The sequence below is a fragment of the Neoarius graeffei genome, chromosome 28 (assembly GCF_027579695.1).
Source record: "Neoarius graeffei isolate fNeoGra1 chromosome 28, fNeoGra1.pri, whole genome shotgun sequence".
NCBI classification, from domain to species: Eukaryota; Metazoa; Chordata; class Actinopteri; order Siluriformes; family Ariidae; genus Neoarius; species Neoarius graeffei.
Window position 1 is genome coordinate 5,396,778 of NC_083596.1, and position 238,319 is coordinate 5,635,096.

The 238,319-nt window shown below is 42.4% G+C and overlaps 2 protein-coding genes across 6 annotated transcripts in view; one reads left to right on the forward strand and one right to left on the reverse strand.

Annotated features, from left to right (window-relative positions):
* Nucleotides 1–39,612, forward strand: part of LOC132875498 (astrotactin-2-like) — a 908,673-nt gene extending 869,061 nt beyond the window's left edge. The window contains exons 21-23 of the mRNA XM_060912306.1: nt 27,385–27,485; nt 29,555–29,738; nt 39,375–39,612. Of these exons, the coding sequence (XP_060768289.1) occupies nt 27,385–27,485; nt 29,555–29,738; nt 39,375–39,612 (523 nt within the window). The remainder of the gene's footprint in view (nt 1–27,384; nt 27,486–29,554; nt 29,739–39,374) is intronic.
* Nucleotides 39,613–60,285: 20,673 nt separating this feature from the next.
* On the reverse strand, nt 60,286–212,177 carry pappaa (pregnancy-associated plasma protein A, pappalysin 1a). Of its 5 annotated transcripts, none has more exons than XM_060912841.1 (23): nt 211,008–212,177; nt 201,089–201,381; nt 200,094–200,863; nt 188,104–188,249; nt 187,460–187,753; nt 184,087–184,279; nt 181,638–181,759; nt 170,460–170,958; nt 150,306–150,434; nt 150,057–150,148; nt 140,578–140,774; nt 124,628–124,735; nt 123,700–123,847; nt 122,898–123,111; nt 113,993–114,158; nt 98,162–98,345; nt 97,716–97,917; nt 97,302–97,497; nt 95,193–95,340; nt 92,499–92,614; nt 83,886–83,957; nt 79,788–79,886; nt 60,286–64,216 (listed from the first exon to the last, which is right to left on the reverse strand). In XM_060912841.1, exons 1-23 carry the CDS (start codon nt 211,423–211,425, stop codon nt 64,112–64,114), a joined length of 4,911 nt encoding a protein of 1,636 aa, XP_060768824.1. In that variant the 5' UTR covers nt 211,426–212,177; the 3' UTR covers nt 60,286–64,111. The 5 variants fall into 5 exon arrangements, 4 of the variants coding, with proteins under 4 accessions (XP_060768824.1, XP_060768823.1, XP_060768826.1 ...); XM_060912840.1 differs by having other exon boundaries at nt 95,193–95,343; XM_060912843.1 differs by having other exon boundaries at nt 95,193–95,343; nt 201,089–201,271; nt 211,008–211,070.
* Nucleotides 212,178–238,319: the final 26,142 nt, after the last annotated feature.

Consider the following 238,319-nt stretch of genomic DNA (forward strand, 5'->3'; position numbering starts at 1 on the left):
ATGAGATGAGATATATGTTATCAGTGATACTCGCCTCATTTCTTGCAAGCATCACCAAGCTGTGAGCAGCATCAGGGCCTGGAGTATTCTGGTTCCCAATTTAGTTTACTGTGTTTTGTTCAAAATTCAGTGCTGTGAACGAGTTCCATTTTCAAAATAGTAAGAAAGAAAGCACTTGTTCATGAATTGTCTTCGAAGTATTATTTAGTACTAATGAGCACATTTTGTTTCACAAGTGTAGTGTAAAGCCTCTAAAATAAATAAATAAATAAATAAATAAAGCGAATAGCAGAAGTTTGATATCGGCTTCTCGATATATCTGCCAAAAAGCTCAAAAAAAACTTACAAAACCTTTCATTTGACCTTTAAGAAGAACCAAACAAAAGCTGTGATCATCAAAAGGTCAATTTTCTTAAAATAAACACCACTTGATATCGAATCGGTAGCCTTGGCGAAGCACGAGGTGAATTTCGTTTATCTTTTTATCTGCTGATTATCTTCCGATACTATACGAGGTTTCTCTTATTTCGTTTCTTGTTCTGACTGGTTCCAAAGTTTATCACGAAGTAGAACGGGTAATCGAACTCGGTCAGGATAAGTGCTGATTGGTTACGAAGTTTCTCTATTGTTACACTCATTCTTACAACACGATGACATAGTGGCTACTGCCTCGCTTCGTGTCTGAGGCAGTAGCCACAAAAATATACACTCTTTCATTCTTTTTTTAAGTAATTTTCAGTCATACTGACTGACAAGGTCATGTTACTAATTTAGGTAAATTATTAATTAAAAATATATATAAACAAACAAATAAATCCATAAATACAGTACCAGTCAAAAGTTTGAACGCACCTTCTAATTCAACGTTTTTTTCTGTATTTTTATTCAATAAAAGATACTTCATATCTTGTATTTATAATCACACTATCCGTTATCACCCAGATGACGATGGGCTCCCTTTTGAGTCGGAGTCCTCTCAAGGTTTCTTCCTCATGACGTCTGAGGGAGATTTTCCACACCACTATCGCCTCAGGCTTGATCATCAGGGATAAATACATTTATTCAGGATAAAATTAGTTCCTATGTTTAAAGTGTTTATTGCTCTGTAAAGCTGCTTTGCGACAATGTCTGTTGTTAAAAGCGTGATACAAATAAACTGACAATTTGGCTTAAAGTAATGATGAATGGCGTTTCTTTTTACTTAGTCGAGCGGTTCTTGACATATGTCTGGATTGCTACAGTTGTGGATGGAATGGGGCTATTTAATAGGGTATTTTTAGGATTTACTCTTTACTGTTTGATCTCAGACACATTAAGAAGGTAAGAAACTCGTCCGCTAATAATTAACTTTTGACGAGGTACGCCTGTTAATTGAAAAGCATTCCAGGTGACTACACTCTCAGAAAATAAAGTACATTATTGTATCTTTAGCGGTACAACAGCTTGTCGCTGGATCAGTACCCCCTAAGGTACTTGTTGTGTGTACCAGTTGTATACTGATTAGGAACATATATGTACCTTTCTGACCCTAAAAAGGTACACATACTTTGAACTCCAGTACTGAGCCTGAGGGGGTACATTAGCATACATTGTCACTATCCATCTGGAAAATGATTGTTTTATCAGATCAAGTTCAAGAAACGGCTCAGCTTCAAATACTTGGAAGATCTAAATCAAATGCTATGGAGGTGAATTCCAGGGAATACGTTGAATTCCAGTTCTGAGCCTGAGGGGGTACGGTACATTAGCATACACTGTACGTTGGGGGACAGAAATGGACTCCTAATGTACCCCTGTTTCTGACAGTGTACCTCATGAAGCTGGTTAAGATAATGCCAATAGTGTGTAAAGTGTCATCAAGGTAAACGCTGGATATAGGGTGACCAGATTTCCCTAGTCTGAAACCGGGACACTTTTGCACGCGACCATGCTCGTGCACGCACACCTTTTTTTTATGTAAACGTGACACTCAGAGAGGTGCTCTTATCATTTTGTTGAAGCTCACATTTATCAACATCTCACATGAAATAAAACAAACAGGCATTTTGTTATCTAGTAGCATAGTGGTATACAGATCAGTTAAATTATGATCAGACAACAGATTTTGTAAAGGCTGAGAATAGGCCAGGCTATGTCCATAGGCCACCGACGAGTGGCCTAGTGGTAGCGTGTCCGCCTCTCGATTGGGAGATCGTGAGTTCTATTCACGGTCGGGTCATACCAAAGACCATTATAAAAATGGTACCTACTATCATCTGGCAAGGCACGCTGCAATACAGATGTGCATGGGGAGTTAAACTCTCGTGGTTACCAGAGGACTAGCCCCCCACTGTAACCCTAGCTACGTAATAGGCGAGAGGCCGAGGGCTACGGAAACGGAGATCGGTGCCGCCCGATGCGCCACCATCAGAGTTGGGCCTGGTTAGTACTTGAGTGGGAGACTGCCTAGGAATACCAGGTACTGTAGGCACGGGAAGGACTTTGACTTTTTTTTTTTTGATGTCCATAGGCCAAATTTACACTGATTTATTTCACCTGTTTGTGAGAACACCAAGAAGAACGCATATGCACATGTAGGCTATATCTCTAAAATTGTATGCACTATAGCATGAACTTAAAAAGTAGATATGTGACCTCAACATAGCCTCGGTCAGAATCAACCTTACTAACCATTCCCCACAACTGAATGAATAAAGCAAGAAGATGTGGACAAAAGTGAACACTTTAATGGAAGTGAACAAGCTGTTCAACACAGCAATATGGCCAAACTGTCAGAATGGTGTGTTAAACAGAAACAAAAAAAAGACACAAGTGATTTGAGAATATATACTACGGAAGCCGAGAGAGGCCCTTCATATAATCCTTTTTTTTATTCACCTTGTTATCCCGAGATAACGACATAATTAATTCAGGATCTCGAGAAAACAACACAATTAATTCGAGATCTCGAGAAAACAAAACCGTTATTTCATGATCTCGAGTAAACAGCTGAGAAACGGTTCATTCAGGTGCGCCAAGAGACTTGTGATATGCTGACTTTGGGGCTATTTCTCATTCTGTATAGACGCAACTTTGGTCATTAGAATGTCTGGAATAATCGATCACCTAATAAGGCAATATTTTGATCAGGGGTTGACACAGGGAGAGATTGCATTAAGTCTTTTAATAAGGGATCATTTCAAAATTAGTCTGCGGCACCTCCGGAGAAGACTGGCCCGGCTTCGTCTCTACTGACGGAGATACAGTGATCCAGCTGAGATCATGAAATAATTGCTTTGTTATCTCGAGATCTCAGAATAACGGTTTTGTTTTCTCGAGATCTCGAATTAGTTGTGTCGTTATCTCGGGATAACAAGGTGAATAAAAAAAGATTATATGAAGGGCCTCTCGCGGCTTCCGTAAATATACACTCAAACAAAACAGCAGTAAAGGAGGAGAGGGGCGACAGCCCGAGGAAAGCCCACACAGGAGCGCACAGCATTTGCAGCATAGGCTACCCAACTCAGTACAAGAACAAAGCACTTACAGTGTGTGCAGTCGGCTTCGTGCGCATTGTTCTGCACCTCTCGGAGGAAGGGGTAGGTGCCCTGTAAATCTTTGGAAAAGGTACATTTTCTTTTCGGCATAATTGCTGCGGCATTACTGCTGCTAGCTGCTAGACAAAGAACATTCGCGCCAGTTAATGTTTATTTTATTGTTGCATGGCAACACGTTCTGTTGTCTGGAATAATGTGGCTAAATAAACACCCATGCCACAGGGCCAGGGGGCGGTAACCAGGAAAGTTTGCGATTCCTGTCAATTCATCAAAACAGTAAATGCAGACATTTCTCCGCTAATGATTCCCACGCTGCTCAGTCGCAAACGTCGCGAGTGGCGAAAACCGGGACATATCCGTGTCCCGACAGACTTTTGTCGGGACTCAGGACACACAACCCCAAATCGGGACTGTCCCGGTAAAACCGGGACGTCTGGTCACCCTAGCTGGATACGATGAAAAATCTAAAATATCAAACATTTTGTTTAACACTTTTTTTTTTGTTTACTGCATAATTCCATATATGTTCCAGATGTTATTTCATAGTTTTGATATCTTCAGTTTTGTTCTACAATGTAGAAAATACAAAATAGACAAAAACCTGTACATATACTGTATTGTAGGCAGAGGTGGACAAAGTACCCAACTTCATTACTTAATTCAAAGCACAGATCCCGCTGGTCAAATGTTACTCCGATATAAGTGAAAGTTGTCCACTCAAATTTTTACTTAAGTTCTGAAGTACTTGCTTTTAAAAATACTTAAGTATTAAAAGTAAATTTTCTGTCAACACATCGTTGTATTATTGCCACAACGCTTACAAACCCTAATGCTGCTACCAAAGACAGAAATGTGAATTCACAAAATGACCACATGCTGTGCCATCATGGTGGTTTAATGTTAAGCTAGCTAGTCAGTAAAACTCCACCTGACATGCTAGCAAACTCTTTTCAAACTTGAAATCATATTGGGTAGCTAATGCTACTAGAAAAGAACGTTTTCTACAGTTTGTTTATTTGGCAAGATGATGCTAAAACACATTTCTGAAAGAACTTCAGATGAGTTAACGTTACTCATGTTCGCATAACTCTGTTTTTACTGTACATGCTAACTAACAGTGTCCAAGTTAACTAGCTATGTGTTAATGTTAGCCATGGACAAGGCTACGGCAACTTGGTGGGCAAATCCATAGAAAGTCATTTGACTAACCAGACTGCATAGCTATTGCAACATTATTGCAAGCTCTAAAAGCTCAGACAACTTTTTACAAGCTTTCTCTTGGAATAAAATGTTTACATACCTCAATATGCTTCGACAGATTGGATGGTGAGTTTTTGTAGGCTGTGACGTGGTGCGATTTTGGTAAACAAAGCAAACATTTAAAATGAAGCAAATCTTTAATCCTTTCAGAAAACTGAAACATGAGTTCTAGGTATGGCCATAGGTGCGTCCATTCCCCAGAAGAACCGCCTCCTTCCGTTCTACCATCAACTGATCGTGTTCAGATAATGCTTCTGAGAAATCACTGAACTTGATTTTATACAGTCTGTATATGGACATGACGTGACCCTAGTGATTACTGATACGCTGTCTCAGTGTCACCTGTGAAAAAATCAATCACATTTTAGAAAATAAAATAAAAAAACATCCACTTTCAAAGCTGCTTCATAGTAACGAGTAACGAGGACCTTGATAGAAATGTAGTGGAGTGAAAAGTACGATATTTGCCTTTCTAATGTAGTGAAGTTAAAGTCATAAGTTAAAATAATAATAATAATAATAATAGTCAAGTAAAGTACAGATACTCAAAGTGTATTTGAGTCCAGTACTCAAGTAAATGTACTTCATTACTGTCCACCTCTGATTGTAGGGGTGTACAAACTTTTGACTGGTACTCTATAGACCCTTTTCACTCACGTGACCTTCGTAAGCGCGACCGCCATTTTGGACATGAAGAAATAACGGTTCATGGCACAGACCCTTTAAGGCCCGGTCACACAGCGCTTTACGGCTTTATCACGGCCAAAACCCGTCAAAAAGTGCTCTCCCGTGAAGCAGACGATATTGTTCGTGTTGATGTCGAAGTTAAGACGTGTTACAGTCGATATACAGACGTGACAGGACGCAGGGGAAAATCGGAACGGCGTCGGACGCGGCAAAAAGTTTTGGACTGCTCAAAACTTTAGACCGCGGACAACCACGGCCGGCACACGTGGTAAAGACGTGCAACACAGGTGAAAAACACGTGATAATCAGTGTCCCGGCCGTTATTAAAACTTGGGGAGACGTGGTAAGACGCGAAAGTTTGGCGGTCTATCACGGGCAGAGCACGGTCATCGGACGGGTGTTACGCGTTGGTATCACGGGATATAGCGTGTGTTTAGCGGCTTATCACTGAGAAATGGATTTTTCCGCGTACATAGCACTGTCTAAGCCCGTTAAACGACGTCTCAAACAAGTTCTAAATTCGATTGATCACTGTCTAATCACTTCTGCATCACTTCTGATTTGCGGCATGTAAATACCGTAATTTTCTGAGACCTCGGCACTTGCAGTCTAGATGTCAAGGGGTGAACATGAACCCTCAACGCTGTGATGTCCTCATCTTAATGCTCCAGCACCAACAGAACCAACTGATACAGGCTCAACATATCCTACCGCTTTTATATGCGCAGCAAGCCGCTCTTCCAACGACGCTGAGCCGCGGTTACCCGTGATTTGGCAGTGCTATGGCAGTGAAACAGCCGCCGACGGCCATACCCCGTACAAAGCACGGCAAAGCCAAAATTGACCAAAAATTACCACTTACGACCACGTCCACCAGATTTTTGTATCTTTTTGTACGTGATATAGACGCGGAGTGCTGTGTGACCGGGCCTTTAGGTTCTCGCTCATCTAGCTGCTACAATGACTGCTTAGACTGCAACAATAATACCTAACACACATTTAAGTATCCGTCGTAAAGACGTGAAACTCGTCGAGTGACGAATGTGTTCATTGATAAGCTAACACAATCTAAAAGTAGACATACCATCACACTGCCCTGGCGCTGTGTACAGTTTCCCTTCTATGGTTTGTGCACTCACTATTTGCCATTACTCTCTCCAACCCAGTGTTCGAACTATGCCGATATTTTCGGGGGGTCCCTTTTTTTCCCTTGGGGGGGAGGGGGGGTGCTTGCGCTGGTCTCAGAGTGCGGATCTCCAAACACATGAGAAGCCTATCTTATGCACATATCACGCGGACTCCACACACGCATCACGTCTGAAGTCATAACTCATCAGGGGAAATCGTGTCTGCATTGGCATGTTCAAAAAACAACCTCGCGTAAACAATGATACCACACGCAAGAAAAAAAAAACAGTCAGGCTACTCAACACATCTGATCCACAGCAGCACCAAAGCATCACTGGAAATCATGTCAACAACCAATCTTCCATTTCAACACGCGTCAACAAACAAATGGCACCACAAACATGAACGAATCGGTCAGACTACCGATTCCAAACCCACAGCAGACGAATAATTAAATGCATCTTACCTTAAAGCAGAATCGACCACAAAGGAAGTCTGTTGGCACACTTCCTTTCTACTAGTTTGTGTCCCCAACCTGGCAGCAGCAGTCGTTGTCATATCGGTTTATTTTATCTTTGATGTAAACACAACACTTCGGATATGCAAATGCTTCCCGTTACATACGATTGCTATGTCAATAAACATCATTTTGCCAATATTTTCGAGACCATCCATCTTCTCCGTCGGTCAGCATCTGTCGGGATCCGATAAAATGATAAATCTTGCCTTGTGTGTTGATGGTTACTACATCCAGGTGCACAACAATATAATGGCATGATGGAAGTCTTGCTGAAAGTAAAAACTTTCTTTGATGGCTATATTCCTTTCGATGCTTCGCCGTCGTTCCTCGTTGTTGGCTGTGGTAGACTACTGGTAGTACATGTCCAAAATGGCGGCCGCGTTTGTCGTGACGTCACGTGAAAAGGGTCCATACACTGATGTAATGTGGCTTTACTGTGGCGCTCCAACCCATGGAAAAGCAAACCAGTTCTTAAAAGGTTCTCAAGTTCATAATTCGCACCTAGATCATGTTGGTGGAATTGAGGTAACACTGAGGTAAAATTTCCATTTTTAACAATGTATTCTTGACTGTAAAAGATGATCTGAGTGCAGTTTTGTTTTAATCTTTCCAGAAATTATTGCATGAAACCAGAGTTCGGTGCTCTGCAGGGTCCCTGAGACATCACTGTAACTTCAGACATATAACATTAATATCACAAATCATTGAACAGATCCTAAATGGTGGCGACCGCGAGACTGCTCTTTGCTCAGATGTGGAAACAATTGGAAGAAAAAAAACCACTCAAAGCAGGGAAAGTAATTTGGATTTGAACATAAAACCTGATGACCCTTTAAACCATACCTGACCCTTTCCAATTGAGTTGCTATTATTGACAAGCTCTTGGTGGAATTCTTCCTGACTCCATAAAACTTGAATGGACGCTTGCTAAGATACCAGTGCAGTCCATGAGGTGGGTTTCATTCTTTTTTTTTCCCTTTTTGCCCCTTAGGAGTATTCCTACACAATTCCTCCATGACTATCTATACTGTAAAACAGTTCTTTATTCACTATCCATCTGGAAAATAATTGTTTTATCAGATCAAGTTCAAGAAATGGTTCAGCTTCAAATACTTGGAAGATCTAAATCAAATGCTATGGAGGTGAATTCCAGGGAAGTCATTCCTGGAAAACTTGCTTTATTTACATTTCTTTATTATTATACCCCGCTCTGAAGGAGGGGAGTATACTGTTTTTTTACCTCTGTCCATCCATAGTTCCGTCCATCCGAAACACCCTTTTTCTCAGCAACTACAAATCTTAGCCACTTGGTACTTGGTACCAAATTTCAGCTTGGGGTTCTATACCATGTATACCATTTTCAGGTCTGTCCCACATCGACTTCCTGTTTACCAACTGAAAGTATTTACGAAACATATAGGGTGGATTTACAAAATTTTCGTAACACTTTTCTCAGTAACTACAAATCACAACTGCTTGATATTTGGTACTGAGCTTCAACTTGGGGTTCTATACTGTGTGTACCGTTTTCAGGTCTGTCGCACATCGACTTCCTGTTTCCCGACTGAATGTATTTACGAAACATATAGGGTGGATTTTGACGCTATTTCAAGAAACAAAATACTATTTCAAAATGCCAGTTTACCAGGATGCTATCTGAAATCCCTGGGCAGAGACACTGCTCTTTACTTACTTGTTTCAGGGTTTTAATTATTTGTTGAAGTCAACATTCATAATAAGTGTCCTATTCCTTTGATTGCTTGCATTCTGATATAAGCGAGAGCGGGGGACGTGAGCAGTAGCTCACAGTTGATCTTGTTTACCACAGTGCTGGGCTTGAACACTAGCACAGCTGCAAATCGCAGGTTTACACGGATGCGCCTGGTCTTATGGCTTAACGTTTCTATGGTAACAGCTTGCACAGGAACTTGTACAGTACCTCTCTAGCCGCTTTATCCTGTTCTCCAGGGTCTCAGGCAAGCTGGAGTCTATCCCAGCTGACTATGGGCGAAAGGCGGGGTACACCCTGGACAAGTCGCCAGGTCATCACAGGGCTGACACATAGACACAGACAACCATTCACACTCACATTCACACCTACGCTCAATTTAGAGTCACCAGTTAACCTAACCTGCATGTCTTTGGACTGTGGGGGAAACCGGAGCACCTGGAGGAAACCCACGCGGACACGGGGAGAACATGCAAACTCCACACAGAAAGGCCCTCGCCGGCCACGGGGCTCGAACCCGGACCTTCTTGCTGTGAGGCGACAGCGCTAACCACTACACCATTGTGCCGCCCAAAATCACTGTGATAACGTGGATTTTCCACAATAGATAAAGTATGAAAGTATAATGAACAGTTATTCCACAAAATTGAGTCGTACATGACGGCTATAATCCATGTACGACAAGATTGAGTGGAATAACTGTTTCATTCTATCCATGTTCACTGGATTTTGAGAAACAAAGCATTTTTATTTGTATTTTTTTGCAAATTCGATAAATACAGTGCCTTGCAAAAGTATTCATACCCCTTGAACTTTTTCACATTTTTCCACCTTACAACCATGAACTTAAAAGTTTTTTTAATTGAGATTTTATGTGATAGACCAACACAGAGTAGCACATAATTGTGAAGTGAAATGAAAATGATAAATGGTCTTCAAAATTTTAAACAAATAAAAATCTGAAAAATGTGATGTGCATTAGTATTCAGCCCCCCTGCGTCAATACTTTGTAGAGTCACCTTTTGCTGCAGTTACAGCTGCAAGTCTTTTGTGGTATGTCTCTACCAGCTTTGCACATCTAGACACTGAAATTTTTGCCCATTCTTCTTTGCAAAATAGCTCAAGCTCAGCCAGATTGGATGGAGAGCGTCTGTGAACAGCAATTTTCAAGTCTTGCCACAGATGCTCAATGGGATTTCGGTCTGGACTTTGACTGGGCCATTCTAACACATGAATATTCTTTGATCTGAACCATTCCATTGTAGCTCTGGCTGTATGTTTAGGGTCATTGTCTTGCTGGAAGGTGAATCTCCTTCCCAGTCTCAAGTCTTTTGCAGCCTCCAACAGGTTTTCTTCCAGGATTGCCCTGTATTCAGCTCCATCCATCTTCCCATCAACTCTGACCAGCTTCCCTGTCCCTGCTGAAGAAAAGCATCCCCATAGCATGATGCTGCCACCACCATGTTTCACAGTGGGGATGGTGTGTGCAGGGTGATGAGCAGTGTTAGTTTTCCGCCACACATAGCGCTTTGCATTTAGGCCAAAAAGTTCAACTTTGGTCTCATCTGACCAAAGCACCTTCTTCCACATGTTTGCTGTGTCCCCTACATGGCTTCTGGCAAACTACAAACGGGACTTCTTATGCCTGTCTTTCAACAATGGCTTTCTTCTTGCCACTCTTCCAAAAAGGCCAGATTTGTGGAGTGTACGACTTATAGTTGTCCTGTGCACAGATTCTCCCACCTGAGCTGTGGATTTCTGCAGCTCCTCCAGAGTGATCATGGGCCTCTTGGCTGCTTCTCTGACCAGTGCTCTCCTTGCTCGCTCTGTCAGTTTAGGTGGGCGGCCATGTCTTGGTAGGTTTGCAGTTGTGCCATACTTTTTCCATTTTTGAATGATGGATTGAACAGTGCTTCTTGAGATGTTCAGAGCTTGGGATATTTTTTTATAACCTAACCCTGCTTTAAACTTTTCCAGAACTTTATCCCTGACCTGTCTGGTGAGTTCTTTGGTCTTCATGATGCTGTTTGTTCTTCAGTGTTCTCTAACAAACCACTGAGGCCTTCACAGAACAAGTGTATTTATGCTAAGAGTAAATTACACACAGTAGGACTCTATTAACTAATTAGATGACTTCTGAAGGCAATTGATTGCACTGGATTGTATTTAGAGGTATCAGAGTACAGGGGGGCTGAATACTAATGCACACCACTTTTTTCAGGTTTTTATTTGTTTAAAATTTTGAAGACCATTTATCATTTTCGTTTCACTTGACAATTATGTGCTACTCTGTGTTGGTCTATCACATAACATCTCAATAAAAAACTTTTAAGTTCGTGGTTGTAAGGTGGAAAAATGTGAAAAAGATCAAGGGGTATGAATACTTTTTCAAGGCACTGTATAACCTTTATACAAAATGTCCGACAAAATCATTTCTGCTTAAAATGTAAATGTAGAAGTCAGAGCAGGTGGGTGGAGCAGAGAAGTACGGCAGGCCAGAACCAAGTTCCAAAAACACTCTTTATTTGCACTTTACAGTCGCAAAAACATGCACTCTCCCAGCCACACACACACACACACACACACACACACACACACACACACACACACACATCAGTCATCTGGTTCGGGAGAGAGCCCGCTCTGCTCTCCCTCTCTTCCTTAAATAGGGCGTGGTCACTGGGGAAGACACACAAACAGGTTAATTCACCTCAGGTGTAGTGATTCTGCCACTTACCTTCCCTGACTCCACCCTCCGGTCACAGACCGACGCTTGACCACGCCCCCACTGCCACATACCCCCACCGCCTGACTCAGGCCGGGCAGCCGTCCGGCCCGCAGCCAACTCCCCCCCCCCGACGGGAGAGGAAGTCCGCCACGACCATCTGCGCCCCCAGCCTGTGGACCACCTTGAAGTTAAAGGGTTGGAGTGCCAGATACCAACGGGTGATCTGCGCGTTGGCATCCTTCATGCGGTGGAGCCACTGGAGGGGCGCGTGGTCCGAACAGAGGGTGAAAGGGCGTCCCAGCAGGTAGTAACGGAGGGCGAGGACCGCCCACTTGATGGCCAGGCACTCCTTCTCTATGGTGCTGTAGCGCCCCTCATGCACTGACAGCTTACGACTAATGTACAGCACTGGGCGATCCTCCCCCTCCACCTCCTGGGACAAAACAGCCCCCAGCCCTCTGTCCGACGCGTCCATCTGCAATATAAAAGGGAGAGAAAAGTCAGGGGAGTGTAACAGTGGCCCCCCACACAGTGCAGCCTTTACCTCAGAAAAAGCCTGCTGGCATTGCTCCGTCCACTGGACCTGATCTGGTGCCCCCTTTTTAGTGAGATCAGTCAGCGGGCTGGTGACATCCGAGTAATTAGGTATAAACCTACGATAATAGCCCGCCAGCCCCAGGAACTGTCTCACCCCCTTTTTGGTCTTGGGCCTCGGGCAGGCCGCAATCGCTGCCGTCTTGTTAATTTGGGGATGCACCTGCCCATTGGCCAAGTGGAAGCCCAGATGCCGTACTTCCATCCACCCAATCGCACACTTCTTCGGGTTGGCTGTGAGACCCGCCCGCCTCAGCGACCTAAGGACGGCCCTCAGGTGTTGTAGGTGCCGTGGCCAGTCATTACTATAAATAATGATGTCAAGGTACGTGGCCGCATAGGTGGCGTGGGGGCGGAGGACCCTATCCATCAGCCGCTGAAACGTAGCGGGCGCCCCAAACAGCCCAAAAGGAAGTGTGACAAACTGGTGTAAGCCGGACGGTGTGGAAAAGGCCGTTTTTTCTCGGGATAATGGAGTCAAGGGGATCTGCCAATAACCCTTCGTCAAATCCAGTGTCGAGTAAAAGCGAGCCGTGCCTAGTCGATCGAGCAACTCATCAATACGAGGCATTGGGTATGCATCAAATTTAGACACCGTGTTGACTTTTCTATAGTCCACACAGAACCGGACCGACCCGTCGGCCTTGGGTACCAAGACCACCAGGCTGCTCCAGTCGCTGTGGGACTCCTCGACGATGCCCATTTCGAGCATGGCCTCGAGTTCTTCCCGAACCACTTTTTTCTTGTGTTCGGGTAGCCTGTAAGGGCAGCTACGCACTACAACCCCCGGGGGCGTCTCAATGTGGTGCTCTATGAGGTTGGTGCAGCCAGGCAGGGGCGAGAACACGTCCGAAAATTCGGTCTGCAACTGGGCAACCTCCGCAAGTTGGGTCGGGGAGAGGTGGTCTCCACAGGGGACCGGAGAGGTACGCGATGCCAATGCTCCCTTTTGAACCTCCGGCCCCAGCTCTGCCTTCTCTGGAACCACTGACACCAACGCCATGGGGACCTCCTCGTTCCAGAGTTTGAGCAGATTGAGGTGGTAAATCTGTAGCGCCCCACTCCTATCCGTTCGCCTCACCTCGTAGTCGACGTCCCCGACTCGCCGTGTGACCTCAAAGGGTCCTTGCCACTTGGCAACCAATTTGGAGTTCGATGTGGGCAACAGTACGAGTACTTTATCTCCCGGTGTGAACTCCCTAAGGCGCGTACCCTTGTCGTACAGGCGGGTTTGTCGTTCTTGGGCCTGCCGCAAATTCTCCTGGGTTAGGTGTGTGTGTGTGGAGTTTTGCGCGCAGGTCCATAACGTATTGAATTTCGTTTTTACTTGGTGAAGGTCCCTCCTCCCAATTTTCTCGCAGCACGTCTAAAATGCCGCGTGGCTTATGCCCATATAACAATTCGAATGGGGAGAACCCCGTGGAGGCTTGTGGGACCTCTCGCCCTGAAAACAACAAGGGTTCGAGCCATTTATCCCAATTACGTGCGTCCTCACTTACGAATTCCCTAATTATATTTTTGAGGGTGCGATTGAATCGTTCGACTAAACCGTCCGTTTGTGGGTGATACACGCTGGTGCGGATCGGCTTAATACCTAATAACCCATAAAGTTTGTTCAGTGTTCGTGACATAAACGCGGTGCCTTGGTCAGTCAGAATCTCTTTGGGGATTCCAACTCGGGAGATGATGCGGAAGAGTGCCTCCGCAATACTGCGTGCTGAGATATTGCGAAGAGGCACTGCTTCCGGGTATCATGTTGCATAGTCCACCAGAACTAAAATAAAGCAATACCCTCGTGCTGACCGATCTAATGGCCCGACGAGATCCATCCCAATTCTTTCGAACGGGGTCTCGATTAATGGTAGAGGGTGCAAAGGCGCTTTTGGGATGGCCGCTGGATTTACTAACTGGCATTCGCAGCACGCCGTACACCACCTATGGGCATCGCCGCGAATCCCTGGCCAATAGAACCGGGCCATTATTCGGGCTAGTGTTTTATTCTGCCCTAAGTGTCCAGCCATGGGATTAAAGTGAGCCGCCTGGAATACCAATTCCCGGCGGCTCTTCAGAATGAACAGCTGCATGACTTGCTCTTTAGTTTGAGTGTCCTGCGTCACTCGGTATAATCTATCCTTCATAATTGCGAAGTAGGGGAAGGACGGGGTGGCGTTTGGCTGGAGCATTTGACCATCGATTACTCTCACTTGGTCAAATGCATGCCACAGAGTCTCGTCTCATGACTGCTCTAATGGGAAATCCGCAAGGGATTCCCCGAGAGAGAGAGGAGGAGCCGGCGGCTCCTCACTGACGCGGAGCTGACGTAGACGGCTCTGTGACAGCTGCTCCTGCCAACGCGACACCAGGACCTCCCCTTATTAAACTACGGCAGGACCCACTCTTTACTAAATGACTCATTAATTCCCCAAATCCCGGCCAATCCGTCCCCAAAATTATTGAGTGGGTAAGGCGAGGATTAACCGCCGCCTTCACTATAAATTTTTCCCCTCTGAAAAAAATGTGGACTGACACTAAAGGGTAGCTGTGAACATCCCCGTGCACACACAACACCTTCACCAATTGTGCTCCCCCCAATGCCTCGTCTTGCACCAGGCTTTGGTGAATTGAGGTCTGATTACAGCCAGAATTCACCAACGCCTGATATGTATCCCCTTGGATACTCACCGGTATGCGATACGCTCCGGCCCGATCGAGGGCGGCTCCTGGCGCATCAGGGATCCGGACGACTGTGCCCACTTCAATCACCAAGCACTGCTGTTAGAGGTGGCCTGGCTCCCCGCAGCGCCAGCAAACCGGCCCGGGCTTCCTCTCTGCACCGGTACTCTGGGGCTCACTCACCTGAGGGGGGGAGAGACAGACACGGAAGCGGGAAACAGGAGGACACCGCGGGTGCGGTGGACCGGCTGTGAGGGAGCTGGCCCCCGCCTCCGTGGTGGGGGAATGGGGCGAGGACGAGACACAGAAGGGGAGGGAGAGAGAGAGAGAGAGAGAGAGAGAAGAGGTAATGAGATGAGATGAGGTAGGACATGACAGTGGGATTAACCAATCATTTTGATTGCATGAGTACAAAACATGACCGACATTTTTTTTTTACATTTTGCATTCTGAAGACAACACGATCTCGTTCCATGCCAAATAGACACTTTTACAGAGTCAGATCATCTCTGCAGAATGTCCTCCATACTAAATCAAACACACACACACAGCAAAACACTTTTCTTACACTGAGGTAGTCAGGTGAAGTATAGGGTTTAAGCGAGATGAATAGAGCACTATACTCAAGACGTGTGTGTGTGTGTGTGTGTGTGTGTGTGTGGAAGTGGATGAGGCTGTTTCGCCAGCGTTCTCCCTTGTGTTTTGACATTCTCGCTACTAAGCCAGACGCAGGGCAGGCTTTGTTCTCTGAGGCGATCGCTATCACGACCAATTGTTTGCAGGGTAGCACCATTTCAGAGTCGATCTATACCCCACACAGAGTCATGCAGCTCACGGACTGCCTGCCTGCCTATTGAAAAGAAAGATAGAGAGAGAAGGAGAGAGATACAGACACCAAATAGGATATCAGAAGTTTGAGGATAAATGCCTGAATTTGGAAGATGATAAATCCAACACAAGAGGAAAGAAAAAGAAAGGAAGTAAATAAAACTGGCTCAGAATCAAAATCCATCACCATACAGACAAACAAAAGTCATTTGAAAGTTTATCATATGATAACATTTCACGACGGGTCCAGAGGATCAACTAAACAACAGTTATCTTTTAATGCTAAGCCCAGAGGTTCTACAATTTTGATCGACAAATTTTCTGATTTTCTGTGATCCCAGGTCTGGACCTCCTTACGTTTTTAACTTCCAATTTATAATCTAGGACTACTGTGACATTTGAACTTTTTTTTTTTTGAACATCATACATCACTTATGTGTGGACTGTATAACAGTCACGCTTGTAAATCCATATTCATGTTCAGTAAATATTTCTGCGTATTATCACGTTTGTTTTCTTGATGTCTGTTGCGCCACCGAGATGTTGTCGAGAAACTCATCGAGGGTGACGGAAGGACAAATTTGTCCCTTTTTATTGCTGAACTTCTACACTGGTACAGTGTCTCAGGATAGCGGAAAGGACTACAATAGCATTGTGTACACTCTTAATTTAAATGTGGCTAGTTTGAACATTTTGAAATAGTATACAAAATCTGTAATGATAGCTTGAGCAATATTTGTAACATCAGCCATGTTTCTGTTCATGAAATTGCGAATTAAAAAATGAGTAATAGAAACGTGAATTTAAAAAAAAAACTCAATCCCTCAGTTTTGCAAAAAAAGTTTTTATGTTCATGAGTTTTTACGTTTTTATGTTCGCATGAGGCAGTGTTTTGGATGATTTGATAAAACAGTATTTCTCAAAAGTAAAATGGAAACATGTTACATTACACGCATTTAGTAGATGCTCTTATCCAGACCAACATATAATAGGACCCTGACACACCCCACCCAGTGAGCAATTGGGGGTTTGGGGGTTAGGCTTAAGGGCACTTCATCTATTCCTGCTGGTCCAGGGAATCAAACCAGCAACCTTCTGGCCCAAAGCTACTTCTCTAACCTTTAGGCCATGGCTTCCCTCATTTTGAACATACAACCCTGATTCCAAAAAGTTGGGACAAAGTACAAATTGTAAATAAAAACGGAATGCAATAATTTACAAATCTCAAAAACTGATATTGTATTCACAATAGAACATAGACAACATATCAAATGTCGAAAGTGAGACATTTTGAAATTTCATGCCAAATATTGGCTCATTTGAAATTTCATGACAGCAACACATCTCAAAAAAGTTGGGACAGGGGCAATAAGAGGCTGGAAAAGTTAAAGGTACAAAAAAGGAACAGCTGGAGGACCAAATTGCAACTCATTAGGTCAATTGGCAATAGGTCATTAACATGACTGGGTATAAAAAGAGCATCTTGGAGTGGCAGCAGCTCTCAGAAGTAAAGATGGGAAGAGGATCACCAATCCCCCTAATTCTGCACCAACAAATAGTGGAGCAATATCAGAAAGGAGTTCAACAGTGTAAAATTGCAAAGAGTTTGAACATATCATCATCTACAGTGCATAATATCATCAAAAGATTCAGAGAATCTGGAAGAATCTCTGTGTGTAAGGGTCAAGGCCGGAAAACCATACTGGGTGCCCGTGATCTTCGGGCCCTTAGACGGCACTGCATCACATACAGGCATGCTTCTGTATTGGAAATCACAAAATGGGCTCAGGAATATTTCCAGAGAACATTATCTGTGAACACAATTCACCATGCCATCCGCCGTTGCCAGCTAAATTTCTATAGTTCAAAGAAGAAGCCGTATCTAAACACGATCCAGAAGCACAGACGTCTTCTCTGGGCCAAGGCTCATTTAAAATGGACTGTGGCAAAGTGGAAAACTGTTCTGTGGTCAGACGAATCAAAATGTGAAGTTCTTTATGGAAATCAGGGACGCCGTGTCATTCGGACTAAAGAGGAGAAGGACGACCCAAGTTGTTATCAGCGCTCAGTTCAGAAGCCTGCATCTCTGATGGTAAGGGGTTGCATTAGTGCGTGTGGCATGGGCAGCTTACACATCTGGAAAGACACCATCAATGCTGAAAGGTACATCCAGGTTCTAGAGCAACATATGCTCCCATCCAGACGACGTCTCTTTCAGGGAAGACCTTGCATTTTCCAACATGACAATGCCAAACCACATACTGCATCAATTACAGCATCATGGCTGCGTAGAAGAAGGGTCCGGGTACTGAACTGGCCAGCCTGCAGTCCAGATCTTTCACCCACAGAAAACATTTGGCGCATCATAAAACGGAAGATACGACAAAAAAGACCTAAGACAGTTGAGCAACAGAATCCTACATTAGACAAGAATGGGTTAACATTCCTATCCCTAAACTTGAGCAACTTGTCTCCTCAGTCCCCAGACGTTTACAGACTGTTGTAAAGAGAAAAGGGGATGTCTCATAGTGGGAAACATGGCCTTGTCCCAACTTTTTTGGAATCGGGGTTGTATGATGTTCAAAAAATGCTCAACTGTCCCAGTAGTCCAAGCTTATAAATCAAAAATTAAAAATGTCAGGAGGTCCAGGCTTGGGATCACAGAAAATCAGTTGATCAGAACCACATTTTTTACATTTAAGTAACATGACACAAAGGGCAAATGGAAATGCAACCTTTCTGGAAAAAAACAAAAACAAAACACTTCTACTTCGCACAAAACTGCAGTGGAAACCCGGTTACTGATTTGTAAAATAAATCAATAAATCAAACTAGGATATGCGATTATGAGCTCTAATTTTGGAACACCTCCTTAACAATTAGTGATGAGTTTACTAATTAGTTTATGGCTATAAATAAGACAATTTGAACATGGTTATGTTTTGTTTTGCGCTGCCTCTCCATGATACTGCTTTGACTCAAAAATAGTACTCCTACAGTTTTTTTTTTTTTAAATTGTTATTTATTGTACCTGCCAGGCTTGTAGTACTCAAGTACGACTCGTGCCCTAATTTTAATGACTTGTGACTTGACTTTGACTTGAGCACTGATGACTCGGACTTGGACTCGTACATTAACTGCATTCGGACTTGTAAATTGGAGACGAGGACTCAGATTTTTTCTTTATTATTTGTAACATGCCGTAATAATTTGGCATAAGATATTTATATCTACATTAATTTTTATACTAATTTTGTGCAAGAGAATGCACGTTCACCTGTTCATACGTCATGTTCAGGAACAAACTAACGTTAATGGCGCTAAAATGCCAGGAGAGACGCGCCTAGGATTGTCCGCTTTGCTGATACAGACTTCTCGTGCAGTGGGAAAAAATGCACTGCTGTGTCTTCCATATGTAGAAGAACTATCAAGGAGACGACGGGGACGACCTCGAACTTCAATCGTCATTTGGCGAGACTCCACCCAGAGAAGGAAGTGACACGGTATGTTCATTGCTATGTTGATAGTGGGTGGGGCTTGCTGAGCGATGAACTAGCTAGTGTTAACCCTCTCTCATGTTATTTGCCCTATTGATAGTGGGCGGGGCTTGCTGAGTGATGAACTAGCTTTTTATCTGTAGCCTGTTAACTAAAACAGGGCAGTCAAGCAGGAACGTTAGTCCGACACAGTAGCAGAGACGCTTTCACATAAAGGCAGCAACAGCCACCTTCAAATGGTGCGGATGGAGTCTTGTTCTCGGACTCGACTCGAAATCTTCTTTAATGACTTGGACTTGAACACTGGGGACTCGAGGCTGGACTCGGACTCGAAGTTTAGTGACTCGACTACAACACTGGTACCTGCCTGAGATATTTTCTAACAAACTTAAATGATTCTAATTTCTAAAACATGAGTAAATTTGTCATTAAACCAATCAGTGACTAAAGGTCTCTTTCTTGTCGGCATCCGTCCATCTTGAGAGCAGCACTAGCATATTCTAGAGTGGCTGAATAGGCTAACTCTAGAGTGACAGTCCTTCCCGCAGTGGCTGCATTTGAAGCCTGATGCTTCTCTGAGAGCAGCCGCTCTAGCTTTCCTCTTTGCTTGTTTTGCAACGAGTTGATTGTTCCTGTCACGCTCAGCCTTTTGCATGCCGTTTTTGACCATGGCCCTCCAAGCTTGATGCAAGTCTGCCATGTTTTACCAGTTATTTGTATCGATTCCCACCACCTTCAAGTCTCTCTTACACACATCTTTGAAGCAGAGGTGTGGTCTTCCAACTGGACGTGATCCTTCATGCAGTTCCCCATACAGAGCATCCTTTGGAATGCGCCCTGGGTCCATATGGCGCATGTGACCTAGCCACCTGAGGTGCCTCTGGCTTGGAATGTTGGGTGTACAGGCTTGGAATGCCTGCACATTGGAGGACTTCTGTGTTAGTGAGCTTGTCCTGTCACGAAGTGTTCTGGATACATCTAAGGCAGCAGAGGTGAAAACTGTTCAGCCTTTTTTCCTGCCTAGCATACATTGTCCAGGACTCACTACCACATAGGAGAGTATTGAGTACGCAGGCTTGGTACAAGCACAGTTTGGTATTTTCAGTCAGCTCCGTGTTGGACCAAACTCTCTTGTTCAGTCTTGCCATAACCCCTGTGGCTTTGGTGATCCTCATGCTTACTTCATCATCTAGGGAAAGGGAGCTGGAAATAGTTGACCCCAGATAGGTGAAGTTGTCGACTACTTCAATATGGCTGTTGCCAATAGTGATGGCAGGGAGAGGATCAGCATCCTGGGCCAGGATATTAGTCTTCTTGACACTTATGGTCAGGCCAAACTCCTTACAGGCATGAGAGAAGCAATCAACTAAGCATTGGAGGTCAGCCTCTGTGTGGGATATCAGTGCAGTATCATCAGCGAACAAGAGCTTGTGGATCAGAATCTCCGTGACTTTCATCTTAGCACGCAACCAGGCAATGTTAAAGAGCTTTCCATAAGCTCTAGTGCGGAGGTATATGCCCTCCTCACAGTCTGTGAATGCATGATGGAGAAAAATATCCTGAAGAGAGTTGGTGCCAGGACTCAGCCTTGTTTTACTCCACTATTCACTGGGAAGGGATCTGTGGTAGCACCATTGAAGCAGACTGTGCATTTTTTACCTTGTAGAAAAATACTAAAGATATCAAAACTATGAAATAACATCTGGAACATGAATGGAATTATGTGGTAAACAAAAAAGTGCTTAAAAAACAAAATGTTTCATATTTTAGATGCTTCAAAGTGGTAGTCGTCGACTTACGACCTATGCGACTTATGACCGATCGACTTTACGACGGTCTGGTTGTGACTGGCAAGTGTTTCCCAGCTGAGCTAGCTGAGCGTACGACAGTTTCCGCCCCAGCTCCCGGCAGCGCTTCTCGCCACATACAACAGTTTCCGCCCCAGCTCCCGGCAGCGCTTCTCGCCACGTACAACAGTTTCCGCCCCAGCTCCAGGCACATGCGCAGTCTCTCTCGCGTGCCCTCGCGCACTCCGTCATACAGTTTCCGGCCCAGCTCCTGGTTTATGAAATGAGCAAATCTTCCCGCCAGCCCGAGCGCTGCAACAGCTGATGATGACGTAAACGACCCACAGCCAAGCACCAGTGATGCCAGCGGTCACTAAGTTTTGTATTTTGCTATGTTTTACATTTGTATTTTGGTATGTTTCAAACTAAAATGTTTTCTATTTTTCACACCTGTATTTCGTATTTTTTGTTTTGCAAATATTAAACGAATTGTACTGTACGCAGTGTAGTATGCAGTGTTTGACTTAAACCAAATAATGAGCCGAGGTAATGAAATAAGAAAATGTTGATAAAATAAGACTTTAGATTACAATATCATTACACATCACAATATACTTACATTCATTTAACATAGGCCGACTTACGACCAGATCGGTTTACGACCGGCCAGTTGTAACCAAACGGAGTCGTAAGTCGATGACTACCATATACAGAGTTTCCCTTGATGATGCCTTGCACACTATTGGCATTATCTTAACCAGCTTCATGAGGTCGTCACCTGGAGTGCTCTTCAATTAACAGGTGTGCCTCATCAAAAGTTAATTAGTGGACGAGTTTCTTGCCTCCTTGATGCGTTTGAGATCAAACCGTAGAAAATAAATACAACCCCGATTCCAAAAAAGTTGGGACAAAGTACAAATTGTAAATAAAAACGGAATGCAATGATGTGGAAGTTTCAAAATTCCATATTTTATTCAGAATAGAACATAGATGACATATCAAATGTTTAAACTGAGAAAATGTATCATTTAAAGAGAAAAATTAGGTGATTTTAAATTTCATGACAACAACACATCTCAAAAAAGTTGGGACAAGGCCATGTTTCCCACTGTGAGACATCCCCTTTTCTCTTTACAACAGTCTGTAAACGTCTGGGGACTGAGGAGACAAGTTGCTCAAGTTTAGGGATAGGAATGTTAACCCATTCTTGTCTAATGTAGGATTCTAGTTGCTCAACTGTCTTAGGTCTTTTTTGTCGTATCTTCTGTTTTATGATGCGCCAAATGTTTTCTATGGGTGAAAGATCTGGACTGCAGGCTGGCCAGTTCAGTACCCGGACCCTTCTTCTACGCAGCCATGATGCTGTAATTGATGCAGTATGTGGTTTGTCATTGTCATGTTGGAAAATGCAAGGTCTTCCCTGAAAGAGACGTCGTCTGGATGGGAGCATATGTTGCTCTAGAACCTGGATGTACCTTTCAGCATTGATGATGTCTTTCCAGATGTGTAAGCTGCCCATGCCACATGCACTAATGCAACCCCATACCATCAGAGATGCAGGCTTCTGAACCGAGCGCTGATAACAACTTGGGTCGTCCTTCTCCTCTTTAGTCCGAATGACACGGCGTCCCTGATTTCCATAAAGAACTTCAAATTTTGATTCGTCTGACCACAGAACAGTTTTCCACTTTGCCACAGTCCATTTTAAATGAGCCTTGGCCCAGAGAAGACGTCTGCGCTTCTGGATCATGTTTAGATACGGCTTCTTCTTTGAACTATAGAGTTTTAGCTGGCAACGGCAGATGGCACGGTGAATTGTGTTCACAGATAATGTTCTCTGGAAATATTCCTGAGCCCATTTTGTGATTTCCAATACAGAAGCATGCCTGTATGTGATGCAGTGCCGTCTAAGGGCCCGAAGATCACGGGCACCCAGTATGGTTTTCCGGCCTTGACCCTTACACACAGAGATTCTTCCAGATTCTCTGAATCTTTTGATGATATTATGCACTGTAGATGATGATATGTTCAAACTCTTTGCAATTTTACACTGTCGAACTCCTTTCTGATATTGCTCCACTATTTGTCGGCGCAGAATTAGGGGGATTGGTGATCCTCTTCCCATCTTTACTTCTGAGAGCCGCTGCCACTCCAAGATGCTCTTTTTATACCCAGTCATGTTAATGACCTATTGCCAATTGACCTAATGAGTTGCAATTTGGTCCTCCAGCTGTTCCTTTTTTGTACCTTTAACTTTTCCAGCCTCTTATTGCCCCTGTCCCAACTTTTTTGAGATGTGTTGCTGTCATGAAATTTCAAATGAGCCAATATTTGGCATGAAATTTCAAAATGTCTCACTTTCGACATTTGATATGTTGTCTATGTTCTATTGTGAATACAATATCAGTTTTTGAGATTTGTAAATTATTGCATTCCATTTTTATTTACAATTTGTACTTTGTCCCAACTTTTTTGGAATCGGGGTGTGTAATAAAAATACCCTATTAAATAGCCCTATTCCACACCACAACTGTAGTACTCCATACATATTGTATCAAGAACCGATCAACTAAGTAAAGAGAAACAACATCCATTAAGACATGAAGAAGTGACTATTAATGAATAAAAATAAAAACAAATGTTGAATTTGAAAGCATGTCTGAACTTTTGAGTGGTACTTAACTTCTTTGTCCATTCATCTTTAACCATGTTTTCTTGTCACCATTTTACTAATCATAAAAGAAACGGTAAGTAAAATAGAATTAAATAAGATAAAACCGGCCTCTGTAATTCTCTCTGTCTCTCATCTGATGAGCTGCCTTCAGCTAAATAATTTCCATAAATCCATGTGATTGGATTAACCACAACAGAGGGTCTACTACAGAAGCCAAGCTGGTTCACTTTTTGAAAAGCGGAGTTGCTGAACTATGGTCTGTTTGTTTGTTTGTTTGATATGTTTATTGGTTCTGTGCCACTATTTTTGCTCGGTATGATCTGATGAAATACTTTGCCAGTCAGTATTATAGAAGAGTGCTGCCAATATTCTAAAAGACTCTGACGTGACTATATACATCAAACTCTTCCCAAGGAACGTTAAAGCTTCCACAAGACATTTTTATAGCTACTGAAACACATCCCATCTTTGCCAACACCTCGGACAACTAAAAACAGTGTCAAGCAGACGCCCACCCTCTACCCCCACCTTCCTCAAACCGTAAACTAAACTTTACAAATTGTCTGACAGAAGGAAAAACACACACAAGCCACTCTCTGTCTTCACTGGGTGACTCTGAAACCACGTAATTCAAACAGCATGCTCGTTGTGATGGCCGCATTGTTATGATGGGCAGAATCCGAAGAGATGGCTTTTGGTGAGGTTTGGGGAAAGAATGCTACACATCTCCGTCGATGAATAGCGACATCGGGCAAACTATGCAAGCCATGCAAAAGTAGGCCGCGTTACAAACAAAACACTCAGTTGGTGGTACTGGAAGATGGTTCCCTCAGACAAAGGACAAAGCCAAAGCCTGGCATGTAAAGAAGTAACTCATGGGGATGGAGGAACCTTTCCATGCAAAGAAATAACTAATCAGGATGGTGAAATGTCATTTTGGTGGTGAGTGAGTGCGGCTTGTTGAATGTTTTCTTTGCAGTGATAAATAGGATCCATTTCAGTGAATTTTCAGCTTGTATTGGGGAAAAAAAAGCTCTAGAAGGCTGCTGTTGTGTAACAGAAATAATGAGGAAAAAAACAAAAAGAAAGAAGGTTGTGTATCGTTATTAAAATAAAAACATGGGGGGGATTAACATGAGCACCCTTTGACCATTTGACAAAGCCAATAAAATTTTCAATCATTCCTCTTCAGCACTTTATCCTGGTCAGTGTTGCAGTGGATCTGGGCATGAGCATGCCTGGGAACACTGGGAATAAGCTGGGAATATACCCTGAATGGGATGCCAGTTGGTAGTCATGGGGGTAATCGAGCGTTCTGAACGCATACCCACAATAGGCACATGAAAGGCTCAGCTAGCATAGCCTTCCATTGACTTGCATTCATTTTTGGCGCTTTTTTTTTTTACATAAAATAACTTCTGAAGCATTTTGTCCCTTTACATGACTGTAATTTTCTAGAGAAATACAACATGATGATGATCATCCTTCAGGGTTGAAGATGAACATGACTTCAATTTTTCGACCGTTGAGTGGGATCCCTATCAACCGTGGTGTGCTGACCAGGGTGAGGTGAAGCAGGCTATGTTTGGGGCACCTTTTCTAGCCCCTTCCTCCATGGAAGTGAGCAGAGCGAATCCTAAACAGGGCTGCTCAGACACCCAGGGGGCTGCCGAACTCCACTGCTGCTTCGTTCCAGCAGAGAGCAACCCTGTGCCCTGGGCCTCCTGTGTGCAGGTTCGTGACTACAGCTTCCAGTGTTTCCACACCTGCTGCTTTGCCACTTGCCCATCACCACAGGACTTGAATTTGAAGTCCTGACTTGCACGTGTGTGAGGGAGAGTTGCGCAGCCGTCAGCCTCACTCTCTTGTCCTGACCTAACTGGGTCCAGGGGCAAGACAGAATCAAGATGGCTGGAGCTAGGTCGGGATGCAGTGGATGACCAACAGTGTTCTGTCTTGCACTGTGCCCTGACCACACTCCACAAACATGTTGCTGGGTCCAGCTTCCTGTCCATTGAACCACCAGGTGGTGGTCTCCTCCACGTAGTCTGCCAAGTCCAGTCTTCGGTCATAACTCTAACCAGGGGGAGCGAGGGGTTGCTAGTGCTTGCTCAAGGCACCACCCCAGGTTAGTGGAGGGAAGGAGACGCTTTACTACTCCATTGCATGGTGGCCAAGGACAGCACATGCCCACCGCCCCAGAAACACAACATTGTATGACCAGCTCCATAACCTCATGACTCATGTAACCCAGTATGGCCATGTAATGCACGTTTTTCTCCAACTGTGCTAAAAATGACATCACGACCCTGCGACATCCAGTTGTATAGCCATATTGCTTGGATAAGAAGCACTTTGAGAAATCTGTAAAATCTATTTGGCCATGAGTACCACATCAAGTAGTAGCCCTTAAAGAGCTCAATGAATGAGAACACTTATCAAATCGGCTGTACTCGAGGGAAAAAAGACTTCAACTTGACATTCAAAGTCAGACAATGAGCCAGAAATATTTTGGCGTGCAGCTTCCTTGGACACACTGATTTACATTGCCTTATGTCATCAAAATTGACCCTTTTGCTGCGCAGACCCAAGCCCAAGCCAACTATGGAGTTGTGAGGTGGCAAATGCTACCTATTGTACCAACATGGTGCCAGGTTTTATGAGTGTTTTAACTTACCTGAAGTGTGTACATAGGCTGTTGTGAAAGATACTGTATTTTACCTGGATGTAAAATATCTTTTAACTTTGCGTACATATTTGTAAATGTAATATCAGTGGGACACGCATTGCATAACAATTGTAGAATCCCTCATTAATTCATTCTGTTTGTGCCGTGTGTGCACTTATAAATGCTAACAATGCTAAAATCAAGACAAGCACTTTTGTAGGGACAGAAGGTAAAAGAATCTGTACCCAATATTTTTTACAAGCCTAATTTTACAACATCAAGCTCTTTCTCCATTGACCTTTTCCAGAACGGCATGTGAAGGTTTCGATATCTTGTAGAAGTATAAACCTGCCTCAGCAGATCTATTGTTAAGATTCTCAGTGCAACACGAACGGCACACTCATTCGTGTGATCATCCACCCAGCCAGCCAGCCAGGCAGCTCAAAGTTGTCCACGTCCAGCAGCTGAGCATCATTTCTCTGCACTGGGTGGTCCAAGAACACGCAGGCCTTGAGCTTTAATGTGTTTTGTATTTGCTGAACGGAACTCTGTCATTAGAGGAAGTGGGAGTCCCATTTAAGCAGCTATTAGCTATAATGGCTGGCCTTTTTTTTTTTAATTCAAACTCCCTTTGCCAGGACAATTTCCAAATGTAACAGAATACTCTGGAATCCTGCAGGCCCCACACACGTCTGTTGTCAGTTATGGTTGTTTTTTGAGTTCGAGTTCCTAGTTTGTTTGACGTAAGCTTGTAAATGAAGGTCAGTGACGTGCTTCTTCACCTCATAGAACAGCATGTAGCAGAACGGTGGGCCAGACAGGTTGTTCTTTGAGCAACAAACTCCCATGTTGAACTATCAAGAGTAAACGTGCTTGGGTTCATCAGAATGCAGGTTTCAGGGCTAATGGCCATGTACCGTATGTTTTTACATACAGTCAGTATACACTAATGAGTTTCGAATGGCACCATTATGACTGCAGTTCTATTGAGCTATTCAAGATCTCTCTTATTTCTTTTTCTCTTGGCATGTCATGACATTTACCCTTTCTCACTCTGTCTTTCTGTCCATCTCAGGTTCACTCTCTATGCTTTGGACAGCCGTGGTAGCCGGTCTGAGCCAAGTTATGTGTCAGTGCGCACTTCCTGTCCAATCGTTGATGACAGCAGAGCAGAAGGTACACCTCCACTTTCTCTTTCCATCTCTTCATCTATCTTCCAGCACACCATCTCGGTCCATCTGAGAAGATTGTATCTTCACACCTGTTACTGGCGTGAATGAACAGCGAATTCGACATCGCTGACCTGATGGTGAGATGGCAGGTCAAGGTGCCATGGTGTGAGAGCTTCATTTCCTTTACGATGGCATCATCAGTAGTCACGGTCACGAAGTCGAAATAAAACTTCAGGAGAAAAAGGTTACTCAGGTGTTCTTTGGAAAGTTAAGAATTCTTGGTTTCCTAAACGGATTCAACTTGAAACCTTCTCTAACAGGTTGTAAGGTTCTGCATAATATTTTAAGGATTCCCAAGTAGATTGAACCAAAGATCTCTTTAGGATTCTTCCTCCTGAAGACCCCTTTAGGATTTTTCCTACGGAAATTGCTTGACAATTCTTTAGGATTTCTTTAGGATTCTTCCTACCAAAGATGTCTTTATGATTGTTTATGAATCCTTTAGGGCTCTTCCAATCAAAGATCCCATTAGGATTCTATTAGGATCTCTTTGTGATTCTTCCTACCAGAGATCCCTTAGGGATTCTTTCTACCAAAGATCTGTTTACGATTATTCTTACTGAAGACCCCTTTAGGATTTTTTAGGATCCATTTAGGAGTCATCTGATTAAAGATCCCTTTAGGATGATTCCTTCTAAAGATAGCTTTAGTATTCTTCATATTAATATTGCTTGACAATTCTTTAAGATTTCTTTAGGATTCGTCCTACCAAAGATCCCTTTGGGATTCTTTCTACCAAAGATCTGTTTCGGATTATTATTACTGAAGACCCTTTCAGATTTTTTTAAGGATCTGTTTAGGATTCATCCGATTAAAGGTCGATTTAGATCCATAAAGATCTGGATTCCGATTAACCCTCATCCTACCATGCTATTTTACACCTTAATCTTACCATGTGGGGTCCGTTTGGACCCCAATACTTTTCTTTAAAATTAAAGCTTCTAAAGACAAAATCACCAGATAAGTTTTGTTCAGAACATCTTGTATTAATAACAGCAATGCACTAAAGGGCCCAAGGCATAAAGAACACACTTAACCTTCATCCTACCAGCCAATTTTACATACACAAACTACCAGGCGGGGTCCGTATGGACCCCAGGAGGGAATACCTTGAAATCAATGCAGTAAGAACCAATTCAATGCAGCAAACAGACATAACTTTATTGAAGAACAAAATCCACTATGGCTGAATATCAATGATGTATTATAAATGCAATAACATTGCAATAATATTGCAATAACTAGCATACATGTAGCAAATTATAGCGCCACAAAAAAATTCGCATTATATACATGATTTTTGCAGCTCATGCAGCTGTAAAACATTCTGGATTACAACTTAGGTCTTTTCTTACAGAATTTAAAACAAAAAAGTAATTGTAAAATAATTTAGGGCTTTTGTTTTGCAGCCTGTGCTTATTGCAGCAGTGGGGTCCACACGGACCCCAAGAAGGAATGCCTTGGTAGTTTCATTATGGAACATAAAAGAAATAAAAGAAGTTAACTTTCAGTGTGCTATTCAATTATAAAATGAAAGACAGATAAACTTTACTCTGGGGTCCGGTTGGACCCCAGTAACAAATTAATTATACCTTCACAATGCAAAAAGCTGATCTTCCGGTGCTTTAGTGTTTTAATTAAGACATAAATTCCGACAAATTCATAAAACGGTGAGACAGTATGTCACATATTTTTAAAATGGCAAACAAACATATAGGTGCGGGGTCCAGATGGACCCCACTTGGTAGGATGAAGGTTAAAGATCCAATTAAAGATCCATTCCTTCTGAAGATACCTTTAGGATCAGAGTGAATTTAACCTTTTTTTCAGCAAGTAGTTTCTCTCGTCAATATCATCAGTACTCACTTCAGGGTCACTGTCTGTACCCTCTCAATTAATGTTTCAATTAACTCAATTAAAATGATTGCTTTTCAGTCAAAACCAGTGGAAGCTAACTCATTTCAAAATCAATGCCTTAGAAAGTTCCCAATCTGATTCTTCCTTGTCTTTCAGAGATAGCAGACCGGGTATACAACCTGTACAATGGCTACACAAGTGGCAAGGAGCAGCAAACAGCCTACAACACGCTGATGGAGATTTCTCCACCTACACTGTACCGTGTACAACACCATTATAACTCGCACTACGAGAAGTTTGGAGACTTTGTGTGGAGGAGCGAGGATGAGCTTGGACCCAGGTGAGACTTGCTCTTCTGAGTAAGCCAACTCTCAAACCTCTTCTCCATCACACACTCAGCTCTCTCCATCTCATCACACACATGCAGTACATACACATAAACACTGTGGTCAGCAGTAATTCTGGCCTACTAAATGTTGGTTTAGGCTTCCAGTGCAAATCCAGGCCTATAAAAGTGATTACGAGCAAGCTTGTTCCACTGGAGTGCCATCTCATAAGAACATAAATCTCATAAAAGAATCCATCCCGGTGCTACAGCGTATTTTCATATTTGTTTATTCAAGTCCATTCGATGTTTTTGTTTCCTTTCAATTCCTTTTATTATTCATATTTTTTGCGTCAAAACCGGTGACTGGACACCAAAGCAAAGTCGACAAATTACAGTGTTATTATTCCAACCTCTCAGTGAGAGGGCGCCAAATGTTTTGGGGTCTAATGAATGTGGGTAAAGTGGCTTCTGGCAAACACTAAGTGGTGCGGAGCCCTGTGGCCATGTTAGTGTACACATGTGGAAATGTTGCTCTTAAAATGGGCCTCTCCACTTCCCTGTCAGGGTCTGAGGCACCTAGTAAATCCAGGTGTGTGTGGGTTTTTGTTTTTTGTTTCATCACGAAGCTGAAAAATGGCTGCCGTGTTTGTGGTGTTCCCTATGGAGAGGTGAAGCCCAGCAGGAGTCTGATGTGGGTGGAAATGTTGTTGCGGTTGGCAGGGTTTGGAAGACAAGAGGAAAAAGAAAAAGGTTCTCCCTGAAGATCAAGGTTAGCAAGACCTGAATTTTATTAAGGTTTTTCGCCATTGATTTAGCGAAATGTATTTTCTTCTCAATCTACTGCACTTTTAACACAAAGGGTCGCTCGAGCATTAATTAGAAGTTCTTAGCTTCCTAAAAGGGAAGGTTGTACTCCTTTGTCATAAGGCTGTCTCAGGGGCTTCAAAGGCTCTTGAGTTACAATTTTTGGAGTGACAGCACATTTTCTTTACAGAAAACTGAACTGGTTATTTTACCTAAATGGCATTGCATACTTTATGGACTCATTCTTCTTCAGTAACCACTATATCCTGAGCTGGTGTATCTGGAATCTATTCCATCACTGGGTGCATCCTGGACAGGATGTGAGTCCATTGTAGGACACTCAAAAACATTTATTCATTTGTTTATTCAATAGTGCAGTAACCAATACTATACTTTTTGGTTGGCAGAGTTTGGAAAAAGGTTCTTCCTGAAGACCAGGCCTCGTTTCATTGATTTAGCAAGAGATATTTTCAGATCTTCTTAACCTACTACACTCTTAGAAAGCAGTAAGTCAAACAACTTAGATGAGCTGAAGAAATGAGTATCAACTGCCTAACAATGACAAGTGGTACCAGGATTTGAACTTTCCAATCAGTAGTCTGGAGCCCAAACCACTAAGCCACTTTAATCCTTGATACTAGCAATTTAGAAAGGCTAATCCACCTACTAGCATTTTTTTTTTAAATATGTAGATGCTTCAGCATCAAACTCTGGACCCTGGAGTTGTGAGGCACCAACACTACTTGTGGTTCCTCCACAATTCTGAAAGTTCTACACTCTTTTGATGGTTATAATTTCTAGTTTTCTAAAGGAATTGACTTGGAACCTTGAAACCATCTTTTGTAGGATTCTTTAGGGAACTTTTACAAAATCCCTAGAGGCTAAAAAAACCTTTTTGTTTGATTGATTGCACCTTTTTAAGGGTTCATAACTAGAACATATGCTCTTAAAAATAAAGTTTAAATATAGCAACCCAAAGTGTTCTTTAGTTTGCTTGTCTGAGGAAACCACTTCAAACCTCTATGTTAAACTGTACAACATACATTAACCATTATCCATCCTTTTTTTGTGTGTGTGCAATGACTTTGACCAAAATTAGATGGTACATCCCATGTTGCTATGAATGGATGTCAAGCTAACCAACACAAATTAGTTTGTGAATTATACTGTAGCATGTAGATCTCTACAACAGAGCGTTCCCTTCCATAAAGGCTTCCAACTAGATCGCCCTTTAGGAAGAAACGAACCCTTAACTAACACCATTTGTGGTTTCTCCAACATTTTAAAAGTTCTAAATTCTTTGAAGATCTTTATAGAACCTTTAAAGATGTCCCAGAGGGACCAACTAAATAACTAAAGGTGTTTGACTGCACTTTTAGGGGTTTATATTGTACTCTATGCTCTTTGAAATAAATGTTAATTGTAACAATCCAGAGTGTTCTTTCATTTGCTGCTTTGAGGGGAACGCCTTAAAACCTCGATGGAGAACTGTACAACAAAGTAATAACATTAGCTATCCCATTTTTCTAAGCGTGCACTGAATTTCACCAAAACGTAAATGTATATACCATTTGTACTATGAATGGGAACCATTTGGTTTATTAAACTGGGGGAACCCTGGTAGGTTCTATGTACGTAGAATGCGACATTAGAGCTTTCCCTGTTCGAGAGGCTTCAAAATAGATCATCTTTTGAAAGAAATGCACCCTTAACTATCCAAGGAATTCTTTAATAATATTTTTTTCAGAAGTATGTACATATGGGCTGATTGTTAGCTGTTTTAAGTGAGTGAATGCGAGAAAAAGAAAAGAAACAAAAAGACAATTCAAGAGCTGAAATTCAGACGTCAGTTTTGAGAGCATGTCCAACCCACTGCTTGGAATTTGGGATTCATAATTCATACCATGCAGAAAATTGATATAATGGAGGATTTGGTAAACATTTTTTGTGTGTGGCAGAAGCCCTAGAGCGGGCATTTGGAGGAGAGACTGGGGATTATTTATGGCTTTGTATTGGCAGTCTTTTTGGGAATGTTGGAATTAGTGGTGCCTTTTAAATGGTAAACATGTTGCCAAGTGAAATGTGATCACTCAGACATGTTTGTTTAAAAAAGAGGGCTTGGATATACTTGCATTTTGATGTACTGATTCTAGCATCCTTCAGAAAAGCTGCATAGATAACTTCCAGACAGATCTGCAGCTGCGTTTGTGAGTTTCTAATGCTCTACTAGGTTCATGTGTGTATTCTGCAATCAATAAACATGCTAAAGAGAAACATTGTAAACCCTTTCATTCAAACTGAAAAAGTAAGTTCTGCCATATGCCCTTTTATGTCATTTGTGCTTTGATTGGACAGTGTGTGCTTTCTCTATCGTCTTTACGTTTCTCGCCCAAAGAGGAGAAAAAAGATGATGATGATGATGATGATGATATTACATTACATGGCATTTAGCAGACGCTCTTATCCAGAGCAATGTACAATGAGTGTAGAAGTCAGGTGCACAAAGTGCTGAACTTCTAGACAAGAAAGTTCTAGTGCCAACTGAACAAGTGACAGAATAACAGTGTGATATTCTGTTGAAGTACCAACACTCAGCAAACATCCAAGGAAACAAACCAACAATACAAAGTACAACTAAATAGAGAACTCAAAAAGCTAACCCTAGGCTAGACCATACACAGCCTGGGTTGGTCAAGACCAATACACAGTTACACAGTGGGCAGGGAAACAGGGAAGAGGTGCAGCCTGAAGAGGTGGGGCTTCAGTCAGTGCTTGAAGGTGGCTAGAGAGTTGGCTGTTCTGACCTCAGTGGGAAGGTCATTCCACCAACAGGGAACCAGGACAGACAGCAGTCTTGAATGGGCTGGGCAGGAACGGAGAGAAGAAGGGGCCAGATGAGCAGTAGTAGCAGAGCATAGGGACTTGGCTGGCATGTAGAGTCTGATCAGAATCTGGAGGTACGCTGGCAACCTGGTAAGCTAGCACCAATGTCTTAAATTTGATAAGAGCTGTGATAGGAAGCCAGCGCAGGTCGGCAAGCAGACGGGTGACATGGGAAGAACGAGGGAGGTTGTAGACCAGGTGAGCTGCAGTGTTCTGGATGAGCTGCAGGGGTCTGATGGCAGATGCTGGAAGGCAAGAAAGGAGAGAGTTCCAGTTGTCCAGGTGGGAGAGGATCCGCACTGATCCTGATGATGATGATGATGGAGCACAAATAGAGATCAAATTAAGGGGACATGTCACTGACACGACAGTTGCCTGATGTTATTGTTACTGATAGGCTGCACAAATCTACAGTCTGGGCTCGAAAAAAATCAGCCCTAGTATTGCTTCTCGCTTCTTCATTTGTTTTTACTTAAATCTATTGCTGGTATTGTTGCACTTGGTTTCACAAAATATGTAAGGAATAAAACAAGACGGGCCATGCTAATTAAAAAAAAAAAATTCAGATTTGTGGAAGTGGATTATTTTCATATACACCAAGTTACATCCATCCAGTTTCTATACCTCTTATCCTCAAGAGTTTAACTGCTCTGTGGTTAAAACATGTGGTAAGAGCAATTAAGCTGACGATGATGCCACAAGTTAAACTTAATGCTAATGTCTTTTTATCTTTAACAGTCAGGGGATGGCTTGGTCATGTGAATGCATTTATGTTGAGGACATTTCTAACACAAGGTCAAAAAAAAAATAATACTGGTTGATCCTTCCATTGGTAATTACAGATAAGTCACTCGTTTCCCACCAAACCTTGAGCAATTTGCATTATTGGAAAAACAGCAGCAGTTCGCCCCCATAACATTATGACTAACTTTTTTTCGGCAACAATTCATCTGCATCAAAACATCCCGTAATTAACCACAGCTCAACGCTTATATTGGATGCCATTCAGCTCTCTTCCACTCAGAATAATTCAGGAAGTTGTTACTTAAAATCTCTGAACTGGCAATTCACCCTGTAATGAAAAGCCACTATTCTAATTGATTCTTGCATTTGGAAATCAATGCATCTGACTCATAGCTGCTGAGAGAGGTGGAGTTTGGATACAGAAATAAGGGGAAGAAAAAAAGACTTCGTAGTGGGTCTGCAAATGTCAGCATGCTTTACAGTCATAATTTAGCTGAATGTTGTGTTATGAAATGAAGCCCCTTTGGCTGTGAACCCTGAGTCATCCTCGAAAGACTGTAGTCCAGGTGTCATAAATATGTGATTTACACTGGGATGGGTTCTTCCTTTAGGTGCATGTGTGTATAGCATATGTTCTTCCTCGCAGAATGGTTCTTCCTTTGACAATGGCGTACATGTCAACCTATACGGAATGTCCGTATTTTATACGGATTTGATTCAATAAACGTAGTATACGGGCATATAAATAAAGTTATACGGATTCTTTAAAAAAACTTCAATATTTATTTAGAGCTATAATCAATTCCCATGATGATAAAAGAGCGCATAACATTTACAAACGTACTGTACACCACAGACAGCCAGTAAAGAGTCTTATGAAATCGCGTTATCTTGTGGTAGCGAGACTTCGTTCCACTTTTGATCATGCGCACACCACATTGCGAGAATCCCGCCAACCGGGAAGTCATAGACATATAAACATAGACGCCGCCTTCTGCGTAGAATCATACGTCATCCTCGCCGCCATATTGGATGTGGCAAAGTGGAGATTCTTCAGCCGTCTCTGGTATAGCGTCTAGACAGTAGCCGAGAATAAAGATGCCTCATTCATGTGCTGCGTTTAACTGTACCAACAGGTTTACCGTCCAAACGAGATCACATGGGATTACCTTTCACAGGTGAGACTGGAAAAATACTTTTCATTGTATTTGGTCATTATAACGTAATTTTACGAACAGATTTTCCTGACTTTGTGGCTAATATGAAGTCTCGTGCATAATAGCCACTCGGTGAAACCTGTCTCCAAACAACGAAGTATTTCCTTCGTAACTACGCTGATAACACTTTGTGTTTTTGTCAAACCTTGGAGCTTTGTATTCATTCTGAAGGTTTATTGTTATTAATATTGAATAAAAAGTAACTGGGATATATCATTGTTAATTATCATTCAAATTTTAGGTAAATTATTTTAATTTGCATCTTATAAGGATTTTATAAGGGAAATACGGATTTTGGAGGTTGGTTATACAGGTTTGATTGACCAAAGGTTGACATGTATGCAATGGGCATATTTTGTCTGCAGGGCACTTGAACACTACTTTTCAAATTGCAAAGAGAGCCTCGAATTGTGGCATAACAAATCTGAAAAACGCTCCAGTTCTAAATCATTGGGTTTTATGGGTTTTATAGTGATGCACATTGAAACTCCACATTGAAAAGTCTTCACATTAAATTGATATTTAAGATCAAGTTGTGGTGTTTAACCAAACCAGTCATCCGAAGCACAGATACTTGGCTTAAATTGCTTGTATAGCGATGCAAAATGTAACTCCCAAAATAAACACGATTATGAGATTTCATATTAAATAGAAATTTATGCTCGATTTTTCAGCAACCTGAGCATCTGAAGCGTGAAGTGTTGATTTCGATCAGACCAAATGATACGTTTTCCTAATCCAGACTTTGCCCACTGTATTTTCATTTAAGAACAAATTTCCAAAAGAGAGAGGGAGAGAGAGAGAGAGAGAATGAATATGAAGTTATTGAATTTCTTCCTGGTCAGGAAAAAAGGAACAAATAGCTAAAATTGTTCTGTAGTTAAATCACAGACCATCGCTGAAAGTTTACAGTTACACATTTTCTGCCTAAACATTTAGTCATTTATATCTGCCAAGCATTGTTTTGCTAAGCGTATCATCTTACATAATATTTTCGATGTCCAAAACCAGTGTTTGCAGCTACATTTAGTTGGGAAACTACCGGCTGAAGCCTGATGCTTTTGTTTTTTACGCTGTTTTTTGAGAAAGCATGTGTTATTGGATCTCTCCCTTGCCGAATGTTGCGAGATGAACATTTCCTCTTGGTAAAAGACCATCACATAAAGCATTTTCAGAACATCTAATACAGGACATCACATAGATTGGGATTGAATTCCTTTAAAACTCTTCTGAAGCTGAAAGTTCAGTTCAGTTATAATTCTGCACTAATCACTAAAATGTCTCATCTCATCTCATTATCTGTAGCCGCTTTATCCTGTTCTACAGGGTCGCAGGCAAGCTGGAGCCTATCCCAGCTGACTACAGGCGAAAGGCGGGGTACACCCTGGACAAGTCGCCAGGTCATCACAGGGCTGACACATAGACACAGACAACCATTCACACTCACATTCACACCTACGCTCAATTTAGAGTCACCAGTTAACCTAACCTGCATGTCTTTGGACTGTGGGGGAAACCGGAGCACCCGGAGGAAACCCACACGGACATGGGGAGAACATGCAAACTCCACACAGAAAGGCCCTCGCCGCCCACGGGGCTCGAACCCGGACCTTCTTGCTGTGAGGCGACAGCGCTAACCACTACACCACCGTGCCGCCCCTCACTAAAATGTTGTGGATTCAAATCCCAAGATTGCCACAAACACCTTTCAGATCAAGGGCACTACCTTTATCATTGTCTCTTCAGTAATATTATTGTTATATCATCCCAAAACAGTATGGGAAACATGCAGGGGTATTGGTGTAGCAATCATTAGAAAGTATCAGTATTGTCTTCAACCGCAATAAAAACATGACTGGAAAATGCCAGCTGCAGATGATAAAGTGTAAAGAAACACCTTTCTACTCTACTCGTATAGAGATGTTTCTGAAATCCTAGAAATGCCCCTGCTTCGAATAATGGGCTTGCTGCTCAGAAACTTTAAAACTGACTTGGAATTGCAGCTCAGAGACTTGGCACTAGACTCGGAGTTGCTGCTCCAAAGTTTGAGGCTTGACTCAGATTTGTGGCTTAGACACTTGAGTCTCAACTCGGACATCAGAACATGGAGAACTGATTTTGACTTGGAACTTAGAGGCTTAAGAATTGACGCTGATTTGCATCTCAGAGATTTCAGGTTGGCGGCACGGTGGTGTAGTGGTTAGCGCTGTCACCTCACAGCAAGAAGGTCCGGGTTCGAGCCCCGTGGCCAGCGAGGGCCTTTCTGTGCGGAGTTTGCATGTTCTCCCCGTGTCCGCGTGGGTTTCCTCCGGGTGCTCCGGTTTCCCCCACAGTCCAAAGACATGCAGGTTAGGTTAACTGGTGACTCTAAATTGAGCGTAGGTGTGAATGTGAGTGTGAATGGTTGTCTGTGTCTATGTGTCAGCCCTGTGATGACCTGGCGACTTGTCCAGGGTGTACCCCGCCTTTCGCCCGTAGTCAGCTGGGATAGGATCCAGCTTGCCTGCGACCCTGTAGAACAGGATAAAGCAGCTAGAGATGATGAGATGAGATTTCAGGTTTGACTCAGATACTTGAGATTTGACTCAGACTTACTTCTTAGAGACCTGAGACTCAACTTGGACTTGCAGCTCACAGCCTTGAGACATGACTTTGTGTTGCGGCTTAAACACTAGAGATTTGATTTGGAGTTGTAGCTCGGAGGTTCGAGGGTTAACTCAGAGTTGTAGCTTAGAGACTTGAGGCTTAATTTGGAGTTTCTGCTTAGAGACCCAACTTGGACTAGCATCTTAGAAACTTGAGACTTGACACTGATTTGAGATTTCAGGTTCGAGTCAGACTTGCTGATCAGTGACTTGAGACTTGCCTCAGACTTCAGCTAAGAGGCTTGACACTCGACTTGGACTTGCAGCTCAGAGATTTGAAACTTGACTTAGAGATGCAGCTCAAATACTAGAGTTGAGATTTGGAGTTGTAGCTCAGGGACTTGAGTCTTGACTGGGACTTGCTGCTCAAAGACTTGAGGCTTGATTTAGAGTTGTTGCTCAGAGATTTCGAATCTGACTTGCAGCTCAAAGATGTCGGAAGCTTGGACTTGCAGACTTGACTTGGACTTGCGGTTCAAAGACTTAAGAGTCAAATTGGACCTCAGCTCAGAGACTAGAGACTGGACTCAAAGATATAAGACTTGACTCTGATGTGCTTCTCATAGATTTGAGACCTGACTCTGACTTGCAGGTTAGAAACTTGAGACTGGACTCAGACTTCATAAAGTTGAGACTCAGCTTGGACTTGCAACATATAGGCTTAAGAACTGGCTTGGATTTGCAACTCAGAGACTTCAAAAAGTGACATATCTCTGATACATGTATTATACACTCAGCGGCCACTTTAATATGAACTTGTTCTTGATTCTAAGATTCCTATTCTTGGCTGCAGGAGTGGAACCCAACGTGGTCTTCTGCTGTTGCATGCTGAGATGCTTTCCTGCTCACCACGGTTGTAAAGAGTGATTATATGAGTTACTATATCCTTCCTGGCAGTTCGAACTGCTCAATCTGTCCATTTTCCTCTGACCTCTCTTATCAACAAGGCGTTTGTTTTTCCACCCACAGAACTGTCGCTCACTCACTCAAAAAATTTTTTGTTTGTTTGTTTTTTGCACCATTCTGTGTAAACTCTAGAGACTGTTGTGTATGAAAACCCCAGGAGATCAGCAGTTTCTGAAATACTCAAACCAGTCCATCTGGCTCAAACCAACGCCCATACCACAGTGAAAGAACGTCAAGCTTTGAGATCACAATTTTTCCCATTCTGGTGTTTGAACATTGTGAACATTAACTGAAGCTCTTGATTTGTATCTGCATGATTTGATGCATCGTGCTGCTGTCAAGGGATCGGCTGATTAGAGAACTGCAGAAAACAGCAGGTGGATGGATGGAAGTATAATTTACACATTTGGTCATCAGTATTTGTCTTTCTTTTTTCCTCTCTTCTGCAGGAAAGCTCACCTCATCCTGAGACGAGTGGATCGGATCAGCCTCCTCTGTCGTTCTCTTCTCCGGAGCGGTTACATCCAGAGCCGGACCGAGTCCATGCCGTATGTTATGTGCAGGAGTGAAGACATGCGATTGGCTAGCAGCACTTGGCACAGCTCTCTACATGAGACTCGTCTAACCTGTGTGGAGAAGATCCTGTCTGTTCAGCGCAATATATATGGCAAATCCAAACTTCGATGAAATCGCCTGTTCACCTTTCAGACTTGTCCCTCTCTAATCTGCTCTGTTTTCTAAATCTATACAAACTGCAAGACTGTTCAAACTTTGGAAGAGGAGAAGAAGAAGAAGAAGAAGAAGGAGACGGATTGGAAATGAAAGAACTTTTACTTTCTACTTTTTGTAAGGACCAGGCTGAAGATGGCCTGAATGTAAGGTCCTCATTTCACGGTGCTGCAAATTTCACACACCAGGATGACAATGAACCGAGCACCTTTCAAACGTATCTGTAACGTATTTGGAAACCAAGCAGAATAGAGAACTATGAAACTAGAATTCGAATCATTTTGAATGCAATGCAGTGGTTTGAAAATAATTATCTCTAAGAATTACGGGGAATTTGGTGTCTATATTAATCATCTCGCCATCATTTTCCTATTTTAAACAGCCATCATCTTGTGGCTTCATTTTCCCAGACAGACCTATTGAACACAAGCAAGTCCACAAGCAACTTAGCGCTAAATTAATGATTAGTTCAGGGCTGTTACATACCATTAGAATTTCTCTTGGCTGAGATTTTAAAGGGATCCTCCAGCTGATTTATTCTCAAACTTATTTTAAGTAAAAGTAGTCACAGATTCCAAAAAAATCAAACTTTCATTTTTGGAGCGCAAATAGTATTTGAGAAAAATGAATTTTCTTTAAAATGGCAGATGAGCTTCCTGCAGTGGTGATGTGTTGATGACATCATGTAGTGGTTGCTTGGAGCAACTCACCTGTTTATGTTCTCTGTTTATGTTGTAGTTTTGCTAGTTTTACAAGTATTTTTATGGAATTTATCAGTTTTTAAATAAGTATGCGTCATTATGTAGCATACAAATGCCACGATGCTAAAACGAAAGCACAAGCTGGAACCAGACTGCATTTCTGCAGAGAAAATGCAAAGTGTGCTTGTTCCGCTGGAACAGTGTGTCACCGTCAGAAACTGGATCAGACATGAGACCTCGTGCTGCAAAATCTTATTTTCACATCATCTACAGAAAGTGTGTGTAGCAAAGTATGTGTAGTGTGTGTGGCTACGTACTCTAAAATCTCAGTTTAAAATGGATCAACTTGCAGCGCGACGTGACACTTTGTGATTTAAAATCTTTTTTTTTAACATGATCTACAGCTGGTGCTGGGTAGATTAACAGAGAGAGGGAGAGAGTGTGACATGGTTTAAAACAGATTTTAGTTCAGAAAGTGCCATGTCGTGCTGCGAATTGAGCCATTTTAACTGAGATTTTAGAGCACGCAGCCACACACACACACACACCCCACCACACACAATTTGCCATAGCTGATCAAGCACACTTTGTATTTTCTCTTCAGAAATGCAGTCTAGTTCCAACTTGTGCTTTCTTTTTAGGATCATTGTGGCGTTTAGATCCTATACAACGACGCATACTTATTTAAAAACTGATAAATTCTGTAAAAAGTACTTTTAAAACTAGCAAAACTATGATGTCTCGTCTTGTCTTCTTCCGCTTATCCGGGGCTGGGTCGCGGAGGCAGCAGTCTGAGCATGGAAGCCCAAACTTCCCTTTCCCCAGACACCTCGGCCAGCTCCTCGGAAAGAACACCAAGGCGTTCCCAGGCCAGCCGAGAGACATAGTCCCTCCAGCATGTCCTGGGTCTTCCCCGGGGCCTCCTCCCGGGGGGACATGCCTGGAACACCTCTCCAGGGAGGCGTCCAGGAGGCATCCGAAAGAGATGCCCAAGCCACCTCAGCTGATTCCTCTCGATGTGGAGGAGCAGCGGCTCTACTCCGAGCTCCTCCCGAGTGACTGTGCTTCTCACCCTATCTCTAAGGGAGCGCCCAGCCACCCTGCGAAGGAAACTCATTTCGGCCGCTTGTATCCGTGATCTTGTTCTTTCGGTCATTACCCAAAGCTCATGACCATAGGTGAGAGTCGGAACGTAGATCGACTGGTAAATCAAGAGCTTCACCTTTTGGCTCAGCTCCTTCTTCACCACGACGGACCAGTAAAGTGACCGCATCACTGCAGAGGCTGCACCGATCCATCTGTCGATCTCACGCTCTATCCTTCCCTAATTCGTGAACAAGATCCCGAGGTACTTAAACTCCTCCACTTGAGGCAGGACTTCTCCACCAACCTGGAGAGGGCAAGCCACCCTTTTCCAGTCGAGAACCATGGCCTCTGACTTGGAGGTGCTGAGTCTCATCCCAGCCGCTTCACACTCTACTGCGAACCGCCCCAGTGCATGCTGAAGGTCCTGGTTTGAAGAAGCCAACAGGGCAACATCATCTGCGAAAAGCAGAGATGAAATCCTGTGGTTCCCAAACAGGATTCCTTCCGGCCCCTGGCTGCGCCTAGAAATTCTGTTCATAAAGATTATGAACAGAACCGGTGACAAAGAGCAGCCCTGCCGGAGTCCAACATGCACTGGGAACAGGACTGACTTACTGCTGGCAATGCGAACCAAACTCCTGCTCCGTTCATACAGGGACCGGACAGCCCTTAGCAAAGAGCCCCGAACCCCATACTCCCGAAGCACTCCCCACAGAATACCACGAGGGACACAGTCGAATGCCTTCTCCAAATCTACAAAGCACATGTGGACTGGTTGGGCAAACTCCCATGAACCCTCAAGCACCCTATGAAGGGTATAGAGCTGGTCCGGTGTTCCGCGACCAGGATGAAAACCGCATTGTTCCTCCTGGATCCAAGGTTTGACTACTGGCTGAATTCTCCTCTCCAGTACCCTGGAGTAAACTTTCCCTGGGAGGCTGAGAAGTGTGATTCCCCTATAATTGGAGCACACTCTCCGGTCCCCTTTCTTAAAAAGAGGGACCACCACCCCAGTCTGCCACTCCAGAGGCACTGTCCCTGACCACCATGCGATGTTGCAGAGGTGTGTCAGCCAAGACAGCCCCACAACATCCAGAGACTTGAGATACTTGGGGCAGATCTCATCCACCCCTGGTGCCTTGCTACCGAGGAGCTTGCTAACCACCTCAGTGACTTCGGCTTGGGTAATGGACGAGTCCACCTCTGAGTCATCAGCCTCTGCTTCCTCAATGGAAGACGTGACAGTGGGATTGAGGAGATCCTCGAAGTATTCCTTCCACCGCCCGACAATGTCCCCAGTCGAGGTCAACAGCTCCCCACCTGCACTGTAAACAGTGTTGGCAGAGTACTGCTTCCCCCTCCTGAGGCGCCAGACGGTTTGCCAGAATTTCTTCGAGGCCGACCGATAGTCCTCCTCCATGGCCTCACCGAACTCCTCCCAGTTCCGAGTTTTTGCCTCTGCAACTGCCCGAGCTGCAGCACGCCTGGCCTGCCGATACCCATCAGCTGCCTCAGGAGTCCCGGAGGCCAGCATGGCCCAATAGGACTCCTTCTTCAGCTTGACAGCATCCCTTACTTCCGGTGTCCACCACCGGGTTCAGGGATTGCCGCCACGACAGGCACCGGAGACCTTGCGGCCACAGCTCCAAACAGCCGCGTCGACAATGGAGGCAGAGAACATGGTCCACTCAGACTCAATGTTCCCCACCTCCCTCAGAAGCTGGGAGAAGCTCTCCCGGAGGTGGGAGTTAAAGACCTCCCCGACAGAGTGCTCGACCAGACGTTCCCAGCAGACCCTCACCATACATTTGGGCCTGCCAGGTCTGTCCGGCTTCCTCCTCCACCAGCGGATCCAACTCACCACCAGGTGGTGATCAGTTGACAGCTCAGCCCCTCTCTTCACCCGAGTGTCCAAGACATAGGGCCGGAGATCCAATGAAACGACAACAAAGGTGATCATTGACCTCCGACCTAAGGTGTCCTGGTGCCATGTGCACTTATGAACACCCCTATGCTCAAACATGGTGTTCATTATGGACAAACCGTGACTAACACAGAAGTCCAATAACAAAACACCACTCAGGTTCAGATTGGGGAGGCCGTTCCTCCCAATCACACCCCTCCAGGTGTCACTGTCATCGCCCACGTGAGCGTTGAAGTCCCCCAGTAGAACAATGGAGTCCCCAGTCTGAGCACCTCTCAGTACCTCTCCTAGGGACTCCAAGAAGGCCGGATACTCTATACTGCTATTCGGCCTGTAGGCACAAACAACAGCGAGAGCCCTCTCCCTGATCCTAAGGCGCAGAGAGGCGACCCTCTCGTTCACTGGGGTAAACTCCAACACATGGCGGCTGAGCTGGGGAGCTATAAGCAAGCCCACACCAGCCCACCGCTGTTCACCATGGGCGACTCCAGAGAAGTGGAGAGTCCAGCCCCTCTCGAGGAGCTGGGTTCCGGAGCCCAAGCTGTGCGTGGAGGTGAGCCCAACTATCTCTAGCCGGTACCTCTCAACCTCCTGCACATGCTCAGGCTCTTTCCCCCCCCCCAGCAAAGTGACATTCCATGTCCCAACAGCTAGCCGCTGTGTCCGGGGATCAGGTCGTCAAGGCCCCTGCCTTCGACTGCCGCCCAATCCACACTGCACCAGCCCCCTACGGCTACCTCTGTGGGTGGTGAACCCACAGGAGGTCAGGCCCACGTCACCGCTTCGGGCTGAGCCCAGCCGGGCCCCGTGGGCAAAGGCCTGGCCACCAAGCGCTCGCATACAAGCCCCAACCCCGGGCCTGGCTCCAGAGTGGGGCCCCGGCTGCACCATACCGGGCAACGTCATGGTCCTTGATAGATTGTTATCCATAAGGGGTTTTGGTGAAACTATGATGTAAACAGAGAATATAAACAGCTGAGTTGCTCCAAGTGACCACTACCTGAGGTCGTTGCATACGTCAAGCCCGATGAAAAGAAAATTCATTTTTCTCGAACACTATTTGGTCTCTGAAAATGAAACATTGATTTTTGAAATCTGTAGCTACTTTTACTTAAAATAAGTTTGAGAATAAATCCGCTGGAGCATAAACAGTGTAGTATCACATGGTGAAGGAGTCGTAGTGTATTATAATTATCGTATAACTGATGTATCGTATGGACTGAACGAGCGTAGTTGAACATATACAAGTTGTTACATGCCAGAATTAAATAAAAGGTAAGAAACTAGCCTCATCAACTTATTTTGAGTAATTTTCCATTTCATCAGTAATATCACTTGTGATAGTAAATTATACTCTTGTACATAAAATTGTAAATACAGTATGTACCAAGTCGATATGATTGTCTTTTTTTGGGAGGGAAAGATCTATTAAATATGTATACTGAAACTCAATCTCAAGCTTTATTGATTTTTAGGTTTTTAAGCACCCACATAACCACAATGATTATTTAGCTTCACTTCGAGTGGCCCTGCAGCATTTCATTCGCCGTCATGACTCAGCAATCTGGGAAGATGGATTGGATGGCTATAAAGCAATTTTTCACAACGAAAATGAAAAATTGCACGTTCACCGCAAACAACATAGTGAAATATTGGTATAATAGGAGGCTGCGGAGAGGGCGAGAGAGAGAGGTTTAAACCCACAACCTGCTGTATTAAATACTCAATTTCTGCATCATATTATGGCCTGATGGTCATGCTGTATTTCTAAATTACATATAACCCGAAGATGGAGTAGAATGGCGGGTGGGGTAGTTGATTAAAATGCAGTCTGACATAGGAATATGTTCTGTTTTTGATTTCACTTTTGTGGCATTTTCTGGAGTCAGATTCACTTCACCAAATTCAACCATGATGTCGGATTTGTATTTGGAGCTTTTTCCAAACGGCCTTCAGAAACAAGAAGAAGACCAGCCTGAAGGCATGGTGTTGGAGATTTTACTGTATGCCCTTCTAAAGCAAAGCCCTTTCATCCCTGTCATCACCCCCCCTCCCCATGTCATGAAGTAGGCTTTCCTCCTGCTGAGCTGCCAATTGAAAGCCAATACTACTGTGATAAATCAGATGTGCATAAAGATCTCTAACATGACCATTCACGACACTAAATCCGCCCCTGAATCTCACACGGATTCACTTTTCCAGGCTGTGCAAACCTCTCAGGGCAATGTTCTGTTTTCTCTTGTGCAGGAAAGGCCACTTATTGAGGTTTTTTTTTTTTTTTTTGTCCTTCTGTACAGAGCAACTCTACTACAGTTCATATTTGGGTCATTCTTCAGTAACTGAATTACATTCACAGCAAAATGTAGTAACTTTTTTCATTGCAATACTCAAGATAATGGTATTAAATAAAAGTTTCACACTGTATGGGGTATCATTGGAACTTAAAAAAGCATAGAAAAATTGGCTATGTTTAACTCTGAATGCCAAACCTTTTATGAGGAAAGAAAAGTCAGTAAAAATTGAACTTTCATTTCTGAAAATTCAAACCAAGATTTCTCTGACGCGACATCGATGTAATTGGGGTGATGATTTTTTAAATATGGTTTTCAGTCCATTTTGCTTTGGATTTCACACTTTAGTGATATCACTGAGCTGACAAGTCAAGGCAATCTTAATTATTTCATAATCTTGGCCTCTCTGCTGAAGAATTGCCCATTTACAGTATGTCACTGATGTTTCGGCAAAATCTGACAGGAAGCTGTTTATAGTTTTCATTTTGACATGACAAAAATGTCAGCATGAGTGAATTGGCTTTATTTTATTTATTTTTTTCTTGTTCAAAAATTACAGTTATATAAATGTATATTTAAAACATAATATTCTCAAATAAGGGGCGGCACGGTGGTGTAGTGGTTAGCGCTGTCACCTCACAGCAAGAAGGTCCTGGGTTCGAGCCCCGGGGTCGGCGAGGGCCTTTCTGTGCGGAGTTTGCATGTTCTCCCCGTGTCCGCGTGGGTTTCCTCCGGGTGCTCCGGTTTCCCCCACAGTCCAAAGACATGCAGGTTAGGTTAACTGGTGACTCTAAATTGACCGTAGGTGTGAATGTGAGTGTGAATGGTTGTCTGTGTCTATGTGTCAGCCCTGTGATGACCTGGCGACTTGTCCAGGGTGTACCCCGCCTTTCGCCCGTAGTCAGCTGGGATAGGCTGCGACCCTGTAGAAGGATAAAGCGGCTAGAGATAATGAGATGAGATGAGATTCTCAAATAAATAGGAAGGACTTTATTTTACAGTGTGGTTAGGACCTCGTATTTTAATCGTGACATAATACTAGATAGATAGATAGATAGATAGATAGATAGATAGATAGATAGATAGATAGATAGATAGATAGATAGATAGATAGATAGATAGATATGTATATGGGCAGTGGTGTAGTGGTTAGCGCTGTCGCCTCACAGCAAGAAGGTCCGGGTTCGAGCCCCGTGGCCGGCGAGGGCCTTTCTGTGCGGAGTTTGCATGTTCTCCCCGTGTCCACATGGGTTTCCTCCAGGTGCTCCGGTTTCCCCCACAGTCCAAAGACATGCAGGTTAGGTTAACTGGTGACTCTAAGGCCAAGTTTACATTAGACCGTATCTGTCTCGTTTTCTTTGCGGATGCACTGTCCATTTACATTAAAACGCCTGGAAACGCCGGGAAACGTGAATCCGCCAGGGTCCACGTATTCAATCCAGATCGTGTCTGGTCCGGTGCTGTGTAAACATTGAGAATACGTGGATACGCTGTGCTGAGCTCTAGTTGGCGTCGTCATTGGACAACATCACTGTGACATCCACCTTCCTGATTCGCTGGCGTTGGTCATGTGACGTGACTGCTGAAAAACGGCGCGGACTTCCGCCTTGTATCACCTTTCATTAAAGAGTATAAAAGTATGAAAATACTGCAAATACTGATGCAAATACTGCCCATTGTGTAGTTATGATTGTCTTTAGGCTTGCCATCCTTCCACTTGCAAGTGGTAAGTGACGCGCATGCCCGATATGCACTGAGATCACACACACAGCGGCTCAGTCCCGAATCACTGCTCGTGCGCTTCACTCGCGCGCTCTGTGAGCTGCGCAGGGCCGGAGTGCGCACCCTCCAGAGGGCACTCGCTGTTCAGGGCGGAGTGATTTGGAGCGCAGGATGCCTGCGGAGCCGAGCGTATCCGTGTATTGGCGTTGCTGTGTGCACGCGAATTGTGTATTGGCGTTGCTGTGTGCACACTAATCGTTTTAAAAACGTTAATCTGATGATCCGCTGATACGGTCTAATGTAAACCCCACCTAAATTGACTGTAGGTGTGAATGTGAGTGTGAATGGTTGTCTGTGTCTATGTGTCAGCCCTGTGATGACCTGGCGACTTGTCCAGGGTGTACCCCGCCTTTCGCCCGTAGTCAGCTGGGATAGGCTCCAGCTCACCTGCGACCCTGTAGAACAGGATAAGCAGCTACAGATAATGGATGGCTATATCTCCACCTTTTGGTGAAGTCACTTCGTCTCTCACTGAAAAAATGAGAAGCATCCACCCTTTAATTGCAATAAATTTATTCAGAGAAAATCAAATCCCTCATCAAGAAAAAATTATTTTCAACAAAAACACAAATTCATGTCAGCGCTCTTTTCATTTGCCCCGCCTCTGGATGCACACCTTCTCCTTGGTAGTTCTCTGAAAGGGGCGGAACCTCATAATCAACTGCCAATCACTGAAATCAGAATGAACTTAAACTTTGAACTGAATCTCAAACTTAAACATACCAGCACCAGTCAGAATCATTCGGAAGCTGCATTAGTGGTGTAATTTGTAAATATTATCAATAAACTTTAAGTATAAATTTATGTTTGAATTATTTGTTTTCATTTCTGAAATTTGTTTTTTTACATGTCTAGCCGTTACGTCCTTCTTAAGCTAGCAACTTAGCTCCTTTTTGGCATGCGAATATTGACCTGATTTATGAAAAGTCAGTGTTTTTTTATTCATGAAAGAATGACAAAATGGTACTATTTATCTGTTCATAGTTACATTCTGTGTTGTTGCATTTAGTGCCCATGTTTCTGTTATCACTTACAGCTATAAACAGTCGTTTCTTCACCAGCTTCCTTTCTTTCTCTCTGTAAATGTTAATATGAGAAACAGCATAGCTTGTCATGTTACCAAGGAACTGCAATGCAGAACCGAGAAACTCTTCTGTCCTGAAGATGTCAGAAAGCTTAAAGCTTTATCTCACCCAGGTACAAAGTAGAGCCCTGCACTCCTGCGGGAGTCCCACGGGACCCGCTGCAAAGCAGTGCGGTGCGGGACAAATTTTGAAAGCTCATTGCGGGCAGGACCGGAAGTGCACATATGCAGGTGCGGGCGGGAGCGGGAGTGCACATATGCAGGCGCGGGCGGGAGCGGTGATAAGCTGTAGTCCCGCTAACTAAAAACGTGTTTTAAACAGGTTACACAGTGACGGTAGGCTTGACTCAATGCTATCCCAGAAATCCTTCCTGTAATATGCAAATTTGGCTGTCCAATCAGAGGTGGCCAAATTTGCATATTACAGGAAGGATCTCTGGGATAGCATTGAGTCAAGCCTACCATCACTGTGTAACCTGTCTCTCTGATTAGAGTTATAGACTAACTCAAGCAGTAAATCACTTCACTCATGGTACAAAGCAAGCCCATTCACTGATCAGAGAATTACAATGGTTTCTCATGTGACAAAAATGTGCAATTCATGATTAAATATTTTAATCACTTGACAGCACTAATTATTATTATTATTAGAGACACTACATGCTGAATTCAGAAACAAGGTAAATAATAACGAACGTGCGCTGTAGATATTTATGCTCAAATCCACTCAAAGTAGGGGGCGGGGCACCATCACGCTGTGTCAAGACAAGAACTTTCCTGAGAAATAACGCAAATATTTGCATCATGCGGGATTTGCGGGCGGGAGTGGACTGAAAATCATAATTTTTTGTGGGCGCGAGCGGGAGCGGGACTGCACAATGCGGGCGGGAGCGGGACTGAAAAATCCAACCCGTGCAGACCTCTAGTACAAAGCGCTGACACTGGAGACTCCTTCCATACATGGGAAAAAATGTATCCTTATAGAAAGTTACTAAAAATATCCAGTACTGTGCAAAAGTCTTAGGTACCCTATTTTATTTAAATATTTAAAAAATTCCTTTAGTTCCTGTGAATGAGCTGTTGCTATAGAAACGGTAAATCATCAAATGCTACTACTGTCATAGACGCTTTTATAGAAACTAATTCAGCACCATGTGACCAATCAGACTGAAGAATTCAACACCAGTGTGGTTCCATAGAATTTATTCATAGTTAGTTGTGATCGTAGCACTGAAAAATCCAGTGACTGTTCTTCTTCAACCATGTCTGTGTACAGCAGTGAGATTTAGTGCCTAAATTAACATCCTTCATTCCTATCATGCTAAACAATCTATCACTATTTCACAAAGTGCTCCTGATGAATGTATGAGTAGATAATGAGCAGGTCGAGCTGTTCTGATCGCAACGTGGACTGGTCTAGATCCAGCGTGAACATCACTGAGTTGAGAATACACATCTGGGAATGGACATTGTGACTGCGAGATGTTGGATGGTACGTTATACACTCTGGACCTTCATTATTACTGATACTCTGATAGGATCTGATCTTCATTTGGTCATGATTAGCTTTTTCAATAGATTTGTTTAAGTTTGAAGCAGATATAATTTATATCTAAAAGGAAGAAGAAGAAAAATGAATGAATGAATGAATGAATGAATATTTTTCCAGATTGGTCCATGTTGTTGAAGTTTGGGTATGAATTCAGGGTTCTTGAGCTTTCTTCCTGAAGGAACCATTGAAGGTTCTATGGAGAATCCTACAACAAAGTGGTTTCCAAGTAGAATTTTTTTTTTAAACCAACAACCTTTAACTATCCAATGAACCCCTGAGAAACCATTTTTCTTCATTTTCCCATGTAAGAAGGAAAGAAAACCCCACGTACTGTTAAAAATGTAGAAACCTTAAGAGTTCTTGGTTACTGCTCTGCGCTGAACACTTGCTCCATGCAGCAACCCCACAGTCCTAAAATCAGACTACATGATATTTTTGTCTTTCACAATGGTCACCATGTCAGATTAGTCAATCATAGTGCCGTAAAGTCTTGCTGTGTCTCAGTCAGGAGACTGGCAACACTACAAGTTTGACCCCTACCAATCATCGCTCACGTCCTTGTGTGTTGTCAGGGAGGAAAGTCAAGGAATATGATGTAGGAGCTGTCAAACTAGCCAAGAACACCCCCCCCCCCCCCCCCCCCCAAAAAAAAAAAAAATTCTGACATGCTAGATTTTTCATCAGGGTGTCATTGGGTGCCTCAGGCACCACATCGCTATTCTTTAATTATGTCACACTGCAAGACCCAACGTTCATACTCAGGCCTGATGCTGGAAATTTGTCAGCCATGACATCATCATGTCAAAATCAGGCTGAAGTCATGTTGTCTGATCCTGGCATTAGAGTAGGAGTGTGGTGCAATCTCCATATTGGGTGATTGTTTTCTTCTTAAAATCTAGAACCTGTCATGTAAAATGTATACTAGCCACGTAAAGAAACTGTGCACAAAGAAAATTCATTCAAAATTGGAATACAAAACAGCAAAGCCAAAATGTCATGTACAGTTCATAAGGTGGACTATCAGACCTTAACAAAATGTCAAAAGAACATGAACAAGACCCAAATCAAGTTTATTTTTATAGCACTTTTAACAACAGACATTGTTGCAAAACAGCTTTACAGAATTTGAGTGACTTTAAACATGAGCTAATTTTATCCCTAATCTATCCCCAATGAGCAAGCCTGTGGCGACAGTAGCAAGGAAAAACTCCCTCAGATGACATGAGGAAGAAACCTCGAGAGGAACCAGACTCAAAAGGGAACCCATCCTCATTTGGGTGATAACAGACAATGTGATTATAACATTTTTAACAGTTTTAACATGAGGTCAGTTTCGTTGATGTTATAAACTCTTCATTGATGGAAACTTGAGTGCAAAACTGTTCATGACAACTGCAGTCCTAAAGTTAGCAAGTTAACTGTAGTTGTCAGCCATAAAAGTATTACTGTAAGAGTCCAGAGCGTCTTCCAGGTGTGACTTTCAACTGTCCATATGGGGCCGTCCTCTACAGGAGCAATGCGATGAGACTCCAACCAGATGTAGGGCATCAGGATGGATCAGGCAGGTCCAAGGAGCAGAAGAGTTCAACATCTCAATCTCAGGATTGATATGTAACTCAGAAGGACAGATGGAGGCAAGGAGGGGGAGAGAAAGAGAGAGAAAACACAGGTTGTTAGGTATGCCCAATGTCACCTGATGAGTAGGAACAGTATACATTTTGTGCTGAGTACAAGCAGGGACTCTGGCAAAACTAACTATGACAGCATAACTAAAAGGGGAGAGCCAGAAGGTCACACAGGCATGAGGGAGCCCCGGGACATAAAGCAGCAGCCACTACACCGTCAACAAACTCAAGTGCCGTAAGCAAGCAAGGGGGGGACTGACAGCATCCATACATCCCAGTTTACAAAAACACTCTGTCTGAGGACCCTCCAGATCTACACCTTTCCCTCATAAACACTATTAACAGAAGGCTTGACTAAACAGATATGTTTTCAGCCTAGACTTAAACGCTGAGACTGTGTCTGATTCCCGAACACTACTTGGAAGGCTGTTCCATAACTGTGGGGCTTTGTAAGAAAAGGCTCCGACCCCTGATGTAGTCTTCACTAAACGAGGTACCAGTAGATAGCCTGCACCTTTTGATCTAAGTAGGCGTGGCAGGTCATAAAGGACCTGAAGTTCACTCAGGTACTGTGCTGCGAGACCATTCAGTGCTTTAAAGGTCAATAGTAGCATTTTATAATCAATACAAAATTTGATTGGGAGCCAGTGCAGTGTGGATAAGACAGGGGTGATGGGGTCATATTTTCTAGTTCTAGTAAGGACTCTTGCTGCTGCATTTTGAACTAACTGGAGCTTGTTTATGCACTTCCATCCAAACAGTAAGGCATTACAATAATTCAGCCTAAAGGTAATGAAAGCATGAACTATTTTTCTGCTTCATGTAGTGACATTAAATTTCTTATCTTAGCAATATTTCTGAGATGAAAGAAAGCTATCTGGGTAATGTTATTGATATGAGTTTCAAATGAAAGACTGGGGTCAATAATCACTCCGAGGTCTTTTACTGCTGCACGTGAAGAAACAGAAAGGCCATCCAGAGTTACTGTGTAATCAGAAAACTTACTTCTAGCTGCATGTGGTCCTAGCACAAGTACTTCAGTCTTGTCAGGGTTAAGCAGAAGAAAGTTAAGAAGCATTCAGTGTCTAATGTCCTTCACACATTCCTCAATTCTATTAAGCTGGTGTCTCTCATCTGGTTTTGCAGAAACATATAACTGTGTGTCATCAACATAACAGTGGAAACTAATACCATGCTTACAAATAATATCACCCAGAAGTAGCATATATAAAGAAAAAAGCAGTGGACCTAAGACAGAACCTTGTGGAACACCAAACTTTACCTCAGTATGTCTAGAAAAATCACCATTTACATCAACATACTGATAGCGATCAGTTAAATAAGACTGGAGCCAGGAGAGGGCCGTTCCCTTAACTCCCACAACATTTTCTAGTCTATCCAGAAGAATGGAATGATCAATGATATCAAATGCTGCAGTAAGGTCAAACAACACAAGCAGCGAGACACAGCCCTGATCAGACGCCAACAGTAGGTCATTTACTACTTTAACCAGAGCTGTCTCTGTGCTATGATGAGGTCTAAATCCTGACTGATACATTTCATGGATGTTATTCCTATGTAAATATGAGCATAACTGCTGTGCCACAGCTTTTTCAAGGATCTTGGAGATAAAGGGGAGGTTTGATATTGGCCTATAATTGGACAGCTGACAGGCATCAAGGTCGGGTTTTTTAATCAGGGGTTTGATAACTGCTAGTTTAAAGGATTTGGGTACATAGCCAATCCTAAGAGAAGAATTTATTATTTACAATAAATAATAAATAAATTAAATAATGTGCATGAAATCGCTCGCTTCGCATAGTCAAGCAGACAGAGGTAGGCCATGTGCACATTCACAGGTTTACCTTCTTCTTCTTCTTCTTCTTTTGGGTTTTACAGCAGGACCAGGTGAGGTTCTCTGCCAGATGAACACCAAGGAATTTGGTGCTCTTGATGTTCTCCACGAGTGAACCATTGATGTACAGTGGAAAGTGACCTCTCTGTGAAGAACTCCGTGTTCTTCTAAAGTCAACAACCATCTCTTTTGCTTTTCCATGTTCAGAGACAGGTTGTTGACTCTGCACCAGTCCAATAGCCGTAAAGACGCTGCTGTTTTGTTCGAAGTTGATCTTATTTTTTGGAAGGAATGTATTGGAGTGTAGAGGCTCAGATCTCAGCTCAGGAGTGAGACAGGATGAAACTAAATGCACCCCTGTGCTAGTCATGACCTCCTTATCGCACAGTGTAAAATTGGAGAACATCTGACAATGTTGATATTTTTCACCAAAAAAACACAAAGGCTAAACCCTTACCTTTTTTTTCACCAAAAATGTGATGTTCTCAGATTATCACCAAATTTACACTGTGCATCGGGGAGGCCAAGACTAATCCAGGGGTGCACTTAGTTTCGTCATATCATGCTCCTGAGCTGAGATCTGAGCCTCTCATTTATAATATATTACACTCATAAAATTAGTGAAATTTAGTTCCCTCTGAAATGTGGTCATTGTGATATGTTTATTTCTGTGATATCTCACAAAATATCAGGCCATTCTGTGACTGGGAAGTTATTTAATTTGCAACCCCGATTCCAAAAAAGTTGGGACAAAGTACAAATTGTAAATAAAAACGGAATGCAGTGATGTGGAAGTTTCAAAATTCCATATTTTATTCAGAATAGAACATAGATGACATATCAAATGTTTAACCGTTTGGTGACTGACCCCTTGAAAATTGTTCCTCCAGGAACCATGACGTTTCAGTTGTCAAGACAACGGAAAAACTAAAATACAAATACAAGAGCATTTTGTTTTGTGCACAAGAGCATTGTGACGTATCTTTCTGTTTTTGTATTTTAGTTTTTCCATTGTCTTGACAACTGAAACGTCATCGTTCCTGGAGGAACCATTTTCAAGGGGTCAGTCACCAAAGGGTTAAACTGAGAAAATGTATCATTTAAAGAGAAAAATTAGGTGATTTTAAATTTCATGACAACAACACCTCTCAAAAAAGTTGGGACAAGGCCATGTTTACCACTGTGAGACATCCCCTTTTCTCTTTACAACAGTCTGTAAACGTCTGGGGACTGAGGAGACAAGTTGCTCAAGTTTAGGGATAGGAATGTTAACCCATTCTTGTCTAATGTAGGATTCTCAACTGTCTTAGGTCTTTTTTATCTTCCATTTTATGATGCGCCAAATGTTTTCTGTGGGTGAAAGATCTGGACTGCAGGGTGGCCAGTTCAGTACCTGGACCCTTCTTCTACACAGCCATGATGCTGTAATTGATGCAGTATGTGGTTTGGCATTGTCATGTTGGAAAATGCAAGGTCTTCCCTGAAAGAGACGTCGTCTGGATGGGAGCATATGTTGCTCTAGAACCTGGATATACCTTTCAGCATTGATGGTGTCTTTCCAGATGTGTAAGCTGCCCATGCCACACGCACTAATGCAACCCCATACCATCAGAGACGCAGGCTTCTGAACTGAGCACTGATAACAACTTGGGTCGTCCTTCTCCTCTTTAGTCCGAATGACACGGCGTCCCTGATTTCCATAAAGAACTTCACATTTTGATTCGTCTGACCACAGAACAGTTTTCCACTTTGCCACAGTCCATTTTAAATGAACCTTGGCCCAGAGAAGACGTCTGCGCTTCTGGATCATGTTTAGATACGGCTTCTTCTTTGAACTATAGAGTTTTAGCTGGCAACGGCAGATGGCACGGTGAATTGTGTTCACAGATAATGTTCTCTGGAAATATTCCTGAGCCCATTTTGTGATCTCCAATACAGAAGCATGCCTGTATGTGATGCAGTGCCGTCTAAGGGCCCGAAGATCACGGGCACCCGGTATGGTTTTCCGGCCTTGACCCTTACGCACAGAGATTCTTCCAGATTCTCTGAATCTTTTGATGATATTATGCACTGTAGATGATGATATGTTCAAACTCTTTGCAATTTTACACTGTCAAACTCCTTTCTGATATTGCTCCACTATTTGTCGGCGCAGAATTAGGGGGATTGGTGATCCTCTTCCCATCTTTACTTCTGAGAGCCGCTGCCACTCCAAGATGCTCTTTTTATACCCAGTCATGTTAATGACCTATTGCCAATTGACCTAATGAGTTGCAATTTGGTCCTCCAGCTGTTCCTTTTTTGTACCTTTAACTTTTCCAGCCTCTTATTGCCCCGTCCCAACTTTTTTGAGATGTGTTGCTGTCATGAAATTTCAAATGAGCCAATATTTGGCATGAAATTTCAAAATGTCTCACTTTCGACATTTGATATGTTGTCTATGTTCTATTGTGAATACAATATCAGTTTTTGAGATTTGTAAATTATTGCATTCCGTTTTTATTTACAATTTGTACTTTGTCCCAACTTTTTTGGAATCGGGGTTGTAATTAAAGCAATAATATAATACACATGAAATCACTCGCTTTGCGCAGTCAGGCAGACAGAGGAAGTCCGTGTGCGCATGCGCGCTTACTTCTTCTTCTTCTTTTGGGTTTCACAGCAGGACCAGGTGAGGTTCTCTGCCAGATGAACACCAAGGAACTTGCTGCTCTCGAAGTTCTCCACGAGTGAGCCATCGATGTACAGTGGAGAGTGACCACTCTGTGAAGAACTCTGTGTTCTTCTGAATTCAACAACCATCTCTTTTGTTTTATCCATGTTCAGAGACAGGTTGTTGACTCTGCACCAGTCCGATAGCCATTGCACCTCCGCTCTGTATGCTGACTCATCGTTCTAACTGATGAGAACCACCATGGTTGTGTAGCTCAACTGTTTTTAGAATTTTAAGAATTAGGCAGGAAGCAGTATGAGTATAATTTCATTATGTTTTCCCAACTAAGAAGGGGAAATTTGTTAAGAATAATCCAGTGATATGGTGGTGTCGTGGTTAGCACTCTTGCCTCACATCAAGAAGGTCTTGGGATCGAGCCCAGTGGCTGAGAAGGCCCTTTTTGTGTTGAGTTTGCATGTTCTCTGTGTGGGTTTCCTCTAGGTGCTCCAGTTTCCCCCACAGTCCAAAGACATGCAGGTTCGGCTAATTGGTAGCTCTAAATTGACCGTGAGTGTGAATGGCTGTTTGTCTCTATGTTTCAGCCCTGCGATGATCTGGCGACTTGTCTCTGGTGTACCCTTCCTTTCTTCCATCGTCAGCTGGGATAGGCTCCAGCTTGCCTGCGACCCTGTACAGGATAAGTGGCTCCAGATGATGGATGGATTTCAGTGATGATAAGACTTGGGTTTTCTGTCTAACACCTTGAGTGCTTGCTTGTACAATGAAAGAATGGGCTCCAGTGTTGAATTTTTTACCGGGTCCAGCTCCTTATATGGTATGTTACATGGGGAATGATTATAGTATTCATTTCATGTATAATTTCGCGACAGGTGTTGTCAAACAGTTTCTTTGATATCTAAAAGTTGCCAGATTATGTTTAGTGATTTGCATGACCGTTTTCACTTGCATTTTGAAGGATAAAGTAGAATCAAGTACAATACCTAGATATTTAAGTTGTGATACTGTTTGAATGACCTCCCCAGACACATAGACATTTAACAAAGGGTTCTTTGGTTGTTCCTCCAATAAAGCCCTCAAAAGTACTTTGTAGAAACTTACAACAAAGTGTTTTTTCTCGGAGAAAGAGTTCCAAGTTGATCCTATTTTTTGGAAGGAATGTACTGGAGTGTAGAGGCTCAGATCTCAGCTCAGGAGTGAGACAGGATGAAACTAAATGCACCCCTGTGCTAGTCATGACCTCCTTATCGCACAGTGTAAAATTGGAGAACATCTGACAACGTTGATTTTTTCACCAAAAAAACACAAAGGCTAACCCCTTACCTTTTTTTTCGCCAAAAATGTGATGTTCTCAGATTATCACCGAATTCACACTGTGCATCGGGGAGGCCAAGACTAATCCAGGGGTGCACTTAGTTTCGTCATATCATGCTCCTGAGCTGAGATCTGAGCCTCTCATTTATAATATATTACACTCCATAAAATATACAGGCTCCTTTTTTTTGGAAGCTCAGAACCCTTAATTCATTATCCAATTAAACTTTTCTGAGCCTCTCATTGATAATATAATATTACACTCATAAAATCAGTGAAATTTAGTTCGCTCTGAAATGTGGTCATTGTGATATGTTTATTTCTGTAATATCTCACAAAATATCAGGCCATTCTGTGGCTGGGAAGTTATTTAATTTGAGGGGATTAAAGCAAATAATGTGCATGAAATCGCTCGCTTGGCGCAGTCAAGCAGACAGAGGAAGTCCGTGTGCGCATGCGCAGGTTTACCTTCTTCTTCTTTTGGGTTTTACGGCAGCTGGCATCCACAGTGTCGCATTACTGCCATCTACAGGTTTACCTTTGAGCGTGCACTGACAGTTCCATCATTCTGTCGCTAAACGAACAGCTGATCACACCGAGGTGCTCGCCGAGCGCCGATATTTATTAGTTTGGTCCTGCGTTTCCTTTCCTTCGCATATAACATAATGTCTTTTCTTCTCGATTTCCGTTACTGTAGTCGGTCTTCCATTTTTCTCTCCTGTTTCAAATTTGTATCCCACAATGCCTTGTGTGAACGGGGAAAGCCCACCACGTGATGCGTGACTTGAATATCTTGAATTGGCTCATGGGAACAGGAAAAAATAGCTGCGAATTTAGAGCCACATGGCCTTAAATTCATTAATTGTTCTATTAGAAAAAATAAAATAAAATTGGAAGTCTGTGAGTCGAATTCAGTAGCTTTCGGTCCACTAAACAAAAATAATTGGGCGTCAGGGACGATTCTTTTTATGACCTACACTTGAAAATTCTGAAAGGCAGTCGACCTTTAAAATTAAAGAATCTCTTTTCTTTTTCCGTGTATGTATTAGCTGGGTAAGAGTGTCGGAGAAAGTCCAAATGACTGGAAATTATTTTATTTTTCATTCCTAGAACCTCGGTGCACTCAACACATCTTGAAAAGTTCCTTTAGGGAGAATTCAAAGGTTCTATGTTGAACCCAACCTTTCCTACCAGAACGCATTCCAAGATTGTGTAATTTAGACGTGTGGTTTGTGCTCTGCTAACAGATTCCTTATGCAAAATGTTGGATACACTTACTTGTATATGTATTTTATGCAAGTTTAGCCTCTAATATCCTCATTTCACCAGGCTTATGTTATCGTTTTCTTTTTCCATCCAGGGTCATGTACAGAAAGAAAGAAATTACAGAAAGACAGACAGATAGTCGAGAGTTTCTTTAGCGTTAACCAGTGTTTTATTATGCACAATACATGACAGAGAAATAAACCATTTACGCATTTCATTCTTTTACTCGATCGACCAAAAACAGACATCAGGGAACTTTTGCCAATGACCCAGAGCACCGTATAGGTATGAGCTGTAAAAAAAAACAAAAAAAAAAAAAACAAGCTCGGAATGCTTGGATTTTTTGGAGAAGGTAAAGAAGTGTTTAATGTGCCCCTTGAAATAAATGTTAGAGGATTGATCATGTACACGAGAGAGCAGAGAAGTAGGATACAGATCTGAGCAATGACCACAGAGACGCAATGGACACAGTTGTTATGTCATGTTATAAACTTTAGTGAGTAGGTTTGTTTTCCCCTCACACTTGAGCTGAGGCTTGCAGCACAGACAGACACACACACACACACACAAGCTTTTGTCGAAACATGTACACGTCACTATTTACACCATTTTCAGATAATCTTGCCAAAACCAAGGACCTGGAGTTGTCGCTCACCTGCCAGGATTTCGCTAGTTTGTATTTTAATCATGCAAACGTCTCTAATGGAGGTTTAAAAATCATCGCCGAGCGGGTAAAATAAATAAACCCTAAAAACGTCGACTTTGAAGACCATGGAGTCGCATCAGGACCTGCAGAGAAACTGTGACTCATGCAGGAAAGACAGCTGTCAGACTTGAGCTCTAGTGCGTAATTATGTGCGTACACATTTGTGTGTGTGTGCGCGCGTGTATGCGTGTGTGTACACATTTTGACACCTGGACAAACATGGCATCGGACTAGAAGGAGCAACGCAGCCATTCATCCCACCTGTGCTGCCCTCTCGGGCCTCTTACACCTGGTACTGCCAGTGTTTACTCTCTCTCACACTGAGTTTTACAAGGATCCAGACCTTCTTTTTCAATTTTGATAGAAATTGTATGACATTTTAATGCGTTTTAGGATTCGAGACTTAAAGGAACAGTAATGTTTCACTTTCTAATTGCAGGTTGCGTGGTTTTACATTTCCATTTTCTCATTTGGCACATGCGTTTCATCCAAAACGCCAGAAATCTGTCTGACCTTAAAGCCTTTTACGCAAAAGGTTTCATCTGGTGTGAACTTTCTCCTTTTTTCCCCCCAAAACTGAACTCACTAGCCAATATTCCATTGCATCTTTAACAAAAATGGAAATCTGACAAATTATTATATATATATATATATATATATATATATATATATACATATTTATATATATTTTCTCTCTCTAGAAAAAATACAATAAATGTAATACAGCAAACTGTAACTAAACATATAAGACACTGAAAGCAAAAGTTTGATCAATCAGAATGTCCTAGAGGTTTTATTAATATACTGTGTGTGTATATAGAGAGAAATCTGAATCTATTCGTGAGAGCTTGTACCTAATAAATTGGCAACTGTACTATCTGCTAACTATGAACTGCTAAGGAGGCTTGTAAGGATCGCCTTGACGCTGTTGCGAATTAATTTTTACTCACTTATTTCATACACGCGTACGAACCAAATAAATTCGCGACAGTGAACGTAAGAAAGACTTTGCAAATTTTTTGTTTTTGTTCCTTTCTCTTTGCATTGTGAGCTTCAGAAAATAAAACAACATACGAGAGAAATCAGAGCCCTCCAAACGAACATGTCCTTTTTTCATCTTTTACGTTTATAAGACAAATGTAAAAATAACTTACATGAACATTAAAAATATAACTTAAAAAAAAGTATAACACTCTCAATAAATAGTTCTACTATGTACACCGTAACATATCGCCGAGAGACACAAATCACGAAGGTACCAAATAAAACAAACAAACAAACAAACAAAAAAAACCACATAGAAGCAGCAAACACTACAGGCATGAGGTACAGACAGAGATCCCGTGGTGTGTACAGCAGAGTCGAGCATCCCGTCGGAAACATCAACATATATGGCTTTAGAGACTGCGTCCTTTTTTTTTTTCTTTTTTGAGGGGGTGGGGAGAAGCAAAGCGTAAAGCGACAACACAGTTTGGATTTTGGTCTTGTTGTGGAAAAACACCCTTGAGGAGGCAGGAAACCGGTCGATGGCACCTCCTAAGCGGTAGACGAGAACACGTGGAAGGACGAAGCTTTGGCTCTCCCAGCTGTCAACCTGAAGTCCTGTTCGTGGAAAATTGGCGTTGTGTAATGATTGCTGATGAGTCACGCTTTTGAAGCAATAAAAATGGTCCATACAGAGTACAATAACATATCACTGTAATAATAACATAATAAATCCTCTTTCAGGACTATAGAACAAACCAAAATCTCTAGAATATTTCTTGTCCGCTCTTGGTATAATATAATATAATATATTTTCAATAAACTGGCTTTTCTTCAGTGAGATATTTCCATTTTTTTTTTCTTTTTTTTGGTGCTTTTTTTCTTTGTAGATCCTTCATTACAAAAAAAATCCTTCAATATTCCACAAGTCTTTGTCATAGCATCAAACACTTTTCAAAAAAAAAAAAAGAAAAAATAAGCATTTACAACAAATACGATACAATGTTTTACGATGCAAATCCTTCGTTGAACAATACGTATGGATATTAAAGCCAGTTTCGCAGTTCCAGACGAGGCACATGAATCTAATATACAATGAGTTTTGTCCCGTTCAACAGCTAAAATCAGGTGAGACACAATAACCACAAAGAGAGGAATATCACAATACCATATTTGATACCATTATTTGTTTGTTTGTTTTAAATTCAACGTTTTACAATAGCAGCGTTTTTATTTTCTAAAAGTTTGGAGTCTTTCCCTTTAATGGCTACTCAAAAGTGCAGTATCTGAGGTCATTAATACAAATACTGATTACTGATACATAAACTGATTTTTTTTCTGTTCTTTTCTCTCTTTTTTTAAGAAATATAAATGAAGGAAAACTGACTTTTTTTTTCCCAGACTAATAGAAGCGCTACGAAAAACAATCATTGTCTTGATAAGCCTCTATGAAGTATTTACAATGACATTCACCTCGAACGACTTCCTTGGTTTGCTATGCCTAATGAATCTGTGCCGCTTTCATCTACGTATTTCCTGAAGTTCTCAATTTAGAGCCATAATGCAGGTTCCATTGGCGGAAATACAGTACAGTGCTTTAGGAATCTGGATTTTAAATGCAGGGCGAGGAAACAGGAAGCCGAATGCCAGTTTCAGTGCTTACAAGTCAAATGTTTTCGAACACCGATATGAAATTGTACTGATCTGAACATAGATACGTGCTAATTTGGGGTACTGATATGGACCAGCAGCTGGAAAAGTGTCCAGATGTGGGTTCATCACCTCATAAAAACAAAACTACCAAAGTTTAAAAACGAAGTTATACGGTACCTCTGTGCAAGTATGGATTGAGCATCCAATGGCCAAAAATGATCATTGCTTCAATATTAAGTTCAAGAAATGGTATAGTCACTAACATGCTAAGGCTTTGATCTAAGATCATTAAAAAGATCACCTGTTTGAATCCCGACGACGCAAACCCCGGTAGATGGGACGGTGTTATTCCCCCCCGGAAATCAATCAGAGCAATGGTGACTAACCATGCTCATAGTCAGCTCATGTATGCGGAAGAGGGTAGATGGCACTTTGCTCCAAGCAGCTATCCTTTCCTAAACTTTCACCCAACAGATCACAATCAATTCCAGCAGACATTATTTTTTGGCTGACTTGTTTATAAGGTTTGGCTTAAACCCATTTAATTTGAAGGACCAGTCAAACTGGCTAAGAACTATAACAACTCTGTAATAAATATAATAACTTTAATAAGGGCAGGATGCTAGCTCTTGGCTATAGCATTGACCCCTATTTGAGAATTGCTGGTGTAGGAAATTTGGCACTACTACACTGTGGACACAATGTCAATCTTTGACAGACAGTTAAAGAGAAAGAGATCAAAGTTTAACGATTTCAGATTTTGGATAAGCGCTGGTGATAAGGCTAAACATGCTAACCCTGTCTTTACATTCAAAATGTATGCAGGTTATAACCGTAATTCTTGAGGTCATAAATAGATAATTTAATAGATTGAATGAGGACTTTTGGATATGTCTGGCATCTTGAGGTAACTGTTAAGGCAGTCAAAACTCCAGCTCCAGAAAATATAAGATTGCCCATGATGGCGAAGTAGCAGCAGGAGTAGCAGCAACATAAACTGAAGCCATGCTAACATGGCGAGTTCACTTTCATGTTGGTTTGGGTTGATGTCAAAAAAACTGCCATCTTTGATGCTAAGACCTGCTAAGTATTAGTAGGGTGGAATAGTAGCGTTAGCATACAACTTTGCATAGACCCTGGCTGTTTAGTGTTTACCAGTTTGGAATTTGATAGAAGTTGATTATTTTTTTATTTTTTTGCTAACTACCAAAATTTCCAAAACTACCCGCAAATTTTAGGTCCTTTGTATTTTGTACATTTTGGTACTTCTGAATCAGGGCTAGACTCTCAAATGGCCCATGGAAACACACCTCAAGCCTTGCAATCCTTGGTAACCCCCAACCCTTCCCCCCACCCCCATGCTTTTTTAAAATCTATTTTTATTTATTTATTTATTTTTACATCTGTGGTTTGCTGATGCAGGACGTATTTCCAGCAAGAGTGGACACCCATTACTCTTGGACATCCCCTTTGCAACCTTGCATCAAAACAAAGAGGCTTTTAAACATAAAAATCAGCCCTTGTGGTGTCAAGACTGCAAATTTTTCCAGGAATGTTTCCTTTCACTCTGAGTTTATCGCCAACCTCAAACCAAACTTCAGCAAAATACTTCTATAAATAACACTGAAAGCTGGCACAGATAGGCATGCTAACCAGAATCTATCATCTCTTTTCTAGTTTGATGAGAGAAAAACATTCCTTCTTTACTACACATGGGTCTATTCTCATACCCACACCTGTCTTCGTTTTTTCTATCCTTCGTTTTTTTGTTTTTTGTTTTCCTTCCCAATGAGCTGGAGATGGGTAGACCTTCCAAGACGTGACAGACGATAGCAGGGAGACACGTTAACATGGAGGAGTGAGACAGGACAGGAGAGGTACACTTGTGAAGCAGCATATCTGGAAGAATATCTTGCTTGAACCCAGTCTATAGCTGGGCTTTCCATTGGCTGCACTCTTTCTCTCAGCCCAGAGAGTATACATGCTCGTCTTTCTTGTTTTCTGGTGCTTTGGGGTCCCGGCAGGCGCAATCAGTCTGCGGATCGCACGATGATGGAAAGTAGATCACCTGGAAGTAGAGAACGATGATGATGATATATGAATATGTCATAGATTAGCATTGATAAATGCAACAATGCTGTCTTCTTAGGCTACATCCACACGACAACGGCAACGAGATTTTTTTTTTTTAAATATCGCGTCCACATGGGCAACGGCTCAATAATAATAATAAATAATAAGTTAAATTTATATAGCGCCTTTCAAGAAACCCAAGGACACTTTACAATAGTAGACAAAGAAAGAAAAAATAAATAAATAAAAAATATAATAAGAAAGAAAAAAAATAAATAAAAAGTAAAAAGTCCACCAAGTAGGGGTCAGGATGTAATTCCTGTGGTGTAGCAGCCACAGTCCCACCAAAAGGCGCACGAAAACAAGTCCCACACCTCCAGCACCGCCGCCGCGACGCCATCAGCAACATCGCTCAGAACATCACGCCATGGATCCACAAAGCGAGCAGAGAAGCTCCGCCACGCAAAGCGCTGGTGTGTCCCAAACCGCCTGCACAGCCGCCGCGACACCACCAAGCAACATCGCTCGGAACATCACGCCAAGCGTTAAAGCGCAGAGCACTGGACAACCACGATGTAAAATGAGCAACGAGCTCACTGCAGTCCACAGCTGGGAGCACAGGCATCACCCACGGCGAACCAAGGCCTGGAGGGAACCGACCCCCAAAACTAGGTCCGGAGCTACACCACCACCGGTGGAGAAAACACTCAAACAAACATCAAACTACACAAACACACAGAAAAAAAAATAGAAAAAGAAATAAAATAAAACAAAAAAGCTCCAGTAAAATATCAGGTACATATGGCAACGCAACGCTTGCTGAAAACGATGCAATACGCATGCCACACCTCTACATGCGCTGTAAGACGGTCCCATCGGAGACACCAGAACAATAGAAGAAGTAGACGCATGCGCATAAACCCCTTCTTCTGTAGCATCAGCCACATAAAGTTTTGATTATTAATCAGTAGTGTAAAACGAAAGAAGCGGAAAGAGGAATGAATGGGGGTAGATGGAAGCCGGTACGCCAACATTCTGATATCCTCCAGAATTCTTTAATGGTCCGGAATAAATTGAATGCTACACGTTGATGGATTACTTTGTTCTTCTACACCCTTTTTGAGGAATGTATTGTCGGACTTAAACCAACATCTGAAGAGGTGAGATCGCTCCTTTTTTTTTCCTATTTTTGCTGGCGGGATTGTTTTTGTTTTTGGAAAGCGCACGGGCGGTGCGCAGTTTGGTACTGCTTCCGCAGTGTTTGGACTAAAGACTCTGCCCTAAGGGCTATTCTCTCTCTCTCTCTCTCTCTCTCTCTCTCACTTTGCACCATTACACAATAAATATTCACAGTGAAAATATTTTGTAAGCGCGTTTCATGAACCAAGTTATAGGATTTGTTGACAACTCGCATCGAGTTGGTTACACTTCTACCCGGCGTGAAGCACTGACAGTCATGTGGTTGTGATGTCATCGTAAACAAATCCGTTCTACTCATCCAGACGACTTTGCAACGGCGCCGTTGACAGATTTTTTTCACTCTGGAACCCGTTCTCAAAAGATTTCGTTTTGGGGCACCCAAAACGCCGGTGCCGTGTGGACGCCAGGCCGAAACGATAAACAATTTTATCAGATTCACCTGAATCCGTTGCCGTGTGGACAGGGCCTTAGTATAGTACTTTATTAGGTAAAGCAACCATTTAGGTCATTTTATGGTCATGAAATGTATAATTTTTCATTACCCCTATACCCAATCCATCAATGGTAAAGGACTAACATTAACCATGGTTGGATGAATGGAGGATGATTAGCACAGCAAAGGCTCAGCAAATTAACCATGATCCCACAAGCTATCACTACTTTTACCACCAAGCAAGCCATGACATACCCAAGTACCTATCCAAGCCAAACTGGACATGTGGGTAAAGGTAAAAATTCTTCTTTTTCGTCCCATAGCCGACAAGGCCCATAGGGACACCACTGATGACATTTTAACAGTCGGTCATTGGTGTGTCTAGGGCATTTAAATTTGACAGAGCCCATCCCTCTCCAAGCTTGATCAATGGACAATTTAGAGTAGCCTGTTAACCTAACTGCATGTCTTTGGACCATGGGGGAAACTGGAGCACCTAGAAGAAACCCACGCAGACATGGGGAGAACATGCAAACTCTGGACAGAAAGGCCCCTGTTGGCTGCTGGGTTTGAACCCAGAACCTTCTTGTCTTCTTGCTGTGAGGCGACAATGCTAACCACTACACCATGTGTCAATAAAATTAACTCGCTGAATCTCATCCTGTGGTTTCATTTGAAAATCTGTTTTTAATTTAAGTACAATTTTATTACATGGACCAATCAGTAGTCAAAACTTTCAGAGAAACTCCTCCTACTTTCTCAAGTGGCAAGAAAATAGATAGTCCTGAGTTTGAATTTGCAGTTATGTCGTTCGGTGGGAAATCATGATTAAAGTACACCTACTAAGTGGAACAACATGGTAGGTGTCTCCTAAAGTGTTCAAGTGTTCATTGTTTTCACCAGTATCCTGGTTCAGAATGACACTTGATCATTGATAGGGACTTACTTCATCGTACTATGACTGGCCACATTATTGCTGGACAAATTGTTGATGATTCTGTACCATCTAGTGAAGATTAAGCTTAATCTTTTTGTAATGTCAGCTTAGTTTGCAGCTCAGCTTGGACAAATGGCAAACATCTATCTGAGATGTCATTAACTCTCTGAGCTATCTACTGCTGCAAGACTAGGGTGGGTCAATGCTTCGAAAACCTGATGTGCATCTGAATGTCATTCGCCCATACCCGGTGGGACTTGACACCATGCTTTAATGTTGGTAGTGCGTCACTGACACCAGCTGTTGTGATGCTGAATCCCTGAGGGAAAGGCCTCAGCTGCTTTTTGACCTCATCACTTAAAACAAGGACCACATGTGCAACACACGCTTGTACATCCATAACACAGTTGTGGCTGCTGGGTGAGTGCGTGGAGCCTATGGAGAGTATTGATCCAATTTCCACCTTAGCAGAATTCTCAAAATCAGATGGCTCTGACAGTAGACAAGTTTTATTAATATGCTCATTCTAATTCATTAACTTTTCAATAATAAGAGCTTTTACACAGGGACTGTCTGTTGGATGCTTCACATTAATCTATGGCTAATTATAATAATAATAATTAAAAAAAAACTGTTGAGAAACTTGCTTTAAAACTTAACTTCAGAAACTTAAGTTATTAAAGCCAAAGCATTCAGTTACTCTTTCAACCAGCACTGTGAATGTTTAATGGGTGTGTTCAATAAAGACTTGAAAAATTATAATTGTTTATGTGCTATTAGATAAAACTGACCATTGCTGTAGTTTTGAAAGTGAAATGTTGTCCCTATTCTTGCCTGATATAGGATTTCTTCTGCTCAAATGTTTGGGGTCTCTTTTGTCACATTTTGCGTTTCATAATGCAAATGTTTTCAATGGGAGACAGGTCTGGACTGTAGGCAGGCCAGTTTAGCACCTAGACTCTTTTACTACAGAACCATGCAGTTGTAATATGTGCAGAATGTGATTTGGCATTGTCTTGCTGAAATAAGAAAGGCCTTCCCTGAAAAAGATGTCACCTGGATGTCAGCGTGTTGCTCCAAAACCTGAATATAGCATTTATTAATGGTACCTTCCTAGGTGTGCAAGCTGCCCATGTCATGTGCACCAATGCCCCCCATACCATCACAGATGCTGGCTTTTGAACTGTGCACTGATAACAAGCCGGATGGTCCCTCTCCTCTTTAGCCTGGAGGATGTGGTGTCCATGATTTCCAAAAAGAATTTAAAAATTCGTCAGACCACAGGACAGTTTTCCACTTCGCCTCAGTCCATCGTAAAAGAGCTTGGGCCCAGAGAAGGCGGCGGTTTTTCTGGATATTGTTTATATCTGGTTTTAACTTGCATTTTTTTGATGCAGTGACAGACCATGTTCAGAGATGATGGTTTTCGGAAGTGTTCCTGAGCCCATGCAGTGATTTCCACTACAGAATCATGTCTGTCTTTAATGCAGTGTCCGTAAGATTTTCAGTCTTGTTCCTTGTGTACAGAGATGTCTCCAGATTCCTTAATCTTTTGATGATATTTGGTACTGTAAAATGACGTGATCCCGAAATTCTGTGCAATTTTACACTGAGAAACGTTATTCTTAAATTGTTGCACTGTTTGCCCATGCAGTCTTTCACAGAGTGGCGAACCCTGCCCCATCTTTCCTTCTGAGAGACTCCGCCTCTGTGGGATCTTCCTTTTATACCCAATCATGTTACTGGCCTGTTGCCAATTAATCTAATTAGTTTTTTTAAGCATTACACAGCTTTTCCAGTCTTTTGTTGCCCCGTCTTAACTTATTTTTTAATATGTTGCTGGCATGAAATTCCAAATGACCATATATTGTTCAAAAAACAATAAAATTTCTCAGTTTCAACATCTGATAGGTTGTCTTTGTATTATTTCTGATGAAATATCATCAGGGTTTCCATGAGGTACAAGTCATCACATTCTGTTTTATTTACAGTTTGCAAAGCGTCCCAACTTTTTTGGAAAAGGGATTGTAGATCCAGGCAGAGATCAAGCAATGCTTGATTAATAAGAGTTAAAATCTGAGTCAAAGCTGAGGAAAAGGGTGCTGGACTGCTCCAACAAGAGCAGTTTTCAAAAGCAGGCAAGATATGGACAGGGGTTCAGAAAGGGAGAGTTATTCCAGGAGGAATGGTGTTTGTCACTACCCAAGAGAACCATGTTCGGGAGGAGGAGGCTTCCCAGAATTAACTTGCGAAAGCTTTACGAGCAAGAACTGCAGACGTATCTAAGCCAGCTGCCAATCATCTGAGTGGCATTTCCTCTGTCTAAGTGTCTTCTCTTATGTATTCTTTTACATAACCCAATGCAGTTTATTTCCACTCTATGAATTTTTCTCACTTCTCACTCAAATGTCATTTCATTTCAGATCAGTCTTTAGGAATTGGTTGAAAATATGAATAAATTCATCTTGACTCACTTTCACTAACTGTACTTGGCCTGCAGCATTTCCAATTCTTTTTTTCCCCCCAGGTCTTGGTAAGCTCCCTTAAAACCCTGCCTCTTTATATCTCCTTCATTGTGTGATTGTGGGTGGCAAATTTGACATGGTTTCTCTGACCTTGACCTCAGGGTGGAAAGCCAGCTGCCACATCTGGCCTTGAGCAGGAGCATGTAGAGGGGTCCTGGGAATGCCTTGTGGAATTCCATATCCACCACTCTTTCAAACAACTTTCAAACAAATTAACATCAACAGAGTGCAAGTCTCCTTCACTGAGAAGCACTGAACAATTTTCTTCAAGAGAGAACTGAGATTTATTGCATTCCAATAGAAAGCCAAAGGTAACATGGGTGACTTTTGCAAAATCCTTTGATAAATGCTGTACTGTACCTTCAGAAGAACCTTATTTTGAACAAATTTGAGGGGTACCAGTACCATACTACAGTTCTGCCTGATAAGGTTTTGGACCAAGCAATTGCTCCTACCAGTACAGATGGAATCAAATTGCTTGTCTGATAGCTATCTAACAGTCATATTCGTGTTTATAGATTCCCAGAATTCAAACAAAGTTCAAATAAATAAGGTAATGTCTAGCTAGGATTATTTCCGAGCTACTCAAGTTTATTTGCCAAGATTCTTTTTAAAGTGCTATGCAAGGGCAATTGTCATGGTCCAAATGGTCTAAAGATGCATATCAAAGATTTAAATAAAAATGGAAATGGCCTGAGTGCTCCAGGGTTTGACTCTGACCTAGGATTACTCTCTGTATAGAGTTCTCATGTTGGTTTCTTCCTGGTTCTCTGGTTTCCTCCCACTATCCAAAAATATGCTGGTATGTGCCTCTAAATTGGCAACTCTAAGCCCTAGGTGTAAATGTGTGTGCATAGATTGTGACTGGTGTTCTATCAAAGGTGTATTCCCACTTTGCATCCCACCAGAAGATGAATAAATAAAGGGCCAATGAAGTGCATGCTAGAAAATCAGTCAGAATAAAATTCAGGGCCCTCCATGATTATTGCCCCCCTTGTAAAGATCAGTAAAATGGTTTTTTAAAAAAATCCACCTTTTGGTGAAGTTGCTTCATCTCACAATGAAAGAAATGAGAAAAGTCCAACCTTTAATCGAACTAAACTTATTCAGAGAAAAGCAAATCCCTCAATCAAGAAATAATTATTTTCAACGAAAACACATGCCACTATTATTGGCACCCCTGAAAATGATGGTGAACACAATGTACCGGTAACTGAAGCATGTTTCCCATTTAAATTGTACATTTTTTGAGTTGATTGGAGTCTTTATGAACTTTCAAGCTGTAATCTATAACTTTCTGATTAACTGGGGAACAAATATGAGGTGACACAAAGGTCAAATTCCCTCAACGTCAATATGGGAAAGAGAGCACACAAACCAAATGAGGGAAAAGTGTGTTGACCTTCATAAGTCAGGGAATGGTTATAAAAAATAGCTCCTCGCCTGAAAATGTCCATTTCCAGTGTCCTGTGAGGGCAAAAATAAAAAAGTGGACACCAACTGAAACTGTTACACACTCGCCTGGAAGAGGAGCCAAGTTTATTTTGTCCCCATGTACAGTGAGGAGGAGGGTAAAAGAGGCAAAAAAAAATCCTGAAGGCTCACTGTTGGTGAATTCCAAGAAAAAGTTAAATCTTGGGGTTTCCAAGTCTCCAAAACCACCATCAGACTCCACCTCCATGCCAACAGATTATTTGGAAGGTTCCAGCAAAAAGCCTCTTCTGTCAGTTAACCACAAACATAAGTACCTGAAGTTTGTGAAACGCTACTACAACTTTGGAACCATGTTCTATGGTCTGATGGAACAAAAAATGGAACTTTTTGGCAATAAACACTCATGGTGGGTTTGGTGTAAAAAGAAGGCTGGGTATAATGAAAAGAACCCGATCCCAACTGTAAAATATGGAAGTTCTGGAGCTGTTTTTCCTTCAAAACCCTAGAAACCTTGGTAGGGTCCATTGCATCATGGACTCTATGAAACACCCGGACATTTTAAGTCAGAATCTGGCTGCCTACCAGGAAACTAAAACTGGGTTGTCATTGGATCTTCCAGCAGGACAATGATCCGATGTCCAAATCAACACAAAAATGGTTCACTGAGCACAGAATCAAGCCTCTGCCCTGAACATCTCAGTCCCCTGAGCTGAACCCCAGTGAAAACCCGAAGAGGAGAGAGCACAAGAGAGGGTCGAGGACCCTGGATGATCTGGAGAGACTGGGTAAAGAGGAACGGGCTCAGATGCCCTGCTCTGTATCTCCAACCTTATAAAATGTTATAGGAGAAACTCAGTGCTGTTTTACTGGCAAAGGAGGCTGTACAAAGTATTAAATGCAGAGTACCGATAATATTAGCATGTGTTTTTGATGAAAATAATTAGTTCTTGATGAGGGATTTGTTTTTCTCTGAATAAATTTATTCCAATTAAATGTTGGATTTTTCTTATTTTTTTCCAGTGAAAGATGATGTGACTTCACCAAAAGCTGGATCTTTTTTCTAACCCTTTTTAATAATCTTTACATGGGGGGCCAATAATTGTGGATGGCACTGTATTTGTTAATAGATTTCACTTTTTGCGTTGACTATACATTATTTGTAAAAAATAAATAAAATAAATAAATAAATTACAAAGTAACTGTAATCTATTGGTATTCCCCATATTGGTGACCCCCCACATAAATAACTATTACCCTGGAATCAAGATGCTCTGTAATGTTGCATAACATCTGGAGAACAAAAAACAAAAACAATTTAAAAAAAAAAGAACTGCCTCAAGCACAAGCTCTCACACCAGATTTGCCAGGGTGCAAAAATGCACAAAGTTCAGGTGTGTGAAAAGCAGCTCATTTGGGACCTGCCACTTCCAAAAAGGAATTCCTTCTACGGGGATCTTGAAGGGGTGGGAGGGAAAGGGAAGGAGTGGGACTGGGGCAGCCCTCTTCCCTGTTACAACCACCAAGATCCAGTCATCCGTCTTTCCTTCTATTCACCCATCCATCCATCCGTTCAGTCGGTGAACGTCCCGCCAACAGCTTGCAGTCATTAGTGTTGGATCCTGTGGTGACCTTACGTGCAGCCAGGCTCGCACCTTCAAAGTCCCGGAGAGGACTAATGCACAGCCAGTCACCCATAATTCCTTAATACTCAAATCTCCAGCCAAAGATGGAGGGAATGGGGGTGGCGGAGTGTGCCAGAGAGAGATAAGGGAGGAAAGCAAACATGCAGGCAGCGGGAAGTGCTTTTGCTTCCCTCACTCTGGGGTTATCACACTATAAGGGAGCGAAGCCGCAAAGGGGTTTGCCCTCAAGAGGAGGGAGAGAGGGTACTCCGATTTTATCACACAGGTTGTTGGCAGAGCTCTCTCCTTTCGTGTGCTGTGTCACAATCGCTGGGTCTTGATTGAGCTAAGGCCCAGCTGAGTCATTCTGAGCACACAGCAAGACTGGAAGTGAGCGTGTGTGTTTGCACACTTCGTGTTTGAGCATGCATGACCAAAGTTGTTGAACGTCTTTGGGATTCATTTCCAAAACTGCCCCTAAAATCACAACTGGTGTTTCAGAGTTTTTGTACCCACCCCTTCATGTTATGAACACAGTTACAATATTATAGCTGAAGAAAAAATAGATTCTCATTTTAACGTTATAGTTGTCACTTCTTGGGGGGGGGCACGGTTAGCACTGTTGCCTCACAGCAAGAAGGTTCTGGGTTCAAATCTCATGGCCAACAGGGGCCTTTCCATGTGGAGTTTGCATATTCTCCTTGTGTCTGTGTGGGTTTCTTCCGGATGCTCCGGTTTCCCCCACAAATCAAAAGGTATGCAGATTAGGTAAAACACACAGACCCTGGGGTTACACAAGCCAGTGCATACTTAGTGCCAGTCCCAAGTCTGGATAGACTGGGGAGGGTTGCATCAGGAAGGGCATCCAGTGTAAAAACCTATGCCAAATCAAATTTGCAGACCAGATCCGCTGTGGCGACTGCTAATGGGAGCAGCCAAAAGAAGAAGAAGAGGTCGTCACTTCTGGGGGAATGATTCAGATTTGTGCAGATCTTCATGATCATCCAATTCCATGCCCTCTAGAACCATATATACACACCACAGGTCTTGCTCCACTCTAGCTTCTTGTTCGCAAGAAAACATGGTTCATCCTTCTAGTCATCTTCTCGGACACTATTCCCTTTTCCAACCAATTTTTGGTTGAGAAATAAAGGTTTGCATTTATTAGCCCAGCCACCTGTCTGTATGTGTATGCTAAACCGAGTTTGATCATGTTTCAGAATGGAAGATGGTCATTGGTGTTCCAGCCTCAGGTAGCGATTCCACAGTCGCAGTTTGGCGCCACTGCATACTATGTAAGTGTCATGTTACACGACCTCAGCTTGCGATGTAATCCCCTGTGGCTGAGTGGTCTAGCGCACTGTCCAGGAACAGAACAGATTTTGCAACATTGGTTTGAATCCTGGCATTGACATAAAAGGCTGAGCTCAGACCTGCACAGGTCTCTTGTTCATTTGGAAGTTGTACAAGCTTGCACTTATACACTTTTCAAAGAAGTGTTTCACCAATACTGGAATATGTCACTTCCTCAGACTAACCAAGAACATGATTCCGTCTTTATTCTCAATATTTAGCTAGCTCACTCAGCTACTGTCAGGTTTATTTAGATTTGGTGGGAATATGGCATATCTCAAATGCCTTGCTGTAAGCAGTGCAAGTGAGTCAACATTGCATCATTTTGACTTCCTGTTTCAGAAGGAAAAACATCAACATAAGAATCGAATCACGGTTAAGAAGCCATTACATGAGGACTTTAAGGACATGTTGTTCTTTCCTGAAAGAAGTTCCTTCAGCTTCAGAGATGACAGCAATAAAAATTGATGACCATCTCTAGCCACAACCATCATGTTACTCCACTAAATTTGTTATTTCAGAGTACCATAACGCCCCTGGTAGTTACACAGACAGCTGTCTGCATGACATTTTTCTTTTACAAAGCCTACATTCCATACACAAGTTAATAATGGTGATAAAACACATGTGGAAACTATTGGAGATCAAATATGCAGCTTCCCAATGAACATCAGGGTCACAAAGACAACAACTGTCAACAACTTTCAATACTTGTTTGTTCTGCGGGACATGATGCAAACATCTGCTTTCCAGTCAAATCGAGACCAAGGTAGCGTGCTCACTTCTGTTTCAAATAAACTTACTTCGCAAGGCATAACAAATAGTCATATAGTATCTCGGTTCCCTATCTCAACAAAACACTTTAAGGAATGGCGAGACGAGGTTAAGTGCAGTCAGACTGACCCTTATCTTTGCACTAATGCGTGCCCATCATTGCTCTAAAGGGAAATGTGTTTATAGGCTTTCCTGAGTAATGTATGATGAATAAAGTGACAATGAGAACAAAATAAAAAACAGTTGGGTTGACTGTGCAGTAGCCAAGGATAGTAATTGCTTCAATTAAGGCAATCCCTCATTCCTTTTCCTTCATCTCCTCATGTTGACATTCCCTTCTGGCGGTCCATCAATCGAACTATGATTAGTTATTTCAGAGCAATTTTCTGTATCCTTTCCACAAATCCGTGGACAGTATTTTTGTTTTATTTTAAATTTTTTTGTAAAATCCACCTGAAATATTTGCTTAAAGCGCTGCCAGAACAGGATACCTGACTTCTGAACTGGGCTTTGGATTGGGAAGCCAGGTGATCCGCTTATCATTACAGCCCTTGGATACAGATTTCCTGAAGATCAGATGGCAAGATGGCAGCTCTGAACTCTGAGGATCAGCTTGTTTTTCTAACACAAGGAAAATCCCACAGGGTTAGGGCCTGTTTTCCGCAATAAACCTTGTTTTGGGCCGTTAGTGCAGCAGTGTGGGCATTAACACTTTGATGGTGGAAAACTCATGGCTTGGCACTGGACATTGAGGATGTGTGTATTTGTAGAGCTTAGAAGGTTTTTTTTTTTTTTTCTCTGTAAGCAGATGTTTTTGTCTTTTGGGGCCATTCAAGGTAAAGAAGAAGTGTACAACATGTGCAAAGTTGGCTTTACAAACTTGTTGTGAGTTGATATTTTCTGGTAGTTGTCAAAGGCAGGGTTCATAAATTGACCCAACTGATCTTCCCACTTTTGCTTCTGATATAAAGTGTGCATCTTGTTAAATGATGACTCCGTTCTTCTCTTGCATCAAAAATCTTGTGATGCATTACAGAAAAGAGAGGTTTATTAGACCCTTGGCCAATAGTTGCAGAGCAATTGAATCTTCCGTCAACACTGGTGAGCTCGTCTGGCACTCACTCAACTCTCGCTGAGATCTCTGTCTGCTCAATGACGTAGGCAGGACATAGCAAACCCTCCAAAAAGCGTCCTCTAATAGAGTCAGGCTTAATGAATCATCGCTGCCTGTGTCCTCACAGTCATAGCTTTGCCAAAAGTTCAAACCACTCCTGAGGTAAGAAATATTGCAAGAGATCAGGACAGGAGATGGATGAGACTGCAGAAGGAAAGGTTACTGCCTGAAGAAGTGAGTGTGTCAGCAGCAACCATAAAGTGTCTGTAGTGTTTACAGAGCTGTTAATGAGATGCCAAGCTTGAGGATGGTCTTGTACCCCAGCGTCAAGGGGCTCACAGAGAGAGAATGGGCGTTAAAAGGCAGATAAGAGAAAAGGGAGGACCAACACCTCACCATGGTTGCTGATAAATCATCCACACCTTTAAACACAGATAGAAATGTTATGCCATCAATCAACTAGCTGAGATCAGTTTAAATGGCCTTGAACCAAAATAAGAAGACGTTGAAGTTACCCAAGAATGAGTTACCCTTCCAAATGGGTTACCCATTTCTGGGTCATCTGGAGCTGAAACCAAGTCTGATCATGTTTCTTTCTCAGCAATCTGAGGACTTGATGTCAGAAACAAGAAGCTTCAGCTCTCCATCTGGAACCGGGATGCAACTTCAGGAGAAGGTCCACGCTCCCTGCAGGTTTTAAAGGCCATCAGACACAGCAGGGTTCACAAAAAGACTTCCTTATGCATTGGTGTGCTCTGGAAAAGCCTGCCATCCCGCTGTAGGGCTCAGGTAATTGCCCAACAAACAGCAGCCTTCTGGAGTAGGCATGAGGTACGATGGCCAAAATTACGCAACCATGGAAAAGTGAAGGTCTGTGGGTTCGTCCTGTATTTAAGACCGCATTTATCTGTTCTTTTCAGCTCCAGTGACGGCCCCTTTTTTTTCCAGCATTTGTCTGAAGTTGACCAGAATTGTCTGCTGCTCCAGCAGAAGAATGAACGTACTGGACTGGATAACATCTTATTATTAGACACTTGGGTTACCGCTAATGGTTTGCAACTCTTACGAGAACTAAACACGTCTGCGTTGGTGCTTTTAAAGGTTTCAGTGAATCATATACTGGCGTATTGGCAGCATATGTGCTACGTATTGGCAGCACATAGAAAAATAATGGATCACTACTTTAGGGAGGGAAAATATTCCAATGTAAACTTAATATAATCACTCGAGTCAATTCAAATCATATTCCTGTCACTATAAACAGATGAGGCTGTCTGCTACATAGGATTTAAGTCTAGTTATACTCATCAGTGAGTATTCACTGTTCTTTTTCCACTAACAGCAGGTTTTTAAAGTGTGTCCAGACCTACTGGCCTTTTGAGCCATAAAACCAAAAGATAGTTTAACCCTCAAAGGTCTACGCCTGTTTTTGTCCATTTGTGATACCCAGGTTTAACAGTCAATAAATCCGGTATGTATAGGTATGCTACATGTGTATATGACTGTTATAAGAAATGTTATCGAATGGCATGCTGTTGTAAGAAAATAATCAATGATGTGATGAGGTCTGAAGATGCTTCTCTTCCCAAAGTGTGTCCTCTGATAATGACCATTTATATTTACATTTAATATCGTGGAACATACATGAAATAACTTGCTTCTTCTTATCAATCATTTCAAATAGATATATGGCGTCTTATGATTGGTGTAAGTCTTGTTTGAAAGCTGTGGGCCTGGTGTTTGCAGTATTTTTTTACTACTAAACTGTGGAGCTATGAGTGTAATTGCAATTATGATTTCATTCCTGTTAATCCATTGATCTCAATGACATGATGCAATTTAGGGCCTGGTCCCACAACACCGATAACTATAACTATACCTCTAATGCCACTTTTCCACGACAAACGCAGCTGAGCCGTGCCGTGCTGAGTCGAGCTGAGCGGGGCTGTTGGAGTTGCATTTCGACTACAACCGCGCTGAACCGTGCTGGATGGAAGTGGGTGGACACATTGGGTGGAGTTAGCGAAAGTGAGTGGACGTCACGTGATGTCGTTAAGCAGCGCAAACAGTGACATCAGTGATCTTTTAAGCGGTAGTCTCACGACCCGAATAGTAAACAATAAACATGGAGGACATGGAGTCGTTAGTGTTGCTGGTCTTGGTGCTGTGGCTTGTTGTCACCGACAACGCGGACAGATACTGGCAAGAGCGTATAGATGAGGCGAGGCGCATAAGGCTTCAGAAATTCTCGTAATTCGTAATTCTTCTTCTTCCGGGTTTACGGTGTTTACAGATCCCAGCGTGCTCGCGGGGCGTGTGTGGGCATGTGAGGACACTCCTCCTCACCAATCAGTGCACAGGGGAGTGTCTGCTCACGCCCCCAGCCTCACTCGGCACGGTTTGGCTCGCTTCAGCCCCACTCCAAAACGGTGCGAGTTTTAGGGGCTAAGCAGGGCTGAAGCGAGCTGAGTCGTGCTGGTTTTTGGTAGTCGAAACGCGAGCCGTGTCGGGCTGAAGTGAGCTGAAGCGAGCTGAAGTGAGCTGAAAAAGGGTAGTGGAAAAGGGCCATAACTACGACTCTGACTATACCTACGGTATACCTGAATTTAGTTCCAGTCTGGAGCAGAAACACCACAACTATAATCCTGACTATAATATCACTTGGTCCTGACACTCGGAAATAAACGCATGCAACTTAGGAATAGTCATGGAAGGTTTTTTTTTTTTTTTCCAAGTAGTAGCACATTATTCTGAGTCATACTGTACAGCTTCGACTTCAAAACAACCCATGCACACACTCCGGTGGTCGATATAATACAGATAGGTCATGGATTATGGAAAAAAGGATACAAAATACGGAATGGTTATGGATTTTAATACGGATGCTAATAATTTACAGATTGGTCATGGACGTTTCAGTATATTACAGATTGGTTACCAATTTCATACGGATGATGCATCACGGATAAAAATTTAAGAAGTCTAAAACAATTAAATGTTTGGACTGTTGGAGTTCATAATTAAAATATCTTACCTGCATTTACACTACCGTTCAAAAGTTTGGGGTCACAAACAATTTTGTGTTTTCCATGAAAAGTCACACTTTTATTTACCACCATAAGTTGTAAAATGAATAGAAAATATAGTCGAGACATTTTTCTGGCCATTTTGAGCATTTAATCGACCCCACAAACGTGATGCTCCAGAAACTCAATCTGCTCAAAGGAAGGTCAGTTTTATAGCTTCTCTAAAGAGCTCAACTGTTTTCAGCTGTGCTAACATGATTGTACAAGGGTTTTCTAATCATCCATTAGCCTTCTGAGGCAATGAGCAAACACATTGTACCATTAGAACACTGGAGTGAGAGTTGCTGGAAATGGGCCTCTATACACCTATGGAGATATTGCACCAAAAACCAGACATTTGCAGCTAGAATAGTCATTTACCACATTAGCAATGTATAGAGTGGATTTCTGATTAGTTTAAAGTGATCTTCATTGAAAAGAACAGTGCTTTTCTTTCAAAAATAAGGACATTTCAAAGTGACCCCAAACTTTTGAACGGTAGTGTACATGTTTACTTTATTAATTTACTATTGATATTTCACGGAAAATAATCACGTGTGAATAAAAGATTCGTACTTTGTATTATTTTTTTCATTTTCCGTGAATCCGTATTCTGTGACTTTGTGATGCAACAACGATGTACAAAGATGCCTGGGGAAAATAGTACGTGCTCAGATGATGTCACATGTAAACATTTACCTGATTGGTCAGATGTTTAATCGGCCTGGAAAAATGGCTCCAGAAGCAATCTCAGCGATACGGATAAACCCAGGCCTGGGCTATAGGGATCGTTATCGGTCTGGTGTGAGCACCGACCACATAAACTGCAGGGGACTGATTTATTTATAGTTAACATTATAGTTGTAGTTATTGTTATCGGTATTGTAGGACCGGGCCTTTAATGTACACATGGATGCCCAAAGATTTCTAAATTTTTACACAACATAACCTTTCATAGCAAGGGCACGATTATAGATTTTTAAAGGTTAATCCTTTAAATACCTTTCAGCAACCCAGTGACAGGTCTTCACTTATACCCCCGAGTCCTTTTTCAATGGTTTCACCAAAGTTAATAAAGAATAAAAAGGTATTAATCACATTCATGTTACCTTCTTCGTCTTGACAGTGGACTGGCAGCAGTCTCCTCCATCGTAGTTGCAATACGCTCTGTTGTTCATGGCATCGCAATAATTGTCACCCTGGAATGGCTACAGGAGAGAAAATAGGACAAAAGAAGAATATCATCTGAGAATCGCTGACAGTTATTTCAAGAAATCTCCAGATTATTAGCTTGAAACAAAACTGCATTGAAACTGATGTTACCAATTAATCTGAAAAGCATTACTGCTCACTGTGTAAGCCTTGATTACATCTTTCCTACGTCAGAAACATGCAAATGTAAAATGGGTTCTGGGAAACCGGCCAACCTACGGCCCATCTAATCGTAATCAGATCTCTGCCTAGAAAACTTCACGACAGAAACGTGTTAAATTTACACCTAATTGAAATCATTAGTTTAATTTCTACAATGAGATGCTAAATTATGCTAAATTATACAGATACAATTCACTGTAGTTTATTTAAAAAAAAAACGTGTTGACTGATTAAAAGGGGTTGATTAATGTTCTATAACAGGAGCTCCTACAGATTACAGGTTCATATGAATTCACTCGTTCTAGTAGCTTGTAACGCATTCATATTAACCTGCATGTGAGATGCATCACATAAACTAATGAAAAAATAAACAAACGTGCAATCAGTGATGTTTCGATATCGTCTGTTGGAAGATTGTTTTAATATTTATTCAACATTTACGGACGGAGTCTCCAGTGTCAGAGGTCAAGCTGTCACTAAATTTTATGACATGTTCATGACAGAGGAGTTTGGTTTCTCTGTAGCATCTTTTTAACTTGAAGAAGGGTACAAACATCTCATCTCATCTCATTATCTCTAGCTGCTTTATCCTGTTCTACAGGGTCGCAGGCAAGCTGGAGCCTATCCCAGCTGACTACGGGCGAAAGGCGGGGTACACCCTGGACAAGTCGCCAGGTCATCACAGGGCTGACACATAGACACAGACAACCATTCACACTCACATTCACACCTACGGTCAATTTAGAGTCACCAGTTAACCTAACCTGCATGTCTTTGGACTGTGGGGGAAACCGGAGCACCCGGAGGAAACCCACGCGGAGAACATGCAAACTCAGCACAGAAAGGCCCTCGCTGGCCACAGGGCTCGAACCCGGACCTTCTTGCTGTGAGGCGACAGTGCTAACCGCTACACCACCGTGCCGCCCTGGTACAAACATCAGAATGGAAAAAATTCTGATCTCAAAGTGTGACTTTCTTTCTTTCACTGTGGCATGAGCGTTGGTTTGAGCCAGATGAGGATGAGGTTTGAGTATTTCAGAAACTGCTGATCTCCTTCCTGGGTTTTTCACACACAACAGTTTGTAGAGTTTACACAGAATGGTGCGAAAAACAAAAAACACTTTGAGTGAGTGAGCGACAGTTTTGTGGTTGGAAACAAATGCCTTGTTGATAAGAGAGGGTCAAAGGGAAATGGACAGATTCGAGGTGGTTCAAGCTTCTTTGCCAGGAAGGATATAGTAACTCATTTAATCACTCTTTACAACCGTGGTGAGCAGAAAAGCATCTCAGCAGAAAAACACATTAGGTTCCACTCCTGTAGCCAAGAACAGGGATCTTAGAATCAACACCAAGTTCCTATTAAAGTGGCCGGTGAGTGTAGTTGGTATAAAGTAAATGTATTTAGATATATTAAATGTAGGGGCGGCACGGTGGTGTAGTGGTTAGCGCTGTCGCCTCACAGCAAGAAGGTCCGGGTTCGAGCCCCGTGGCCAGTGAGGGCCTTTCTGTGTGGAGTTTGCATGTTCTCCCCGTGTCCGCGTGGGTTTCCTCCGGGTGCTCCGGTTTCCCCCACAGTCCAAAGACATGCAGGTTAGGTTAACTGGTGACTCTAAATTGAGCGTAGGTGTGAATGTGAGTGTGAATGGTTGTCTGTGTCTATGTGTCAGCCCTGTGATGACCTGGCGACTTGTCCAGGGTGTACCCCGCCTTTCGCCCGTAGTCAGCTGGGATAGGCTCCAGCTTGCCTGCGACCCTGTAGAACAGGATAAAGCGGCTACAGATAATGAGATGAGATATTAAATGTATCTAAAACATATACAGTATGTTCTAACATACCAGAAATGGGAGCGTTTGGCAAATTGCTGTGGTATACAAGGAATAAAACACTGTTATAGAAAAATATTCAACTATGGGGTGTTAATAATATAATATAAGCTTCACATAAGGCCCCATTGCAAGACTCTGTCGTGGATTATTTTCCAATAACACCATGACTTTGAAATTAGATACAATAAAGAGTTGAAGACACTGGTAATGATATTTAAAGAGGCACGAGGCTGAGGATAACACGCTGCTCACAAGTAGCGAAAAGGAAGAATAGTTCAGAAGCACTGAACTATTCTGAGAAAACTCATCAATATTTATAAGGAAAGGGTTACTTGATTGGCTGGTGAATGCCTTAATGTTTCACCATGTTGTTTAACTTGTGAACCTCATCTCGGAGAACATGTACAGCAGTAAGGTAAGGGCTGGGGTTTGGGTTCAGGTTAGGGTCAATCAAAGCTGTAATAATTTTCCATCAAAACAACAAAGTAAAACAAAAGGAATTCATCGGCCAATCAGGTAGTACATTCTTCATTAATATTCATGAGTTTTTCTCAACCACCCTGCAAAAAAATGAAAATCGTGGCTGGGTGCCAAGGGAGAAAAAAGACAGCCATGCTCTCAAGATGGGCGGGGCATACTCTTTCTCTACTGTCAATCACAGTAACACTATGCAATTGACCCAACCAAGACTATTTGTGAGCTCATGTATGCAAAAGAAGGAAGACGGCACTTTCCTCTGAGGCATGAGCAACAGTTTGAAAACGTGTCCTTGGCTGATTTCGTTTGTCTTAGGCCAAGTTTACATTAGACCGTATCCGTCTCGTTTTCTTCGCGGATGCACTGTCCATTTACATTAAAACGCCTGGAAACGCCGGGAAACAGGAATCCGCCAGGGTCCACGTATTCAATTCAGATCGTGTCTGGTCTGGTGCTGTGTAAACATTGAGAATACGCGGATACGCTGTGCTGAGCTCTAGCTGGCGTCGTCATTGGACAACGTCACTGTGACATCCACCTTCCTGATTCGCTGGCGTTGGTCAGGTGACGCGACTGCTGAAAAACGGCGCGGACTTCCGCCTTGCATCACCTTTCATTAAAGAGTATAAAAGTATGAAAATACTGCAAATACTGATGCAAATACTGCCCATTGTGTAGTTATGATTGTCTTTAGGCTTGCCATCCTTCCACTTGCGAGTGGTAAGTGATATGCGCTGGGATCACACACACAGCGGCTCAGTCCCGAATCACTGCTCGTGCGCTTCACTCGCGCGCTCTGTGAGCTGCGCAGGGCCGGAGTGCGCACCCTCCAGAGGGCACTCGCTGTTCAGGGCGGAGTGATTTGGAGCGCAGGATGCCTGCGGAGCCGAGCGTATCCGTGTATTGGTGTTGCTGTGTGCACGCGAATCGTGTATTGGTGTTGCTGTGTGCACACTAATCGTTTTAAAAACATTAATCTGATGATCCGCTGATACGGTCTAGACGTTAGCATTCAGTAGGTAGCTCTTATATGGAAAAGGGAGAGCTGGGAACTGGCAGATGACCTACTTGGGGAGAAAAATGAAAGGAAATCTACTCCCCCCCCAAAAAAAAAAAAAAATCAATAAATCTCGGCACCTATCTTGAAATCATCCGAATAAATCAAGACATGTCACCAAAATGGATCTGGAAGACAACAGAACTCCAATTAACCTGACATATAATAACTTGCCTTCCTCCGTAGCAACATATCATTATAGCTTGAGAAAGAATCAAGTTTCTCACACTGTGCATGTCTGAACTAATCGAGTACAAGTGGGATAAACTGTGTTGTATTGAATATTACCATATGCTGTAAAAAAAGAAAACCAGCTCTGCACAAGTACAGACTTTAGTGCAGAGCTCCTTTACAGCCTCATTAGAGCTCCATTACAGCCTCTGCAATTAGAAGTCTCGGCAAGAACGGAGCCAGTGCTGGAGACTGGAGCAAAGCGGTATGAAGGGAAAAACACGAGTACTGAAGACCTTACCTCACAACCTTTAATGCAGTGGAGGATCTCAGGATGGGGGTACCATTTCAGGCCCATGGTGCATGTTATATGCTGTTGGGAGAAGAAAAGACAAAGAATTGATGTGTGTAGACTAGTTTCTATAAGAACAACGTGAGCAAAAAGTGAGGTCATACAGAAAAAAAAAAAAACACCTTTAACTTCTTCCCATTTTGAGAAAGCTTTAGAAACTTGGAAATCATCCAACACCTTGGGAACGTTGATGTTCTTCGTACCACGGATCATTTCATTCAACACAGCATATAAATTCTGGCTTCCTGTGCTCTCACCCTGGAGCCATCAAAGACCATTAAGGCGGCTGTCACAGTGATATGTTCAATAGCGGGAGATGTATCAACAAGTTCATCGTGGTACAACACTGGTGGGAAACTTCAAATGGTTTCCGAAAGCAGAGCACTAATTACAAGCTGTTACAAGTCAAAACCAACAACAACAAAAAAAAGTGTACCCTTTGTTCAGAAGCCAGATATGTCAAGGGATTTTTTTAAATTATTATTTTAATGGCACCAGTTTGTGTCGAAGTGGTTTCACTCAATGAACAATGAGTTTAATTGTACATTTTAAACAACATGGAATGGGAATGCTGGTTATTTTGATCTGGAATGGATAATGGGGTGTGTGTTTGTAAGGGTGTGTGTGTGCCACCCCCAGACCACTTAAGCACCATCGATTCAGGCTCCTCTTTCCCCAGCAATCCAGCTCCACCAGCCCCGTACACACACTGGATCAATTTCAGCAATCAATCAGCAGCGTGTCATTTCATTTCTCCAGTACAAAACAGTCAAGAAATAAAATCACCAATTTAAAAAAAAGAAAGAAAAAAAAGGGCAATGGCAAGAGGAAAAATAATAATTAAAGGATTTGGTGCGAGTGTGAGGATGATTAGGATGAGAGCTATACCCAGAGGTCAGGTAGTTCTTCTGTTATCGGCTAGCTTTATGTCAGTTATACCTCAAACACACACACACAAATACAGTACAAAGCCTCCTCACTTTTCTCTCTCGCTTACCCGCCCGTGCAAACTAAGGTATTTTACATTTCCTAGCAGTCAGCAAATCAATGCGAAAGAAAAAGGTGGGGAACAAATGATCAGAGGACGGATAAGTACAGAAAACATTTCAGTACTTGAAGACTGCTTGGAGTGATGGGAAATCAATAACACACAGATGCAATAAAGAACACTTTGTCAGATGAAAAAGTGACACGACTTTTGGTGTCGTCAATCATTTTTCCAGATAAACTGCATCGATATACTGTAATATGTCTACTTTTAAACTGGGGTAATAAAGTGATCAAAAATGGTAACTTCACTCTTCACCACCCACTCACAACGACTGGATTATCTTAAACTTGACAGACTTAAAGGAACAGTCCACCGTACTTCCATAATGAAATATGCTCTTATCTGAATTGAGACGAGCTGCTCCGTACCTCTCCGAGCTTTGCGCGACCTCCCAGTCAGTCAGACGCAGTCAGACGCGCTGTCACTCCTGTTAGCAATGTAGCTAGGCTCAGCATGGCCAATGGTATTTTTTGGGGCTGTAGTTAGATGCGACCAAACTCTTCCGCGTTTTTCCTGTTTACATAGGTTTATATGACCAGTGACATGAAACAAGTTCAGTTACACAAATTGAAACGTAGCGATTTTCTATGCTATGGAAAGTCCGCACTATAATGACAGGCGTACTAACACCTTCTGCGCGCTTCGGCAGCGCATTGATACGGAGCTCAGATATCAGTGCGCTGCCGAAGCGCGTAGAAGGTGTTAGTACGCCTGTCATTATAGTGCGCACTTTCCATAGCATAGAAAATCGCTACGTTTCAATTTGTGTAACTGAACTTGTTTCATGTCACTGGTCATATAAACCTATGTAAACAGGAAAAACGCGGAAGAGTTTGGTCGCATCTAACTACAGCCCCAAAAAATACCATTGGCCATGCTGAGCCTAGCTACATTGCTAAGAGGACTGACAGCGCGTCTGACTGACTGGGAGGTCGCGCAAAGCTCGGACAGGTACGGAGCAGCTCGTCTCAATTCAGATAAGAGCATATTTCATTATGGAAGTACGGTGGACTGTTCCTTTAAGCTCTGCCCATTTTACAGTTTGGTTCTTGATCTACATTTGTGTTATTATGATCTACATCCTTTATAACGCTCAAATACAGCACGAACCCGAGTGAAAACACAATCGCACACATTGTACTTAATTGTTTTCCTCAAAATCTTTTTTTTTTGTATATTCAGAACCAGATATTCCAGAAGAAATGTTTTTTTTTCTTTACAAAAATAAGTGTAAGACTTTTAAATAACATATACAGGACAGTGCAAAAGTCTTAGGCACATGTGTTTCCTGGAAATCACCGTGAGAACACCGTCCACATGGTGAAGCATGGTGGTGGTAGCATCACTGAGTCGCAAAATTGTGAACTTTTCTTTTTTTGACAAAACTATTGCGATAAAATATGAGACAAAATCAACATTATGTATGTATATCTATATATACAGAACTGTGCAAAAGTCTTACGTGCATGTAAAGAAATGCTGTCGACCAAAAATGGCTTCAAAAATAATGAAATGAAATGAAATGTTTCAACATTAAAAAAAATACTGCTAACCATAATAAACAAAACAAAGTCAATATTTGGTGTGAGACGACTCTTTGCTTTAAAAAAATAAATCAATAGTAGTCTCAGGCCCAGTGAGTGCAGTTTTATAAGGAAATGAGCTGTAGGTTTTACTGAACATCTTACAGAACCAGCCCCAGTTCTTCTGGACACTTTGTCACACTTGTGTCTTCATTTTGCAGCAAAACCCAGCAGCCTTCATTATGTTTTCTTTTTTAATCTGAAAAGTGTGCTCTTATGGAGTATGCTGCTCAGATACAAACTTTTGCTTTTCTCTCTAACATTTAATTTTGTGCTAGAAAAAAAAAGAACGTTTGGAGCGCTAAAATGTTTTTGTCATGTTTTGACTCGATAATGTAGAAGTCTCATCTCGTCTCATTATCTCTAGCCGCTTTATCCTTCTACAGGGTCGCAGGCAAGCTGGAGCCTATCCCAGCTGACTACGGGTGAAAGGCGGGGTACACCCTGGACAAGTCGCCAGGTCATCACAGGGCTGACACATAGACACAGACAACCATTCACACTCACATTCACACCTACGCTCAATTTAGAGTCACCAGTTAACCTAACCTGCATGTCTTTGGACTGTGGGGGAAACCGGAGCACCCGGAGGAAACCCACACGGACACGGGGAGAACATGCAAACTCCACACAGAAAGGCCCTCGCCGGCCCCGGGGCTCGAACCCAGGACCTTCTTGCTGTGAGGCGACAGCGCTAACCACTACACCACTGTGCCGCCAATGTAGAAGTCATACAATAGAAATCTATAACAAAAAGTTTGTATGAAAAAAAATAGGGGGCTAAGACTTTCGCACGGTACCATATATCATATCATCACGCTAAAATTATGGAGCTGCCTGGCTAATAAGTCTGAGAATGCAAATCAGATACTTATAGCTAGCGTGTAATATATGGCTTTTTAGCTCGCTAAAGTTAGCCGGCTAGCTCACTACCTGAAGAAACAGGTGCAGATCCATTCTGGGTCACGTTCAAACACGGTGCTGAGAAATCAGTTAGCAAGAAAATTAGCACGCAAAGGAAAAACAACCCAAGCACTTGTAGAGGAAAGGTTTTCCTGAATCTCTTTGCAGATAATGAATTAACCAGCTAACGCTACCTATATAGCTAAAAGATAGAAAAACAGAACGGACAGTAAACTTCACCCAACCTCCACCTTGCTCTCTTGCAGTGTGTGTGTGTGTGTGTGTGTTTATTATCTGATCCGTGTTCTCTGCGTATTTTATTATCTGAATGGATTTGTATTCCTGATCCAGTGCACAAACATTAAGTTATCAGCGCTCTCTGCATCCTTGGACATGCATGATATCATCTCTTTACACATCTCCACGGCCATAAATCCAATCAGCTGGAGGACTCGGCCTTCTGTTTAAGCTCTCACTCTGTCTGTATCATCATTCTCTCCATCCCTGCTATCAAATTTAGCTCTTTCCCCTTTTAATAAAAAGTTGGGGCCATTAATTGGATGTTAATATTAGCCCTTCCTTTCAGCAGAGCCAGCATGAACAATCACCTCTCTCTCTCTCTCTCTATGCCAAGGCTTGCTAGTACCTCCATTTCAACAAAGTGTGCCATGATTTTTGCTGATATCAGGAAGGATAATAAATGAGAAAAAGAATAAAATATTCACTTCCAGAGTAATTTGTCTTGATTACTGATTAACAGCACCAAGCTCGCAATTTACAGAAAACCTGAATCAGGGCTGGATTTTATTTTATGATTCCCTATAGGACGGCTGGAGATGTGATTCATCATGATTTCACTACAGAAGCTTCCAGAAATCTATAAGAACTTTATAACTATCCTTACTGCGATGGTATGTAAGGATATGAGGGTGAGGGTACGGTATATTTGTAGTTAAATCTTAGTGCAGCTAGCTAAAGTTTGAAGACCAAATTACATACTTAACATCGATAGCTAACTACCTAAAACGTATGCTAGCAACAGATTGGATAGTTAGCATCCCTTGCTAATGGAAGTCAGTTCCACCGAGTGTGTCCTTGCACAGAGTTACGAGGAACAGGTGTTGTGGAATTCAGACGCTATCGATCGACACCGGTGCGGCGAGAGTGGCGAGCTGCAGACAAACGAAGCGGCGATCGATCCCACCTCGGCTCAACGCCCCGGCCCGCTTCAGCGGCATCGATTTCGGGCTCCTCTTCCCCTAGCATCCCAGCTCCACCACCCTCCTTGGTACACACCGGATCAATTTCAACCAATCAATCATCAACGTGTCATTTCAGTTCTCCAGCAGCTGACTCAACATTCCCATCACTAAGAAATATAAGTAACGGTGAGAACAATAACAACAATGACATTAATAATTATAAATGGAAAATGAAAGAAATAACTCCTCTCCCTGGACCTAAATGGACTGGATATTCGATCTCTGACTTGCACACAAATCTGGAGAACAGCTCTAATGAATTCTGCTGATTAAATCTCATTCGCACGATGGTGGGTTTTGCAGCCTGTCCAGCGCTGTGTCATGCTACAATGCCTCGCCTCCTATCGCCATTTCAGTTGGAAGACATCTGAGGGCCCTCGGTCTTTATACAGACAGGTGTTAACCAACACTGGAGCTCATTTCAGTTTGCCTGCAGCCTGTTCCAACCATCAGCGCTTAATCAATAAAATACTCCAGACAGGTAAATGCATATAAAGCTGTTCTATTAGCGTTCGGAATAGGGTCATGCTTAAAATTATAGTGCTTACCAACGTCTTTCAAGTTTTACGACCTGGTCTCCGCCCCGTTGCTGTTGAAACGAGTTCAGAGATTACTGTAATCGTACCAATTTTCTAATGTGAGGTAATTAGGAATGCTCCTGCATGCCTGACTGGGTTTCTAATGAGCAATAACTGAACGAGGGCCAGGTTAGACGAATATGACTTCCAGTTAAAATGCTTTAAATATGCATATTTACACACACACACTAAGATCAGAAAGTTAGGCTCTGGTAACCTTGGGTCATTTCTACTTTATTTCTCATTAACATACATACTACATATTGGTAACACGTCCTATACATTTTGTATTTATCATAACATGCATTATAACATGCATACACAATATAATACCATATAACACCTTTACAAATGCTCAAAAGTCACCATGGTAACATGCGTGACACTTTATAAGGTATACAGTGCCTTGCAAAAGTATTCATCCCTCTTGGTGTTTGTCCTGTTTTGTTGCATTACAAGCTGGAATTAAAATGGATTTTTGGGCGGTTAGCACCATTTGATTTACACAACATGCCGACCACTTTAAAGGTGCAAATTGTTGTTTTATTGTGACACAAACAATAATTAAGATGAAAAAACAGAAATCTGGAGTGTGCATAAGTATTCACTCCCTTTCGTATGAAACCCCGAAATAAGATCTGGTCCAACCAATTCACGTCATAAGTCACATAATTAGTTGATTAAGATCCACCTGTGTGCAATCAATGTGTCACATGATCTGTCACATGAAGTCTGTATACTGTAAAATCAACCTGTTCTGGAAGGACCCTGACTCTGCTACACTACTAAGCAAGCAACATGAAAACCAAGGAACCTCCAAACAAGTCAGAGACAAAGTTGTGGAGAAGTATAGATCAGGGTTGGGTCATAAAAAATATCCGAAACTTTGAATATCCCAGGGGGCACCATTAAATCCATTATAGCAAAATGGAAAGAATATGGCACCACTACAAACCTGACAAGAGAAGGCCCCGCCCACCAAAACTCACAGACCGGTCAAGGAGGGCATTAATCAGAGATGCAACAAAAACACCAACAATAACGCTGAGGGAGCTGCAAAGATCCACAGCGGAGATGGGAGCATCTGTCCATAGGACCACTTTAAGCCGTACACTCCACAGAGTGGGGCTTTATGGAAGAGCGGCCAGAAAAAAAGTCATTGCTTAAAAAACCATGTTTGGAGTTTGCCCAATGGCATGTGGCAGACTCCCCAAACACATGGAAGAAGATTCTCTGGTCAAATGAGACAAAAATTGAACTTTGTGGCCATCATGGGAAACGCCATGTGTGGCGCAAACCCAACACCCTGAGAACACCATCCCTAGAATGAAGCATGGTGGTGGCAGCATCATGCTGTGGGGATGTCTTTCATCTGCAGGGACAGGAAAGCTGGTCAGGACTGAAGGAAAGATGGATGGCACTAAATACAGGGCAATTCTGGAGGAAAACCTGTTTGAGTCGGCCAGAGGTTTGAGACTGGGATGAAGGTTCATGGTCTAGCAGGACAATGACCCTAAACATACTGCTAAAGCTACACTGGAGTGGTTTAAAGGGAAACATTTAAATGTCTTGGAATGTCCTAGTCAAAGCCCAGACCACATTCCAATTGAGAATCTGTGGCATAACTTGAAGATTGCTGTACACCAATGCAACCCATCTAACACGAAGGAGTTGGAGCAGTTTTGCCTTGAGGAATGGGCAAAAATCCCAGTGGCTAGATGTGCTAAGCTAATAGGGGCATACCCCAAGAGACTTGCAGCTGTAATTGCTGCAAAAGGTGGCTCTACAAAGTATTGACTTTTACTTTGACTGATACGTTCTAACATCAAATACTTTTATTCTATATATATATATATATTTTGTATTTTTTTCAGGTTTTGTTTTCGAGTAGAGTTTTTATTTTGTCCTCGGTTGGTTCAGCAACACGTGCCGCCATTTTGTTTTTCTCTACTCATGGTACACTACCGTTCAAAAGTTTGGGGTCACCCAGACAATTTTGTGTTTTCCATAATAAAAGTCACACTTTAATTTACCACCATAAGTTGTAAAATGAATAGAAAATATAGTCGAGACATTTTTCTGGCCATTTTGAGCATTTAATCGACCCCACAAATGTGATGCTCCAGAAACTCAATCTGCTCAAAGGAAGGTCAGTTTTATAGCTTCTCTAAAGAGCTCAACTGTTTTCAGCTGTGCTAACATGATTGTACAAGGGTTTTCTAATCATCCATTAGCCTTCTGAGGCAATGAGCAAACACATTGTACCATTAGAACACTGGAGTGAGAGTTGCTGGAAATGGGCCTCTATACACCTATGGAGATATTGCACCAAAAACCACACATTTGCAGCTAGAATAGTCATTTAGCACATTAGCAATGTATAGAGTGGATTTCTGATTAGTTTAAAGTGATCTTCATTGAAAAGAACAGTGCTTTTCTTTCAAAAATAAGGACATTTCAAAGTGACCCCAAACTTTTGAACGGTAGTGTATATGAGCTGATATCCTAGTAGTAGAGTAGCTAATCAGAGAGCGTGATTGCTCATAACCAGTGAATGTGGATGGAATAAAAGGGGTTATAAGTGAGTCACAAACAGTATACGACGTGCTACTTTGTAAACATAACAATTAATTATAAAGGATAAGAGCCAAGCGAAAGTCCTGAAATACAGGCTTATTTATTCCAGGCATTATAAGGCATCATGTATGATACACTGCATAAAATAAATGCATGTACTGTATAATGCATTATGAATACAGGACCTTCTTTCTTTCTTTCTTTCTTTCTTTCTTTCTTTCTTTCTTTCTTTCTTTCTTTCTTTCTTTCTATTTGGCTAAAAAATCCCACCCCCAAACAGGAATCTTTAAAGGTATATACATTATTTGGTATACTGTATCCCTTATATATGTACACACACCCTGCCCCAATGCACTAAGTGACCCCTTTTGAGATCCACGAGTCAGACACCTAAGAGAAAATATGACTCCCCGGCCAGTCAAACACACTTTAACGCGCATCCCATGAAAGCTCGCTCGAGATATGGAGAGAGAGTGCAACATTCTCCGACAGCCACCTCAGAGGAAACATTCTTTTTGAAGTGCGTCTATAGCACCCTGTGTTTGTGTGTGTGTGTGTGTGTGTGTGTGTGTGTGTGCGTGCGTCCTGGGCGACAGGAGAAAACATACCGTGACTTTGGGTGGGTTCATCCAGTGGTGCTCCAGAACACTGCTAGCTGTCACATTGTCAGGCAGGATAACCACATCACTGTTCATGTCCCTGCATGAAAGCTCACACTCCGCTCCTGTGTGTGTGTGTGTGTGTGTGTGTGTGTGTGTGTGTGTGTGTGAGAGAGAGAGAGAGAGAGAGAGAGAGAGAGAATACAAAATGAAGTGCAAGCAGTAAAAAATGGTCGTATTTCCTGTAAATAGGGTCAATTCCAAAAATATTGGCACCTTTTTATGAACAATAATAAAAAGCAATGAGTGAGTGAGCTGAAATAATTTATTTTACACTGCACTGTAAATGTAATTGCTTCTATTTGAGAGCTGTAATATCAGTTCAGCTTCCTGTAACATCTAACAGAACGACCTTAGAGTGCTCTATGATCTATGAAAGGTCTATGAAAGGTCAAGTCTTAACCTCCTGGCAGAGGCAACCAGGTTTTAAATTGAAATATCTGCATAATTTATCAAATTAACGTAATCATTATTCAATATTGATACGAGTCCATCAAAACAGATGGCTCGGGAGCTTTCACTTGTTCAAGCATGAAGCTTTTCTTCAGAAATATATATTTGTTTTTTTATGGATTTAAAAACTATGACACATAAAGCCTACCACTGTTTTTTGTTTCCATTTTAAGATAAGATAATATAGCCTTTTATTATCCCACAAGGACTTAATTGTGCTTAATGAAATTAATTACTCATCTATCAATCTATGGACTCGTTGTAACTTCCTGGCAGATGCAACCAGGTTTTGAGAAAAAAAAATTATCCTGGTATTTAGGAAAATTAATAAAATCAAATTTCAATATTGATGCCAGTCTTTCAGAACAGTTCTAAAGAATCAGAAGTCAGGTTTCCATTGCAGTGTTACAGAGGGGAAAAAAAAAATCGCTTCAATTTTGCCCAAGTCGGTAAAACGCAACTGTAAACGTTCTGTGTTTCTATTGAGTGATGTTATGCGATTAAAACTGGGTTTGCGATAGTCAGTCAGATCTCTGAGAGCTGATATCTGGCATGGGATTTTGACTGCTTCCACCACGATAGCTGTGGTAGTCTTAAATCGAATGTGGAAAATGCGTTTGCATTTCAAAAATTTTGCGAAATATCATTTTGTCAGGGCGGCACGGTGGTGTAGTGGTTAGCGCTGTCGCCTCACAGCTAGAAGGTCCGGGTTCGAGCCCCGGGGCCGGCGAGGGCCTTTCTGTGAGGAGTTTGCATGTTCTCCCCGTGTCCGCGTGGGTTTCCTCCGGGTGCTCCGGTTTCCCCCACAGTCCAAAGACATGCAGGTTAGGTTAACTGGTGACTCTAAATTGAGCGTAGGTGTGAATGTGAGTGTGAATGGTTGTGTGTCTCTGTGTGTCAGCCCTGTGATGACCTGGCGACTTGTCCAGGGTGTACCCCGCCTTTCGCCCGTAGTCAGCTGGGATAGGCTCCAGCTTGCCTGCGACCCTGTAGAATATATATATATATATATATATATATATACAAATATATACAAGAGTCTTTTCGAAATTCCCATCTTTCCATTACTCATTCTTTTAGCTCGCAACTTCAAATTGCCCATGTTGGTCCTGGGATTGAGATGCTGGCCTCTTCTGCCCCTCGGACCTGCTTGAGCCATCCTGGTGCCCTGTGTCTGGTCGGAGTTTTATCGCACCGCTCCTGTGGAGGACGGCCCCATGAGGACAGTTGAGGATTATACCTGGAGAACGCTCTGGACTCTTACAGTAATGCTTTTATGGCTGAGGACTACAGTTGTCTTGCTAACTTTAGGACTGCAGTTATCATGAACAGTTTTGCACTCAAGTTTCCATCAATGAAGAGTTTATAACATCAACGAAACTGACTTCATGTTAAAACTGTTAATATTATAGTCAGGCTGTCTGTTGTTGCCCAAATGAGGATGGGTTCCCTTTTGAGTCTGGTTCCTCTCGAGGTTTCTTCCTCATGTCGTCTGAGGGAGTTTTTCCTTGCCACCGTCGCCACAGGCTTCATCATTGGGGATAGATTAGGGATAAATTAGCTCATGTTTTAAGTCGTTCAAATTCTGTAAAGCTGCTTTGCGACAATGTTTATTGTTAAAAGCGCTGTACAAATAAGCTTGACTTGACTTGACTTGACTTAAAGGAAACCTGGCTAAAGATCCACCACAGTATTTTAACCCAGGATTCAAGAGGAAGAATGTTTTTTTCTTTTTTTAAATATATGGAAAAATGTTTCATTTAGTTCTCATATAATCTTTATTTATTTTATTTTTTTATTATGACCCTAATTGTTCTTAATGAAAGCCCTACCCATCAGTGTATTTTAATTCCTGTAACTAAATTGTGAAATACTGATTGCGAGGTCTGCATGGATGTTGAAACTTGTTCTAGTTAATTTGACACTTGGTACCGTCAATATTCTCACATTCATGAATCATCTGTTATCTCTGTTAATTTCAGTCATGTTTTGCCTACTGTAAAATAAAAGGAGGACATATTTCCCACATCTCTGTCTCACTCATTATGCAAATAAATCCAGGTTTCTGACTTTACGTCTTGTGAAAACACACTACTCAATAAATCTGTCACTAACAGAACAGTCAGTGCTGCTTTTGTTTGGATAAACAGCATCCAATTCATTCAGCGTGACCCAGACGAACATGCCCACCTATGGCGTGTCCTTTCTTGCAGCTGAGCCGGATGCCTGGATGCAGATTCTGCAGTAAAGCACACTGACCCTTTATGTTTGGACAGATCTGGAAAGATCCAGTCCAGTTTCCATCCTTCCTGCAGCGGATCATGTTGGAGTTTGGACCCTGCTGTGGAGACATATCTACGTGGGTGTAGTGTCATGAGAGAGCAGACGGATCATATCACCTATCTCAAGGACAAATTAGTCAAAATTCTCAGACATTTTAATGCCGTGCAATTTAAAAGAAAAGCAGGTTTAATTGAATCATACTGGCGGAATGTTTTTGTGCGTCAGCTTCGGTGTGTGTGACCTGTACATGAAAACATTCAGGATTACATCTGGCGGAACGCTTGATTTTGTTTGTGCCATGCTGCAAATTCCACCATGAGGTCATCGGACATCAAAGGAGTGTTGCAGAGATGTTGCTGGCAAGGTCAGCCATCCAACAGCCAGTGTTCGCCTTGTGTGTGTGTGTGTGTGTGTGTGTGTGTGTGTGTGTGTGTGTGTGTGTGTGTGTGAAAGACAAGGACAATTACTCAATCATTTTCCTCTTCTAGGTTCTGAACCCAGAACTCTTCACTCATTCATTTAAATTAAACCAGATTGATAAATGCAGGGACAGACACACACAGGAAGCTAGGTAAATAAAGATAACTCCGCTACACTTGTTTATCCCATAGCACTTTAGAATGCTGGATCCTGATTGGTCAGAAGGTGTTGATTATTAATGAGCTTGATCTAATGTGTTATGTGTTTCTAAAGTAATATACTGTACATACAAGGGAAGCCAAATATGTATTTCGGGGAAGCCATGGCTAAATGGTTAGAGAAACAGCTTTGGGACCAAAAGGTTGCTGGTTCAATTCCCTGAACCAGCAGGACTGGCTCAAGTGCCCTTGAGCAAGGCACCTAACTCCCAACTGCTCCAGTAAGTGTGGTGGTGTACCTTACTGGTGGTCTGATTAGTTAAAGAAACAAGAGTGCTCTGAAAGCACAATATCCCCTGCTGGCAACTAGGCCATAACTCTGGTAAAATGCGAATGAATTGAACGAACTTGCAATATGTGTATTACCGATATACAACAATGCCGCTTGTCAAGTTTTGTGAAATTCCTCCAAAAATTGTGAGAGGAGTTGATTTCAGAAGGTCAGTACCCTTCCTGGGACGGACGGAAATTATATCAAATTATTATTTTGTTAATCAAGGGCTGGTAACTCTGGTAAAATGTGACCAAATCGAACGGAATTAAAATATGCATATTACCAACATATCACAAAGAATCCTGCCAAGTTTCGTGAAATTCCTCCAAGATTTGTGAGAGGAGTTGATTTCAGAAGGTAAGCACCCTTCCTGGGACAGACGGACGGACATCACCACAACATAATCCAGCGGGTGGATAAAAACTGATGATGCGATTATCAATTCGGGCAAGAACCCAGCCATAACTAACATACAGGGGTGTGTATGCTTGATGATCCATATAAACTTTTTTTTTTAATGTGTAATTGTTGATGAAGTTTATTTTGCAATTTTGGAAGGAGTCTCCAGTGTCAGCGCTTGGTAACGGTCAGAAGTAAAGCTGTAACTAAGTTTTCCAGTATGGGAAACTCTTCAGGACTGAGAAGTTTACACTTTGTGGTTTCTAAGTAAAATAACTTTTTTATAAAAAATGTTTTTAACTTTGAGAGACAGAAAAAAGCAAGGCTGATGAGGGAATATCGTTCAAAGCTGCTTTAACACAAGTGATAAAAAGATTTAACTTGTTTTGTGGATGTTCCACAGCCTACCTATAAATGGATAAAAGTATGATACATTGCTCGTTAGTTAAAAAATATATATATAAATTCAAATTGCTGTGGTATAAACTGAATAAAACTGCATGTCTGCATCACACCACCCCGAGGCTGATTATTTTCCTCCAACAGCGTATTCACTGACTGCGTTGCCTCGAATGAGTTAAAGAAGAGAATGGCCACAACTGATCTAATTTGCTCTGACATCAGTATTATTAGCTCGACAAAAGATGACTTGTCATCAAGTGTGGGAACTTGCACAGCGAGCAATGCAGAAAGGAACTGACAAACCTGCTTGCAGGGAACAGAGGTCTTCACCGTGCTGTTGACAGACTGGCACTGCAGCCAGCACATGCTGTCAAATAGGAAGCCATCAGTGCAGTGGTACATCCCGTGGAAGACCGGAGGAGGTGAAGGACACATCACCGGCTCACATGATCCCTCCAGCCATCGGCCGTCTTCCGTGCACTGCATCTTAAACGCCCGCCTTCAGTGAAAAACAAAGAGAGGGGTGGTAAAAATGTAGGCACACAAACAAAGTTTAGAAAGTATACAAAACGACCTTGCCATGGAATCACTTGTCAATACTGCAACAAATTTATGAGGCCTTGTGCCATCAATCAACTATGGAGTGTTTCCCGTCTAGACAGTGATTAATTAAAGAGTCACTAGACTGAAAGTGAACAGCTTGACAGTGCTAGATACCTCTTAGGCTTATTGGTGGCATGGTATCCAGGCTTGCACTTGTACTTGCAAAGTGAGCCCACTTTGAGGCCGGTCTCATTACAACGTTTGGTCTGCAATACAGCATTGGGGATGATGGGTGGAGCAGGACATCGCAGCTCACACAAGGCCTCTGGGAAGGACCACAGGCCATCCTCCATGCAAGTCAGCGTGTTATTAGTTCCTATAGCCACAGTTCAAGTTTGGGTAGCAATTATAGCTAATACATGAGTAAGATATATCATGACAGACCACATCAACCTTTTCTATGATCCCTAATGATTATTAATGCCAAGTCAAGCCCCTACCAGTAAATTACTACCATTATATCTAATAAAGACCTTCTGACATTCTTCACTTGAACCATGATTATAAGTTTCCAGTCGTTAGCATCTTCCCATTAGGAAGCCCTGGTAGACATTTCTCACCCACAAGCTGAGCAGGTTCCCTGCACTGGAAGGTGCACTTCTTGCCATAGGTGGTACCCTCAGGAAAGTAGAAGTTGGCAGGGTGAACATGGTACTTGTCAGGGAGGCCACAGTCAACAGGCTCACAGGACACCTGCTTATTCCACTTGCCATCTGTACAGGTGATGGTCACTGTAGATCCTGACTACAGAGGGTAAACAGAGCAAGCAAGAAACAAGGATCACAACATAGTAAAGCAGAACTATACCAAGGGTAGCCTGTTAAGAACCATTAGGAATTACATAAGTTTCTAATTTTATATATATATATATATTTTATTATTTTTTTTTTTTTAATTTGGTAAGGTTTTGGTGGAGCAGTGCCAAATTGTCTGGGGAATCATGAGATGAAACCTACTGATAGCCAGTTGTTAGAAACAATTAGGGGGAAGCCATGGCCTAATGGTTAGAAAAGCAGCTTTAGGACCAAAAGTTTGCTGGTTCAATTCCTTGGACCAGCAGGAATGGTTGAAGTGTCCTTGAGCAAGGCACCTAACCCCCTACTCTGGGTATGTTGTACGTTGCTCTGGATAAGAACATCTGCTAAATGCCTGTAATGTAAATAAAGTCTGATTTAGAAAATTAATTTATACGTCAGTATCCTCAGTGGACAAGTTGAACAGGCATCCATAACCGCTTATCCTGTGCAGGGTCGTGGGCAAGCTGTAGCCTATCCCAGCTGACTATGGGTGAGAGGCAGGGTACACCCTGGACAAGTCACCAGATCATCGCAGGGCTGACACATGGAGACAAACAACCATTCACACCTACGGTCAATTTAGAGCCACCAATTGACCTAACATGCATGTCTTTGGACTGTGGGGGAAACTGGAGCAAACCTACGCAGACATGGAGAGAACATGCAAACTCCACACAGAAAGGCCCTCGTCGGCCACTGGGCTCGAACCCAGAACCTTCTTGCTGTGAGGCGACAGTGCTAACCACTACACCACCGTGCTGCTTGAACAGGTATACTGTTGCATACAGTAACAGGGGAGGGCATATGTAGAGTGTTATGGTAAACTGGGATGTTTTGATATTGACCCTGCCCTCTCCAAGTGATGACGCCATTGTGTAGGCATTTGAGTGGCAGTACCCTGTTGCCCCAGGGTGATCATATACATGTTATACCTTATGGCTTTCCTGTTTTTGTTATGCAGTCATAGATACTCCTTCCGGAATCCTTATTTGCACTCCTACCATCTACTCCCCTGGCCTGACTGATCTTAATTGTTTTACTCCTATTTCTGCTACTCTTATTTCTTCATCTCAGTTTATCTTCATTGCATTTGTACTTATTCTTAACCTTCTTGCTACTGTATCTAATCTCACCTGGATACTGTAGAGACTTGCACACAACTGGTATGCCTATGACTCACCTTCCGGATGAGGTGTGAACACTATCATGCTGTACATGATCTCATTTGGATATGCTAGAGACTGACACTTCCTAAGAACTGTCCTATGTTATACTTTCTGTATTCTTTCACTACATTCAGTACTGTTTCCCTTGTTAGCTCATCTGGTCGACAGGCAATGAGCTTATGACATCATGTGTTGTCTGTTGTCCATCATCCGTCCGGTGTCGTCCACACTTCACAAAATTCGCTTCTTCTCTCTCAATCCTTCACTGATTTTTATTCTTTTTGGCAGGAAGGTAGGTCTGCCTGGGGTGCATATAGCTTTTACCCAAATTTGCATAATTGCAATTAATAATGAAGATATGCAGTAATTAAGTCCTAATGAGCAGTTTCCACACAAATCGCTCCTTCTCCCTCAATTCTTCACCAATTTTGATTCTTTCTGGCATGAAGGTAGGGGCACCTAGGGTGCATATAACTTCTACCCAGATTTGATTTCTCACAGGGCCAGAGTGAGCTACACTGTCATTGACAGTCTCGTCTATATTACCGTGAACATAATGATCCCATAATCCAGGGTCAACCAGAAGAGGATGGGTTTCCTTTTCATTCTGGTTCCTCTCAAACTTACTTTCTCATTTTGTCTCAGGAAGTTTTTCTTGTCACTCTCACACCTGGCTTGCTTATTAGGGATCTAAATCTATTGTTTTGGGACAGTGTCTATAGAAGTTGGCATGGTGAATATAGTACTTGCCAGGGAGGCCAGAGACCATGTACTCGCCAAGAGTCTGTAGTTGGGAGTTAAAGAGAGCATATTTGATCTTGGGTAAAAAGGAAGGCTTTTTTATTTCTAGATCAGATCCTGTATACGGAATTAGACACATAATGGTCTTTTGCAGGCGGCACGGTGGTGTAGTGGTTAGCACTGTCACCTCACAGCAAGAAGGTCCTGGGTTTGAGCCCAGCAGCTGACGAGGGCTTTTCTGTGTGGAGTTTGTATATTCTCTCTGTGTCTGTGTGGGTTTCCTCCGGGTGCTCCGGATTCCCCCACAGTCCAAAGACATGCAGGTTAGGCTAATTGGTGGCTCTAAATTGACTGCAAGTGTGAACAGTTGTTTGTCTCCATGTGTTAGCCTTGCAATGACCTGGTGACTTGTCCAGGGTGTACCCTGCCTCTCGCCCATAGTCAGCTGGGATAGGCCAGCTTGCCTGCGACCCTGTATAGGATAAGAGGCTACAAATGATGGATGGATGGATGGATGGATGGATAAACTGAGGGGAAATTGGGGGAAAAAATGGACAACTCTTGAAGTTGTTATGGTTACTAGTGGGAGACTGAATACATAAAGTGTGATGTAGAAGTCTGTGATGTTCAAAATGGTAAAAACTTGTGCTTGCTAAAAGGAAATCCCTCTGTTATAAAGCCCTACACATAGTACCTTTAAAAGTTGCCTCAGACAGAGACATTGAAGAACCTTTAAGTTCCTTGTTGGAAGCCTTTTGTTCTAATGGCGTCGTGTTGTTGAAATGGTTTGTATCAGGCTTCACAAAACTTCTCAAATCTCAAACATTCATGATTATCTATCTTGTAAAACATTGAAAAGAGTCTGTTTGCCATAACCACCATAAACTGACATTAAGTCTCAAAAGTCACTGCTTGGGAGGCACAATGGTTTGAAATGTTCTCTTGAACTGGATGTCACAGTTTGGAACTGATTTACATTACAGATGGATAAGATAACTATTGAAATGTCATGAAAGTCAGTGCAAAGCAGGTCGCTGAGTAAACTTCAAAGAGGCACAAGTTTAATTTCTGGAGTGGTACATTGTTTTATAGTGGGAGATATCTGGTACATCTGGCTATTATGCCAGCGAACGTTCCCATCCAAAAAACCAGACACGACGGACTGTTTTGATCTAAACAGGTCAGCGTGTGGTTTAGATATCATTGTGAAAGAATGTTGGCTTCCGTTGCTCCACTGAAACACTGATATTCAAAAAATGCTCTGAACATCTGGTTACAAAGTGAAAATCATCTCTGGAGGCCTGCAGTCTTAAACCTGGACATTTCCATATTTATCCCTCTTCTTCCAGTTTCACCTTATCATTATATACACAACTTATCTTCTAGTTCATTATGATCATTACGAGGAACTTTCAGAGGCAAACATGATACTACATATCTACAACTGTATCTTTTTACATATATAAAGACTGTTGAGAATCAGCAAGTCACTCTCACCAAATTCTTTATCACTTATAAATATAATTTTAAACATTGAGTAAAAATAAATAAATCTCATCTCATCATCTCTAGCCGCTTTATCCTGTTCTACAGGGTCGCAGGCAAGCTGGAGCCTATCCCAGCTGACTACGGGCGAAAGGCGGGGTACACCCTGGACAAGTCGCCAGGTCATTACAGGGCCAAATAAGTAAATAAATAAATAAAACGCACAAAAGTAATTTTTCTGGATTTAGGTTTTAATCTCAAAGATGTTTCACCTGTTCTTTACCATACTCCGGTGTTTTAACGAGGCTGTTCATTACGACCTGCATTCGTTCTGATGTAAATAGCAAATGAAGCTGATGTAATAAAAATCTTTGTAAAATAGGAAGGATAATCTGTATTTATGGTTTACAATTTTAAGTTTCAAGCTTAAACTTATCACTATCCACATCGCTTCCAGATTTATGTTACAATTTCGAGAGGTGGAGCTTGTTCAAGATGGCTGCCCCAGTCAGGTTCAAATACACATTTTTAAAAAAAAAATGCATTTCAATAACAACGATGAATGGGGTAGTGTTGCTACCTCACAGTTACAGAGTCCCCGGTTCGATCCTGACCTCAGGTTGCTGTCTGTTTATCCAGGGTGTATTCCTGTCTCTCATCTGGTTTTCCAGGGACAGACTAAAGCATTTACTCAGGATCAGTGAATTAATGAATGAGTCATGCTACTTCTGAAACCACATCAGCAAGATTGCATAACATATTAATTAGTAATCTCATTGTGGCAGCGGGGGCGTGGCCGAGCGTCGGTCTGTGAATGGAGGGCGGAGTTGGGGAAGGTGAGTGGTCGTATCGCTACACCTGTTGTCAATTAACGTGTGTTTGTGTGTCTCTTACAGTGACGGCGCACTATAAAAGGAGTGAGAGGAATAGAGGAGGGGAGATCGGGGACCAGAACACGATAGTACTGTGTGTGTGTATATGAGTGTGTCCCAATGAAAAGAGTTGTGCTGAAAAGCAAAATAAAGCAAACTCACAAGCAAATAACAGCCTGCCGTACTTCTGTGCTCCACCCACATCCGGGCCATTTCTACACTCGTGTTGTCTGAGAAGTGTGTCGGAGTGTACTTAAGGAAAATACCTTGATTCTTTGTTAACTACATACACTGATTAGCCATAAAATTAAAAACACTACCAGGTGAAGTGAATAACATTATCTCATTACAATGGCATCTGTCAAGGCAGCAAAAGAACACTCAGTTCTCGAAGTGGATGTGTTGGAAGCAAGAAAAATAGGCAAGCGGAAGGATCTCAGTGAACTTTGACAAGGGCCACATTGTGATGGCTAGATGACGGAGTCTGAGAGCATCTCCAAAATAGCACATCTTGTGGGGTGTTCCCAGTATGCAGTGGTTAGTACCTACCAAAAGTGGTCCAAGAAAGGACAACAAGTGAACCGGCGACAGGGTCATGGGTGTCGAAGGCTCACTGATTGGCATGGGGCATGAAGGCTCGCCCATATGGTCCAATCCCACAGAAGAGCTACTGTAGAACAAACTGCTGAAAAAGTTAATGCTGGCTAAAACAGAAAGGTGTCAGCATTAACTTTTAACATAGTGGTTATGTGGGATTGGACCATATGGGCTAGTCTTTGTGCCCCATGTGAATCAATGAGCCTTTCACACCCATGACCCTGTGGCTGGTTCACCAGTTGTCCTTCCTTGGACCACTTTTGGTAGGTACTAACCACTGCATACTGGGAACACCCCACAAGACCTGCTGTTTTGCTCTGATGCTCAGACCCCATCATCTAGCAATCACAATTTGGCCCTTGTCAAAGTCGCTCAGATCCTTACGCTTGCCCATGTTTCCTGCTTCCAACATATCAACTTCAAGAACTGACTGTTTTCTTGCTGTCTAATATACCCCATCCCTTGACCGGTACCAATGTAACAACATCCATCCATTATCTGTAACTGCTTATCCTGTACAGGGTCGCAGGCAAGCTGGAGCCTATCCCAGCTGACTATGGGCGAGAGACGAGGTACACCCTGGACAAGTCGCCAGATCATTGACAACCAGAGACAAACAACCATCCACGCTCACATTCACACCTACGGTCAATTTAGAGTCACCAGTTAACCTAACCTGCATGTCTTTGGACTGTGGGGGAAACCGGAGCACCCGGAGGAAACCCACACAGATACGGGGAGGACATGCAAACTCCACACGGAAAGGCCCCTGTTGGCCACGGGGCTCAAACCCAGAACCTTCTTGCTGTGAGGCGACAGCGCTAACCACAACACCACCGTGCCGCCCAATGTAACAACATGATCAGTTTACCCATCAGTGTTTTTAATTTTATGGCTGATCAGTGTATATTAGTTTCCTTGCTGCATCAAACAATACTTACATAACTTGGCTGCTCAATTACATCTGGGATAAGCAAAAAATATATATTCTGCTTCTCTTTCACAATGCATTTTAAATCAAAACATATCTTTTATTGTGTCTAGCAGTATGAAAACAGCACTTCTTAAAGTGGCAACCCTGGACATGTGGTTTATTAGTTTGGATGAGTTGCAAAACGTCAACATTATTAATCGCCTATTCTTTCTACAGGGATGACTGGAAAAACCTTTATACACACATTTTACAAAGCTTTATTACCCTGCCTGTTTAATGTTTTGATCTATTCTCCATTTATGTCATCTTTCATTTATATAAAATAAAATGCACCTAATAGTCTGGATACCATTGGAATTCTGTAATTTCTGATAAAGGTTTTATGTTTCATATTCACGCCTCCGTGCCAGAAAATTCCTATTTATATCACAGCGATCCCCACACAAAACCACAGACTTAACATTGATGTGCCACTGACTCTGAATTATGTAGAGCATAACATTAGCTCATAAATACCAAAGTTTTTCATAAATGGCAAATAGCATCGTGTCAATCCAAGTCCGAGAACAATATTAGCAAATTTGAATCACCTCACTGCAGTAGTACCGTCCAAGAAATATATCAAAGGAGACACATAATCAGAAAAATACACATTAATCATTGTTTTCATGGTTTTGGACAGCTGTGTATTTTTGTATCAAGAACGGATTTTTTTTCGTAGTAACTGATAACAGGTTTCTGAATCTTTATGACTGTGCCATAAGCTAACATTCAGACAGGAACTGATTTGAACCGTTACATAGCGCGAGTGTCTTGAATTAAACACACATGTGTTTGCAGAGTTTCCAGCCCAATCCAATCAAGCAAAGTCTGTCTGAATGGTGGAAAGGTAGAAAGCACTTTATTTGTATCCATGGGATTCATAAATGAAGGATTTTTTTGGTCAAATGACTAGAAAGTGTATTATTCGCAGCCTGAGTCGATGATATTTGCCAAGCATTATATAGTTCACCTAGCTAATAGCTAGCTGATGTTAACTAGCTTGCGTAGATTACTCTGTGATGCTAACAAGCCACCAGGCAATCTCATATTACATCCTTTTAGTGTTAATCGCAATGGTTTTCTCATCTCATCTCATTATCTCTAGCCGCTTTATCCTGTTCTACAGGGTCGCAGGCAAGCTGGAGCCTATCCCAGCTGACTACGGGCGAAAGGCGGGGTACACCCTGGACAAGTCGCCAGGTCATCACAGGGCTGACACATAGACACAGACAACCATTCACACTCACATTCACACCTACGCTCAATTTAGAGTCACCAGTTAACCTAACCTGCATGTCTTTGGACCGTGGGGAAACCGGAGCACCCGGAGGAAACCCACGCGGACACGGGGAGAACATGCAAACTCCACACAGAAAGGCCCTCGCCGGCCACGGGGCTCGAACCCGGACCTTCTTGCTGTGAAGCGACAGCGCTAACCACTACACCACCATGCCGCCCGCAATGGTTTTGTATACTGTATATATGCTAACAACTTAGCAACATATCACACACAAAGCTAGGTAGCTTAAGCGGCTTGCTAATTTCAGCGTTATAAGATTAGCCAACAGTTTGTACATCAGTCGTGGCCTTCTCTTAAGATTGGCTTCAAAGGCTAAAAATGTAACTTTTAATCGCTAGCAAAAGTCCTAACAAAGTGCATTCAATTTACACTTAAGATTACGTTGTGATGTTAAATGTGCAATTTGTAATTTAAAAATGATAATAATAATATTAATACATTTTCAAAATACTACAACTTGGAAAATACTGGGTTCACAATATGCTATGCAATGGACCTGACTTGTTTCTTCAGTTCAGATTTCTGCTTAAATGTTTCTGGCCCAGAAATGAGCTCTACCCCCAGCTGAAATAGCAACATTACAGGCATTTAGCAGATGGTCTTATCCAGAGCAACATACAACATACCCAGAGCAGCTTGGGGAGCAGTTAAGGGTTAGGTGCCTTGCTCAAGGGCACTTCAGCCATTCCTGCTGGTCCAGGGAATCGAACCAGTGACCTTTTGGTCCCAAAGCTGTTTCTCTGACCAGTAGGCTATGGCCCCATTAGGCCATAGCTTCCCCCATAGCTGGAACAGTTATTTCAGTAATTGCAGCATCAAAGCTGCAATTTTTTTTTTCTTCACAAAAGGCAAAAATGTAGTGTTTGGCAGAGGAGATGGGGTTGGCTAAAAGATGGAATTATAATTAAAAAATTATAAACTGCCCCTTTAACACCAAGGTTTTGAAAACGCACATATCGGATTTTTTTTGTCTTTTTTTGTCATGTTTCCAGAATTTGCTGTTGTGTTTCTGAATTTACTGTTATGATTCTTGTTTTGCTGCTGTGTTTCTGAATTTTTTACAGAATTTGCAGTTACATTTCTGATTTTTTTCTTTTTTAACAGAATTTCCTGTTGTGTTTCCGAATTTGATGATGTGACTTGAATCTTGTTATGCTGTTTTTGGTTTTGCTGTCAATGTTTTTTAGTTTAGCAATTGCGTTTTTGTTCTGTTAATGTGTTTTCCACTTTCGGGCCACTTACAGGAAAAAAACCAACATGTAGGTGTATACATGCACACATACACACACACTTATGTAATCAGTAATGTGAAGCTTCACATGCAGTCGTCGTTGTCGGCTGTCCATTGCTAGTGATGACTGCTTCATTAGGATGCGCAGAAACGCAGATGGCTGCGAGGCCCGCACCAGAGTGGAGGCACGAATGGGCGCCACAGGACTTTCTTATTTTCCTTTCCTAATGAAGCGCCTTGCACAGTAAGGTTAGACAAACGATGACATGCCCCCATCGTGTTGTCTCTCTGGACCTCCAGACCTGATACCAACTGGTGCAGAAAGGTGCCACAGACCTGACGGGTATGGAAGTTGCCTGGAAGTGACAACTGACTTGGTGAGTGATGCCATCCGTTGGCCATTTGAGTGGCTCTTCTGCATGCCATCAGGTGGTGTGCCATTGACCCTGTTGGGTTCATCTGCCACATTGCACCGAAAAGCGCCCTGCTGCCAGCACCTTATTGATGTACTATTTAACCCATAGCTGGAACCCAGGCAGGTGCTACCACTGCGGGTCAGAGCAGACTTGGGAGCAATGGTGATTAAGGGGTAACTCCACTTTCCCCAATACTCAAGTCCTCCCAGACCTGAGACTCACCACCGGTTGCGGTTTAAAGTTACACCCAGGACTAATATTCACATGCAATAGCAGTAGTAGCAGAGTGAGTATTCTCTCCAGAATATTAGATTATATCTGCCTTTGGGCATTGTGTGTGTGTTCATGTGTGCTGTGGGAGAACAGCAGGAATTATGTAACATCTCGTTCCCATATCTATCATGCACATCTATTTGATTTCCCATTGTTCAGTTCTGACCGACTGTCTGTCAGTGTGAGATTTGGTTTCTGTTCATTTCCTGTGGGCTTATGGGCTATAAACCACTGTCAGGGACACGTTTGTGCATCTAACGGATGAGTTTTACATGCCGAATACTGCTTTCTCTTGTAAAAAGAAACAGGCGTAGGTAAACGTGTGTGCATGCACCCATGAACGCACACACGGACGCACGCACATACAAACAAACCCATAACAAACACACATAAAACACCAGGATTCTGGCGGTTAACGTCCAGCTGCAGGCACGACTAGGGAGAAAAAAAACAAAACAAAAAACACCACCACCCAATTGCATTAAGACAGCGTTTGTGTGAAAGGAGTTTCCTCCTCTTTTTTCCCTTTTTTTAAATTTTATTTACAGTTGAGGTTTCTGCTCCTCTCTGCTGGATAGTGTGTCTAATTCAAGCCAGGCATCTCCACAGCACATCTGCTCAAGCAGAGTCCAAACAAAATGCCAAATTCATCACAAGCCTTTATTTTGCACCCGGTTCCCTTGAGCTCCTTTATCTTATGGATGCGCCTTCACAGCGATCATTAGCTCAGTGACTAAGAATCATGAAAAGGTTATGAGATCAAATCCTAGCCCTTAATGGAATGTTTTGGCAAAAAAAAAAGTAATTTTTCCACTTACCTGATACAAGGAACAAAATTGGACTGTTTTGCTGATACAGATTGTGTCATGAGACTGGGTGATAAATGGATGTAAGTGCAGAAAGAGTTTTATTGAACGCAAGCTGGCAAAAAGTTCCGAAACGTGAAGCAAAGAGCATAACCAGAAACAGGCGGAGTTCAGGTGGTTGGCAAACAGTAAAAACTAGGCAAGGCAATACGTGGTCAGAAAAACAGAAAACACTGTCAAAACCAGAGTAGCAAAATGGTAATCAAGACTTGTTAATGTCAGATACAAGGAACAGATCGTATATTTTGCAAAGTCTGTGTGTGAAGAGAGTCCTTATATGCACAAGCTGTGATCGCGCTCTGATAAGGAACAGGTGCATGGCAATTAGTCTTAATGAGCTTAAGCATGGCACTGCACTCGAGGTGTGCTGCTGTGCACTCCGAGTGCAAATGCAAATGTGTGTGGATGGGACATGCAGGCGGTGGCTTGGATTCACATAAAGGCATGGGTTTGACAAGAATGTGGACTCGGACGTGGACATAGGCTTGAGCATGGCCATCGACTCTGGCATCAGCATGGGCATGGACATGGGTTTGAGCTTGGGCATGGATCCTAGCATCAGGTGGGAGCATGGGCATGGACTCAGGTGTCAGTGTGGACTTAGGCATGGACATGGGCTTGAACATGGGCATGGACCCTGGCGTCAGCATGGGCATGGACTTGAACATGGGCATGGAACACAAATGCACGCAGATGTGACAGACTGTGCCACTGACTGTATAACTGTTACCACCCTGTTGTTGAATATTTTCCTATAACAGCATATCCTTGTGTTTTAATCCTCTTAAATGACAGAAATAATTCTTTTTTTTTTTTTTTTAATCAAAGAACACCACATTCTGGAAAGTGTAAAAACCTCACTCCTGGTGGAACACTTACTGATCGTTACAAAGGGCTGACACTGGAGACTCCTTAAATAAATGTTAAATAAGTATTTCTGGAACTACTGTCAGAGCTCTTCCTCTCACATACAAGTTTAGACTTCATTAGATGCAACAGAAGAATAGATTTGCTTTTAGCAGTAGTGATCTACAGTGTATCAATAAACCTTCAAACAAACCACCAGAAGCTACCCACATCGCCAGTATCATGGCAGAGTGCTAAAGTTTTGCCCCCAGACAAAAATGCATATTTTTATTAAAAATCTATAACAGCTTTAAATTCTAAAGCAGCTTCATGAGCAGCTAAGAGTCAGAGAATGTGACAAAAATGTGAGCAAAGAGTTTTCATAAATATTTTAAACAAATAGCAAAAAACCTAAAGCCCTTACAGACGAGTGAAATACAGTTTTCATTCCACCAAAAAAAAAGAAAACTTTAAATCTTTAATAACGAAACCTTGTTGGTATCAGGGTGCACAAACTTTTACACTCAATGATACAGGTCCACTGTGGTGCATACAGAGAAAGTCCTATATGATGGGGACAGCTGGGAATAATTGATAATTTGCTCGGTTTACTAAGCTGAGGCCTCCATGCGATGGCAGATGTAATCTCCCCACCACAGCGCAATTGTGCATTTGCATGTTCAGGGGAAAGTGGAATTAGCATGTTTCCCACACCGGTTATCCATCAAACATCTGAGAAAAGGGTTTACATGGAGAAAACAAAAACAACAGTGCACCCACGCTCTCTCTCTTTCACGCACACACACGTATTTGCATGCACTGACACACGCAAACAAGTGGACTGAACAGAACAGATGGTTTTGCAGATATAACAATCTAAAAGAGTTCCTGGAAACCCGTTTGACACAAGTGGAGCAAGTCTGAAATTCCCTATTGAAGCATGATGATGAGATGGAGCTTGACGTTGGTCTCGTCTTTCACTCTTTCCATGCTGATGCTGCAATCTTACATATGCAAGCACATACGTGCCACACGCAACACAGAACCTGGTGGGTCTGGTTTTCCCTCAGGGTCAGAGGACTGCTCCAGAGTAAGCTGTTTAGCAGCATGCACAGGTACAAAACGTACTGTATTCGAAGTATGTTATGATTCTGCATGTTAAAAGAACGTAATTAAACTAACGCATTTGTTTCAATATTTCATAACTAAGGGTGCACCATTTTTTGCATTCAACTGTACAGGTGAACAAAAGTAATGTTGTTATAAAATGATAGAGTAGATGAGAACTGCTCTTGCATGTACTGTATGTGTGTTGTGCTGTTCGTTCGGTTGTGCTGGTGCTGCACACACTGCTAACTGTGGAACAAGCAGTTATCCAAGTCTGACAAGGAGCTTAATTTTTGCTCGACACTTTACACTTTAAGGAGATGTAGTTTTGTCAAACAATTTACACACAACATATTCAAAGATAGCTAGTGATATAGAGTTAGGTCAGTAATGGAACTGTTTCAGAACAAGGGTCTACAGCATAAAGAAACTTTAACCAATTCACCACACTCTTCCAGGAAATTTTACAAATCCCACCAGCTCAGACAGACACACTTAACCAATCCTGGCCCTTCCCACAGAAAGTTTGACCCATCCTAAAGGAAAATTGACCAATCCTTCACACTTCCTCTGGAAATTTTACCAATTCCATCTGCTCCTACAGACACACCTGACCAATTCAGGCCCTTCCCACAGAAAGTTTAACTAATCCCTCCTACTCCTGCAGAAAATTTGACCAATCCCTTTCATTCCCACAGGAAAGTCTACCAATCCCACCTGTTCCTGCAGAAAATTTGACCAATCCCATCTGCTACCACAAACACTCTTGACCAATCCTACCTGCTCCTGCAGAAAAATTAACCAATCCCTCCTATTCCCACAGGAAATTCTACCAATCCCACCTGCTCCTACAGACACTCTTGACCAATCCTACCTGCTCCTGCAGAAAATTTGAGCAATTCCATCTGCTCCCACAGACATTCTTGACCAATCCTACCTGCTCTTGCAGAAAATTTGACCAATTCCTCCTATTCCCACAGGAAATTCTAATCAATCCCACCTGCTCCCGCAGACACTCAACCAATCCTTGCCCTTTCCACAGATAATTTTTACCAATCCCACGCACTCCTGCAGAAAATTTCACCAATCCCATCTCCTCCTGCAGACACATTTGACCAATCCCACCAGCTCCTGCAGGAAATTTGACCAATCCCTCACACTCCCTCTGGAAATGTTACCAATCCTACTTGCTCCCACACACATACTTGATCAATCCCTGCCCTTTCTACAAAAAGTTTCACCAATCCCTCCTGCTCCTGCAGAAAATTTGACCATTCCCTCCTATTCCCACAGGAAAGTCTACCAATCCCACCTGCTCCTGCAGACACACTTGGCCAATTCTACCTGCTCATGCAGAAAATGTGACCAATCCCACCTGCTCCCAAAGATACTCTTGACCAATCCTACCTGCTCCTGAAGAAAATTTGACCAATCCCACCTATTCCCATAGGAAATGTTACCAATCCCAGACATTCCAGCAGAAAATTTGACAAATCCTTCACATTCCCTCTGGAAATTTTACCAGTTCTGCTTGTGCCCACAAACACACGACCAATTCAGGCCCTTCTCCCAGAAAGTTTAACCAATCCCACTTGCTCTGACTGAAAATTTAACCAATTACACCTATCCCCACAGAAAATTTTACCAATCCCACCCATTCTTGCAGACACACTTCACCTATTGTGGTATTTCCCATAGAAAAGTTGACCAATCCCAGACACTCCTACCAAAAGTTTTGACAAAGCCCACCTGCTTCAAGTTTTTATTGTTGTTACTTATTTTCATATTCTCTATATGTTATATATTTTGGTGAATTAATCATTATTCTATTTGCCAAAATATAAACAAATTGAATAAAGCATTTACACAAGATGAACAAATGAACGTAGACCCATCAGACTGCCATACGGTATACAGTATGCTCCCCTGTTAGCATACATGGACTTTCTTTGCCCCGCAAAACTTCATATCTTACCTCCTGTTCCCACCCACATGAAAGTAAAAACTGACCAATCCTGTAACTTTTTTTTGTTCGATCCTGAGCGGTTCTGGTGCCTACCCTCTACTCTCCTCTCTGATTCAGTCCCCGCCCCAACAATGCACTGACCAATCAGACTTCAGTTCCTGTTCAAAATGGCAATGTCATCAGTCAAGCATTTGGAATAAAAATATAACCCTCCATTTCTGATAGCATTTCATTTTCTGTTTTGATACAGAGGTTGGTGCAAAAGTCCCCCCCCCAATGTATTCTGAATGAATAAATGAAAATGTCTCATCTCATCTCATTATCTCTAGCCGCTTTATCCCTCTACAGGGTCGCAGGCAAGCTGGAGCCTATCCCAGCTGACTACGGGCGAAAGGCGGGGTACACCCTGGACAAGTCGCCAGGTCATCACAGGGCTGACACATAGACACAGACAACCATTCACACTCACATTCACACCTACGCTCAATTTAGAGTCACCAGTTAACCTAACCTGCATGTCTTTGGACTGTGGGGGAAACCGGAGCACCCGGAGGAAACCCACGCAGACACGGGGAGAACATGCAAACTCCACACAGAAAGGCCCTCGCCGGCCACGGGGCTCGAACCCAGGACCTTCTTGCTGTGAGGCGACAGCGCTAACCACTACACCACCGTGCCGCCTAAATGAAAATGTATTTATTGTTTTTGTAATACAGAAGTGAATATGAGGCATAAGAATATATCTATTACTCAAAAATCGACAGCAACTTATCTCTGTCTTGAACCTAATCTTCAGAAGACAGAATTTTAGCAGGCATGGCAAGAAAAATGGGGAAGCTGATGTTATAGTGAGAGAATCCAAAATTCTGCTTAGATACCAGAGACACTGGACGCAATTATGGTGGACCTACAAGTTACTAGCAATGTGTATATCACATTCTGAAAGGTAGATGCCTTTTTTGAATTAACTTTTGAACTTATGTATGTCGTTTTTGCACTATTTGACCATATTTGCAACCCAACACACTAAATGTCTTATTCCTGCAGTACATGCATACACATTATATACATACACACACATATATATATATATATATATAGCGCGGAGGCAGCAGTCTGAGCATGGAAGCCCAAACTTCCCTCTCCCCAGACACCTCGGCCAGCTTGACCCAGCCCCGGATAAGCGGAAGAAAATGAAATGGAAAAAAAAAATATATATATATATATATATATATATATATATATATAGAGAGAGAGAGAGAGAGAGAGAGAGAGAGAGTGTGCGTGTGTGTGTTTGAGCTTTGCTTAGTTTGTGTATGGAGCTTAGGGAGCACGGTTGGAGGGGGGCCGAGTGTTTAAGGCCACAGCTAACCACTTCCACATGCGGCTCCTCAGTGCACGTAAAAAGTTGTTGAGGTGCCGCTCTATAACGTTAATAGCTGCCGAGAACGTGGGGGCTCTTGGCAAAGGGGGTCGGCTGGAATGCACACACTCATTCATCTGCTCTCTCTTTCTCGCTCACTCTTTTTTCTTTCTTTCTGGTTGTTTTATCCAGACTTTTCTTGGGGCCAGACGGCGGGGACAAAACTGAGAAGCAGACTATACAGTAGCTCTGTCTTTTCTTACACACTGGAGAGATGATGTTCTCTCTCTTTCTCTCCCCCCCCACCCCGTGTGTGTGTGTGTGTGTGTGTGTGTGTGTGTGTGTGTGTGTGTGTGTGTGTGTGTGTGTGTTCCAAGCCGTGTGCATACCTGGCTCTTGATGAGGTCATCGTCCCGGTGGATCTGCAGCACGTAGCCACTGTTGCATGTGACAGTGCATCGGGCGCCATTGAAAAAGCCGCCGCTACATCGTAGCTCTGCATTGCGGACCTTCGGCTCCTGGCAGTCGATGGCCTCACAGGAGTAATGAACGCAACTGGAGGGAGATAGAAAGAATGAAAGAGAGAGAGAGATAAGGAAATAAGAAAGAGAGCGAGAGAGCGAGAGAGAGAGAGAGGCTGTTGCACACAAACTGCACTACGTCATCCTCCAGACAGCCCGGAGGACTAACAGTGGAATACTACATGTCACATTCAACTCCAGGGAGACACACACACCGCGGTCAACCTGACATTAATCTTCATTACTTTGGCAACAAAGCCGCAGGGAGGGAGCTGCAGTATAAATAGAATGTGCTTGGCCCACTCTTTCCATTCTGGAGCTAAACAAATGAGACCTCACGAGCAACACGATGGAAGTGGAGGTGAGCGTAGTGGCTCGACCGGGACCTGTGTCCAAGCAAGACATTTTGGGACACTAACATGACATGCTTTGGTCAACTAGAACTCTTGTCAAACATGAAAAAGTAAAACATCAGAGTCGGATGTCTTACATATCCGTAGCACACAAACACAAGCAAGCAAACCGCATTCACATTCACTTCTTCCCCACACAGACAAATAAAGAGCGTTTGAATCATTAACACATGCCTTGGCTCTGATTGGATCAACATGGGACAAAGTGAAACAGATTGAAATGGGGGACACATAAACAGCGGATACGGTTCTCTTTTACAAATCAATATGCAGGCTTAAAATCCAAACTAATCATTTGATAGTGACATGATGTCAAGTCTACTCATTCACAAACATCTCCAGATATGATGGATGCCTGTGATGAGTGGGTTTTATTTCTTTGTTTTAAACTTCGCTGCCATTAATAGCTCATAAAAAGCTTTGCAGTGGACAGATCTAGATAACTTGAAAGCTAAAAACAGGACAGACGAGGAAAGAATATTAAACAGATCACTGAAGAAGAATTTGTGTGGGCTAAACAAGTGATATAGCGGTCCATCTGAAGGGCATTTGAAGATCAATTTCCAAACGCGAAGAGTTGCTACTAGGAAAAAAAAATTGTTTGACGTACCAATACGGTTTCATATACTTGGCCAAAAGTATGTAGACACCTATATGTGGTTCTTCACCAAACTGTTGCCATAAAGTTGGAAGCACACAACTGTATTGAAACCTTTGGATGCTGTATCACTACAATTTCCGTTCACTGGATCTAAGAGGCCCAAACCTGTTCCAGCATGGCAATGCCCTTTCGCACAAAGTGAACTCCATGAAGACATGATTTGCCAAAGTTGGAATGGAAAAACTCAAGTGTCCTGCACAGAGCCCTGACTTCAACCCTACTGAACACCTTTGGGAAGAACTGGAGCCTCCTCAACATCCCAATATCAGAGCCTGATCTCACTAACTGATGAACAAGCACAAATCTTTATCGTCCTGCATATACTCTTCAGTGTATTTATTGCTTTGCACTCTTCTCACACTATTGTGTATTTGTACATTATGTAATCTTGTGTACTGCACTACTCCAATGCTACGTGTTGCACCATGGTCCACCATACAAGCTACTGTATATAAAAGGAATGACGATAAAAAACCTGCTTGACTTAACTTGAAATCCCTAAAATCTGGTGGAAAGCCTTTCCAGAAGAATGGAGGATAGTAGACCAACAAATTGGTGGACCAACTCCATTTTGTTGCCCATGGTTTTGGAATGTTATGATCCAAGAAACAAATGAAGGAATGAAGGTGTCAACACACTTTTGGCCATATAGTGTACAATGTACATATATTAAAGCATATAAGGAATAAAAAACCTGGGGGGGGGGTATAGAAAAATAATTGACAGTGAGGAGGTGTGATGAATCCCAGACTACAATTATTTCCCCATAACAAGAATAAGCAGTGTGTTATTCCTCTTGTATGACAGCAATTTGCCTAGGAGGACAAATAGGTGCTGTTAAAACCATCACGTCATACGTTTTACTCATTTCGAGTTACATTTTATGTTGTGGAATGACCACAAAACAAATTGGTTCTTGTTATCTCATATATAGCAGCTGTATATTGTACATTCTGAAGACTTAAGGTGATGATATATGGGGCAACTTTTTGGGCAGTCTTGCTGGGCAATTATGCTTGAACACTTTCCCACTGAGATTGGGCGACATAATTTCTATCTGAACGATTTTGATCATTTTGGGCAACTTTTTAAGATCATCCAATCAGAGTGCTAGCAGCAAATCACATGATCACCTGAGAGCTTCTGAAATTTTCAACAAGGATGGCGGCATCTCAGGCAGTGGAGCGAAGAAAAAGAGAGATGACTTAGATCTTTTTATGCAAGTAAGCTGTTCTGTGTGAACCCAAAGTGGTGAATTTACCTCATCAAATGCTTAGAAAACCAACAGACCACTATTTTTCTGTGCTCAGGTTGTAATTAAGACATCGAGTTTTTCAGCGAAATGTAAACTTCTGTTAGCTAACCACCGCTCCATAGAGACCGAATGGGATTTAGCTAACTAGAGGTGGTTTTTGCTAACATAATTAGCTGAAAGTTATTGCTAGCTATGTAAGGATAATGTTAGCTCTCTTGCGTCAAGTTATAAGTGATGGGCAGCTATTTATTTATTTATTTATTTTGGTGAGTTGTAATAGAGATTGTCTAACTCAGGGCTATTCAAATACATTTGCAGCGGGGCCAAACTAGAAAATTACAAAATTTGTGAGGGCCGGACAGACAATTGACATAAAATTGATATCAGCTAAAGGCAATTAAAATATACTATAGAGTAGAGTGGGGTAATACGCCCCCGTGGGGTAATACACCCCCGGCCTGTTTTACCCAAAATAAGTTACATTTCTATTGTTGCTATGGACTGGCTTGACAACGAGGATATACAAATATCCACTGTGAATCGCATATCAGCAATGCAGTGGAGAGAAATCAAATTTCATGGTAAGTGATATAATTTTCAGATATCAGTAAAACTGTATTTAGATAGCTGCTATTTCGTCAGATATCACAGCTGTGTATGTGGTATGAGTAGACAAGTCAGTACGTTAAAAAAATACATTAGGTATAAAAAGTTGAATCACATTTTGAAAGTAAGACCCTTTTTTGTAAAAGTGTAGTCTGTGGGGTAAAACGCCCCCTTAATGGCGGGGTAAAAGGCCCCCAGGGGGCATCGTTTCCTTTTATCATAATTACTGTATTTCATACATTTCTGAATAGCAGATACATAGTTTTTAATAACATCTCGCTTACCTGGTTGAGTAAAGCAAGTAATTTGAACTTAATATTAAAAATAATTGAAATTTAAAAAAAATTGAAATTAAAATGCGAAATATAATAAAATAATGCATCTATTCATTAATTCAGGGATATGTTCTTGTTTCTTTCACATTATAGGCTTAAGTAAACACTTTTGCTATCCAAACAGCTTTTTTTGAGTGAGGGGGGCCTATTGCCCCACCTCAGGGGGCCTTTTACCCCACTGGGGGGTAAAAGGCCCCCTTGGCACAATGTTTGTTTTTGTTTAAAAAAAAATTAAGTATTAACTTTAGGCAAACTTTAGGTGGCATTATTGTTCATGTCACTGTTGTCAAAAACTATGATTAAAACTAAACACATGGTTCATTTCAACTTGGAGAAAAACTGAATTTTCCTTAAGGGGGGCTTTTTCCCCCACTCTACTCTACTAAGGTACATAATATATGAAATAAAATAAGGTACATTATTCTTTTCCTTTATTATGAAATATAATGAAAAATGGTACTTTTTTTAATAGATGAGGACACGTTGTCTTTCGTTTTTTGGTCAATAATCATTTTGTCAACAACCACCAGCATGCAGTCTTTAATAGTTTCCGACTCGGTGAAGGGTCTTTTTTTTTTTCCCTTGTCAGTATCCACGCCACTCGTAGAGATCCAATAAAAGCTCTCTCTTGTTCTGTGCAAAAGCCACCAATTGCACGCTGACTTTGTTCAAAAGAAGTTACCAGTCTGTCTATTCTCCTTCGTCTCTCCTCTGAGCCCTCTCGGTATTGCTCAGAAAATGAAGCATGTTTTGTTGTAAAATGTCTCTTCACGTTGTACTCTTTGGCCACAGCTACAGATTTGTTGCACAATAAATACACAGGTCTATCGCTTGCCGTAGTTGGCAAAGTAAATAAGTACTTTTCAGTCCATTCGCTTTGAAATTTATGGTTTTCTCTGTCAACTTTGCGATGTTGCTTGGACAGTGCCATGTTGCCACTGCTGTAGCTGCATGGAGTGTCACATCGCGAGAATCAGCGAGAACGAGTGTTTGTCACCATGGAGACGACCTGTATTCTGGTCTGTGCCAGAGCGGTAGAGAAAACTGTGCACCGCGGCAGATACGTAGATATGTTTTTTGTTTTGTTTTAAAAAATCTGCCGCGGGCCGGATTAAATTTCAATCGGGCCAATTTCGCCCCCGGGCCGCTATTTGAATAGGCCTGGTCTAACTTATCCTCTGATCTAATTCATCATCATCATCATCATCAGTTTTTCCCTCCATGGCCGTACTCGGCCTTAGGGCACCGTCTATGGGCTATAGGGATAGACGAAGTCCCAATAGACGGTTGAGTTTTGCTTTGTCCATTAACGTTCTCCGAGCTTGAGAGACATCGATGCCTAATAGTGATTCCACATTCGACCAGATCTTCTTTGGTGTTCTGTTGTCGAACAGAACTCGTTTTTGAAATGCGCTGTTTTCCAACCGGCAGACATGTCCCAAATACTTAAGATACTGAGCATAGTAAAAGTCTCTTATTGAACAGTTCACATACAGAGCACGACTACTTGTGGAACCTGAGGGTGAAACAGTACAAACTTAAGAATCTAACAATCTTTGGATGATGTTTTTGTGATGTATGTGTCAGTTATTAGTTATAGCATATTGAGGCCAGTAGAATTTTTTAAAAGATTTATAAAGTGTTTATTATTAACAGAATAACGTGGTTATTTTGATTTATAAATGTTAAAATAATGGCGAATTATCTTTTGACCAGTGGATCTATTCAATTTTGTTCCAGAAGTGATGCTTACTTGAGCGAAATAAATAAAGGCTGAAGCCAAGACAAAAGTGACAGCTGCAAATGTTTCAATGTCCATGTTTGCGGTGTCCATCTCCCTGGCTCTTGTCTGATTGGTTGTTGCCAATTGTCTGTTGCCCTAATTATTTGCCCTGTCTCTCACCTGGTTGCCCGTTGCCCCGTGTATCATCACCTTTAAGGTGATGATACACGGGGCACCTTTTTGGGCAATGTTGCCGAGCAATGTTGCTGGCAACGGGCAACTAGGTGAGACACAGGGCAACTTTTCAGGGCAACTAACAATGGGCAACAACAGTTAGCAACGGCAGTTTACAGTTAGCTAAAAAAAAAATCGATGTCTTAATTTTTGCTGTGACCATTTAATCAAGCTGTCTGTTGTTTTTTAGAGCTTTGGTGAGGTAAATTCCTCCATATAGAATATTAAAATAACAACTTACCGGCATAAAAACAGATGAGGAGCCTCTCCATCTCTTCACTCCACTGACACTGAGCGGCCGCCATATTTGTTTGAAATTTCTGATCCGAACCTCACCGGAGGTCACATGACTCGATACTCGCGTTCTGATTGGCTTATCTCAAAAAGTTGCCAGAGATTATCAAAACCATTCAGAAAGAAACAATGTTGCCCAATCTCAATAGAAAAGAGTCAAAACGCAATTGCCCAGCAACATTGCTCGGCAACATTGCCCAAAAAGTTGCCCCGTGTATCATCACCATCATGCTTTAATCTCTGACACTGAAGATTCTTTCCGTAAATGTTACCTAAACTTCATCATATCAGCGGCATAGGTTTGTTGTTTTTGTTTGTTTGTTTTTGCTAGGTTTATATGGCATATCCGTCTCGTACCAGTTGTTACTCTAGAAACAGTAACACATTAGAATGAAATTGAATCAACTTCATCTGACCAATCAGAATCCAAAATTCAACAGTACTGCGGTATAAACTGATTTAATAACTACTAAAGTAGCAATTTATCCACATGTGCACGAAGAGGACGCGGCTTCTCATCGTAATTATAAAGTTAAAAGAAAGCGTTCAAACGGATCCTCATGTAACCGCTTACCAATGATCTTTTTTGAAAACTCAGGCCAAGCTTTTCCAATCCACCAAACAGTTTTGAAGACTACAGGTTTCACTTTACCCTTGCAAGTATAGTGATATACAGCATCAGTAAGTCTCACACTGGGAGCCCTGCCAGTATGCTGACTTGTTCAAAATGCTTTTACATCATGATACATATCGCAGTAAGTGTGTAGCTTGAACTGGAATGGAGGTCGAACACGAACCGAGCAACAGACGTGTGCCTGCAGGTGTGTCAGTCAAGGTTCTTCCAGCTGTTTGGCAATAATGGATGATTTTAGATATTAAAGTCGGAACTCTGTCTACAGCTGATCTAATCTTCCAACTGCAGTGCAGACGAGATTTGATTATAAACATGATTAAAAGCAAGAAATATGAACCTGTTTAAAAAGGAAAAAAAAGTGGTGGACCATTCTTTTGGGGATTCAAAGAATTTTGTCCAGTTGAAACACAAAGACTGCAATGCTTGTTCCAGAAAATGAAACTGGGATTGCACTGATCTGGTAACAAATAAACTGGCAGCTCGTTTGAAACCTACCAGTGTTTATACACTGAACGACATCTTGAGTGTTTAAACTTGCAACATCTTGAGCAATTTAAACTCATTATGTCTACTTACTCTCATACAGAAAACCTTCTCTGAAGCCCGGCACCCAAGCAAAGAGCAGCGGAGGAAAGAACAAAACACATTCCTCCACTGCATCCAAATATGTGAGGGAGCGCCAGAGCTTTTGTTTGAAAGGCGTTGAGTGCCGAAAAAATGGGATAGAGCACACAAAAGCGAGCCATTATAATGACCCCTGTTGTTAACAGCACTGGGAACAGGGGACTTGGTGTTTTGTAGAGGTAGAAGGATTACGGGAAATGCAGTGCCGTTGGCAGCAAGTCCTCGACTGCCTCCAAGTACGATGCAAAAAAAAAAACGCAGAGGCCAAAAAAAAAACAGAGCACAGGATCATAGATTATATTTGCATTTGTGTGTGTATGTGTGTATGCATGAATTATAATCACACCACTCTGTAAAGCAAAGCAAAAAGGGACTGACACAAATCACCATTGTCAATATTTGAAGTGACCCTGTCCAGCATTTGCAAATTACTTTTGGCCTAAAATTTACGAGGTGGTATACTACTATACTACTCACCCCCACTTAAGCCGAGCAAGATCAAATGAGAGGTCTCTTTTAATGGAACAAAAAATGGTCCCGAATAAAGCACTGCATCATCCCATAAAGCAATGAAATTATGTTGATGTGCAATCTTGATTTAGCCTTTACAGCTCTATAACTAATTAATATAAATATTAGTCCTGGGTATGACTTTAAACTGCAACCGGTGGTGAGTATCAGGTCCAGGAGGACTTGAGTATTGGGGAAAGTGGAGTTACGCCTGAATCACCATTGCTCCCAGGTCCGCTCTGAACTACAGTGGTAGCACCTGCCTAGGTTCCAGCTATGGGTTAAATAGTACATCACCAATAAGGCATTGAAAGCAGGGCGCATTGTGGCAGGTGAACCCAACAGGGTCAATGGTACACCACCAGATGGCATGTGGAACAGCCACTCAAATGGCCAATGGATGGCATCATGGAAGTCACTGCAGGGCAACTTCCATACCCGTCAGGTCTGTGACACTTTTGTGCACCACTTGGCATCAGGTGAACCCAACAGGGTCAATGGCACACCACCAGATGGCATGTGGAAGAGCCACTCAAATGGCCAATGGATGGCATCACTCAGCAACTCAGTTATCACTGCGAGACAACTTCCATACCCGTCAGGTCTGTGGCACTTTTGTGCACCACTTGGCATCAGGTCTGGAGGTCCAGAGAGATAACACAATGGAGGCATGACATCGTTTGTCTAACCGTATTGTGCAAGGCACTTTGTTAGGAGAGGAGAATAGTATGCGAGAGCTCATGAAGCCAGACATTCCATGGCGGCTCGGCTGGGCCATTCGTGCCGCTGCCGCGGGCGACTCTATCGCTCTGGTGTGGGCCTCACAGCCCATCTGCATTTCTGCGCATCCTAATGAAGCAGTCATCATCACTAGTGATGGACAGCTGACAACGAATATATTGTCTTTTGCTTTTACCAGTAAACCAGATCTCAAGACTGAAAAATGAAAGCAAATGGAAAGAGTCTTAAAGTTGTTTTTGGTGAAGTGTGAAACATCTCGTGCCGGACCACAAAGCTAAAAATCTTCTGGTATGAAGATATCCAGGTGTTCCTCCATGATAATAGGCCATGCATCCAAAAAGGGCTGTTCTTCATGGCTTGAATGTTAACACCAAAGGAAAATGATTTTTAAAAAACACAGCAAATGGATGAAACCTAGTGCCTACTCTCTTGCAAACCTACAGGCACAAAAGTTACAAATGGAATTGTGCAATCGCTCCACAGTTCAGAAGGAATTCTTCAACATCAAAGCAAGCCTGCGATGATAAGCCCCTCCCCCAAACAAGCCCAGAATCAGTCTTGTTAGATCTCAATTATTCCTGCCAAGTATTAAAAGTAGTCTTTTAATGTAAAGAATACCATTAACATACACTCAATTTACACTGAGGACATGTTTTTAGTTCTTAGAATGGCAAAATATCTGATAAAGCAGAGAAAAGCCTTGCAAGGCATCTACAGAGACTTTCAGAGACCCTTGAACTCACCTTTGACCCATGGGGTTATATATCTCATTACTCTGGCAGCTGCTGATGGTGATGGGGTCAAAGAACTGGAAGGAACGCAGACCCACACCAGAGATGGCCACCAACGGGCAGCGGAAGAACAGGAGGATAGCCTTGGTGTGGTAGAAAGCCATGCTGAGGTCATGACTCACAGGGATCACCAGTGGATTCGTGCGGCAGCTCAAGCGCCAGTTACCTGAAGGCATGGGGGGGGGGGTTGGGTGTGTGGTTAATTTCAGATCTAGTATCGTTACCAAATACACAACAATTGATATGATTCTGAGGTCCAGAAAGAATCCATCTTTTGGTAAGGTAAGGACCATCTCATCTCATCTCATTATCTCTAGCTGCTTTATCCTGTTCTACAGGGTCGCAGGCAAGCTGGAGCCTATCCCAGCTGACTACGGGCGAAAGGCGGGGTACACCCTGGACAAGTCGCCAGGTCATCACAGGGCTGACACATAGACACAGACAACCATTCACACTCACATTCACACCTACGCTCAATTTAGAGTCACCAGTTAACCTAACCTGCATGTCTTTGGACTGTGGGGGAAACCGGAGCACCCGGAGGAAACCCACGCGGACACGGGGAGAACATGCAAACTCTGCACAGAAAGGCCCTCGCCGGCCACGGGGCTCAAACCCGGACCTTCTTGCTGTGAGGTGACAGCGCTAATCACTACACCACCGTGCCGCCCAGTAAGGACCATAAACAATAAAATGTTTCAGGTGACATTCAGAAACTTTCTGATCAGTGTTGCTGATTTCATCCTAGACACACCTAAGCTGTGGCTCTTGTCCTTGGTGTCCTCCAGCTGCACAGAGATGTTGCACTGCGTCTGATGTTGGACCGAGTCAAAAATGGTTGTCCCATCTGCCGCCAAGTGGATGATGACTGCTGTGGCTACCATCGGGTGCGAGAAATAGGCCTGTGAACACACACATTGCAGTGGTTGATTGCGTTCCTATAACTGCACGTCCTAAAGTATTATTTCAGTTATACTACAGCAATTTACAAATTATTACAGTTACCAATTTATTAAAGAACAATATGTTGTACTAATTTTCTTTCTGTCGTTACATTTAATGTTGGGGAAAGTCCATAAAACAAATTGTTTATCATTATCATTTATAGCACAGTCATTCCATCATCAGACCCTGTGAATTAGTTGTTACTATAGAAACAGTAGACCGTGAGCTGGCCTAGTGGTTAGCGTGTCTGCCTCTCGATCGGGAGATCATGAGTTCTACTCGCAGTCGGGTCATAACAGAGACCATCATAAAAATGGTACCTACTGCTTTCTGGCAAGGCATGCTGCAATAGAGATGTGTGTGGGGAGTCAAACTCTCACAGTTACCAGAGGACTAGCCACCACACCTATATGTCTATACCCTAGCTGTATAGGCTAGAGGCCGAGGGCTACAGAAACAGAGATCGGCGCTGCCCAATGCGCCTTAAGGGCTTGGTTAGTCCTGGGATGGGAGACTGCCTGGGAAGGCCAGGCCATGGCATGGGAAGGACTTTGACTTTAGATATAAACAATAACGTATTAGAATGATCTACTGTTAGAGCTACTTTTCTCGAAAATATACCAATGCCTTCTGACCAATCGGAATGCAGAATTAAACACAATTCAACTCTTGAACGATTGATCTCTTCATGACTACTTGTTACTAAAGGGAAGGTGAGTGAGGAATGGAAAACTCACCTTCAGCCAATATGGGCGATACCAGGAATCCTGTTGGGCTTCGCGACAAGGAAACCAGGCATACTGGGAAATGCCATGAGACAAGTCATACACCTTGGACTGGCAGGTCTGCAGAGAGAAAAACAGCAGCAGATTAAAAATAATGCTCTTAAAATTCCAAAATCTATGAAAAGTACACCAAATGAATGGTTAGCTCTTCCCACAAGTGGCATTTGAACTTTATCAATTCTACAGCAACAAATCCAAACAACTGGCTCAAATGATCCTGCAACCAATCCTGCTGTATGTGTGGTCCAACATTTCTTCACTTCCCCACTCACAACTTTAGTTCCTACCTGCAAGTTCCCATTTATTGTTTGACTCACAAAATGGATGAAAACTTATAAACATGGTTTCATTTTACCCTGTCAGATACTGTAGAGGGGCGGCACGGTGGTGTAGTGGTTAGCGCTGTCGCCTCACAGCAAGAAGGTCCGGGTTCGAGCCCCGTGGCCGGCGAGGGCCTTTCTGTGTGGAGTTTGCATGTTCTCCCCGTGTCCGCGTGGGTTTCCTCCGGGTGCTCCGGTTTCCCCCACAGTCCAAAGACATGCAGGTTAGGTTAACTGGTGACTCTAAATTGACCGTAGGTGTGAATGTGAGTGTGAATGGTTGTCTGTGTCTATGTGTCAGCCCTGTGATGACCTGGCGACTTGTCCAGGGTGTACCCCGCCTTTCGCCCGTAGTCAGCTGGGATAGGCTCCAGCTTGCCTGCGACCCTGTAGGACAGGATAAAGCAGCTAGAGATAATGAGATGAGATGAGATGAGATGAGATGAGATGAGATGAGATACTGTAGAGTATGACTTCCCAGTAAATGTATATAGAGACTTTAGAAAGAAAAACAAATCTTGAAAATAAGTAGCAGAGATCGATCATTGGTGCCTCTGGTGAGTGCACTGTACGTAGCTAGTCAATTTAGCTTGCTTTGCTAACAAAGCTAACATGCAAATCAAACAACCGAGTTTCTCGCTAATTAGTGCGTTATTTAATTAGTGATTGCACAATGTGCAACACTATTGATATTCTTTATTATTATTATTATTTATACCACATTTTTGGACTGTAGCTCCTCCCACAGTTTTCAAGATAGAGACCCAAAACCAACTTTAAACCGTACGGTATAATTGGGAATGGTGTGCTTGTATACAGCTTTTAGATAGACACACCCATTCTCTCATTCTTGTCATTTTTCTTCCCAAAAAAAAATGAATGGGGCTCACGAATCAAATCGTCCTGCTCATACACACTTCATCAAAGACCCACCAAACTTCATGTGATAGTTCATTCCAATTCACCCGACACATACATACAATCAGTTATAACCTGCACTCATCTTTTCCTTTCTTTTCACTGATCCCTTTTTCCCTCTATTCACTTCTATTCATTTTTGCCCAATTCAAATGAATGGAGTTTTGGGAGGAAATCTTTCAGTTCAGTTTTTTCCACTGAGTGACCAAACTTCATGAAACTCAACATGCTACCTCAGGTCAAGTCCCCCCACATATCCATCCCCTCATCTGAGACTTGCACTCGCCTTTTCCTTTGTTTTCATATATCCCTTTTTCCCTCCGTTCACTTCCATTCATTTTTGGCCCTGTTCAAATGAATGGCATTCTGCTCAGGAACACTTCACCATACATGCCCCAAACTTCATATGGCAGCTCGAGGCAACTCACCCATCACACATGACCTGCACTCGTCTTTTTCTTGCTTTTCATCCATCCCTTTTTCTAAACATTTCATCCAACCATCATTCAATATTTGAGTTAATAATCTGCTGCATTAGCTCAATCACTCGCATTATGTTCAGAGTGTTCACTTTCTAGTTTGCATTAGACGGCTGTATATAACTACTGCTGTTTCTCATCGGAACTAAAAAAAACTCTGTACAGACCATGCAGCAGTCTGTATACAAGCAAAAGAGGCAAACTACAAGATACAAGTGACTTGTCACCTGTTAGCGTGAATATAGGCTCAGTGTTAATAATACATAGTCTCAGAAAGAAAAATCACGACTCCTCAATCCACGTTTTCTTTTCTCTTTCCATCTAACTCCCTTTTGTTTTGGATTGATGTCCACGTTGGAATCACATCAACCAGATGCAGACTAGTAAGCTATAACTGCTTCCACACTTCTCTTGAACTGTCATATTTTTATTTTCCCCCCTCCTCCTGTGAAGTTATTTTGAAGTTGCATGCTAAAACGCCAACCAGGAATCCTTGCAGCTTGGAGGGCAGACAAGGCCAGCCACAATATAACAAAGTAATATGAGACAGTCCTGCTAGGATCACAGTGCTGTTTTGCTGATTGGGGTTTAAAATAAACAGGTGAGGTGCGTCTGTGGTTTAGATAATCAGCTGAGCTGGTGTCTGAAGCTGCATACTGAGAAACATGGACTCAGAAAGTGAAAGGTAAAGGAAGGTGGGATCATTGCTGCAGAGCATATAAACAGAACTCATAAAAAAAAAATCAAAATGTTGTGTTTTGCTCTATGCTGCATGTTAGCATCTGTTTTCTTTTTTATTCATATGTTGGTGGTGGTGGTGTTTGTCGATTCATCTGCTGGATGGCAGTTATGGCGGAGTTCCAGACTCAAGCCAGAACAACTTTTTTCCCAATGTACACATAGCCCCAAAAAAAGACACTTTTCCACTGAACCAATGAAATTGGATATTAGTCATCTGAACTTTAAACTTATGAGTAATCTGAGCACAAACATCCCTGGTCCTATCTGCCTCACAGATCTGTTGTGACTGATGTTAAGAGATGCTCCAAAAGACCTGAAGGTTGAGACAAGGTGGAAAGCCAGTCCCAGGCTGTCTTTTTTCTCCCACCAGTGGGTAGCGCTATGTCAATGTGTTATTCCGAGCCTGCAAGCGTACACTCAATCACCTTGGGTGCATAAACTCATTAACGGTGTTCACATGACCAGCATCACCACCAGCACCTCCCCAAATTGCTGTTATATAATTGCCGCGTCTCCTACTGTACAAGCACCTCCAAATGGAGTTGTCATTATTTTGATTTGGTTGTTAAGGAAAGTAAATAAATCCAGACCCCCACCCACCAGGTCTGGGAGGAAGCCTGCCCAGGAGCAGGGAGAGGAAGTCTCCCCATAGACAGCATTCCAGCCCTGTGACATCACTACTAAGCCACAACACAGCAGCCAAAGCAAGGTCTAACACAAGCAACACACGGGGGAAAATAAACCAATAAAGCAAATGATGTACAATAAATCATCAGAAACCACAAGTTGCAAGAATGCAACGGGTGGTAGTAAAGTAGAAAAAAATGGGTGGAAGAAACAGCACACTAAATATTGTGAGCTTGTTAAGACTTGTTCGTTTTGGTGAGAAAGGGCTACCGTGACCTGCCAAGAGCAATCAAGTTACATCGCTTGATTAGAAAACAGAGGCACGAGATGAATTCCCGAAAGACTAAACAGGCACAAGTTCCTTCTGCAAATAAGCAAAAAATGACCACTGAGACAAAAAAAACTTGACTAAGAAGTTGAAGACAGCTCAGTGGGCTTTGCTTCACATAATGGAACCAGATTTTTGTATTCCACATCCTACGGCAATGTTTCTCTCCATCAGATTGGGCAACAAACCCAAACCTTGGATGAACATTGCTCAAGTATGGTCTGCATCCACCGCGGACCACATGGATCTCAGGCGCGACTGGATGTTTTGAAGTTAATTATAAGCAAATATCCTCCAGCATTCACTCCTGAAAACAAAGTCTGCTTGGGATGGCTTGACAATTGCTTCCAAGATGCAATTCAGACCAGCTGTGAAGTTTTGGGAAGGAGGGGTTTCTCATGCACTCCCCTTTATCACCCATACAATACAGACCAGCACACGCAGGTTAGCCTCGTCTTTAGACTCATGATCTTGTTAGGATGTCAAGATAAAAGAAACCAAAAGACCTTGAGAGGTGAACTCCAGGAGCATTTTCCTAAACTGTCTGAAGGGCAGATTTGCTAACTAGGGGCTTGACGATATGGCAATATAATATTGATACTGGGATAGGTATGGTCTGGTAGTCCATCATGTTCAATGATGACTAGGAGGTGTTTAGCATTTGTTTGCTCGCTTATGAGCTGCTTTCCCTGCGATCGAAATAAAATTACGACATATACGATATTGGGATATATGATGTCACAGTACGATCATATGAGATATTCTGAACATTGTCATCATTACATTTTTTTTTTTTTTAAATAATGACTGGAAGCAGGGCGGCACAGTGGTGTAGTGGTTAGCGCTGTCGCCTCACAGCAAGAAGGTCCGGGTTCGAGCCCCGTGGCCGGCGAGGGCCTTTCTGTGTGGAGTTTGCATGTTCTCCCCGTGTCCGCGTGGGTTTCCTCCGGGTGCTCCAGTTTCCCCCACAGTCCAAAGACATGCAGGTTAGGTTAACTGGTGACTCTAAATTGAGCGTAGGTGTGAATGTGAGTGTGAATGGTTGTCTGTGTCTATGTGTCAGCCCTGTGATGACCTGGCGACTTGTCCAGGGTGTACCCCGCCTTTCGCCCGTAGTCAGCTGGGATAGGCTCCAGCTTGCCTGCGACCCTGTAGAACAGGGGTCTTCAATCCTATCCGCAAAGGGCCGGTGTAGCTGCAGGCTTTCATTACAGCCAAATTGGAGGCTCACTTGATTGTTGACTGGAGATGAGGGTGAAATGATTAAACAAGTGAAATCAGGTGTAGCTCCTGCTTGGTTGGAATGAAAGCCTGCAGCCACACTGGCCCTTTGTGGATAGGATTGAAGACCCCTGCTGTAGAAGGATAAAGCGGCTAGAGATGATGAGATGAGATGAGATGAGATGAGATATGAGATGAGACTGGAAGCAGCTGAATTGATGTTAAAATTCTAGATTGCGCTTGTGTAATTAGGGAGAAGGGGTGGGTGGGGCTTCCAAGAGCTCATACGCTGATACAAAATGCCTAAAAGTTGGCACGTCTGTAATCGGAATCTACTTCTTTCCCAGTCTTTAGCACGAACACCTCATTCCCAAAATAATCAACTAACTAAACCTAGTAAAGAAAAGCTTTGGAGTTTGTCCATATCTTCAGAAAAGCTTTTCATGAAGAAGAAGAAAAGAAATGAGCCAACAACAAAAAAAAAAGGTGCAATGTGCCAAGAACTGTGGATAAGAAATAGCTTAATTTTTAAATAAGAATTGATATAGATCTTCCAGAGAAGCACAGCAGTCAGGGGGTTGAGCTAGGTCAGTCACTGAGAGTGCACAGCTCGAGATCCTCAAGAGGAATCTTGTGCCTGATTTTCTGCTCTAAACTGCTAATTCAGGAACAGCTGCGAGAGCTGGCAGCAAAGCAGGCCATGGATTAAAGCAAAAAAATGCACTTGCTTTCTGTTTACAACCTACACAAATCACGAGCAGGTACCAAGGGTACTGGGGTCGTACACCTCAGTTCCGCCTCGACTCCATCTTTAAAACAAACGTCCTGCGTGCAGCTCATGTTTTCTTTCCTATGATCTATGACGTTTCAATTTAGGAAATAATAAACGATCTCACGAGCCTTTTGAAACATGGCTACCTGCCTAATGCTCTCAAAATACGAGCTCACCCGAGGCTCTACTCCTCCTGTGAAGTGTATTTTTCCCTTTAACTGTGCAAATAGTCATCTCCCAGGGAGTGCACATTCTTGGTTTGTCTATACAAATCTGTTTATTTTCTCTGAATGTGCTGGATAAACTGTGATTTGTTTTGTTTTGTTTTTTTCCTTGGGACAAACAGGAAAGGTGCTTGCCAGCAAGCGCAACATCTGTGAGACATTTGCGGGGAGACCTGTGTGAGGTTTGCTTTACCATCACGACACAAGAAACCCTGCTTAGAGCCTTCCATGTGAGGTAATGCTCTTTCAAAACCTCAGAGCCAAATATCCAGACACAAATCTCCTCGCTTCCTTCATATCTCTCGGTTAACCGCTAAAGACTCGAAAGGCTAGCTGGAAACAACATTACGCATAATATAACCAAAAATTCATGCAGGTGCAGCTTCTACAGTAGGGGTTTCGCTGAACATTTTACTGACTAGACCAGTGTTTTTCAACCCTGATCCTGCAACCCTGGTAGCTCTTACCAACCAGAAGAACTTTTAGATGATGACTTATCTAGTTTGTTAAAACAAGCAGTGAAACAAGAAAATATGTTGGCCAGATAGGGATCAAAATTTTAGTGAGAATCATTCCATTCTTCTCCAAACGGTTCCAACTTCAAACTGCTGCACCGTTTCATTTTATTGAGTTACAGTGAACTGATTACATATTAAAGAACAGTAGAAATCTTAGCATTAATTATTATTATGGCCGGGTTCTTGCCCGAACTCATAATCACATCATCAGTTTTCTTTCACAAGGTACCCCACCACACTTGCCGGAGCAGTTGGGGGTTAGGTGCCTTGCTCAATGAGCCAATCCCACTGGTTCAGAGAATCAAACAAACGACCTTTTGGTCCCAGAGCTGTTTCCCTAACTATTTGACCATGGCTTCCCATCCATCCATTATCCATAACCGCTTATCCTACAGTATGCAGGGTCGCAGGCGAGCTGGAGCCTATCCCAGCTGACTACGGGCGAAAGGCGGGGTACACCCTGGACAAGTCGCCAGGTCATCACAGGGCTGACACATAGACACAGACAACCATTCACACTCACGTTCACGCCTACTGTCAATTCAGAGCCACCAATTATCCTAACCTGCATGTCTTTGGACTGTGGGGGAAACCGGAGCACCCGGAGGAAACCCACGCGGACACGGGGAGAACATGTAAACTCCACACAGAAAGGCCTCTGTTGGCCGCTGGGTTCGAACCCGGACCTTCTTGCTGTGAGGCGACAGCACTAACCACTACACCACCATGCCACCTGACCATGGCTTCCCCTTCATTAATTATCATTAGCATTAATAAATCAGATATTTTACTTAGTTACTGTAAATTTTAGCAATCAAAAGTTCATGGATTTGTATATTGAACCTACATAAAAAATTATGAAAGAAATTAACATTCTGTTCTAGGAAAAAGATGTTGTTACACACAATAATTATGTTCTTTTTTTTTTGACAGACTTTTAGCTGAAAATTTTCAGTGGCATCCATAACAAATGTAATAATTAACAATTATTCCATGCAATCGAGTCGTACATGAGCTGATAGCTATAAGCCGTGTACAGTGAGATAGAGTGGAATAACTTTTATTCTCTCCACATTCACTGGATTTTGAAAAACAGAGCATTTTTATTTTTTGCAAATTTGATAAATAAAACTTTATACAAAACATCCAACACAATCATTTCTGCTTTGGCAGACTTCTTAAAAACCTATCGATGGCTGCACGAATTGACGTTAGTGTTGTTTTTGTGTAGAAAGCGCCGTCTTGCTGTCCTGCCGAGGTATCGAATAGCTTTGGACATTTATTTAATTCTTCCTTGAACATTTCAGTTCTGTAATTTTCAAACTTGTTTGAGATTTTAAACCAGTCTAAAAAAAAAATTTCAACAAATTTTAATGCTTAAAGATGAAGAATGTAAACAAACCGGCGAAATGACAAAATGTGATGATTATAATAATAATTCTTGAAAATTAAAAAAAAAAGTTCTTACCATCAAATATTTTCATTCCATATTTTATTGCACTTTTTTTGTATTTTGGGGGGTTTTGTTTTCGAGTAGAGTTTTTATTTTGTACTTGGTTGGTTCAGCAACACGCTCCACCATTTTGTTTTTCTCTACTCATGGTATATGAGCTGATAGCCTAGTAGTAGAGTAGCCAATCATAGTGCATGATTGCTCATATCCAGTGAATGTGGATAGAATAATTAACAATATACAACCCCGATTCCAAACGGAATGCAATGATGTGGAAGTTTCAAAATTCCATATTTTATTCAGAATAGAACATAGATGACATATCAAATGTTTAAACTGAGAAAATGTATCATTTAAAGAGAAAAATTAGGTGATTTTAAATTTCATGACATCATCTCAAAAAAGTTGGGACAAGGCCATGTTTACCACTGTGAGACATCCCCTTTTCTCTTTACAACAGTCTGTAAACGTCTGGGGACTGAGGAGACAAGTTGCTCAAGTTTAGGGATAGGAATGTTAACCCATTCTTGTCTAATGTAGGATTCTAGTTGCTCAACTGTCTTAGGTCTTTTTTGTCGTATCTTCCGTTTTATGATGCGCCAAATGTTTTCTATGGGTGAAAGATCTGGACTGCAGGCTGGCCAGTTCAGTACCCGGACCCTTCTTCTACGCAGCCATGATGCTGTAATTGATGCAGTATGTGGTTTGGCATTGTCATGTTGGAAAATGCAAGGTCTTCCCTGAAAGAGACGTCGTCTGGATGGGAGCATATGTTGCTCTAGAACCTGGATATACCTTTCAGCATTGATGGTGTCTTTCCAGATGTGTAAGCTGCCCATGCCACACGCACTAATGCAACCCAATACCATCAGAAATGCAGGCTTCTGAACTGAGCGCTGATAACAACTTGGGTCGTCCTTCTCCTCTTTAGTCCGAATGACACAGCGTCCCTGATTTCCATAAAGAACTTCACATTTTGATTCGTCTGACCAGAGAACAGTTTTCCACTTTGGAACAGTCCATTTTAAATGAGCCTTGGCCCAGAGAAGACGCCTGCGCTTCTGGATCATGTTTAGATACGGCTTCTTCTTTGAACTATAGAGTTTTAGCTGGCAACGGCGGATGGCACGGTGAATTGTGTTCACAGATAATGTTCTCTGGAAATATTCCTGAGCCCATTTTGTGATTTCCAATACAGAAGCATGCCTGTATGTGATGCAGTGCCGTCTAAGGGCCCGAAGATCACGGGCACCCAGTATGGTTTTCCGGCCTTGACCCTTACGCACAGAGATTCTTCCAGATTCTCTGAATCTTTTGATGATATTATGCACTGTAGATGATGATATGTTCAAACTCTTTGCAATTTTACACTGTCGAACTCCTTTCTGATATTGCTCCACTATTTGTCGGCGCAGAATTAGGGGGATTGGTGATCCTCTTCCCATCTTTACTTCTGAGAGCCGCTGCCACTCCAAGATGCTCTTTTTATACCCAGTCATGTTAATGACCTATTGCCAATTGACCTAATGAGTTGCAATTTGGTCCTCCAGCTGTTCCTTTTTTGTACCTTTAACTTTTCCAGCCTCTTATTGCCCCCGTCCCAACTTTTTTGAGATGTGTTGCTGTCATGAAATTTCAAATGAGCCGATATTTGGCATGAAATTTCAAAATGTCTCACTTTCGACATTTGATATGTTGTCTATGTTCTATTGTGAATACAATATCAGTTTTTGAGATTTGTAAATTATTGCATTTCATTTTTATTTACAATTTGTACTTTGTCCCAACTTTTTTGGAATCGGGGTTGTAGTTGTCTAACATTAATAGATTGTATTTCAAATTAATGAACTCAAAACATTCTGCATTTACCTTGAGAGTGAGGGTGCATCTTACAATGACGAAAATCAAGAAGAGAGATTAACAATACGAGCTCAAGGATAGAGGTGAAGCTTTCAGGGATGAATGAACTGTCAATCATTCCAGCTTCATATATCGATTTGTTGTTTTTATTGGAGGAAAAAAGAAAGCTGCTCTTTTTGCATATTTTTGAGTGATACCTCATGCCAGCTTTCTCGAATGTTAAAATTGTGTCAAGGTTGTCAAGTCTGAGTTGGCGAAAAGGAAACGAGATTGATGTCTAAAATGGGCTAACTCTGCCATAACTCGTGGCTTCTCCTCATCTGACAAGCCAAAGCCGCGGCTGCCTCACATGCCACTGTGGGTGCACGAGCAAAATGTGCGGTCTGCCGATGGCTTCCCAAGAGCGTTCCATAAGCGAACCACCTCCACTTAACATAAATGGCATTCTCCCTCGGCCCTTCCAGAGCTGCTGGCCACGCTCCCCCAAAACCTGAAGTGTTAACAGCCAAGCGTGTAAATGGAGGTTGTGTTTTAGAGCCTGGGCTCTTATGGGAAAACCAGATGCTCCTTTTAATGATAATTGAAACAAGAGAAGACTTTGTGGTATGGCAAAGTCACCATTGTACTTTTCTCAGTTACTGAGTGTTCCTGCTATGATGTAGAGTTTTAGCTTTCGCTGCACATGAAGATGAAGGAAGCGGAGTGTCATCTCCAGCTGTAAAAGGAAACCTGCTGCGAGTTACGATTCTGGATGTGGGGACAAGCATGAATGCTGAACATTGCTTAAATTGCTCAACACTCTGCTCAGACAACTGTGCACATTTATCCACAAATGACCAGTGTTTCTGCCAGTTTTCATTCCAACCAAGCATTAGTTGTGTTTAATACTGTAGTTGGCCAAGATTAACTGTGGCTCCTGACTGGTTGGAACAAAAACCTATGGACCCTTTTGCAGATAAGATTGGGCACAGGATTTTAACCTGGTTAACTAGTTAGCTGATTCATCATCTCACCAAATTTCAACACGGGTAACGAGTTCGCACTTTGATTATCAGCATCAGTCTTTGTTTCATCACTTGAAGTAAACGTCGCTTATGGTATTTAAACCCGAGCCTCGTCATCGTCTCTCGACTCCAATGATTTCTGTTCATGCAAACATCCGTGAGGAAATAATTACCGATTAGTTCATTCATGTTCTATTTGCAAAATTTCTTTCTATTAATGTCTTTATTAGGTCATTGAAACATTTTGAACATTTTATCCCAACATCTGTACAGAGTATCATCTGTTCCAGAGAATGGAAATCAGGCTTGTAGTACTCAAGTCCGACTCGTGCCCTAATTTTAAGGTCTCATGACTTGACTTGGACTTGAGCACTGATGACTCGGACTCGTGCATTAACTACATTCGGACTCGTAAACTGGAGACGAGGACTCGGATTTTTTCTTTATTTTTTGTAACATGCCGTAATAATTTGGCATAAGATATTTATATCTACATTAATTTTTATACTATTTTTGTGCAAGAGAATCCATGTTCACCTGTTCATACGTCATGTTCAGGAACAAGCTAACGTTAATGGCGCTAAAATGCCTGGAGAGACGCGCCTAGGATTGTCCGCTTTGCTTATACAGACTTCTCGTGCAGTGGGAAAAAACGCACTGCTGTGTGTTCCATACGTAGAAGAACTATCGAGGAGACGACGGGGACGACCTCGAACTTCAATCGTCATTTGGTAAGACTCCACCCAGAGAAAGAAGTGACACACTATGCTCATTGCTATGTTGATAGTGGGCGGGGCTTGCCGAGCGATGAACTAGCTAGTGTTAACCCTCTCTCATGTTATTTGCCCTGTTGATAGTGGGCGGGGCTTGCTGAGCGATGAACAAGCTTTTAATCTGTAGCCTGTTAACTAAAACGGGACAGTCGAGCAGGAACGTTAGTCCAACACAGTAGCAGAGACGCTTTCACATAAAGGCAGCAACAGCCATCGTCAAATGGTGCGGTTGGAGTCTTGTTCTCGGACTCGACTCGGATCAATCGTGGACTCGACTCAGACTCAACTTCAAATTTTCTTTAATGACTTGGACTTGAACACTGGGGACTCGAGACTGGACTCAGACTCGAGGTTGAGTGACTCGACTACAACACTGGTGGAAATCTGCCAACAAGGTTTTCAACATCTTTACCCAGAGGGCATTTGTTAAACTGGCTTTTTAACCAATATGACTTTTGCACACAGACAGCAAGGCAAGGTTTTATACATACAGCATATCCACACCTCTGAACCACAACAAGCACTCTCTCAAATTTGCTTTAACTACCTCTGAACACATGCACTTTCTCTTTAAGTGTCCAGACCATGTAAAATACCTCAGCCAGTCTATTAGCTTCAGCAAAGCAATCACACAGGCAGCCTTTGAAACACTTCAGCGAACTGCTGCACAAACACGAGACGGTCCAGAGCCACCAGAAACAGAGGGCTGGCAAAACCGCTATCCCACACACACTCACACAACCTCGAGAGCATGGCTGAAAACAATTATCGTCAAGTGACTTTGCAATGCAATGAGCTATTACTAATGTGACCTTTTATCAAGTCGGCCATGCAAAAAAGCTCCGTGCGCATGTGGCTGCATGGAGAGCCGTGCTCTTAGGCCTGTCGTTATTGTGCTGCATGGCCTCCTGAGAATACAAAGTATTGCGTCAGTGCCCAGTGTGTTGTAGGGGCTCTGGGGAGATAACCTATTGAAACCCTAGCGCTCTACTATGCTAACACGTGCTTGTTGTTAACCTGAGCGCAGAACGAAATGCTGTCAAAATCCCCTCCAGGCCAACCTCAGCTAAAAGCAGCATCCCTGTGGTACAGCTCTGTGAACAGGATGTTCTGCTCAAGCACTGCTTAGGAAGGACTATGTGTCCTACTGCAGCTCAGCCATGTTTGGGATGTGGGGCTACCTTAATTAACCTTACGCTGTATGCACTGGTGAGCATAAGAAGAGCGAACGAGAGTGATAAATCATTTTGATTATTTTGTGTCACTGGTAATTTTAGTGTGTAATTACATGAGCAGTGTGATGTAAAAATATCATTAACGCTATCTAATGCAATCTTAGCTGCTGCGCTTTGGCATGGCGACGCCTGGAAAACCTGGAAATTGATTACAAGCAACCAGTCATGGATAACAAATATCATATAGCTTTCATAGAAAACAGGGATTCTCTCAATTTAATAACAATCACTGATGTAAAATACATTTCTCCTTGATGTCTGCCATGAAGGCTTGTTCAGAGTGATTTATTTTGCAAAAAAGTCCAAATACGTATTTGGATTGACACTGCTATGCCTTACCATCGCCCACTGTCATCTTACCTTCAAGCATCAAGCCTAATTCCAGATCCTGGTTGGAATTTGAACGGATGTAATCAATAGCTAAGAAATATGGCCTTTGGAATTTCGGTCATAAATCACTGGTCCTGCTTATGCAATTAATTAATTAATTAATTAGGCTAGTGGTGACTGTAATCAGGACAGATACATTTGGTTTCCCAGAAGTTCCCCATTTGGTCAGATCCTGGTCAGGGTCATGGTGGATCCTGGGAACACTGGGGCGTGAGGTAGGAACACACCCTGGATGGCAAGGCTGTCTATCACAGGGCACGACGCACACCCTTAGAGTAGTCAGTCCACCACAATTGGTATGTTTCTGGGAGGTAGGAGGAAATCGGAGCGCCCAAAAGAATCCCACAGCAACATAAGGAAATCATGTGAAATTCCACACATACAGAAACCCAAGCTCAGGTTCGAAATGAGAACCCTGGAGCTCTCAGCAAGCAATGTCACATACCTCAGCAGTGCTCCAGAATCCAGGGTTTGATTATGAGCTCGGGTTACTATGCAAAGCTCTCCCTGTATCCATGTGGGTTTCCAGAGAGCTCCCTGGTTTGCTTCCACCTCCTAAAACACCCTGACCTGGTTAGAATGACCTGGCTATTCTAACTTACACTTGGATGCAAATGAATGCGTGGGACTCTCTGCCATGGACATGCATCCACAGTCTATTCCTGCCTTGCACTCAGAATTACCTGAATAGGTCCTGGATCCACTGCCAGCTTGAGCAGGATAAAATGGTTATTGAACACACTTTCTACAGAGCTTTCACTTCTGAAACAGGTGAAGAAAAACTGGAACAACTTGAACAAAAAAGGAGCTCAATTTCATCATGATGCTGTAAAACTGATGAAATCAGGCATGAAAAAAAAGGGGCAGCTACATTAACCAGCGGACGGGATATCAGCCTTGGCGCTGGACAATGCTGGATTTGGCCAAAGCTCCAGCAGTCCTGCTGTTCTTCATGGTGGCTGTCTGTATATTTTTATACCCAAGTACACGACTCGCTCACCACATGGCCTGGGAATTGAACCAGCCGAGCAGGCTTCTCCAACTCACAAGCAGCGGCCGTACAGATTTTTCTGGAAGTGTTCTGCATGAACATGCTGCCACATGCTGTTTTCTTGACCATGCTCCAGCCCAGATGCACTCCCCCAAATGCTGACATACTGCAAATTCGAAATTGGGATAAGTTGAGGATCAATTTCACTTCGAGGCACAGGTCAAAACAACAAGTGTGTAAAAGTCAGTAAAGTGCTGGTGGGTTGCTGTAGATGAGCCAGGCCAAGAACATTTCTGCCTGGCCCACACAGATAGAAAATACAGAGCAGCAAAGACATCCTGTTCTTCCTACGTATGAGATACGCACACAGGCTGAGGGTGGGGGTTTTAACTAGTGGGTGGGTGGGTGTTCTCACATATGGCTCTCACAACGATGAAAATCTGCTTGTTTGACCTAAAAGGCTGTGTGTTCTTCATGGTCGATAGCAGTAGTGGCTGCAGGCCTGTTGGCATCTTTGACAGAGACACAGTCCCTTCCCGCCTCACACCATCTTCCACGGGTTCCTTTCAAGCATCCGGACTGATCCCTATCAACTAACTTCATTCCCCATGGGGGGGAACTGGCCCAACACAACCTTTGAAGCAGCAGATCCTGCACAGAATCTTCTGATTGCAGGGATGCAACAAATGAAGGAAGACCACAACAAAATGACAAGCGTTCATTGCAGTGTAGAGAAGACGGTGCAGGCACCTTGATCATCAACAGACCCAGATAAAGCAAGGCAAGACAGGGATGTGTTTACTGTTTACAGTTACTTCTAAAGAGATAGATCTCATGCACCATCTGTTTGATGACTGGATGGGATGATGGTGATGAGATATCCCAAAGATATGCCATTCCAAAGCTGAGTATGGCTAGCTCATGTACAAGGCACTCAGAAGTAGATATGGAACTTTGTAGGGATGATCCAAGATATCTATTTCTCATCAACCACAAGCGTCTGGGTTTGGTTTGGTTTGACTGATGAGATTTTCCTTATAAAAAATTTATGTGATTGATTAAGTCTGAAGGATGCAAGAAAAGAGAGAAATCCCAAGACTACTAGGACATGACATACACACTTGGTTTAAAGGAAGAACTGAGGTAGAATTATCTGCACTAAATTTTCGCCGTACCATAAACCACAAAGGACAGAAGACCATGCATGAAACAGCTGGTGAAAAAAAAAAAAGAGAGAGAACAGAAGCAGGAGTGGGGTTTTTCAGAAACACTCGAAACGGCAAATTCTCTCAATTCATCCGTTGAGTGCTTACGGGGCTGACGTCTTCCACATGCACTGTATCATTAGGCTTCAAATGGCCTCGTCCTCCTCCTTTCTGTGCGACTTTGATCTTCTCCAGCTAAAGTGACCCAGTCTGACCTTTGCTGTAACAGGGCCAGGTCACTGTGCACAAGGGCCACTTGACACAGAGGTAGGGGTGTGTAATTTTGAAAGACAGGTTTAGGGTGTTCTGGACACTGGCGATGTTATCTTCAGGCTTACAAGCAGGAATGAAAATGCATCTTCATTCCAAGCACAGGTTTCACTTAAAGAATGTCTGTTACAGCAATGCCAATGTCTGTCTGCGTGCACTGACAAAGGACTGTGTATGCCGTGTCTGCCAAGATCACATTTAACAGCAAGAAAAGGGTTTGCATAAAAAGTTATTTGATACTATGGGGTTTAAATGGAGTGACTACAATTGTGACAATATCCATCCAAAGGAAGGGCAATAAATCCAAAACAAATGCTAAGAAAAACACCTAGCAACACTGGGCACCACAAAATGTAAACTTTTCCTTTATATACACCTTCCAGTCTTGGCAGAAAAATAAAGATTTTTGGTACTGAGAGTACATGATCTTTTTTGTGTTTCTCTGACATACAGGACACTTTGTAAATAAATAAGTAAACACCTCCATATGTTTTATCTTTCAATGGAAAAAATGGCCCGAACTACCGTATAGAACATCAATGTCACATGTATCAATGATGAAACAGGTTCTACCTTGGTGATCGCAGGGTATCCCGATGCCACCTCGGCTGGGCAGTAGAGCCTTTCCTCATGGGACGTCTCCACCATGGTGGCCCACTGATCCAGGAAACCACTCGGGGTGTACAGACCACAGTCCCTTACACCTGTCTCCCGTTCAAAGTCCTCACAAACTCCATCGCCGTCGTAGTAGTAGCATATGCTGGGTTCATCTGTGAGAGACAGAATGGCATGTCAAGATTGCATGTTATCATTTATTGTGTCCAAAAGAGCTACACTGGTGTAAAGTGGGACAGAAAATCTAGTTAAGGTTCCATGTGTGTTGATTAACTTTCAGCAGCTCTTTCTTCAGCAACAGCACATTCACAGCAACTTGTAGCAACCACGTGGCCCGAAATTCTCCGCTATTTTTTCCTGCTTCACCGTGACCCAATTCAAGATACTACATCATGCATCACGTGGTGGGCTTTCCCTGTTCGTGCAAGGCATTGTGGGATACAAATTTGAAACAGGAGAGAACAATGGCAGACGTGAGCGTGCGAATGAAACGTAAAAGAGCGACCACAGTAACGGAAAGAAAGAGAGAAGAAAAGACGTTATGTTATATGCGAAGGAAAGGAAACGCAGGACCAAACTAATAAATATCGGCGCTCAGCGAGCACCTCGGTGTGATCAGCTGTTCGTTTAGCGACAGAATGATGGAACTGTCAGTGCACGCTCAAAGGTAAACCTGTAGATGGCAGTAATGAAACACTGTGGATGCCAACTGCCGTAAAACCCAAAAGATGATGACGACAATTCAGGTAAGCCTGCGCATGCGCACACGGACTTCCTCTGTCTGCTTGACTGCGCGATATCATGCACATTATTTGCTCAGGAAGCCCCTCAAATTAAATAACTTCCCAGCCACAGAATGGCCTGATATTTTTAAGATATTACAAAAATAAACATGTATCACAACGACCAAATTTCAGAGGAAACTAAATTTCACCGATTTTATGAAATCAAAAGGCCGTCCACTTTTAAAGTCTTTGCTCAAGGGCCCAAAAAGGATGCCACTGAATTAGCTAGGTATAAATGCTTTACTTGCTCATCGAAGGTTTTTTGTTGCTGTTTGGTTGTTGTTGGGTTTTTTTATACAGCGATGTCTAAACGTTCTGTAAGTAAGGGGGGGACTTCCTCAAACTTCATCTCATCTCATCATCTCTAGCCGCTTTATCCTGTTCTACAGGGTCGCAGGCAAGCTGGAGCCTATCCCAGCTGACTACGGGCGAAAGGCGGGGTACACCCTGGACAAGTCGCCAGGTCATCACAGGGCTGACACATCGACACAGACAACCATTCACACTCACATTCACACCTACGCTCAATTTAGAGTCACCAGTTAACCTAACCTGCACGTCTTTGGACTGTGGGGGAAACCGGAGCACCCGGAGGAAACCCACGCGGACACGGGGAGAACATGCAAACTCCACACAGAAAGGCCCTCGCCGGCCACGGGGCTCGAACCCGGACCTTCTTGCTGTGAGGCGACAGCGCTAACCACTACACCACCGTGCCGCCCGCTTCCTCAAACTTAAATGATGCTAACTTTGTGACTGCTAAGTTTTCTGTCTCCGTGCTCTAGCAGGAGGAAAGTCTGTAACAAGTCTGAACCCAGCGACACGGAGGGAAAAATGCAGCAAGGACGCATCTCTGCCAAAGATTAGCAGTAGGTGCTTTTTAAGAAAAACAAAGCTTTTCTGGTGTCATCCCTTTCTTTTTTTTCCTTTCCTCTCCTCTCTCCAGGAGAATGGGAGGAAGAAGAGAGCGCAAACATACGTGTCCTCGCTGCCAGGTCAGAGCAGATTGGTTTTGGATGACTAAAAATGAGATGAATTTTGCAAAGAAAGGCGCATCCTGCTGTGGCGTCCAAGGTGGAGAAAAAGGATTCGTAAGAGTAATGGGATATGATGAATTTGTCAGATTAGGGGTCTACTGAATTATCATATTTATTTTTTTAAGGAGGTAGGGGGAGGAGGCGGGATGTACAGATAGATAGATAGAGAGAGAGATGTCTTTTCCAGACACCGGAGTCTCCTTTATTCTCGGTTATCTTCCTGCTTCCTTATACATCTCTTGCTTTACCGTTTTTTATTCCTCTGTTCCAGTTTCTCCACCACTCACATCCATATTCTCTCCATCCTCTCCCGCTCAATCAATCTTTCTCCACCACGTCCTCCCTCCGCTGCATCCTTCTCATCTCACACTCCCTCCTTCTTCTTCGCCCTGCTCTTTCTATCCCTCTCTTTCTTTCTCCCCCCTCCGCTTCCCAGAGTTAGGGGTTCCAGTAAGGGGGACAGAGAAGTGCCGTGCCAAGTTGGCCTCTACGCAAATTCCAATGCTCCCCTCAGCCTAGCTCTGCCGATGTTGAAACGTGGGGCTGCCGAAGGGGGCACACAAACACACACACACACACACACACACACTGCTTACTGCAGTTAGGAAGAAAACACACACATGGTGTCAGAAGTTAAATATGCCTTGCTAGCTACATGATTCACCTTCTTCTTTTAGTGTCCATGCTAATCTGGTACAAATTTAGCTTTGTGTTAGCTAGCTTGGTTTAAATTTCACAGTAAATGCATGTCTACAGGCTTTACTACAAAATACAGTATAGCTAGCTAGCGTGATACTTCTGCTAACTACAGCTGAGGTTATGCTAATGTTAGCTAAACTAGCAAAGGTGCCACGAAGCTATCTTTGCGATATCCTTAGTGCAGGCTAGTTTAGCAAATTCTGTATTATTTTGTGTTTTATGCTAAACACAAGGCTAGGCATGGCAAGAGACTTTATTTTCTCTAGTTTGCTACCCTGATATATATCTACCACCTACTTTTAAAGTAGTTAGCTCTGCTAACTAGTAAGTTGTCTAGGTATAGAGGTTTTCGACCCACGTGACCATTGCCATGTCAACAAGTAGCCGGCGCCATTTTGACGGTCACGAATATGGCGACTACCGGTAGTGATACACTGTTGATCATGACGAAGTCTCATTGTCGAGTATTTTATCCGGCCTAGATGACGCGAGTAAGAAGCGATATCACCAGAAAATCAATGATGCTGGTGTACGTGATCCGTACACGTTACCAGGCTATCTTTTTCTGGCTTTGCAGCGCTGCAGCGCAGGTGATCTTCCTGACCTGCAGTCAGGCGTGTGGGAAATACCAGGGAAAAAACGTAAAAGAAAAAGGAGCGAGATGCAGAAAACACCTTCACTATCCAGCGACGTAGGGCATTTACAGGGCGAGCAGAGGGAGAGGTATTTGCAAAAATTGAGGTTAGCAGGCTTAGAGAACGACGTTTACCTGCTTCCACCAGGATTGTTCACTGACGTACGGAAGTACACCAAGCCCTCGTCTTTACCTGACTTCGGCCCACATGATCTGTATACCTATGTCGTTAAAAACCAGGCTGGGTAACATGCCTACATCAGCGGGTCGTCCCTGGAGCCGGTGGTCGCCATCTTATTACAGCTAAGGTTTGTTCACATTTTCATTTACTTTCGGTCCTCAGGATAAACAAAATGTTATTAAATGTCATTGAAATAACTTCTTAGTCTGTTGAGACATGGCCCGTTATAAATTTGCTGTTACCAGGCAATGACCAAGAACTGTATTATTAGGGTCGGTGTAGTTGTAGCAGTGCACTAGCAGCTAGCTGTTAGCACTAGCTAATGTCAACAACATAGCTGGTATGTTACTGTAGCAATGTTTAAGTTCAGTCATTTGGATGACTGTTAAAACCTTTCAGTCTCAAGTTTTTCCTTTACTGGATTTACTAGTTTACCGAGCTAGCGCGCTCGCTCCCAGCCTGCCCGAGCTAGCGCGCTCGCTCCCAGCCTGCCCGAGCTAGCGCGCTCGCTCCCAGCCTGCCCGAGCTAGCGCGCTCGCTCCCAGCCTGCCCGAGCTAGCGCGCTCGCTCCCAGCCTGCCCGAGCTAGCGCGCTAGCTCAGTAAACTAGTAAATACAGTAAAGGAAAAACTTGAGACTGAAAGGTTTTAACAGTCATCCAAATGACTGAACGTAAACATTGCTACAGTAACATACTAGCTACTGTTGTTGACATTAGCTAGCTTGACCTTCAAAATGGCGGACACCGGAGCGTCACGTCACCTGTGACGTCACGTCGAAATCCTCTATAGTCCCTGTCCACAACAGGAGTCTATGTGTTTGGTTTTAATTACAATAAAATGATTTATTGTAAGATTAGCTTGTTAGCATACATTGCAAGAGGATTCATTTACAGTAGTTTGGTGAGGAACTGAAAGCTTAATAGAACATGTATGAACTCTAGTGTTAGCGTTAGCTAAGCTACCTAGTTGTCTATTCATACTGAATGCTAATTTTGCAATGAGATGGAAGAATTCTCTTGGGGTTAAGCTAGCTAGTTTAGATAATGCTGGCAAAATTGGTTTTACCCACTTGCTAGTAGACATAGTTTTATTTGTGAACTACAGGATAGCTAGCGTGACATATCTGATCGCTAATTAGATTAGATTAGATAGAACTTTATTGATCCCTTCGGGAGGGTTCCCTCAGGGAAATTAAGATTCCAGCAGCATCATTACAGGATAAACAGAGAATAGAAAATAGAGAAAAAACTTCTAGATAAATTAAATTATGTACATATACAAATATAAAAAGAATAAGATATGGGGAAGACCGGAAGGGGGGAAGAAAGGGAACAAAAAAAGGGGGGGGGGGTGCAGAAGAGATATTGCACTTCATATTGCACATTGTCCGGTATTGCTTTTTGTCAGGCTAGGCTACTGCTCCTTCCCGTCCTCTGTCCTCCTGTTACCCCTCCTCCCCCCCAGAGAGGAGTTGTACAGTCTGATGGCGTGAGGGACAAAGGAGTTTTTAAGTCTGTTCGTCCTGCACTTGGGACGGAGCATTCTGTCACTGAACAGGCTCCTCTGGTTGCTGATGACGGTGTGCAGAGGGTGACTGGCATCGTCCATGATGTTCAATAGTTTGTCCATAGTCCTCTTCTCTGCCACCGTCACCAGAGCGTCCAGCTTCATGCCGACCACAGAGCCGGCCCGCCTAATCAGTTTGTCCAGCCTGGATGTGTCCTTCTTGGATGTGCTGCCCCCCCAGCACACCACGGTGTAAAACAGGACACTGGCGACCACAGACTGATAGAACATCCACAGGAGTTTCCTGCAGATATTAAAGGGCCGCAGCCTCCTAAGGAAGTATAGCCTGCTCTGTACCTTCCTGTACAAGTGATTGGTGTTGCAAGTCCAGTCTAGCTTGCTGTCCAGCCACAGCCCGAGGTACTTGTAGGAATCCACAGCCTCCACCTCCACTCCCTCAATCAGAACTGGTCGTGACCTTGGTCTGGACCTCCCAAAGTCAATGACCAGCTCCTTGGTCTTCGAGGTGTTGAGCTGCAGATGGGTCCTGTTGCACCACACAGCAAAGTCCCTCACCAGGCTCCTCTACTCCTCCTCTCTGTCATCACTGATACATCCAACGATGGCTGCGTCATCGGCGAACTTCTGAATGTGACACAGCTCCGAGTTGTAGCAGAAGTCCGCAGTGTACAGGGTGAAGAGAAGAGGGGCCAGCACCATGCCCTGGGGTGCTCCAGTACTGCTAATCACAGTGTCAGACGTAATGTCCTTCAGCCTGATGTACTGCGGCCTGTCGGTGAGGTAGCTGGAGATCCAGGTGACCAGGCAGGGGTCCACTCGCATCTTGTTCAGCTAATGTAATAAGAATGATAGCTAAACAATGTTTTAGGCTAAATACATTGATGCTGGACCGAAGAAGTGAAAATAAATCCTAGTGGTGTTGTCATTCGATCAACCTTTAGTGTTAGATCATCAATTTTAACTTAAAATATTGCAACTAAAGTCCAGTCAGACGGATAGACACAGAGTCAGGAACACGCAGACAGGCAGACAGACGGGCAGATGATCTATCCAGTTTCCATGTAAAATCTACAAACAATTCAAGCCGCTACACAGATGTGAGTTCTTCCACTGAAAGTATGCAGACAGAGGAAAATAACAGGTACCGTGATAGCTCTATGAGAACGGATCAAGAGAACTACCACATGATCTAAATAAAGATGGCATCTGGCCGGTGACAGAAGGTCAGGAGCACTTTAGAGATTTGCCAGTGTTTCTAGCATGCATGTTTATTGGAATCAGAATCCCTGAGGCAAACACCTCAGACTCTACCGATGCCCATGATCACGTGTAACGTGACTCCTCACATGTGCTGTTTTGACGAACCATGTTCGTTTCACGTTCACAAGCGAGCTGCACACGACTTCCATATGTGCAGCACTGCAGACTTGATGTGACACAAATTTCCTCAGGCCAAAACCAAAGAGGAGCGGAAAAGCCTCCTTTATGCATAAAGCAAAGCTGCAGACAAGGTGCCAAAGCATCCGTTCTGAATTTGTTGGCCTACTCTTTTGAATAAAATGTCTTCCAGACGTGATGGGGATGTCGCATTGCTTGAGAATTCTTGAAGGAAAGTAGCATAAAGTATGTGTAGGGACATGGACAAGTCTGAAGGCATATTTACAAAGCGGATTATTTAACCATTTCACGTAATGCATGATTGCAATCAGGTTCCGAGGTGTAACACAACATTCATGCTAGCAAGTGACACATCACTAACAATTTTTTTTTTTTTTGTAGCTTGTCTTTTGTGGCTGTGTAGCAACTGCTATTTTTGGCTCTTGTAGCTTTGGCCTTGTCCAGAATTATTTTGAAAACCATAGTAGCTATATACGGTACACACAGTACAGTAGCTTCAAAAGATAACTAGATGTACACAAATACAGTGCAAAATTCAGTGTGAAAATTGGTTGATTTAAAGGTTACATGCTAGGCTTTGTACTAGCTTGTTCTGTTGGCAGAATAAGGGCAAGCATAAGGAGCTGAGCGACTTTGACGAGGGCCAAATTGTGATGGCTAGATGCCTGGGTCTGAGCATCTCCAAAATGGCACATGTAGTGGTTAGTACCTACCAATAGTGGTCCAAGGAAGGACAACCGGTGAACTGGCAACAGGGTCATGGGCGTCGAAGGCTCACTGATTCGCATGGGGCACAAAGGCTAGCCCGTATGATCCAATCCCACAGAAGAGCTACTGTAGCACAAACTGCTGAAAAGTTAATGCTGACACGTTTCTGTTTTAGCCAGCATTATGGCCCTTGTCAAAGTCACTCAGATCCTTACGCATGCCCATTTTTCCTACTTCCAAGACATCAGCTTCAAGAACTGACTGTTCTCTTGCTGCTTAATATCCCACCCCTTGACAGGTGCCATTGTAAGGGCCTCTGCATGCTCTTGCGACAAGGCTTTCGCAGATAGCTTTTCGCAGACAGTTGTAATTTATCGTTGAGCGGGGAGTAATAGGCGTGCGCGATGTTATTCACCGCCACAACGCAAGGGGGCGCGAAGTCGCGAAATCGCTAGGAGTAGTTGGTGGGTGTGGTTAGTGGAGTGTTTATCCTCCAGTTTCTTATAATGACTAGAACTGGAGTCGTATAGATGTACGTACTTCTTCACTTCCTCGATCAACCGCTCTTCGTGCTACTCCATCTTCGCTCGTGTTTTTAAAAATGGCGGTAGTGAAACCAAACCAAACCGGGAAAGTAGGGAAGCGGAAGTGCGTGTACAGCGGATGTAGAGTGGACCAATCAGAGCCCTTGTGTCTGCGACGCTGTCTGCGAGGCTTCTGCAGTGGTCACAATTTTTGGGAGGTGCGCGCAGAGCGTCTGCGAAGGGAGGGGGCTACGCAGACGCCATCTGCGACGCCATCTGCGAGGACTGCGTTGTCAGCATAAATTGGCCTTAATGAGATCATCAATGTTATTCTATCCATATTCACTGGATATGAGCAATCATGTGCTCTGACTGGATACTCTACTACTAGGCTATCAGTTCATATACCGTGAGTAGAGAAAAACAAAATGATGGAGCGTGTTGCTGAACCAACCAAGGATGAAATAAAAACTCTACTCGAAAAAAAAATTAAGTATTTAAAAGAAACAGAGATGGCTAAAAGTGCGTGTGTGTGTGTATATAATCCCCAATATCGCCTGTTCCGCACTCCAGCCCAACCCCCCAAAAAAGGCAGCAAAATATGGAATAAAAGTATTTAATGGTAAAAAAAAATGTATCTTTTATTTTACAGGAATTATTTTAAGAGCATTTTTCACAAACTGCTCCTGTCATTTCGCCGGTTTGTTTACATTCTAAGCAAAAATGATTTTGTGTGACGTTTTGTATACAGTTTTTATTTAGCGAATTTGCAAAAAATAAAAATAATAAATGCTCCGTTTCTCAAAATCCAGTCAATGTGGACAGAATAAAACAGTTATTCCACTCAATCTCATCATACATGGATGACAGATAACTCAGTGCTACGCGCCTCATCGGCCATCAGCTCATGTACGACTCGATTTCGTAGAATAACTTAAAGTGCCATTCCACCATTGGATGTATTCTTTGGCGTAAAATACAATATATTTTGACAACATATATAAATGGTATCACTAGATAGAGAAATCTTTTAGCTTCAAAATGATATATCAAACATAATTTTTTGACACACGACAAGTATATTAATTTTGCGACCAAAGTCACCTACCCTTTTAATTTCCGTGCGTGATGTCATCGGCAGGTTCCCCTTCTTGTGTACCACGTGACGTGTGACGTGGCACATATTATCAGCAATGGCGGATAGAATGCGATAAAAATAATACCAATAAATCTAGCTAATACCAATAAATCTAGCTAACTGAAAGATTAACTCAAAATTTTTCGCAATTTTTTTGGCCCCCATATACGAGGAGAAATGACTCTCTCACTTTGGGGGTTTCCTGGTCTAAAAATAGACCGACACGTGGTACACAAGAAGGGGAACCTGCCGATGACATCACGTTTCACTACCGCGCGGAAATTAAAAGGGTAGGTGACTTTGGTCGCAAAATTAATATACTTGTCATTGTCAAAAAATTATGTTTGATATATCATTTCGAAGCTAAAAGATTTCTCTGTCTAGTCATGTTGTCATAAAATATATTGTATTTTATGCCAAAGAATACATCCAATGGTGGAATGGCACTTTAATTATTCACTTCACCTGGTCATAATGTTAAGGCTGATCAGTATCTGCTCGATCATGTATCCCAAATGGGGCAGCGACAGTCTCCTCCTCATGAGTAGCTCAAATATCTAAATGTTGAACGCAATGACGCCACAGCGATTATTCTTTCCTACCGATCAGATGGATGCTCGCCAACTGTGGTTTGTCAAATAGCTCACGGATATAGAAGTTAGTGCTCTCCTGTAAGTGTGTTGATCTGCTCTGTGAGGTTGCAAAAACAGCATTTCAAGAACTTTCCTTACTAGTCCTCATCCTCTGGATTAGTAAAGTGATCTACTGGGACTTAAGACAGATTTCCGTTGCTTTGTGCACTCACCTACACAGTTGAAGAATGGCTCTTTCCTACATTGACCTGAGCAGCCATCCCCATTTATGGTGTTCTTGTCATCGCACTGCTCTCCTTGGGACCTGGGGGCCAAAAGAGAATAGGAATGAATACAAAGCAGCATGCATGTGATCATCATCATCATCATCATCATCATCATCATCATCATCATCATCATCAAGGTTTGGATGATGGCAATGATTTGTCATTTGAAACTGAAGATGTGTCACATAAACACACCTCTGGATGATCCCATCTCCGCAGTATGACGCTCCAAGACGGTGGAATAAAGGAGGAGACGGTTCACTCTCTCTCCATCTGGAGACTGTCTGAACCTCGTAGGTGTACATCACGCCATGCACCACATCCCTAAACACCAAAGAGCCAGAGGAAGGTTGAATCCATACTAATAGAGTCAAGGGTGCGCACTCCAAAGCAAGCACAAAGTATTGGTAACTTTCATGAACCAAAGGACGTATTATTAGGACGTAGTAGCTAAAAACAACAACAACAACAAAAAATGTTGATTTAAACTACACCACTACTAAAGTTTAACATGTCTCAAGCACTCTTAATAAATATTTTTCAACACAACACTTATTTCTTGGCTGTGTTTCTGGTTGGCTTAAGTGCCTTCTTATCCTCCTTAAACATTCATGACCCCAAAATCCCATTACGGGCCCGAAGTAAACAAGCCTGTAATTCACTAATCCTAGGTCAGTTTTGTTGTAAACCATCATAATTTGATTCCACTTTTGTAAGACATCACTCAAGGGTTCCAACCAGGCATTGCAATTAGCGTGCATATGGATTTCGACTTCAGGCCTCTCGGAACTCATCTGCATTCGGTTATGCTTGCTGATACGAAATGCAAGCTGTAGAGGGAGTGAATGGAATCGATCCAAGAGCTGCACTTAAAACAGATCTCGGGCTCTGTAGACTTAAATGACTGAAAGACTGAAATGAGGCAATGACATCCTCCTTTGGACTCAGTCACCTTCTTCAGCCAGAGGAATCGGAGTTCACCCGGCCAATGAGCGTATTACTCCTCTACATTCGGGAAGATATTGTCAGTGCATTACAAGCCCGAGTATCTATTCTACTGCTATCAATGCCTTACGCTGATGTCTAGATGTCTAGACGTGTACTTTGTGAGAGATTAAACTGCCTACACAGAGTTGCCAGACTTTTTTTTTTTGGGTAGGTATAACTATGAAATATAGAAATTGTTCACTTTTGTGTGGTTGTCAAGTAATCTATTACAAATCCTCTGATTTAGTTTGATTTACATTTACTTTTCAGCTGCGCATATTAACCCAAAATACAAAACTTTATGCAAAAGATGAAACATCTGGAACATTTTTACTGCAAAATCCAACTATTTGAATGAATAATGTGAATAATAAAGGAGTTTATTAAGCAATAAAATAACTGACGGTCTCTATTACCTATTTCAACATGTCGTTTAGGGGAAGAAGGGAAGAAAAAAAAAGAGATTTTAGTTGCCAAAGGCTAAGAACGAGCACATTGATTAAATCAGCTATGCCAGGGGTTGTTAACTGGCAGATCTCTTTGGATGCAGATCCAGCTGATCAAACCAAGTGCTAAATAAATACTGGCAGAACTGATCAATGGTTGAAAATCCGGCCATGGTTCATCAACTCCAGGTTTCTAAACTTCCATCAGATGCATTTATGTAAATTATTTTAATTATTTCGGTTAAGGTAGCTCAGTTGTAGTCACAGATTTTCATAAATTGTATTTCCATTTAGTCTCTTTGGGCTGATTAGTGAAGAGATTATTCAAAAAGTTTAAAAAGATTTCTGATGATGAAAATGGAATTTTTACAAGGCGAGTAGACAGGGAAATTCAAATCAGATGTCTCGTCTGTTCAGAGAGCATGGTGCGAGTCAAAAGTGGCAAAGTGAAGTGGCGCTACAAAACAAAACATCAAGCTGTTTTATTTCTCAACGTAATCACTAATGGTTAATTATTATACATACATGATACTTTTTTGATGGAATAAAAACGTGTTCTATTCCTTTCCAGCGAGTTTGATTCATTTGGTTCGATAGCATGCAATATTGTTAGCATATCGCTTATCCTATGTGTATTACGTCACTCTAGCTAATGGAGAATGAACGTTGAATATGGTTTACTATATTGCATGGTTGTCAAGACAACATGACGTCACACATCAGAGACGTAAAACTTCCGCGCTAGCGAGCGACGGGGACAGTGTAAATAAACATGGCTACCAGGGTTGCTTCATTTACCCTTTGGTGACTGACCCCTTGAAAATCGTTCCTCCAGGAACGATGACGTTTCAGTTGTCAAGACAACGGAAAAACTAAAACTAAAGTTACAACGTTTATCAACAAAACAAGTTACAACAAAATCTTTCTGTTTTGTATTTTAGTTTTTCCGTTGTCTTGACAACTGAAATGTCATCGTTCCTGGAGGAACGATTTTCAAGGGGTCAGTCACCAAAGGGTTAAATACGGAAGATTTTGAGAGAATTTTGAAAGAGAAAGATGTGTTGAACACCTGAAAGGAATATGTATTTATAATAATAATAATATTTATATTAATAATAATAATAATTATTATTATTATATTGGCTGGCTTTTTTTCATGGTATATCAGATATATTTGTTGAGTTCAATAACACGTTAGCTGAAAGCAAGACTGCCTTTCAGATGTTTCAAGTGTAGGTCAGAAAAAGAATTTTCCCCGACACCCAATTATTTTTGTTTAGTGGACCGAAAGCTACGGAGTTCGAATCACAGACTTCCAAATTTATTAGGTTTTTTTTTAAATAGAACAATTAATGAATTTAGAGCCACATGGCCCTAAATTCTCCGCTGTTTCTTCCTGCTTCACCATGACGCAATACAACATCATGCATCACGTGGTGGGCTTTCCCTGACTACAGTAACGGAAAGAAAGCGAGAAGAAAAGACGTTATGTTATATACGAAAGAAGGAAACGCAGGACCAAACTAATAAATATCGGCGCTCAGCGAGCACCTCGGTGTGATCAGCTGTTCGTTTAGCGACAGAATGATGGAACTGTCAGTGCATGCTCAAAGGGAAACCTGTAGATGGCAGTAATGCAACACTGGATGCCAGCTGCCGTAAAACCCAAAAGAAGAAGATAAACCTGCGCATGCGCACACGGACTTCCTCTGTCTGCTTGACTGCGCCAAGCGAGCGATTTCATGCACATTATTTGCTTTAATCCCTTCAAATTAAATAACTTCCCAGCCACAGAATGGCCTGATATTTTGTGAGATGTTACAGAAATAAACATATATCACAATCACCACATTTCAGAGCGAACTAAATTTCACCGATTTTATGAAATCGAAAGGCCGTCTCGCTTGAATGAAACATATCCGATATACCACTCAACGCCAGCGAATATTATTTAATTATTAAATTAAAACCGTTCGGTCAAGGAGTTTCACGGTACGTAACTAGACCTTCATAAAGTTTTGTTGAATACCCATTAGCAGTAGATTTATTTCTGTAATTGGATGACAAAAATAAACAACGCTCTAGCATATATGAAGCTGTTATGAATTTAGTCTCGTCACTTCTGAATCTTATAGATTATGACTCGGCACATACAGTATGTTTGAAATCAGATGCATGATATATAAGTGACGTATCTGAGCAGCACAGCTACGGAGGGTTCTCCCTGTGCTGCTCTCTGCTCCTGTGCCACATTGAAACTGATACTATGCTGGGAACTGAACAAAGTGGGCAAGTGTTTTTGATGTTGGTGCGAGTAAGCACGTCTCTTTCAGTGTTCCACTGCATTCACTCAGACACAAACAAATAGCTGGCGTGCAGTCACGGCCCAGGCTTCCACAAAACAGTAACTCAATACACACCACGTGGGCCAAAAAACAAGACACGCACCAGGAAAGAAAACATCCAGGCCACATAGCTGAACATCAGTTGTTTGCGTGTGTTTCAATCGTCTGAGAGACTGGACTTGCAAACAAGTGAAAGGAAAGCTACAGGTAAACAATCCTGAAGGCCAGAGAGAGAGAGAGAGAGAGAGAGAGAGAGAGAGAGATGTGGCAAGAAGAAATATTGACAGAGGCACATGCTGGGATTGAATAGCGGGTCATATACAGACCATCAAGTAGTATTAATTTCTGAACAGATCCTCCTACACACACACACAAATACACACATGCCAACCACCCACAAAGCTACACACAGACAGAAGGCTTCTCCAACATCAACTCTGTAGTCCTGCAGTCCACACATCTATAAAACAACACGTTAAGGTGGCCGCACACACACACACACACACACACACACACACACACACACACACACACACACACCAGCTTGTAATAAAAGAATGAATGAGAGAAGGGAAGGGGGAAGAAAAAAAAAACATACAAAGGCCTCATTATTTGCATTTGTGTTGGCCGGCTTTCCCAGAGGGAACACAATCCGTTCTCTCTCTGCTGATTAACAAAAACGACGCGGCCAAATTAGCGGAGCACTCGGGCTCAGCGGCTGCTGTTGCAAACACGGGAGGTTCAGGCGAGGCCAAGATTTTCACGCTGCCGTCAGCACCGTTATAAGGTGCCTGCTCTAATGGGCAGGGAAGCAGTAACTTTTAATAAGAGGCTAAACAAATCATTCAAATTAGCACTTAAGATGAATGGCAAGGGCTGGAGTTTTATGCGGCTGTTTGCGTTTGTGTTCGAGCCAAGTAAGCGTGAGGCTGAGGAGAGAAACTCACTAACGCACACACCAGTGAAAGTCCCATAAAATCAAATCAGAATGCACAGAAAATAAGAATTCATAAGATATTGCGAGCTACGCACACATTTGGTCTCATTGACATAATTATTACTGTAGTTAATTAATACTGAACCTAACCCTAACCTCAGTAATGAAAAGGAAACTTTTTGGCTTTTTTTTTTCTTTCAATTTAACACAACAGCAATTTCCTTGTGAGGACCATCCAAATGTCCCCACAAGGTCAAAATTGTCAGATTTTGCTATCCTGGGCATATTTGGTCCTCAGTAGTATATAAAAACATGCACGCGCACACACAAAATGATCAAACATATAAGCACACACCATTCCTCGGGCATAATTAACATAACACAGCTTAAAAAGGCTATTGAGAAGGCCATGAAAAATTTATTACTTTCACCATTCATTCATTCATTCATTCATTCATTCATGTTTTGTATTTATTTAATCCCATCAAAAATTTACAGTGTGAGGCTGCCACTTAACCATCCCATTACTTTTTTATATATATATATATATATATAGTATATCAATAATTTTGACTATTATAATGGTCAACTTTACATTATAATATGATGCAAAAAGGCAATAATTAATTAATTAATTAATTAATTAATTAATTGCCTTTATTGTCATTGTAAATGTATACAATGAAATTAAAATTGCCACTCTATCATGCAAACATCGAAACACAGGACAGTGAAGACAAATCATAATAGAATAAATAATAATAGAAAATTAAAGCCGCAAGCGGCCTCGACGGGCCCTCGCGCCAGCGGCCAAGGGGGGCGGGGGCATGCGTCCCCGCGAATTACCTTCCACAGCTTCTTCGGCAAGAGACATTACTCCCGCAATGGCGACAAAGCACAGAATTGGACACATGGCAACGATAGGGTCTCGCACTGTACGGTGCTCGGGCCCTAATAATAATAGCGCCCCAATAAGGGTCTTGTAAAGAGTTTGCTTGCCAAGTTTGACAAATCAGAAGCCGCAATATCATTTCTGCCATAACCAGCACCCCCAGGGGCGAAAGTGCACAAAATTTGGCGTACATGTCAGGTGAGCTATGAAGAGTTTGCGTATGAAGTTTGATGACAATTGAGTAAATAGAAGATGAGATATAGATTTTTGAAGAATAAAATTTTTGGTTTTTCCCATGTCAGTAGGTGGCGCTATGCTGTACATGAGCGATTATGAGTTGGAAAAATAAGTGTCTACAACAGCAACGCACTATCACAAGGTAGTGGTGTGAAGGAAAAGCATTATGGAATAATTTACCAAAAACCCGTTTTGGAGCAATTGCGTCGGCCAAAAACAGCGCCCCCCATGGACGAAAATTCCCAAAATGTGGTATACATGACATGGGAGGTAGTAAGAGGGTGGCCGTGAAGTTTGACCAAATTTGAGGAAAGATTGGAATTTTTGCCCAAAAATAGCGCCCCCAGTGGCGAAATATCACAGAAATTGGGTCACATGTCAGAAGCCCAATGAGTGATCTGCGTGTGAAGTATGAGCAGTTTTGAGCAAGTAGAAGATTTGTTATGAATTTTTAAGCATGTAAAATGTTGCATTGAAAAGTGATTGACGTATAACTTCTGAATGGTTTATGCTACGTGAAACCTATTTAGTAACTTTTGTCAGCCATGTCTGTAGATGATGTGTATCAATTTTGGTGACATTCCTATGAACGGTCTAGGAGGAGTTGCGCCGTCTTCGTGGCCATGCATTTCGCACAAAAGTGAAATTACCTAACTTCCTGTTGGGCGTGGCAAATGCATTGGCATTACATTTTTGTCCGGCCTAGTGAGCTACATATGCGTACCAAATGGCATGCCACTACTACAAACTACATGGCAACCAGGCACCTTAATGCGGGAGGCCAAAATCACAACGAGTTAGGGGGCGCTATAGAGGCCCTGAGGCCCGCCTGGATCTGGGCTTCTGGTTCTCAGTAGCGGTGGCAGTCTAAGAAAAAGGAGCCAAATTTCGTGCGTTGTCGACCATGGCAAGCGCCCCAATAAGGGTCTTGTAAAGAGTTTGCTTGGCAAGTTTGACAAATCGGAAGCTGCAATATCATTTTTGCCATAACCAGCACCCCCAGGGGCGAAAGTGCACAAAATTTGGCGTAGACGTCAGGTGAGCTATGAAGAGTTTGCGTATGAAGTTTGATGACAATTGAGTAAATAGAAGATGAGATATAGATTTTTGAAGAATAAATTTTTTGGTTTTTCCCATGTCAGTAGGTGGCGCTATGCTGTACATGAGCGATTATGAGTTGGAAAAATAAGTGCTTACAACAGCAATGTACTATCACAAGGTAGTGGTGTGAAGGAAAAGCATTATGGAATTATTTACCAAAAACCTGTTTTGGAGCAATTGCGTCGGCCAAAAACAGCGCCCCCCATGGACGAAAATTTCCAAAACGTGGTATACATGACATGGGAGGTAGCAAGAGGGTGGCCGTCAAGTTTGACCAAATTTGAGGAAAGATTGGAATTTTTGCCCAAAAATAGCGCCCCCAGTGGCGAAATATCACAGAAATTGGGTAACATGTCAGAAGCCCAATCAGTGATTTGCGTGTGAAGTATGAGCAGTTTTGAGCAATCAGAAGATTTGTTATGAATTTTTAAGCATGTAAAATTTTGCATCGAAAATTGATTGACGTATAACTTCTGAACGGTTTATGCTACGTGAAACGTATTTAGTAACTTTTGTCAGCCATGTCTGTAGATGATGTGTATCAATTTTGGTGACATTCCTATGAACGGTCTAGGAGGAGTTGCGCCGTCTTCGTGGCAATGCATTTCGCACAAAAGTGAAATTACCTCACTTCCTGTTGGGCGTGGCTAATGCATTGGCATTACATTTTTGTCCGGCTTAGTGAGATACATATGCGTACCAAATGGCATGCCACTACTACAAACCACATGGCACCCAGGCACCGTAATGCGGGAGGCCAAAATCACAACGACTTAGGGGGCGCTATAGAGGCCCGGAGCCCCGGCCAAGTTTGGGCTTCTGGTTCTGAGTAGCGGTGGCAATTCTCGGAACTGGTGCCAAATTTCGTGCGTTTTCGCCCATGGCAAGCGCCCCGAAAATGGCCCAACAGCGGAGAAAAATAAAGAAGAAGAAGAAGACGGAAGAAGAAGAAGAAGAAGAAGAAGAAGACGGAAGAAGAATAATAATAGTGAACTCTTACAAGAACAATAGGGCCTTCGCCCATAGGGCTCGGGCCCTAATAATAGAATCTACTTGGGGGCGGCACGGTGGTGTAGTGGTTAGTGCTGTCGCCTCACAGCAAGAAGGTCCGGGTTCGAGCCCCGTGGCCGGCGAGGGCCTTTCTGTGCGTAGTTTGCATGTTCTCCCCGTGTCCGCGTGGGTTTCCTCCGGGTGCTCCGGTTTCCCCCACAGTCCAAAGACATGCAGGTTAGGTTAACTGGTGACTCTAAATTGAGCGTAGGTGTGAATGTGAGTGTGAATGGTTGTCTGTGTCTATGTGTCAGCCCTGTGATGACCTGGCGACTTGTCCAGGGTGTACCCCGCCTTTCGCCCGTAGTCAGCTGGGATAGGATCCAGCTCGCCTGCGACCCTGTAGAACAGGATAAAGCGGCTACAGATAATGAGATGAGATGAATGAGAATCTACTTGTAACTCAACTGAACAGGGGACGAGGTGAGAGCCTGTCGCAACAGCGACAGAATCAGGACAAAGAACGCTCTAAACTGAGTATGAACAGATATTTCTCTACCCTCGCCAAAACTCAGTTTTGCTGCCCCACTTGATGTGAATACACACAGACGTGGCTTTGCTGCAGTGTGTCTTGGGTTCCTCGTGCAAAACGAATAGATGATCCAAAGCAAAAGCATGTGTGTGTATACGCATTCACAGCATGTCCTTACAAAGAAAGGCATAAAATCCAAGTAGAAAAAGTAGTTTTCTATAAACTGATGCACTCATAGAAAAAATGGTGGGATCTAGAACCCTATATTTGTCTTTCTTCTTGAACCCTTCATTACAGGCATTTAGCAGACACTCCATTCATCCAGGGCGACATACAGCATACCCAGATGAACAGATATGGGGAGCAGTTAGGGGTTCAATGCCTTGCTCAAGGGCACTTCAGCCATCCTGCCGGTCCAGGGAATCGAACCTGCAACCTTTTAGTCCCAAAGCTGCTTCTCTAACTATTAGGCCAGGGTTTCCCCTCCAAGTTCCTCTAAAGAACCCTATGATGAAGGGTTTCCATGTGGAAACCCTTAGCAAGCTAAAACCATTCACCAATCCAAGAACCCTTGAGAAACCCATTTTCAAGAGTGTAAAACAATGGTTTCTATGTCCTACTGTGAAGACAATGGATGAGGGTTCGGATTCTTGCTCAAGGCTGCTTCAATGGTTCTTTGAGCTCATAGGAAAAAAAAATGTTAAATTTAGTACCATAAGTTTCTCAATTCTTATAGGTACTACAAAGAACCCTGGAACAGAGGGCTTCCCAGCCACAAATACAATCATTTTAGCAAATGATAATCATTAGTCTTAAAAAAAAGATAACTAGCCAAACCCTGTTTTTCCTAAAAGTGTAGAAAAATGGTCCCCCTCTTCCATTGTGATGAATATGTGAAGTTAATTGATGAGGTTTCTGGGCCTTGCTCAAGGTTCCAACAGTGACTATGGCAGCTGAAGAGAGTGGAGAAAATCATCGGGACTTCACTTCCTCCGATACAGGCTATTGCAGAAAAACGCTACCTGACCAGGGCTCGCAACATCAGCAGAGACACCTCCCACCCCCACCATGGACTGTTCTCGCTACTGGTTTCTGGAAAGAGGCTATGCAGCCTCCGGAGTAGAACAGCCAGGTTCTACAACAGCTTTTTCCCACATGCCATAAGACTGTTGAACCGAATTAATCCCCCCCCCCCCCCCCCCCCAGCAATATACTTTATATTCAGGCATTACACTTTATATTGTATAGAAATATACTATATATATTTTTTTTTTTTTTGCATATTTTTAGGTAATATACTTGCTGCTGTTTCGTTCGGCACTACACTGAGCCAAAGCAATGAAATCTTGTTCTGATGTGTGTTGTTGATGCAAATCTGAATGACAATAAAGTCAGTCTAAGTCTAAGCTCTTTGGTTGTGGATCTAGGGGAACACTGAAAGGTATGACATAGAACCCTGGAACAGAGAGTTCCCCAGTCATAGGAACACGAGAGTCATTAATCATCGTAGTGCTGGGACTGGACCATAGAACCATCAGGTCTACTACAGAACCTTAACTGCCAATCTGCCACTGCATTTCACAAAACTAAGAGTGTAGAACAGTGGTTATCATGTTTTACTGCCATGGAAACATGTGAAGTTGGAAACTGATGAGGGGTTAGGACCTCACTCAAGGCTGCAACACAAGAAAAAGGGTTCTTGAGTTTGTACCTCTTGGGGAACATGAAGACAAACAAAGGCTTTCCCAGTCACAAGACAGCTAGAATCACTGATCATCTAAAGATCCCCTGAGGAATCCTTCTGTGGTAGTCATGGGATCAGACCTTACAATCAGTTGGTCTAGAGCAAAACCTTCCCTGCTGATCAAGAACTACATTTGACAAATCTAAGCATTTCATGCCTGAGCTTTGACAGCATGGCTCTTGGCAGAGGCAAACTTGAACTGTCTTCTCAAATGGCATATTTACTCAAACGAGAATGTGTTGGATAACCAAAACCTGGTCATACTTAACCAAAGAATGACCAAACAAACCAACCTAAGCCAACTGTCCCATTCTAGAAGCATGCACATTTATAATACTCTCTTAACACTGTCTCCTTGAGCCTCCATAAGCAAGCACACTTTACCAGATTAGAGCTCAGTCAGACCAACCAAGTATCTGGATCTCATTCACTCGCAGGCATTCAGAGTGGTATGAAAACCTCTAGATTTTCATAGCATTCCTCATACCAGAACTATGCTCTGCGTGAGGTTTCCTTCGCACTACCTGCCAAGAACAACAGGATGATGAGGAAGCATCCTTGGCACATTTTGGGGGGAAAAAAGAAATGCAAAAATAATAGTAGGCAGACAGGAAACAAAAACATTTTTCAAATAATATCCGAAACTATGCCTTGGGCCTCTGGGCAGGAAGAACTCTTTTGTCATGTTTAACATGGAAAGTTTCTTTGATTTCAATGATTTCTTCAACCTCTATTGGATCAACAAAGCTGATATGCTGATCAGGAAATATGTCCATTACTTTAATTTAATATTAGCAATTTCGGAGGCCAGAGTTTAATGTTTACCCCGATTTGGCACATTTACTTCAATTCACTGGCTAACTGCCAAGACTTTCATGCACTGAACTGCATGTAGCAGAGCTGGGTTAAATACTAAACCCTCCTGTGAACCTACATTTTAACACTTCAAGATCCATGCACATTGAGAGCTGCTTGCACCAATTAGCATGTAAGAACATTCACTGCATACTCTAAACCAAACATAGGGTGAGGCTTTGAATTTTATGATCCTCCTTGCACTCAGCTGAACTTCTATTAGAAGAGCAGATTTGATTTAAACCTTTATGCCCGTCTCTCCCCCCCCCCTCCCCCCAGTACTTCATTACAAAAAGATTTAAGATGTTCCTTAAAGTAGATTGATGGGTAAAAAGCCTTTAGTGCATGTGGTTCTACCTAACAGAAATGCTAATTACATGAAAACCGAACCAGGTGTAAGGGTTAAATGCTTGGTTTTAACAATTGATGTATTTCATCAGGCAAAAAAGGCCAAAAGACTTGATTGTGAAAGTTTTACAAAATACCAGGAACCTGAAATCTGTGGTACAACTGGCTATTCTGTTTATCGTCCAGAGATCACAAGGTCATACCTTGTTCCAATGTCCAACTGAGGCCAGGAGTCTGTATAAAGAGACAACTAGTCCCTAGATGGGTAGGATGGTTTTGCTCACTCCTATGACATTGCATGAGCAGCAAAAAGATGTCAGCTTGATGCATTAAAGGAAACACGTGTTAGTTCAGGAAGCCTGACTAGTTGGTGGGAAATACCATCAAATAAACTTGGAGAAAATTGGGTAAAAATAAGAAAGGAACCTTGAAAGAATCCAACCATAGTCCAGGAGATACTTGAGCTACCACTACAGGAAGGACTTTTTTTTTTGACAGCCTATATTAATAAAAGAAAAGTTTCTTAAAAGTGGTTAGCATGTCCGCCTTTCAACCAGGAGATTGCAAGTTCTACTCGCGGTCGGGTCATACCAAAGACCATCATAAAAATGGTACCTACTGCCATCTGGCAAGGCACACTGCAATACAGATGTGAGTAGGGAGTCAAGCTCTCCTGGTTACCAGAGGACTAGCCCTCCACTTTAACCCTAGCTATATAATAGGCGAGAGGCCGAGGGCTATGGAAATGGAGATAGGCGCTGCCCAGTGCACTTCAAGACATTAGTAAAAGGAAAAGGATAGATGTGGGTGAGTAGATGGTTCTTCAGTCTATCCCACTGGGGGAAACCTAACTATCAGTATAATATAACCTTTATAGAAAGAGTCTCCACTGGCAGGACTCTGAAACAGTCAAAGGTAAAGCAGTAACTAAGTTTCCGACACTGGGAAGTATTCAGGACAAAGAAGTTTACACTTTTTGGTTTCTTGATAACATGACAAGTATGGAATCAATTTTGTGCCAAAATGTTCATACAATACTTTTGAAATATCAAACGAAAACGACAAATCGAAATACAAAAAAACAAAAAAAAAGTCAATTTTTTTAGACTGGCAAACAAATTATTCGTGTAATCGTGCAAAATATCAGTCTATTACTCTTCAGAAACCTTTTATTTTTGTTCCGCGTCTTTCTCGATTTTGTTTGACGTAATTTATTTCGGTTGCGATTCCAGCTTTCTCGTTTGCGCTCCCTGACTTTTTGCTGGCAGTTTTGGCACAAACTTCACATGTGGGCGGGCTGTCCAGGAATGCATTCCCATTGGCTAACTTGTGTTTGACTGACAGCTACGCTCAGCCATTCCCTACTCGGATTCTGGCGGACTGTTTGACGAGTGACCGATCCATTGACGGTAAACAAGGATTGAGTGGACTTTAGTGGTGACTATGATATTGAATTTACGCTTTGTTGGATTAATTCAAGATCATATGGCCCTTTTCCACTACCCTTTTTCAGCTCACTTCAGCCCAACACGGCTCGCGTTTCGACTACCTCAGAGCAGCACAACTCAGCTCGCTTCAGCCCTGCTTAGCACCCAAAACTCGCACGGTTTTGGAGTGGGGCTGAAGCGAGCCAAACCGAGCCGAGTGGGGCTAGGGGCGTGAGGAGACACTCCCCTGTGCACTGATTGGTGAGGAGGAGTGTCCTCACACGCCCACACACGCCCCGCGAGCACACTGGGATCTGTAAACACCGCAAACCCGGAAGAAGAAGAATTACGAATTACGAGAATTTCTGAAGCCTTATGCGCCTCGCCTCATCTATACGCTCTTGCCAGTATCTGTTGGCGTTGTCGGTGACAACAAGCCACAGCACCAAGACCAGCAACACTAACGACTCCATGTCCTCCATGTTTATTGTTTACTATCCGGGTCGTGAGACTACCGCTTAAAAGGTCACTGATGTCACTGTTTGTGCCGCCTTACGACATCACGTGACGTCCACCCACTTTCGCTAACTCCACCCAATGTATCCACCCACTTCCAGCCAGCACGGTTCAGCGCGGTTGTAGTCGAAATGCAACTCCAACAGCCCCACTCAGCCCGACTCAGCACGGCACGGCTCAGCCCGACTCAGCCGCGTTTGTAGTGGAAAAGCGGCAATAGTCGCCACTGAAGTCCACTCGATCCTTGTTTACCGTCAATGGATCGGTCACTCGTCAAACAGTCCGCCAAAATCCGAGTAGGAAATGGCCGCAACAGCCTCCGGGGAATGGCTGAGCGTAGCTGTCAGTCAAACACAAGTTAGCCAATGGGAATGCATTCCTGGACAGCCCACCCACACGTGAAGTTTGTGCCAAAACTGCAAGCAAAAAGTCAGGGAGCGCAAACGAGAAAGCTGGAATCGCAACCAAAATAAATTACGTCAAACAAAACCGAGAAAGACGCAGAACAAAAATAAAAGGTTTCTGAAGAGTAATAGACTGATATTTTGCACAATTACACGAATAATTTGTTTGCTAGTCTAAAAAAATTTACTTTTTTTTTCTTTTTTTGTATTTTGATTTGTCGTTTTTGTTTGATATTTCACAAGTATTGTATGAACATTTTGGCACAAAATTGATTCCATAGACAAGCTGCATTTTTGTCTTATTAACATTGAGAAAGAAAAAAGTGTGACTACTATATATTTAACAGTTATTCCACAAAATCAAGTCGTACATGAGCTGATAGCCGACGAGTCACGTAGCACCGAGTTGGCTATAATCCATGTACGATGAGATTGAGTGGAATAACTGTTTTATTCTATCCACATTCACTGGATTTTGAGAAACAGAGCATTTTTATTTTTAGCAAATTCGATAAATAAAAACTTCATACAAAACGTCCGACAAAATCATTTCCGCTTATAATGTAAACAAACTGGCGAAATGGCAGGAGCAATTTATTTTTAAAAAATGCTATAATAATAGTAATAATAATAATAATAATAATAATTATTATTATTATTATTATTGAAAAATAAAAAAAGATATGTTCTTACCATAAAATACTTTCATTCCATGTTTTGTTGGGTTTTTTGTCATTTTTGTGGCTTTGTTTTTGAGTACAGTTTTTATTACATCCTCAGTTGGTTCAGCAACACGCGCCCCCATTTTGTTTTTCTGTACTCACGGTATATGAGCTGATAGCCTAGTAGTAGAGTACCCAATCAGAGCCCGTGATTGCTCATTTCCAGTGAATGTGGATAGAATGATATATATTATAACTGAGGCAAGTGATAAAAGGGATGAAGTTGTTTTTTGTGGATGCTCCACGACATTAAATGTAACTATAAATGGACAAAAAGTACAGTTGGCCGTTCTTTAATAATAATAATAATAATAATAATAATAATAATAATCAGATTGCTGAGATATAAGAATATAATATAAATAAAAATACTTTGGGACATGCAATTATGGTAAAATAATAAATTTTAGGGTGAAAAATATTGCTTCATGTTGAACAGTATCACTCCACCCATCGGTGATTACCTTCCTATAACTACGTCCACCCCCCACATCCCATCCACCCCCCACTCCCAAGTATTATATTTTTATATTTCAGGCGTCACCTGAAACTGCCAATCAAAACAGTGCACAGTCAAACATGTTTATGTGCTGTATCATTTGACGATAACTTTGAAGAGCTTTGGAGAACCCGATTTTTCCAGTCTCCAAGTTCTCCAATGGCTCTGAAGGTGTTAAAATCTTTGAGCATGCCAGCTTTTATCTACTGCTCAACACCCGCACCATACAGATTCATTTGTATTCTATTAGTAGCGGCTTTCTGTAACACACTCAGAAGCTCTGGAATGGACAACTTGATGATGTGTCACTTAAGCCAAACCATTTCACAGGCACTAATGACAAGTCCATGCACTTAAAGAATAAATACACTCTGATGACATGGCATGAAATGAGGTAATATGGCATCGTAAGCATGATAAGCAGCCATTCGTTCAAACCCTGGCAGGGCTTTAGGTGTGATGGTACGATGTGTTTGCAACTATCAGTGCGTTTACATGCACATCCAAATCGAGCTGCTGTCAGTAATCGAGCTAAGGGTCCCAGCAGGGGTGCCAGAGAAATCCAGGCTACGTTTACATTAGACCGTATCTGTCTCGTTTTCTTCGCGGAGGCACTGTCCGTTTACATTAAACCCCCTGGAAAAGCCAGGAAACGGGAATCCGCCAGCGTCCACGTATTCAATCTAGATCGTATCTGGTCCGGTGCTGTGTAAACATTCAGAATACGCGAATACGCTGTGCTGAGCTCTAGCTGGCGTCTCATTGGACAACGTCACTGTGACATCCACCTTCCTGATTCGCTGGCATTGGTCATGTGACGCGACTGCTGAAAAACGGCGCGGACTTCCGCCTTGTATCACCTTTCATTAAAGAGTATAAAAGTATGAAAATACTGCAAATACTGATGCAAATACTGCCCATTGTGTAGTTATGATTGTCTTTAGGCTTGCCATCCTTCCACTTGCAAGTGGTAAGTGATATGCGCTGGGATCACACACACAGCGGCTCAGTCCCGAATCACTGCTCGTGCACTTCACTCGCGCGCTCTGTGAGCTGCGCAGGGCCGGAGTGCGCACCCTCCAGAGGGCACTCGCTGTTCAGGGCGGAGTGATTTGGAGCGCAGGATGCCTGCGGAGCCGAGCGTATCAGCGTATTGGCGTCGCTATGTGCACGGCTAACGGTTTTAGTGTAAACGCGAATCATTTTAAGAACATTAATCTGATGATCCGCTGATTCGACGTAATGTAAACGTAGCCCCAATCCTACATGCACACAAGGAAATCGAGCTATTGTGTGAGGTACATTGTGCACCCGAGCCACAGGTGGCGCTACACGCCCCATCGTGTTGGTACACTTCCGGTTGTCTTCATGAAGAAGAGCTATTCAAGAGTATAAACAAAGTTATCAGTTCCGTGTTCACAAGAAGAACGACGACAAGGACAGCAACATCGATATATATTCAACTCCTTAAAGGAACAGTCCACCGTACTTCCATAATGAAATATGCTCTTATCTGAATTGAGACGAGCTGCTCCGTACCTCTCCGAGCTTTGCGCGACCTCCCAGTCAGTCAGACGCAGTCAGACGCGCTGTCACTCCTGTTAGCAATGTAGCTAGGCTCAGTATGGCCAATGGTATTTTTTGGGGCTGTAGTTAGATGTGACCAAACTCTTCCGCGTTTTTCCTGTTTACATAGGTTTATATGAGCAGTGATATGAAAAAAGTTCAATTACACAAATTGAAACGTAGCGATTTTCTATGCTATGGAAAGTCCGCACTATAATGACAGGCGTACTAACACCTTCTGCGCGCTTCGACAGCGCATTGATATCTGAGCTCTGTATAAATGCGCTGTCGAAGCGCGCAGAAGGTGTTAGTACGCCTGTCATTATAGTGCGGACTTTCCATAGCATAGAAAATCGCTACGTTTCAATTTGTGTAACTGAACTTTTTTCATATCACTGCTCATATAAACCTATGTAAACAGGAAAAACGCGGAAGAGTTTGGTCGCATCTAACTACAGCCCCAAAAAATACCGTTGGCCATACTGAGCCTAGCTACATTGCTAACAGGAGTGACAGCGCGTCTGACTGCGTCTGACTGACTGGGAGGTCGCGCAAAGCTCGGACAGGTACGGAGCAGCTCGTCTCAATTCAGATAAGAGCATATTTCATTATAGAAGTACGGTGGACTGTTCCTTTAAGCTGAATGAGCATGAACTCTATCTCCTCATTGCTCCAGAAGTGCACGTTTCTACTACTGTTGTCATGCCGACCGAGGCTGTTGTGTTTCCCGCTTGTGGTCTCGTCACTCGTCACTTCCGGAAGGGGCAGTGCTGAAGTAAGTAGCTCGACTACGTAGCTCGATAGGGTTTACATGCACTAAGTAGCTTGGCTACAATCACATAATCTAGCTCGATTACGAGAAATCCAGTTCGGTTCAATTTCAGCCGAGCTAAGGTGTTTCCATGGCATTTAGAACTTCGATTTCAGTCGAGCTACGGCAGAAATTCGATTTTCTCTATGTGCATGTAAACGCACTGTATGACTCATGAGTGATTGGAGCTCTTACTGTGCTTTGGTTGGAGTAACACTTGAGCGACAAATAAAAGAGAACATGAGAGAGAGAGAGAGAGAGAGAGAGAGAGAGAGAGTGGTGCAAGGATGCTTGACATTGTTTGAGAGGTGGAAAGGACTCTGTTGTGGAAATTGAGATAGAGATGGATTTACCATTTCCTGTTATGACTATTCCATATGGAAGGTATGGTTCTCTGTGTGTAATGTGTATACTCATATACACAAACTTCCCTTTTAGAAGCTGGTATTTCTTCTGACCATGAAAAATCTCCTCTGGGATCACAGAAATAAAAGGAACCTGAGCATGATTGATAATGTGATAGCACTTGATAAACAAAAAATATGTTTCAAGCCATCGGGCTTTGGACATTTGATGCCGCTCTGGAAAAAATAACAGCTGTACATGTGCACGTTGGAACAGGGCAACAACAAAAACGATAGCCATTTGGAGAAATCTCATCCAGTGTGGCTTCTCAAATGAAAACAATAGTTTAGCTGCTTTCAGTGAGCGAAGTCAAGGATGAAGGCGTTCTTGGACTGATCACAAAAAAAGCGGATGGAAAGTAGATTCTGACCATTGCAGATGCTGACATAGAATCATTACCTCAATGACAGAGCAGTTCAGATTTCAAAGAACTTCAACAGGTCACTGCTAAATTGCTCATCATATTCCCAAAACCGCAGAGGAATGGATGTTCCCAGTTGCAAACAAATTCAACATTTCACGTCGACTACTCAGCCATCCGTGATGTACCATAAAACTGTGAAAGTCCCAAGAAAGAAAAATTGCTGCTCAAGGGTTTTCCCTCAACATATCAGTTGCCTGAGTGCATCAACTACCAGATGGCGAGGGGGATCAACTGGAGAAGTTTCCGTGGTCCTGCTCTCGCTCTTGCGTAAACTGGAATTATCGTAGACATCTATTATGTAACACAGGTTACAACCTGACTTGGTTTCACCCACCAAGAGTCCTTGTCATCCTCAGCATGCTGGATCCAGCCACCCATCTAAAATGAGTTCCAAGTGGAAATCATTTCTGAAAGTTCATCGAAAGGATTGTGGAAAGCAAACCTGAGGATCCAGAGACACCCCAGATACTGCGACCATCAGCATCTCCCGCCCTGGAAATGTGGTTTGTGTTAGTAGGGGGATTAAACAAGGGTGGGCCAATAATGCTTCTAGGTTGAGAGGAAAAGGTGAAGATGCATAAAGGCTTTTTTGTCAGGGCGGCATGGAGTTCAGGAGCACCACGACTACAGCCAAAGCGTTAATCCAAAGTCAATAAAATTCTGTGCTGAAATCCTGTTTTTGGCAATGAAGAGTCGGAATACAGCGGCTTTCGTAACAGCCAATTATCACAGACATCTTGAAACAGTCAACACTGAGGAGCATGATTCTAAAGTTTACATCTAACACTTCAGATGAGAAAAACAAAAACTATAATAGTTTCAGGGGAAGGTAGAGAACGGATCACTTAAAAATATCACTTAAAAGATCACTTAAAAATAGAAACCTCAATATCCTCAAAATGGTAGCACATATCTTCACTTCCCTCATGGATGGAAATGCAATGATGAAAATTTGAGCTGTCCAAAAGTTGTGTTAATATTTATGCAGGGAAAAGTTGTGCGTATTCAGAGATTGGTTGTGCGCATACTTGTTAATTTTCTGTGAGGTCCATACAGATTATTAAAATCACCTTGGACTAGACTAGACCATGCCTCTGATGTTTCCAGAATGTTCTTGAGTAGAAGCATTCAAGATGGGGGGTTTTCAGTAGCATCTAGAGCACTGCCTTTAAACCCAAGCTCTTGACTTTAATCCCAGAAAAATCAGGGATAGAAAACATGGACTAAAGAAGCTCATTTGAATTTAATTAATAACTTCATTCAAAAAAAATATTGTCTCATGATATGTATTGTACCACGAGCTGGTCTAGTGGTTCGCGTGTCTGCCTCTCGATCAGGAGATCATGAGTTCTACTCACAGTCAGGTCATATCAAAGACCATCATAAAAATGGTACCTGGCAAGGCATGCTGCAATACAGATGCAAGTGGGGAGTCAAACTCTCGCGGTTACCAGAGGACTAGCCCCCCCACTGTAACCCTAGCTGTAGAATAGGCGAGAGGCCGAGGGCTACGGAAGTGGAGATTGGCGCTGACCAATGTGCCTTAAGCAACTGGTTAGTACTGAGACAGGAGACTGCCTGGGAAGACCAGGTCCTGGCACGGGAAGTACTTTGACTTTTTTGATGTGTAATGTCTCCAATTAAGATGCTGTCTCGGCCAATCTCTTCTGTGACTTGAAAGGGATGATACTAGTAATTAATTAATGCTGTTATAGTAATGAATTCAATATTGGCCTTGAATGGCATTTCATAGTTTTTTTCCCCTTTCTTGTGTGTGTACTTACAGCCAAAATATAAATTTCAGCATGACATATTGTGGTTGCATTAAGCTGTCAGACAGTGACGCTGGACTTAATCCTGTTCCTCACTCAAGCCAATACTGCAGAAAGAAAAGGACTGAAGTGCAAAGTCAGAATCATGAGTAACTGGGACGCGCCTCTGTTTTCAGCAAACTCCACTATGCAAGCGTAACTCACACAGCTTCTGAATAGAACACAAGTCTGTAGTTACAGTCAAGGTCTGAATACCTCTGACTACCTCAATGTAGGCCCTTCAGGTCAATGTCCAAATTACTTCTTTTGAGAGTCTGTGATGCAACAGTTTTGTAATTTCTATCTAATTAACCAAATGGGGACGTTTGGGAAGTTAAAGATCTTCTTACCTGTCCACGTATCTGCGTGAGGAATCGCTGAGCTTGATGCCTTTCGGAGCATGACTAAATGGTGGTGTGCGCAGGAGTCTGTAACGCAGCTCCTCACAATTCTGGCACAGTGGGCAGTCAGGCTTGGACGTGAGCAAAGTGGAATCGATCTCCAGGTGTTGCTCCATGGTGAAGAACTGCACACCGTAGACCTTCTCCTTGACGTCCAGCTTGATGGTCAGAGGCATGTCACAAAACACATCGCTGGGTCCCAGAGAGAGGTTATGCCCACCTACGCAAAGCAATATAATGTTGTGGATCGCAGGAAGAGCCGTCTCCTCTGAAGAACAGAATGTCACCCAGACAGTGAGTGACTCAGGAACGACCGGGTAGGCAAATTCCAGCTGCAACATGCAGCCCTGCAGCGGGCATGGTGGTGGTACCAGGCCCACCTCCAAGCCATTGTGAGGGCTCCAGGTACGAACACTTGGCTCACACACTTGCTCCACATCTGGTGGACCTGAGGGAGAAAAGATAACAACTGGTTGTTTATCCATGTATAACAGTTTCAACTGGCATCCTAACAAAGTTTTTGGTATGTCTCTTTGTGGGAAAGCATCCAAGTTTTGGAAAAACCCAAACAAGAATAACTGGCTCGCTAAATCCAAGTACTTGCTCCTGTGCAAGTGGTAATCAGGATTGACTGTTCTGTGATTCTAGTTACTGAATAATGAGTATATTCATTCATTAATCATCAGGAACTGCTTTGTCCTGGTCAGGCTGGAAGTGGCTCCAGAGATTACCCCAAGAATACTGGATAAGAGGAAGATACTCTGGATGTGCACCATGCATCAAACTTTTGTGGTTACCAGAGGACTGGCCCCTGCTGTAACCCTAGTTATGTAATAGGCGAGAGGCCGACGGAGATCGGCACCGCCCAGTGCGTCTTAAGGGCCTGGCTAGTACTTGGATGGGAGACTGCCTGGGAAGACCAGGTCCTGGCACGGGAGGGTCTTTACTGTGCACCATGTACACACACATTCATACCAAGGGGCAAGTTAGTGTAGACAGTCCACATATTGCATGCTTTTAGCAGGTCAGAGGAACCTGGAGAACCCAAAGGACACCCAAGTGGAGACAGCAAGCACAAACAGTAAACCAAATTCTGGGCTGAACAAGGGACCCTGGAGCTGTGAGGTGGCAACACCACTGTTTATTGTGAGCCATGCCAATTCTGTCGAGAACACAACCACAGACAACCACTGGACAGATTTTCGTTTCTCCACTGTAGTTCTCCTTTAAAAAAATATAAAAAAAATACTTTATAAGCAAACAGGACTCCATTCATCAGCTGCTATGTTAGAAATTAAGAAAGAAAAAGTCTTCTTTCCAAATCCCTTGAGTCCAGGGGAATTTCGTAGGCTATCAATGTCTGCGTATCAGTTCCTATAAGCATAGCTGTGGAAGCAAATGTGTGTTTTGATGATCCGGAAAAATGATGTAATGTCTTTGATCGTGTGCAGAGCGGAATTTGGCTGAAGTCCGCCAACAAATATTTTTCTCTTATTCAGCGAGGGATATTGAGTTGGTTTTACTTAATCACATTTCAGACAAAGAATAATAACTCTGCAATTTCGACTGCGGGATCCGGGCCATTGTTATTCAAAATATTCTGCTTATCAAACAGATTCTATTCCTGGAGAAATATGTGGAGTACGAACCTGTAACGTCCTAAAACTGCTTTAGTCGACGGATCAAATTCCTCAAACATAAGTCATTAAAAGGCAATATGTGAGATGCTGAAGTGTTCAGTTTTGAAGTTCGGTCATGTCTGTAATTAAAATTGATAGCCTCAAATATAGCGCAGGCAAAGTCGTACAGTCGTACGTGTGTAATTAGGATTAGCATTAGGATTATCAGCATTAATTTCGCATGAGCGTAACCAATGGGAGTATAATGGCTTGTACGTGCGGTGAAAACGGAGGAACTCAAATCACCTGCCGCAAATTGGCCACGCACCAACTCTCTGCGGCTAAACGGTTTATTTTATGCACAAGGTCACATAATGCTCTAATAACAAGCTCGCTTTGTGTGTTTTTTTCCCCTCCTTTTTTTTTTCTGTTACACTTTCCCACCATAATGTGCTTCCATCAGCAGAAAGTTAGAAAGCAGGCCTGCCCAGTGATGTGGGTGTCTCATGTCAAGGCTCCGGCTACACCTCATATGCAACAGTCCAGCCATATTTGGAGTGACGTCCACCAGCATTTATCAAATGGCGCAAAGGAGAAGGGCAAGAACCGTAGACGCTGATGCTTTTCCTTTGTGCAAATCCAAGCTGGCAAAGTGAAACCCATTTGCTAACCTCATTTCTGGGTAGCACACAAAATTCCAGTGTTTAATCAACTGCGCACTGAATTGGCTTTCCAGGCCACATCGTCAACACTTTTATTACCTTAAGCATGTGTGTGGCCAGCAAAGAGCAAACTTTTGAGAAGTAATAATAATAATAATAATAATAATAATAATGGTGGCTGCTATGACACTATGAGAGTACTTTGACCAAGAATCTTTCACGAAGCATTACTTCATGTGCGTTTTTGTGTGGTGAGAGGGGGTGGGGTTGTGTGTGCACATGCATGCATGCATGTCCAAAGGTGTAGTTTCCTATTTAAGCATTTAAAAACATAATATTCTAATAGCTGTAATTGGTAGGTGGTCATTTCATAAGACGGATGAGTGTCATTTATTATGCAAATTGCTCCAAAGTGGACTAATTGCTCGGTCCTTGCGGCGTTTCGAGTTGAGGTTCAGTTGCTTTTGCAGCAGTAAGCCCTATTTTCCAGGTGACCTGAGAATTCCTCCATGAATCAGTGCCTCGCATTTTCACTTGATTAGCTAATCCTGTGGGGCCACGAGCTTGTCGAGGAAAGTGCTCATTCTAGGGGAAAAAATTGGGGAAACCACAGTTGGATGGTGTCCAGCTTAATTGCAGTGAATTGAAGGTTGAGTGTTCGTCTGTTCACGCTGACCTCCCTGTATCATGTGGGAACGGGACGATGCTAAGAGAAGCGGCGGCTGAATGCTTTCGGATGGCTAAATAATGAGGGGATGAAGAGTGCTCTGGAGCACGTAGGCTGCACCCGGGGAGAGCTGGTGGCCTCTCGTTTCCTAGAACCCGGAGACCAACCTGGTGCTGATGTAACAGCTGCTACACTGACTCACTGTCTTCGTCTGACCTTCATGCCCAGAGTTGTCAAATCAATCTATTTATACAACCACTTTCAAAGTTGACATTTTTTGGAAGGCCAGAGTATGTGCTGTTTCAGAGGGTGAATTCTAAACAACTGGGATTTTGAGGTGACCCTTGATTTGAAAGGTTCCTACGTCAGGCCTTCATAACACATTATAACAGAGCGCTGTTTGTTTGAAGACAGTTTTAGATTGAACGAACTTGGGAATATGATTCCCCAGACGCCCACGTTAATACCCCCCACCCCACCCCTGAAATCTGAAACATGTTATAACACATTCACAAGCATTTAATAAAGTGGACGTTATTTATAGGATTTATAAAAGGCTTATTTCGAAACGCTTAAGATGAAAAAAACAATCAGGAGGCTTCAATTATCCTTCATTTGGAAAATCTTTTTTTTTCGTTTTATACGTATACTACATGACATTAGTTTTCATTTTTAACAGAATTAACATTCTTAGAGTTATTACATACAGTATGAAATGTCTGACTGTGTTCTTACAGTCTGGGGTGTGTTTTTTTTTTAATTCATACAGCTGCATGGAATTGATGTTTCCTCACTAAACTTTCTGTCCAATAAAACTAATCAAAACTGTCATGAAGCAGCTTTATAATACACCTATGTTAGCTAATGTCATGTACGACTTACTTACAAGTGATAATTTTGCACTCCTACACTTATTCCACGAAATCTCATTGTACATGGCTTATAGACAACCCGGTGCTACGCGCCTCGTCAGCTATCAGCTCATGTACGACTCGATTTTGCGGAATAACTGTTTTATTCTATCCACATTCACTGGATTATGAGAAAGAACATTTTTATTTTTATTTTTTGCAAACTCGATAAATAACAAGTTTGTACAAAACGTCCGACAAAATAATTTTCGCTTAGAATGTAAACAAACAGGCAAAATGACAGGATCAATTTGTGAAAAATGCTATAATAATAATAATAATTCTTTAAAAATAAAAATGATCCGTTCTTACCATCAAATACTTTCATTCCATATTTTGTTGCCTTTTTTGGGGTTTTGTTTTTAGGGGTGTTTTTTTTGTTTGTTTGTTTTTTATTTCATCCTCGGTTGGTGCAGCAACATAGACCCCGAAGCCGCCGCCAGGCGCCGCTAAAACCACCATTTAGAATTTGAGCCGCCACCAGCCAATAATTTTGTAAGCCAATTTGAGCCGCTATCTAATAAAATTTGGCTGAGCCACTAAGAATTGTGTACATCAAATAATGGGTTTATCCACATCATGAGCTACAAGAAAAGTGACACAAACATGATCAACTGTACACACTAGTAGTAACACAATAGAGACGTATAGGCATACACTGTAGAGATTTAGAACTGATATCACAGCACAGAGAGCCACCACAAGCTTGCCGTTGTGACTACCTGTCTGGCTTCCCGCCCCTCACACCGTTACCACGATACACTGGGGAACCCGGGAACCCACCCAGAGCATCAATCGACTCCGATATCGACGAGATGGCTGCATTCTTTGCCGCTGCTGAGGGAAAGTGTAAAGGTATTTTTTTTTGTTTGTTTGTTTGTTTGTTTCACATACTTCGAGATTGATAAAAAAAAAAAGTACTCCACCACTCTACTTTCATCATAGTAAGATAGCTGCCAGTCCTTCACTGGTCATTGCTAGTGAGAGTAGATAGCTAGATGCCTTCCTCGAACAATCCAGATTAGCTTATTATTAGCATTGAACTACAATCTTGCTAGATTTATATTTACAATGAAGTAAGAGACCAGGGGACCTGTGGTAATTTGCTATTTATTCCCCCCATTTGTTTGATCCGTTCGCCCGGATATATGCCACACAGTGACGTCCAGTATCAGCCATTTGTAGCCATAAACATTTTGGTGGCTGCAGCAGCCATTAAGGTTTTGGCTGAGTCAGCTAGCCAGCCAATAATTTCATCAGCCAGCCATTATCCTGAAAACAAACGGCTTCGGGGTCTACAGCAACACGCACCGCCATTTTGTTTTTCTCTACTCACAGTATATGAGCTGATATCCTAGTAGTAGAGCAGCCAATCAGAGTGCACTATTGCTCATATCCAGTGAATGCGGATAGAATAATAGTTATTATGTACTATGCGTACCTGCTTCACCTTATTTAAAGCTGCTTTGACACAGGCAGTGGGAACAAGTTGCACCTAGAACAAGTTGCACCGACTTTCCTTCATGTTTACACGCTTACTTTGTATTGTATGGAATCAATTTTGTGCCAAAATGTTCATACAATACTTTTGAAATATCAAACAAAAACGACAAATCAAAATACAAAAAAAAAAAAGTCCATTTTTTTTTAGACTGGCAAACAAATTATTCTTGTAATCGTGCAAAATATCAGTCTATTACTCTTCAGAAACCTTTTATTTTTGTTCCGCGTCTTTCTCAGTTTTGTTTGACGTAATTTATTTTGGTTGCGATTCCAGCTTTCTCGTTTGCGCTCCCTGACTTTTTGCTTGCAGTTTTGGCACAAACTTCCCGTGTGGGTGGGCTGTCCAGGAATGCATTCCCATTGGCTAACTTGTGTTTGACTGACAGCTACGCTCAGCCATTCCCCCGGAGGCTGTTGCGGCCATTTCCTACTCGGATTCTGGCGGACTGTTTGGCGAGTGACCAATCCATTGACGGTAAACAAGGATCGAGTGGACTTCAGTGGCGACTATGATATTGAATTAATTCAACAAAGTGTAAGTGCGGGACAGATGTGCTGTATGTGTTGCAGTAGTGCACATTATGCAGGTGTTTCATGGCAAGTCAAATGTTAGCCTTAGCTCCACTACCCAATATAATAGCTGTCTTGCTAACGTTAAACACGCCTGCATAATGTGTACTACTGCAACACATACAACACATCTGTCCCGCACTTACACTTTGTTGAATTAATTCAATATCATAGTCGCCACTGAAGTCCACTCGATCCTTGTGTACCGTCAATGGATCGGTCACTCGTCAAACAGTCCGCCAAAATCCGAGTAGGGAATGGCTGAGCGTAAATGTCAGTCAAACACAAGTTAGCCAATGGGAATGCATTCCTGGACAGCCCACCCACACGTGAAGTTTGTGGCAAAACTGCAAGCAAAAAGTCAGGGAGCGCAAACGAGAAAGCTGGAATCGCAACCGAAATAAATTACATCAAACAAAACTGCGAAAGACGCGGAACAAAAATAAAAGGTTTCTGAAGAGTAATAGACTGATATTTTGCACGATTACACGAATAATTTGTTTGCCAGTCTAAAAAAATTGACTTTTTTTTTTGTATTTTGATTTGTCATTTTTGTTTGATATTTCAAAAGTATTGTATGAACATTTTGGCACAAAATTGATTCCATAGTATCGGTGGTAAACTGTTAGACAGGTAAACACAAAAGTGCGCATGCACAAATCAGTGATCCGAAGCAAAATGGCAGGAGATGATGAAAGGCATGCTTTCATGTTTTTCAACGTTTTCATGACTCTTATAAGAAAAAGATGGTGACAAAGGATCCGGAACATAAACGCAAATGCGAGGTGTCACATCAGGATGTTACAAGAATGTCAACGGCAGGAGAGGATCACTTTTATGTTCACGATGATGATTGTAGTTGTCCAACGTTCAGTCAGGAGCTACGAAAGGTACGAAGTTACCATGAAGTGGTCTTGTCCGGATGATAAATGGCCCAGACGAACGCTGCTACACATGTGTAAGCCCTCCTACTCCACCAATTGTGCTTAGACGGTAAGTGGGGACAAGTTGCACCCGGAACAAGATGTTCCAGAACGAGTCACGCCACCTTGAAAACGGGAGCAAGTTGTGTTTAGACAGCCAGTTGTGCCAGGGTAACTAGTTCCGGTACAAGTGCCCGTGTAAAAGCAGCTCAAGATACCAAGTGAATGATTTCTTAATTGAGTACTACTCTGTTACTTTATTCATGGAATATATAATAGAGTAGTACTCAGTTAGGCATTTATAACACCGTAATGAAGCACTATGTACACCGTACACTTGATACAACTTCATTTCTTTAAGAAACTTGTGCCAGCTCAATTAATGATTTTCATTTCATCAAATTAAAGGGTAATCAGGCATGCATTTATAACACACATTTATCAAATGCTACGTATATGTATAGCATCTACACTGCAAAAAATGATGTCTTAAGAGAAAATATCTTTAATATGGGTGAATTTAGCTAATATTTCTCATTCAATTATTAGAACTCACTTACTTTTAGACGCTGTTACTTATTTCAAGCTTTAAATTTTCTTATTCTGTTGGCAGATAATTTTGCTAATTTTAAGCATTTAATTTTAGAAAGAAGCAAAATGATCTACCAATAGAATAAGAAAATTTAAAGCTTGAAATAAGTAACAGCGTCTAAAATTAAGCTAAATAATCTTTTCCTCCAGTTCTAATAATCTCCTAATGGAAAATATTAGATAAATTAATCTATATTAAACATGCATGTCAACCTATACAGAATGTCCGTATTTTATACGGATTTGATTCAATAAACGTAGTATACGGGCGTACAAATAAAGTTATACGGATTCTTTAAAAAAAAAAAACTTAAATATTTATTTAGAGCTATAGTCAATTCCCACGATGATAAAAGAGCGCATAACATTTACAAACGTACTGTACACCACAGACAGCCAGTAAAGAGTCTTATGAAATCACGCGTTATCTTGTGGTAGCGAGACTTCGTTCCACTTTTGATCATGCGCACACCGCATTGTGAGAATCCCGCCAACCGGGAAGTAACATTTTGTTTGAAAAGCGTATTTCCACCTGAGCGACTTTCACTAGCGACTGAAAAGATTCTGAATGGGCGCTCCGGCAAGATCAACACAGATGCTTGCTGTGACGTGCAGCCTCGTGAGGTATTGGTGCAGACTGCTAAAAAAAGCTGTCATGGAGTACAATTCAGAACATTAGAGTGACGCTTTGTGTTTTTGTCAAACATTGGAGCTTTGTATTCATTCTGAAGGTTTATTGTTATTAATATTGAATAAAAAGTAACTTGGATATATCATTGTTAATTATCATTCAAATTTTAGGTAAATTATTTTAATTTGCATCTTATACGGATTTTATAAGGGAAATACGGATTTTGGAGGTTGGTTATACAGGTTTGATTGACCAAAGGTTGACATGTATGATTAAAGGTATTTTCTCTAAATAGGATATAATTTTTTGCAGTCTTCGTTATTATCCTGCCGGCATATAATGCGGTGGGATATAGCTATCGATGTCTCTGTCTGTAGACATTTTAGTTTCCGGAGCATAACTCAAAAACTATTAGGAAATTTTTCACAAAACCTGAGAGTTACGTTAAGTGACTAGAGGAGTTGTGGCTTTTGACATTTTGGGATTTCTGTGATTTTAATTTTTTTCTGTATTTCCATGGCAACCAATTCAACTTAGGAAAATTGGTTTCATGTGGGGGCTGGGGGGGGGGTATGTCATCTCCTGATGACTCTTGTTTAAGAAGCTACTATGTCACTTAAATTGATAGTAATAAATGAATACTTTCTAGATGTTTGTAAAATAAAAGCAAGTAAATTACTTACTACAGAATGTCAAGGGGTTTTTTTTTTGGTGTTTTTTTTGGGGGGGGGGGGGGGTTAACATAAGGCTTTCATAAACCCTACATGATTGCTTTATGAACTGTTTATGAACGTGTTGTGAAAGATAAATATACTGTCTCTTTCAAATAAAGCATTTCTTGAAATCATTCATTTCCATCTCTTGAGAAAGAATTCCACTTTAATTTAAGCACAAATTGTAAAATTTTAATCAACACTCCAAAGACATTTCCTCGCACTGGTACCATCGGGTTTTCTCAAACCGCAACGATACCGAATTGTACAGAAGAGTTGGGAGAGAAAGTGTGAAATTTCAAACTTAAATCTGTAATCTCTTAGTTGAGCCACATGTAAGCATGGTATATATTAGTAGCTGCCTTGTTTTTGGACGTTCAAAGCAGCCTGGGTGATTAATATAATATCCGGATACAGATTCCATTAGCCGAGCTCTTTTTTTTAAGGAACCTCTTTTCAATATGTTTTCCCCATCATCCCGTCTCCTCAGCAATAGTCCCCTGGGTTGAATCAGCTCAAGTCTTGCGTCGTCTCATGTGGATGTCGCAAACCACATGCACTTTGCAGTAGCCTTAACTACCCTGGCTGGTTTCGGCATGGTTTCCAGAATCCACAGGTTTTCTCTCTCTCTCTTTTTTTCGACATAATTCCCACACTCGTACCATTTTTTCACTTTAGTCGGCTACAATATTCCCAGCTGTAAAGATTTATAGAGAGAAGAGTGCTCCCAGTTGACCACCACGGTCCAAGGGTGGGAAGGCGTTGAGGTGGTATGAGGACATGGCTGACAGGTGAAGCGGGCGCAAGAGGATTGCGTCTGTGCTAGTCATGCCAGCTCAGCACGGGGCTGCGCTGCGTGGCAGAAGAGGAGGGCATTTGTGGGAAGGTGGCATGTTGCAAAGTTGTCACTGGCCAAGAAACACAAGGCACAAACAAAAACAGGTCCAAGCAGCTGCACGAGGGGTTTCAGGGTTCGCGAACGAGCAGAAGCACACGCATACACACACATAAGAGGGGCACTCTAAAGGGGGAGCCCACCATTCGCAGGAAACCATTCCAAGACAGAAAACAGGGAAGCATTTATGCGCAGCTACAGTGGCAAGTCTGGACATGTTTCTGCAAGACACTGTTATGAATGAGGACACAGGCTGAAAGAGCCGGGGGTCCGAAAGAGAATTGCAGTCTATCTCCATCTATGGATCGTTCGAGGAAATGATCCAATTGGATGGCCAACAAGCTGTCCTGACTCACAGCCATCAATCACAGAGTTAAGCATCATGACCTCCTCTGAGATATCACGGAACACGCTTTCTCAATGCGATAAGAATCTGAACATCTCACCTAATGACCAATTATTCCCTGAGGCCAGCATTCAAGTGTCATGGCAAGGAAATGTTCCGATTTAACTGACTGTAGGATTCCGAATAAACGATAATGACAAGGAAAAATGTTGCTCTACTCAAAGGCTTGAAGGTCCCCCGTCTGTCTCAACTTGAAACCTTTCAATAGTTCGAGGCCCCCCGCTGTAGTTAAGACGCAGCGCAGGATTCTGCACGTATACCCTTTGCACGGTTCCAAATCCCAAAGGAATAAACCTAATCGCACACACTGATCTGCAGAGTAAGAGCATTCCTCCCAGACGCAATCCTGACAAACTGACACATCACTGTTTTTATGCCAGTCGTGCTCGCAAACAATAATTAATAAAGCAGCTGTTGAAGAGTTCTGCGGCAGCACAGCTGTGCAGACTATTTATAAAAGCCAAATTCCACCTCCTTGCCCAAACTGTTCTCTCCACAGTTGTTCGGAGAGCGAGTGAAGTAACACATAGCACGAGGGGGGGGAGAAAAGAAGGCAGCCTACTTTAGGTAGTTTGCTGATTTCATCTTTTCATCCAGCTCTTGGTCTAGCTGGAGTGGAGGATCAGAGGCGTATTGAGAAGGCAAGCAGGACGGGGTTTAAGAGACGTCTGGCTTCATAGTGCATTGATGACATATTCATAAAGCCCACAATGCATCAGGCTCTCAGGAAGATGAGCTAGGTTACCGAGAGTGGTTCTGCCAAATGCTTCGTTTATTCGGAACATGGCTCATCGTGCATTTGCTGAGGTTTATTAGGCTGTGCATTAGGAACAGGATGCGATAACATGACGCTACCTGGATCCGTGGATCTGTTTACTGCTCCAAATAGCGATATTCGGATTTGAACCTGAAGTGGGTGTGGCTTCAATTTCACATTATAACAGAAATATATATATATATATATATATATATATATATATATATATATACGATCATTCCCTCATCCGAGAGAAACCACAGTGGTCCGTGGTCTTACCTTCAGCTTCCCGTGGGCTCCAGTGTCCAGAAGGCAAGCAGGGACGCGGAGACCAGGAGTCGGAGGCGTACTGGAGAAACACTCGGCCTTCGGCACATTTATCACACACTGATCCCACTTCTCTAGGAAATCAACAGACAGGAAGGAGACTCAACTTAGATTCAGTCCAACATAAATCTTATAATGGTGCAGCCATACTGTAGCAGTGTACTGCTAGTAATGAATGAATTGAATTCATTGAATTTATGTTTAAGATGTTATTGTGTTTCGAATGTCTCCGGAACAGAGAGTATGGGCGGCCAACGGTATCAGCGTGACAGAGAATAGTCATTAAAAACGACTTTAAGGTGTTGTGAATTGAAAGAGGAAAAGAACATACACATACTGTATCCGAGTGCTCAGTGCTCGCAGAAGTGAACTGCTCATTTTTAATGACTACTGCTCTGTGCGATCAGGTCTGCCTTCCTCACACTCTCTAGTAAAGGTATTTTAAACGCCATGCAAAGTTCCAGAGGCTTGTATTACAGGAAAATGTTGTAGTTCTGTCTCTTGATGGTGTTCGAGAGCACAGTTTGCAGTTTTCATTAGTCTTGAAATATGTTCAGATCGCTGTCATTTTGTGTTGCATGTTCATTAGATTGACAGTGGGCACTAGGCTTGTGCCACAGAGTATCCCATGGTATTGGAGGCTCTTATTATAATTAATTTGTGCTAGCAGCACCGGTGCAAATTGTTACTCTCATTCAGGATCTTTCTACTTTCTTCTTCTTCATTATTATTATTATTATTATTATTATCTGAGCATTTTTAGGACACTATTTCTCCCTCAGTTTTCAACCAATCATCACCAAATTTCACATGAAGAATACTTCTGGCTAAATTACGTTGCTATGACTTTTGGTGCTGATCTGGATCACTGAACCAGAATGATTCATGAAAAACAGGCTTTTTTCCTCACTAAGCGTCATTCTCTATCTCTTACCATTCCAGATCTACTTTCGTCACAGTATCTCTCTCTCTCTATTTCTCTCTCGCTCTCTCTCTCCATCATTATTATTATTATCCTAACATTCTTTAGGATGCTATTTCTCCCTCAGTTTTCAACCAATCATCACCAAATTTCACAGGAAGAATACCTCTTGGCTGAATTACTTTGCTATGACTTTTGGTGCTGATCTGGATCACTGATCCAGAATGATTCATGAAAAATGAGATTTTTTTTTTCAAATCATGTAAAACTGTCAATTTTCATGTTTTTTTTTCAATCAGTTGTTATTATTATTATTATTATTATTATTATTATTTTGTTCAGGGCAGCAGGGTGCAACTTTTCCTTACTGAGCGTCATTCTCTATCTCTTACCATTCCAGATCTATAGGGTACGGTGACCAGACGTTCCGGTTTGTAAGAGCTAGTGCAAATCACTGTGACTTTAGTCACAATCTCTATCTAGTTATTATTATTATTATTATTATTATTATGCAGCCTTCTTTTTCTTTTCAGGATGTGAACGTTAACCCAGCTAAATGTTTATTTGTCACTTTTTTAAAACATTGCTGTAAATGATGAGTCACACGGGATGCTTGCCCTGTGAACATTCAGATGTTCATAATTCTCTGATTTCACTTTTATGAGTCACTGAAGACGTTTGAACAGGATCAGCATAACTTCTCAGTGCTTGGCAGCCAAGCAGATTTCAGGCTTAGATGGTCTGTCTGTCTGTCTGTCTCTCACACACACACACACACACACACACACACACACACACACACACACACACACACACACACACACATTCACAAACACTAAAACACAAACACACAGTGCACAGATTGAGCAACCAGCTCACGGCATGCCTCGACATGTTCCTGAGGGGCTTCCCTGAAGCTTATGTCACTGAATTACACCTGTCCCACAGAACGTTATCCTCAACTTATCCTCATGGCTGTGTTGCTAATAAATGCTAATAAACTTCCAATAAACTGCTGCAATGCTAGAAAGTGGAGCAAAATAACTGAGTGATTAAACAAAGTTCCACAGGACTGAATCATCTAATGAATGTGAAAGAAAAAAAAAAATATGCGCCGTCTCTGGGTCAGTGAGATGTTTTTGGGAGGTTCTGTAATGACAGTAAATTAATCATTTGATCATAAATAGGACTTTTAATCAATAACACATGTGAGCTCTTGAAAAATGGCCAATTAAGGAGAAAAAAAATTAAAAAATAAAAACTGTCTCCACTCAGAAATGTTACAATTTCAATTTAGGGCATGACGGGACATGTGCCGTCCCCCAGGGGTGCTTCAGACATATCGAATGACAACACACCTGATCCTGGAGAGCACGTCATATCCATATGCGTTTCACCATCCCTAAAAATACAGTATAACTTAACCAGAAATAGACAGACAGAACCTCCCCGAGGCCTCTCTCTGCAACCTCAGTTCACCTGTCATAAAAGTGGCCCGTGATTGGAGGGAACCACTCCACGGTGACCGAGTCCTGATGTTGTTCCACCACACGGGATGCCATGGGGACAGGAGGGGGCTTGTAATTGGGCTGCCATGTCTGATAAACCAGGTCCAAGTAGCAGTGCATGCGAGCCACTTGGTTTTCGGTAAACGAGTCCGTGCAGGTGTCATCTGTCGGGGCAAAACACAAAACAATGGGAGGAGCTGTGTGAAATAAACAAAGACTTACTGGCATCACTTGTAAAGATTAGAAAAAAGGGGTTCCAATAATAGTGGCATGTGTTTTTGGTGACCTGATGAGAGATTTGTTTTTCTCATTTTTTCAGCGACTTCACCAAAGCATAGGATTTTTTTTTCTACCGTAGCTACTACTCAATGGAATCATTTTGTGAGGTAAATGTATTGAATGTCGTCTTCTATTTCTACACAGTTCTCTGCTCAAGAAGATACGTTTTTTGGGTTTTTTTTTTTATAAGCACAATGTTGTTTAATTCTCTGGTCTGATTATTCAGAAGGTGCTGATTAATCGTCTATAATAGCAGCTGTGGCAGTAGTGCAGGTACAAATCACAGGTTTATATCAATGAGCGTGTTCTCACACATTACGGTTTCTATAGTAATGGATACAAACGTGTTACGTAACAAACAAAAGTGCGTAATCGTTTATACGTTGATGTCTGTAAAGAGACATTTATTTGACATTTATGGAAGGAGTCTCCAGTGTCAGCATTTTGTAACAGTCGGAGATGAAGCTGTAATATTAAATTATTATTATTATTATTATTATACATACAGGACACTTTTTCGATGGAATAAAAACGTTTTCTATTCCTTTTTAGCGGGTTTCAATCAGTTGGTTCGATAGCATGCAATATTGTTAACATCTCGCTTATCCTATGTGTATTATGTCACTCTACTCAATGGAGAATGAGCATTGAATATGTTTTATGATATTGCATGGGGCGGCACGGTGGTGTAGTGGTTAGCGCTGTCGCCTCACAGCAAGAAGGTCCGGGTTCGAGCCCCGTGGCCGGCGAGGGCCTTTCTGTGCGGAGTTTGCATGTTCTCCCCGTGTCCGCGTGGGTTTCCTCCGGGTGCTCCGGTTTCCCCCACAGTCCAAAGACATGCAGGTTAGGTTAACTGGTGACTCTAAATTGAGCGTAGGTGTGAATGTGAGTGTGAATGGTTGTCTGTGTCTATGTGTCAGCCCTGTGATGACCTGGCGACTTGTCCAGGGTGTACCCCGCCTTTCGCCCGTAGTCAGCTGGGATAGGCTCCAGCTCGCCTGCGACCCTGTAGAACAGGATAAAGCGGCTAGAGATAATGAGATGAGATGAGTCTCCAGTGTCAGCATTTTGTAACAGTCGGAGATGAAGCTGTAATATTAAATTATTATTATTATACATACAGGACACTTTTTCAATGGAATAAAAACGTGTTCTATTCCTTTTTAGCGGGTTTCAATCATTTGGTTCGATAGCATGCAATATTGTTAACATCTCGCTTATCCTACGTGTATTATGTCACTCTACCCAATGGAGAATGAGCGTTGAATATGTTTTATGATACTGCATGGTTGTCAACACATGTTGGAGCTGATGCGAATATCCAAAGAGAAAGTTTTCTGCTGCACACGTGCAGAACCATTTCTTTGCTCGCTGGGAAAGACGCATTGAACACCTGAAAGGTGACCAAAACTTCATTTGACATTCTTCACACATACACAACCAGTGGTGAACCGTTACTATTAGAGCTGGGACTTGAGCTCAGCCGAACCTTAGCCAGACACCAAAAAAGCAACAGGGCAAAGGATTTTGTAAGGGATTAGCGTCAGGCTGCCAGGTCGCTCTGTTGTGTGTAGCTGTCAATGTCGATTTTAAAAATAACTCAGTAAATTACACGGGGAAATGAATACTTAAGTCAGAGTGAAAAATACTGTAGCGAGCGCACGTGCAGCATGAAAGAAGAGTCTGGAGACAGAAATCTTAGTTTCTCAGTCGTTAGCCTGTGCTGCTTGCTATTGATAGCACTGGCTTGACTGCTTTATTAGCATTCGCTAACACTACTGATGAGCGCTACACCAGCCGGAAGGTGACTTCACTGCTGCGCTGACGACACCGACTCATGGTTAAGCTCGCGTTGGCCTTCGAGAAGGCTGATATGAAGAGTGTGTGTATGTATAATAATAATAATAATAATAATAATAATAATAATAATATTGGCTGGCTTTTTTCATGGTATATCAGATATACTCCATTCAGCTACTCGTCTTTGACTCATTCAGTATCATGCAAGCTGAATGGAATATATCTGATATACCACTCAATGCCAGCTAATATTATTGAAATATCTTTACCGTTTTTCTTTTTTTTTGTCTCAAAAAAAAAAAATCACGGCACAAATTTTACACCCGATATAGAGTCAACAATGACAGGAGCTAGCTTGTTTCATGCACGTTTCACAACATTAATTGTAACCATAAATGGATTTTAAAAAGTATTAAAGGATATCATGTGTTCTAGCAAAATAACCAACTTCCAGGTCGCAACACTTCCTCCACTTCATAACACAAGACGGTCAGAATAAAAACGTAATTTATGGCAGACCATATTTCTACTTTTCTATTTTTTATATTTACTAATATCTCTGTTTTCGAATTAAAATAAAAAATAAATCAAATAATTATTATATACAAGTGTTTTTGTGTGGCGGCACGGTGGTGTAGTGGTTAGCGCTGTCGCCTCACAGCAAGAAGGTCCTGGGTTCGAGCCCCGGGGCCGGCGAGGGCCTTTCTGTGTGGAGTTTGCATGTTCTCCCCGTGTCCGCGTGGGTTTCCTCCGGGTGCTCCGGTTTCCCCCACAGTCCAAAGACATGCAGGTTAGGTTAACTGGTGACTCTAAATTGAGCGTAGGTGTGAATGTGAGTGTGAATGGTTGTCTGTGTCTATGTGTCAGCCCTGTGATGACCTGGCGACTTGTCCAGGGTGTACCCCGCCTTTCGCCCGTAGTCAGCTGGGATAGGCTCCAGCTTGCCTGCAACCCTGTAGAAGGATAAAGCGGCTAGAGATAATGAGAATGAGAAGTGTTTTTGTCCAAAAGGAAATTTTCCAGTGGGAGTTTATTGTTTGTGTTTTTGTTTTTTAAGTCTGTGTATTGGATATATGGTGCACTATGTAGGTTGTACACTAAACGCTGTCTTAGAACTAAAACTGAGCTAAATATCAGCGAAACAAACATTACTGTGGGTAAATATAGCACAGTTACTGCTCATGTTCTGTCTGCTGTAGCATAGCATGACAGGCTCATTAATATGCAAAGGAATATGCATGTTAATTATGTGTATGTATTCATACCTGCATAACTCATATAATTATTGAAAGGTGTTTGGATAAAGTTGCTGCAGCCACAAGTCTCGTTTCCAGGCTCAGGGTCTCGACAGTGCTTGTACTTAGGTGTGGGGTTCGTATCGGCGCACAAGTCCCCTGTTTCCAGCGAAGGCTCCGTCTCCAGACAAGCATCGCTGCAAGACTCGATCTCTGAAATGCCCCTGAAGACGTGGTACAAGCCCAGGCTGTGTCCGATTTCATGGATCATGGTGTGAGTGTGGCCGAACGTGCCGTAGAAAGACGGGTTTAACACGATGCCTCCTGGAAGAATAATGGAAGCATGTAGTGAGGAAGCTGGAATTAATTAAAATCATATTTGCCAATCTGTGTTGGGTTATTTTTGTTCCTTTTTTAGAACTTTGAAAAGTTCAAACAAGGCGCTGGCACCTACGACTCATTTACTCAAAATCAGATGATGGATTGATTTGGCTGTACAACCTTAAAAGTACAACTTAAACCCTGGACGCATCGGGGGGTCCATAAGAAATGAAACAGAACTTCTGAGATGCAGTTACACCAAGAATAGCACCAGCTATACACTCAATCAGGAACACATCAAAGCAGGAGCTCATTTGTTCTTCATCCAGTGGAAATTAAACACACTTTATTACCGAGATGGGTCAGGGCCTCCTTGTCCCACGGCCAGGTTGCCACTCCAGCCAGGTCCTCATTAGTGGAATTGGCAAAGAAGATGTTGAGGTGTGTAGAGCCGTCCACTTTGAGGATATCTTTCAGCTCCTTCACATCTAGGTAGGCCCTGTGGATGCAAACACAGATACATATACAGAGTGCGGTTCACATTAGGGATGGAAATCAGAGCAGAAGTGAGCAACCAGGTTACACCTCAAAAAACAAAACAAAACAAAAAAAAAACCATAGTACCTCTACAAAAACAGCATGGATATCACTATGCTCAAGGGCTGCGTTCAGAGGGCTACCGGATGCCCTTCGTGACAGCTGATCCCAGGGCCGGAGTGGGCCCTGTTTTCAGTCCGGGAGTTTAATTCACATTCAGGCCACTTTGAAATGGAGGAGGAATTTGAGTACATTAAAAAAAGATAAAACAAATAGCTGTTCTTTCACAATGCTTTTTATTTGGTTTAAATTCAGGTAAACTTCACTTCACTTTAACAATATAGGTTCTCGCGTGCATTTGAACCAATGCTTGTGCATTACATGCCGCATACGCCTCGAAAATAATGGCAAATCAACAGTGCTGGGTACTCAGCAACCGGCAGATAAAGCGTGAGGGCGCATTAAGCAACTCAAAAAGGGTTAAATGAAATGTAGGCTAAAGCAAGTGTTCGATTCTGCTTAGAATATTGGCATACGCATACACCTCTTCTAAGTTATATATTTAACAACAATTATTTAACATCAAATATGACTTCTAGGCCTATGTGTTCATAACCACAATATGCGCACGCCTGTGGAAATGCACGGTGTGACAGCGAGATGAAATAGGCTGGATGAGGAAATAACGCGCAACAGCACATTTGGGACCTGTTCATCTAAAATTGTTAATAACTGGGATGTAAAGCAATGTCCGGTTCTTCTTAGAATTAAGACATACACCACATCTATACCGTGTAAATTGCGAGATTTCACATGACATCAAAAAGCTGAATCGACATCGCAAACTATCGACACATTATAGGCCTAGCATAGACTGATAAAATCGACAAACAGGGTTATCATACTCCATATCTTTCGTAACCTACCAGCTGGTCTTGAGAACATATCTGTCAATTTGGCACATTTTGCTGCCACCTCCTTCCTTTTTTTAAGCTTCGCCCTTTCGGTTCCACCTGGCCTCTTTCTGCCCTCCATCACTGACGCGCGCTGTTTCACGCCAATGTTGTTTAAGTTCCCCGCAATACAGAGGAGGAGTCTTGGACCAAACCAACTGCAATAGAGGGGAGGGGAGAATTTCCTTATTTGGTAGCGCCTATTTAATCTGCTGCGATGCTGTCGGCGTCTGGGCTGCCATGTGAAAATGCAGAGTGCAGTTGAATTGATGATTAATGCAAGAATAAGATCAGTGACCAAAATTAGTGAAAATTATTTTCCCCATGCTCCAAGCAGGCCACCATTGATGGTTTGGGCCGGGGATGGTCCCGGCTAAATATAGGGCCACCCCGGCATTGGCTGATACAAACCTCCATAAAGGCTTACTTCATCTATTTTGTCAAATTTAATGCCCAGTTGACATAAGGTTGTGTTCAAACTGCTATGAACGTGCTTATAACACTGAAATAGTGAAGGCTTTGATGGTCAATATACTGTAATAAGGGCCAGAACAATCTTTTGCCAATAAACGTTTGCTGATATAAATATAGTTTAATAGAAACTTGTTCTTGATTCTGTTCTTGGCTGCAGGAGTGGAACCCAGTGTGTTCTTCTGTTTGCTGTTGCATGCTGAGATGCTTTTCTGCTCACCACGGTTGTAAAGAGTGATTATATGAGTTACTATATCCTTCCTGGCAGCTCAAATCACCTCGAATCTGGCCATTTCCCTCTGACCCTCTCTTATCAACAAGGCGTTTGTTTCCACCCACGGAACTGTCGCTCACTCACTCAAAAAATGTTTCTCGCACCATTCTGTGTAAACTCTAGAGACTGTTGTGTGTGAAAACCCCAGGAGATTTCTCAGCAGTTTCTGAAATACTCGAACCTCATACTCATCTGGCTCAAACCAACACCCATGCCACAGTGAAAGGAAGTCACACTTTGAGATCACAATTTTTCCCCTTCTGATATTTGAACATTGTGAACGTTAACTGAAGCTCTTGATTTGGATCTGCATGATTTGATGCATTGTGCTGCTGTCAAGGGATCGGCTGATTAGAGAACCGCATCAGGTGGATGGGTGTTCCTAATAAAGTGGCCGGTGAGTAGCCATATCAGTTGTCTGTAGAACAGGCATGTAACAATTCACCCAATTCATAATTTGATTTGATTAATGAATACTGGGTTCAAAGTCTGATTTTCTCACAGTATTTTTGAAAAAAAAATTAAGAAAGTTTTCTTACCAAAAAAATAGTTTATTTTCATACTGTTTATCAATTAAATTATTCTTTTTATTTTAAAAAAACAACAACTTTTGTTTCACTTTCTTAATAACCAACCAATTATAATTATTTACCAACTTTTGTGAAGATCCGAGTACAATACAACAGCTTTATTAGCTAAAATATTACTTTTGTTAAAAATGAAAATGTTAATAATAAATAGTCCTTTTCTTAATAAGCTGTTATAAACATTTGTACTCCCTCCATTTGCTTCTCTTTTCTTTATCTATCAGCAGTCTGTAAAAAGAGAGCTCGGATTTCTTGTTAAATCTATTTGTACACAATCACACAACAGCTCTTTCACATTTTAGATCTGATTTTTGTGTGTTTTCGTGGCGTTAGAGCTGTGTTACTTCCACCTGTGGTGAAGTCACACACATTCCCTTTACTGTACATTATTGCACCCTCTGCTGTCTAAACAACACAATTACAGCAAGGAAAAATTAAGATTTGAGACTGGTAAGGGAATGACTGTTTATAGCTATAAACATAACTTGAACTATAAACTTATAAAACTTACATGTTGTTCTTTGCTAACAAAATTGCAATCATTGCAAAATTGATGTGTTATAAGAGAACTGGATTTCAAATTGTAGCTTTTGGTTGCACCTTTGCTTTTAAGAAACATTTCGGGTTGAATTTAAAGTGACACAGGCGTGTTGATGTGCTGGTTCAGGAATCATTTAGTCCACTCCCCTTTCTGAATTGTTTGAGCTGATACCCATCCCCATAGCTGGTATAGATCTTGTTTCAGTACATTTTATTTCCTAATGTGGGGTGTCCTAACATTAGTTTACAAACCGCTCGTTCGGCAGCCAGTTCGGAAAAGTCATGTGAGGTCATGTATGAGTCAGAGGTCGCGACCGCTGAGCCACAGCAAACATGCCGGATCGCCCAGATCGAACGAAGACTCTTAAATCGAGACAAAAAAAGAATTTTAAGGACGTATCTGACACCGTCAGAGGCAAAACGCACCAGACAAGCCGAGTAAATATTGCTGGCCAGCTTTCCCGATGGAGAGCCAAAAAGGCAAAAACAAATGCAGCGCCTGATGACAACTTTGTCAAGATGCTGCTGGACAGCTGAGTGACAAAAGCGTTAGAGTTAGAACTGAAATATTCCAAATCTAAACGCACCTGTGAGCTCGAAGGCTCACAGGTTTGTTTGGCTCGAGGTTTGTTGCGACCTCACTCATTATAATATTATAATGAGGATAAACTTCGGCCGTTTCCGTACCCAAGCGTAAACATTAGCGTGTGGTGTTTTTCCAGCTCGTTCTCCTTCACAGGCATGAGGCAGCAGGCAATACAGCATGTGATTCAAGGACCTAGGGGTTATTCTAGCTCCACAGGGTACTATCTCATCTCATCTCATTATCTCTAGCCGCTTTATCCTTCTACAGGGTCGCAGGCAAGCTGGAGCCTATCCCAGCTGACTACAGGCGAAAGGCGGGGTACACCCTGGACAAGTCGCCAGGTCATCACAGGGCTGACACATAGACACAGACAACCATTCACACTCACATTCACACCTACGCTCAATTTAGAGTCACCAGTTAACCTAACCTGCATGTCTTTGGACTGTGGGGGAAACCGGAGCACCCGGAGGAAACCCACGCGGACACAGGGAGAACATGCAAACTCCGCACAGAAAGGCCCTCGCCAGCCCCGGGGCTCGAACCCAGGACCTTCTTGCTGTGAGGCGACAGCGTTAACCACTACACCACCGTGCCGCCCCACAGGGTACTATTCATCTTTTTAATACATCGGACCTGTGTCACTTTAAATTACCCCCCCCAACCCAACCCAAAAAGGTTTTGCTAACTGTATGAATAAATCCCCAACCCCACCTTCCTCTGGTAAGCTTTGCATACTAGAATATGATTGGATTTTATATGTTATGATGCAACACTCGCCTTTCAGGTGTTTAATACTAGCTCCTATTTTCCAAATGGCATTTTTACCTCGCCTACAAGACCTAATCATAAAACGTTTTACGAAATTTAGCATGGTTTTTAAGGGACTCTTGAAACTAAGACTAAACTGAAAAGTGTGTAAATTTGTCCGCTTCAAAGATCATAAAGAGCTCATCATAAAGATCATATTTGTGTACTATTTAATCTCTCTTTAATACGACATTATTTTAGGACAGAGATGCATTACAATTAAAGCAATTATTTGCCATATTTGGAATTTGTTCATTTATTTCGAGCCAATTTCACAACCAGTGTTCACTTGGTGCATCACTGTATACGCGGCACTATTTGACTTTATACAGCTATGGATAAAAAAAATTCAGAGATCACCTTTAATGGTGGTCACCGTTAAAGGTGGTCTCTTAATCTTTTTTTTTTCTTCCCCACAGCAGTATATTATGATCAAACATTTGCTTTGAGGCTTCAAGTAATTTTAAGCCATCATGGAAATGAAAAAATGGCCCACAAGTGACACTCTGATCAACAAGGACAACATCATGCAAGGCCCTGGTAGGGTTCCAGCTATCAGGGTGCATCAAACTACATTACAGTAATTTACTGTAAAGATAAAAACCATAACCACATGCGGCAAATGCAAGCGACAACTCGCAGCAAGCCATAAAAACCAATTACATGTTTGCCTGACATTAACGGGTGCTCCAAGACAGCTAGTCTAAATGAAGACCACACGCTGAGATGACACACTCCAGCTGTAGAAGTGTGTCCAAATATCACATGGAGGTATGTTTAATTGTCCTAGCGCTTCATGATACATTCGTTATCCTGCGATTTCAAAACATGTGAGAGATCCTATAAGAAGTGTTTATAAAAAAAAAGTCTGAAACAAAAACCTCAAAGCCACATTACGTAATTAGGTTGGAGTAAAGAAGCTTGGTTTATCCAGTGACAGCAGCTCAACAAATCATCTGTCATCCTTTGAAAGGAGAAATGGCAGACACTTAGCTTAGCTACAGTACATCAATGTGTACCAGATGTACAGCTGTTTAACTACAGCGTTTTAATTGCGCTCACAACACATCACAGCCATCTGTTCGTCAGAGAAGGAGAAGAATTCCTGGAGTCCCTGATGTAAGATATTCCAAATATAAATACAATTTCCTTTGTCCTGACAGCTCTCACCTGTCAAACGAAGTGTCAGAGACACTACCGAAAGGATATTAAAAGATGGATAGTATCGTTCTGCCAATGTCTTATTATCAGTCTTTATGGATGGAAAGAGAGTTAGACGTTCAGGAATTTTAAGCCTTTATTCGTCACATGTTTGAGCACAGTGAAATTCTTTCTCTGCATTTAACCCATCTTGGGATGTGATCACACACACACCCAGAGCAGTGGGCAGCTGTGCTGCAGTGCCTGGAGAGTAGTTGGGGGTTAGGTGCCTTGCTCAAGGGCACTTCAGCCATTCCTGCTGGTCCAGGGAATCAAACTGGTGGCTTTGTGGTCCCAAAGCTGCTTCTCTAACCTTTGGGCCAGATGTTGAAGGCTGAAGCAAAGTAGAAGTGTGCTCAGTCAGACCTTGGCTTATTTCCAAGAAATTATGTAAATTTGCATATCTTAATAACAACAAAAGGAATGTTGTAATTTCTTTGGAAAATATTTCTGTAGGGTTTCTAGGATTGTATATGGGGAAGGTGGAGCTTATTAGCAAATTTACACCGTGAGCTGGCCTAGTGGTTAGCGTGTCCACCTCTCGATCAGGAGATCGCAAGTTCTACTCACAGCTGGGTCATACCAAAGGCCATCATAAAAAATGGTACCTACTGCCATCTGGCAAAGCATACTGCAATACAGATGCAAGTGGGGAGTCAAACTCTCATGGTAACCAGTGGACTAGCTCCCCACTGTAACCCTAGTTGTATAGGCGAGAGGCCGAGGGCTACGGAAACAGAGATCAGCGCCGGCCAATGCACCTTAAGGGCCTGGTTAATACTGGGATGGGAGACTGCCTGGGAAGACCAGGGCATGGCACAGGAAAGACTTTAAACTTAGACTTATTAGCAATTCAATTATGATTTTCTGGAAGTTTCTTTTGGAGGTTCAATCCCCAAGACCTCTTCTATCGAAGAGCCATTAAGTAACATGCACTGGACTTGCGTTTATATAAATTATAAATGCAAAAAATAAAAAGGCTTGCATTTAGAAATCAGGCTTCTTTCTTTTGAATAATTTCATCATTAACTATATCACACAAAATGTGGTAGGCTTTAGACTCTTGGAAAGAAATTGGATCTTGTTTTCTAAAGAGGTTCTACTCAGAAGCTTCTCCTTTTACACTTTGTTATAGGAATTTAAGTTTGTTCCCAACAGGAAAATCCAAATAATCTTTTGTTGAGTGACACAGTAGTGAAATAGTTTGCACCGTCACCTCACAGCAAGAAGATTCTGGGTTCGAACCTGCTGGTTGACTGGGGCCTTTCTATGTGGAGTTTGCAAGTTCTCCTTGTGCCAGTATGGGTTTCCTTTGTGTTCTTCAGTTTCCTCCCACAGTCCAAAGACATGGTCAACTGGTTAACTGGTTAGTCTAAATTGCCCATAGGTGTGAATGTGAGTGTGAATGGCTATCTGTCTCTCTTGGTTAGCCCTATTATAGACTGTCAACCTGTCCAGAGTGTACCCTGCCTCTCGGCCACAGTCAGTTGGAATTGGATCCAGTTCACTGGCAATTCGCAATGGATTAGCGGCATCATTCATTTTCAATATGGTCAATGTTGTGAGAAATCAGGAGACTCACCCAGGAATACTGGACGTGAGATGGGAATATACCCTGGATGAGATGCCAGTCCATCTCTGGACACCATGTGTATGGATTCATACACTCAAGACTTTCTTCCACAACATTTTTTCCTGTTAATTCTTTTTCTTCTCTTTACCCACCCACAGATTCCAGGTTCCTCCTGGGGGATCCCCAGACATTCCCAAGCCAACGGTGAGATAGTATCACTCCAGCTGGTTCCTGATTTGCCCTGGAGTCTCCATTCAGTAGGACAGCCTGATATACTCTGTGACAGGAACCAACCAAGGGTTTCCTTTTAAGGTAACCAACCACCTGAACTGGCTCCTCTTGATTCAGAGGAACATTAGTTCTATTCCAAGGCTCACCCATATTTTCAAGCTCTGGACCTTGTCACAGAGAGTAAGCCCAGTGACCCTGTAGAGGACCCCTCATTTCTATTGCCAGGTACATGAAAGAATCACTGCATTTTGGAGGCAAAGCGGTCAAGGTTTAATTGGAGGGTTTTCCGGTTATTCCATGTTTTACAGGCAATAGTCAACCAGTTTTGGTGAAGTTGTTTCCATTTTCTTACACGACTGAAAGTACACTTAATTAGTGAATGCAATACAATAAGTGTAACTCGATACCCCATCTCATCTTACGATATTTATGGTTCACCAGAATACTCTGGATTTTGGACCTTCCTTTGTCTGAAAATCTCATTTCAGCTGAATTTCTCAAAACTCCAACCTGGCTTCTACAGTATGTGAGGCTGAACAGAGGTGTGACCTTGATCCAGGGATGACGACTTAACCCTTATTTACCCCTAGGGTTAACCATTTGTGGTAGGGAGGTGAAGGGGTGTTCTAATAATAGGGCCACATATCTTGGTACAAACCCTTCCACATGTGAAGTTTGTGAAAGGGAAACTAAAGTTTCCCCAAAAACAGAGCTGACTGAAACAGACTGATGTGCAAAGCCAGTGAACAATCAGTCTCAATACTTTTAAATAGGATATGCATGAAGGTCAAGTTTTAAACCATTTAAACAATTTCCAACCATATATAATTAATGGAAGGTCATTAATTTGCCCCGTATGCCTATGTTCACACATGGGTATTGAAAAAAAAAATGTGGGAAAATATTGGCATGGCTGTAGCAACCATAAAGCCAAGAGGGTCTCCTTGGGCCTGATGTCATCACCTTCCTTGATGTGAGTGCTTTCAAAGTGATCATTCATACCTCTGTCATATCCATCCACCACTGGAAAAGTGGGTGGTTCACAAACTTTAACCAGTGCTACCAGTTTGCACTATTAAATCACTGCAGATTCAGTGGCACATCTGGTCTTGAGTCAAACAAAACACATTACACAACTCTTTGTTTCAGTCCCTGTAGCTGATCACATTAAGTTGTAGACCTGATTTGAATATGTATTTTTTTCCGAGATGGTTGGAAAGCAATCACCACTCAAATTTACATGTAGGCTTATTGTACGGTGCATACCAGATGCGTTGTACTATACCAAAAACGGACACACACACACTAGTTGTGTTCTTTTAGATAATTAATGGGGGTAAACTGGGGGGAGGGGGGAGAGAATTTCTTTGGCATTGGACTGTTGCTGAATGAATCATCAAGAACCAGAGCAGAACAATGAAAACAGACAGGTTTGCCAAAAAATTTGGCTACATTCCTTATTACTCATTCAGCAGAACTCCAAGTGTCCCAAAATTTTCTGCCAAATATATTTGATGGTTGAACATTCAGATTCCCAAATCCTAGATCCTAATTTGATATGTGGTAACCCCACAACCTAAAACCAGGTCTACAAGAGTCTAAAACTCAAAGCCAAGAACCGAAAAACAGATTTTTCTCAATTTTTTTAAACGTGCAATTCTGTCCAGATGTCATGTACAAAGACCCCACTTTGAGAACAAAAACTCAAGCCTAGCATTGGCCGGGTGCTCGGGATTCCAGGAATAATTCCAATGATGGACTCAACCAACCTGGATGGAATTTTTACTTCTTGGATCATCTGACGGAATTCACCATAAAGGGCCAATGGTAATGTTTTTGCTATCTGCTGACAGCTGCAAACTTTTCATTCAGAGCAATACCATCTCCATTTTACAAGGATGTCCAAATATAACTTTGCCAAGAATAATTTCAGATGATGGACATCTTTGGAGACTAAATCTTATCCATCTTTTATTCTTATAGATGCTAAAAAGAAGAATAAAACCCAAACAGACTCATAAAACTTTGTACACAGAGTTGCAGCAGGTCTCTGTGTGTGTGTGTGGCAGCTTCAGAGATGCTTTTACGAGGATGTTGTGCCTTTAAAGTCGTCACTTTTGTGCCAAAGAAGTCCATTAAGGCAAAGCTACCAATGTCCGTTTGTCTTGATCGACTGTAGGACTCGGGGTTCAGGTGATATGGGGTAAGCCTTCCATGTCAGGACTCACACAAGGTTGATACACCCCCTGAAACTCAATTAATGTGACACAATGGAACATTGGATATGAAAGCACAACTGCTCAGGTATACTCACCTTTCGCCTGTGACTAATATCTCCGGGAATTGAGCCATGGCATTTTTTTCTTATGTCACATAAATACAGTGCATTTGGTTCCTGCACACAAGTAGTAGTACTGCAGTGTGTGTATGGTTTCTGGGGGGAAACCATGGCCTAATGGTTAGAGAAGCAGCTTTGGGACTAAAAGGTCGTCAGATTGATTCCCTGGACCAGCAGGAATAGCTGAAGTGCCCTTGAGCAAGGCACCTGCTCCCCAGGCTGTATGTTGTACATCACTCTGGATAAGAGCATCTGCCCAATGCCTATAATGTAATGTAACGTATGGTGGAGTACCAAACACAACCTTTTTTTTTTGCTAGACTGTGAGCAAAGTGTTTAAACTAACCATCTCCTGATGCAAGTGAGGAACTGTCAAGACAATGGAACAAAGCATGTGCCCTTCAAAAACATCGTCTGTATTTTTCAATGCTATACTGTTGACTGAAGTCTGAGAACCTCCTCATCCCATCTCTCCCTTTCCTTCTAGCCAGATTCCTAAACAAGTAAACTGGTACCAGACTCCAGTCTGCAAAAATAAACCCCAAATCATCCATTGTTTCCGCATGCGTGAAGTGCAATGTTGGTCCTGAATTCCACAATTAAGTTGGAATGTCAGTGAACGTTTGCAGCACTGCCTTCAGTTAGTCTCCCTGGATGTAGCACAATCAACAGAAAACAAGCAATCACCCGAGGAGCTCATCTCCCATTTTCTGCCACTCACGTTTTTCGTCCTCCTCCTCCTCCTCCTCACACTCTGCACCTTGGCACCCTCTCAAACCGTCTCTCGAAGAAACAATCTTTATCCCATCAGTCGTAATATTTCAATCTCGTGCTCAGCCTTTGCCAGCTGCTGATTTCTGTAACTGGACCAGATGCCTGATGATAAATGACCCCTTGATGATTGCAATGGGATAAGTTTCGGCAGAAAAATACGAGTGTTTTTTTCAAGTCTGATGTCACCTAGCAGCCCGCACACAGAGTCACTCAAAGTACTTAAGGAATGTAAGTGGAGACAATTGTCTGGACTGGACTGGGTTCAATTCAAGCGACTAATAGAAAACACTGTTGTTCCCTTGATAAACCTAATCAGTAGAGAAACGCAAGGGATTTCAACAGACAAGAAGGCAGGAGAGTCACTCGCTGTGATCTTTTTTTGCACGTTTCAGACTGTCTAGTCATCCCTAATTACAAGCTGTTTTTGGAAAAATAATTGAATAAAGCTGCAGAATAAAACATTAGCGCTATAAATGTGTTACATTTAACCTGGCAAGCCAACTCTTAATATTCTCTGGACATTCCTCGACAATAGTATGCGCTCTACCTCAAATTCTGCTTCTATAAGGTGGAACAAATCTTCCACCTTAAAGCAAAGTGAACATGGTAGCTTTCAAACATGGCTATCTTTACAATATTAGCAACAGCTGCTGAACTACAGAAATCCAGTACAGAGCTAGCCAAAGTTAAACCAGACAGTTGAAGAGAAATTGTAAACATCGTGTGCTTTCTCCCCATCCCCAATGACCTCGGGTCATTTTTTTTTCTTTAGCTAAGACACTTGTTGTCAACCTTAAAAAATGCTAGTATTGTCACTAACAACCACAGGCTAGAATGCTTCCTCAGAGGAAAAATATATTTAGATCTTTAGAGCTGGAAGGAAGGCAAGGCTGGCACTATGAGACTATTAGTAGCAGATTGAGTAGACTGACAGATGACTATGAACTATAACTGAATGAGGATATAATGGTCACCATTGCTACATGGTAAACATGGAGAATTGGGTGAAAGAAAAATTGGGAAAACATCTATGGAGCTTTTTGTTACTGAACAAGGCATATGGCTTTTTCTCCAGAGTGTAGGGTGATTCATGGACCTGTGAAATAGCCAGAAAGCTGTATTCCAGTGGAATGCAAAAGCACAGCTATGTCCCACTTGGAATGCCAAGGATGGTGATGTTTTTTTTGGAAATGACTTGCCAAGTTGGCTCGGTTCCACTTGTCATATGTCTAAAAGTTACTCAGGGCACAAGTGAAAGTTTCTACAAAACCTATTACACTTAAAACCACAAGAAAATTCCCATACTCTGGAGAGTGACGTCAATCTCGCCCTAGTTCTTAGTAAAGAGCTAGTGATGAATGCCAGTACAATCAACTTCAACATAAAATGAGTTTCACTGTGAATTATTCTCGAACATGGCATGGAAAAAAGAAATAACTCATTTGACAGAATTGACACCTAAAGCTTACCTTAAATGTGAGGCAGGATTGAAGCATGTCTTGGTGACGTCTGTAATATTGGGGTTACAGCAGTCATCTTTATCGTAGGCAAAGTTATCCCAGTTGCATTCTGGATCACACACACCATTGCCTGGCTTATGCTCAGCACAGCGGGCTCTGGGCTTGCAGTATCCAGCATCGAAACCGGTCAGGGTGTGGTTACACTCAGGATCGCAGTCCTCATCACCCACTTTACTGATATCGCAGTTGGCTAGCACCAACCGGGAACGCAGCGTGGAGTTGCTAACATTATGAATTGTCAGCTCCCAAGTGATGTTGTACATGCTGAAGGCTTCATTCAGTTCCTGGTGCTGCAGATAGATCTGCTGATCAGTCACAGTGGGTCTACGGTACTCATCATCGTATACGTTGATCACACGGTAGCGCACCGTCTTGGGTCTCCGGAAGGTCCAGAAGTGGTTGTAGTTGCACACAACCTCCACATTATCGCACACTGTCTGCCCACAAGTCGGCGGCTCTAGGGTTGTGTCCAGCGAGGCCAGCCCAGCTCGAGGGCCTTCATCTGGTTGAGGGAAATTCCCATCCTTCACCACCAACCACTTGCGTTCAGGATGCTCAAAGTTCTCCCGGATGATGAGGTCCGCTTGATAGTGAGAGTACTCATGGCCATGCATGTCCTTTATGATTTGGTGCTGGGAGAGGGCTTGACGCCACAGAGTCAATCGCTCAATAGAACCTCGGTAGTTATGGTTCAAGGCATTTCCGCCCACCATCAACACCTTGGGATTCAGATCAGATTACATTCCAATGCATTCATTTTTTCAAGCCAGAAACACTTAATTCAGGCCTGTTGTTACTACTATTGACTCAATAAATATCTGGTGTGATGAAGATACCACAATTGACAAGACATATGGTATAGAGCACAACATTCAATTGGCTAAAATGCTATTGCTAATCCTATCAGTACAAACAGGGCCTGGAGAGAGAAGTCATTGACCTACCTTACACTTCTTAGTAAGAGAGCAGAAGACATCTCCAGACTGTTCTCTGCTAACGGCAGTCTGAGCACCATTCACAAACAGTCTCATATAAATGCCATCGTACGTGATTGCCACGTGGGCCCAGTGGCCAGGCAGGTAACGGCTGTTGGAGTGGATGGAGGTGACCTTATGTGCACGATCTGTCTTGAGAGAGAAGAAGAAGCGAGGATCTCGATTGCCTTGCTCACTAATCGTCTTGATACCCAGCAGCCAACCCCGATCGCTCGAAGCATAGAAACACTTATCAAAGAGACCTGTGTGAGAGAAAATAAGTAGGACATTGGATCAGACATGAACATTATCTTGGTCACAAACTATGTTGTAATCTTAAGAGTGGAAAACATCTCCAGGATTGAGAAAGTACAGCTATCAAAGAGTGAATATAAACATGAAGGGAGAATTGTTAGCTTGTCCAATATCATATCGTATCTTATTTCAGGAGTGGTGTTCATAGGTCTGTATGGTATCTACATAAACCCTTTATGACAACAGTCATGAGACAACATAAATGTAAGTAAAGTGTATTTCAAAAGAAGATGGTTGTGATATGTGATAGCTGACTTGATAGCTTCTTTGCTCAAACTTCAGGTATGTCCGAGTCATTCACACCTGCAGGAAAGATCTTTAAAAACGTTTATGCTGGTTGGTTGACATGGTGGTGCAGTGGTCAGCACTGTCACCTCACAGCAAGAAGGTTCTGGGTTCTTGCGGCCAATTGGGCCTTTCTATGTGGAGTTTTCATGTTCTCTCCCTGCCTGTGTGGGTTTTCTCTCACAGTCTGAAGACATGAGGGTTAGGTCAACTAGTTACTCTAAATCGCCCATGAGCGTGAATGGTTGTTCGTCTCTGTGTTAGATTGGTGACTTGCCCAGGGTGTACCCTGCCTTTCACCCAAAGTCAGCTTGGATTGGCTCCAGCTTACCCCATGACCCAAATGGAAAAGCAGTATAGAAGATAATGGATGGATGGTGTGATGTGTGTGAATTCTGTGAGATGGCAGGAATGAGACAGTTCCACTGATAGGACAAGACCTTCTGGTAGCTTTTGTACTGTAGATAGATCATCAGGTCAGGGTATTACCTGGTCAGGGTAGTGGATCTGGAGTCTATCCTGGGAATACTAGTTGCAAATTGGTGTAGTGGTTAGAACAGTCACCTCACAGCAAGAAGGTTCTGGGTTTGAGCCCAGTGGCTGACGGGAGCCTTTCTGGGTGGAGTTTGCATGCTCTCCCTGTGTCTGCGTGGGCTTTCTCCCACAGTCCAAAGACATGCAGGTAGGCTAATTGGCTACTCTAAATTACCCATAGGTGTATGTGAATGGTTGTTTCCCAAGCCCAGAAATGAGATGGTTGCAGCAGGAAGAGCATCTGGTGTAAAACTATGTTCCAATTCATATGACATGTTGCCCTGACCTGGCAACAGTACTGGATAAGGAAGAAGAAGAATTCCATCTACTACTGGGAGAAAACCAGAGAACCCAGAGGAACCCCACTGGGAGAATATGCAAGAATGCAAGACTCTGCACTGACAATAACAGAGTTCAGGGTCAAAACAGAAACCTTTGAAGTGCACAGTCATGTCACCTGGCCTACGTTTATGCCCCACATTACTTGAAAAGTGGATAATTGTTTTAGTTATTGAGTCGCCTATTGTTAAAGTCAATGGACAGTTTGTTTTGCCAGACAAATAATAATAATAATTATTATTATTATTCTTTTGGCTGCTCCCGATTAGGGGTCGCCACAGCGGATCTTTCATCTCCATTGCTCCCTGTCTTCTGCATCCTTCTCTACCACACCTGCCACTTTCATGTCCTCTCTCACCACGTCCATGTATCTCCTCTTTGGCCTTCCTTGTTTTCATTTGCCTGGCAGCTCCATCCTCAACATTCTCCTTCCCACATGCTCTGCATCTCTTCTCAGGATGTGCCCATACCATCTCAGTCTCATCTCTCTTAGCTTAATTCCCAAGCTCTCCACATGTGCTGTTCCTCTGATGTGCTCGTTCCTTATCCTGTCCAACCTCGTCACTCCCATCGCAAACCTTAACAAGTCCGCCAAGTCCTCAAGTCCGCCACCTCCAACTTTGCCTCCTGTCTCTTCGTTAAGGGTACGGTCTCCAATCCATACATCACAGCTGGTCTCACTACTGTCTTATACATCTTACCTTTCACTTTTGCTGGGACTTTCCTATCACAAATGACTCCTGAAATCCTTCTCCAACTGCTCCACCCTGTCTGCACTCTCTCTCACCTCACTATCGCAGCCCCCATTGTCCTGCACAGTTGACCCCAGGTACTTGAATTCACCAACTTTCTTTACGTCTACTCCTTGCATCTTCACTACACTCTCATCCCCATTCTCACTGATGCACATGTATTCTGTTTTGCTACTGCTCACCTTCATTCCTCTTCGTTCCAATGCATAACTCCATCTCTCCAAACCCAACTCAACCTCCTTTCTACTTTCACCACATATCACAATATCATCCGCAAACATCATGTTCCATGGTGACTTGCCTCACTTCGTCCGTCAAGCTATCCATCACTATGGCAAACAAGAAAGGACTCAAAGCAGATCCTTGATGGAGTCCCACCTTCACCTTGAACCATTCAGTTGTTCCAACTGCACACCTCACTGTTCTCATACATGTCTTGCACCACTCTAATATACTTCTCATTCACGCCACTCTTTCTCATACAATACCATAACTTGTCTCTCGGCACTCTATCGTATGCCTTCTCCAGGTCTACAAACACACAGTGTAGCTTTCTCTGGCCTTCCCTGTACTTCTCCATTAACATTCTTAAAGAAAAAATTGCATCCGACGTGCTCTTCCTTGGCATAAACCCGTACTGCTGTTCACAGATTGCTACCTCTCTTCTCAATCTCGCCTCCAATACCCTTTCCCATAGCTTCATGGTGTGGCTCATCAATTTTATCCCTCTGTAATTACTGCAGCTCTGTACATCTCCCTTATTCTTGTATATTGGGACTAGCACACTCTTTCTCCATTCATTTGGCATTTTCTCATTCTCTAGGATCTTATTAAACAATCTCATTAGGAACTCCACAGCCGTCTCACCCAAACATCTCCAAGCCTCAATCGGGATACCATCTGGTCCGACTGCTTTCCCAGTCTTCATTCTTTTCATGGCTGCCCTCACCTCATCCTTACTAACCAACTCCGCTTCCTGATTTGCTGTCTCCAATGAATCTGACCTTTTCTCTCTTGGATTCTCCTCATTTAATAAATCCTCAAAAGTACTCTTTCCACCTTCTTAATACACTCTCTTTGTTTGTCAGCACATTTCCATTTTTCATCACTCTTACCTGCTGTACATCCCTCGCTTCCCTGTTTCTCTGCCTAGCTAGTCTGTACAGGTCTTTCTCTCCTTCTTTGGTCTCCAGTCATTTGTACAACTACTGGTATCCATCTGCTTTCGCCTTCGCTACCGCTCTTTTTGCCTTCTGTCTCGTCTCTGTATAACCGCCTGCTTTCCTCGTCTCTCTGATCATCCCAATTCTTCTTTGCTAGCCTCTTCTCTTTTATAATTAATAAATTAATAAAATAAATTAATAAACTATAATAATAATAATAATAATACAGTCTAAAGCAGCTAATACAAATTTTACCCAACTAATCGGTTTGGAAATTTAAGCCAGAAATGCTAATGCCACTATTTCCCCCCTGTTTCTTTGGGAAAGCATGTGTCAGGTTGCATATTTACTAATATCACTCTGGTTCACACTGATGCCTTCACCGCCCTCCTCTCCCTCCCTCCGGAGGTTGAGCAAAAGGAGCATGTTTATGCTGGTGTGTGTATGCATGTGCAATGAGGCACGCCTAGCATACACAGATGCATGTACTTGCTAATTATTTTTTGCAAGCAATGCGCCTATAACGAACATAGGGTGCATGTTAACCTACTGAGACGGTGACAGAGTGAAAGAATCAAAACAGAGCCGTCCTTCCACATCGCTTAGGTCTGTTTTTGATCTTCGACATCCCTCACTCACCATGTCTCGCCTCTCAGGGTTTTAAGAACCCTGTGTGAGAATGTTCTCTCTGGGTCAAGAACAAGCAAGCCGGTGCTCTCCGAGCATCAGGGACCGACCTCAGAGGTCAGCGCTGTTAAACATTACAGGCTTGCTGCGACACTGGGAGAAAAGTCTGACATCTGTCAGCATGAGCACTCAAACTAAAAGGTGTGCTAAAATGCCTGTAGGACCCTTCATGTAAACACATGTCACAAGGCTGCCATGCTCAATTAATCTAAAACATTTACATTTTCCCAGACAAACCTATGCAATGAGGGCTAAGACATGCACACACTCGTGTGTACATGGACACATTTGCATATTTGGGATGTAATGCAATGCCACTAACTGCATCTGATTACCCTGTTGACCCTTCGAAAAAGGCCAATCAATCAATCAATCAATAAAAATTCAGATGTAGAAATGCCAGCAGTGTCAGCCTGGTGAGTCAATTCTGGCTCGGAAAGTTCCTCAACCTCAGCTACATCACTCCAGTTCATAATAGAGATGCAAGGCTGTTTTTTTTTCCAATCAGTTATTATTTTTCTTCATATCTGTATGTGATATTTTCAACCAAATTATGTTAATTATGTTGGTTTCCCAAAATATAAACAAAATCATAGCTTAATTTAAACCACCACAACCCTGAACAGGCTGATACTAAGGATGAATGAACGAATGCTGTGTGTTCATGTTAATAAATATCATGATTGTTTGTGCCATGAGCTTCATATCTGCCTGTTCACTCCAGTGTTGTAGTTGAGTCGCTAAACCTCGAGTCCGAGTCCAGTCTCGAGTCCACAGTGTTCAAGTCTGAGTCAAGTCCAAGTCATTAAAGAAAATTTCGAGTCGAGCCCAAGTCGAATCTGAGAACAAGACTCCAATTGCACCATTTGACGGTGGCTGTTGCTGCCTTTATGTGAAAGCGTCTCTGCTGCTGTGTTGGACTAATGTTCCTGCTCGACTGCCCTGTTTTAGTTAACAGGCTACAGATAAAAAGTTTGCTCATCGCTCAGCAAGCCCCGCCCACTATCAACAAGGCAAACAACATGAGAGAGGGTTAACACTAGCTAGTTCATTGGCCAGCAAGCAAGCCCCATCCACTATCAACAGAGCAATTAACATAGCATGTCACTTCCTTCTCTGGGTGGAGTCTTAGGTGGGGTTTACATTAGACCGTATCAGCGGATCATCAGATTAACGTTTTTTAAAATGATTCGTGTGCACACAGCAACGCCAATACACGATTCGCGTGCACACAGCAACACCAATACACGGATACGCTCGGCTCCGCAGGCATCCTGCGCTCCAAATCACTCCGCCCTGAACAGCGAGTGCCCTCTGGAGGGTGCGCACTCCGGCCCTGCGCAGCTCACAGAGCGCGCGAGTGAAGCGCATGAGCAGTGATTCGGGACAAATAGCAGGAAGTGAAAGTCCGTGCCGTTTTTCAGCAGTCGCGTCACATGACCAACGTGGCATGACCAACGCCAGCGAATCAGGAAGGTGGATGTCACAGTGACGTTGTCCAATGACGACGTCAGCTAGAGCTCAGCACAGCGTATCCTCGTTCCTCAATGTTTACACAGCACCGGATCAGATACGTAATGGGTTGAATACGTGGGCCCTGGCGGATTCAAGTTGTTCCGCCTGTAGAGTCGTTTCCCGGCGTTTTAATGTGAACGGACAGTGCATCCGCGATGAAAACGAGACGGATACGGTCTAATGTAAACACCACCTTACCAAATGACGACTGAAGTTTGAGGTCGTCCCCGTCGTCTCCTCGATAGTTCTTCTACGTATGGAACACACAGCAGTGCATTTTTTCCCACTGCACGAGAAGTCTGTATCAGCAAAGCGGACAATCCTAGGCGCGTCTCTCCAGGCATTTTAGCGCCATTAACGTTAGTTTGTTCCTGAACATGACGTATGAACAGGTGAACGTGCATTCTCTTGCACAAAATTAGTATAAAAATTAATGTAGATATAAATATCTCATCTCATTATCTCTAGCCGCTTTATCCTTCTACAGGGTCGCAGGCAAGCTGGAGCCTATCCCAGCTGACTATGGGCGAAAGGCGGGGTACACCCTGGACAAGTCGCCAGGTCATCACAGGGCTGACACATAGACACAGACAACCATTCACACTCACATTCACACCTACGCTCAATTTAGAGCCACCAGTTAACCTAACCTGCATGTCTTTGGACTGTGGGGGAAACCGGAGCACCCGGAGGAAACCCACGCGGACACGGGGAGAACATGCACACTCCGCACAGAAAGGCCCTCGCCGGCCCCGGGGCTCGAACCCGGACCTTCTTGCTGTGAGGCGACAGCGCTAACCACTACACCACTGTGCCGCCCTGTAGATATAAATATCTTATGCCAAATTATTACGGCATGTTACAAATAATAAAGAAAAAATCTGAGTCCTCGTCTCCAATTTACGAGTCCGAATGCAGTTAGTGCACGAGTCCAAGTCCAAGTTATCAGTGCTCAAGTCCAATTCGAGTCATGAGTCCTTAAAATTAGTGCACGAGTCAGACTCGAGTACTACAAGCCTGGTTCACTCATGCCTGTATGAAAGTAAAAACCTCCGAGACTTTTTTTTTTTTCAAATTGCATCCCATGCCCCGATGTCCTCTAGTCTCAATGACCTGCAAGCCCTTCTGGCAAGCTTTCAAAAAAATTTTTGATTGCACCTTCCTTTCATATCTGTATTTGTATCCATTTAGAATACATGGGTACAATGTTTTCTATTTAACTCTTCTGTTGGAAGAAAACTTTGCCATTTCAACATCTGGACACTTTTTAATTCATTTATGTGAAGCATCCACCATATAATTCCCTGTGAATGAGCTGCTACTCTATACACTAATACAATAACGTATCAGAATAAGGGCATTACTGTAAACCTGTGATTTGCCCTGCAGCTGGTATCAGAGCTGCTGTTATATAAAATTAATCTGACCTTGTGGCCAATCAGATTTGGCAATTCAACAGCACTGAGAACAACTGGACACCCGTACACCACTAAGTGTTGGTACAAGGCATGTATAACTAAAGTAAACATCAATTTGACATTTTAATAACAACAATTATTGCAACTTTGCACTTCCCTGATCGAAAAGCTGAATCCGACTTCTCCGAAAATTACACAACAGGTCACCTAGAAGTCATCTTTGATACAGATCTGCTTTTTCTGCAGATTTATACGCGTCTTGTGCAAGTGCCGATTAAGCAATCTCTCTTTCTCACTCATGTCTTTTATTTGATGTGGGATGTTCTCGCAATGTCCCTTTTGCGTCATCACTATTAGACATGAGTTTCACTGCCAAGTCTCTCAGCAACTTTGAGAAGATTTGAACTTCAGGTTGTTCGCTGAGTTCTTACTTCCTGCAATGGCTGTTTCTCGTGTAACGACCTTTGCGTACCGTAATTACACGAGACTAGATTATGGTTGTGAGCTGATTCAAAGCGTTCTCCTTTCCCGTAGACACACAAACGTCGCCTCAGCGCTGTTCATGGTCCTGAATTCAGTGCAGTCCGTAGTGTGTGTCCGAGACTCTCTGCCTCGGCACTGCCTGGACCTGGCTAAAAAAGAAGCTGCACTTTTACACTCAAGTGGCATGAAACCTGAATTATAACAGCGCATCATGATTAATTCTTTATAAACACTTTTTAAAGCCATTTTTAGATGAGCATTACACCAAATACACCAGCGTCTCAGGTTTAAGCAGGGTCACTTTATTCCATCTTATCTAGTTTGTGTTGTAAATAAAACCCCTCCTGGATCAGACACCTAGGTGAAACAGAAAGACGATGCTGCACCAGGTCTGATCCAAACAGCACACACAACAACAGCAGCAGCAGCAGCATCGAAGGGAAAACCAATAGACAGCTTCTCTGAGGGAAAAGATTGAAAAGACTTGTTTTGCAGTGAGCTTTTTTTTAAAGCAGTACCCACCAGACATCCAGTGGCAGGATGCAAATCAAAGATCAAGTGCATGCTTTGACAAATACATGCCCCATGCGTAATTCATCTGGATTCCTCTGTAAAGGACAAACAGTATGACAAATAACGTGACTCAGAGCTCTCATGAAAATGCCTGGGGTTGTTCGGAAACCGCCAATGTCATGTAGGAATTTTTCCCACTCTATATAGAACAAGGCTTATCCGTGTCTGTGTGCTGCTCTCCAAAGACCCAGGCTGCTTCGACTTTCAAACAGATGATGTCATCGCTGGGAAAAGAGCAACTAGGGGGAGTATTGTGTTCAGATCTCACCCCCTACCACACACACACCAGCCCAATCTATTTCAGCATCATAAGCTGCACAGGAATACCTCTGTTACTGGAATAAGTCTTGCAGTAAAAACAATGCTTAAACACTTAATGTAATATTTTTATTTTTAAAAAATCAAAAATATAGGTCATATACATATAGCTCATTTTATTTGCTGTGCAATGTATTTGTTTTTCACAAACTACTATGGGGGACAAATTGCATTATACACATAGATAGTAATATTTTTGAATCATCATCATTCATAAGATTAGACCAACCTTGTCCTGCCTAGCGGATTAAACCCCAATCTGGCAACCCAATCGACATTTACACACTTCCCAAAAAACAAAAACAAATAATCAGCACCATGTGTGTGTGCAATAATATCCTGATCACTGGCAGTACAGCTCCCCCCCCCAATCTGTCAAGTCTGATTTACACTGCACCAAACAAAGTTGCCATGACTTTTAGTTTTACACCTTTTTCACTTTATATCTAAAACCACCCATCATCTTCACAAACTAGACTTTATCTAGATCTGTATATAATCTGAGTGCTATATACATTGTGGATTATATAATGTACGCATCACAAATGGGAAGCACAAAAAGCAGTGAATGTAAAAAAAAAGAAAGAAAGAAAAAGAAAATTAAAAAAAGAATTAAAATGTATATATCTGGCAACCCGTTTAGTGAGCCAAGTCAAAGTGGCGCGCGAGTAAATCCTTTTATTTTCCTTTATTTGGTCTGGAGTGAGAGGGAGAGAGAGAGAGGTGGAAGAGGTGTGTGTGTGTAGAACTTTGCTCTAAAACGGGGGAAACCCTGATAAACAAGCGAGATGTCTCCCACGGCTTGTCTGGTTCAGTGTGGATCAGATGTCCAGAGGGAAACTCAGAAGTAATTACTGAACCTTATCTCTAGAAAATGTGAACAATTAAAAAAAAAAAAAAGTGAAAAATGCTCGGTGTGTATTGAGGATGAGAAGTGTGTGTGTGTGTGTGTGTGTGTGTGTGTGTGTGTGTGTGTGTCCAGAGCAGATGCAGGACAGACTGGAGTTACACTGGGATGAGATAAGAGAACTTGTGCAAAAGTTTGCATGTGGATGTTGTCATGTGTCACACACAACAGGAACTGAGCATGCACGAGCTGGCACGCGCCTTGCACTTCCTTGCTTTGTGCGCTGTTGGTTTCCTGAGGCAGTGCGTGGAGACTTCGTGCGTAAAATCTGGAGTGCACCCTTAATGCGTTTAGCTCGCACCCCGTCCCACAGACTGCGAGGAGTTCATTTACAGAAGCTGATCAGATCAAATCAAACAATTCGGCTAGAAAATGCACTTTTCTGTGCCATGTCCTGCTGCACGGGGGTCCGTGCGCTTTTACGCAGAGAAACTTCAAAGTTTGATTTCAGATCAGATCAGATCAGATCATATGAGAGAGAGAGAGAGATCCCATCCCATCCCATCCCATCCCATCCCATCCCATCCCATCCCATCCCATCCCAGGTGAAGTCTTTCTGAGATTCATTCATTGTGGTGAAAAATAAATCAGGTCACGTACCTGCGATCACGGCAGGAGAGCGCTGTCCTCCTTCGGGCTTCAGCCACATCCCCAGCGTAAAGTTTCCCCTCGGGATTTCCTCGGCCGGTCTGAGGCGCAGCTGGTCTCCGCGTCCGGTGAAGTAAACAGCGTGGCCGTGCGCGGCGGAAGACGCAGCGGAGACGGACGCGTCCTCGGTCTCGTCGGCCGCCGAGGCGCGCCGGCGCTGGCGAGGCAGACGCCGTTCGAGCCCGGGCACGGAGCGCTTGCCGCGTGGAAGTCGGGTGGCGCACGCGCCCGGCACGCTCGCCCGAGCCTCCCGGAGCTTCACGAGCTCGCGCTTGGACCGGCCTTTCCTCCACACCGGGCCGCACTCCGACCCGACGCAGAGGATCAGAATAACGAGGCAAGGGAGCCACGGGAAAGTCCACACTTTCATAATGTTTGTTTTGTTAGTTTGCTTTTATCCCTCAAAAAAAGATTTAGAAAATGTGCAAGGGCGCACGAAAGTTCTAGATTTCCCTCTCAGCAGCTGTCAAGCTAAAGATCCGAGTCTGAGTTGAATCGAACCGGCGCTCTTCTTATGAGTCTGTGTGACGCGCCACTGCGCTCCTCGGGCTTCCCAAACTGAGTGCTGTGTTCGTGTCGGAGCTCGCCAGCGCGCTCGGCAGCAGTGCGTTCATTTCTGCGTTGCCTTTTGAACAGATCTGGGATCCAAAAGGAGGGAGGTGGGGGGTAGGGGGAGGTGGGGGTGAGGGTGGGGGTGGGGGGTGACTAATAAGTAATCAATCAGAGTTGAGATCGGAATCAAGCCCCCCTCATCTCATCTCATCTCATCTCATCTCATCTCATCTCTCACTGAACGTCTCTCCAGCAGCCCGGGCGCTTTTTATCCTCCTCACAACACGGAGTCAGGAATGTCACACGCGTGCAGAACGGTGCGTCAGAAAGTCGAGAGCTTGCATACTGGGAATAAAAGTCCTGAAAGTTGCATTTGGGCTTGAAAAGTTGAGATGCGCAGAGCGGATGAGGTCAGGGCGCGCTGCAGAGGCTCAGGAGCATCGCCGGATCCTCACTGGGGCTTTCGGGTGCAGAGAGAGACAGACAGATAGATAGACAGACAGACAGGAAGGACAGGTTGCGCTGCTTTGCTTTGAAGACTCAGGAGTTTCTGCGTTTTAGTCCTTCCTTCTCTGCTGTGCTGAACGGGAGGGAAAGTCGACTCGCACAGGTAAAAAAGCCAAGCACTTTCCCCCCTGCCTCCTGAAGTGCTCAAGGGGAAGTGTGCATGCGCGTGTATCCCTCTAGTGGCTACTATTTGCACACTTCACTTCTGTGCTCCTCGTGGACATGGGAAGCTCAGGGTGAAGCGAGACAGCAAACAAACCAAACAAGTGATCTGGGCCACCAGTGAGAAAACGCAAAAGTGAGAATGTTTACAAGGAAAGGTCATTTGCATCAGCTTTTATTGATGCAACAGAAGGTTTACTTTTTTAGCACGTGATCCCAGAGCATTTTTGAAGGATTTTCCACTAGGAGACCAATTGGTCTGGGCAATACAATCACAGGCCCCAGAGTCCATGCGGCTGCACCGCTGCGGCATATTCTGTGATGCAAAATGGTTCACCAATCACCAAACACACTACAGTGACCACACAGCTATCAAGAGCAATTACCAAGCACAAATGTTATGTCAAAGACACTCAAAGTTACACAGTAATGACACCGGATTCTGACATCAGCCATCTCAGTAACCAAATTTTAGTTTTGTTTTTCTTAACCAACATGATCTTGTGTGTAGATCTTATAACATAGATCTTCGTTTTCCTTGTTAAATGTATACTTACATGGTACTTGGTTAATTAATTGCAACTGATTGAACCAAATGATAGGGCGGCACGGTGGTGTAGTGGTTAGCACTGTCGCCTCACAGCAAGAAGGTCTGGGTTCGAGCCCCGTGGCCGGCGAGGGCCTTTCTGTGCGGAGTTTGCATGGTGTCTGCGTGGGTTTCCTCCGGGTGCTCCGGTTTCCCCCACAGTCCAAAGACATGCAGGTTAGGTTAACTGGTGACTCTAAATTGAGCGTAGGTGTGAATGTGAGTGTGAATGGTTGTCTGTGTCTATGTGTCAGCCCTGTGATGACCTGGCGACTTGTCCAGGGTGTACCCCGCCTTTCGCCCGTAGTCAGCTGGGATAGGCTCCAGCTCGCCTGCGACCCTGTAGAACAGGATAACGCGGCTAGAGATAATGAGATGAGATGAATGAACCAAATGATAAGACATAACTTGGTTTAAAATTTGGTCTCCCAGTGAAGCTGGTTTGGCATTGACTAGGAGACCAAATCTGGCCACTGGGAGACCAGTAACTATGTTTAAAAAAAAATGCTCTGCGTGATCCTAAGCAGTTCCTTTTGTCCTACTTTTTTTTTTTTTGAGGGCCTCAAAAAATCCCCCAGGATAATTTTTATATTCTACTAATTGTGAGCGATAAGTGAAAAACATTTCATAGTTCATCCTGAAAAGAAAAAAAAAGTTAAAAATCATATGTGTGATGGAGGCATGGTGGTGAAGTGTCACCTCACAGCAAGAAGGTTCCAGGTTCAAACCTCACAACCAACAGGGGCCTTTCGGTGTGGAGTTTGCATGTTCTGTCCGTGTCTGTATGGGTTTCATCCAGGTGCTCTAGTTTCCCGCACGTGCCCGTGAGGTTGAATACCCAGACACTGGGGTTGAACAGGACAGTGCATACTTGGTGCCAGATAGATAGAAGGCACAGCGTAAGATTAGCATGGGCTAAACTGGTTATTAACCTTCTGAAAATAAAGTCTCTCTCTCTCATATATATATATATATATATATATATATATATATATATATATACACACACACACACACACACAGTGGTGCTTGAAAGTTTGTGAACCCTTTAGAATTTTCTATATTTCTGCATAAATAGGACCTAAAACATCATCAGATTTTCACACAAGTCCTAAAAGTAGATAAAGAGAACCCAGTTAAACAAATGAGACAGAAATATTGTACTCAGACATTTATTTATTGAGGAAAATGATCCAATATTACATATCTGTGAGTGGCAAAAGCCTGTGAACCTCTAGGATTAGCAGTTAATTTGAAGGTGAAATTAGATTCAGGTGTTTTCAATCAATGGGATGACAATCAGGTGTGAGTGGGCACCCTGTTTTATTTAAAGAACAGGGATCTATCAAAGTCTGATCTTCACAACACATGTTTGTGGAAATGTATCATGGCACGAACAAAGGAGATTTCTGAGGACCTCAGAAAAAGCGTTGTTGATGCTCGTCAGGCTGGAAAAGGTTACAAAACCATCTCTAAAGAGTTTGGACTCCACCAATCCACAGTCAGACAGATTGTGTACAAATGGAGGAAATTCAAGACCATTGTTACCCTCCCCAGGAGTGGTCGACCAACAAAGATCACTCCAAGAGCAAGGTGTGTAATAGTCAGTGAGGTCACAAAGGACCCCAGGGTAACTTCTAAGCAACTGAAGGCCTCTCTCACACTGGCTAATGTTAATGTTCATGAGTCCACCATCAGGAGAACACTGAACAACAATGGTGTGCATGGCAGGGTTGCAAGGAGAAAGTCACTGCTGTCCAAAAAGAACATTGCTGCTCGTCTGCAGTTTGCTAAAGATCATGTGGACAAGCCAGAAGGCTATTGGAAAAATGTTTTGTGGACGGATGAGACCAAAATAGAACTTTTTGGTTTAAATGAGAAGCGTTATGTTTGGAGAAAGGAAAACACTGCATTCCAGCATAAGAACTTTATCCCATCTGTGAAACATGGTGGTGGTAGTATCATGGTTTGGGCCTGTTTTGCTGCATCTGGGCCAGGACGGCTTGCCATCATTGATGGAACAATGAATTCTGAATTATACCAGTGAATTCTAAAGGAAAATGTCAGGACATCTGTCCATGAACTGAATCTCAAGAGAAGGTGGGTCATGCAGCAAGACAACAACCCTAAGCACACAAGTCGTTCTACCAAAGAATGGTTCAAGAAGAATAAAGTTAATGTTTTGGAATGACCAAGTCAAAGTCCTGACCTTAATCCAATGGAAATATTGTGGAAGGACCTGAAGCGAGCAGTTCATGTGAGGAAACCCACCAACATCCCAGAGTTGAAGCTGTTCTGTACGGAGGAACGGGCTAAAATTCCTCCAAGCCGGTGTGCAGGACTGATCAACAGTTACCGCAAACGTTTAGTTGCAGCAATAACACAAAAAAAGAGTAACACAAAAAAAAAGTCAGGTGATAAAAATGAATGAGTAAAAAATAAAATAAAACGATGTACATATAAATTAGTCATTTGTGTTTTTTTTCACAAATTGTGGAAAAAAACAAAAATAAATGAATCACATGTCAAGATCACGTGAAAAATTATATGCAAAAAAAAGCATGTGGAAAATAAATCAATAAATCAAATGATTTTTAATCCAATATGAAAGTCTTTTTTTTTTTTGAAGTAAATGTGATCCATCTGAGGAACTGCACAGTTGCACAGAAACTTTGAAACATCAATAAACTTTCAACAGATTTCAGGAAATCATGCTGCATCACTGAAACTCCCACCATATTGTACCTGGATTATATTTTACTCCAATAGATTTCACGCATTCCTCATGCCACTTCCTATAACAACAAAGAGCAATAAAAAGGGAATTTACTGATCCATGCTGACGAAAAAGCTGACTTCCTGTGCACGGTCAGTCCCTTGTCCTCCAGATGGAAGGAGATAACGTGAGAAATGTGACAGCATCTTTACTTTTCCGCTTGTTTGGTGCAAACGAACAGCAGGCGATTGTCACTCGTCATAAAACCTCCCTGTTAAATATTTGTTCTGGGGCTGGGTTTGTCACATTGCAGTGGCGAGTCCACATATTTCCTTTTGCACTTCATTCCTTGGATTTGCGGATGTGGTCTGAAGAGTCTTGATGCAGCATGAGATCACCATTTTCCAGGTTTGGATCCTGATTTGGTTTTTTTTTTTTAGAAATGTTTCCGCAACATGAAAAAACAAAAAGTATTAGTTTTATCATTTTTCCAAATACATTCCCAGAACTTTACTTTTGGTTAACGTTATCAATTTCCATAATTGTCCTTTCCAGGGTGTATGCCCATCTCACGCCCAGTGTTCCTGGGATAGACTCCAGATCCGTTGGAGTAATCCACCAGGATAAAGTTCTCACTCAAGATGAATGAATGAATTGATTTACATCTAATTGTGTAAAATATATATTTTAAAAAATGAGTACGTATTTAATGGGCGGCACGGTTGTGTAGTGGTTAGCGCTGTCGCCTCACAGCAAGAAGGTCCGGGTTCGAGCCCTGTGGCCGGCGAGGGCTTTTCTGTGCGGAGTTTGCATGTTCTCCCCGTGTCCGCGTGGGTTTCCTCCGGGTGCTCCGGTTTCCCCCACAGTCCAAAGACATGCAGGTTAGGTTAACTGGTGACTCTAAATTGAGCGTAGGTGTGAATGTGAGTGTGAATGGTTGTCTGTGTCTATGTGTCAGCCCTGTGATGACCTGGCGACTTGTCCAGGGTGTACCCCGCCTTTTGTTCGTAGTCAGCTGGGATAGGCTCCAGCTTGCCTGCGACCCTGTAGGACAGGATAAAGCGGCTACAGATAATGAGATGAGATGAGTATGTATTTATAAACTGAAACTACATATCATCCAGAAAAATTCCAGTTTCTCGGTATATTCTGGTTGGAAAGCACCAAAGATGCCTTGCCTCATCATCTGCATTCAGATTGAGTATTTTAAAAAAACAAAAAAACAACTGAATAGCTCTTTCTTAAAGGTCGACTACCTTTCAGATTTTTCAAGTTCAGGTCATAAAAAGAATTTTCCCTGACATCCAATTATTTTTGTTTAGTGGACCAAAAGCTACTGAATTCAAATCACAGACTTCCAATTTTATTGTTTTTTTTTAAACAGAATAATTAATGAATTTATCTCCACATGGCCCTCAATTCTCTGCTATTTTTTCCTGCTTCACCATGACCCAATTCAAGATACTATGTCATGCATCACGTGGTGGGCTTTCCCTGTTTGCGCAAGGCATTGTGGGATACAAATTTGAAACAGGAGAGAAAAATGGAGGACGTGAGTGTGCGAATGAAATGTGAAAGAGCGACTACAGTAACGGAAAGAAAGCGAGAAGAAAAGACGTTATGTTATATACGAAGGAAAGGAAACGCAGGACCAAACTAATAAATATGGGCGCTCAGCGAGCACCTCGGTGTGATCAGCTGTTCGTTTAGCGACAGAATGATGGAACTGTCAGTGCACGCTCAAAGGTAAACCTGTAGATGGCAGTAATGCAACACTGTGGATGCCAGCTGCCGTAAAACCCAAAAGAAGAAGGTAAACCTGCGCATGCGCACACGGACTTCCTCTGTCTGCTTGACTGCGCCAAGCGAGCGATTTCATGCGCATTATTTGCTTTAATCCCCTCAAATTAAATAACTTCCCAGCCACAGAATGGCCTGATATTTTGTGAGATATTACAGAAATAAACAGATATCACAATCACCACATTTCAGACGGAACTAAATTTCACCGATTTTATGAAATCGAAAGGCCGTCTCAATTTAAAGCAAATGACTAAACCCAGCTTTACAACGTACAATATTTGGGCCAGTTTTGCTGTCATAGGCACAACTGTACATATTTTCCATGAGTTGAGATCAGCGGTCTCAGAACACAACGTGATGTGTGTAATCTTGGTCTGTTACAGAATTCTTCTTGAGATCACCTTGTACAGTGTGACAAGTCAAGTCAAGTCAAAGTCCCTCTCATGCCAGGATCTGGTCTTCCCAGGCTGTCTCCTGTCCCAGTACTACCCAGTAGTGGTGGTGGTGGTGGGTGGTGGGGGGCTAGTCTTGTGGTAACCGCGAGAGTTTTTCTTTACTCGCGTCTGCGTGCCTTGCAGCGTGCCTTGCCAGACAGCAGTAGGTGCCATAGTGTGACAAGCAATAATCGTAAAAGACCGCTGGAATCACACAGCATAAAACCAGCTTAACTGAGTGAATGTAGCCGTAGGTTAATCTGGTTAAAGCTCTGCTTAATGTCTGGTAGCAGAAACTCCCAAACCCAAGAGCAAAATCTTCCACCAATTTGGAATGTCTATGCACCTATGGTTAACCCGAAATCTCGTCTTAATGAGTTTATACCGAAACTTTGCCCCAAGCCTAAAATTCCAACATGTAAAAAAAAAAAACACCACTGGGCCATTATTTTCTTATCAATACCTCGAACCTGTCTGGTGTTTAAAATGGATTTAAACTGGCTCTGTACTTAAGTGGTCTGCATTTTCCCCTCTGGGGTTTTCCATAAAGTTTCTATGCATCACATGACAACAAAATACTTCCCTACCAGAAAGAGTCCAAGATGAAAAGATCTCATCTCATCTTATTATCTCTAGCCACTTTATCCTGTTCTACAGGGTCGCAGGCGAGCTGGAGCCTATCCCAGCTGACTACGGGTGAAAGGCGGGGTACACCCTGGACAAGTCGCCAGGTCATCACAGGGCTGACACATAGACACAGACAACCATTCACACTCACATTCACACCTACGCTCAATTTAGAGTCACCAGTTAACCTAACCTGCATGTCTTTGGACTGTGGGGGAAACCGGAGCACCCGGAGGAAACCCACGCGGACACGGGGAGAACATGCAAACTCCGCACAGAAAGGCCCTCGCCGGCCACGGGGCTCGAACCCAGGACCTTCTTGCTGTGAGGCGACAGCGCTAACCACTACACTACCCAGATGAAAAGATAAGAACCCAAAACAACCCTTGAAGAACTTTTTTTTTCCTGATGAGTGCAAGTATTATGTAAGTGTGCAAGGCAAATTCCAAATTATGGATCATTTTCTTCTTAATATCTAGAACCTGTGAGATGTTTAAATAAAATATTTCACAAACAAATTGAGCTACAAGTCGGTCTTTATGTCTGTCCTTTATAAAAAAAAAAATTTCAAGCTGCATGTTGAATTTGTTCTTAATGATATAACCTGTGAAGTGATGAAAATAGACTATTTTTTTTTTGTCAGGGAGGCCGCCATAACTCCATCGTGTGTGATGTCATTTTCCACGAGCACAGTGGAGGTGTACAAGTGCATGCTGTACTAGACTCCAGTATAATATTATGCTCGAGCATGACTTCTCGGTCAATTTGTTTGCATTTCTGCACAGAAATTATTGCAACGTAATCTTAGAAAAGGAATCAGAATAAAGTAGTGGCTAGTTTATTGCTTGTTTATGTAAAAAAAACAACATTTACCTGCTTATCCGTTTGATGCGTGACACGGTGTGCTGTCGGTGTTTTGTGGTGAAACAAAGTCGGGATCGCGTCTGGCTTCAGTTGTCGTTTCTGCCTCGTGTCTCGCTTCTTCCCAGTGATTTTTTCATCCAAGTCCTCCACAAATCCACAATCTTCTGTAAAATGCTCACGGCACAATTCGCTGCTTTTTCCAGGAGTAAAGTTTTCTTGCTTTACTTGATGAAGCCACTCGGACGAACGTCTCGGATCCAGGACGGAATGATGAAGATGTGCGGAATCCTACGTCACGCGGCGCCGCCCTCGTTTTCATCTCCTAATACATCCATCCAATGTCTCTGGCTAATCCAGTACGGCTGCACCTGGAGAAATGGCCCAACGGACTGATGTTACAACATTAACATGTTTTTTAAGCTAAAGTCCGCTTAATTTTTTTCCATCTAGAACATCTTATCTTGTATTAATGTATAATGATGACATTTCATAACCATGTAATTTCAAAATCCCTGCCCTGTATCAGGACCAGGAGGCGAAGGCAGATGCAAGTAAGTGCAGATAATATATTAAATAAAACAATCAAAAATGTGAAAACAAGAACCATAAATATGAAGTGTGGTTATGAACCAAGAACATACAGGCTGTAAATGATACTGTGGCACACACACGACAACTTCAAAACACTTCGGACTTTAATATTGCTGTTAACAAGGCCTAATGAGACACAGGTGAGCATGATTAATGACATATGACCTGCTGAGGCTGATGGGTAGTGTAGATCCGAGTGTAGATCTGTGCCTCTTTGGTGCTACCATGACGTCCTGGTACAGTACTTGGTCCCAAGAAGAAGGGGCTCCAAGTACAACTCTTGTTTGGAAGCTAAGAATTCTTAATTATCCACTGAACCCAAAAGGAACCCTTGAAGAACCCTGTTCTTCAGTGTCTATTATTGGGGTACATGTGCAGAACAGACTGCAAAATATTGGTAACCATTTTCTTTTTAATCTCTAGAACCTGTCAGGAGTTTAACATTTAGATCTCTTGGTATTTAGTGCACTTGTTGGAAAAATGTTCTTAAATGGTTCTTTAAGGGTTCAATGGAAAAATAATAGTTAAAGAACCCAACACCTTAAGTGTTGTTCAGATGTCTCTTTGGAGAAGTCTTTCAAGGTTCTACGTAAACCCTATAACAAAGCGTTTTTAATATCAGAAAGGCTCCCAAGTCGAATTTATGGACTTGGGATTCAGCTAAATTAGATTAGAGGTGTTTAGCAGATGCTGTTATCCAGAGCAATGTACAACACACCCAGAGCAGCCTGGGGTTAAATGCCTTGTTCAAGGGCACTTCAGCCATTCCTGCTGGTCCAGGGAATCAAACTGGCAACCTTTTGGTCCCAAAGCTGCTTCTCTAACCATTAGACAACGGCTTCTCCTAAATTGGTCTTCCTACTTGGTAAACTGTTAGAAAAGAGGTTCTTGAAGGGTTCCTTGGAAAGGGTATTTAGCCTCCTGAATGGGTTCTACCTCAAACCCATTCAGATAAGGAAGCGCTCTTTTTGTAGGTTCGATATAAAATATTTATGGGTTTTCCTCAGAGAGAAAAGTGTAGCTCGACAACTGGACTTACTAGCAGCCATACAAATAATAATAAAGCCATTTTTATTCCAACACAGCTTTGATCATGTCCGACCTGACATTAGAAAGAACCCTTGAGAAGGACCCAGACTCAAAAGGGAACCCATCATCTTCTATCTGAGAGAAACGTTCATCATCAACATTAACCTCGTAGCTCTGGTGTAAAACATGATTAAGCAAAAGTCAGACACTAAACGTCTTGGCAGATTGAACACTCAAATTAAAATTTTCACCGAACCATATCTTCAAACTCAAAAGACCTGGAGAGCAAGTATGCGTTTGGTCAGACGCCAAACTGCGCTTGATAAATTCTGGTCTTTACATCTCTAATGGTGTAATTACGCCAGCGCTGATGAAGCTGTTTCTTGATGCCAAATTGCGCTCTGTGGTGGGCGTCGGTGTTAAATTTCCTGTGAGGGCCAGACAACAGTTGTGGCTACTTCAGCAGACTGGGTTGTTATTAATGTGCAGGTTTTCCTTTTTTATTTAATTTTAAATATCGTAAAACTCCCTGAGGTCAAACGTTCAAAAATATAAAATAAGGAGCGTTACCTTTGTCTCGGTGTAATGAATTCAGTTCTACTCTGTATTTATAGCATGCTTTTGTCTAAAAGAGTTGGGATGGCAACAAGTCTGAATGAACCTAATGAGCATTATATTTCCAAACAATTCAATATAAAATACATCATTTATCAAGACTTATTAACCCATGACCTTCAAAAGAGCATTATGAGGCTTGAAACAGTACTTCAACCAAATATTGGGGGGGGGGGATATATAAATCAACTACAGAGTTTGAACTTCATAAGTTTCTATGTGCTACTGAATTCTCAACTCAGTTTTCGATTGGTCAAAAGTTGTTGATTAATTCTCCATTACCCTGACAGTAGTGCAGCTCAAACACTGCAGTGTTTTGGACGATAAAGTAGATTCTGTGAAATTTGTATTTTCATCTAAATAACAAAACGTTGGGCCAAACCATCCACTCTTGAACCAAGAGTGTGTTTATAAACTAGCTAACAATTATGATTGTGTTTGCCAGAAATTGTTTTGCTAATTTATGATTAACTAGCTAATGTAAGGCAATATTTAACAGTTATTCCACGAAATCAAGTCATACAAGAGCCGATAGCCGACGAGGCGCGTAGCACCAAGTCGGCTATAATCCATGTACGACGAGATTGAGTGGAATAACTATTTTATTCTATTCACATTCACTGGATTTTGAGAAACACAGCATTTTTATTTTTTGCAAATTTGATCAATAAAAACTTTATACAAAACGTCCGACAAAATAATTTCCACTTAGAATGTAAACAAATCAGCGAAATGACAGGAGCAATTTTTGAAAAACGCGATCATAATAATTCTTGAAAAAAAAAAGATGATGTGTTCTCACCATCAAGTACTTTCATTCCATATGTTGTTGGGGTTTTTTTCCTTCAAGGTTTTTTTTTGGCAGCTAGCAAACCAACTTAAAGGTGCATTACCGCCACCAACTGGGCTGGAGTATAGAACAGGCGATATTGGGGGGGGGAGGAGAACACACACGACTATATTCTTTTAGCCATTTCTGTTTTGCTTTGGAGTAGAGTTTTTATATCATCCTCAGTTGGTTCAGCAACACGCTCTGCCATTTTGTTTTTCTTTACTCACTATATATGAGCTGATATCCGAGTAATAGAGCAGCCAATCAGAGCGCACAATTGCTCGTATCCAGTGAATGTGGATAGAATAATGCAAATTGTAGCTTCTGTTGTAACTTCCATGTTCAGCTAACTTGCTAGTTAGCTCATCTTCAGTAGCTAGATATCTATAGATCTATTTATCAAATGCACAATATATTGGGTGGAATAACTTTTATTCTATCCACATTCACTGGATTTTGACAAACAAAGCTTTTTTTTTTTGCAAATTTGATAAATGAAAACTTTATACAAAACATCCGACAAAATCATTTCCGCTTAGAATGTAAACAAACTGGCGAAATGACAGGAGCAATTTGTGGAAAAATGCGATAATAGTCTATGATTAGTCTAATCGTGTTAAAAATAAATAGCAGATAAATTTAACTAGGACCGATTTTTAGTTTAATCTTTTGGTGAACAGTTAGACTAGCAAGAAATACACTAGCAGGAAATAAAAAATCCCAAAACATTACAATGATGTACACTACCGTTCAAAAGTTTGGGGTCACTTTGAAATGTCCTTATTTTTGAAAGAAAAGCAGTGTTCTTTTCAATGAAGATCACTTTAAACTAATCAGAAATCCACTCTATACATTGCTAATGTGGTAAATGACTATTCTAGCTGCAAATGTCTGGTTTTTGGTGCAATATCTCCATAGGTGTATAGAGGCCCATTTCCAGCAACTCTCACTCCAGTGTTCTAATGGTACAATGTGTTTGCTCATTGCCTCAGAAGGCTAATGGATGATTAGAAAACCCTTGTACAATCATGTTAGCACAGCTGAAAACAGTTGAGCTCTTTAGAGAAGCTATAAAACTGACCTTCCTTTGAGCAGATTGAGTTTCTGGAGCATCACATTTGTGGGGTCGATTAAATGCTCAAAATGGCCAGAAAAATGTCTTGACTATATTTTCTATTCATTTTACAACTTATGGTGGGAAATAAAAGTGTGACTTTTCATGGAAAACACAAAATTGTCTGGGTGACCCCAAACTTTTGAACGTTAGTGTATGACGACAAAGAACGTAACAGATAAATCAATCTTGTTTTTAGCTAAAATGCTAACTAATGAGCGAGACAAGTCACATAAGGCTTCTATAAAAGTTTTTTTTTTTTTAGCATAAGATAACTACTTCTTGGCCTCTTTTCCTCATCCTAAAACTATGTGCTAATTACCTGAAAGTTTTTCCACCCGAGTACGTTCGTTTGTAAATGGTTGAGATTATATTCTCTAGAGCTCTAATGGTCATTCCTTGTGTTTGCTTTTTCAACATTTGCTCATTGCCTGTTGGCCCGCACAGTGTTGAACATGCGAGGAATGCTGTGTGTGGTCACGCCGTCTGTCACTCATCTACAGCGACCGCAGCTTAAGCGTATATGTTCAACAGCACCACTGTGTGTCAACATCTTCCCTGTTTACACATTTACCATGTGGTCCTGTTTTTCTTCCTTTCTTCTTGTTTTCCCTCTCATTCTTTCTGGGTCCTTTTCCCACACAGAATCTTCTTCAAAAACCATGACGGCTTTTACATTTCATCTGCTCCAGAGTGACAGATTAACTTGATGGATTAATGGATTATACATGTCCTTGTTATGTGTTTTACGCTTTTCGACTCTGGGATCAAAGATCATTGCATGAAGTGACGTTAGAAGGATAATCCCTGTGAACAGAAAGATCTGCTCGAAAGTTGTGCGTAACAGTCTGGAGATCCTGGATATTTGTTTTTACTAGAATGTGCCCTTTATAGGAATGGTTTGAAGGAAAAAATAATAATCCCCTCACGCCAAATGTAGCCAATTTGCCAGGATGCTTTGTTGTCCAACATGTGCTTCTGTAGGTTTGCACTGAGACTAATGAGGACCAATTCTTTATATGTTCACTACTCAGGATATTGTAAAGCTATACAATTAATTTAAATTATTCATTAAAAAAAGTAAAATACAGTGGCAGTGGCTGATGATTAAGAGCCCTGAGACAAGTACCAAGTAAAAACAGAAAAGTCCTGAGGCAAATATCACAGAGAGAGACAATTCCCAAGGCAAATCCCAAGTAAGGACAGACAAGAACCAATAGATGTCCCAAGTAAGGACAGACAAGTCCAGATACAAGTCCCAAGACAAGTGGCCTGTCAAATCCTAATTGAAGACAAAAGAAATCATATTGTGAGAAAAGACCCAAGTGAAGACAGATGAGTCCCATGACAAGACAGACAAGAACCAATAAATGTCCCAGATAAAGACAGACCAGTCCAGAGACAAATCCCAAGTCCCAAGACAAATGTCCTGTTAAGTCCTAATTAAAGACAAACACGTCATTATATTGTGAGAAAAGTCCCAAGTAAAGACCGACAAGTCCCTCAACAAGTCCCAAGTAAAGACAGACAAAAATCAATAAAATGTTCCAAGAGAAGACTGACAAATCCCAAGTCCCAAGACAAGTGGCTGGTCAAGTCCTAATTAAAGACAAAGAAGTCATATTGTGAGAAAAGTTCCAGTTAAAGACAGACAAGTCCTGAGACATGTCCCAAGTAAAGACAGACAAGTCCCAAAACAAGTCCCAAGTTCCAAGACAAGTGGCTGGTCAAGTCCTAATTAAAGACAAAGAAGTCATATTGTGAGAAAAGTTCCAATTAAAGACATACAAGTCCTGAGACATGTTCCAAGTAAAGACAGATACCGTAAGTCCAGAGACAAATCCCAAGTCCCAAGACAAGTGTCCTGTCAGGTCCTAATTAAAGACAAAGAAGTTGTTATATTGTGAGACATGTCCCAAGTAAAGACAGACAAGTCCCAAGTAAAGATGGACAAGTCCAGAGACAAATCCCAAGTCAAGTGGCTGGTCAAGTTCTAATTAAAGACAAATAAGTCATATTGTGAGAAAAGGTCCAAGTAAAGACATACAAGTCCTGAGACATGCCCCAATAAAGACGGACAAGTGGCTGCTCAGATCTTAAGTAAAAACAAACAAGAACTGAGTTAAGGTCATAAGTACAACCCCGATTCCAAAAAAGTTGGGACAGAGTACAAATTGTAAATAAAAATGGAATGCAATAATTTACAAATCTCAAAAACTGATATTGTATTCACAATAGAACATAGACAACATATCAAATGTAGAAAGTGAGCCATTTTGAAATTTCATGCCAAATATTGGCTCGTTTGAAATTTCATGACAGCAACACATCTCAAAAAAGTTGGGACAGGGGCAATAAGAGGCTGGAAAAGTTAAAGGTACAAAAAAGGAACAGCTGGAGGACCAAATTGCAACTCATTAGGTCAATTGGCAATAGGTCATTAACATGACTGGGTATAAAAAGAGCATCTTGGAGTGGCAGCGGCTCTCATAAGTAAAGATGGGAAGAGGATCACCAATCCCCCTAATTCTGCACCGACAAATAGTGGAGCAATATCAGAAAGGAGTTTGACAGTGTAAAATTGCAAAGAGTTTGAACATATCATCATCTACAGTGCATAATATCATCAAAAGATTCAGAGAATCTGGAAGAATCTCTGTGCGTAAGGGTCAAGGCCGGAAAACCATACTGGGTGCCCGTGATCTTCGGGCCCTTAGACGGCACTGCATCACATACAGGCATGCTTCTGTATTGGAAATCACAAAATGGGCTCAGGAATATTTCCAGAGAACATTATCCGTGAACACAATTCACCGTGTCATCCGCCGTTGCCAGCTAAAACTCTATAGTTCAAAGAAGAAGCCGTATGTAAGCACGATCCAGAAGCACAGACGTCTTCTCTGGGCCAAGGCTCATTTAAAATGGACTGTGGCAAAATGGAAAACTGTTCTGTGGTCAGACGAATCAAAATTTGAAGTTCTTTATGGAAATCAGGGACGCCGTGTCATTCGGACTAAAGAGGAGAAGGACGACCCAAGTTGCTATCAGCGCTCAGTTCAGAAGCCTGCATCTCTGATGGTATGGGGTTACATTAATGCGTGTGGCATGGGCAGCTTACACATCTGGAAAGACACCATCAATGCTGAAAGGTATATCCAGGTTCTAGAGCAACATATGCTCCCATCCAGACGACGTCTCTTTCAGGGAAGACCTTGCATTTTCCAACATGACAATGCCAAACCACATACTGCATCAATTACAGCATCATGGCTGCGTAGAAGAAGGGTCCGGGTACTGAACTGGCCAGCCTGCAGTCCAGATCTTTCACCCATAGAAAACATTTGGCGCATCATAAAACGGAAGATACGACAAAAAAAGACCTAAGACAGTTGAGCAACTAGAATCCTACATTAGACAAGAATGGGTTAACATTCCTATCCCTAAACTTGAGCAACTTGTCTCCTCAGTCCCCAGATGTTTACAGACTGTTGTAAAGAGAAAAGGGGATGTCTCACAGTGGTAAACATGGCCTTGTCCCAACTTTTTTGAGATGTGTTGTTGTCATGAAATTTAAAGTCACCTAATTTTTCTCTTTAAATGATGCATTTTCTCAGTTTAAACATTTGTCATCTATGTTCTATTCTGAATAAAATATGGAATTTTGAAACTTCCAAAGACAAGTCCTGAGACAACTACTAAGTAAGACAGACATCCCAGGTACAGACAGACAAGTCCTGAGACAAATTCCAACTAAAGAAAGGACAGACCAGAACCAAGACAAGTTGCAAGGGGCAAGTCCAGTTGAGAGACATGTGCCATCCTAAGACATGTGCCATCTAAAGACAAACCAAACCCAAAACAGACACAGATCCCAAGTAAAGGCCTACAAGTGGCTGTTCAGATCTCAAATAAGGAGAAACAAGTCAAGTTACAAGTAAAGGCAAAAAAGAGAGCCATCACTCAAGACAGATCAAGATCCAAGTCTCAAGTCAACAAATATGACCCGAGACACGTCTCGGGTACAGACAGGCAACTTCTAAGACAAATCCCAATTCAAGACACACAAGTCCCATGATAGATTTCAAGTAAAGGCAAAAATCTTAAGTCCCAAGATCAAAACTTTGAATTATGAACAAGTCACAACAAGATTTACATTCCACTTTTAAATTGAACACCACAAATACATTTAGAATAAACTTTAAGATAAGAAAATACTGAGAGGTGATGAAATCAAACATCTCTTTGTAACAGACTCTGATCCCACTGTTTACACCAGACATTACTGTATCATATACTATTATGGCGTTATAATAGAACATGGAACTCAGCAATAAAGATTGCAATTAGCACCACAATAGATGCAGTTTAACGCAGGTTTTAACCGATTCGTGGAGCGTCCATATGGAGGCGATTAGTGGTCTCATTAGTTGACTCATGTCGAGTACTGTCACGATGACATGCCTCCATAAAAAACAAAGACTTGCTGACAAGTTAGCACGGCTGAGACACCGGGTCCATGACTGAAGCGGAGTAATGTGCTGACAATTCAACTACATGCTTCATTCCGGTCTGCTCCACTGTCGAAATGAAATAGGAATTCATGAACAACGTATTTCGCAAAGGATACGTTACAAATTACGCACATCCTTCAGCCGAAGGCGTTGAGCATGTGGACGAAATTAAATTAAAGCTTTGTTTCGATTAGGGTTGAACATGACGTGCGAGTGTGAGAAAGAAGCCATAAAAAAGACCCAGACATCACATGTTTAAAGCAATAAAACTCTCAATTAAGTCCAATTACAGCACTTTCAGTCTGCGCTGCGACTCACCGCCATCGACACTCGCGTTAGGTGAGAGGGTCATGAGCGTGATCTCATATCCTCCCGCATGTAACTGTATACAGACTGCGACAATTTACATTTTGGAGTGAGGGCTATGACATTTCTGTTCAAAAACATGAGTGTGTGCATATCCATACTACACTATAACGATCTTGCACTTGTTTTTGGTCATTCGATGGAAACTTCCTCGTCTCACTATCAGCTCCTTTGGATTGAATTGGGCTGGATTTCCGCCTCAGTTGGAAGTCGATTTTAATCAAAGTGACACGTTAATAAATGTAAATGTAATCACCAGACACTTACTTTCGCACCTACTGTGCCATCAAACCTATGCTCGTAGAAATAACATGGAAATCATTCATTTGCATCAGACTAATGAGGTCTGGAGCTGCAGAATAATTAGACTTTATGAACAGCATTAGCTGATGAAAACACAGCATGATTTTTTTTGTTCTTGTTAAAATCATTCATGCTTGACGTACGTGATGTTTTTTAAAGAGATGTATAAATGATACAGGATATATTGGCTCTCTGACAGTTCTTGGATTAGAACTTTGTGATGGGGTGCCCATCACTACAGTTGAGTATGTGCTCTAACGGCCATACCGACGAGCCTGGCTCTTTGGTGTTGTGATCAAGGTGCAGGTTTGGTATCCTGTAGACCTGGGTTCAAGGCAGGATAAGGTGACTGTTCTCTTGCGTCACTACAGATGGTGTCAGAAGTGGGATGGCTTGCCGGGAGGCCATCGGAGGTGAGCCGTATGAGGGACGCCCAGGATAGGTGACCCCTGTGTGAGGGACCCCAGAGATGGGTGAAGCATGAGTGGGTGGGGCACCCTGGTATGGGAGAAGTACAGATGGGGGATGTGTGAGGGACGCCTGTGAGCGCCCTCTGTGCCCGCCACTACAGTTGAGTATGCACTCCAACTGCCATACCAACGAGAATGGCTCTTTGGTGTTGTGGTTAGGGTGCAGGTTTGGCATTCTGTAGACCTGGGTTCAAGGCCAGGCTCGAACCCAGGTCACCTCACGATGACCAGCTAATGAGCTGGTCATCGAAGCAAGAGAACAATCACTGTTCTCTTGCTTTGCTACAAACTTATAACCTTACGATGACCAGCTCATTAGCTGAAAGGAGTACTTCATCTATGTACTGCAGTGATAGCCTATTGGGAATCAGGCAGAGGGGAACCATCAGGGCCTTCAGGGAAACCCAAACATATCAGCATTTCAAATGTAATCTTTCATAATTTCATTATAATTATTCTCTTCTAATTCAGCCTCATTTTCTATCAAATTTGCTTCGGAAATGAAAGGGTTAGGGGCGGCATGGTGGTGTAGTGGTTAGCACTGTCGCCTCACAGCAAGAAGGTCCGGGTTCGAGCCCCGTGGCCGGCGAGGGCCTTTCTGTGCGGAGTTTGCATGTTCTCCCCGTGTCTGCGTGGGTTTCCTCCGGGTGCTCCGGTTTCCCCCACAGTCCAAAGACATGCAGGTTAGGTTAACTGGTGACTCTAAATTGAGCGTAGGTGTGAATGTGAGTGTGAATGGTTGTCTGTGTCTATGTGTCAGCCCTGTGATGACCTGGCGACTTGTCCAGGGTGTACCCCGCCTTTCACCCGTAGTCAGCTGGGATAGGCTCCAGCTTGCCTGCGACCCTGTAGAACAGGATAAAGCGGCTAGAGATAATGAGATGAGATGAGATGAAAGGGTTACTGTCCTGAAAACATTGTTTTGTTTGTTGTCTCGAGGCTGAGAAGAGTTTAGAGCTGCTCACTCATTGGTTTGGACTTCATTGCTGGGACAGAAGGCCATGGCAGTGTATGTTTATGTAGGAAGTGACAGATTAATTAATTAACCAATCAGATTTTGAGCTGTAGTGGGAGGGACCAAAATTTTTTCACCCTAGGCCTTCTTGAAGGCCAACGTGAACTTAACTGCAAGTCGGCACCGTCAGAGCAGCAGTGAAGTCACCTTCCAACCGGTGTAGCATTCATCAGAAGTGTTAGCGAATGCTAATAAAGTGGTCAGTGCTATCAAGAGCTACAGGCTAATGACTGAGAAACTAAGATTTCGGTCTCCAGACTCTTCTTCCACGCTGCACGCTCGCTACAGTATTTTTCACTCAGACTTAAGTATTCATTTCCCCGTGTAATTTACTTAGTTACTTTTAAAATCAACATCGACAGCTACACACAACGACGCGACCTGGCAGCCTGCTGCTAATCCCTTACCCTGTTGCTTTTTTGGTGTCTGGCTTAGTTTTGGCTGAGCTCAAGCCCCAGCTCTAATAGTAACGGTTCACCACTAATCCAATCAGACAAGATTTTCAACATGAGAAAATAACAAAGCATTTAATTTACGTCAAAAGTCACTTTTAATGAAGGTTGTTGAATTTCGTCAGTGAACACTTTTGCATCTTCACGAAGCTCCTTTCACAGACAGGACTACTTTTTCAAAAGGGAAGAATTTGTGCTGATTAATCGGGTCATGGATACGACAAAACAATCGGAAGAGCACAAAAACCTGGAACGACAGTACTTCATCCGTCTTTCACATACTTTTTGTTTTGAATTTGCATCGTAGAGTCGTTACATTAATGGCATTTAGCAGATGCTCTATTTATCCAGAGTGATGTACAACGCAGCCTGGGGAGCAGATGGGTTAGATGTTAGATGTCTTGCTCAAGGGTACTTCAGCCATTCCTGCTGGTTCAGGGAATCAAACCAGCAACCTTTTGGTCACAGAGCTGCTTCTCTAACCTTTAGCGCATAGCTTCCCCCAGTCATATTCAAAACATACTGTATATCAATGGGAATCATTAACTTCCCTTAGATTTCCATTATAAATGAACTTTATTTAAAAGTAAACAGATTTTCTCTTATTTCTTTCAGTACATGGAAACGATTATTTATTTATTTATTATTATTTTTTTTTAAACGTGGATCTACTTTACCAATACAATATCGAGAGATTTGGCTGAAAGAGTACCATATTTGCTGGAGTATTCCTTCAATTTAAGTGACTAAACCAACAGAACATCACCAGGTTACTGAGAAACCACAAAGCATAAATCCCGCCGTCGTGAAGATATCGGAAGTTACAAAACTTCCGATATCCGGAGACTCCTTCCATAAACATTCAGCAAACAGGATAGTCTCCTAAGAGGAAACTTTAACAAAGTATTTTTTCTTTATTAAAAGTATTGTTTATTAGCTCGTGCCATCATGTGTGGTCGACGTTTCACAAAAACGTCTTCTTCTGTCTCAATTCTTCACTGATTTTTATACTTTTTGGCAGGAAAGTCGGTCTGCCTGGGGTGTATATAGCTTCTACTCAAATTTCCATAATTGCAATTAATAATGAAGATATGGCGTAATTAATCAATCCCTAACGAGCAGTTTCTACACAAATCACTTCTTCTCCTTCAATTCTTCACCGATTTTGATTCTTTCTGGTATGAAGGTTGGGGCGCGTAGGGTGCATATAACTTCTACCCAGATTTGCTTCATTACAATTATTAATGAAGTTATGGACTAATTAAGCCTTAATGAGCAGTTCAACAAAAATCACTTCTTCTGTCTCAATTCTTCACTGATTTTTATTCTTTTTGGCAGGAAAGTTGGTCTGCCTGGGGTGCATATGGCTTCTACCCAAATTTACATAATTCCAATTAATAATGAAGATATGGAGTAATTAATCAATCCCTAACGAGCAGTTTCCACACAAATCGCTTCTTCTCCTTCAATTCTTCACCGATTTTGATTCTTTCTGGTATGAAGGTTGGGGCATGTAGGGTGCATATAACTTCTACCCAGATTTGCTTCATTACAATTATTAATGAAGTTATGGACTAATTAAGCCTTAATGAGCAGTTCAACAAAAATCACTTCTTCTCGGTCAATTCCTCACCGTTTTGGATTCTTTCTGGTAAATAGGTCGATATTCCTAGGGTGGATATCGCTTCTATGCTTACAACATTTATTGTGCAAGGTGGCCCACTTTAGATCATTCCTTCTGGGCTAGATGGGGCCAGAGTGAGCTACGCCGTCATTGAGGGTCTTGTTAAATAGTCTCATCTCATCTCATTATCTGTAGCCGCTTTATCCTGTTCTACAGGGTCGCAGGCAAGCTGGAGCCTATCCCAGCTGACTACGGGCGAAAGGCGGGGTACACCCTGGACAAGTCGCCAGGTCATCACAGGGCCTTGTTAAATAGTAACATATGAAAAAAAAAAAAAAAAAAGTATTTCAGATGTAGATCCCGTGGAGCGTCACCACATTAGTGCCCATGAATGAACTGTTACTTTAGAAACATTGATCTAGAACTGTGAATTTGAATTAGAGCTGGAACCACTGTCAGAGCTGCTGTTATAGATAATTAATCAACACCTTCTGATTTGAGAACATAACACTGTGGTATTAAGAAGGATAAAGTATGTGAATGGTTTAAAAAAAAATCATCTTGAATACACAGGAAACAGAAACATTACACCACATGGCAAAGCGCCAGAAATTATTCTTGAGCCAAAAATGTTAAGTTTTCATCCAGACAGTCAGTCAGTCTCTCTCTCTCTCTCTCACACACACACACCATTAAATGTAGGCATAAGGGCTGCAAAAATCAAACCACACTGTAAATCAAGAAACTTTAATTAAACATCAGCTTTCTTACTTCCCTAAAAGAGCTTCATTAGTCTGTCATAAATAGTTTTTTTTTTTTTAACGATGCATTCATTATAAATCCAGACGCTTGGCTCCTGATTTACTGCTTCACTGATGGGCTTGGGAATTATTACAAAAACATAATTGATCAGTTATTTATAAACCAATAACTCCAGTCCAGCACTGTCTCCGCAAACCATGGGCCAAAACCAAGGACGTCACAATGCGGATTACATTCTGACATTGTTGCCCAAGGCCATAAACTGTTCGATCTTTGACAAAATCATTTCCTCTCCGACCTGCGATGGGGGAATAATTGAGATAACTTTCGCAGCGCTCTGGCTTTTGAGCTGCCTGAAGGTGGCTGGACAGCAGCGTCCTTTCTCTTTCTGTCTCTCAGTGTGTTAAAGAGATCACGCTGGGAGATTTTTGGCTTCCTCTGTCGGTCATGTCGTCATTGCACAGGCATTGTAGTTAAAAAGGGAAACAAGATAGAATGCAATAAAACATCAGCTGAGAGATCAAATACAGGACAGAAATGCAGAATTGGCAACTCTGATTGGTTGGGTTGTGTTGATTAGTTTTCTATAACAGCAGCCCTGAATAGTTTTGGCTGTATTTTAAACTTGGAGTCTATACCTCTGCCAAGCCACATATCAAGATCTAAATCAAATCACTTGAACTGAGGCTAATACTAAAGAGGTCCACCAAATTTCATCCAAATCCATTGACTACTTTTTGAGTTACATTGGAAACAAATAAAAAAAAAAAAAATTCCTGGATTGGGGCGGCACGGTGGTGTAGTGGTTAGCGCTGTCGCCTCATAGCAAGAAGGTCCGGGTTCGAGCCCCGTGGCCGGCGAGGGCCTTTCTGTGCGGAGTTTGCATGTTCTCCCCGTGTCCGCGTGGGTTTCCTCCGGGTGCTCCGGTTTCCCCCACAGTCCAAAGACATGCAGGTTAGGTTAACTGGTGACTCTAAATTGAGCGTAGGTGTGAATGTGAATGGTTGTCTGTGTCTATGTGTCAGCCCTGTGATGACCTGGCGACTTGTCCAGGGTGTACCCCGCCTTTCGCCCGTAGTCAGCTGGGATAGGCTCCAGCTCGCCTGCGACCCTGTAGAACAGGATAAAGCAGCTAGAGATAATGAGATGAGATGAGAAATCCTGGATCTGCATACATATCTGGAATTGCATCAAAATGTAATCAATGGTTCTTTGGCCTATGGCTCACCTTTCCTCCAAATTTCATCAAAATCTGTTCACTAATTTTTGAGTTACTTTGGGAACAAACAAAAACAAACAAACGGAGGTGAAAATATAACTTCCTTCTCTTCCGGTAAAGTTGGTGGAGGTAATTACTGGTTTATATTTGGCTAATGTGCTCGTTCCTGTTGTAACAACTTACACACACTTGTTTGTTTTAAAAACGTGTTCAATTGCTGATATAAAGATTTCTCCAGTGTCAGTTGTAACTTTACGTTTTCCAACCCGGGAGAGTCTTCATTAAAGAAAAGATCTTGCAAATGAACAAACTGAGCTAAAAGTCGGTCTTTATGTCGGTCCTTTATTTAAAAAAAGCAGCATGTTGAATTTGTTCTTAACAATATAACCAGTAAAGTGATGAAAATTGACGGGACTATTTTTATTTTTTTTGTCAGGGAGGCCGCCATAACGCCATCGTGTGTGATGTTATTTTCCGCGAGCACAGCGGAGGTGTACCGTACAAGTGCATGCTGTACTAGACTATAGTCTAATATTATGGTCTACCATGACTTCTCGGTCAATTTGTTTGCATTTCTGCACAAAAATTATGGCAATGCAGGATTAGAAAAGGACTCAGAATAAAGTAATGGCTAGTTTATTGCTTGTTTATTTAAAAATATATTGACCTGCTTTTCTTCTATCCGTTTGATGCGTGACACGGTGTGCTGTCAGTGTTTTGTGGTGAAACAAAGTCGGGATCACGTCTGGCTTCAGTTGTCGTTTCTGCCTCGTGTCTCGCTTCTTCCCAGTGATTTTTTCATCCAAGTCCTCCACAAATCCACAATCTTCTGCAAAATGCTCACGGCACAATTTGCTGTGTTTTCCAGGAGTAAATTTTTCTTGCTTTTCTTGATGAAGCCACTCGGACAAACATCTCGGATCCAGGACGGAATGAGGAAGATGTGCGGAATCCTACGTCATGCAGCACCACCCTCGTTTTCATCTCCTAATACATCCATCCAATGTCTCTGGCTAATCCAGTACGGCCACGCCCGGGGAAATGATCCAACGGACTGATGTTACAACTTTAATTTTTTTTTTCATCTAGAACATCCATCCATTATCTCTAGCTGCTTTATCCTGTTCTACAGGGTCACAGGCAAGCTGGAGCCTATCCCAGCTGACTACGGGCGAGAGGCGGGGTTCACCCTGGACAAGTCGCCAGGTCATCACAGGGCTGACACATAGACACAGACAACCATTCACACTCACATTCACACCTACGGTCAATTTAGAGTCACCAGTTAACCTAACCTGCATGTCTTTGGACTGTGGGGGAAACCGGAGCACCCGGAGGAAACCCACGCGGAGAACATGCAAACTCCGCACAGAAAGGCCCTCGTTGGCCACGGGGCTCGAACCCAGGATCTTCTTGCTGTGAGGCGACAGCGCTAACCACTACACCACCGTGCCGCCCCTCACACCAACCTAATATGGATTATTTTCCAATAATCGCACAACAGTGAGTGTTCAATTCGTTACTTAATGATTGAGAAGAAGAAACCTTTACTTGTCACAGGCACACTTCAAGCACAGTGAAATTCATCCTCTGCATTTAACCTATCTGAAGCAGTGAACACACACCCAGAACAGTGGGTAGAGCGCCCGGGGAGCAGTCAGGGATTCGGTACCTTGCTCAAGGGCACTTCAGCCCAAGGCCGCCCCACGTTAACCTAACTGCATGTCTTTGGACTGTGGGGGAAACCAGAGCACCCGGAGGAAACCCACAGGGAGAACATGCAAACTCCACACAGAAAGGCCCTCGCTGGCCGCGATCCTGGAACCTTCTTGCTGTGAGGCAACCGTGCTAACCACTACACCACCGTGCCGCCCATTGCATTGAATACAATATGAGATTCACACATCACAGGATTGATATGGCATTACCTGAAGCATTTGTGTAATATTTAATATTTTTGTATAAAGGGTTCTTCAGGGCGGCACGGTGGTGTAGTGGTCAGCGCTGTCGCCTCACAGCAAGAAGGTCCGGGTTCGAGCCCCGTGGCCGGCGAGGGCCTTTCTGTGCGGAGTTTGCATGTTCTCCCCGTGGGTTTCCTCCGGGTGCTCCGGTTTCCTCCACAGTCCAAAGACATGCAGGTTAGGTTAACTGGTGACTCTAAATTGAGCGTAGGTGTGAATGTGAATGGTTGTCTGTGTCTATGTGTCAGCCCTGTGATGACCTGGCGACTTGTCCAGGGTGTACCCCGCCTTTCGCCCGTAGTCAGCTGGGATAGGCTCCAGCTTGCCTGCGACCCTGTAGAACAGGATAAAGCGGCTACAGATAATGAGATGAGATGAGATGATGGTTGGTCTATTGTAAGCTCCTACCCAGAGGTTCCCCTAAATCAGGGACACAGGAAAGAGAACATAAGCCTGTCCTGTGCTGCCCCCTAGTGTCCTTTCAACGGTAATAGCAATGAGTACCTCAGAATGCAGTCATGACTCACACAAATACTATGTGACTTGTTTTTAGTGACTTATTGAGCAGATGTTTTGTAATAAAAATGGCCTAAAAGTGAATCTGAATCCAATTCAAGCACAAAGCATCCAACTGAGGGAAACAACATTTAGTCACGAAACAGGAGCGAGATGACGACTCTACTGCACCATTGTGCCGCCACACTACCCCACCATGAGGCCCTGAAATGGATGAATGAATAAATGAAATAAAACACAATAAAGAACCTGATGCTAACTAGCACAGTGCCCAAATGACCAAGTTACGGCTTTAAATTTTATATATATATATATATATATATATATATATATATATATATATATATATGCATAAACAAAATGTAAAATGTAATGTAAAAACAAAAACAACCCAATAAATAAATACCTCAATTTGGAATCAGAAACAACAAATGTACTTCAAAGAAAAAGCTTCTGGGCAGAAAGTTACAGCTGCCCTCAAAAAATTAAAGGAGATATTCAAGAAAGAAAATAACTCTGTTAATAAAATGTAATTTTCTGGTATTATTAGTACTAAGAGCATCTTATGATATGCATGTGTAAAATGGTAGACATCATTCTATTCACATTCACTGGATACGAGCAATCGTGTGCTCTGATTGGCTGCTCTATGACTAGGCTATCAACTATCTTGGAGTGGTAGCGGCTCTCATAAGTAAAAATGGGAAGAGGATCACCAATCCCCTAATTCTGCGCCAACAAATAGTGGAGCAATATCAGAAAGGAGTTCAAGAGTGTAAAATTGCAAAGAGTTTGAACATATCATCATCTACAGTGCATATTATCATCAAAAGATTCAGAGAATCTGGAAGAATCTCTGTGCGTAAGGGTCAACGCCGGAAAACCATACTGGGTGCCCGTGATCTTCGGGCCCTTAGACGGCACTGCATCACATACAGGCATGCTTCTGTATTGGAAATCACAAAATGGGCTCAGGAATATTTCCAGAGAACATTATCTGTGAACACAATTCACCGTGCCATCCGCCGTCGCCAGCTAAAACTCTATAGTTCAAAGAAGAAGCCGTATCTAAACATGATCCAGAAGCACATATGCTCCCATCCAGACGACGTCTCTTTCAGGGAAGACCTTGCATTTTCCAACATGACAATGCCAAACCACATACTGCATCAATTACAGCATCATGGCTGCGTAGAAGAAGGGTCCGGGTACTGAACTGGCCAGCCTGCAGTCCAGATCTTTCACCCATAGAAAACATTTGGTGCATCATAAAACGGAAGATACGACAAAAAAGACCTAAGACAGTTGAGCAACTAGAATCCTACATTAGACAAGAATGGGTTAACATTCCTATCCCTAAACTTGAGCAACTTGTCTCCTCAGTCCCCAGACGTTTACAGACTGTTGTAAAGAGAAAAGGGGATGTCTCACAGTGGTAAACATGGCCTTGTCCCAACTTTTTTGAGATGTGGTGTTGTCATGAAATTTAAAATCACCTAATTTTTCTCTTTAAATGATACATTTTCTCAGTTTAAACATTTGATATGTCATCTATGTTCTATTCTGAATAAAATATGGAATTTTGAAACTTCCACATCATTGCATTCCATTTTTATTTACAATTTGTACTTTG

Excerpts from the sequence above, each read along its gene's own strand:
- pappaa (XM_060912840.1), bottom strand. The coding sequence starts at position 211,425 with ATGAAAGTGTGGACTTTCCCGTGGCTCCCTTGCCTCGTTATTCTGATC. Across the intron at positions 98,346-113,992 it reads ATGACCTCATCAAGAGCCAG|TCAGGATCTACAGTGACCAT; the intron begins GTATGCACACGG and ends TACCCTCTGTAG. Across the intron at positions 95,344-97,301 it reads CCTCTGTTCCCTGCAAGCAG|CAGGGTCCAAACTCCAACAT; the intron begins GTTTGTCAGTTC and ends ATGTCTCCACAG.